General features: G+C 40.5%; 11 protein-coding genes across 21 annotated transcripts; 6 read left to right on the plus strand and 5 right to left on the minus strand.

Moving 5' to 3' along the window:
* The first annotated feature begins 2,564 nt into the window (after positions 1 to 2,564).
* Positions 2,565 to 26,402, plus strand: blnk (B cell linker). 2 transcript variants are annotated; one of them, XM_084948751.1, is made up of 24 exons: positions 2,565 to 2,692; positions 2,921 to 2,983; positions 9,265 to 9,311; positions 14,946 to 15,011; positions 15,529 to 15,575; positions 16,554 to 16,597; positions 16,676 to 16,787; positions 17,055 to 17,146; positions 17,244 to 17,307; positions 17,469 to 17,531; positions 19,572 to 19,597; positions 19,686 to 19,714; positions 20,293 to 20,349; positions 20,468 to 20,495; positions 20,580 to 20,631; positions 21,928 to 21,976; positions 22,068 to 22,095; positions 22,256 to 22,286; positions 22,701 to 22,776; positions 22,861 to 22,889; positions 22,986 to 23,020; positions 23,101 to 23,184; positions 23,270 to 23,425; positions 25,266 to 26,402. In XM_084948751.1, the coding sequence occupies exons 1-24, from the start codon at positions 2,624 to 2,626 to the stop codon at positions 25,380 to 25,382; spliced, it is 1,464 nt and encodes a 487-aa protein (XP_084804877.1). In that variant the 5' UTR covers positions 2,565 to 2,623; the 3' UTR covers positions 25,383 to 26,402. The 2 variants fall into 2 exon arrangements, with proteins under 2 accessions (XP_084804877.1, XP_084804879.1); XM_084948753.1 differs by lacking the exons at positions 2,565 to 2,692; positions 2,921 to 2,983; positions 9,265 to 9,311 and adding an exon at positions 14,349 to 14,551.
* znf518a (zinc finger protein 518A) lies at positions 26,296 to 31,991 on the minus strand. The gene is made up of 3 exons (XM_084948750.1): positions 31,640 to 31,991; positions 28,611 to 30,834; positions 26,296 to 28,476 (listed from the first exon to the last, which is right to left on the minus strand). The coding sequence occupies exons 2-3, from the start codon at positions 30,805 to 30,807 to the stop codon at positions 27,812 to 27,814; spliced, it is 2,862 nt and encodes a 953-aa protein (XP_084804876.1). The 5' UTR covers positions 30,808 to 30,834; positions 31,640 to 31,991; the 3' UTR covers positions 26,296 to 27,811.
* A 4,669-nt stretch (positions 31,992 to 36,660) lies between these two features.
* On the plus strand, positions 36,661 to 41,701 carry ccnj (cyclin J). Its single transcript, XM_084947627.1, has 6 exons — positions 36,661 to 36,765; positions 37,019 to 37,108; positions 37,459 to 37,669; positions 37,762 to 38,061; positions 40,282 to 40,441; positions 40,725 to 41,701. Exons 2-6 carry the CDS (start codon positions 37,040 to 37,042, stop codon positions 41,047 to 41,049), a joined length of 1,065 nt encoding a protein of 354 aa, XP_084803753.1. The 5' UTR covers positions 36,661 to 36,765; positions 37,019 to 37,039; the 3' UTR covers positions 41,050 to 41,701.
* Positions 41,702 to 51,707: 10,006 nt separating this feature from the next.
* On the plus strand, positions 51,708 to 70,567 carry btaf1 (BTAF1 RNA polymerase II, B-TFIID transcription factor-associated). Its single transcript, XM_084948736.1, has 38 exons — positions 51,708 to 52,138; positions 53,778 to 53,901; positions 54,731 to 54,845; positions 55,378 to 55,521; positions 56,113 to 56,312; positions 57,431 to 57,564; positions 57,728 to 57,857; positions 57,938 to 58,006; positions 58,109 to 58,198; positions 58,294 to 58,389; positions 58,868 to 59,044; positions 59,278 to 59,418; positions 59,542 to 59,666; positions 60,081 to 60,201; positions 60,363 to 60,467; positions 60,673 to 60,822; positions 61,435 to 61,577; positions 61,716 to 61,890; positions 62,019 to 62,222; positions 62,476 to 62,896; positions 63,050 to 63,234; positions 63,338 to 63,494; positions 63,782 to 63,891; positions 64,006 to 64,207; positions 64,343 to 64,491; positions 64,894 to 65,046; positions 65,551 to 65,672; positions 66,095 to 66,262; positions 66,411 to 66,488; positions 66,585 to 66,714; positions 66,815 to 66,956; positions 67,074 to 67,204; positions 67,356 to 67,478; positions 67,956 to 68,108; positions 68,317 to 68,528; positions 68,632 to 68,791; positions 69,064 to 69,234; positions 69,377 to 70,567. Exons 1-38 carry the CDS (start codon positions 52,125 to 52,127, stop codon positions 69,533 to 69,535), a joined length of 5,583 nt encoding a protein of 1,860 aa, XP_084804862.1. The 5' UTR covers positions 51,708 to 52,124; the 3' UTR covers positions 69,536 to 70,567.
* Positions 70,568 to 77,549: 6,982 nt separating this feature from the next.
* cpeb3 (cytoplasmic polyadenylation element binding protein 3) lies at positions 77,550 to 119,146 on the minus strand. Of its 8 annotated transcripts, none has more exons than XM_084948817.1 (11): positions 119,031 to 119,146; positions 116,455 to 117,353; positions 109,622 to 109,775; positions 100,696 to 100,752; positions 97,437 to 97,460; positions 95,896 to 96,063; positions 94,281 to 94,370; positions 86,146 to 86,264; positions 84,931 to 85,045; positions 84,236 to 84,417; positions 77,550 to 82,005 (listed from the first exon to the last, which is right to left on the minus strand). In XM_084948817.1, the coding sequence occupies exons 2-11, from the start codon at positions 117,340 to 117,342 to the stop codon at positions 81,778 to 81,780; spliced, it is 2,025 nt and encodes a 674-aa protein (XP_084804943.1). In that variant the 5' UTR covers positions 117,343 to 117,353; positions 119,031 to 119,146; the 3' UTR covers positions 77,550 to 81,777. The 8 variants fall into 8 exon arrangements, with proteins under 8 accessions (XP_084804943.1, XP_084804946.1, XP_084804945.1 ...); XM_084948820.1 differs by lacking the exon at positions 119,031 to 119,146 and adding an exon at positions 118,729 to 118,959; XM_084948819.1 differs by lacking the exon at positions 119,031 to 119,146 and adding an exon at positions 118,724 to 118,959.
* Positions 119,147 to 119,720: 574 nt separating this feature from the next.
* On the plus strand, positions 119,721 to 141,362 carry marchf5 (membrane-associated ring finger (C3HC4) 5). The gene is made up of 6 exons (XM_084948821.1): positions 119,721 to 120,178; positions 131,300 to 131,502; positions 137,170 to 137,300; positions 137,384 to 137,567; positions 138,049 to 138,215; positions 139,630 to 141,362. Exons 1-6 carry the CDS (start codon positions 120,135 to 120,137, stop codon positions 139,744 to 139,746), a joined length of 846 nt encoding a protein of 281 aa, XP_084804947.1. The 5' UTR covers positions 119,721 to 120,134; the 3' UTR covers positions 139,747 to 141,362.
* Positions 141,363 to 141,407: 45 nt separating this feature from the next.
* LOC146374579 (insulin-degrading enzyme-like) lies at positions 141,408 to 166,851 on the minus strand. 2 transcript variants are annotated; one of them, XM_084948812.1, is made up of 25 exons: positions 166,259 to 166,851; positions 165,297 to 165,481; positions 163,228 to 163,435; positions 161,937 to 162,106; positions 161,134 to 161,256; positions 160,488 to 160,600; positions 160,217 to 160,379; positions 159,824 to 159,916; positions 159,575 to 159,666; positions 159,267 to 159,347; positions 159,025 to 159,128; positions 158,243 to 158,345; positions 158,017 to 158,139; positions 157,519 to 157,601; positions 156,170 to 156,314; positions 153,971 to 154,081; positions 153,762 to 153,882; positions 148,776 to 148,867; positions 148,050 to 148,161; positions 146,334 to 146,501; positions 145,623 to 145,895; positions 144,795 to 144,856; positions 143,355 to 143,427; positions 143,191 to 143,258; positions 141,408 to 142,532 (listed from the first exon to the last, which is right to left on the minus strand). In XM_084948812.1, exons 2-25 carry the CDS (start codon positions 165,454 to 165,456, stop codon positions 142,437 to 142,439), a joined length of 2,937 nt encoding a protein of 978 aa, XP_084804938.1. In that variant the 5' UTR covers positions 165,457 to 165,481; positions 166,259 to 166,851; the 3' UTR covers positions 141,408 to 142,436. The 2 variants fall into 2 exon arrangements, with proteins under 2 accessions (XP_084804938.1, XP_084804937.1); XM_084948811.1 differs by having other exon boundaries at positions 166,273 to 166,850.
* A 2,266-nt stretch (positions 166,852 to 169,117) lies between these two features.
* Positions 169,118 to 193,148, minus strand: LOC146374580 (insulin-degrading enzyme). 2 transcript variants are annotated; one of them, XM_084948517.1, is made up of 25 exons: positions 193,009 to 193,148; positions 191,047 to 191,231; positions 190,260 to 190,467; positions 189,172 to 189,341; positions 188,277 to 188,399; positions 186,863 to 186,975; positions 186,510 to 186,672; positions 186,118 to 186,210; positions 185,887 to 185,978; positions 185,580 to 185,660; positions 184,606 to 184,709; positions 183,658 to 183,760; positions 183,432 to 183,554; positions 182,934 to 183,016; positions 181,973 to 182,117; positions 180,014 to 180,124; positions 179,805 to 179,925; positions 178,605 to 178,696; positions 176,371 to 176,482; positions 174,716 to 174,883; positions 174,219 to 174,491; positions 173,810 to 173,871; positions 172,131 to 172,203; positions 171,967 to 172,034; positions 169,118 to 171,183 (listed from the first exon to the last, which is right to left on the minus strand). In XM_084948517.1, exons 1-25 carry the CDS (start codon positions 193,092 to 193,094, stop codon positions 171,088 to 171,090), a joined length of 3,048 nt encoding a protein of 1,015 aa, XP_084804643.1. In that variant the 5' UTR covers positions 193,095 to 193,148; the 3' UTR covers positions 169,118 to 171,087. The 2 variants fall into 2 exon arrangements, with proteins under 2 accessions (XP_084804643.1, XP_084804644.1); XM_084948518.1 differs by having other exon boundaries at positions 192,995 to 193,123.
* A 2,624-nt stretch (positions 193,149 to 195,772) lies between these two features.
* On the plus strand, positions 195,773 to 214,083 carry kmo (kynurenine 3-monooxygenase). Its single transcript, XM_084948776.1, has 15 exons — positions 195,773 to 195,918; positions 196,164 to 196,233; positions 196,377 to 196,474; positions 197,041 to 197,130; positions 197,413 to 197,461; positions 198,493 to 198,580; positions 205,761 to 205,926; positions 206,016 to 206,087; positions 208,755 to 208,876; positions 209,395 to 209,542; positions 209,616 to 209,673; positions 209,766 to 209,848; positions 211,123 to 211,224; positions 211,322 to 211,381; positions 212,863 to 214,083. The coding sequence occupies exons 1-15, from the start codon at positions 195,856 to 195,858 to the stop codon at positions 213,007 to 213,009; spliced, it is 1,416 nt and encodes a 471-aa protein (XP_084804902.1). The 5' UTR covers positions 195,773 to 195,855; the 3' UTR covers positions 213,010 to 214,083.
* A 432-nt stretch (positions 214,084 to 214,515) lies between these two features.
* Positions 214,516 to 223,225, minus strand: opn3 (opsin 3). The gene is made up of 4 exons (XM_084948777.1): positions 222,763 to 223,225; positions 220,530 to 220,849; positions 215,824 to 216,075; positions 214,516 to 215,291 (listed from the first exon to the last, which is right to left on the minus strand). The coding sequence occupies exons 1-4, from the start codon at positions 223,079 to 223,081 to the stop codon at positions 215,016 to 215,018; spliced, it is 1,167 nt and encodes a 388-aa protein (XP_084804903.1). The 5' UTR covers positions 223,082 to 223,225; the 3' UTR covers positions 214,516 to 215,015.
* A 26,644-nt stretch (positions 223,226 to 249,869) lies between these two features.
* LOC146374583 (E3 ubiquitin-protein ligase TRIM21-like) lies at positions 249,870 to 251,528 on the plus strand. The gene has a single exon (XM_084948314.1). The coding sequence runs from the start codon at positions 249,870 to 249,872 to the stop codon at positions 251,526 to 251,528; it is 1,659 nt and encodes a 552-aa protein (XP_084804440.1).
* The last annotated feature ends 36,830 nt before the right edge of the window (positions 251,529 to 288,358 follow it).

A 288,358-nucleotide genomic window follows, 5' to 3' on the forward strand; every position in this document is an offset into this window, starting at 1 on the left:
CCTCATAAAGTTTTCATGGACTTTAAATTCTGCTCCTCTCGACTGCCAGCGAGGCCTCTCGCTCCTGGGAGACGCCTGAATTCTGGTCACCTCACAAACCCCTCACAGCTGTCCTGCCATGTCCAGTTCGTCTCGCCACTCACCGTCTCATTATGTCCGGACCAAGCCTGCACCATCTGCTCTGCCACTTTAATTAGCTTACTGCCTAAATATGTGGGCATTTCCCCGGAGAGCCCGCAAGCTCGTGCACGGCCTTTGCACACATACAGGTACTGTATACGCAAGCCGTTGATGATTAGGAGCGTTTATCTGGGGAATACGGCTGCATATGGATCGGACAGAAATGCAGACTGAAAATAGATTTAATCAGCTGAATTCATCTATTCCTTTTGTTTCCAAAGAGGTAATTACAGCATGAGCCGTTGTCTCCTGTTGTTATGATTCCTGTGCTATGGGGGTGAGGAATGTAAAAGAAAAGGTTTCAGCGGGTCTTTGCTGTAATTATCTGCAATAATGGATCTGCTTCAGTAGACCAAACAGCAATGATTTGTTGATTTAGGCGAGGGTGATGAAATCATTACAGGCCTTTATTCTACATCTAATTACCACAGGCTCTGTTCATTTCGTCACTTTAATAAGGACACCTTGTTTCTGTCTGCTACACAGAAATTATTACACAGATCTCATTACCGCCAAGTTCTGGGGGTTAACGGGTGTCACAGGGCAGACGCCACTAATTGTTTGACTGTTTACCCCCACCCATCCGCCATCCCAATCAGTCAGTTGTATATGAGGGTGCTGGCCCCCATCCAAACGTGAGACCGATGAAATTCTAACATCACTAAGACAAATGGCTCTCACACTGCCAGCAGCAATCGTTGCACGAGCAATGAATCCAATTTCTCTTTCACCTTTCATGTGTAGCTCCGTGGGTGCAAGAGAAAATTGTCTAATAATTACAATTATGGTGCATATTCAGTTCCATTTAGAAAGGACAAAGTGACAGTCATATCTTGATTTTTTTTTAATTTACCCCAACACAACTCTTGTGTTGGGGTTTTATAGTCTCGTTAGACTATAATAAGCCATTACAAGCACACAAATATTCAAACAATGCATGCTGTGCTCAAAGAAAGTTCACGTACAATACTGGAATCAAAAGAAATACAATAAAAAAGTAGCCAGACCTCCACATATTAGACAGACAGACAGACAGATAGACAGACAGACAATTTGTAGATAGCAACCTTTTGCAACTTTAACTTAATTTAAGTTTCAAAATACCAGTTTGACATGATGCACTTTGTGGTGACATGTGCATTGTTAGAACCATCAGAACATGGGTGCATGCATGGGCAGCGTATGCAGTAACACCCAGGTAGGCTTTGGCCTTTGAACAATGCTCAGTTGACACTAAAGGGTCCAAAGAGTACCAGGAAAATATTCCCCACAACATTGCACTACCACCCTGAGCCATACATGCTCCTTTTAGCTTAAAACTCGTTTTAACTTCTTTCTGCTAAGACGACAGTATAGTCAGTTTACCAGAATTTTTTAACTGCACTGCTCTGCTGCTCCAAAAAATGTTAAAAATGGTTAAAACATACTGAAAAAGCTACACAAGTCTTTAAAAGCTCAAGAACAGTGGAATGGAAACTCCACTTTCATTCCAGGAAGTGGGTTTTGATGGCCGAGCAGCTGCATCCAAGCCTTACATTACCAAGCCCAATGCAAACCATCAGATGCAGTGGCACAAAGAACGCCACCGCTGGACTCTAGAGCAGTGGAGAGATGTTCTCCGAAGTGATGAATCACGTATCTCCATCTGGCTGCAAACCCTATGGTTTAAAAATAGGATGCTACTGAAGTTCATATGCGTGTGAAGGCAGATGAACAAATATGGCAATACAGTGTATCATGCAAATAGCAAATATTAGCAGCAGGCTCTATTAAGTTACATTCCACCACTTGTTCTGTCCATGTCCTCATCTGATATCACTTTGCATTGCAAGAGTAACTGCACTCTAGTCAAATGGCATTGGTAGGATGGCAAGTAGTGATGTCTGACCTGAAAGTATCATCCCCCCCCCCCCCCCCCAAAAAAAAAATATAACAAAAAATGTAATTAGGTTAACTTAAACTTATCAAAGTTTCCAAAAAAAAAAAGCTGAATGAAGGAATGCACTCTATTTATGGCCATCTTCAGAGAATAATGCAACCTAAAGAGTCTCATGAGTGTAATAAGATCACCCCCTGACATCAAAATCCTTTATTTAACTGTAAATGAAGCAGGCATGAGCTAGGATGTGAAAAACTAAGTCCCACTGTTATGAAACTTTTGTCTCAGAAGTATTTATATAGAACGAGGAAGTCCCCGCTTCCCTATTCGTTAATGGCTCATTGTATTGTATGGGACAACTTTAAAATTTTATGAAGACATGAATTGCCACACCACTTATGGGTTAAGAGAGAGAGAGAGACAGGAAACGTGTGTTGGTTTTAATGAGGTGACCTTGCTGTCTGTACTTCTGCCTGCTGAAGCTGCGCTAGAGCGTGACGGGTCAGTCTATTACTGTACTTCCAAAAGCACACTCGTACTCAGAGGTTCCCTGTAGAGACAGAAATGAACCTGCCGTCCAGAGAGGAGTGCGAGGGGTGGGACCAGGCAAAAGTAGCCTTCTTACTGTATAAGGTGAGTCCACTGGAAATGGGAGAGATGCTTGTGTTTTGTCGCACTTTAAATATTCACCAGTTCATTCTGAGGGTCACGTATAATGTTAATGTTAATGCACATAAGCAGCTAAAGTGTTAAAGTAAGACCAGGACATTAGATGATTGGAAGTTAAATGTTTGCTTGATTCAATAAGTGTGTGTAATTAGTCATTTAAAAATAGTGAATGGATATGTTTACTCTCCTCAGAATAATATGCAAGAATGCGCCGTCACCGTAAACAGACTGAAAATTAATGGACAGAGATTTCTGGTGAGTCTTTCCTCATTTGTACCTGAATAATCCAGAAATGGCTCTTTCTCCCACACAGTTACATAATCTACTAATCCACCCAGGATCATATCAGGGTTGTGGTTGTGTTCAGTTTGGTATTCTAATTAAAATGGTCAAATCCTGGCGAGCAGTTGTTATTATTGTGATTATGACATTAACAGCAGCAGAATAATTACATTTCCTCGAGCTGTTTATGCCATTTTGCTAGAAAACACACACACACACACACACACAAAAAAAAATTTCAGTTGAGGTTGGTTTATTTGTAACACTCTCACTCTCTGTTACTCTGGCAGACATTTTTTTTATTGTTTTCTTGTTAAAATGTCACTGCTTGACGAACACACTTTTACTATGAATCTAAAAGCACGTTTCAAGTTGAAAAACAGGAGAGTTCACAGGATACGAAACATGACTAAAGCCGGTTGCATTACTTCCCACACTTGCTCTTTGTGTAAACTGTGGCCCTGCTAATGTGGAAGTCTGTGTATCTGTTGTAACTTCTGCTTTGGTTTCACCCTCGCTGCTCTGTCTCCATCATCCACGCCGTGTGTACGATCTCTGAGGCCTTTCTCATAGCTACCGAGAAGCAGGCTGCCAAACTGAGCGCAGCTGAGTGCCCCTGTTCGGGAGAGAGTAAGGAGTGTGAAATGAGTCTCATGGCTAATAAAGCTGTAATCCTCACTTACTTAAGTAAGTATCTCTAAATCTGCTTCAGTCATGAGGGGGAACACTGTTTAAAGAGGATTTTATGCAGCAAATAACTGAAGTGAGGGTTTATAACTCCCTAATATTTGGTGTTTTGGGGGATCTTTATAATACTTCAGTAAAAACCTCCCACACACTGCCAAGCCTGAAGAAGCTTTCATTCATATGCATCTTTTAAGTGGACGCTTATGCACACTTCTTGCCACGCTCTAAATTAGAGCAGCGGCCTAGTCGCCTATTCATTATTCAATGACCCTGAGCTAACTCCACTTTAGGTGGGATATTGCATCACTGAAGTGTTTGGTCTGCATAGTTAAAAAAAAAGATGCGGATTTCATCAGTCAAATTGATTAATACTTCAGAGCAGAGGCTTTGATGTGCACATTAACATCACCAATCTGAAATATACATATACATACAGTATGTGTATCGATTGATAGATCTCCTTAGCTATGGATCCAGCCAGTGCACGCTTAAGTAAACCCATGCTTTTATTGAGTGGCTGCCCAGCTTTTTAGTTTAACTAGCTTCAAGGTTGCGGTGTCTGACAGACATTCCCCAGTCAAACTTTTAAGCTTTTTTTTTTAGTCTAGTTGATTATTTTTTTAGCCAGTATTTTTACTGCAGCAAAGGAATTTGATCTATAAACTAAAATCCCCAACCAGCTTCTCGATGGATCACTTTTGGATGAAATTTCCTTCTGCTGTTCGGTGTCCTCAGAGGCTGAATCATGCTGACTTTTGTAAACCTCTAACTTTTTCTCCAGTGCTGCAAGAGGAGGTCGACATTTGTGGTTCAGAGCAAAGTGGCTCAACAACAACTGGGTGCACGGGCATGAAATTTGCAGCAAATATTCTGTGTCAATAGAGGACTTTGTTTTGCTCTTGACTTTATAATTTGCTCCACAAGCAGGTTGGCATTTTTAACTATTGTGTAGCATATGTAAGCAATTTGCACAAATCATAGACTGTATATAATACTTCATGTTATATAATCTGCTATTTTAAGCTCTACAGTACAGATATTTGTGGTTTGATTACCTCCTGGTTGTCCCTCCAATCAAATGCTCCCATCAGTATCAGCTTGTTAGCATTGCTACTGGAATATATTAGCAAGCTGATTTTAGGCTGTTTTGACTGTATATAAAATATGGACACCTGCTAGTTTGTGAAGGCTTTAAGCATGTTGGCTGTCACAGTGAAGTGGGGTGTGATGAGCAAGGGCCTTGACTAAAAAATCTGGGCACTCTTGTCAATCACAAGGTGGATCCTGAAGCATTAGTGGCTCTACAAGTAACCATAATTTACAAAACAACCATGATGTAACTGAGAAGATTTCTAACTCACAACTTATACTACAGCCCAGTCAGGAAACTGTTTTCTGAAGTTATTAGTGGAATCCTTTTCCTATAGACAACCAGTCTTTGTCAAACAACCAGAGAGGTCGCCCCCTAATGGTAATGATGATGAATGCAGAAGCTTCACTTTTCAGATCTGGAAAGTTACAGAAGAGTTATGACACTACATGTTCACTGGTGTTTATGAGCATGCTTACAGAAAGTGTATAAAGTTGTCTGTGTTTGACAGAATAGCTTCATAGATACATATATTTGGAAAATATCTGAAAAAAGTCATTACTGTAAAGACATTTGTGTCTTTGAGAAAGGTTTTGTTTGGATTTTCAGTTGACGAAATCCAGCAGATGGTGCTCTTTACTTTCTCTACTACGAGTGACGCTGCTCATGGCAACTATCCAGTTCCTCTTCTATTTTTGACAAACATCCTGAAATCGCCCCTGGCAGTGCAATGTCACTTCCTTTATTTTATAAGAGCAACCTTTTTTAAAGATTCAGTGGTTGAATCATCAGTGTGCTTCTGAAAATATGCGAATATACGTTTTTGTATTGTTTGAAGGGGTTGTGTTTGCCTGTGTTGACCTAAAATCACATTTGACAACGACTGCAGTGTTGTTAACGCTCCAGCGACATCACTGAAACAACTAATTATTAATAAACGGAGAATTTTTAAAGGCATTATTTGCCTCTTCTACAGGTTTTTAAAATCCAGCAAAGAAGAAGAAACATTTGTAGTAAGTTATTTTTGACTCATCAGGAGCTCAGCGTGTGTCCAGAAGCAGAGCAGGGCCTGCACTTTGGTATCTGAATGTCATCCAGCGAGCATGCTTCTGCTGAGCATTGCCTTTGGCTTATTTTACATATTCATGTGATGTACAGTGGCTGGAGCAAAGGTCATAAAATCCATTAAAAAAAAGAAAAGTGTAAGCATGCAACACAGATCTGAACTGCTTTCATATGGCAACGTCATCGTCAGCTCCTGGCTTGAATGCATCTTATTCACATTGCACCCACAACGCGTGGTCACGATTTAGCGGTAAGAATGAAAGGTGAGAAAAGAAAAACAGTTTTATTCCGTCTGAGCGGTGGATGGCTGTATAATACAGTACGGAGCAGAATGACAGACAGTCAGCGCAGCGCAGATCAAGGTAATCTCTGTCTTTTTGATGCCACATTCGCTCACACAGGTAGACAGGTTAAAAGCAATATGTAGAAGCAGAAGATCAAAAGAACTGTCAGCTTCCATCTCTGTAATGCCGCCTGTGTGTGGCGGCTATGTGGGGAAGCCACTTTCAGCTTCTGTGTATCACATTGACATTACAAACAAAGGCCCCTTGAGAAAAAAAAAAAAAAACCATATGCTTCCATTGCAGATGCTTCCTATGGAGCACATATAGAACATCTGCATATAGTTGCCACTTTATTAGGTGCAGGGTTGGACTGCCTTTTGCATTCAGAAGTGTCTTGTGCTGGAAACATACCTCAGAGATTTTAATCCATACTGACATGATAGTATCACAGCTTCGTGTCCGTAATGCGATGCTCCCATTTCCACCTGTTAAAGAGCAGCTGTAGGGTGTACCTAATAAAGTGACTTGTATATGGGCAAGCAGTGTATATTTCTGTTTTGCCGTTGGCCTTAAAAATCTACAGCAGCACTCTGCAATAATATATCCTCAGCGTAATAAGCAGTAATTCTTTAGTCTCACTGAATCTAATTTGAATTTTGACACAGCTGGCTCGTAATGGATAACAGAGCCACAAAGCAGGAAAAACACCTTAAACCAGAATTAGCTTGTCTACATCCAGTGTAGATTTGTGAACATGTGGAAAGTCTCTCACCTAATGACAGTCATGAGACCTTGTGCAGCTGCCGTGAAAGAACCGAGGGGTAATTTTGTGGCCGTGTAGCTGCGAAGCTGTTCTCTCTATCGTGAAATGAAACTCGTTTCAACGAGAAGTATTAACAAATGTTTGGTGCGTCAGACCCTCGCCCTTACTGTTTGCCACTCCGACAGCAAACCACTCATGAACAGAAACAAGAATAGTGGTCGTCTGTGCACCTGGTTTAGGGTGAAACCGAGATATCACACTGACGCAATGTAGACTTTCCAGTGGGATATTCTGTGATTTTAATGTGTTTATTACCATCAATAGTTTTGAGTCACTTTTAAATAACAGTTGGAAAATTTCCTCATTTATCTTACAAGAAAAAACCCGCCCTAGGGTTGGTTTTTGCCAGGCCTGCTTGGCTTGTTTGCTTTAAACATGCTCTCCACCTTTTTAGCAGTTTTAGCTCCCTTCCACCTCTTTAATGTGTGTATTTATTATATAGATTATGAATGGTATTGATTTTGAGGGCCATTACAAACTAGGTTAGACTATAAATGCTGTTGTGTGCTGCCTGGTTCATGTGACATACTTGTCCCTGTTTAAAAATAAACTACTTCTACAAATGAAAGCTAAAATCTCACTTTGGTTTATTACATACACATGAATGACTGCACAGGGAAGTAATTTCAGATATAGCCTTTATCTTGCTAATGCTACTATCAGTATCGTCAAGGTTAAAAATGTCACATCATGACAATGAAAAAATGGTTTAAAAGAAGACTGGGAAAAGGAAAAATGCCCCATTCACATTTACTAACAGGCCTGACGGAAGATCTAAAAGCATGTAAAGCATTGCAGTGTGACCATGAGCATTTTTAAAATGATAAAACGTGGACTCTGGGCCTACTGGAAAAAAGGGAACCGATGCACCTTGTAGTGCTGTTGTGTCTCATTTGAACAAGCACAGACACTCCTATAAATAATTCACTGTGTGAGCTGTGCCTGAGTATCCACTGGGGCAGACTATTTGATATTTCATTCGGTGTCAAAAGGCTAAGTCTGATTTTATACAGATGTTTTTTTCTTCTTCCTGTAAGACTGCCTAATGAAAGTGTGTATCTGCGAGGGCAAGGATCAGTGCTTTGAAGGAGGCACAGTCTTTCATATTAAGTGATCTCCCTTTTAAATTTACAGATGATTAAATCCCAATCTCTGTCTTAAAGTGCTTCAGCTATGCTATGGGCTTATACCTAGAGGTAATGCGGCTTTTTGTTCAACCGAAACACACACATCAAGGTAGTGTGAGCTGAATTACTAACTCCCCTCCCTGTTTAATTTCTCTTATAAATAAACAGCTACTGTTTAATCAGCTTAACAGCATATCATTACACAGGTTTCACGTCATACTTATTGAATAAAGGACCAATTATACATCATTCTTACGTTAAATTAAGACGCTTTATATTACGGCCTGTTATGACACGCCTCTGTCGGGTCACGTGACGTCTCGCAAACTAAAATTCCCAACTTTTCCCAAACATTCGTGGCCGTGGATCCTCATTACATTCCAGCAAATTTAAAACGGAAGAGAGACAGAGCAAGTAACGACCTGGAGCAATGAATTATGAATGAAGAGGGGAATACATAATTTAGCGGAATTTGTTGCATATTTTATGGTAATCATTTTCCTTTCATTTACAAATCACAAACGCCTTACTGCAACACAGACATTATGAATACGACAAAAAAAAAAAACTGTAATACAAGCGCAGTCGGCTAAACTTTTTTTTTAATGTGAGACCATTTAGAAAATTGGGTAATATGATAATATGGTTGGGATTTGTTTGTATTAAGACGAGCGAGCCAAACCTGAAGGGCGACAACAAACAAAACAGCCAACGTTCATTTAATGTTGATTTCAAAATTATTTTCTATCAGCTTTTAGTTTAGAATTAATTCTTATAAAAGCACTCTGTTAATAAAATATGTTACTCCTGTGTTAGTAGATATTTGGGCTTATAAGCAAGACGCTCAGCCCACAGCTTTCCTGTGAAATTACTGGAGTATGTTACCAACAGCACTTTTAGGTTAGTGTGTCTGAATGTGGCTAAACTGTGCCCTTTTTTTGAGCTACAGCGAAGTTTGAGCACATGTGCCTCCAAAAAAGGCCCTAAGTGAGATGCTGCCATCTTTTGTTTCTAAAGAGGTAATGCATTCATGTCTCTTCTGCTCCAGTAAAGGTGACATCCTCGCCATATCATCTCTGCTGAAAGGAATCACAGCGATCTGTGATCTCTGTAGTCTCTTATTTTCCTCCCATCCTGTCACATTTTTTTAACAGTTGATTTCTCTGATGTTCTTTCAGAACCTGAGTGAAAGTGACATGAGCAAGTTTAGTCTCATCCACCAGCCGTAAGTAACACCCTCGTACCTCTGTCATCACACCCCTCAATCATATCCTCCTTTTCTCTCCCCCCGTCTCCGTCCTTCAGTTCTCCTTTTCTCTCATTTCTTTTTACTGTTGCTGCTGCAGTTTGACAAAACAAACCACAGGCTGACTGATCTCTCTGTCCAGAGCTACAAAATATTTCACAACAACACTAGCTGGCCATTTCATTAGGTATGCCTGTTCGACTGCTCATTAACTCTAATATCTCATTAGCTGATTGCATGGGCAGCATCATGGATGCTGGTGCCAAACTGCAAACCATAAGCATTTTTTTTCTCTTAAAAAGAGAAAATATCCAGTGAGTGAATGTTCTCTGAGTGAAAAGCTCTTCTTGACATCAGAGGTCAGAGGAGAATGGTCTGACTGCTTCCAGCTGACAGGAAGCTCCAGTGGCGCAATCGGTTGGCGCGCGGTACTTATATGACAGAACACTGTACTGTTGCCGAGGTTATGAGTTTGAGCCTCATAACCTCGGCACCTGGAGGACAGGTGCAGCTAAAGGCTAGGTTTGTGACCAGTGTTGGTCAAGTTACTTGAAAAAAGTAATCAGTAACTAATTAATGATTACTTCCCCGAAAAAGTAATCACTTTACTGATTACTTATTTTCGAAAGTAATTAGTTACTTAGTTACTTTTTAGAAACATGATTTACAACCTGAATAGGTGATAAAGCAATAGATCTTTCAGCCCAATTCTACTTTCTGCCTAATCTATCATATAAAATGTAATCAAATGGAAAAGTCTCTTTTTAAAATTTGTTTTATTAGTTTTAATCTTTTAACTTTATGCATCAAGGAGTGGGGCAGGCGGAGGTTTGCCCTGGTGCAGGTTTGCCGCAGCGGTCAGTGGAAGAATCCGCGAGTTTGTGAATTTACCATTCCGTGGTAGCGCACTCGGTGCTTGCTCGGAAGTTAAGGGGTTTTTCCGCTGTAAAAAGAAGTTTTCTTCCCACGCAGTGAGCAGTGGACGCTAATGTTTTTGGCATTTTTTACGAATCAAACTCAAAGTAAGGTCAGTACTTCCATGCTTTAAACACTGCATGGTGTTAAATCCTCCCAATTCTTTGATCTTTGGGCTGAAGGAAGAACGGTGTATAAATGCTCAATCAACAGTCATTTTATTCCATACAATTCTCATTATTCCATACAACACTTTTGCGCAATACATCCGGATGGGAGATGTGCCGAAGAGGGTAACAGCAGATCTCGAGGTGTCTGACCATTTCTCACATTCTTATAGCTTCAGCCCCCCTCCAGCATCATAAAACCTAAACATCCACATTCTTTCTCTCTCAGTGAGCCTAAGTTATGACCTTGGCTTCCTGTGCAGTATGTTCTGTTCTTTTCTAATCAGACAAATAAGGCCATGATTCTCTGAAAACAGTATTTCTTATAATGTAGCAGTATCATACATCATAAAACAATATCACTCATTCACAATAAATCAGCAGTCTAATGTAACACAAATCAGTCTAATAAATGTAATAGTTATCACCTTCTTCTAAGTCAGGAGAATAATGCAAACTAAAACTACATAATAATTTCACAATCTTTAATTTGGGGTATAACGTGGCATAAGATGATATAATAATCTCAAAATGTATCATACTCTCTCCCGCACTCAATATGTTATCCATTCTTGATCTGCACACAGCTGTTGCCACCAACGTCGCACTCGCTTACGACACTCACAAAAGAATCCCGGTTTTAGTAACGTAGTAACGCAGTGTGCTTACGGGAAAGTAACGGTAATCTAAATACCTTTTTTGCAATAGTAATCCCTTACTTTACTCGTTACTTGAAAAAAGTAATCAGATTACAGATTACTGCCCATCTCTGTTTGTGACTCCCACACAAGTTCGGTTCCCTCCCGGTATCCAGTAAGGGTCCTGGCTACAGCCCCATGCTAAAAGCCCTGGAATGGCGCGGCTACGTCTGCAGCTCGGACACAAGCATTTCACTACATGTTCAATAAATGTTGTACTGTGTATGCAACAAATAAAATTTGTATTAAGGAAGCTAACAGCAACAATATAACCACTCATTACAAAGTGTGCAGGAGTGTGTGTCTGATCGCAGAGCACATCAGACCTTATTGCAGATGGGCTACATTAGCAGAAAACCACACTGGTTGCCCCTCTTGTAAGTAAGTACAGGAAACCAAGGTTACAATTCACCCAGGCCAACCAAAATTAGACATTAGAAGACTGACCTATAGAAGCAGTAGACTTCAAGTGATAAAGTGTGACTGCCCCAGATCTGCTTGTATTCATGTGTAAATAAGAGAAGGAGCAGGAATGAAATTACAATATTTGTGTGTGTGTGTGTGTGCTCACGTACAGCTGGTTTCCACTGGATCTGTGTACATGCACAGATGTGTTTGGGGAAGTTAGGGTGTCTGACTGCACCTGCACATGTGGCTGCATGTGTGTTCTTGTTTGTATGGTATGTACCCGTTGATGTATTCCCGTGTGTGTGTGTGTGTGTGTGTGTGTGTGTGTGACATAAACAGACACCATTAAGCTACAATTACTCGTTTCAACTGGCATGCTCTGTAAAAAAAATTAAACTAGAAAATAAAAAATGAAATTAATTATTACGTGTTTCTTGAAAATTATGCATTATTAAAATCTAAGTGAAACTTTTCTTGCGTGGAAAATTCAAATATTGTAACATAAATACAACATATTGTACTTAAATCTTAGAGTGAAATGTAAAAATATTTATCTCATGATTTTGACAGCATGTACAAAAGTCATTAGCTGAAAAAAAACACATCTTACCAAATAACCACTTTAAATCTGCATCTGTAGATATTCTTTAGACATTAGCAACAAAAATAGACAATTTTTTCCCATTTGTTTAGTGAAATATACCAAGAAATGCCAAAAATAATGCAGTTTGATAGGGTTAAAATAGTATTTTTGCACCAAGAAGGTGATTCCCAAAGACTTATTAGCTAGAAAGAAAACTTGGCTTATTTCTGTGTGAGTGTACAGTGTGTCCACCAACGCTGATGCATCACTGGGTTAGAAAACACACTATGAGTCATGGATTGGCCTCCCCAGAGCCCGGACCTCAACATTATTGAAACAGTGTGGGATCATCTCGACAGAGAACGAAACAAGAAGCAGCCAAAGAAGAGCTTTGAATGTCCTTCAAGACACGTGGAGAACTACTCTTGAAGACTACTTAAAAGAATGACATGCAAGTTTTCTTAAGAGAGTTCCTGCTTTTTTTTTTTTTCTTAAATAAAGGTGGTCATACCAATTACCGATTAGAATTGTTCAAACTGCTTTGCCCTATATACTGTGTTTCCATAAATGGGTGCACTTCTTTCCTTGCAAACTATAAAGAAATGAAGAGTGTCTCCAGATATTTGCACACTGTTAATATTTTATTTACCAATAAAATTGGTAAAAAATAGCAACTACAAATTCAAATGTAAAACTGGAAGCCCTGAACTTCCATACTTGGTCTTTTATTTTCTTTTATCCCATCACTCATTCACTTGTCAAACCATAAAGTTACTTTGAAAAAAGCAGCACCGTGCAGTTTGTAGGTCCACACTATACACAGTATGATTCAGAGCACACGAAATCCAATCTGAAAAGCCACTTTTTGCAACACTTTCACACGTTATGTAACATGAAATGCACACACGCTTCCGTATATAGAAAGAAAAAAGTGACAAAGGTAAAGTGACAGACTATATATCTCATACTGTGTTCGCATGTATTTTTATACACTCACTGGTACAACTGCGTGCTACCACAAATGTTGAAACAGCCAATCGCATGGCAGCAACTCAAAGCATTTAGGTATTCAAGATATCCTGCTGAAGTTCAGCTAGTGTATTCAAATGGGGAAGAAATGTTATTTGAGTGTTTCTGTGGTTGTTGGTGTCAGATCAGGAGGGTCTGACTATCTGAGAAACTGCTGCTCAACTGCGATCTTCCCACACAACCATCTCCAGGGTTTACAGAGAATGGTCCAAAAGCAAGAAACTGTGTGACAGGCCGTTCTCTTGGTGAAAACTCAACAACTCAATGCCAGAGGTCAGAGATTTGAGCTGATAGGAAGGTAACTGTAACTTAATTAACAAATCGTACCAAGCAAGGTGTGCATTCAGATGGTAAGGTCATGGATCCGTCCTGCCTTGTTCAGGCGAGAGGTGGTGGTGTAATGATGATGTCAGATATTTTCTTGGCTTCTTTGGGGCTTATGGTATGACTGTCCTCATACAGTATGCTGACTTCTGTTGTCATTGCGAGATCTGTTTAGATATTACCTTAAAAGTCCAAAGTTGTCTCTTTACTTCTTGGTATTTTATTACTATGCACAACTTCCTCATATTACATCTTACTCTGACTATGATTAAAGGCAGAGTAGACGTTTTTTTAGCAAAACAAAAACCGAGAAAAGAAATTCCCATGATGATCGCATACATGCTGTAGTAAATCAACTTCCTTCCAGGCTAACATGAGAGGCGGCATACTTGTTATTTTTCTTCTCCTTCTTTATAGAACAGGGTTACAACATGGTACTTTCCATAACACAATGACCTTAACAACAGATCATTTTTAAGGCTAAAAGCATAAGTTAGACATGCATCAACAAAGATATATTAGTTGAAACAGAGTGTTAAATAATAAGACACTCTGTTAGAGGAAGTTAGCAGAGTTGTACGTGTAATTGTGGCAAGTTCCAAGTCACCTTTCAATCTGTTGTATAACATACCGATAACTCGAAGTCATTCTCTAGAAATTTCCTATATATGAAGTTATCTACAGTTGGTAAAATATCAGTGTTTGGAAGGGTGGAATTGAAGTGAGTCAAGACAGATGTGATGTAAGAGGGCTGCTGAAAGTATGGCCACTGAAACCTATTTTTGAGTGTGTGTGTGTGTGTGTGTGTGTGTGTGTGTGTGTGTGTGTGTGTGTGTGTGTGTGTGTGTGTGTGTGTGAAGGGGAGTGGAAAAGAGAAGTGATTTGTCTGACAGAGGTAGCTCGAGCAAATTCCCTCCCCTGTGTGAGAAGGACGTGACTAAACAAAGGCAGGGTTCATTTACAATTCTGCGAAAAATTCGGCAGTCGACCTTTACCGCATGACAGGAATGTGGCCCGAAAAATGTAAACTTTTGGATCAAACATGAACATGGATACATTAGGTAAACTGGCTGCTCCTGCCACAGCAAAGATCCGGTAAGAAGCTGGGTTTTGTTGTAACTTTTGCGTGAGCGTTGTTGCTTTAAGCCAATTTTTAGTTTGTTTCAAATGTACAAGGAGTATAATTAGCAACAAAAAAAAGAAAAACAAAGCTATGATTTTTTTATGTATTTTTTTATGTTCTGCTTGGTAATATGTTCTGCAATTCATTACAAAACACTGTAAAACTATAAAAATGTCCATATAGACTTGTATTCATTGTATTTAGCAAAATGCCTCTAAACTCTGTCTGGAAAAGTGAAATGAGGAACTTATGTGAATGCTTCTTTGGAAAGTACTTTTTTAAGCTGAGAAACAAGACAAATTACATGTGCATGTACAACTGCATTTATTTATGACTTCTGTATGAAACCTTATGTTTGCGTTCCAGGCAGCTTCAGAAGATTGTTCAAGATATCAAGAAAAATGATGGCAGCTTCCTGAATAAACTAAAAAGGTCAGTTTCTTAGAATGAAAGCTTTGATTTTCTGCATGGGAAAGTTACATAGTTGTTCAATTTATCTGTCCTGCTAGAGTCAAAGAAAAGAAAAGCCTGGTGATCTAAAAGCAAAAGAAAAAAAAAGTCCATGTGGTTTGTGTACATGCACCAGTGGAGAATGTCGATTCCTCTTTCACAACCGTTGGAAAAAGAGACGCAAAGCAAAAATAACTAAAACAGATGGCATCTCTCTCACTTTCCTTTCCTGAAATGAGTCCCCTCAAAACACGCTAAGGATAGAAACTGACACACAAAGGCCATTTATTCAACTCGTGTCTTATGTTTGCAAAAGACTGCTAACTGCATTTGTGCGTGTCATCCTTTCATCCTTTTGTGGTTTTACAGCCTTCATGAAGTGAACACACATTTGCTTAAGTTTAAGTGGTCAATGATTCTGCTTTAATATTTGAACGAGTTGTCTAATGACAGCGTTTGTGTGTGTGTGTGTGTGTGTGTGTGTGTGTGTGTGAGACAGGCTGACAAACAAACCGGTGCCCACAGTACCGGCGAGAGACTACAGAGGTAAGAACTGAGTCATTAGCCCATATAGTACACTGAAGGAATTACAGGTCACTGTAATCTACATTTCTGTACAGGGCACAAAGATTCACCTGAGGGGGGCTCCTTGTGTTATTCCTATCCCAGTACAGAGACATCAATGGGACACTTGCTACAAAAAAAATAACTTTGACCTTTCTGACTCATCTCATTAAGACTCACAAAGTTTCTTTTGACTTCTGATGATCTTGGACGGGATTTTTATTTTTTGTACAGCGTGGGGGTTTCAGACTTTGTCCCACGTGTCTCCTTTGTGCAACTGTAGGAATGGAAACTTTTAAAGAAATCAATCTGTACACATACAGCCATGTGTATTTTTAACTCTAGAAACACAAATTTGACATTTTGAAAGAAGAGAAGTTTGCTATCAATCTCCAGTTTTGATTTGCCGATACCTGCTAGCTTTCTATGAAATAATCTCCTGAACTCTATCACCACAATAGACATAAACGTTTACATTTGAATTACAAGTCATCAGGCTGGATTATTATTTTTTAACTTACATCTTTGATTTTTTGCCTCCGTGTCCATGCTTAAAGGTACAAATTTACTAATAAACAAACTGCAGCTCAGTCAAATCACCTGTTTTCAGATACTGGCTTGATAACCTCTTTGCTTAATTGCATAAAACTTACACAAAAACGTCAGTAAAGTGTAAAAATACAGAATGATAAAATTGCATCATTTTAAACGACTGAGAGACTTTAGTCTACAGTTCAAGAGGTGAGGAGACACACATCACTGGCTCCACAACAGAAACACTGAGTTTTGAGGTTTTACTCTAAAATTGTGCTCTAACACCTGCTGAGTTTCGTTGGTTGCCAGGTTTTACTGTTTTTAGAAATTTGGCTTTAATAACAGCAACAATTGCAAAGATTGCGTTTACACATCTTGATTTCTTCCTCTTTGTTACAAAAATGCCTTAAAACTCTGTGTTTACAGATGACCACAGGGAAAGCGACGATCAGCTGTCGGATTCTGATTACGTAAGTTAGAAAAATGCTCATTTTAAATGATTCTTACACTTGCTGATACGCTTGCTATTAAAAGCGTGTTTATTCCAGGACAATGACACATATGAGGATCCACGTGATGATGACAGCTACGAACCTCCTCCTAGCCACAGAGTCTTCACCGCACCTCCCTCTGGTTCCTTCCCAAGGGGCGAGTATGTCGGTCAGTAGTCCTTTGACCTTTTTTGTCACTATACATACACGCTTTTTTTTCTTTGCTTTTTTTTTTGTTTGTTTCACTGATGATGCTTTTGAAAATTTACGCAATGTTGACTTCTTTTTATAAAGTTTCTATAGCCTTGAAACTCACTCTTTTGCAGTCATCCCTACATTTCTGCAGAAGTGTGACAAACACACATTGAGTTGCAATACACCAAGCTGTCTCCATGCAAATGATGTCCCTTTTTCTGGTTCTGCTTCTCCTTTTCAGACAGCCCGCCCAAGCGGCCACCCAAGAAGCCCCTCCGCCCAACTAAGTTCAAAGAGCTACCCCCTGAACCCCCAAACGTGGGAAGTGATGAAGTAAGGCCACTTTGATGTGTCATTTCAGTTACATTTCACGACATATTTTAAAATATCTTCCAACGAATGTGGGGATGTTGCTTCTGTTGCTTTTTAGGAGGACTACATAAATCCAGAGGACAATGACAACTATATAGAACCTTCAGAGAATCCTACTAGCAGTAAGCTACAAGTCAAACATAGAGAAGGAAAAAAAAAGATCTGTGCTTTGCAATATGCTGAATAACAGCTGGAATTTGAATTAAACCAGAAAACAACATAAAATACAAATAGTTACAGGAAAAATAATAACAGTCCTTTCTATGCTTTTCCTCATATGCAGTGAACAGTGGGAACAAAGCTACAAGAGACCTTCCCAAGTTACCACAGCGGACTCCGAGTCCCGGTGGGTAAAGCACATGGCCAGAGGGGTGTGCAGTGGTCCATCGTTTATCACGGGGGTTACGTTCTAAACGTATTTTGCGATCGGTGAAATCTGCAAAGTAGCCAACTTTATTTTTTACAATTATTATAGATGTTTTAAGGCTGTAAAACCCCTCACTACACACTTTATACACTTTTCTCACACAGGCATGAACATTTTCACACTTTTCTCTCTTGTTTAAACACTTTCAAAGTTCTAACCTTGGTAGAACAATAAGTCCAGTATTATAGAATGAAACCAAAGGCACCCACGGTTGCTTTGACGGTGCAAAACGTCTCGTCAACATTGTTGTTTGTTGGGGAGAAAACAAACATACAGTACTGCACTTCCGAGTCACACTGCTAGCTTATTAAGATTTATGTAAATTTGACAAGCTGAACACATTCTGTACTGTGCAGGAGACACGGCACGAGATTGACTGACAATGGTCTACAGCCAATCAGAACGCAGAATAAAATGTGCTGTTAAAAAAGAAAGAAAAAAAGAAAAAAAACGTACAAAATTACACACAAAAAAAATCTGCGAAACAGCGAATCCGCAAAAGGTGAACCACATTATACCGAGGGACCACTGTACTACAAAGCAAGATTAATGGGTTAAAACGGTTTGCGCCAAGTGCAATGTACATTCTTTGCTGAGTGAATACATTTTACATGTGCAAGCAGTTAGGCTTTACTAACATCATGAACAAAGCCCAGCTGTAAAGTTGCAGCGGTGCAAACTGTGCACCTTATTGTCATGTGACTTTACTCATACGATGATGCAACAAAAAGTGATTTTGTACTTGATTAGTATCTGCTGCTAAACGCTAATGTCAGCTTGACAACATGTTGTGTGCTAGTACCTCTTGTTGCAAAAACATTAGTTTGGGCACTTGTCAAAACGTTAGCGATTAGAGGCTTGGCTGCTTTGTTATTCTATCTTACTATATTTTTTTTAGTAGTAAATAAGTTTTGCATGTGTTCTGTAAACTACATTATCAAGTTTATTAAAATTAGAGCCTCACTATGCACTAGATTCAGTTCAGTTCAATTCAATTCAGTTTTATTTATACAGCGCCAAATCACAACAACAGTCACCTCAAGGTGCTTTATATTGTAAGGTAGCCCCTACAATAATATATACAGAGGAAAAACCCAACAATCATATGACCCCCTATGAGCAAGCACTTTGGCAACACTGGGAAGGAAAAACTCCCTTTTAACAGGAAGAAACCTCCATCAGAACCAGGCTCAGGGAGGGGCGGGGCCATCTGCCACGACCAGTCAGGGTGAGAGAAGGAAGACAAGATAAAAGACATGCTGTGGAAGAGAGACAGAGATAATAAGTATGATTCAGTGCACAGACCTCTCTATGCATCATGGGAATCCCCCAGCAGCCTACACCTATTGCAGCATAACTAAGGGAGGATTCAGATGAAAAGTTATAAAATCTTAGAGGGTAATGAACCAACCACATCTCAACCACATCTCTATTCCCTTTGAATAGAGGCATGTATCTTACATTATGTAGTTGCTTCAGAGTTGTCCACAATATTGGTTTTAATAAAACCACTCCCCACAAGGGAAAGATGCGATAAGCGTTACAAAGAAAGTGCTGCACAAAAAACCTTGTGAGTAATTTAGTCGATAGCAGATTGCTGCGGTGACCCATAGTTTGCATGTAAGAACTCGATTTGTCTGCAAACGCGAACGAGTAGCTGAGCAGTGGTAAATGGTAAATTCTTTTTCTGGCTTAAGTGTCACACTTTTCACAGTTTTATTTGGCACCTTCCGTGCAAACTACACGCAACTGCGTCAATCTGCTTTTCCAGCCTAAAGGCAAGAACAAAAAAGAAGTCCCGGCTCTGTCGTGACTCCTGTATTTAACAGGTTATTAGTAAATGCATGCAAATGCAAAGGATAGTTAAAAAGCAGCCGAAGAGGCCGATGTAAACCAGCACCAAAAGGTGGCTTTTTTGGTTCTGCTGCCTGCCTAATTGATGCTGTGGTTATTTTTCAGATTTTTATGAAGTTCCTGACAAAGAGGTAGGACGTTTATGTAAAATGTAATTACACATTTTTTACATGAATACTTGAAGCTGAACACTGTTTACATTTTATGCTACCCTCACAGGACAATTCTCCAGCTCATCCAGGAAGCAGGTTAGTTTAATACTTTCCAGAGTTACATTCATTCATGTAGACAGACGTCCAAATCAGTGGTGGAATGTAACAAAGTAAATTTACTCAAGTACTGTATATAAGTGTAATATTAAGATTCTTAGATAGTAGTTTTTTTATTGCCACATTTTTGTAACACTTTTGCTTTTTCAGTACTTTGTTATTGACTTGATATATTTAAGAACATGCATTTAATATTATAACAAGTGGTTAAATGTTAAATCAGTGTTCCTAACCTTGCTACCCTTCAAGCCCAAAAGAGATAAAACTGTTTTGCAACTCTAAAAACTAACCAGGCGTATGTATCACTAATGCCTAATTCTCCAAGGAATTGTTTATACTAAATTTAACTGTATGGCTAATACACTTGTACTTTTACTTAAATATGATGTTAAATATAGAGCATTAATTCCCCTTTTATTTAATATTGGTACTTTTACTTGAGTAAATTATCTGAGCACTCTGTTATAAAGTACTTGTTATAAATAACAAATAAATAACAGTATTTGGAAATTATTTTGACTGCAACTATTAATAATTTCCTTGGATTTTTCTTTTAGATTATGTCCAACCCCAGCAAAACACTCAACATCTTTACCACCAAAACCCAGCCCCAGGTACGACTACCAAGACTCAAATTATGGCATGACCAATACTTTGTCATTACATTCTATTCTAATATTTGACGTATAGTGATGTTTTGGAGATTTCTTTTTTCTTCTTCTTGTTTTTTAGAGTGAACATGAGGAAATCTCCCACGCATGTAAGTGATTACAAATTTTTAAGGCGCATAAAAGATACTGGACATTAAGAAGGATACCAATGGATTGGTGTTGTTATTATGCAGGTCCAGGAGACAACTGACGGGGATGAATATGAAGTTTGCGATCCAGACGATAGTGAGTATGAAATGAAATAAAAAGAACTATTTGTTCAGACAGGCCAGTAATATGTATGTATGTACTATTGCTGTGGCAGGGTTCACCTGAAAGACCTTGGAAATGTTTCACTGCTTATCAAAGTGATGGAGTTTTAGATTAGGTGTTCCCTTTTATGATAAGGTCCCCTGCTCTGTATCATTACGAACAAACTGCCTGTATGCACACTGTGTTAGGTATATATAACTTATTGGACAGAGCAACACATTTTGTAGTTTTGCCTCTGTACGCCACCACAATGGATTTTAAACCAAACAATAATTATGTTAAAGTGCATTCAAGGTTTTTTACAAAAAAGATATATTAACTAAGAATTTAAGAATTAGAGCAATTTTTATACATATTTTTTCAAGCACCCAAAATTGTTTGGAAAAACTCTTTTTATATGCAAGTATTGATTTCAATACTTGGATTAAAATCTTTAATTTAATTTTCCCATTAGGCTAGAAACCACAAACATCACCAAATGACCATGCCATAACATTGCCTCCACCAAGTGTGACAAATAATGTGGCATGCTTTGATCCCAGCTGTTTCTCTCCATCTTCATACTTTTATGATTTTAGTGCCATGCAGGCTCTTTTAGATGTTTTCTGGCAAGTATGATCTGGCCTTCTTGCTCTTTAGTATAGCCAAAGGTTAGCACTTTGTTGTAACCCACTGTATTTGCATTACTGAAGGTGTGCACTTTGGGTGTCATCAGTGGGCTTTCAGGTCTTTGTGACCTTTATGAACAAATTTTTTATTTTAGCATTTTGGCTGCTGCCACGTTGGTTTTTAGGGCCAGAACTTTCCATATACAGGTGGCTTGAGTGCTAAGCTAACACTAGCAAGCTCAGTAGAAAGCTACACCCAAACATGGTACAGTTACAGACGCAAATAAATGTTGATCAGTGCTCGATAACATACTGATATGATACTAGACTTTCACTCAACAAAGTTGAAGCACAAACCTTTTAAGGAGTACCACTGTAATCCTTACTATCTGTAAGTTAATCCATTGAACTGCTACAAAAGGCATTACACCACATACAGGATCAAAGGTTGCAGTTCAGGTCATTCGTATTAGTCAAGATCAGGCCAAGTAAAAAGCGTCAGATGCAGTGGTGTAAAGAATGCCACTCTCAAGTGACAAATCACTTTTCTACGATGGAATGACTAATTTATAATTTCAAAAATACTGACATAACTAGCATTTATACTGTATAGGGAACCCAGTAATACACTCATATAACTGCTTTGTATTTGCTCTTCTAGGTCCTGGGAGGAATCGTCCTCCACGTCTACCTAAACCTATACCCAGAGAGTAAGCATCACTTACCCAAACATTATTTCAGTTAACATAAAGCTATGAGCTCAAAGAATAGAATAAGTGATCGTTTCATTGTTTTCCACAGGAGGTCACCAAAACCACCTCTAGGACCGGTAGGAACTAAATTTAAATGAAAGCAATGCACACAATGCTAGAATATTATAATTATCTGATTAAATGTCTAGTTTTTCATATAATACACTCATCCCTGTCAACATTACACACTTTCACTGATGACGGTGAAATAAATACTAAATATGACTTTCATTCCAGAGGCCAGATTTAAAAGCAAAGGACTTTGAAAGTAAGTATTTTAATTAACTCCCATTATTAGCCACACCTGACTGAGCCTTTAATAAACACTGGACAATCAGCCAATTAGTGCAATCTGCTTCCATAATTGTGTGCACAGCTTTAGCACACATCTCATTTCCTCTGTGGTTTCCACTTGCTTTCCCATTATCACTTAATTGCAGAAGCACACGAGCAGTACAGACAGTGCATAAGAGTGACAGACGAGTTGGACTGTAGTAGATTTTACACTCATATACAGATTTTTCACATTAAATCTATTCCAGTTATAAGGACTTAAATATACAGACTGAAAATGCTTTTTTGACAAATTTTACAAACTGCTGATTACTGAAAAATTATCTTTATTTTCTACTTATACCTAAACAGTAAGCAGACTAATTTCAGCATGTCTGTATTTTTCAAGGCAAAACACTGCCTTTGGCTCATAATGAACAGAAGACTCCTCCAAAAGCCTTTACACTGGACTTTCAGCGGCCAAAGTAAGTGGTAAAAAATGTCTTTAAGCACAGCTTTGTACTGTGCACTCACTGACGTCTGCTCTGTTTGTGGACTCTGTCTTGCAGAATTCCAATTCCACAGTTTACCTCCCCAAGTAAGTGTGGGCCCCCCTTGTGTCTAACATCCACGTACATGGGAATTTTGCACTTCAATGTAAAATGACATAAATTCTTACCGTTTATTTTCGCAGAGCCTCATGAAAATGACACAGGAGATCAAGATAAGGTGTGCTCTTAAAACAGTAGACTGCAAAGATGTTTTTCGTAATACATTTGTAACCCTCATTTCCCTTCACTTTATTTCAGGATGCAGACATCTACAGGAAACCCTGGTATGCCAGTGGGTGCGACCGAAAAACTGCTGATGATGCCTTGTTTCGCTTGAATAAAGTGAGAATCTTCTTGGTGAGAAGAGAGAGCTGCTGAGCCGTCATTTTTGTAATCTGGGTTTGACTCTGAGCTTTTTCTGATTCAGGACGGAGCGTTTATGGTGAGAAAGAGCTCTGGTCATGACGCACAGCAGCCGTATACGTTAGTGGTGTTTTACAATGGCAGAGTGTACAACATCCCAATCCGCTATATACCAAGCACTCAGCAGTATGCTCTGGGAAGAGAGAAGAAAGGGGAAGAGGTAAATATATGTCTTTGATAGGTCTGTTCAGTTTAAGTGTATCTGTACCTTAGTAAGAGCCCTTTTATGCCTGTCTAGGCTTATGTTTGTCAGAATTGTGACACTAAGAGTGCCCAACACTTTACAGGTAACACATTAGTGTGGCAAATACCATAAAACTTACTACTTACTGCACTACTTGGTACAATAAATAACAACAGATATACTTTATGCTTCATTTAACCCACATTTAAGAAATTCTAAATAGGATGAGGATAGTAAGCATGCACAATAGTAGTAGAGTAAATGCTAAAGAAATGTGGCTATAGCTGGGAATTCGGTTAGAATTCATTTTATTTAAACGTCTACTTTTCAAAATGTTTGGAAATTTTCTGCTTACTTACAGCGTTTACGGTAAATGGACAGATTTTTTATATAGTGTTTTTCTACACTACCTAAACACCTTATACAACTTGCCTCATTCACACAAGCATATTTTTCTGTGTGTTTTCCTACGTAAGTGTTTTTTATCTAATGTTCACACACATTTATGCTCTGATGGATGCATCGAGAGCAACTTGGGTTTGTGTCTTACCCAAAGATATAATTTTCCCAAGCAAATGATCTGCCTAGCTGATTTGGCACAGGTTCTGTGCTGGCTGTCCTACCTGATGATGAAACCCTACCCTTTCATCTGGGCTTAGGACCAGCACCAGAGGTATATTGGCTTGTGAGCCCTCGTGGGCTCTTGTGTGTCAGGCAAAAGCTAGGGGAAATTATTCCTTTTTCAAGCTATATAAACCAAAAAGATTTTTCAATTTAATCAGTAGTGTTATGAATTAGAAAGGTACCCTGCTTTATTAATAATTATTAGACTCATATTAAAGAAACAACAACACTATGACTGTCTTCTTAAAAAATGAATCACCTTTTTGCAAATTTCCCTTTTGAATAAACTTCCTAAATGAAAGGTCCCATATTAAAGCCTTTTTTAACAAGTTCATTTAACTCACCTGGCCCCAGGGCCTACAAACTGTAGACATTATTATTATTATTAAAACGCTTTCTACCTGTCAGCTTGTTTTTTCACCTAAAGGGTCATCCAGTGATTCGTGAAGTTGGCCGCTGTGGTTAGATAGTAGATAGATAGTAGTAGTATTTACCAATCAGATTGTTGGTAGGTTAATCCGCAGTCCATTAGTCAAAGCATCAGGTTTGTGTGTGAATGTTAGAAAAAGGTTCTTAGACATAGATAAGAGCTGTATGAATGTGTGTGACTGAGTGAATTACACTTGTAGAAAGTGTTTTGATTGCTTAAATTGAGTAGAAAGGCAACACATAAGTACCAGTCCATTTACCCTTACCACTAATTTATAGTGCCACAAGTCTGTGGCCAAAAAAGAGCAATGATATGAGAGTCTTATGAAAATTCCAAAATCCTGCTCATCATGAGATCTGGCCAGAATGAGATTTAAAAAAAAACTCCTGCAAACCTCAAGAACCTTTTACTTCCACTTGATCAATGGAATCAATTCCATTAAATGTAGCATTTCACATTATACTTACGTAACAAAACTACATGAAAAACTTGCATATAATTAAATTACTTTAAGTCAGCATTTTGGGAATAGATATATTTTTGTCTTTAGGCAGCATCGTTGTAAAATGTGCAATATTCAAATACGTTTTCAAAAATGGCATCAACATGCACGCATAAAGACAAGGCCATGTCCTAACACAGAGACCTACACAGTGGTAGACAGGGTTAAAATTATCTCAAGCCTCATCCTAATGCTGTAATCTAGTCTAGTCTAGTCTAACAGAATATTCTCCTTTGTGGGGGTTTTTTTTCTCATTGCAGCACTTCAGCAGCATCTCTAAGATCATTGAGAACCACCAGAGAAACCCCCTGGTGCTGATTGACAGTCAGAGCAATGCCAAAGAAGCCACCAAGCTATGCTACCCAGTGAAGCCCTAGGCGACCCTCGGTGACTCCAAACAGCAGAGTGATTGGTGCCGAGCGACTCGGTCCACTGTGTTTGCTGTCAGACTTTACAGAGGTCACTGGGGGCTGTTGCTCTGTCACTTAAAAAGGCAGGTTTGAAACACACCCGAGTGCAGAGCTTGATTGTTTCAAAACAAGCACAGGAGAGACCCAGTGCGGGCGTGCATGAGAACCTCACCAACACGGAAGCTTCCATCATGTTATGTTAAAGATTATTTAGATTGACACCCTGGCGAGTGATGTGACATCACAGTGTTACACTGATAATGAATCGTCTTTCCCCAATTTTCTGAGAACTTATCTTGACAGAATTCCTCACTTGTGATAATTATTTTTTTCCTTTTGACCTAATGCAGTATCAAGTGGTCTGACACTATACACTGTATATGATTTTATGTATGCATTTCTGCCAAACTGACTAAGAACTGTGTGTGAAAAGCAATCCTTTTTCTACTGTCCACAATGACACCTTGAACTGTAAATCTACAATTATAACTTGCCGAATTGGCATAAATAATGTACACAGAATACTAGAATGTGTCTAGAGCTGGACTTTGAGCTCTACAGGGGACACCAACCAGGTTCAGAATAAACTGCAGGAGCATGCAATGGGATTTCAATAAGCGTGTGAGCCAGACAACACAAATTCAAACCCATCCCAACCCTTAATCTGTGGTTAGGATATTGTGCAGGAGCAGCAGCCCCATTATCTTTTTCCCCTTCTTCAATGGTGGAAGGACTGCACACTGGACCTGCCTGCACTGCTGGCCATGCAGAACTGAAGTAGCACAGACACAGAGAACTTTTAAACTCATGTTTTATTCACTTTTTTTTTAATGCTCAGTTGGTAAACAGTGTTTTAAAATGAATCAAGGAATGAGACAGCTTTGCTGTAAGCAGAAAGAAGCAGGTTTATGATAGCAATACTTCAAGGAGCAATTTCTACAAGGTTGTATATTTGGTTTTAATAAAAAAAACTTTTCTTGTCTCGTATATTCAGTCACAACAAAATGCCACCAGGAACTTACAAAGTCTTCCATTTATTCTCTCTTCAACATGTAATGCTATCACACTCGTGTACATTTGTTGCATAAAAATAATTCCTAGGCACTTTGTGAAAAATTCTCAGGTTATATAATATTTTGTACCTCTAGCGGGACTATGTACAATTATAAATCTCAGAAGCTAAACTGAAAAAGAATTATTCACACTTATGAAACGGAGATTCATGCACAATTTATATACATACATCCATTCAATAGTCAGACACAAACAAACACAAGACAGCAGGCACACGTTTCTCTCTTTCTCTCTGTGAATACTGAGGGATCACGGCTGCACGAGGAAATGTCGAGCCACAGTAGGACACCGGTTGAGATTGTCATAGGCTTCGGCCTGATAAGGTGAGGTAACGGGAAATGTATATCCTGCTTTCATAGTGCAATCAAAGGATAAGATTATCATCATTTCAAGTCAAACAGAGGAAATGTACTGAGGACCAAAAAAATGTCATTAAATAAAAATCATGATCAGATCATCGAGGCCTATTTAAGTTCAAAAATCTAGGTTTGATTTTTTTTTAAGAACTCAATTTGTCACTGAACATGACAACACAGGTATGTTTTGAAAGTAGTCCTCAGTGTATTAGCTCCCACTGCATGAACGAACGCATCAAAATATTCTCTTGCAGTTAACACTATACTTGAAATTAATTTGGAGTTTATACAAAAGGGAAAAAAAAAAGCAAATACACTTATTTTGCTAATGGCCTGGGGAGGAAACGCATATAGGAAGCACATAAAGGCTAAACCGAAGTATCATAAATAAATGTTTCATAAAACAGCTTATTGGGGTTTTGTTTTTTTGTTTTAAACACACAGTTTTGGTTTATCTGAGTAACTTGTGGGTCCCTGTGACCCATTCCAAAAAACATAAATATTACAGCTACCACACTGTATAGCCTACCCGTACATAAACTGATCCGTAAAACAGATGGTATGGCAAATATACATATTACAGTGTTCTATAAAGATTTCATACAACAGTGTACTTATGTCACCTTAAATAAAGCTATTGCGTAGACAATAAGACAAACAAAGAACAAAATTATCAACGCCACTTCCTTGTGGCTTTACAAATAATCACTCATCTCCAAAAAGAGGTGCATCAAGCTACTCAGACTGGGAGAGACAATAGGTAAAAATACCCTGAGAATGTGAACCCTCCAGGAAGCATGACTTGATTCTTATCAAAGAAAAGAAGAAAAAAACAACAACCTTTTAGACGTAAAAATGAAAATGGTTTCCATTATTGCGTTCTCTTATTGCAAATTCACCTTTTTCCAGACTATTTTAAGTTTGCTTTGGGTTGTTTTGTTTTTTTAAATCCAGTGTGTGCGACATTTAAGAGTTTTCACAGTTTGGCCTATTCCACTCCATCAGGTGCCGCTGCCGGTGGGCCAGCCACATTTCCTGACTGGTGAAGACCCTGCCGCAAAACCAGCAGCGAAACTTCGTCACGACGTCTCTGCTGGGAGACATCACGCCCACCATTTCGTACTTTTTCCTGCTCAGCCTGCGAAGTTTGAACTTCAAAGAGAACCTTTCCTGTACTGAGTTTTTACCGCTCCACGCGGCTTCCGTTAAGTCGTCTGCCGCAGGGAGCTCGCCGCTCAAAGCCGAGAGCGCGTTCAGAGTCCTGCGTGACAGTATGACCTTCTGCACATCTCCTCTGTACCTGTTCACAACCTCCATGATCCTGGCCACCTCAGGAATGTCAGCATCGGGATGATTTAGCACTACAACAGGCTGGTCTCCTGTTGGACGCTTTACCAGCTGAGAGGGATTTAAGGCTACCAACTTCAAGGTCCTCTCCAGATCTTTTGGGACGGGCTGCCACCGACAGCCAGGGGCTGATGAGGGCTCTTCTTGGATGGCTTTACCAGCAGGTGAATGGTTTTTGTTGAGGATGTTTGTGAAGGAGTCTACAGGCACTTCTCCAAATTTCACCCCTTCAATGCTCCGATCACTCAGCTTTGCAGATGGGCCACAGCAGGAACCCATCTTATCTGCAAAATAAAAAGTAAAAAACACTCAGCATATTTAAAATTACAACTCAAAGTTCAAATATTGGGAATAAAATGCCATTGGAAATTAAATCTTCAGACATTTTATGTAGAGAAAGTAGAAATTCTAATTTTACCTCGTGTTGGAAGAGCCGGTTGGGAAATAGAGGAAGACTGGGCGCTGGTTTGAGGAGTCACTCCATCAGCAGCAGAACTCATCTCATCATTCGACTCAGGGTAGCGACTGCCATTCTGCGATGGCTCAAGCCCTACATTCTCAAGGCTTGCTTCAGTCACTGACCCAGCCTTTGGATTTGTTGGACTCATCCAAAAGGCTGAAATGCTCTTGTCAACTTCCATGAAGTTCAGCAATTTCTCTGCATCGCCCTCCAGTTCTTGATGTGCCGGAATCAAACCTTCACGTAGATCTGGCGTGTTTGCAGTCATATTTCTAGAACTTGTTGGTTTTGCAGTGCATCCTGGGGTGAAGTCCTCTTTTGGCTTTGATTGCTGAATTGAGCTAATGGCTTCAAATTGGTCATAAAGTTCAGTCTCTGAACCTTTGGTCCATTTCTTCTGGTGTACTTCTAATGGGCACACGGTTTGGACAATCTGTACAGTCTCCTCCATTGCCGTATGAGGATATTGCAGTCCATGCTGGCCACTGCCCTCTGATGGAGACAAAGAAGTTTGTGACACCCACTGCTTGTCCTTCACAGGATTTTTTTTCAATACTATCTTTAAGGACAGCTCTGGTGACCTTTCATTTGCTTTTTTAAACCTGGTCTTCCTTTTACGCCGTCGACATTTCCTCTTGTTTTTTGGCATGACTTTATATTTGGGCATTTGCTCCTCAGCCTCCTTTGTCAACTTCAGATCACTGGAAACATGATTGCCATCACCATAAACAGGCCCCTCCAGCTTTTTAATATGCTCTTCAGTTTCCTGAACAATCTTTAGTTCCTGATTCTCTCGGTTTTCCTGGATGCGAGTGCACTCCGTTGGCTCAGTGTGGGCTGATGCCGAGACATCATTATGTAGTTTATTTTCAGCATGCAGACACGGAGCACACTCGTTCAAAGTCGAGTGACATCCATTTTGGTTGACCACGCACTGAGCATCGCCAGCAGCACTTTCAGCTTCCTTATCTGACGATGCCACCGTTTTCAACCTTTTGCCGTAAGCAGCACCGTTCTGAGCTACAGTTATCTTGTTCTTCAGCGTCAGAACAGTAAGATCTGATGACACGATGCTGTTCTCCTGCATGGGGAGAAGATTTATATCTTGCGGGATGTTTGACAGAACAGTTTTCAGGGCCTTGGTCCATTTCTGGTCACCGGTTTCTCCTGCGACAGATTTCATCAGAAACTGTTGAGTCTCCTCTAGTGTTGTTTGTGGATCTGACAGATGGCAGTATTTATCCAAGAATTCTTTCCCGGGCAGAGAAAGGCAGTCCGGCGTCAGCCAGCGCATTTCCCTAACTGCACTTCTTGTTCTGGGCTTCACATTGGGGATTGTATCATTTGGTTGTATTGCTAGAGAATGAACCGCCTTCCTTTTTTTCTTCTGGTTGCCATTCTGGCACATATGGGCAGTCTTAATGTGCTTAGTTATCAACCATTTCTGAGATGCCTCAAAGCCACAGAGATGACAGTGTAACCTTTGAGTAGTTGATAGCTGATTCATGTCCTTTGTGTGCACCAACAGATCATCGGCTCCATCCAGGTCCAAATTATGTACGTACACATGCTCTAAAAATACTCTAACGTCACCTGTGGAGAATTTCTGGCACATTTCACATGAGTATTTGCCGTTTGGGCAGTGATACGCAGTCAGGTGAGCACTGAATTCAGGCCATGTTCGTCTAATGTCATCATTGCATATGCTGCAGCTAGAAAAAGTGTCTTTGTGGCTTAATAGGTGGACCTGAAGATAGGAGAACTTGTCTGTGCTAAAACTACATACATGACAGGAAAAAAATGGGGCAATCCCTCTGTGTTTTTCCTCAAAGTGTCTCATTAAGTCTTTGGGAACATATTCCAAATTGTCACTGCACTGAGCGCAGGTGAACCGGAGCGCATTCTCACGGTTATTTGTCCCGCACTGGCTTTGCGGCACTTCCTGCGAGGGCTTCTTTGATAAAGGCCGCACTGTGCTCTGCTCCCACTCCTCTGATATCTTTTTTGGTCCACGCTTATCTTCATTTTGCATAGCTAGGGGCTGAACGGCATTCTTCCTGAGGTGGAGCTGTTTGTGGCGGTCTCTGTTCTTATTGTTGGTATGCTGTTTATTATCTCCTGCAGATGTAGCTGTGCAGATACCCACCGAATCCATGGTTTTAGTTTGTTTTTTTCCAGATTTCTGAAAGTGCAGAAAAACACAAGCAATTTGGTCATACTGTACTTTATTCTCTGTGCTTCATCATTTTACAGCTGCTGCATTCACTGTCCTGCTCTGCATCCTAATTTAATACAAGTCCACCTGTTGCTGGCCATGGTTCAAACTGTGTCTACCTGGATGTAAAATTACACATATGGTACAACAATAATATCAATAATAATAAACTATTTGCGACTACCAGGTGCAGGAAACCCACCTGCTCCATTTATGAACTTTCATGCGCTGCATAAACCAAGCATATATGTGCTATGCTAAGCGATGCAGCTAAAAACATCCCTCTCGACTCAAAAAATTAAATAACTGACGCACATAAACAAGAATAGACTGAGCTAGCACTTTTCAGCAGATTAAACAGAGGGGTGCTGCGCGGCCATTGTGCAGTTTGACTTGACCACAACAAAGTGACAAGACTCGCTTTGTAGAGAGACAACGACCGCCTCGGGAATAAAGTTAGACAAAACCGTAGCACCCGAGTCTCTCCACTATCGCACAAACAGGAGTGTTTTTAATTTGGCGACCAAGCTAACTGTAAAAAACTGAGGCGGCGTTTAACTGATTTGAATTAACGTGACGCAGAAGAGCTTACAAAGACGGAATAACTTGAGGGATACAAAGCGTGCCAACAAAGTTACACCGCATCCGTTTATTCATCTCGCGTCGACTTTTTACTGCACAAAGACCCGAGCGGTTGAATAAATCATTAATAAAGCCGTAGCTGTTTAACTAGTAGTCCCTGAATTTTTTTCTTTTTTTTTCTTTTTTTTACCTTTTCTTTTGTGGAGAGCTTGACAGCTCAGCGAGTGGCAGCCATGATGGTTTTTCATCCGGGGATTACAGCCTCTGAGCTGCTTTTAGCCTTTAGCCGGGTGCCTCCGTCCTGTCCCGGGCCTACAGCTAAACACAGACGCCGAGCTGATTTAATGGGGAAAACAGCTCTCAGTGCGCCCACGTAGCGTAGTTTAAAAAAAAAATACTTCTGCTAGCAGAAGACTAGAAACCCGAAAATAGTGGAAATATAACAAGGCGTACATGAAAACACGTATTTTCCAAAATTGTTAGCAAAATAATAATAATAACATTAACTGGTCGCGGCTAACTACTGCAGCCCACAGCTCGCATGCTGGGTTTTGTATGACGGTAACAATTCCACTGAGTAGTCTTAAATGTTATTATGAGCTTTCATACAATATGTTTCTATGTGAATGTAAACTTCTAAGGAAGCTGTTCATGTCCTTTCCAACATGAACATTTCTAGAATTATTTTTCTACAGGAGTGGATTAAAGTGAAGCAAATTGTTAAACTGCCCCCAAATAGGACCTTCACAGATTGGTCCACATGGTCACAAAAAACCTAATCTCCACACACCTTCACGCTCACCATCCAATGAAGACATTTACATCACTCAAACCAAGGACACCCTAGGAATTGAGGAATAATCCCAGGCTAGTCACAGCAAAATTTCACAGTTTTAAAGATTGTTTACATTTCAGCCCCCAAAGTGTGCTGCCAACTTTTGCATTTATGTTTCTTTTTGAAACAAAAAAATGAAAAATTTGGGCATTGCTCTTGGTTTTGGATACTGTGTCAAATACAGTGAAAATACTATGAACTTTATTTTGTGCATTTTTAGAATAATTCGACAGCCACACGTTGTTAGACAACAGTTATGCAATGTCCTCAATTTCACATTCGCATCCACACCTTGTTCCTCACATCCAGTTTCAACATAGAAAGTTGGTAATTGTGAAAATGCTCAACTCAAGTCTTTAAAATGGGACTTTAAGAATTATTGATTGATGGCTACATCAATTTTTTTGGATGGACCAAAAGCAAGGTGAGGATTATTACAAAAATAAAAACTATGTAGGAAATTTGTGTCTTTATATTTTTTATTTAAGTATTTAGGTCTCTTCGATCATATATAGTGTGTTACTGGATCATAATTATTGATTCATTCATGATTTTAACTTCTACTGGGTATCCAGTAGACAGTCTACATGTCTATGAAGTGCTGTGTATACAATTAACAGTGACTGAAAAAAAAATCTATGAATGTTACACAATGTAAGTATAATCTGATGGTTTTGTTTCTTTCGGTTTTGTTTTGTATAAGAAGTAAAACCCTGTGGTAGTCAATCAACACAAAAAGATCTGAACTGGTGATAGCCTCAGTCAGACTCAAGCAGGGATATGTTTGTATTTGTTATTCCAGGCAGGTACAGCGTTGAATGCAGTCTATAATACTGCAAAACACTGAAGAAGTGAAAGTTTAGGTTGCCTCTGCTCTGCCTGCTATATCCTTTGGGTTCGTGGAGCACTTCACAAATTTAATTAACACACAGTGAAGGGCTTCGTATAGTTCAATAGCAGCTATAAAATTTGACCACTGGGCCTGGAGTGGAGCAAATGTGACACCCTTTATTGCAGCTACTTAATGGGCTGTAGATTCATTCGCACTTGTGACCTTTCGGCAATCTTTAATAAGACTCTTTAATTTGAATTGTAAATGGACATAATTACTATAGGGATTTTAATAAGTGACTTCATGTAGGTACAAATTAATATGCCATCTTTTACTGACTGAGTTTTTAAGTATTAAAAGTATGAGACAGTAGAATGCTGACTCTTCAGAGCTGACCCACACTTTCTAAACCACCGACATGACCCTATCCATGGATTTTTAATTACAAACTGTGCCATCTGTCCTTTATGATTAGTTTACAAAAATCACTTTCAGATTTTAAAGTTGTCAGAACAATGCCCCCCTAACAGAGTTTAAATGAATGCATCTGGGCAGCATTGCAGATTTTAGCTGGGTCTCCAGAGGAATGTTGCCTATTTTGAGACACCAATGCCAGGAAGTAAACAGCTTTATGATGCTAACCTTAAATAGGATCAGTAACTTAAAGGTTGTTTACATTCATCTGCCATTTCTCTCCATGTGCTTTTTGAATGACTCTGCAGTGGCTTGGTCACACTACTGAGCCGGACAATAGCTGTCAGCTGCACTCCAAGTAGGAGCTGCATGACACAACAAAGAAGAAGAAGAAGAAGAAAGCCACTGGCTCCCTCCACCCAGGACACCATTCGTTTCCCCTGACAGACAGTTTCAGTCCTTTATAAAGACGGCTTCCCACCGCCTCAGCAATATCTACCACAGAGTGGTTAGCATTACCAATCCTCTTAACCCTCACCCCCTGCATGCAGCCACACTCCCAGACTGCTCTTTCCATTATTTAAATGCATCATGGAAGCAGTGTGGTGTTTTCTTGTAAAATGTAAAGTTGTTATGCGCCAGACAATATTTAAAAAATAAAAAGGTTGTCTTAAGTGATGTTAATGTTAACCTTTAAAATGTTATCTTCAAGTTACTGATCCATCGTTGCAAGATAAGGACTAGGTGTGGCTCAGTCAGTCGTACCGGCATCCTTATCACAGTCCCTGGGAAGCCACCGGGGAGTCGACACTTCTTTGATCTTCCTTTGTCACCTGATAAAACTTGTCCCCAGCATTGGTGGCTCAGAATAGTCAACATTCCTCTGTAGCCCCAGCTAAAAATCTGCACTGCTTCCCGAATGCACTCATTTACATATATCAAATCAATTTCCCTCACCATCATCACTAAAATGGGTTCTTCTGCTAACCTGGAAAATCTGGAAAAGTGCATTACATATAATTCCCCTTGCTCTTGAAGTTATAGAGGAACAGATGTTACTTTAACCTATTTGAGTTAAATTAAATGGTCCTGTGCCTCTGGGACAAACTGACCCATTTTGGAGTTGCATTACAAAAAGTGACTGATTGAATTACTTTGCCTGCACAGGGATTTTTTTTAAATGTATATTGGAAAAACAATTATTCTTCTATTGTAAGTTTTTAGAGGTCATCACACTCTCCTGGGAGTAGATAAAACTCAGTTAGGTAAATGTAGCCACAAAGAAAAGAATCACTTTCACATTTGTTATCACAGCTGTGTACACAAACACACGTGACACACATGTAAATTCAATGAGCATTTTCTTTTTAGTAGATTTTCACCATATTTCATTCATTGAATGTGCTGCACTGATGGATTGGCCCACTATTTTAGTTTTTACTTTCACTTGATATTTTCACTTTCATGAGAGAAAGGAACAAACCAGTATCATCTAGCCTAGAAACCAACAACCTGGTTAGAAGGAATGGTTACAGTGGCTCAGCACTACTGTGAGACAGCAAGACAAACAAGACGGATATGAGTTTCTCTAAAACTATAATATAATATAATATAATATAATATAATATAATAATTGAGAACAGAGAAAGTAAACCCATGTCAAACATCTATGAGAACACGAATAAGAAAAAAGTTAGTGACAGGAAGTGGGTGGGTTCTCAAACAACTTGTGAGCAACTGAAGCTACTATAAATGACACAGGATACCACTGATGGACTTATGACCTGGCAGTAAACAGTGGTGATGCTAGAATCTGTAGGGGCCCTAGGCAAAAATTGACTTTATTCAAGTGTCTCTCCCTACTGTTCAGGCTAGACTACCAGCATTAATTATTTCACATTATATTTAACCATCATTAGGTTCATTATCTCCTCCACTCACAACTGTCTTGACGGTTTTCTCCACCTTCCCTTTTTTCTTCATTGTTTAACTACTCTTCATTTGTGAAGTGTCTTCTGCTGTTGTTGTTAGGGTAGTTTAACTTCTTCCCCTCTTTTATACCAGTACTTAAGTAGAGTTTTTGTGCCAAGACCTATCGTTCAGGAGAATACTGCACAGAGTGCTCATGCTCCAGCACTGATATAAATGGTAAAGAGTTGTGGCGACGTCACTGCTTGTGCACAACACGACCAATGTGCTGAGTATAATTGCAAACTTTCAATGTCACCATGCTGTAGGGTAAACCAGACCCTGCTAGTATGGCCCACCAAGCAGTTACCTCTCTTGCCTTGTGACCAGCTTGCAGTGGGAGTCAGTGGAGTCACATCAGGCCCCCCCTAAAGAGGTCGAGTCTCTTTGACTGTCTCTGCAATTTTGTTTTTGTTTGCTTTTAATTGAAGGGCACTGGTTGCCACTGCTGTAGGTTAAAGTTTGTCAGCACTTGGGGGACCTCTTCTGGTGTTGGGCCCCAAGCTCCTGCCTTTTTTGGCTGTTGGCAAGCTGGACCAGCTGTCAGCTTCAAAGCAATGCATGATGAGCTAATCACTTCCCATGCATCTTTAGTGTTTATCTGAAAATGTGGGCAGTACAAAAAATGAAACAGCTAGAAAACTGTTCTTTTACTAGCTTTCTGTGTTTGGCCCGTTTTAACATTTTACAATTCAATATAGATAGTCTATAGAAACTGCAATATTGGGATGTGGGCACAAATTAGATGTTGCCATTCCCATTCATTGACCATTGGCTGCAATAGGAAAGCAGCTAAGCTGACTTTGCAGTGATTGGATGTTGACAGTTGTTGCTTATCTGTAATTGGTTGCAACCTGTGCAGTACTTGTAAAGACAATGGAATGATGCTTTCAAGTGATAATCAAAAACAAAATCTCACAGGTAAACTGTGTTAAACAGCTAGATGTTGCACCAAAATGTTTTACAGTGCACATCTTTCAATTGAAAACACGCATCTGTTGCACTTTATCGGCTACTAGGTTGGTTGTAGTGTAGTGTAGTGGTTGTAATATTTCACCTCCAATTTTCCCGGCTGTCTTTCGGTTGGTTGTTCACGAGGGATCGCAACTTTTCGAACAGCACTTGAACGCACCAGTAGTGTTTAGACTCGTGTTGCCGACTCTCAGCAGCTACAACAATGAGTGCGAGCAGAGCTTGTTTGGCTAGTTTGAATTGAAGTTTTCTTCAGTGAAACTGCCCGTAATATTTCACTACATGTGCTCTCTGGGTGAGTCTCCGCTTCGGGTTAGACAGGAGTCGCGTTTCTTTTCACATTCTCACCTCAGAAAAAGAAGGGAAAAGCGCAGTGAGAGAAAGATGATTGACTTCACTGTTCCCACTTCTGATCCGCTATCGTGAAAAGTGACATGGCTGTGTGTTTGGAGATTTAGTGTCATTGTGCGGCATTTTTTTTTCCCTGTGCTCTTTCTGAGACACGTTTTAGTTGATTAACTGCCTTTCCAATGTTTTGTCTTTGCCAGGTTTCCAAAGCACTGTATTAAATGGAGCTGGAGGACCAATGGTGGAAAGGACAACTTGCTGCAGATATATACCAGGCGCTGCGATACAAAGTGAGTCACAGCGGGTCATTTATGTGGTGGCTGCTAAAAATGATGCAAAAACTATGAGAAAGGTTACCTGAAGTGTCATCCTTCACATTCATCAGTAACTTCTTCTGTCGTGCTGTTTTACATTTTGATGTTGAAACAGCAGTGCAAAACTGTAAATAGTGAAATCTGAGTTACTTTTGAAAACGATGTTGATTCCTTATTTTAATAGGCATGAACTTGTCTTTGCTCGCTTTAAATTGCTTGCTGCTGGAGTAATCTCATAGGACTACAGCAGAATAAACCTAAAGTCTAGTTCGGTTACAATGAAAGATGTGTCTTTTTGAAATCTCAAAACACATGTTGTCCCATAGGAGCTCAAGTTACCTTCCTTCAAAGGTCAGTCCCCTCAGCTCAATTTGAGGCGATACTTCGCAGACCTCATAGCCATTGTCAGCAACCGCTTCAGGCTCTGTCCTACGGCCAGGCACCTGGCCGTCTACCTGCTGGACCTCTTCATGGACCGCTATGACGTCACGGTGCAGCAGCTTCACATGGTCTCGCTCTCGTGTCTTCTTCTGGCCAGTAAGTGTGCAGCTGACTTCACTTTTCAACACATCTAACTAGTAAGTGTCCACACTGGTGTGACAGATTGGGTAATTGTTCTTTGCTTACAGGTAAGTTTGAGGAAAGGGAGGACCGGGTGCCAAAGCTGGAAACACTAAACAACCTGGGTTGCATGAGCTCCATGAACCTGGTCCTGACCAAGCAGGGTTTACTGCATATGGAGCTGCTCCTGTTGGAAACTTTCCAGTGGAACCTGTACCTCCCTACGGCGGCTCATTTTACAGACTACTACCTCTCTATTGCGGTCCATGAGGGTGATCTGCATGATGGTTGGCCTATGACATGCCTGGAAAAGACTAAACTATACATGGCCAAATATGTGGATTACTTCCTTGAGGTTTCCTTGCAAGGTACCATGCATTTTGGATGTATTTGTGCAGTGCAGTCTTGCTTATCAGTATTATCAGTTTCTAGTGGAGCTGATAACGTTGATTTTCCAGTTATCAGAAGCTCCTCAGAGCCTATCCAGATAGCAAACAGTAGTTGAAACAGTTAAATCAATATTCGTCTGTCAACCTACATTTAATTGAATCAACGTTGATTATCAGTTTTGCACCGTCTGTTAATACTGAAACAGCACTGATCATCATTGCTGATGATCAGTGGGACGTCACTGGTATTTCAACTGATATTAAAGAACAAATTACTAATAATATTTTGAAATATTGTATTGCAGAGGACGTTAGATTAAATATCTAACCTTAAACATTAGGGTTTAACATGTAAATACCAATGTATAACTTTACATCGTTTTAAAGCAGGAGTTTATTCTTCTTTTTTTTAATGGAAGTTTAGTTTAAAGTCCTTTTTGGTGAATTCACTCCTACACTGTTTCATATGTAGGATTATATGGCTTCAGAACTGCCACAAATCTTTATGGCGCTTTCAACATGGTGTTGAAAACAATCCTCCGAGATTTTGGTTGTTGATATGTTGATATGATAGCATCACAGTGTTACTCCATGGTGCAAATCTCCTGTTCCACCACATTCCTAAGGTGTTCTAATTCACTTAGATCTGGTGACTGTGGAGGTCATATAAGTACCATAAATTCACTGTCGTGTCCAAGAAACCAGTTTGTTACGTGCTTTTGTTCCAGCTGGGAGCAGCCATAAAGGCATGGGTACAGTCAGCAACTTTACTCAGGTAGGCAAAACAATGCTAAATTAGTAATAAGGGCACCAAATTGCACCAAGAACATATCTGCAACACCATTAAATCACCACCGCAACGACAACTGAGTGTCATTAAACCAAGGGAATGTTTTCTCAGTCTTCGACTTGGTTTCCTGTTCTCAGTTAGCAGGAGTGGCACCCGGTGGGGTCTTCTGCTGCTGTAGTCCATCTGTTTCCAGTTTCAATGTGTTCTGCATTCAGAGATGCTCTTCTGCATGCCTTCGTTGTATCAAGCGGTTATTTGAGTTACTGGTGCCTCTTAGAGATGGTCACATGTGAAAATCCCAGTACATCAGCATTTTCCAAAATATTCAGTGCAGTGTGTCTGGAACCAATTCCAACAATTACGCCACATCCCAAGCCACAACAGCTCAAAAACATTTACCACTGTTTACCACACCCCAACTCAGCACCTACACTGGACAAATGTGCAGTACTCCTAGCAGGCTTGGGAAGTTTTCTTGTCCGTGTCTGCAATGATATCACACTTTGAGGTTTTATCAATATTTTAGCATGAATCTAACATTTGTATAGCACTAAAATCTCAAACTTAAAGTTAACATTTTTTTTTAATGTTGTCTTGTAACATTGAGGGAAAGTTAAATTAAATTATTTATCACAGGTTTGCTTTCTCATCTCTTTCCATATTACCTTTAAAAAAATTCCACTAACTGCTTTTTTTAAATAACACATTTATGCCTACACATTCAGAATAATAAGGAAATGTAAGTGGAAAATAACAGTGTCCACCCACAAAAGTTGATCTTTGAGTTTGCTTGGCCAGTTTTTTTTAAAGAGAAGATGTACTTTAATTGTCATTCATGACTAGTGAGAAAATAACTGTTCTTTATGTGTTTATCCTTCTAAAATTAATTTGAATCCTAAAATAATACAGTATAACAGCTGCAGTAATAGCAGTCTAAATTCTACTTTCCAAGGCTATCTAGCGTTATCAACAATTTAGCTAGTTTTATCTTATCTACATGCTAATTTAGATGATTTGAATAAGAAACTTACTTTATAGCATGTTGGTTCTATGTATATTTAAATTTTTCAGTCTGGCATTTTAAGTTATAAATGGGTTACTGAGAAAATACATTCAGTCCTAGCAATAGCTAAAGCTAGCAAACGCTGGCTGTCGCAGTATTTAGCTTAGCACAGATATTTTAGGTCTTTATCTGTTTGTCTTTTGAAATGTCTGTGAAAGTAGCATCGATGCCTGACGGTTTAGCAAACTAGTGTAGTTCCTGTTAAGCCATAATGCAGCTACTGTAGCAGATCTCAGTTTTTAAATTCATTTTGGACATAATGTCTGTTTTCATGAAGAAAAAAATGTAAAAATGAGGATTGGGGTGTTAAATCCGGGGCGCTTTTTTTTTTTTTTTTTCTCCTCAGATCATGTCTTTTTGTGTTTTGCACCTTCACTGGTGGCTGCTGCGTGTGTGGCCGCCTCACGCCTGATCCTTCACCTGTCACCTACATGGCCACCCCGACTGCAGCGCCTCACAGGCTACGCATGGGAGAACCTAATCCCGTGTACAGAGAAACTACTCATGTGCGTATCTAACAATAACCTTGCACAAAGTTGACTTGTATATGTGCTGAATATGAAAGTGAACGCTCAACACGGTTGATTAAAATGACTTGGGACAGTTAGGTGCTGCGTTTCAGGTTTGAGAGTGTTTTGACACTGATGCCTCACAATGGCACAGCAGAACAAAAGAAGCCAAAGCACAACAGAAGCACACACCTTACACATACAAGAGATTTACATCAGCACTCGGTGTGCAGCATTGACGCTAATTAACAGTGCAACTCTTTGCCCCTTCTTTCCACAGTGCACATGACAGTGACGTCAAAGAGGCCAACAAGCAAAAGTGTCAGCAGCCCAACCAGCAGCAGCAGCAGGGTCAGACAGTTTACCACACCTCAGCTCAGTACCTCAACCGAACAAATGCGCAGTACCCCCAGCAAGCTCCACAGCCAGTCACAGCCCCTAACCACCTGCCTGCCTCCTACCTCAGCCACTCCACTGCCAACGGCCCCCAGAGCATCAACACCCAAACCATCTCCACGTCGCTGGACCCAAAGTCTAACATTCCCAACAGGGCATTCCAAGTCAGCATGCACTATACTTGCGCTGCTCCGTGCTTTGACAGATGATGGATTTCCAAGGTTTAGTCATTTTGGAAGAGGTAGAGTTAAGATACTGCCATCCATTTCACCGGATCAGAACAAGATGAAGAGGGAGGAAAAAAGAAAATAAAAAATCTTGTTTTTAATTTGAAGAGTCTTGATGAGATTGGTGCAGCACTTTGAATCACATGTGCAATATGCCAAGTCTGCTGTAGTTTTCTTATTTGTTTTTCAAGATGGGTCAGGTAAGAATGTAGTCGTGGATTGCCTCTTGGCACAGTTTGCACCCTGTATCCACTGTCACTGTTACTGCGTTACAGACCAAAAGTCTCGTATTCAGTTAAGCCAAAGTATTTCAGAAATACTATATGTACAGTTACTTTGTGCCTTTAGCCATTGTGACTATTAGTATAAGTTCAAACTGCAGTAACAAAAGGGGATTGACATTGTTTTGTAGTTGACGTGAGAGTTAATGTTTCTGTAGCTTTGTGGGTTTTTTCCACAAAAACTATTTTTGTTTGTTTGGATGAATGTCATTTGTAAGACAAGGAAATAATATACTCCCCTAGATGTCACAACATACAGTATTAGCAGAGTAAATGTTCTCATGTGGATGGAGGACAGAGTGCATTCTACAATGACTGTTTTAAATAAAATATAAACCTGTGTTAAACTGTGATTCTAGTCCAGTGGATTTGTTGCAATGTGTATCATTAGGTATAACTGCTGCTTCCTGACTGCAACTTACCGTCACTTCTGATTCTCTGATTTAATGTTCAACATGTGGTGTAGTAATCATCTAGGAAAAACTCATTTCTGACTTTGCTAGAAAAATATGACCAGCTTTATTCTTCAACACATTCTGAGCTCTCCTTGTGATTTCTTTTGGAATAGTTCTCCACACTTCTGGAAGGAGCTCTTCTTTGGGTGTTGGCTGCCTTTTATTCTGTTCTTTGTCAAGATGATCCTACACTGTTATAATAATCTGGGCTCTAAGGAGGCCCATCAATGGTTGATGGTGTTGCATTGCTTTTATTGTATTGGCACTGTTTGGGGATCATAGTTGTACTAAAAATTGAAGCGGTTGGCAATCAGATGATTTCCAGATGGTACTGAATTAGATCATAATCTGATGGTACTTTTCTCCATTCTTAATTTCATCAGTTTTGATAAGATCCCCAACAGACTGGTTCAAATGCAGTCTCAAACCATGACACAGCTTCCACTATGTTTTACGGCTGTAGACACTCACTATTGTATCTCTCCTGACATCATCTGTATGTATGACCCTAATTTGATTGGAAAATTTCAAATCTAGATTCATCACTCCGTAAGTCTGTTTTGTATTTACACTGGTTCGCAGCGCAGTTCTTGTGTAATTTTGTATATCTTGGCATTTCTTAAGAAGAGAAACATGGTGACGGTTCTCCTGATGAAGCCTCTGATGAGGTTTCAGTGAGCAGTAGATGGATGAACAGAAGGTCCTGTGTCAGGTCCTGTAATAGCTCTTTGAGAATCATCTTGTTCCTGCAAAAATTCTATTTATGTCTATCAGACTGTGGTGTCTTTGGCATTTTCCAAAGATTCAACTAAAGAGATTGGAACAAATTTGTAACAGGTTTCAAATAACAAAGTGCCTAAAATTATTTAAACCGGATTCTCTGCTAAGATGTCAGTAGCAACAGAGGTTAATGAATAATTTATAGGTCATTGTCAAGTGGCTTTATCTTAATTGTACTGATTGTCCCTAGCAGCTGACTGCTCCATGCTAAATTTTAGTCATTCAGTCAGAAGAAATTTTTAACTTACACATAACCAATAGATTTAATAAGTGAAGCAGAATACAACCAAATAAATGTGTTAAAGTTAAAAATCAGTCTGACACCAAAACAATTGAAATTACTTAAGATGAGCAAAAACAGAGTTTAAAAATGGCTCGCTTAATGTAGTAAAAAGAGAATATTAAGTGACACTTGTGGCTCAGTATGAGAGCGCATACTGATGAAATGTCTGAGTGGGTGTTACATGTTGTGTAGGATCAAAATAATCAATTAACATGACAAGTGTGTTGCAATCCAATACAGAAATTTTCCATATTTTAATTTTGCAAAATCAGTCAGATCTATAACATCCCTGGTACATGTGTGCCTTCCCTACTCCGTTGTCATTTGTTTAACATTTGTTTGTTTGACACAGCATCCTGGTGGCAGCTGAAAGATGTATAACAGATGTATGTCTACATCTGTTATGCTTACATTGTGTTTCACACCTTTTACAATATGTTGGATATGTACATTAAGGACATTTTTTGAAAAGACAACCCACAGTCTGCAGAGGGCAGTGTGTGCCACATTTCTTATGCTGCTTTTCTCTTCAGCTTTACATCTATTGTATATTCTCTCTTGTGAGCTATAAAATCATCTTTATCACATCAGACAGTTGACCGAGTAATATCCTAAACATGTCAGCCAGCTATTCAACTGAGTGTGCGTTAGACTGCCTCTAAAGTTATACAATTATGTGGTTAAAATGCAACTACAGTTGTTAAGCTCTAGACTTAAGACGTAAAACCACTCTCTTGTTGCTTACATAAACTCTAAACCAATTTGGTTTCCTTCCACTTCCACGTTTTTATTTATTAACGCCCGGGTCTTTAAAGAAAACCCTAATTTCAGCAAGTTCCTGTTATAAAACAATGTGGTCAAGCCTGACTGAAACAACGCTTCCAAATAAACCTCTGAAGCATGTCTTCCTGCCTGTCGTGATGTGGCAAACCTACAAAAATAGAATTTCCGATCTAGGCTGTGGGCTGCAGAAAGCTTCCTGTGGAGGAGGACATAAAGTGACGTAGTCTTCTTGCTACTAATCTGTGCATGTAAGTTCACCAGAAGTTCACAACTCTGTTTTATCTTACTCCTTAGATTATATCCTCCCATATTTTGGCATAAAAGCTGCAACTAACTCACACACCTTTTTTCTTTTATGTGTTTGGTGCGTGGCCTTGTCATTTCAAGAAAGGGCAGTAAAGGTTAGTTAAATGACCTATTGTACTTATCTGTAGTAAAATTTCAAAACAGCAGTAGACATATCACCACTAATGAATTAACCAGACTAACAGAGGTACATGGTTTGTTTACATAAAGTCTGACATTGCCTGGTATTCTCCCAAATCTTCTTTAAATCAGTCTTTAAATCAGAAATTCTGGGATTGGAAGTTGCACATTGTGAAAGCAAATCCATCAACACTTTTGAAGTCTGAGATTTTGAGTTGAGCTTAAATAAAGTCAGCAACCTCACTAGCAGGCATTAAACCAAAGAATCTTCCACTGGGCTTTGTTTATTTGTTTGGTCAGTCTGTCATTTTTGTCATTTTGGGTTTTTGTTTTTGTTTTTTAGGAACATATGTCATGGAAAAACAGAATAGAAATAGAAACAAGTTAAACAGTAAATGCAAAAAAACCCCAAAAGTATTTGTCTGCCTTCACAGTGACTATATGCTCTAATTCATTCCAAAGGTGTTCCATTGACTTGAGGTCTGGACACTGTGCAGGCCAGTCATGTTCTTCCACACCAAACTTGCTCATCCATATCTTTATGGACTTTGCTTTATGGACTGGTGTGCAGTCATGTTGGAACAGGAAGAGGGTCATCCTCAAACTGTTCCCACAATGTTGGGAGCATGAAATTGCTAACAAATCCAGACTCGTTCATCGGATTACCAGTGGAGTAGCCTGTTCCATCACTCCAGAGAACATGTGTCCACTGCCCTAGAGTCCAGTGGTGGCATGCTTTACACCACTGCACCCAAAGTTTGCATTGCTCTTGGTGATGTAAGGCTTAGATGCATGCTGCTTGACCAGTGAAACCCATGAAGTTCTCTACGCACTGTTTTTGAGCTCATCTGAAGTTTACATGAAGCTTGGAGGTCTGTAGCGACTGACTCTGCAGCAAGTTTGTGACATCTGCACACTCTGCTCCTGGGCATCTGTTGACCCTGCTCTGAGATTTTACATTGTCCACCACTTCATGGCTGACTTGCTGTCTTTCCCAATCACTTCACTTTGTTATAACACCACTAACAGTTGACTGTGGAATATTTAGTAGTGAAGAACTTTCACGAGTGGACTTGTTGTACATCCACACAGGAATTCACTAAGCAGCTGAGAGTGACCCATTCTTTCACAAATACTCGTAGAAGCAGTCTGCATCACTAGGTGCTTGATTTCATACATCTGTGAACATGGAAGTGATTGAAACACCGGAATTCAATAATTTGGATAGTGAAGAAATAATGTGCAAAAAAAGAATCTTTTACAGCAGAGTTTTATCTGCATAAGAAGGGCTTCATCCTTCTACATGTTATACTACTGCCTACTGCATGTTGCATATACTTACCGGCCACTTTATTAGGTACATTTTGCTACCAGGTTGGACTCTCCTTTGCTTTCAGAACTGCCTTAATTTTACATAGATTCATAGATTGATCCAACTACATGATGGAATCATTCCTCAGGGATTTTGGTGCATATTGATATAACACTATCACACAGATTTCTCAGCTGCATATGCATGATGCAAATCTCCCTCTCTACTGGATTGCAACAGGGTGTCTGTGGAGGCCATCTGAGTACAGTGAACTCGTTGCCATGTTCAAGAAACCAGTTGATGGTGATTTTGAGCTTTAGAAAGTTGACAAAATATAAATGCCATTACAGCTCAACCAGCAGCTTGTTGGCCCAGTAGATCCATGTTTTTATTTCTTTTTATGTCAAATCTGACCCAACCATCTAAATGTTGCACCACAAATTGAAACCTGAAAACAACATTTTCTCCAGTCTTGTACAATCTTGCTCAGCCCATGTGTAGTCTCAGTTTCCTGTTCTTAGCTGAAAAGAGTAGCACCCAGTGTGGTTTTCTGCTGCTGTAGCGCATCTGCTACAAAGTTCATGTTGTGCATTCAAAGATGCTTTTCAGCATATCCTGATTTTAACAAGTGAGTATTCGAGTTATTATTGCGTTCCTGTCAGCTTGAAGCAGTCTGGCCATTCCTAAGATCTAGTATCAAAGAGCCAGAGACCCCAGAGAGCTGCAGGTCACTTGATATTTTCTCTTTTTCAGATCTTTCTCTGTAAACCCTGGAGATGGCTTCAACCACTATGCCACGTTTAAAGTCATGTAAATTACCATTTGAATTTAACCAGGTTGTCTCAACTACATCCACATGACTAATTCTAATTAGATATTTGTATTAACAAGCAGCTAAACAGGTGTACCTGATGAAGCAGCCAGTGAGTGTATGACATGTGTAATATACTGCAATCTGATAAAGTAAGTGGCTACTTCCTTAACTACACTACAAGGATAATAAGAGTGTATTATAAACAAAAACACCACTGTGATTTCACAACCCCATGCTACAGAAGCCTCCTGTTACCCTTGACTGGATTTCAGAAAGAATCACAAGGAAACATATTTTATAGTAATCCAACAGGAAAGCAGCCCCCACAGTTTCAGTACAGAGAGTTCGGGACAAACATTTTTCAGATGGGTGTTGTTCATGTGTGATAACATGGGGAACAAAAACTGATCTTGCTGGGTGCTGCACAACAGCACAGAATAACTCTTTCAGAATGGAGGTGAGACTAATGTCTAACTGGTTTTGACCAAAACAGTAGAAGTCTGTGGTTAGAAAATTGGTTAGCAAACAGGAAGAAGTTAGTAAAATAGACAAACCAAAATAAAGAGCAAGCTCCTCTCAGAATCAAGTCATTCTTTAGCTGTGAAGTTGTATCTGCTCCCTCAGGGTAGGCAGATGAAAGTTCTTGTTTCTCCACGTCTCTGTTCACAAGACAGCAGTAAGGGGAGATGAGTGTGAGGCTCCCAGGCACACGTTGCAACACATTGCCGTGATTCATGTTGTTTGGCTGAAAACTGAGTTTTAAATTTGGAAAGACAATCGCAACGACTAAAGGAGTTTAACAAGAAAGATTTGTCATTTAAACTGAAATGAGCCCAAATGCGTTCACACAGCAAAAACAAATCCTAGTCCTAGCTGCTGTACATTTAGTTGTAAAGCATTTTTGAGAAAACCAGAGGTAGAAGAAGCTAGTAGATTTTAATTTACTTGTCAAGTCACATAGTTATCAGTATGTAACTGGCCTTAAATCAGGTTACATTTCAGGTAATGTGATTAATTATCTGACTGTAATCAACAGAGAAGAAAACAGTCAAGTGTCACCTAAAGAATCCTGAGTATTTAATGTTAAATTAAAAAAAACAAAAACAAAAAATAAGTAAGAAAGTATAAAATACAAAGAGTAAATGAAACAACAAGTAAAAAAGTTTTTTTTAAAGATATTTTCATAATGTTTTCAAGGATTTTATTTTTGTCTTCAGTTTGACTTTTCTCTTTCATAGCAACTTCCTTCAAAAGTGTTGCCACCTCCTCATCATTTTTATTTCAAGCCACTTGTACTTCTGAAGGTCACACTTTATTTTGCCGTCCCATGTTTCACGAGTTTTCTTGTCACCAACCTCTCACCTTTCTAGCTGTTCAAAAGTCTCCTGCATATGACTGTTTACAGCCTATGCTTTAAACAATCAAACCACCGGGGCCAAATTTTGCCAGTTCCTGCAAACTTCAGCAACAATGATGCCAGGGGAGTTCAGCTGCTGCTTTAACTACACAAAGACACAGAAAATAACATGTCTTTTGATTTACTTAGCTTAACAACATAGAGCACCTGTCACAGTTGACTGTTTGTGAGAATCGTTGTTCACCTTAGACTCTATATAACATTTTCATGTAGCTGCTATGACATTGTCAACTGGTTTTGGACTTTTATTGAAACCATAAAATGTGTTTTTTATCACCTGAAGCTACGATGATGCTAGAAACCTTGGTTAACAACATAAATCCAGATGCTGTACTAGTGCAACAGACCGACTGTGTCAACTGCACACAGTCTAATAGAATAACTAAAACCAGAAACTAAAAGTGATGTCAGATAGAGCATTTGAAATGGCTATTAGAGGATTAGAAGAACTTATTGGCACTTCAGCATCAGCTTCATTTGTAGTCCTTGAGGTTATCACTTGACTTCACAGTCAAAGAATGACTCATGGTTGCGACATTAAACATGAGACTGTCAGTAGCTGGTTAATTAAGTGCTATCTTGGCTTGAGGCATTCCTCAGAAAGATACAGTACAGTGAAGATTTAAAGGACCAATAGAGAGTAGCTTACACTGCTGAGAATGGATCTTATTGGTGCACTTTTAGGTCCACCCACATCTGAATGGTATAGTGTGAAAGTGACTCCTTGTCTCCATGTGCTAGCCATAAGCAAAACTCAAACAAGCAAAGTGGATACTGGCAAGAAGGCATTAAAGAGATCCTGAACTGTCATTAAGTATCCCTGTACCAGGCATTTTGTATCAAAAATGTCAGTAGTTTTATCTCAAAATGTTTGTGTTAGTCCATTATTTTTATAAAAAGTAATGTAAAAGTAAAGTAATAACTGTTAATTATTTCTGTCAGTGTCTGAGCGGCACAGACATGCCTGGTTAAGTTATTTCATTTTGCTTATTATCTTTAATTATACTACTTCATATTGTGATAATAAATACATATGTATATTGTTTATTTTCCCCGCAAGCTACATAGTCAGGCTAAATAGAAACTTGTTTAGTTTTAAAAACAACTAAAATTCATCTGTAAACCTTGGTTTTGACGTTTACATGGAATGTCATAATGTTGGTATGGCCAGTAAAAATGACCATTATTACTGGTCAATAATTTACAGTCCCAATTGTAATACACATTGTACCCTACTGGATTCACATCCAGGCTGTCAGTCTAAAGTTACCCACAGGGTCATTATTTAACCTCAAACTGCTGCCTCCATTGTAATTAATTTATATTATTCTGTATATAACACAGTAATGATTGCCAACATCCACAAAACATTTTGAAATTGAAGTTTAACCTAAGGTTTAGCAGTACTTGCTGTAGGGTCTGTGCAGGCCTGATGATCGTCCAAAAAGTCTTCGACTTTACTTGAATGAATTGTTGTTTGTTTAGCTGTATCTCTGTGATATTTAAGGACTTTATTTCTAATTCTTCATATTGCATTTAGTGGCAAGTCAAACAAAATTCTGTTGCGGTCAGAAAATTTGATGATCTTTAAGCTACATGAGTGATATGGGTTGAGTATGACTTATGCAACAAACGGCAAATATAACACCAAATTCGTGGGAGGATGATAAGATGAATATAATACATACTAAAATCAAACGATTTGGGATATATAATAAATCTTTTTTTTTAAAAAAAGATGTTAATAATCTCTGTGATGATCATGCAAACTTCTGTTCAGATAGGCCAAACTGTTAAGGAGGAGATGCGGTGCATATATACATATATTCTATGATTGATCAATATATTTATAATCAATCTTTAAGATATTGCTTCAAAAAAATGCCAATAACCCCGAGGGGTTTCAAGATGGTTGTCAAGTGACAAGGTGCTAACATTAGCATGCTAACATTAGCTTTCTAATTGTTGATGAGATGGAGTGTGCTAAATTAGTTCTATGACACAGTAAATAAAAGTTTTTTAGTTGGGTAAAATCATTCTGTTAGAGTTTCAAAGCTCAGTGTGAGACAGAGTGTTAAGCCTTCAAATGGCTCCGCTGTTTCTATAATCCAGTGTCACCTAGCTAGCTAAGCATTACAAACGCTCACACTGTACTGAGCTAACACGTATTCAGTAAATTTGATGTAATATTGTTAAAAGCGTGGTTTAGTTTTAATGAGAGTCCACTTACAGATTAAACAGGGATCACATTGGGGCATTACACACAAACAAAGAGGAAAAATAAAAAAAACAGTTACATTTTAATGCTCAACAGCAACTGATCCTCCTCAAGATTTATGAGCTCATACACACTTTACACACACTGAGGGATAAAAAAGTGAAGCTCTAAGAAATATATTCTCTATCATATTGCATGTTTAGTTTATGTATTTGCCACAACTGCGTTCAAAAGACAGTACAGATAGTACAAATACATACATATCATCGAGATCTTAGCAGTCAATTGAAAAGAGATGTGGGCTCCTGATATGTTGCACTGTGACTGTGGCTTTAGAATGTTTGTAGCTGTGATCTGAGAACTGTCAGCCCTATATTTATGATCGCTTCATTTCAAATAACTGCAGGTATTTCTGCAGAAAATCCACTTCAGGCATGGATGAAGTAACTCTCTTGTGATATTATTTTTTCAGACAAATATTGTTTCACACATTTTTACATTAGTTTTCCAATTCTTTGTCTAAAAAGTGTTCCTATTCTTTTTTAAACCTGTTAAAAAAGCCTAACTATAGATGTGTTGTTGTGCAATCAGTGAAATCAACTGCACTTGATATCCAGCAAGAACAGACGGGAGGATGGTGACAGTAAACGTTCAGGTTTCAGTAAACTAAATCAAGAGAATATGTTCACTAATTTAATTATGTTGTGGAGAAAAAAAATACAAGATTAAATGTATTTGAATTAAAAGGACTTTTATAATCCTCTCTAAACCTATATAAGTGGGATTTGGTGTAATCTAAATGTGAGCACAGATTGCATTCCAAATCGCACTGCCCTGTGCTTATTTTAGATATTGCATAACAATGTTTCATAACAAAAAAAAAAAAAAAAAATCAGAAAAAAGACAGGATATTCATTATGTGATAAAAAATCATTTCAGGTTCAAATCACTGAATTGAAATAAAGGCCTGAGTTCTTTACAGTAATACTATCCATGACACTTAAAACTCTTTGTGCACTGTGCATGCTGTTCTTAGTCTACGTGAAAACTTGTGTATCTGCAATCTGGTGTTTTTTTTTCTCATACAAAGAATATTGTTGTAGATGCTTGATAGACTAGAAAACTACACTTAAAATAAACAAAGAAGCCTGATTTGTATGACAGCACTTCACAAATCCTGTGGTCTGAGACAAGGCAATTGAGGTTTTTTAAATTCATCCTTTATGTCGCATTGCAAAGAAAAACAAAGGCCACATATTGGGATGATAGTGGCTACACCACACATGAATACTGAATAATCACACTTTTGACAGTATTAAAGGCTATGAAAGGTGTCATTTAAAGACATACTGAGAAATGATAGTCGCCACTTTTTTGCTTGTATTCATGAGAACAGCTACCTTGGAAGTAAAGTGTTTGTGTTTTAGCCCCCTTTAGTGTTTCTTCATGCTTCTATAAGGAAGAAGACACAAGAAAAGCAAGAAACTGAGAAGATGAACCTTTCAGGACCATGGTCAGCTCAAGCTCAGTTGAGACGTTGAATCATCACGACTGAGAGAAATGTCTGCAATTTCTGTGGAAATACACTGAAACATTTAAAAAAAAATCCATCTTAAATAATTTTATACTAGATGCAAATTCAATCAATGATATAACTATGACACGTATTCTGCTGTTAATATGTTAATATGATATAAGCTGCTAACATATAAAATGAAAAATAACTATAGCAATATAAGGTGCAACAATGTATAGACACATCTGAAGAAAAAAGTATTATTTTCGGGTGTTTTTTCCCTTTCGATTCGTTTCCTCTTTTAACGCGTGTTTTGATTGGCTCTCTCCGACCCTTGTAACCAATCAGCCTCCGCCTGCTATGGAGGAAGGAATAAATGCAAGATGGCTCCTCATATAAAAACAGTCTTCTGGGTCGTCCTCAACGTGCAACAAAATAACTCTTTAAATCTTATCAGGTTAAAATATTTATCTGCGAAGAGTTCTGAGGGGTGAACTGGGCTTTATGTTAATGGTACTTGGCGATATTTTGTGGAAGAAGACAGCAGAGAGACGACCGGGGCAACTTTGAAGACATGAATTGGTTGTGAACTCGCTCTCTTTGGTAGACAGAAGCACACTGTTGGGGCCTCGGCTAGCTAGCGGTAGCTGCTAGCTAGCTAATGACTCTGTCTGCTGTTATCTGTCGCACTGGAAACAGCGTAGCAAGAAAAGTTTCAAGTTGTCGGGTGCCTGTTGGATGTAGGACGCTGAAGTGCCCACAATAACTGACCATGGCTGTATCGAGGTAAGATACGTCTGTAGTAGCTCTGTTTATCTATCCCATTTTTTTTTTTAGCTATTACTAGCGGGCTTGCTAATACCTGCTAGCTTGTGATTAGGAAGAGAATGGCATGGCGACGCCTGACAAACGTTAGCAAGTGTAATGTTACAGTGTGAATTGGTCGCCTCTTGTGATATCCCTCGAAGTGTTAACGTAAGTTTGGGCTCGTGTTCACTTTCAGGTGCGACATTAAAATACATCCCGGTGCTCTGTAACACTCTGCTGATGCCGGCGTTAAGTACAGGTTAATTAACGTTGCTGTGGAGTTATGTCAGGAAAGCTGCTTTGCAAACAAGAGATGCCACCACTGGCTAGCCGCCTCTGCATGCACAACCAGTTAATGTCAGTGTCCGGAACAGTTGCACCTGTAAGTCAACCGTAAATACACTCAGGTGTAGTCCACCTATAGTTTGTTGGGGGATTGTTGTTATGTTGTTTCTCTGGTACTGAAGACTTCACGGCTCCTGTGTAGCTGATGTAATGTAAGTCCAGTTTTCTGATCCAGCCCAGCAGGTTTTCCCTATAGATCAAGAAGATCCTTTATGAAACTTCTTAAGTGCTCCAGTTCATGCCTTTGCATTGTAACAAAACACAGAGATGGCAGGGATAATTTTGACTTAAGTGTGTTTCAGGGGCTAGTTTAGTTTTCATAACAGCACACTAAACAGGGGTCACATAGGAACAGTGCACACAGAAGGGGGGAAAGGGGGGGGCATCCTTCATACCTCCTCTGCCTTCAGAGTTCATTACACCGAGTGAATCATGAAAATCACACACCCACATCCGAAAGATTTTAAAAAACACAAAAGAAAAGCCCATTGAATTCCAAAGCAAATGCTGCATTGGAAAAGTTCTGAAAGTAAACGACTCCAACAATGGCTAGCTACTTCTCTAATATTTAACCAGTTATGTTAATATTAGAAACCTAAACAGTCACACTTCGATGATAGCTTTTTTTTAAAGTCCAAATTTTAAAACTGATTTTTAGAGACAATTGATTTCATCCAAATATTCTTGTTGTAAACAGAATTTCTAAAATTCTTGTCGAGTCCACGTGTTGTGTGTATATTAGTGTGTGTTCATCTCTCGTCCAGATTAAGTGTTTGTAGAACCTGAAGGGATATCTGCACATCCCTAATCCACTTCACTTTATTAATAGACTGCTAATGACCTTGGTGAAAGACTGGAATCATTAGGCAGGTTACTTGGGTGCAAAGCCAAGAAAATAAAATAGTGACTCTTTTAATTAGTTTACATCTTTAATTATTTGCACCGTAGAGCATCAAAAACAGATGGACTGATCGTAAAATTCCAGGATGATGCAGATTTAATTAATTAATTTTAAATTAACTCCAATTATATGAATGGGTAACATTGAGAGCTTCATTCTTAGGAAAAAAAATGCTTTCAGTATCTTAAATCTTCATTACATCATGTTTGAACATTAAGTGACCCAACAGGTGAATGTTCTGCTGCCACTGTTAAACATTGTGTAATTTGCTGACTGGACAGTGGCTGTCAAGAAGGTCCACGCTGATGTTCTACTGACTACTTTCAACCTTGATTTGTTTTCTTTTGTGTGCTTCTTGTAACCTGTCTTTAGACTTGACCGATTATTTATCCTGCTCGACACTGGAACCACACCAGTAACCAGGAAAGCAGCAGCCCAGCAGCTTGGAGAAGTGGTTAAACTCCACCCACATGAGCTTAATAACCTCTTATCAAAGGTGTGTATTTTCATATAATTGTGATTAGCTGTGAGGGTTGTCACAGGCTATCGAGCAGAAAAATTTTTTTTCTGTGTATATTCATGTGTACACACCTTCATAGCTGTAAGGTGTACATATATGACAAATATTTTGAGAATTTCTTGCAAAAGAAGAACAATATTTTTAAGTTGTCTGTGGTAGTGCAATGCTTCTGGTGACTTGACGCCATGTTTGCTTTGCATGTTTGCTGTCCAAATAGAGTTGGTTATGCAGACTGCAACTGTTTTTGTGTAGTTGCTGGTGAACTTTTTCTCAGCTTCAAGTTGGGACTTAAAGAGAAAGAAAACCCAACAGTATCAGAATGTTGTCTGTTTGTTTTTCTAAACAACCCTGTTGGCTATACCAGCCTGAGTATCCATAAGTGCTCTCACACTCAGATGTGTGGAATATTAATAATGTCTTAAGGCGTCTGTGTTTCCAACCAGATTAATGAGCTGAGCTTCATTATTGTATAAAGAACAATCCTATAGTCTTGAGCTTTGTGAGATTGTATGGGGTTTAACTGGGGCACTTTTCTCTTATCACAGTTTACAATCAGGTGTACATTAAGTTGCAGTGATGAATGCTCAATTTAAACATGGGCAAATTTTCAAATAACAATGTCAGATTATGTACAAGTAATTCCTGTGCATCACAAGATCAGACTCTATATGTTTTTGTTTTTGTCAGCAGCTGTCTTAAAATATGGCTATCTTGGGTACACCTCTTTGGCTGTACCTGTTAAAACTTTCTGTTTGCAGCCAATTGTACAAAGAGTCAATGCAATCTCTTTTCTGTCATTTATAAGGTCTTGACCTATCTAAGGAGTCCCAATTGGGACACCCGTATAGCAGCAGGCCAAGCTGTAGAGGCCATTGTGAAGAATATTCCTGAATGGAAACCAGCTCCAAAGCCTAAAGAAGGTGAGCATTTGTGCCTTCTCATTAAAATATTTAAGTGATGAGTTGGAGGTATATGCATCACAATAATCATTTGTTTTTGTGAAGTGATCTATTCTTTTGGTCAAACATGCTTATGAAAAAATTCAGACCACATAGGTGTGACTTAGGTTTCATATCAGTTCATAAAGTGACTGTTTTGTGTGAAAACTTACGTACTAATTATTAGGTGCTTAAGGGTGTAATTGAATACATACTGGTTTAACACATGATGCCCTCTGTTGTGGACTGGAAAAGATGCCTAAAGTAGGTGTCCATGCCCCAAATTGATGTCTTTTTGTCTGTTTAGTTTCACACTAATTAATATTTTTTGTAAAATAGTGAAATGTTGCATCATTGTCTTTTTGTTTTTGCGAGTTATAACCTCCTCTGTGTTATATGCTCTGTGCTAATTTACCTACAATTTGAATATTGCACCTTCCCTTTCATTTTCACTTGGCTACACCATTTGAAATGACAATTTAATATTATGAAACTTTGTGTTTGTTCTGTAAAGAGTCCTGTGAAGACCTGTCTCCAGAAGAAACATCTTGCGACCGGTTGAGTTTCTACCACTTTGACATCTCTCGCCTGCTGAAACACGGGGCGTCTCTGCTGGGATCTGCTGGGGCCGAGTTTGAGCTGCAGGATGACAAAACTGGTTTGTAGTGACTCTTCAAATATTATTTCAGCTGCAATAACATCTATGTTCTTACACCCTCTCCCATGCACACGTCTGAACCTGCACGGCCTCTTGTCTGATCGTATGTGGCGTTTACCAAAGTGGAAGATTTTAATCTGTATTTTCCCGCTTGTTTTTTTCCATTGAGAAAAGACATTTTCTAATAAGTTTTTGATTTAAAATGAAGACCATTGTAACAGGTTGAAACGTGTTCGGACAAATGCTGGTCAAACCTGACCAGTAAGGCTGCTTTGTTACAAATTTGAATACAGTTTGAAAGGAGAAAGTTGTTCGTTGTTATCTTTTGGTGGTCATTTGAATTTGAAGTTCCTGTGTATGTCGTAACGCACGTAATGTCGTTTCCCTTTGGCCTCATTTGACTTCTCATTCTTGGTCCCATTTTACTGTTTACTAAATTTAACAAGTTCAGTATGACATTCAAGACCATTCATAATGCTGTCTGTTGTTTAACGTAAATCTTTTGTTTGTTTGGGGGTTTTTTGTCAGCTACATGCACTTTGAGCCAAAGTTTCTAAAGTTTCCGGCCAACTTCCCGTCATTTGTTCTCAGGTGAGATGGACCCCAAAGAACGTCTTGCATGCCAGAGAAAGCTTCTTCAGAAGAAGTTGGGTCTAGATATGGGTGCTGCTATTGGGATGAACACAGAGGAGCTGTTCAACGACGAGGACCTGGACTATACCTGTCAACCCAATGCCCTCAGAGCACACGGAAGCAAAGCCACAGCTGGATCCAGCTCCGGAAACCACTTGGTGAGTCTCACTCGGACCTCTCGAGTAACCATATGTTAGCACACATTTTGTCTCTTTGAGTTTAATGAATTGTCAAAGGGAAGTCTTAAACATACCTCTCAGTGTAACCAGAACTTTTTAGGCTTAAAAGATGCTATTGCAGTTTATACCTATACCTGTTGCACTGCAGTATTAAAAACTTGTCTGTGCCAGATTTGTTTTTGTTTTTGTTTTGTTTGTAAATGGGTCATGTGGTTTGATTTTCATGTCGTGGGCCCTTTTTGTGAAGTTCTGCACGCTTCCTGTGAGTATGCACGGCATAGCAATAGAGTAGATTCATCATCTTTTTTTTATTTCTGCCTCATCAATATTTGTGGCAGCTTCCAGTTGTTGAAACTGTCACTATGGTTCTTCATTTGCTGGAACACTTGTTTGCAGAAAGTCAAGCACAGGATGAGGAAATTAAAATGGTTTGTGTGTGAATAGGCAGAGGGAATGCAGTTGTTAAGTCAAATTGTTGAATGTTGTCATTGTGCTTCTTAAATTTGTAAAGTCTTAGTTCAAACTATAGAATCAAAGACATTCCTTTGTCTCTGACCACCTCTCCAGCCAATTTGGTGCTGGGGGAGGCTGACGTGGGTTTTATTGTAGATACATTGTATCTGAAAGATCTGTTTCTTGTGTTGTAAGCTTCCTGCTTTTATGATCCTTTTGGTGAGCAGGAACACACACACACATAGTGCCTTGTCTTAGAACCATTGGGGGTTTTTACAGTGGGATGTGCTTGTGCTGTGATGTGTATTGTAACAGTTTGTCAATAAATAGCTGCGAGGAGAGCTGCTCTTTGAAGGATTTGGGCTAGAGACAGGTGATGAGCATTATGCTCCACCACCTGGTTCTGACCAAAGCTCTCCCTCGTTAGCGAGTTAAAGACCGGTTGAAGATGTTCTGTCTTGTTTTTCGTTCTTCATGAGGAATAAGTCTCTAAACTAGCGGGGCCTGTGGAAACACAGACTCAACAGCTGTCAGCTTAGAGTTGCTGTTTATTATAATTGGAAAGTTTTCTTGAAACAGTATCCCCACTTTGAGATTCACTAGAGGAGGAATTTCTTAATTAACACCACTCTTTTGTTTTTTAGACCATTCAGGCAGCTGAATTGATCGACTCAGAGTTCCGACCAGGCATGAGCAGTCGTCAGAAAAATAAGGCCAAGAGGATGGCCAAGTTGGTAGCAAAGCAAAGATCCAGAGACATGGATCCTAATGAAAAGAGGTAGGACTATCTATATATTCTGGATTCTAATCAAAACTGTATGTTTGGAAGAGTGCATGTGTTGTATTTTACATGTTTGTTTGTTTTTTGTCAGCGTACTTACAGTTTTTTAAGATTCGAGAGTTATCATATCCTGTGACTCTCATTTGTCTTTAACCTTTAGTAACGACAGTTTTGAAGGTGAACCTGAGGAGAAACGAAGAAAAACCACTAACGTAGTCACTGAGCAACCAGCAACAGAGCATAAGATCCTAGTCGACAACGTTCCGGATAACTCCAGTCTATTCGAGGAGGTAAGCAATCAGAAACAAGTCGGTGAAGCTGGTATAGATGACAGTGTCAGATAGCTGATGCGTTATTGTTTTCTCCTTAGACGAACGAGTGGCCTCTGGAGAGCTTCTGTGAGGAGCTTTGCAATGACCTCTTCAATCCCTCGTGGGAGGTAAAAACACAATACTTATTTTCACTTGATAATGTAAGTTGAATGAGAGGGGGTAGAGTGGGCTCAAAGAATAACCACATGTGTGTTGTTTTTGTTTCTCAGATACGTCATGGTGCAGGCACCGGTCTTCGAGAAATCCTCAAGTCCCATGGTGCTGAGGGAGGGAAGGTGGTGGGAAGCACTGCAGAACAGGTAGGTCTCAACCACATCTTCAGGCTTTTTTTTTTTTTTTAAACAGCTGAGTGAGAATCAGACATGACCCAGACTGTACTGATATTTTGATGCAGATGTTACGGCAGCATCAGGAATGGATAGAAGACGTGGTCATCCGGCTGCTGTGTGTCTTTGCTTTGGACCGCTTTGGCGATTTTGTATCTGATGAGGTAGGTTTGTTTGTTTATCCACAAATGTTTTTTGAACATATTTGTCCTAGAGTTTTTCCACTTCTTTGTACATTCCCTTACGTCCTTTACTGAAAGGTTCAACAATCTCCATTCCAGGAATTTGCAGGCTGTGTAAGGACAATGCTAAAGGTTACTGGGTTTTTTTAAGTGTGACACATGTATATAATAAACATTTTTTTTGATTGGGTGCTACATTTAAAAAAAATCACTGTTTTCAAAGAAATTAAAGTAAATTCTCAGTAAATTATTAATTTAGCATAAACTAGGACTTCACAGATGCAGGGAATTGAGGTCTGATTGTGACAGTGTGTTACCATGTTTAGCCTGTAGGAGGAAGTCAAACTTTTTACTTATGTTTGGACTTATGTTTGTCAGATGTGTGTCACTCAGCTCAATCTGTGTCTTTGGCTTTGATTTAACTCTTTCTATCACAATCTTGCCCTCTTCCTTTTGACAGGTAGTGGCTCCTGTTAGGGAGACGTGTGCTCAGACACTGGGTGTGGCCCTTCGCCACATGAATGAATCTGGTGTTTCGAGGACGGTAGATGTCCTACTGAAGCTGCTGAAAGAGGACCAGTGGGAGGTGCGTCATGGAGGCCTGCTGGGGATCAAGTATACCTTGGCTGTTCGTCAGGTACACCCTCTCTATCACTGTGCATATGATGAGCTTTAAATAAGAATAGCAAGATTCGACATTGTATTTGATTTGAGTAGTGTGTGGCCATGAATGTGAATTGTGGGGAACAGGAGGTGTTATACTTGGACAAAAAGCTTTTTTCAGACTGGACGCATATGTTCTCATTGTTATCTCACTTTCTGATGCCGTATACGCACATGCTGATTTTCATCTTCTCTTTTGTGTCAAAGGACTTGATTGCCGTTTTACTTCCCCGTGTGCTCCCTGCGATCACAGACGGCCTACAGGACTTGGATGACGATGTCAGGGCCGTGGCAGCTGCAGCCCTCATCCCTGTGGTCAGGGGCTTGGTGCAGCTACTGCCCAATAAGGTGCGAAACAAACCCAGTTTCAATTTCAGTTTGAACTCTGTGGTGAAATGTGCATTCTGTTAGTAGTTAAACTTTCTGCTGTCCTTGTTGCTTAATTTAGTCTGAAAACTTAATGTCTCTCAGGTACCCTTCATAGTGAACACACTATGGGATGCACTTTTAGACCTGGACGATCTGACTGCTTCCACCAATAGTATTATGACTTTGCTGTCCTCGCTGCTAACCTATCCACAGGTTCGACAATGCAGGTCAGTTTCAAGCTTATGCAAAAAAAGAGACTAATAAAGTAATATATCAAAAAATACTGTTGATTTATTGAATAATAGGAGACTCACAATACCAGAAATTGGTTCCAGCGATTCCATATTTTAAACCTTGACCCCAAACCATACACAGCTTTTGCAGGGTGTCTTCATAAGGCATTAAGTACTGTCATAGAATTTTGTCAGTGACCTGACATTAACTGACATTATTAGTAACTTGGGGTTAAAGCCAACTCACAACAGTACTTTGTACTTTGTGTTAAACGCTTTTTAAATTACCTAATTTTCCATAAAAGGGCACAAACAGACAATACTCCCCACAGAACCACAAGCACAAAATTAGACGAGCGCCAACTCTTTAGCTATGACCCTTTTTTTTTTTTTTTTTTCTCATCCCAGCATGCAGCAGTCACTAACTGTTCTGGTTCCTCGGGTATGGCCATTCTTGAGACACACTATATCATCAGTAAGACGAGCAGCACTGGAAACGCTTTACACACTACTGTCTAAAGCTGACCAGGTAAAGATCTAACAATAATAATCGGATAGTACATCTACATGTATTTACAAAAATATGAGCAAAATATTTCTTTTGTTTTGTTTTTTTAGCTCTTAATCCAGCTTTAAACCGAATTGCATCCCTAATAATAAGGTGGCGTTTTTGTGGTTTTGCTGTTCCAGAGCTGTGCAGCGTGGATAAATCCCATCCTACAAGATATGCTGCGGCATATCTTCCAGTCTTGCATACTAGAGAGCAATGAGGAAATCCTTGAACTGATCCTAAAGGTTTGTTACATGACTCACCTAACTACTTTGGGTTAAATGACAAACGTTGTCCAACTTTGGTTATAAAACACAGATGGCACGATACAGACGATGCTGTATTGTCGATTTTTAATGTAAATGTTAACTTTTTTTTTTTTATACTTGGATAGCACGTATGGGAGACTTTTGATTTTTTGCATTGTTAATCTGCGTCTTTTATGTGCAGGTGTGGATGGAGCTGCTGTCTCAGGCCCCCCAACAGTATGTGGTAGCAGCCAGCTGTCCATGGATGGGTGCCTGGCTCTGTCTCATGATGCAAGCTTCCCACATTCCAATAGACCTGAACATGCTGCTGGAAGTAAAAGCCCGCTCCAAGGTTGTATACTTTATCTTTATACACATAAAAACGTTTATTTTCAGCGTATCTTTTGTTTTAGAAGTAGGAAGGAGCAATTTTACAGTGACAGGAATTAATATGATATATTTAAACAAAAGGTCAGCATGACATAATTTGGAATGATTCAGTGTTTCCACTTCTATTTTTATCAATGGGTTCATGCAAATAATGCCGATTCCCTATCACACAAGTCAGTGCACCTTGCTGTGGTTGCTAGGTTACAGACTGGCAGACAATAAGAGTCTTACAGCCATGTTCTGCATTTTTGAGCCAGTGGAGCTTAAACCTTAACCGTCTGGAGGAGGAAATAAGAGACAGAGGATGCACTGGCACACAGAAGCGTGCATCCACCCACCAAGTGGCTTAAATGCCGGTTTAACGAGGTGTGGCGGAACTGAGGAACAATAAAAAGAACTTGGGATGGACAGGTTTGCTTTGCATGTAATGAATTAATAGTGTTAAAAGAAGGGAAGCGGACAAATGTCTACAGAACGTGTCTTTCCACTCTTAAATTAAAACCACGTCAAACATGTAGATTTGGCATCTTCTGAAATAAAACAAACTTTAACTAATATCATGTTGTTCAAACAGGATAAATGTGGCACAAAGGGACGTCAAGCAAGCAGTCAGGTGAAGGAAACTGTTCAGGAATATATAGCGGGTGCAGAGACGGTGACAGATGACCCAGTTACGAGGGACTATGTAGTAGTCCGTGCTCGACTTATGGCTGCCAAGTAAGTTTTCATAGTTATATTGGGAAGAAAAGTCTTTAACTTAATGATCTTTAACTCTCAAGAAATAACTGGAATTGCTGACTAAGTGATCAAGGTTGCGTTTGCATTGACTGCTCTCTTTGTACCTGTGTAATCCAGATTGTTGGGGGCTTTGTGTCGGTGTATTTGTGACCCTCAACTCAATGCTGCATCCCAGGAGATCAGACCAGCAGAATCTTTGGCTCAGCTATTGCTCTTCCATCTCAACTCCAAGTCTGCCCTGCAGCGAATCGCAGTGGCATTAGTGCTTTGTGACTGGGCTGCACTGCAGAAGGTAAAATTCAGCTGTTGAGAATTTTTTTTTTTTTTTTTTTTGTTAAATAAGATTAAGATTTATTGACTTGGCAGCAAAACAGAATCGGGCTTTCAGAAGCTGAAAGGTTTTCTCTCATATCTTTTCAGGATTGTCAGTTGGTGTCATCCACCGTGCTGCCTCGTCTTCTGGCCATTCTGTCTGAGCAGCTGTATTATGATGAGATCGCCATCCCCTTCACACGCATGCAGAATGAGTGCAAGCAGCTGATTGCACTGCTTGCTGATGCCAACATAGACCTCAAGGACCGCCTCAATTGTAACGTTTTCACCATTGATCAAGCCAGTGAGCTGGTAAGTCAGTACACACACATGTGCACTGATAAACTTTTGACACACGATTATCAGATTGGTGAAGCACCGTGATCTTTATTGGGATTTTGCAGCATGTTTGTCATCTAGGTATTGTGTCTCAACAAAACCATGAATGATTTTTGATCAAAAACTGTAACAATTCTTGGCTTCGAAGGTTAATGGATATTGCACTCTGTAACACATCAGACCCTTTTCAATCACACCCTTTATCCCCCTCCTGCTTGTTCCCTAGGTAACCACCATCTTTGCAGAGTCAACAGCAGGGTTTAATGTAAAGTCCAAACAGTGGCCAGCCCTGGACAGCAAACGACAGCAGGCTCAAGCGACTGTGATGGAGACCAGCACAGAATGGCAGCAGCTGCATCTGCGCGTGCACATGATCGCAGCCTGTGCCGTGATTAACCTGCAGGTGCTCCCCGACAAACTGAACCCACTCGTCAGGCCTCTGATGGAGGCCATCAAGAGGGAGGAGAACACCCTGATCCAAGGTTATGCTGCCTCTTTTATAGCCAAGCTGCTTCAACAGTGTGCCGGACGCTCGCCATGCCCCAACCCTAAGATCATCAAAAACCTCTGTGCCTCAGCCTGTGTGGACTCTGCAACCACGCCCTCATCTGCTTGCCCCGTACCTCCGACACAGGAAAATGCCAAAGGTGAGACCTTTTGAAGCTTGGCTCTATTTTCAGTCTGTCAGCTACAAACAGGATTTTAAATTTGGGGTTTCAGTGATGTTTTAAAAGGTTTGACTCGTGAATATAAAAATCATGTGTTAACACTGATGGTTTTCTTAATTGTCATGCTTTCAGGGGGTGGCTTGGAGAAAGACGGCATGCATCACATGGTCAATAAATCTCGAGGTATCATCACTCTGTATCGCCACCAAAGAGCTGCGTTTGCCATCACCAGTAAGAGGGGTCCAGCTCCTAAAGCCCCAAAAAACCCAACCACAGAGCTTCCTCCTGGCAGCACCATCAGCTCAGAGAATGATGAGGTACAGAAGAACTAAAGTACATTTTCAACACATTGAGCTTAAAACCAACAACGCCATGTTGTCTTTACTGTTCTTGGCCTTTTTTTCTATCATTTCATTTCAGAGCAGGAAGCCATTTCTTATTCAGAGACGAGGTGCAGAGTTCGCCCTGACAACTATTGCACGGCACTTTGGTGCAGACCTCACAAAGTCTCTGCCATACCTTTGGGAGAATACGGTGGGACCACTGACGTCAGTGGCAACAGAAAATCAGTGCATTGGTATGTTGATCAGGTTTTGATCTTGGATAGACTCTGGTGAAAATATCTTCACCTTGATTTTCACCAATATAGACCTGTAACTGTCACTTAGGAACATAAACTGTGTTATTTTAGATTTAATTGTAGACATCTTAGAAACTAAAAGCTGTATAGAGTCTCACGATTCAGTGATCAGTGGGATGAAAGGCCTCCTTTCACCGAACCGATTCTCTATATCCTTCCATGTTTTCACATCGTTAAGATGTACAGAGTTGTTACTCTGAATCATTGTGTTTCATGTGTTGTAGATAGGCAGGCCCAGCTGGAGAGGGGCGACGCTGCAGCTCAGGAATTGGTCAACTCTCTACAAGTACTGGAAGTCATGGCAGGAGCCATGGCTGCCGAACTCAAGCCTTTGGTAAGTTTGATCCATTTTGACTGATTTACTTTGATAATTTTTTTATGATTATCATGGATTTGGAATCAGTGTCATCTTATGGAGATTGTTGGACTTTTCTGTTTTTTCCTGTAGTTATTGGAACACCTGCCCCATTTGTTCACCTGCCTCCAGCACCCATACACAGCAGTACGTCACATGGCAGCACGCTGTGTTGGTGTGCTTAGCAAGATAGCCACACTGGAGACCATGAACAGTTTCCTTGAGTGTGTATTACCCTGGTTAGCTGCTATTGATGACTGCACCAAACAAGAAGGCGCCATCGAGGCTTTAGCCTGTATCCTTCAGTGACATTACCTTTCAGTTTTTTTTACCTTTCTGATATAAGAGCACTCCAGAACTGATTTATTTGTGCCTTTATTTAGTGTATTCCTGTGCTGTATTTTACTGTCCTTGACCAAGACTCCTGCAGGTGTCATGGAGCAGCTGGATGTGGACATTGTGCCCTACATCGTGCTGCTGGTGGTACCAGTGCTAGGCCGTATGAGCGACCCCAGCGACAGCATTCGTTTCATGGCCACACAGTGCTTTGCTACACTCATCCGCCTGCTGCCACTAGAGGTACGAGCACCCAGACAGCAGGCTAAAGTGCAGTTTTAATCATTATTTAATGTTTACATCAGGGATGTCAAACTCCTTTTACACTGTGACCTACATACAGGGTATAGAAGTTTAAGTACAAACTTGATCCCTGGGGTAGCTGTATATTAGACAAAGAAGTACAATTGCCTCAAGATTTCTGCTGAGAAATAGTACTTTAGTAAATCTGTCGCCATGAATCCTGATCAGTAAGAAAGCTGTAAAACTTGTGAAAGTCCAGAATTTATACCTACCTTTACATTTTCCACAGCTGTACAGTGGACAGGATTGGAGTCTTTGCTGGGCCAATTTTGGCCCCCGAGCCTTATGTTTGACACCTCTGGTTTGGACTCTTGAGTAATGTATTTTCCTCTTTTCTACCAGGCGGGTATACCAGACCCTCCTGCCATGTCTGCTGACCTGATCCGGCAGAAAGCTAGAGAACGTCACTTCCTGGAGCAGCTGCTAGATGGCAGAAAGTTGGAGAACTACAAAATCCCGGTGCCCATTAAAGCAGAGCTCCGGAAGTACCAGCAGGTTTGTGTCACGTTTAAGGATGCCCACCCTGTGGATATTTTGACAGACAAACAACTTCTGGAACAGTTTAGTGCTTGAGCTGTGTCATCACCTCCAGTGTGACCGTATTTCTGCCACATTAAAGAGTGAGGTTCCCTTAAATGCGGCAGGCTGGCAACATAGAGATGCTGACAACAAATGGTTTACTTTACAGTAAATTTTAAAGCAGTCAAACGGAGGTTAAGTAAATGTGCTGGCTCTTCTTTGAACTGGCTTCTAGCAGCTCTACTGAGAACAAATCTATCTCTGTAATACAGAAGTGCAGACATCCTGTTTGAAATGCTGCTGAAATCGCTGCCACATCCTCAGCATCACTACTGTAACTGACTCATAGGCACTGAAACTGATGGGTGTCATTGAAGAGATTGTTTTGATGACTTTTGTCTAATCATTAGTATGATTAACCAGTGAAACATTGATATTCAGTGTTGTGGTATTTGAGCGTGGGTGTGTTTAATCTTGCAGGATGGAGTGAACTGGTTAGCATTCCTGAACAAATACAAGCTGCATGGGATCCTGTGTGACGACATGGGTCTCGGCAAGACGCTGCAGTCCATCTGCATTCTGGCAGGCGATCACTACCTCAGGTACTAACAGCACTGTTACAGAGATGGGGTACGTGCACAAATATATTATCTGTTTAAACAATGGTATGCTACTCTATGCAGTCATTGTCAGAGGCTTGATAAGTGTGAGTTGTTTTACGCCCATTTTTAATGTGGTTTAAATGCAGACAAAACACGAGTAACCTCCACGAGAATAATTTTTATAGGTATTACTCGTCCACATGCCTTATTGCCCAATAAAAGACAGAATATGGTTTGACAGCTTGAATACCAGCGGTGGTCTGTCCAGGCTCGGTGCACTTCTTAAATCTGCCTTTAAAACTCTGATCCAGTCGCGTGTGTGCGTGCGTGTGTGTGTGTGTGTGTGTGTGTGTGTGTGTGTGTGTGTGTGTGTGTGTGTGTGTGTGTGTGTGTGTGTGTGTGTGTGTGCGTTCGTTCGTCAGGGCACAGGAATATGCCAAGACTAAAGCAGCAGACTGCAGCCCCCTGCCCTCTCTGGTGGTGTGTCCTCCCACGCTGACTGGCCACTGGGTGGACGAAGTGGGCAAGTTCTGCGCCAAAGAGTACCTCAACCCGCTGCACTACACTGGGCCTCCTACAGAGCGGATGCGGTAAGGATTAGTCAGAGTTTACTGCAGGAGAATGATTCATGCTCTCATTTTTTTTTTGTAAAATTGAATAAGTGAGGAAGAACAGTTTGTGTGTGGGTAGAGATAAATGCATTTATTTGAAGCTAACTAAACATGTACTTCTTTTCAGGCTGCAACACCAAGTGAAAAAACACAATCTTGTAGTAGCCTCTTACGATGTTGTCCGAAATGACATAGATTTTTTTAGGTGAGTGCTACTCCAAAGGTTTGTTTTTCTCTCTGTTTGTTTTTGTGTTTTCTGTTCTGCATTTTAAAGTGGTTTTATTTCTTTTTACTTTTCTAGAAATATAAAATTTAATTACTGTATCCTCGATGAGGGTCATGTGATCAAGAATGGGAAAACCAAACTGTCCAAAGCCATAAAACAATTGGCTGCCAACTTCCGAGTCATTTTGTCAGGAACGCCCATTCAGGTGAGGCTTCCTTTGTGATCTGAAAAGGAAATGGAGATTTCCATTCTTTCCATGTTTTCTGCAGCTCGGAGTGGAATAATGTTTAATGCTCTAACTTCAGAATAATGTCTTGGAGCTCTGGTCGTTGTTCGACTTCCTAATGCCGGGCTTCCTTGGAACAGAAAGGCAGTTTGCTGCACGCTACGGTAAACCAATCCTAGCCAGCCGAGACGCCAAAAGCTCATCGAGGGAGCAGGAGGCAGGTATGTGAACCCCCTAGTTTTTGTTTGTTTGTTTTTTCAGATATTAGATTTTCTCTCATTCTATCTGGTTACTCTTACTGAATATGGCCTACCATTAATGTTGCCTTCTCCATGTAGGAGTCCTGGCAATGGAGGCCCTGCATCGACAGGTACTACCCTTCCTTCTGAGGAGGATGAAGGAGGATGTCCTCCAGGATCTTCCTCCTAAAATAATTCAGGACTATTACTGCAACCTGAGCCCTCTACAGGTATTGACCCATAATGACCTTGGAGACATTCCACATTAGTATGATGAACAGTAGTTGGAATGTGTGTTTGCAAAGTCTTGGTTGGAATTCATGCTGGTAAAACTTGTTAGTGGCACAGTTTTATTGATTTTGGCTTCGTCACTGCCTGCAGGTTCAGCTGTATGAAGACTTTGCAAAGTCTAGAGCCAAGGCCAGTGTGGATGACAGCATCTCTGTAGCTTCTACAGAGGAGGAGGAAAAGCCCAAGCTGAAGGCCACAGGCCATGTCTTCCAGGTATGTGTGGTTTGATAAATGTGGTCTTTGCGGTTCATATGTGAAGAAAGTTTGTCCTGACCATAATGTGTAGCTTTGAATTGTTCCTTTCTGGTAAATGGAAAAGCAAATGTTTCTTAAATATTTATGCAGTAGAATATGGTGCCCACATACCCCCCACATATTTTCCACACCATGGCAGAATATAAGACAGACAAAACAGTGGCCTGCTCATGAAAACTGTAGGCTTATAATCTCTCTTTTGCCTTTTACTCTTAAAATTTGACATTTGGAGATTTGACTCGTCAGTGAGGAAATTCTTGCTTGTCAGTGTCACACGGTTTCCTCATTTGTCCTCCTGATGACTGACATCTTAAAATCTGTATCAATGTTTTTTATTATTTGCATCTTATAAAACCTTATGTGAGTTTTTAACAGTCTTTCCTTTGCTGATGGTTCCCCGTGTTAATAGTTGGGTTCATGTCTTCATTCTTTAAGGCGCTGCAGTACCTGCGGAAGCTGTGTAACCACCCCAGCTTGGTCTTGACCCCTCAGCATCCAGAGTACAAACGCATCACTGAGCAGCTGGCAGGACAGAACTCAAGCTTGCGAGACATTCAGCACGCGCCAAAACTATCTGCTCTCAAACAGGTGAGATATCACTCTTCAGGTACTCTTTCTCACGTCCTCTGTGGACCAAGTGTTTGATCCTGATAACTTTTTGATTTTGCACAAAGATATGTAGGAAGAAGAGATTCTATAAGGATGTTTGTTGTATTCAGTTATCCAACCGTTCACTTGTATCTGATTTCAAAGATGCCCCATGCCTTCAGTCATTCTAACACGTTTCTGCTCTCAGCTGCTGTTGGACTGCGGACTCGGTGGTGGTGGAGGATCAGAGGGGGCCACTGAGGCAGTGGTGGCCCAGCATCGTGTGCTAATCTTCTGTCAGCTGAAGAGTATGCTGGATATCGTTGAACATGACCTGCTGAAACCCAGACTGCCCACCGTCACATACCTGAGGCTGGATGGCAGCGTGCAGGCCGGCCAACGTCACTCTATAGTTTCCAGGTTAGCTCATCTGTACAGTTGCTCACTGTCAAACACAGAAGTCTGCTCAATGCGAGTTTGCTAAATGAATGCAAGACTAGGATTTCTTCTTTCTGTGCCTCAGGTTTAACAATGACCCATCAATAGATGTGCTGTTACTGACCACCCATGTTGGTGGTCTGGGTTTGAACCTGACTGGTGCAGATACCGTGGTGTTTGTGGAGCATGACTGGAACCCAATGAGGGACCTGCAGGCCATGGACCGTGCCCATAGGATAGGACAGGTACTGTTGTTGAACACACTTGCTCAGCAGAATATCAGTGTGTAGACAGATTGAGGCAGTCCAGGTTGTTTTGATGACTCTTAAACTTCCTCTGACACTGAAATTGCACAATCAAATCCCGCGCAAAGAATTGACTTTCTTTTAGTTTCACATTAGATGAGCCTTGGATTGTATCAAGAGGCTGCTGCTGTCTAAAGCTAGTGATGCAAAGAGAAGCAGTTGAAATTAGATTGGCATGAAAGCATTTAATACATTCCATTTGTCTTTTGCAGAAACGGGTGGTGAACGTGTACAGGCTGATCACACGAGGCACGCTGGAGGAGAAGATCATGGGACTGCAGAAGTTCAAGATGAGCATCGCTAACACTGTTATAAGCCAAGAGAACGCCAGCCTGCAGAGCATGGGCACAGACCAGCTCCTCAACCTCTTCACACTCGACAAGGTGAGAGCAGCTCTGTCCTCTAGTGTTTGTACTATTGTTACTGATTTCTAATAACAGTCAAATTTTTATGTTCTCCACTAACACATGCACGCATCTTTCCCCTGTGTTTGGCTGAACTCCCTTGTCTGTAAATGTGTTTCAGGAGGATAAAGGTGAGAAGGCTGAGAAGGGCGAGCAGTCATCATCAACCTCAGGAAAGACTTCCATGAAGTCAGTGCTGGACAGCTTGGGAGAGCTGTGGGACCAGCAGCAGTACGATTCAGAGTACAACCTGGACAGCTTCATGCACTCTCTGCAGTAGCACTGTGTGCAAGTCCACCCAGCCTCCATCAGGCGTCTCGCCCTCTGGCCGAGCAGGACCCGGTCAGAGCGCGAGGAGACCCCTACTGCTGCAGCCACATGCCTAACACCGCCACCTTAAATAGAGTAACTTTAAGGAGTCCCTGAAGGATAATACTCTCAGTACATTTCCCACTGCGATTACTTACCCACAGCCAAAGACCTGAATCGTCGTCGTTCTACAGTCGATAGGTATGCAGCAACATCACTCAAACTTATTCTCATGAGGTAAGTTACCCAGGTCCTTTGCAAACCTGGGAGAATAAAACCATGTGATGATGTAACAACTGTGAAAGATGTCGTCTACAGTAGCGGAACGTTTTTCCACTCTTTCAAGTGTTTCATAAGTAAAGTTATCATTTATAGTTACAGCAGCAGGCGCTACTTTTACAGCCTGCTACCCTCTGCTCATATCACATTGCCAGAGTAAACAGTGTTAACTGCTTCAGATGTTACTACCTAGATGCACCTTCCTCATGTGCGCCCCTCTTCTACTACCGCCGCCACCTCTCACAAAGTCTTAAAGCACCGCTATACCCACCTCTCTGCCTGATGGATACAAACATGTTTTTGTATGAGGAAAAGGAAACGGGGAGAGAGTAACAAGAAGCCACAGGATGCCGTCACACAGTACTGGCTTTTTATAGCACAACGCTGAGCTCAGGAGCTGGTTGTGCTATGTCAAGACGACTCCCGTTCTTCAGACCATGCCCTGGAAGAGTGTGTTCACAAAAAATGTGGTCATCAGGAGGCCCTGTTTGAGAAACTATATTCTGTGTCCACCTTCTCCACATGTACTGTAAAGCGAATGACCCGGGAAAGCACTGCGCTTCAAAGCAACTTTACAGAGATGGAACTGAGGAGGCCAAGCTGTGGCTGGTACCTGAAACTTGTCATAAGTATTTTTAAAAAATGAATAGACTTGTACATAATTGTCTAATTGCTGCTTTTTGTTTATGATCTTGGGATTGTAATAAATTCTACAAACCTTTGAGTTATGTATTTGTCTTTGGACGTCAATGGCCAGTAGATGGTGTGGTTGTACATCCAGGGAAAATAAAAACTAGAAGTGAATACATGTAACACATTTCCACATTGGTCTAATTTGAGCCTAGGTAAATGCAAAATTTACCACTCCACAGGAAAGCATGGTTCAAATGGATTGGTGGGTAAATTTAATTTGTCAGATGCTAATTTGTAACTTTCTGTACAAAAAGTGCTCAGAAAAGTGGGAATTTTATCAGAGGAAGGAGGCTGTGAAAAATGCTAACGTTACAATGTGTTTTTCATTCTCATAACTTGACCTTTATATTTTCCAGTGTAATTTGTAAGTGGCCCAAGAGCACAGACCTTTAAATGTTACTGCGAGGGCCAAAGGGCGTAATGAAAGTTAGTATTGACAGATTTTTATTTTTCATGTTGGGGGGGTTGGAGCACAAACTCTGCAGCGGTAGTAAGCAGTAGCAGCATTAGAGCTCCATGTTTTTGAGTCAGTCATACTGCAAGTAATGAAGACAACAGAGGTCCAAGTCAACAATCATCAAAGCCTCACAGAGGTGGAACCAGTGCTCCAGTCGGGTAATAAAAACTTTAAAACTAAAAGTCATTAAAAGCAGTGGGATTTTTTTTTTTGTGGGGGAAAGGAGCATATTTCTTCATGTGATAAGATCACAACATGATGAGACCTCCAGTGCTCGTCTACCCAGGGAGCGCCCATGAAACAGCAGGGACGATACGGTACGCTATCCAGATCGACATGAAACGCGTATCCATAGACAGGAATATAGATGGTAGATATATAGATATAAAATGGTTGGCATCATCCGAATCATGATCTTTTTCATTTGTACGTACACTTGATTAAACAGATATAAAATGTTGTCATTAGGGGGTTTTTTAGTGCCAAAGAAACTGGCAGGGGGGTCAGGAGATGGATACACACTTGGTGGTAGGGTGCTCAGTATTATTGGACTGTGGGACTAGTTAACTTAGAGGGGTTGTGAAAAGCATTAGTATATACTGGTTAAAAAAAATAAAAATAAAAGGCCAACCAGACAGAACTTCCAAAAACGTCTCTTTTCTTAGTGGATCATATCAATACAGACATTTCTCCAACCTTTCTCCTCCCAAAACATCCAAACAAACTCAGCATTAGCTCAGAGTAGGTTCATTAATCATAGTGACTTGATTGTTTGATTATTATTGTTACTATTATTTGATTCTGCTTTGGCTCATATTGCTGCCAGTGGACACCTAAGCATGCTGTGAAGACAAAGCTTTGACTGACACTGCAGACTGCACCTACTTTAGGATCACCCTATCCTGATAAACCTATTCACCCAGACAGCAGATGAAAAGGGTGGATGTTTTGTTGCAGGAACGTGGGGAAGGACAAAGACCAGCAGGCCTTCCTTTAACTGCAAGCAGTAGCAGCAGCTGAAAAGGCATTCTAGCATCACATGGGCTTGTGAGCCATTCATATACATATTCATATGGTTCAAGCAGCCCTTCCACCTAAAACAAAGTTACACCTTTTCAGACCAAGAGACTGGGTGCTTATCGGAGATCTCCAGAGAACCAGCTGGAATGAGAAATGGTGGAATGGCCCATTTCAGGTACTGCTGACAATCCAGACAGGAGTCAAAGTTGAAGGCTGTGCCACTTGGGTCCCTGTCAGCCATTGCAAGAGGATTACAGAACCACAGTAATAACCCAAAGGGTTAAAAAAAAATTCCATATTGACGATGAAGAAGACAACAAGGCTGTACAATGTGCTCTCCCCTTTCAACCTACAGCTATGCTGGAACGAAAGAGTGAGGGGTGAAAGAGCGCCTTCCTCCAACAAGAGCGTTACCCACGAGGGATTAGCAAAGGAACACAGACGACACCTGATTAAATAAATAGGATGGTGCGGTTTGAGAGGTTCAGTCTTTTTTTTTTAGCTGTGTTGTGTATTGGTGTGATTTTTACACAGGATAAAAATCTACATGACTCTTTTTTTGGAGGTTTTCCTTTTTCTTATTACTGCTATATTTTGCATACAAATTTTATACTACAAGAGTGATTAGAAATAATTAAAAGGGTGGAAATATAGTAGAAAAAATTGTGTTTCACCTTATTAAACCTCAGTGTACTGTTGTTATTTAGCTGTAATAAACTAATTATAAACTGTGTTTATAATGATAAACACAAAGATTGTACCCACACTATAAAGGAGCCGTTATTATTTTGCCTGTTTGTCATTGCTGGTATGAACCCTGCTCTGGCTGGATTGATACCTTTCAATAAATCTCAATAACTTTCTTTCAATACAGTATATCTCAGAAAATCAGTTTGGTTTTGATGCTCAATTTATTTTTCCACAACAGGAAACAGTTTGTGTTCTACACTTGATTCACAAAACTCAGAGAGATGGAAGAAAAGGTAGAGCAGGCCACCCGCTAATTAGATGGTTGGTGGTTCAGTCCCTGTCTGCTCCAGTCTGCATGCCAAAGATCCTTGAGCAAGATACTAACCCCAAGTTGCTCTTCGATGGATGGATCCGTAGGACTATGAATGTGTGTGAATGATAGATAGAAAGCACTTACATAGAAAAAAGTGCATGGGTGAATGAGGCAAGTTGTATAAAAAGCACTTTGAGTGCTCAGTTTTAGTCCATTTACCTTTAACACACCCTTGTCGTGATTCCTGGGTCATTGACCCAGTATTTTGAGTTTTGTGAGTTCATGATTTACCTTGGGTTTATGAAGTTATTTATGTTCTTGCTCTTCAGTGTTTCATCCTTTCAGTATAATATTTCCAGCACATCTGAGTTTTGTTTTTCATGTTTCTGGTTCTGTCTGTTGGTTTATATAAGTTCCCTTTTGTAATCCCTTGATATTATTTGTATCTTCAAGTCTTAGGATGTTATCTAGTCTTTAGGTTTCTGTTATCATACCTTCCTTGTGTCTCATGTCCCTTCTTGTGTAGACAGTCGTGTCTCTGTGTTTGTTTCTTCTTCTGTTTGTGTTTTAAGGTTGCATCTCTGTAGTGTGCACTTCCCATCTGATTTTGTCAGTGCCTTGTTTTTAGTTACATTTCTGTCATTTGCTGTGTATATTATTTTCGTGTACTTCTTAGTTTGGTTATAGTTCTTGTCTTGTTATGTTAGTGCCCCGCCTTCCCTCTGTCTCCCTCTCTTTCTCTGAACTGACAGAAATGTGAAATTATCTGATATTTACCCTTCTTGATTCCTCCTCTTTAGCGCTAGCTAGATTCTCACGTACAGTGACTACAACTTACACCTGCACTCTGGCCACTCTACTTTGTATAACTGCTATAAATTGTACTGCTGAACCTGAAGTAATGAGTCTGTTGTGAAAATGTAAGAAGCAGAAATTAGGGATAACATTTGTTTAAAAATGTAGTGAGTAAGTGTAAAAAGTGTCAGTTTCTCTGTCCTGGATTATTCTGTTTTAATGGGATAACTGACAGTCATCCCAGCAAGAAGGCACAAGGCAAGCCATTTGCTGCCACCTATAGGTTAGTTTTGCCCATTTACACTTCACTCAATCGCCTGTTAAACATCACATGAAGCTGTCACAAGTTAAACTGACTGTAAAGCAAATTGATGACTGAAAGCTGTTGGGTGTTTACTTACTTTTCATCTTTTAAAAGTTCATTATGAGCCAAACAAACACAGTGAACACTCAAGCACATTGTTCTAGATTATTATTGTGTTAATCTGAATAACCTTCCAATAATTCATAATATAACGTCTCTTTTGTTCCTTTTATTCTTCTTTTTGTCTTTTTTCTTTTTTTCTTCTTTTTTCTTTTTTTTCTTTTTTTTTCTTTTTTTTTTTTCTCCTTTTTTTTCTTTTTCATAATATAACTTGAGCTGACCTTTATGGTAAGAATCCACTTTATTTTCTTTCAATGCATTTTGTAATGTAATATTTTTGCCAATTTATGGAAATGTCATGATGTGATGGACAGTGTTGGGCAAGTTACTTTGGAAAAGCAATGAGTTATAGTTACTTGTTACTTTTTTTAAAAAGTAGCACAACCTCACATGTCATATTGTATTAACACAAATGATCTAAAATCAGACAAAAAACATAAAATCTGAGCATAAAAAAAGTAACAACCACAAACATGTTTCATGAATCATTAACTTGAAATGCAAATATAAATTGTAAATTTTAAAAACCTATGCACAAGTTTTGTAAACAAGAAAGTTATTTGCAGCTATTTATCTAAAAATGCAGCCAAGTTTTGTTTGTTTTGTTTGTTTTTTTAAATAACCATTTCCAGCTATTTACAGAACAATCAGGTGTTCTGCATCAAATAAGATGCCACACAAATTATTTGTGCCAGTTTAAAAAATAATTTTTGTCCACTTTAAGACAGACGAGAACATCACAAGCCTGATAGCTGCAGGTCTGACAGCAGGTGTATCACTCCTGTTGCAGTCTGCACGTCTTCAAGAAGAAGAAAGGCCTGAATCTACAGATCTATAAGCATTTATGTTTATAAATGCTTATGAGCAAGATTTTCCTAACTGACTTCAAACGTTTGAGCTGTTTTTAATGATAGTGCGTGGTTACTGATTACAGCAGATCATATAGGAGTATCAGGACAGTGAAGAGACTGTTAAATAGATATGAGCAAAGGTGGAGTCTGTCATCCTTAAAATGCTCCTACGATAGGCAGCTGGCAGGATTGAATGACGCCTCTTTGGTGAAGTACACATACAGGCTGTAAGCAACCACGAGCCACTGTGTGACAAATTAATAAACATGCATAATGTAGATTTGGTAAACACATAGGAGCCACTAATATGAGAAAATGAATGAGTTAGGGAGAGTTTGCTATCAGTCTTGGAACTGTTCAACTCAATTTTGTTTGCAGACAGAGCTAAAATGTTGCGACTTTGTTTAAAACTGGTGACAAAATTCTGATCAGATACAACTACATACAACATACAACATACAATATACACCACTGCTCAAGTGTTTGGGTCAGGTTGAGTGGTCCTTGTTTTTAATTTTTTAAAAAAGATCACATTTGATTTCCTGTAAATTCACCATACTTTCTTTGGTTGTTTTGTTCTTACTTTCTCTTTTCCCTCACCCCAGTGTGTCCCCAACAATGTGGCATATGGCTGACCCTCACTGGGTCTGGTTTATCCTGTTAAGAGGGAGTTTTTCCACCCCACTGTGTCCACATGCTTGCTCATTATTTGATTGTTGGTGTTCTTTTATGTGTATACTTTGTGTATGGACTATACTTTTGTAAACATTTTAGAAAAGATAATTAAATGCAATATGGACATTGGGTGTAGTCTGCAGGAATGTGGAAAGATAAGAAATATGTGACCAACCCATCATTACACATGATTCTAAATAACGGTTTTAATTATGTTGTACACAAACATAATTGAAATGTTATTTTGATGATAGTTAATCATGCTTGATTGCTCAATACTGATACAAATTTAGGTGTTTCTGACTGTAATCCACTTTCATGTCTGTACAGTAGGCAGACCTAAAACAACCTTTTAAGCATCATTGTGTTCATAAAAATGGGCGTCGTACATAACAGTCCATCATTTTTGGAGTTATCGCTTTTAGAAATTTCTACATCAATGACATTGAGCCTTATTAAGGAAGGCTACCATACCTGTTTGACTCTTAAAAAGCTACAATGCTTAAACCGACACAGTGATGAGCTGTTACCGTGTTGGAGGACTACTTCCTGCACACAACTGCAGGAACTCAATACCTCAGGCCAAGAAAGCAGTTCATGAAAGTACTCGTAGCACTGTAATGTTTAACTTCTGCCGTTTATTGAGATAAAATGTGATCTCGATGTTGGTGAGCTTTAGACATGCAGCCTCTGCTAGCTCTGGACAACATAAAGGTTGCCATTTCTGAGCTTCCAGTCTTTTTTTGAGCTAAAGTTAACTTATCGTAACTGTAAGGAGGAAGATTAGGGCCAGTGAAGGAAATAAAGAACATTTATACAATTCAGTTTTCTCATAATTGTGAATCTTTGAAATCTCAGAATCCTGAGAATTTAGTGAGAATGTTTAATATGAAGTCTGAGAATTCAGAATTTTTGAAGAAAAAAAAGGGCAGAATTCTGACTTTTCTTAGAATTCTGCATTTTGAGAATTATGTTTTTGTTTTGTTTGTTTGTTTGTTTATTTGTTTTGGTTTTTTTAGATTTCATGAATCCACATCCTTGGCGGAAAAATTCTGAATTCTCAGAATTCAAAATTCTGAAAAATCATTTTTTTAAATCTCAAAATTCTTACTTCTTACTTTTTCCTCTTTGTATTCTGGAAAAAAGCAACTTTTTGATTTGCCCTACATAATGACTACAGCTTAAAGCAAACTGGCCCCCAAAAAACCTCTCACCTCAGACCGCTAAAGCTCACCAAGCTACAATACTATCTCCTTAACAAATCTGTAAAGAACAAAATCGAACGAGATGCAGTTTTACAAATTCATTTCTGCAGCTATGTTCAATGCTTGGTTCAGCTAACAGCCTCCATGTTTATTGATGAGTACAGCAGGAGAGACAGGAGTCAGTTTTTTCAAATAAAATATTCAAACGTCAAACCGTTCTTTCCTTGAAGGCAGGAAAAAGGGTGAAAGTACAGATATATATAGAGCAGCCACATTAGGCCCATGCCTGCTATAAATGATTAATATTGTACAGGTCACACATGCTCCTTCCAATTTCTATATGTATCATACAGTGCAGCTACGTTTACATTCATACTTAAATACAGTCACACTGGTGTGCTCTGTGGGGACTGAACCACGTACAGCATGTGTCACTGGTGTATTTTTAGAAGGATCTGCTGAGTAGAATAAAGTATGTGAGCTAATGAGTAGCAATTACTGGAACATAGCACTGAGTAGCAATAGCAGTAAATGGTCAGTGGTGTCATCCATCTTCCACAATTACATCACAACATACTACATGTATGCTCCATTCTGCCATTTTTATTTTATTGCCCATTCATCTGTTTACATTGCGAATCACTTAAACATCACCAACCACCAATCTGTTTCTTTGTGAGTAGGTTTTTTTTTTCATCTTTAGATCATTTTCACACTAATGTAAGCAACATCAGCAAGTTATAACACATAAAGCTTAGCATTTCAAGAAACGAGACACTTTAGTAACAATATTACAAAGGGGTTTTTTCATAGCTTCCAAAAAAATGAAAAAGTGAACAAATGGAAAAAAAAAATAAACTTTTAAAGAATTAGCATAATAAAAATTAATTTATTCCAAGTAAAAATATAAAATAATATTAATGACATTGACCAGATATGAAAGTCTCCCCCAGAAATAACTATTAATGGTTGAGAAATAAGTCTGTAAAGAAAAAACATGAAATAAAAATGAAAATATGCAAATATGTTTAAATTCTTCTTTTGTTTTTTAGCAAAACTTTCTAAAAATAATGAAAATTTCTCAGTACAAAGGCTACATTACTACTGGAAGGTACTAGCAGGTAGAGTAGGTAAATACACAGTAGAAAATGATTTTTAGTGAATCACAATGCTTGCAATGAAAATAATTCTGCAGTAAAGATTTATGCCTCTTTTTTCTTGTTTTCTTCTTTTCTACAAACAGTACAAACAGTATTGCACATTACGACAAAGAATCAAGGTTGTTAGCCTTTAAAAAAAAAAAGGGACTAATTCAAGTCTTGCTAGAATAGAAGGCCACCAGTCTATTGATGCACCTTGGGGGCTTCAGATCAAGTTACAGGTGAAAACACTTGTGTCTGTTTTGTGGTAAAAATAACATTCTTTTCACTCTACCTCCAGCCGTGACTCTCACAAGTCTTTCTCGTCGGGCTAACGAATCGGGGTTGCTTTTTTTTCCCTCTTTTTTTCTTACAAAAACAAAAAAGGGAGCACAAACGTTTAGGAAACATAAAAAACTTCTCTTAAAAAAATAACGAACAGAAGATCTCTTTCACAACTCTGGTCAGCATAGTAAATGATTGATTATAAATATACAAAAAGGTGGGAAATATGTGTCGTTTTCCTCTTTGAGCACCTTATATTCGATTTCCTTAAAGAGCTCTCCTCCCTCCGATGTTTCGACTGATTCGACCAGTGGGGCGCTCACCCTCGCTGCCACTGTAATAAAGTAGACTCTCACTAACTACATATTATTAGTATAAAGCTCTAGCTCCTTCAGTTGTTGTCTTTTTCCAAAAAAATAAAATAATTAATTCTTAAAATAAAAGCAAACTTTAAAAAAAGCATGATAAGATTTAAAAAAGAAAAATCAACCATCTGTTAAATCATTTCTCTTGAAGAATTAAATTAATATATATTTCTCATCTGAATAAACTTACTTAGAAAATATCTGTTTCTCTCCTAATATATTTCAAAATTGAGGTATTGCAAAAGATCTTGTCAGTCAGAAAGCACACTTTATCTCTCTTTTTTTTTTTGTCTTTTAACAAAAAGAACAGCTGACTGTTGAAAACTGGTCAGATACAAAGAGTAGTGCATAACAAATAGCTATTATAGAGAAGGAACAAACATAGAAAACCTTTTTTTCTGGGTGGGGAAAGAAATGTCACAAAAAACACCCAGAATTCACTTTCATAGGGATGCTTATTATTACTCATGGTTAGCCTCAGTTAAGAAGAAAAAACGTATTGTTGCTTAGTTTCGATTTCTTGGTGAAAAAACAAACAAACACACAGTTTAACTGAGTAAAATGAAAAGAGAGGAGAGGGACTGCAGGGGCGCCAATCACAACTCACGGAATTAAGGAAAAGGGGAAGGGGTAACACACGATAACTCGCAATGATGTAGGATCCCGTTCAGATTGTCCACAAAACTGCTAAAACCAGTGTAATGTGGCCCAGCCTCCCAAAAAAAAAAAAAAAAGCATACCCTCCCCGTCTTCAGCAGTCAATACTTAAAGTTTCTATGCATTGCATCCACCTACCCGCCCATTCCTGTTTAAACTGCACCATAACCTTTTGATAAAAACAAAAATATATATCTATATGTCCACCTTTTTTTTCTTTTTTTAAGCAGGTCCATTACTTCAAGCTTTGCAGGAAAATAAAAATCTGGATAAATGTGGTAATCCCAGTTTGCACATCTGCATGTTCCGGCAACGCTCCTCCTTCCCACCCATCCCTACCCCTTCCCATTTAGCGAGAGCATGTGCAGGGCTCAGTTTATCAAGTGTCCAGTAGCTTCAGTGTTAAGTTTGACTCCTCGCCCCTAAACGCCTCTCTCTTTTTTTTTTCCTCATCCGATCTGCTGCGCCCACGTACCGTCCAGTTTCCTCATCCCGTGTGTCAGGTGGTCTCTGTTAAACAAAGTCGAACACGTGAGCTCTTTGGTTGCACTCTGGGACGTAAACGTGCGCTTTTTCTCAATGGTGGAAAAATAAAAGGATAATTTCAACTCAGTTCTCAGTCTAAGCTCACATTGGTTGCGTCTCCTCGGACCCAGTTAATGTGCATTTAAAAAAAAAAAGATCGACAGCCGTCCGAGTACACATGTGAGAGACTTCTGTGTGTACTGGTGCAAGAGTGTGTGTGTGTACGTGTGTGCAAGTAGGTGTGTGTACAAGAGAACATATATACGTGTGCATACACTAGTTATGACATTTCACAGGACTTCTATGTCGGACACTGACGACAGTTAAAGCGAATCACAGTTCTAGGCATACTCAGACCTAACTACGTACTGTATAAAAAATTGCACAATTCTATCAACAATCACTGCAAAAAAGGGAAAAAAGTACTTCACCTATCAGACAGTTTTTTTGTTTTAATGGTAATCCTACATTTTTTTTTGGATTTGTGATTATTAAGGTTTTGTCTTTATCATATTATCTGGATGCCTGTTTGTGCAGGAACCCTCTGGTTCCTCTGACCAGCTTTTCCCTGTATCTGTCCAGTTTGGTGTGAGTCAAACGTACGTCTGTAGTGTGCTGTGCAAACATGGGCAGAATCGAATAGACGTGATATTGAAAAAGTCTATTGCATGCAGCAACCTGATTGAAATAAACATGCAGTTAGGGGGCGACCCTCCCCATCCCCCCCGCCCGGTCCCCACACACGCACACACACGCACACACACACACACAAAAGTTAGCCGTCTCTGCCTGGGGGCGCCCCCTCCCCCTGCCACGGCTCTCATTTAATTTAGGAGGAAAAAAAAGAAAACATAAAAAAACCCACCAGGTGCTTCTCTCTACATCTGTTGTTATTTTACACCCTAGCCTGAATAAAGTTATGGTATCTGTTTATACCATGGATTTAGCAGCAAAGCTATTGCAGCATTACATTTACATAACACTAAAAAATAATGTTATTATCAAAAATAAAGACCTAGAAAGCAAACTGATCTGATTGCGCATATGAGGTATTAATATCTTCAGAGTCAAAATGGAGAGCGAATATAGCCGTGTTATTTTTTTTCTTTTTAACTCCACACTACTGGATAGCTGTTAAATCTTGCTACATCTTATGCCACCTATTTTGCTCCTCTGTATGCATTAATTTCATTTGCCTTTGGTAGTTCTTTTTTCTTCTTAAATCAGGGGCAATATAACTACAGGTTTTGAAAATAAGTGCATGCTCCTTTTACGTAAAATTTAAATTATCTATAGATGTATAGATAGGTACAAAACAAAATATATATATTTATATATATTTATATATGTATATTTTAAATATTTGCATGGTCCCACCTCTGTCTTAGTAAAGGGGAGGGAGGTCCAACAGGACGTACCGCACCACCTAGTCAACAGAACAGGGAACTAAAAGTAGACAGGGGCCTAACATACCATCCTGTGTGCGTGTGTGTTTGTGTGTGTGTTTAGTAAGATTTTGTGCCAAAGTGCAAATTCTAAGCTCATGGACTTTCGCATTTCAATTCCCCCACAAAGCTTCATCGTCGGGGGGAACACTAGACGATGAGTTCAGAGCTGTGTGCTGTGAAGAAAGTCCCATGTGTTTGATGGTATCACTTCTGCCTTTTTTTATCATGAGGTGTTTGTGGGATGCAGGGTGGATGGATGGGGCTTTGGGGAGGAGGGTTCCAGCGCTGTCCCGGGCTGCAGGAGGATTTTTTGGGGGCAGGTTGGCGTGGGTTCACTGGGGAGGAGGGGCGGGGGGTTAGGCAGGGCTGGCTCTTGGACTCAACCAACTCCCTCAGCTCCAGCGGAAGGACACGTGTCGAGGGCGGTCGCCCCCTTCCTTCACCAGTGGCTTGTGAAACTCTCGGCCGGCTCGTGAGTGGATGCTGGCCCAGCAGTACTCGCAGTAGTACTGCAGGCAGGTGACGTTGGCACAGAAGAAGGGGGCGAACTTGCCCCCACAGCGTGCCCCCTGGCACTCGTCGCACATCTGGTCGTCCAAGACGTACGGCTTGACCTCCACCTGGCAAAAAAAAAAACAAACAAAAAAAAAAAAAACGCATTTTAGGTTATCATATCCAAAAAATACGGATTGAAGTGGCGTACGCTCAGATTCATATAAAATTCACTTCCTGTTCAAGTAAACAGTCTTTGAAACAAAGGGCTCAGTAATACTGTATTCACGGCTGCCATAATCTGTCAGCCTCAACAATGTTTTAAAGAAAAAGAAACCAGCTAATGCAATCGTGTTCACTGTGAATGAGAACAGATATTTTTAGATATGAAATGACAGACAAATCAAGAAAACCTGATAAAACAGATCAGCTGCAGCTGCCTCCCTGTCAACGAGCAACGAGAAACGGAAGCCCGGTTCAGTGAAACTACCATGTCCTCTGGGTGTCATTGCATGATAATCAAAAAATAGGGCTGCTATGAGTCACTGATGGATTTTAAGCAATCAATAAATAACTCCAGGCTACATCCACGATCCTTTCCACAGGTGTGGGGTCAAACAATTGGTACAGATCTACCATTGCCATTAAACAGTCTGCATCGATTCCCAGTATAAAAGATGGGTGTATCCATCATGGCATCTCCCACTGGTTCATGAAACATGAAACCACATGAGACTAATGAAAGGTGGATCAGTTAATTAATGTCGTGTTTTATTCAGTGATTCAGTAAAAGTAGTGATTGAGCCCATAAAGTCAGGAAAATGTTTACCAAGGTAACAGAGCAAAGATTCAAGGGCCATTTTAGCATAGACTGCTATACTATCAGGTCTTTTTGCAACCAAAGAAGGCGCCCTCTACTGGCCATTAAAAATAAAGTATGCGAGCTGCAGGTTTTTTTTCCATTTCCTCCAGTTTTTTGTTGTTGTTGTTGTGTATATATATATATATAAAAAAAAAAAAAAAACACATAGCCATGTGATTTGCACAGTAACTGTGCTAGAATAACAGCTGGTTTTCTCCAGATGTGTTGCCCATTTAAGTCATAGTCCAGAACCCCCGTTCATTGTGATCTGTTTGACAATTTCTAAAATAAAACAGGACAGGTATCCACCCATCCACCAATATAATGAGTTTGACCACGAAGCCAGGAGACAAGAAATGAGAGCTCAGTCACCATGGAGACGCCTCAGCGTATGAGCAGGCAGAGGTGGATATTAACCTTGTTAAAGTGTGGCCACAAAATGAAAGGTTATCAAATCCTTCAGCAGTGGGAGACCGTGCTTAGCCAAACTCTGCAGCAGCTACAGTGGAATATCCACTGCTGAGAGCAACGAGCTCACGGAAGACAAAAAAGCAAGAAAGCCAGAAAGAAACGGCCAAGCTGCCAGGCCATTAAACACCAATTTCATCTCGGTGGACACAGAGCTGACCAGAGGTAATTAGCTCACATGTGCTATCATCAAGAGCCATTTACAGTTAAGTGAGTCACAGACAATGAAGGCGAGAAAAAGGACGAAGAGAAAATGGCACCAGCTGGCATCCTAGTTTCTCACCACAACTGAACATGAATTTCAAGAATGCGCTCCACTGTCTGTGGTCTGCAGTGAATGTAAATCCTTTCAAAACTCTTAATTCTTTCAACTTAAATCCTTTTGTTGCAGCCTAATGCCTAAAAAAACAAAACAAATGTAAGATGGACATCTATTTACCGCATAAAAGGAAGAAATTTTGCTAGGTATCTGGTTCAAAGACATGAAAATAAATATTTTGTTGTGTGAATGTTTTTGATGCTGTAAAGTGGTGTTTTCGGCAAACAGTCCTAGTCATAATAAAGACACCATAAACCCCCGACTGAAGATAGATGGTGATAGCCGAGGTGGGTTGGACAGCCCCGCCCTGCAGAGGCTCAGCTTCCTGGCTGACAACCAGTCTCCCTCGGTCACGATCTGTCCCGCTGCAATTGGCCGGCGTGCCTAAAATAACCACCCAGCAGCACAGCTCCAGTGAATATACATGTATAGGGAACTACTATAATTAAACCATCCCTATGTGTTGGGACTCAGCCAAAGGCCATAGTCATTACACATCAAGGCATGGCCTTTCGTTATTGTAGGCTATGTTGGGTAGCTGGCTGAAATCCCTGCTATAATGAAAGCTCTGATACATGGAGGAGGACACAAGCAGAGTTCAGCTCCACAGCTCGCCATAGGAATGACTGTGAAAACCTCACTTGTGGTCGAGACGCTGCTCTCTTTCAGAAGAGGGATCGCTGTGAACGAAGCTCACGAACTCACTCACCCTTTTGTCGATGTCATTGTGCTGCAGCTGAACGAAGCGAGCGCTGATGGCAGCGATGTAGCTCTGCTGATTGGAGAAGGCCACGCGGCCGGCTCCCTTTGGGTATTTGAGCTCTGGGTCCGTGTCGATGCCAGCATAGCAAACACCTCCGTACAGCCTGTCCATGATCATAGCCAGCTCCACTGCGGAGAAAGGAAGGGAAGAGAGGTGGGGGCGGGGAGAGAGATGATTAGTGCCACAAACTCCTCTCGGGAGTTTCTGTGAGTTTGCAAGTTCTGAGTTTAGTTTGTTCTTCAAATTGAAAGCCTTCAGTTAGGCTTGAAAAAGCAAAAGAAGTGTCTGACATAAAAATCTGCCCTGCTACACTACGCATCAGAGCAGCAGTCTCAACTCAAACTGCTGGTGTAATTAGCAGGGGGTCACATTGCAGACAAGCCAGCAATGTTTAGCCCAAGAAAAGAAAGACTGAGCCTTCCATTACACCATGAATTCTTAACGTGATGACCACTTGGCCTCCGTCCTGGAAACCCAAGTAGAGGATTGTTTTCTCACAGGAAGAACTTTCATTATAGCCTCCAGCCTCTGAGCTCCATGCCAGCCAATGTTATGAAGGCAATTTAGAGGCTCTGGGAGCTTGCTGGGGAAAAAAAAAAAAAAAAAAAAAAGATGTCCTCTCATTCATATTTCTGACTTACCTGCACGCAGGGGCCGTGGCACCCCCCCGACAAAGATGGTCTTGCGGGGATCCAGAGGCTGGGAGCCATCCATGACAAAGTCACTGTCGCTCAGGTTCCAGGGACGGATCTGGACCTTTGTGTATAAGAAAAATGAAATGTTCCCACTTAGAAGTCATTGTGTGGTAAGCTGGTTGTGCATTTGGTTTTAACTAGATAGCAGTGTGGTATCAATCAATTATGTTAACTATACATTAGTTTAATCCAGAGTAAATTAGAAAGATAGTAGCCCACAATCTTCTACAAATCAATGGTCCACAGACCTTGTCTGAACAACACACCACACAGTTTATCTCAATACAAGTAAACTATATCTACATATATCTCCATCTCTCTCTATCTCTATCTATAGATAGATAGAGATATATAGAGATAGATATCTCTCTCTCTATATATATAGATAGATATATACACAGCTTAATATTACACAACTTATATGGTTTCCATATAGAATGTACACAACTTAATGTTAGAAGCCTTAGAGTCCGTGCTAAAATAAGAAGGTTAACCAGCTAAACTTAAACACATAAACATGCTGGAATTGGCACTGAGAGCCAGACAGCATGCTAATTTTAGAAGTTGACTCAAAGCACTACTGTTAACCTCACAGGCCACTAGCATGGCACTTGAATTTTTTTTTGGTGATCAACTGGACCCAGCACCAAATTTGGATTCAGGAGACAAACAGCCTCTCTACTTTTAAGGTTGTGCTGAAATTTTATAAATATTTAAAAAAAAAAAGAAAAAAAAAAAAAAGAGGGCTGCATCAGGTGACCCTGAACATTCCCTTAGTTATTTATTCTTTTCACTCTCTGCATTTGAATAAAAGACAGTGTGTCTTTTATTCTGTAAAGGGAGTTTTTCCTTCCCACTGTCACCAAGAGCTTTCTAACAGGGTCTAAGGCATCATTTGATTGTTCAGGCTTTTTGTATATTTTAGAGTCTTTACCTTACAATATAAGGCACCGTTACACACTTGTTCTTGTGATTTGGCACTATATGAATAAAACAGAATCAACTTTTTTTAAGAACCGTGGGCATACTGTCTGGGCAATTTAAATAAGTGAACTCTCATTAATTCAAGAAAACACATGTACCCCAAGAAAATATGGAGGGAAATGTGGTAGCCATGTCAAAGTATGTTGCACCATTTCAAGAACTTTGTCTTAAACTTACTGGTTTGTCTTTGATTGTGGGACTGGATACACACAGGTAGAGTTTTCCATCTTCCTCAATGCAGGCATCAATCAGGGCCTGAACAGAAGATTCTTCCTGGAAAAGCAGGAAGGCATAGCCTAAAAAGGAAAAACAAAAACAGGGATTTTACAGGAAGGGAGAAAAAAAGAGTTTCCACAGAAACTACATTTCCTGTGTTTAATAGTCACAACCTTGTGACCATGACACTTTAAAGTCTGTCTTCAAGGCAAGAATTCATGGATATCAGACTTTATTTTTTAAATACAGTGTCACAATCCCATGACTAAGCCCCATACTGTTTTCCTTTGAACTATTCATAGATTCAGACAAGCAGGGCTCCACGTGCACAGATGACCTTGCAGCCTGTTCTTCCATACTCATCAGCCTTGCATTCATATACGAGACATTCAGATGTTCCAGGCACCTTGCCGCCTGCACAGCCTCAGATTAAATGGCACGGAGTGCTTCACTCCAAAAGGAACCATGCAAAATTGATCAGCCTAACGCACTGCAGATCTTCCAGAGTCAGGTAGAGAGAGTTTGGTGATGTCTTTGAGAGGCAGAAAGAAAGAATGAGCAATTCAGACAGTCGCTCTGTACTACTGAATTATTTAGCACGGAGAGCAGAGACCTCATCCAAGGTCAGAGCTATTAAGCCACTTCAGGCACCCAATTCAATAGGGTACATCCATCACGCGGTGCTACGGGGATAACGAGCAACAAAGATCTGATTTATAGGCTGAGCATCATGAGCGCCATATATTGAGAAAAGACAAAAAAAGAAAACTTTTTTGACAGATGGATAATGAATACAGGATGCATGTCTGAAACTGATAAAGGTAAATATCCAGTGCAGCACATCAGTCAAAAAAAGGCAGGAGATAATGCCACACAGTCACCTCTGAATAACACTAACCTATTCATTTATTGCTCTATTTATGCCAGAAAGGACCCGGCAACACCTGTGGCACCCATGAGTCAGAGGATTACGAGCTGCTGTCTGAGGAGTTTGAGTGGGTTTCTACCGGAGGACACTCCGACTCCAGTCACTTCACCTATTGTGTATCTTTAAAGGCCATTTGTTCCAGTGAGAACTCAATTATCTTTGACATCGTATCACCCTAACACGTATACATATGCAAAACCCAGTGACACACACTGACATGGACAAATGCACGAGGGGCAATGCGACTTTGATGTTTTAACATTTCTGAGTAGAGTTGCTACAGTTTAGATAAGCAGAAACTGGAGGAGAAAAAAAAAAGAAAAAAAAAAAAAGGTCTGACTCAGCAGACCCTGTGGTGTGTAGATGCATCTGCGTGCATGTATTAGGGAAGGGGGGATAAAAGCAATGCAAGAAAGAAAACTGCCGCCAGTCTCAAAGGTAAGCTGGAAAAAAAAGCAGGTGCGTAAGCAGATACGGGTTTGTCCTTAGGAGAAAGGGTTTTTGTCCGACTGTGACTGAACGTGAGGCATGTGCTCTGATGCATGTGACGCGTCTCGCCATCGCAGTGATGTGGCACTGCTCTCCCTCTAGCAGTGATGACTACTGCATCTTCCTGACATCGGCATCTACAGCAGCAGATTTCCACGCAGTGTATGAAGCTTCAGCATTGTGATCTGATGACTCTGAAGAGCGAGGAAACTGCGACTGCACAGAAAACACTGAAAAGAACCCAAAAGCAGCATTTTTGCAGAAGCCACCAAACACAAAACTGTGTTGGAACTTAAACTGGTCAGTAGATGGGAAGAAAAGTAGTCCTTCCCTGAACGCCACACTCAGGATCTGCAATACAGCATGTCTACCACTTTCATGGTGAAAACCTGAGTGTGTTTAAGAATTCACCTCGTACTTTGTAGAGCTACCTTTTGAAGCAGTTACACTTGCAAGGTTCTCCGGGCACGTCTCTTTCAGTTTAAAACATCTGGCAACTGGGATTTTCGCCGGTTCTCCAAGGTGAAACTGCTCCGGCTCTTTCAAGTCAGATGAGTCGTACTGGTGTAAAGCAGCATCTTCAAGTAATGCCACAGATTCTCAATTGCACTAAAGTTTGAGCTTTACCTTTAAACCACTCCAATGTGGGATTAGAGTTGTGTTTAAGGCCATTGTCCTGCTGATAACAGACACTCTTGGCCTTTCTCGCAGACTGAAACTGAAAAGTTATGCTTTATTGGGGATTTATGAATCAGTGGGCTACAACGTAACGTCAGACCCACCTGAAACCCTACGCTATGATCTACAGCTATTTGATGTGCACCTCCCCGCACGAGTCTAAATCAGCTCTTAGTCTTGTCTGATCAGAAAACTTTTTCCAAACTGTTTCGGAAAATCTGCCACTTACCCTTTCCAACTCCAAATGTTTTTTACGTACTGGCAACCTTTCCATATAGATCCACTCCATGAAATGGACAGTTTAATGCTGATCTATGGACCGATACTCCCATCTCCACTGTGGAACTTTGCCACTATATCAGTATTACCTTTCGTATCCACGTTAAATCTCTGAGATATGGGTGAGATATTCTTTCCATGTTCTTTTAATAAAAGAGTCATTTGGCTCCGGTTTATACTACTAATCCACGTGACCTCTGAAGTTAACTTGTTGGTAATTGCATCTTATTTAGGGATTTACAAAGTAAATCAGATGAATCCATTAAGATTTATTTGTTCAAATCTTAATACAATTCCAGGTTAATTTCACTTTGAAATTCATCACTAAATGATGGTAGGTGGGGGGGAGAGTTTTCCAAGACACCCCAGATGATTTTTTTTTTTTCATTTCGTCTTCTGACAAATTCTTAAAAATGAGATATGTATTAACAGTATGTCAATTAGATAAATATCAGATTTTGCTAGCACAGCAGCAGTACACAACATTAAGTCTCTGTATGCATCTAAGCTTTATGCAAATAACCCCAGGGGACCTCACTAATTAAAGGGTTTTAGCTGTTGGTTTTGCAGGCTAATAAGCTCAGCAGGGCTATGATGTGTTCCCCAACAACAAACTGTACCACTGTGAGCAAAACAATAATATCCACAATGCAAAACTAATTAAAATCAGCTGCTTGAAGCGACCAACTAATCTCTGTCTTTTTTGTAACTGGTCCTTACAAAGCTAACCCCTGTCCGCACCACACACAGGAAATGCACAATCAGACATGACATAAAGAGGATTTTTGTGCATCACCATCTTCCTGCACGTGCCTCATCATCACCCGACATAAGACCCCCTGTCTCTGGGTTGCAGGCTTACATAAAGAGGGTTTGTCATTGGGAGAAATCATGTGGTTTAGTGCTGACATTCCCCCTCGGAAGAGAGAAAAAAAAAAAAGGCAACTGCAGTCGTGCACAAGAGAGGGGGAGGCATGAAAAGGCAGAGCTAGCCAGCAGCTCATACAGTCTGAAGGAGGGAACAACGTGTTCCATGACCCAGGACAGAAGAGAGAGGCGGAGAGGGAGAAGGAGGAGGGGGAGAGGAGCAAGAGAGAGGTTTTTTTTTTTAAAAGTGAGAAAAGGTAGGAAGAGAAGGGAGAGAGGGTGCATGAATGGCTGCCTTACAAACGGAGAGTTTTAAAATAGCAGAGGCGGCTGAGGTGGATGGGAAGCTCCTGCTTTAATGTGCCCGGTTAGGAAGTTGTAGAGTTGATGCAAAAGACCTAAAAGTGATGCAGTCATTTCTATTTGCTACACCCCACTTTGCACTGCAACCAATACGTGAACTCCTGTCACACCATTACACCTGTCGGAGGGGAAAATCTCTCAGCAAACATCCCGTTAATACAAAAAAAAACCGTGCACATTCAAGACAATATGCAAACTTTATAGAGTCCTAAACTAGACTTCCGTGGTTGGACAGCTTCACCAGAATAAGAGCCTCATAATTCTACATGTCACGATCAAAATAATACTTCAGCCAAGGCTGCTTGTTAAAGTGGCCTGCGCAGATTCCTCTGGCCACTCTGTCCCCCTCCAACGCTCAGACATCTGAATGGTGCTGAGGATTTCTCTCTTTTTCCATCATCCTTGCGCAGTGCAGAGGCTTATGCCGCGGGAGGAGAGCACAGATCTGCATTGGCTCGTGCCTGAGATTTATAGGGCTTTGCTGCTGAGCTCCGAGCACTGTCTAGCGAGCGGGCTGGGGGTGGGAGCGGGGTGAGAATATGTACACCAGCAGCATTTCTTTCCTCCTATAGAGCGCAGTTAACAGACAAACAAAAGGCCCCCTCTTGGACAAACCGATGACTTCACGCAGGACCGAGTCTTTCCAGCAAAGGAGGCCAGCTGATTGACTCATGTGGAGAGAAAGTGTCACGTCAGTGGCAACAGGATGACATTTTGTGGAGTAAAACAAAAGACGTGAGCTGCTAGTTTGACCTTTTTGGGAGATTAGGTGGGAAGACTGATAACAATTTCATGTCTGCACAGCTAATATGAATACACTAAAGTGCTGAGAAGTAGTTGGAACCTTTAGTAAAGTCACAACAGTCGTTGTTTTCAGCCATCGATAGAAAACGAATGCCGACATCTCTCTTATTTTTAAAGAACGGCTCCATAATGACTGCTCTCTGAATTAGTTTCTACTCGATCTGCTTTCGTATCTTTGAATTTGATAGCGTGAGCTTGGACTTTAAGCAGTGCGCCAACATCTTTCCACTGCTACATCAAAGTCATACAGTGCAATCCTATTCTGCCCATTATCTCATCAATTCAAAGTTATGTTGACTTTGCTGAAATCCAATCCGCGATGGCTAGATAAGCTGAGCGAGCGTGGTCACAGTGTGCACCTCTCTGGCTTTAATGGGGACATTTAAATCCAGAGCTTATCATTAATACTCTCACAAACAGTGCTCTTGTGCACATACTTCAAAGACCTGGATGAGATGCAAAGGATAGAAGATACTAAACCTCCCTGTATGCTATATGTGCTGTGAGAGAGGAAAGGCTGCGACTCTGACACAAAATGTAACGAGGCAGGCCGCTGACAGCAGGAGGAGGAGGAGAAGAATAAGTAGGGAGAGGAGGAGGAGGAGGAGGGCTTGGCTGGATGGATGAAGGGGGACACAAACATCTGCTCTCCTAAAAACAAATACAGGCCCCTGAGGCTCTGAAGCAATTGCAGAGTAGTCGGCGGTAGAGCAGAGGAGCGGCGAAGTGAAGCGTCGCTAATCATCTCAATTTGAGGAAGTCACTCACTGGATATAATCCCCACACGAGTGCGAGAAGATAAATCAAGCCCTGAGTATTGGCGTACCTCTGCAGCACTTCTCTGCTGCCATTATTTCAGCCTTTCAGCATTTAGATAAAGAGGGGAATGTAGATGACATTCAAACAAGTCTGGCACAAGGTAACTACAGGATGCAGAGCAGTATGTTTGCAGTGCTCAGGCTATGCCATGCAAACAACAACCACCTTCCTCCTCCTCCTCCTCCTGCTGTTTTTATCCCCGGTCACAGACAGAAATAGCTCCCTAACATTTGAAGCTCATTGCCAACAATAGTGATGACAGTGTTTAGGCGACAGGAGAGGGTGTGAGCGGCAGCCCCGCACTGACCAGAGCTTACTGTTCACACCCCCTCCCACAAACATCAAACAGGGATGTTCCATTTAGTTCATAAAAGCAAAAGCTGTAAGAGCTTGCACGCTTAAGGGCATCAGAAACACAAACATCTACCTTTTATCTATTTAAAACTGTTATGTGGAACATCAGGCATGCAGCTAACTCAGTGCACCATTTGCGATGGTTTGGGGTCCTGTGTCTGGCCACCTGATAAATGCAAGTGTAACTGTTAAGGAAGGTATGTCTGTCTTTAAAGAGCCAGATACTGCACTATAGTAACCAGTAGGTAAATGTGTCCTCTGGTACTGAGGATAGCATTCTAGAGATCAATGTATAAATGATCTCCAGAATAAGGTGATAATTGAACAAACTAAAAAGGCCTCTTTAACATACCATATTTTCTGCACTGTAAGGCGCACTTAAAATCCTTTATGATCAGCGTTGCTGCTTTACCACGTGTAATAATTACGTTTAACATCCAGGCATCCATGAAAACAGAATTTATTTATTAAATTTAACGGAGTTAGAAGTTAGCAGGAAGTTAGCTCGCTAGTTTTCACCTAAACATGATATAGCATGTTCTGACTGAGAGATTTCTGAAAAAATTAAAACATACGGCTCTGCTATCACTCCCAAAATAAATAAAGACAGAAAATTAAACAGCAGTTACGTTTGTAGGGTTACTGAAGTTGGGCTAGCTGGTATAGAGTGATGTGCTATGTGATCGCTAGCGACACAGCTATGTTAGCATAACATAAACGGTGAAGCTGGAGGATGAATGCTAACGTTTTTCGACTCGATAAAAGTTAACGTGAGGGTTCCCGATGGTTAGGGACAAATGCAATCGCATGGCAGGATGCTGTAAACGGACCAAACTTCAGTTACGAGAACAACTGAGATAATCCATCCACAATACGAGGTTAGTCATTAATGTACTGCAACAACATGGCAATAGAGCAGCTGCAAGAGAATTCAACGTTAATGAATCAATGGTACGGAAGTGGAGGAAGCAAGAAGAATGAGTTGAGTAAAGTTTGACTTAACTCACTGTTTTGTTTCCCTTAATGCGCCTTATTGTCCAAAAAATACGGTGAGTCTTTGAATCCACTGTAACTACAACAATATTCCTTCTCCATAAAAGTGCCATGAGAATAACATGGTAGTCAAAGTAACTTCAAACTCATTAAGCATTTTTAATCAGATTTAACTGGTGATTCTATACATGCAGTTTGTTTGTTTTTTTTTCTCTGGTGACCAAAGAAACTAAAAATTAAATTAAAATCTAAAATGCAATAATGTGCTGTAATTCATGGCCAAAGTGTCAAAAACAGAGAGGCCAATAATAGACCCGTTACAGCATAGGAACAAAGAGCACAGCTAGTTCATGTTTGTCCATGTTACTCCAACCCTCTCCTTGCACCAAGAGAGTGTTACCCAGCCCCTAAATTCAGTCTCGGCCACAATATGAGTCATCCCTGAACCAAAACGCTTTCATAACTGTAGTCACATACTCCCGGCAGTTAAATGTGAATCAAGGCGGAAAGTGACAGCCATCTTCCATTCGGTCAAGCTTGGAAGGACGTTTAACATGGGGGAAAAAGGCAGATGACCTCTTGACGCCAATCCCACATTTGTAAATCATTCGTTGCACAGCGAGATGCACACACACACACACACACATACACAAGTGTGTGTTCTTACTCTCACGCCCGGAGCTATTAGTGCTAAAATCTCTGTCACCAGGCATGTGTCCAAGCTCCCTCTGCCAGTTAATACAGAGAGTGTGATATAAACAGAATATTTTAGCGGTTTCTCTCTGAGTTTTGGGAGTGTGGTTTAAAATTAGAGCAAGAGATGAATTCTACACAGATCCCCAGTCCTACATGTCTCCTCCCCTTACATGGTGGCATCCTAAGCTCATTCATTCCCCTAAAAGGATGCTGCATTTTTCCCCCCGTGGTTTTGGATATTAGTAGACCCAAGCCTATTCAAAATAATCCTCCCAAGCTAAAAAAGAGAGGGGGATGTTGAAAAATGGGAGTGGGGGATAAATTGGCAGAGATTTTTGCAGGTCCTTCAGATGCAGCGTATTACCATCTGCCTATGGAATGTCAGTTATTTCCAGAGCGTCTTTAATAGCTTCCCTAATATGACACACTGTAGCTCCCAGGCCAGAGGGAGTGATGTAGAGGCTTTGAGGAGGGAGGTGCGACTCTGATCAGCTGCCAGAAAATGACACCCGAGAGCCTGTGCAGAAAGGCGAAAAACTTTCACACTCCTCAGGTGCTCACTCGAGCAAACACTTCTGGGGTTAAAACTCTTGGTGGCCAGTTATAGAGTCATTACACGCTGTATGTGTCTCTCTGTGCGATGCCCATAGGTGGTTGCTAACATAAACACACACCTCTGAGGTTGCCCAGCATGATCCGTGGATTCTGCGTAATACGAATCTTTGCAAAACTCCAAAATGGCGATGCACCTGAGGTGATATTTATTGGTCTACACTTTGATGTCTGATGGGAAAATAGAGATTATGGTATGAGAACCTACTATTACCTTTAGGGGGGAAGTAGGATTTGCTCTCAGCTTTGTGGGGCCAGTCTACCACCAGGTGCCCATAGCGACGGAAACTGTTGGTGATTTCATCTGCGAAAATAAAGAAAAGACAAGAAGGAAACATGAAATTGAAAGATTCTCTCATGGTTGTTCATGTAAAGGAGTGTATGCAGAGCTGCTTTCTATTTTTTGCGCTATTCCTGCTGCAGTAGTCGCTACTGCATTAAACGGGAACAGAAGCCGAGCACATCCACTGGAAACTCATGCATTTTTCATTCTGGTTAGGGCAAAGTATTGTGCAACAACTCAGTAGCACATATGCTTGTTCACTATATGGACACAGACGAAAGAAAAAAAAAAAGACACAAAATGGATACATAAAAGTAAATATCCCAAATTAATGACAGGTTGTTGTTAGGTCATAGATGCTAAAACATAGAAATCACCATCATTAAAAGAGAAACTTGGGACTAAGAGACTAAAAAAATAAAATCAAAATCAAAAGTAGATTAGCTCAAATATGATAAGGATTGCAGTGTCCCCACCTCTCCCCTATAGAGCCAATCTGTAGCCGAACTGCAAAACATATCAACTAGTCATTTTGTTGCAGTGATGCATGTGCACAACCGAGGCTGATGGTGACAAGGGTATCTAGGTTTTATTATGGTAAACATAAAGGTAAGTGCACCTGCTGTTTGTCTTGGTAAAAGCCCAAAGCCTTTAACCAAGATGGCTGCCAAGTGGTGAGAATCATGCTAAACTTGTTAAATGCTAGAGGCTAAACTAGCTTTACTAATGTTTAGCATTTGATCATGAAACAATATTTTCACTTCGACTTTGATAAATTGGTAAGATTCCTTTTATTTTTTTTCCTTTTTTTTTTTTTTTTAAAAAAAAAAGTGATTTATTGGGTCTAAATATACGGCAAATTTAATTCTGCATTTTTACTGAACAGGGGCTAAAATTCATACACTTAGCAGGTACTTTCTACGGGTCCATAAAATAATACATTGCAGGAAATGCATTCATTCATTTTCTCACAGGGAGTTTGATGGAAAGAGTGTGTGTACAATAAATATGATGATATGACTGGAAGCTAGTTAGCTTAGCTTAGCACAAAGACTAAAAACAAAAGACAAATGTTAGCCTTGCTGAATTCATTGTCTTTCTAGTCTCTTTGCTAAACTAGTTTTACAAACTGCTGACGTTCGCTTAATATTTTCTGAGCACTTTATATGTTTTTATAAAAAAAACAAAACAAAACAATAAGAGCATTTCTCGGTATGTGCTATGGTTAAGAAATGGTTAAGTGTGACAGTGTGAAATTGTAGAAATTGTAAAAGTTTTAATAGTAGAAGTTCAAACTGGTGGTGTGTAAATTATAATCCTCAACAAGGAGTGTCAAATTGCCCTCAAGTACGACTCGCATATGTCAGCTTAACTTTCAGTGGCAAACAGCCAAAAACACAGTCTGCAGTTTGTGAAACTTGGAAGTTTTAATATATCACAGAGTGGTGCTGACACACAAAGAAAAAAAAAAAAAAAAAAAAAAGAACCTGACATTAAGGGATTGTGTTTCTCCAAATGTATAAATGAAAAATAAGTCTTCCTCTACCTTCGTCTATGTCAGGAGGGAGGCCTCCAACAAAGACCTTCCTGGAGTAGCGCTCCATCCTCTCTCCGTTCTGACCACGAGTTGGCGAGTTCAGGCCTGGAGTTAAGGAGGGATCACCATGGCCATCGTCAAGAAAGCCGTCTTCATAGGGAAAAAGACAGGAACGACCTGGGAGAAGAGGAAGAGAAGGAGGACACCAGGAAGACGGACGGGGGAAAACACAGGAAGATGGAAACGTAAGAGAGAGTGTTAAATATGAAAAAACAGAGGGAGGATGTGAGAGATGTGGTTTGTAGTAGCAGCAGCAATTTTAATATTGGAGATTACCACCATAATTCTGACTATAAGCTCTGTCTGCCGGGCAGCTTTCTTCCACCTCTTATTACGTCCACTCTGACTCTTATGTGATAAAGACGTTATATAAACATGCAGATTTATATCTGAACTATCAGAAATTCTGCAAAAGTCTCAGATTCTGCTGTAGTGTTACCTAAAAGGCTAATTGTAGCTTTTTGGAGAATTTAGGCAGACATATATGGACAACCATGCTAATGGTCTTCAACATCACCATATGGTTATAATGTCTGTGTGTCCACATACTTTTGGAAACAGTTTCCAAATCATGTTGTCACAATGTTATGCTAATCGTTATTACAATCAGGTTTGCTAGCGTTCAGACACCACACTGCACGGCTGATAATGAGAATAGGTGGAGCTGGAACTGGTGCATTACTTTAGTGTATTTTTTTAAATTGTGGCATTCAGGAGAACCATTCGCAGCGCATTATCAGACCTTTATTTGCATCCATGTCTGTACTTAGGAAACAATTACAAAGCAATTTTATTCAGGCATGATTCACTGCATGTCACTGGCTTCACCATGCCAATGCTATAACCTATATCCCCAAGCCCTGTGCTGCAGTGACCTTACAAATGTCACACAGTAGCTTTCCTTTTTACTCCAGAAGAAAGACAGAATTGGTTAAAATGCACATCAAATCAGAAATGAACCCCGCTGAAAGCACCCATCTTTGCCATCACGATGATTGGATTACTTCTGAGTCAGCGTACTCTGTAAGGAAACCCTTAAAATCGATTTTGGAAGCACTTCAGCCAAACATGCTGGAAGATTGGTATTATTCAAATCAAACAAAGCAAAAACTGCTGATACTTTTCTTTTAAGATTTGAATGCATTTGCATACAACACCAATAATTTCACTACAGATCATATCGTAAATATTAAAGATGGAAATCTGACTCAGAATAGAGAGAGAAAAGAAAATTGTTGGATAGATTTTTTTTTTTCCTCTCACCATCAAGCAAAATAAGAGTCATACAGAGAGATTTGATGGACCCCTGCAGCCCTTCCTAATTAAATGCACAACATGGAAAACACTGTGTCGAAATTAATATGATTTCATTCCATCACAGCACAGGTGAAAAGCAGATAGTGACACCACACTAAGACCCCCCTCAGCCTCGGAGAAAGAACACGGCCGACATGGCAAGCAGAACCCCCAGAGAAAATGCCACACGTTACCTCTTCTTCGGCCATAGCTCCGGGCTGCTTGTCAGCACAGTGGGGGAAGGGGAGAAACACAAGGAGAGACAGAGGGTTGGGGCAGGAACAAGGATAGGAAAGAGATATAGAGACATGGGTATTGTAAAAGAAGAAGGGAAAAAAAACTAGGAACATCTCTAAGGCAACAGTGAAACCACAGATGGCCACACCTAAGCTTCAGCAATGGGACGGGAGTGATTATTACAGCCTGGCACCAGCCTTCAGTAAACCTGCTGCACCTGCCTTTGCAACAGACAGATACTGCACGGCAGGCAGGGAAGGCGATAGGTGAGGTTTGGCTACGGAAATGACCGAGATACCCGACAGCATAATGCAACGCCCCAGAGCTGGCGATTATAATCTTGGCTTAATAAACCCGCAGTGGCGTGAGTTCGTCCTAATCTTCTGTGAATATTCACAAATGAGGCCATAAAGTGGAGTGCATGCAGAACAGCAGGTAAAGCAGGTTAGTCATTATCATGGCCTTGGTAAAATATTAAAAGGTGTTCTTAGGTCTGGGCTTGCAGACCAGGTCCAAGTGGAAACTTCCCACAGGATAAGAAGAGTGTACGGACGAGGTCGGCAGCATTGGGGCTCTGAAAAGGATGACATGCAGACGGGAGCAGTGGAAAGCAGGCTGTGATGTCACAGCTCAATTGATCCAAATATACAGAGGCCAAAGTACAGCACTGTGATCGCTTGCGTCCCCCAGCTAGACACGTGTGCCAGCTTTTAAACTGACCTCAGTTATTGTTTTTTTACATTTTAGTGCTCATTTTACTGCCATGAAATGATAAGCTGTAAAAATATAGATAATGGAGGATATTAACAGAATTTGCTCATGTTTAGCCTTTAACAAACTGAATTAAGAATAAATTCATTATTAGAGTCAGAAGGGAGGGGTATTCAGGATATGTTCACTCACTAATGTCAATCACAAATGGTCAGCCTGTGAGTGTTTTCAGTCTTTGATTTCACAGCCACCCGTCGTTCGTCACATAGAGTTTCAAAGCACCAAGACGGTAACAAAATTGGCATCTTCTGTCCTATTTCTAACCATTTTAAAATTCATTACTGATCAGAGGTCATGTGATAATGTCTCCATCAACCAAACCTATTAAATGTGGAACTAACGAACTTTTAATGAAACAGCCGTTGTCTTTACGTGTGTTCTGTGGTTGAGTTTGTAGACATTTGTAGCATTTTCTATTATGTGTTGTCAGACATTTGAAAACGTGAAAAAAATATGGCATTGGTACAAATGCCACTTAACAGTGTTGCTTCTAAGTCTACAACCTGCTGTGTTTGATTTTCATTCACCATACAAGTCTGTAGTTTACATACTGGCCATACCGAAGATAAAGATGCTGAGACACAGTGACAAAAAAGCTACCGAGTAGATCTAAGGGAGGAGAGCCACTGACTTTATATAATACTGTATCTGAGGCCAAAAATTAACTTTCATGCTTCATATGCTTCATAAGTTTTAAATGCAAGAAAGAAAATCGTTTCAGGACTTAATCTCTGAAAAGTTCCCACAAACAATTTAGTTTTCGATCTCGCTGTGATCCAAACTGAAACCACAAAGCACAAAGTAGGCAAAATGTGGTGCAAATGCCAACAAACAGCAGGACACCCTCCTGCCCCTCTAAACTCATCAGTCACAAAGCAGACCTCAAAAACCAATATGGGCCTTTGCATTGTGAGAGCCCCATTATGCGACTTGCCCCTCTGGCTCCTCTCAGGGAGTATATATTGTCTCTGAGCCTCTTCTTCCTCGCTATGTTTTCATTAAGAAAAGATCTGGCTCACCAATCCAAAAAACCTGGGCAGTGTCTCTACAGCTTTGCCCTCTCACCGTCTGGCCTTGGCAGAAACAAAGTCACCTAGCAACCAGGGCAAAATGAAAAAAAACGTTGTGCTGGGAAACCGTCAGATGCCTCTCTGAGAGAGAATACAGCCAAGGAGGGAGAGGAGGAAGGAGAAGAGTGAGGGGTTAAGAATACGTACAAACTTCAAACTGTGTGGTATCTGAGAGAGAGAGAGCAAATGCTTGACAGGAAACTCTTTGTTTCCTCTGGGCATGATGAGTTTGATGCGTCCTTCTCTACTCTGCTTCAAAAGCCTCAGAGACACTTCTGCTAAGCTGTCAAGTGAACAACACCAATAAATCCGGAAGGAGGACCTACAGTCATCACTTTCCCATCTTTTGTTTTTCACTTCAAGTTCCAACGCCATCTGCAGAAAGCAGAACCCTTGCAGGTTTTTACAGCCTGAAGCCTCAAAGCTAATGGGATGAAATGAAGGAGAAACACAGAGTGAAACTCTCAAAGTTGAAACCAAAGATTCCCCTGTCTACACCGATCACAGGCTGCGGAGTCAGCTCTGACAGACGAGGAAGATATGGACAGATCTGTGCTCGCCTGAGCGTTATCCCATGACACAACAGTTTAACATCAATCCGAGGCATGTTCTCCGAGGATAGAGATGATGAAAAGAAGAAAATGGGGAAGGAGCATCGGTGTTGTCAAGATGCGACAGTAAAAACTGCTTAGCTGAGAAATTTCCTTCTGCCTTTGCCCATTTCTGCACCCTGTAGGCTGACTGAAAATATCCAGAGAGGAAACCAAGGCTTCTCTGATTTGTTCTGATTACCAGTCATGAGAGAGATCCTGTATTTTTATTTTTTTTACTGAGGTTTGTACCCAAAAATGGAAAAAAAATAGATACTAATGATAATGATAAAGAAATACATCTTTAATAATCCAGGAAATCTCATCCCAGATCCTATCAAACAAAGAACATTTAGAAGGAAAGACCTCAGCTGAAAAATTCTGTGGTATTCAAGTAGCTGCATATGAGATAAAGAGTTGATTTTCCTCACTGTCTTATCTCCCGTCACTGTTGGGTCATCTGCCATCTGTTGGGACACTGAATCTAGCCTTTTGGGGTATTTTTGGATGTGTTTTGAGTGGTCAGTAAATAGCACTTCCTACAGTGTTAAAAGGTTTGTCTTAGGTTTATGGTGTCAGGGAATCCAGGGCTTCGTAGAGGGTGGGCAGGTGTACCCAGCTCATACTGTCAGTGGCCCCTGTGGCGAGGTCATATGTTTAACATGGAGGTATCAAACAGCGTGCCTCCCACTGTTGGTTATTTTTGAACACAGAGGACAGACAAGCAATGGTGACATTTATCTTGAGCAATAATGATCAGTCCCTACAATGAAAATGTGACTTACTGTTCAATGACATTATGTGGTCCGCCCCAGGATGATGAAAGTTGAGGCCCATACGTCCTGCCAAAGAAAAAGAAAAAAAAAAGCACGCTTTTTACAAAGAAGGGAAAACGTGGAATTTGCTGATAAAAAGTCAGCCTGTCGACAGACATTCATTTTGATCTTCCACTGTACTGTGTGCAATGGGAAAATGCCAGCCAGGATGAGCATGACACAAACAGCAGACATATTTACACAACTTGGTAGAATGGCATAAAAGACAAACACAGACAACAGATGCGGGAAAACGAGGTTGAGACACACATCCTTTTGTTGTCACATATCTCATATGCACACATGCTCGAGCAAACAAAACCAGCTACAAGGCTAAGAATTCATCAAAGCTGCTATGGTTACAGTGTGCGCATGTTACAAGAACCCATCTACCTTTGCTTTCTTGGAAGTAAGGTGTCTAAATGAAAGACTTCCTGGTTATCGTCCTTCTTGTACAAAAAACAAACGACAAAATGCACTACCTAAAGAACCTACCCATTTTAAATAATAAAATGTTACCTTACAGCCAATGTCATTCACAGTGACAGCCACAGAAACTCAAAAATATCAGCTCTATATTTTAGCAACAACTAAAGAAAAAGGGAAAAATAAAGCAACATATTCACAAACTTACATTTCACACATTAATATTAAGCAAATACCCTTTTGGTCCTTTATTGTTCACCTATGCAAAGTGTTGAAGGGAACAACTATGTCCCTATAGGTTAAGTGAACTTTGACTTGCTTACACCATAGCCAGTCTCTTAAACGTTTCAAAATGTGCCCACAAAAGACAGATACTGGGGACAGCGAGGGGGGACTTTTCCTGGCTCGTGAAGAAGAGTGGAAGACGCAGATAGACCTGGTTGAAAACCAGAGAGGCAGGCTGGAGGGAAGGATAAGGGGGAGGCCACCCTGTAGCTTCACAGATGTGCATTTCCAAACTCCTCAAACCCAGTCAGAATCCAGCAGACATTAGGAGCTTGGAGACAAACAAAGCCAGTGCATTCACATTCAAGTGTCAGTAACCAATGATCATGAAGAGGTAAACACTAAAAAAACTAGTATGTGTCCCTACACTGGGGGGTGTTTTTGTTTTCCAACTCTTGACAAAGTTCTCTGATCATCCACTACGTTCTCTATCTCCCTACCCACAGTCAAGTCAGGCTGTCATCAAAGTTCAACAGCCCCAAGGGATAGCTGCACAGAATCATGTATCGGTAAACGTGTGGGTGGTCTATTTGTTAGTTCTTCGACCAAATTACAGGGTTTAAACCCACATGTCTCGCTGACTAAAGTGTGCTTGAGAGGATCCAGTTCTACTTTCTAGCAGGCCGTGCACTTTAACCTAGTAATACTGCCAAGAAGATCAAAAAATACACACTAGATACTGGAGACTAGAGCGCGCACACACACACACACAGAATACAGAAACAATAAAATGTTGCTGATTGGAGGGCAAATGTTGCAACAGGTCCTGAGGGCTCTTGCCTTTCTGCCGAGATTAGTCATTTTGGGTGACATGGGGGTACAGTTACCCTTCTGAAGCCTTAAAATAACTCTGGGCATGTGCCATCTGTTTCCCCTAGGAGAAGAGTGGCAGGGCCAGAGGGGCCCCTGAGTTGCTGCTGCTGCCACTGCTGTTCTGGCGACATTTCCTCACAGAGAGCTATTCTCGATCCATCTCTCCCAGCCGCTCGGGAGAGATCCACTACATTAGGCACGGCTCCAAAAGCACCTCCAATTCCCTCGCCTGACCTGATCCGCAAAATGGAAAATTACCTCACATCGACCACTTAGGTAGAAATGGATAAAGAGTGGGCTGTGGATAGATCAGCAAAAAGCAAGTTGGCATCAATTTAGTATATGGCATCTCTGCCTAAGCAGAGCCATCGTGTTTAAAGTCGGTGAGAAACCTAGAAAATTTTGGTTAACAGTAAAATAACAGCTATCATTGCTGAAACTACAAGAATCCTGTTCTGCAAGTTTTCACTAGAGTCCACGTGGCTCATCACCACATGTCTCACATGTCAACTGCTTTGCTAATGTTTTGCTCGTTCGTCTACCTTATAGCACATTTTTAACTGTGTGTAAGCGATATGTTTTTCCCCCAGTTGCCAAGACATTTACTTAGCAGGAGGGTGCCCCAAATCTACACTTCTTGCTGACTAATGCCAAAAAAATACAATTACCAGTACTAAAAAGGGAGTAAAACACTTTGGGGAAAAAAGGAAAAAAATGCATTGACTTAATAGATGACTCAAAAGACCGAGAGGAGTGGATGTTTTTCTTAGAAAACCTAGTCAGAGTTATTTTGTGACTCTGTCAGAATAACCTACTTCTTCCCCTTCACACCAGCTCGAGCTGACACTAACAATCCACAAGATGATTGCAACAGGGCCAGAGTTCCTTTAACTATCACGCCATAATGTTCAAAAAGAAAATGGTGAGAACGTGTTTCTAGTGGTTAAACCCAGTGAGTCAAAACTGCTCCCAACTGTCATTAATGTCTCATAAAATTAATAGCCATAAAACCATGATATACCTTTCCAGCAATAACAGAGGATTTCCAGAATCCAGTTAACTGTGATGCTCTACTTGTCTGAGGAATTAAAGCTTTCAACACCATTTCATAGTTTGTGAGATCTGGGCAAACCATGATTTTAATAAACTAAACAAGCCCAGGCTTGTTTTGTTGCCTGGGCAGGATTAGCTCAGTCATGCTTGCTGGAGTCATGAATTTTCCACCACAACAAAACATAACACTCTGACAGTGCAATTTATTGGAAGCAAGGTGTGATCTAACCTTTAACACGCCCAATAAATACATCATCTTATCTCTATAGAGTCATTACTGGCTGTTTAAAGTACAGGGTTGTCCCTTTTAAGTTGAAATCATCTGGTGTGTTACGAAGTGTTGAAAAGTTTAAGGGGTCAGAACAAACAGTTGCCCAACAAAGCAAAGACCTTTAACCTTGGGTTAATTTAGTTCAACCCCTACCTCCGAACCTGAACCAAAGGAAGATTCTCATACATGACTGTTTCATACCAGTGTGATATTAAGTAAGAACAAACTTTTATCTTTCCTGGGGTCCTTCAAAGTAAATTTTCCCCTTATACAGGAAACAAAGTCCAACATTTAGCCTCAATCTTTAGAGGCTTTCAAGAAAAGTAGGAGAAAGGGTGGGTGGGTCTCCTGCTTTTCTTCAGTTAAGTGAAGAAGTGCACAATTAGATTGTTAGTCATCTCATTTGTATTATGTTTCCACTTTGTGTTTTCCATTACACAGCCCACAAAGTCAAACAGCACTAGTGTTTGCTATCCCTCGATTACTTTCTCCACTTGACTAAGTCTTAAGTCAAGATTTCAACGAAATGGTGCCAAAATAATGAAGGACCAGCATTAGGGTTCAACGTTGATTCAGTGAAGTTAAAGTTGACACAGCGATGTTGACTGAACATCGTTCCAGTGATTGTTTACTATCCGGTTTATAATCAGTCAACCATCATAACATAGACAGTACTAAAACACAAAACTGTCTATAAAACCTCAGTGGCAAACTGCTCGCAGTCTAAACTAGTTTTTTCTTTAGGACAAATGCTCAAGAAAACATTTCAAATGTGCAAATTAGCTGATCATTTAAATAGTCTAAGAACATCCGAACATAGCAACACGTAACCCCACCTCCCACTCTCTAATCACAATTACCTGATAATATAGCTGGTAGTTTTTACGTTTCCAAAGCCCAGACTCATCAGGGGTGAAAATGGTGACACAGACTGGACCTTACTAACGTAGCCCAGGATCACCCGCCTCTCCGTATAACTAATGTAAGCGACTAACTACAGGGGTAGTGATTGATCTCCTGCCTCTTCTATTCCAAGCCAAACTACACATGTATAATAAGGGGGATCTGTTCAGGATATGGCAACAAAGAGTGCCGAAATGGACCCAGAACGTACATTGTATCGGCTATTCAATAGAGTTCAAACAAAACAAGAACACAATAAACACAAAAACTGACTAATCTTAACATTTTATCGGTATGCATGAACAACCTTATGGTCTATGCTCTTTACAGCTATTGCAACTGCAAGACTGGGCTTAGACACGATGCTTTAAATGTCTACAACAATGCAAAAGCAATTTTTTTAAATTAATTGTGGTATCGATAGCATTAGCCTTCCGAGGATGAAGAAAATCAAACTATTAGGGGCACCAGAGTTAACCTCAAGCAGTGAAATCACATTCACCCAGGACCTTGTAGTTATTGGCAAAAATCGTAGCTGTAATGTAGCATAATCCCAGAGCTAGCTTATCTTAAACTCTGTGGAAATAATGCTAAACCTACAATGTGATACTTTTACCCCCACCCACCCCACAGTCACTGTCTGTGTTTGCTTGTAATGCATGCCCCCATAGGGATCTTTCCTTTGAACGCAGTTTAGTCTAACTTCAAGCACCTAAAGATACATCTAAGTTATGTTCGCTACCATTTATTAAATCAAAACAACTCAACAAACCTCAGAAACTGACCTTTCAGAGATGGCCCTCTTCAGTTTTTTGTACCAGGGCAGAGGTCAGGGGCTTTTTTGAGGGTTGTTTTTGAGAAATCAGAAAGCACGGTTTTATGTTTTTATCCTGTTTATTGTTCAAAAACTCTTCACAACTACAGAAACACCACAAATTTGGGATTCTGAACAGAGTTTTTCCCCGTCATAAGGTGATAAATTTGTAACCCTAATGCTAAACTAGAGCAAACTACAGCAGCTGTTTCGATAGCAGAGCCTATCTTCTTATTGAAGTCTCAGAGGTGAATAAAGCCAGCACATTTAGCAAATACTGAACCAACCCTTTAAATACACAACTGAAATAGTACCTCGTTATGAAAATAAACTACTTCCAGTCTTCTAAAGGCTGCTCTCACACACTGAAACTGATGCAAATTGTAACTGATGCAAGATCGTGTGATTCAGACCAGCTGAGGCAATGTGTGTGCGTGTGCATTAGGAGAGACACATTGTGGGTGGGGTGGGATCTACACAGGGCTTCCACGAGGGTTATAAGGACTTTCGAGCGTCTCAACTCATTAGTGACAACATCTAGAAGTGTGTGTCTGTGTGTGTTTTTAAGGAGTGGCTGCAGTCACACCATCACACCTCTTGAGCTGTCTGATCCATAGACAGGAATAAGTGACAGCTCAACAGAAGAGTATATGAGGTGAGAGTGCTTTGCATGGAATGCCAGAGCTGATTTACATGTCAGCAAGAATTTGAAAGTGTGTTTCCTTCGTGTGTGCATGCACGTGTGTGTGCATGTGTGCATCAAATGCTACCACTGGCAGCAGAGGTAGTGGTTGTTGTCAGAGTGGTGGTGTTTTTCCAGCACATGTGTGTGTGTTTGTGTGAGTCTTTAGTCCTCCACACATGAGCTCAGCTGACCTGTGTGTGTGTGTGTGTGTGTGTGTGTGTGTGTGTGTGTGTGTGTGTGTGTGTCTGCAAAAAGGGTTCGTTTGTTCAGATGTCCCTGTGGCCCTGCTCCCCTCAACCAGGAGTAAAGAGCTTTTAGAAAGTTTAAAACATTGACTGTAATGGAGTGTGTCTTTGAAGCAGAAACTTCTCAAAACAAGTGCTCAGAAGAAACAAAATGAGGTGGTCCCACCCCTGTCTTTAAAGGGTGTGTGGATGAGGTCACCACACACCTCACTGATACACACATCACAATCCTGAGTACTTTTTCTTCTTAAGAAAGAAAAGAAGGCGCAGGGACTCATAAAACACTCAAGGAAAAACAACTATTCCAGGCACAATGAGAACTATGTGAGAAATGTCTTTGATGGGATTGATGTGGGCGGTACCCATTCGGTTGGGAATGCAAAACTGAGCCTACTGGGTTAATTTGTTTTGACTGGTGGCTTTCAGCTGGTGAAGAGTCTCCCTAAAGTAAGATGTTGGAGTCGCTACAGCAGTAACTTGCCTGTGAAACAACAATAAGTGTACATTCAGTTAAGATTTACTGATCAGATATGTGGATTCCTAAGTAATGACAATGTTATCGTGGATATTTTTTTCTAGTTTTTCAGAGATACTCTCGTTCTGAGTGTCAGAAAGTTTGATCAGGTTCGACAGGTCAGGCCTCAGTGCCTCTGGAACAAAATCTCCTGTTCCTATTGCCATTCATGCTAGCCTGGCACTACCCAAATGTGAAAGATGATCTTAATCCACAGACTAATAAAACTTAAAAAAAAAAAAAAAAAGCAACTGCACCGTTTACAGTGCACAAACACACACAAACTTTCACAAATTTAGAAAGTTACATATAATTACATGGGGCAAGTTTTTAAAAAAAAAAAAAAAAAATATGTGGACCAACCAGAAACGCAAACTACTTTTATTCATGTTCCTTGCTGTATTTCACACATTTAGGTCTAGCATTGTGCTTACTGAAAATTGTTTCCTCCACTCAGAAATGATCAACCAATCAGATTTGAACAGTCAGGGTTAGGATCTTCTACCTACATGGCTAATTTTCTAGGTAGCCTTAATCAAGGCATAAGCTGCTTTTAATTTCTGGTAATGTCAAGTTGGGGTATTTTCTCAACGTTATTCTTGATCACATATTGCAGCAGAAAACAACCAAGTTTGCTATTTAAAATATTCAGTATGGTTTCAGCCATGAAAGCAGCCCACATTTTGCCCACTTGCCAATAAGGGTCTGCGGGACTAGTCTACTACATGTTTAAATGTTGCTGCCCTTAATAGTCAGTGACAGAAGAGTAGTCTGTTAAATGTATTTCCCCATTTCCTCCTTAACAGGTAGGCCAATCTGAATGAAACATTGCACAAACATTGTGTAGGTTAGCTTTGTCAGAATAAATTGGAATAAAACCAAGCAACTGTGTAAACATATTTTGTGCTGACACGAAATAAACCAAGGCTATTGCTGCTAACACTGGTAAGATTAGCCAAACTCTGCAAGCTAACCAAACAGAAAGTATTACATGCAGATTTTAACAAGTGAGCCGGGAAGTTAACAACTAGCTAATGTCTGACATGAGTAGATCTTTGTTGGCTGGTGTCCAGAAAAGATATGCAAAACCTTAAAGTTGTAGCAAAATTTAGAAAATTTCGTTACAACTTCATTGTTAACTAAAAATGATATTTCTGGGCTAGCAACCAACCAGTCAAAACCAAACAAAAAACAGAAAATCAGCTAACATGAGGTTTTTAAACGGAGGAAAAACAAAACTGCAATCTGTCAACTTGTCACGCTAACCTGAACATGACCCCATATTTGGAGCAAGTACCAAGTGGTGCTTTCAAAATTTATGAGCCAAAGTTACATTTTTGCAACATTTCTTCAATTACTGGAATTTTGCTCATCAACCCATTTGGGAAATCCTGCCTCTTACCCTGTTCCCTCTGGCCCTTACACTTCTTCTTGCAACAAATGCTGCACATGACCACAGACGCAGAATTTCTTAATGAATTACTTTTGAAAATGACACAACTGAAAGATTTACACAACTAAATGGCCCTGAATTATCAACACATTATATTGCAAAAAGGTTTCTTTACATAATGTGGTTGTATTAGTGTTACCTCAATACTAATTCAGCATTGTCAGGAAGATTTCAATCTAGGATTACACGGGTCAGATAATTAGAGTTAAAATACCTTCTGAGCCAGAAAAAAAAGCACCAGCAACAGATTATTCAGGAGACAGGACCGGGGCACAGGGCCCTTTTCAAACAGTGAGAGGGTACGCTAGCAGGGTGGAGCTGCTCTGTGGTTGGCACTGCAGTTTACTACAGCCCCGTGCTGTCTACATGACAAAGTGAGGGGTAAACAAGCCAGGAGAGAATCAGGAACACACACACCCATTTTCACGATCCACCCACCCTACTTTGCTCATATCTCCTACGTGTCCATTGTGCTTTCACAAACAATCCCAAGAGAAGCCCTGCAGGACATTACGACACCTTTCCAGTAAAGTTAAGCCGGGGATGTGATGAGCGCGCAACAATGCTCGCTCAGCACAAGATTAGGAAAACAGACTTTATGCATGGGAAAATGACATTCTCTGCTCATTATGTACCCCTCCCACCGACCTTTCCATTGTTAAGATAGGAGGATAGAGAGGGTATAAAAAACCTACACCCAACCTGACAGGGCCCCATCTGGGAAACAGGAGTTTTTACAATTGACACGTGACTGGTGCTACAAAAATATTGACTCAGAAGACCTGACATACACCACACGGCCCAAGAATTCTACGAAGAGGAATTTTTAACCATAATTTCACAATCTGACAACACTTTTGAGAAATGCAATTGTATTTTTTTTAAAAAACATGTTAGTCTGAATTCGTCTTTGTGTTGTGTTTCAAATCGACTGATATGCTATGTCTCTATTTCATCTATGACACATCTAAGTCCAAAATTACAGGCAAATAAAACATTAACCACAAATACACTCAATTGCGCAACACGTTTACCCAACAAAATACGAGTCTTGTGACATTATCTCTTTATCCATTGATTGTTATCACCATATACAGGAGGCAACAAAGACAAAAAGAGGAAGTAAAAGAAAACAACAAAACATTTGTACAAAGGACCACTAGGTTCACCTCTGGTTTAGAGTGCACACACAGACACAGACACACAAAACATATGTGAGGTTTTGCAGGTAAGGTTCATAATGATTCAGATTCACTTTAATTTTAAACAGAGTGTAATGATTCATACTGGATTGGTTAAGAGATCGGCAAATAGAGCAAATGAAAAACAGATGTATCCAGAGATGACATATGCCCAAGCGCAAAAATTAAAATTAAAAAAAAAAAAATTAAGCAACCTAAAAACTGCAAGCATGGACGTATGAATATTCCTAACCTGCAAAATGATTCCTCCATATAATATCAGCGATAGTCATTGGTGGGCCACCGGCAGGGTGTGGTTTACCTTTGTCATGGTCAGTCCTTATCATATCCATTAAGGAATTCTCCAAAGAGTGCAAGCTAAAAGCATCAAAGGGCCGATTCCGGTCCTGCAACACAGCAAAACAGGAAGAGCGTTCGCATTAGAGTCATCACAGTAGATCGCACGCAAAACAAAGATGGGAAAGTATCCTGTAATGCTACAATGGGAGCAGAACCGGTACTGTACTACCTGTTTAACACACATTTGAAAATGATAAGACAGTAAAATTATAAACCTGAAAAAAAGAACAAAACAAAAAACTATGATTTGAGGTGACAATTTTTAAAATGTAGAGAAGCTTTAGATCTTGCAGATAGTTATTTAGAATAAAACTTGAAATAAAAATAATTCTTATTTAAAAAAATATATACACTGAAGAGGGACGATAGGTTTCTATTTCTGCCTCGTCATCATTGTGGGAACAGCCCTGCATTCCACTCGTGATCTGCTTTATCTTCTTCAAAACGTGGCAAACTTTAACTGGCATGTTTAGCTGTTAAATTTCTGGTTAGGTACCTTGCTCAAGGGCAGATCGCTAGCAATGACTTGCATCTGTCGGCAACTCCCTTTTTTGTGTGTTAAAAAGAAAGAACATTCTTGCTTTCCCCATTCAAATGCAGCGTGTCTTCTGAGTCATAAGACTAATGGAAATAAGGGATCTGGACTTGATCTTAAATAGGTGAAGTAGGCCCTGGAGATGCCAGTAAACAGGTGATACTAAGCAATGATCTATGAGTCAGTTGCTGGGCTATCCTGAAAGCATTTTAGTATTTCACATTTACTGTTTTCAGCCTATGGTTTCCAGTGTTGAAAAATAAAATGTCACTATCGTGTTGTTGAGATGTTCCTTCATTTTAATTGTCTATTGCTTGTTTGCACAAGGTGACACATGCACATCTTGTAGTCTTTTTCACTTTCACAACCAATTAGGAAATCAGTCAACGCTTGACTCAGCTCTTGATTCAACAAACAGGATCATTCGTGAACAGATTCAGACCTGGTGCTGGGATAAGATCCAACTTTCAACCTTTCACTTTCATACTAGAGTGACACTTTTTTGGATACCATATACTGAAGAACTGTGAAGTTGTTTCTCTGTTTATAAAGCTAACGAAGCCAATAAATCTAAATAATAAATCAAGCATACAAGGACTTAAAGCAGTCTAAAACTGAACCCCAGATTATTATGTAAAGGTTATAAAAGCTGTTCCTTGTCAAGTCAATCAGACAGGAACTCAGCTTCACTTGAGAAAACTGGTTTTGAAACTTCCCTCAATAGTTAAAGTTAGATGCTGCAGCTGTCATGAGGTACTGAGAACTTTTGTTTGTGTGTCCTTTGGTATGCATTTCTGCCTGACTGTTCACGAAACCTCTCGAACTTTCAGATCTTGTAAGGCAGGTCATTCTACTACATCCCAAACAGTCGGATTAGTACTATATCAGACACCTCAAGGTTAAACAGCTCCCTGCTGATGAAGTGCATGTATTCCTGTTAGGTGTGAATGAATTCATGAGAACAACATGTGTGCCAAAGGTAAGGCCTGAAAGCGCCCAACCGGAGCTAGAGTGGCGCGGCCTTGGCAGCTGTGTCCTGTGTCCGCTGCCTGAGCTGGGCCTACATTGTTTGCACACCACAGCTATTGTTGCCCATTCGGCTGAGCATTCAAAAGTGTTATTCCCCTCACTCTGGACCTGACAGCGCCACACAGATAAAAATCTGCCCACTTGGTACAAACCGTAAACACTTAAAACGCTGAGCTTTTAGTTTCCTCTCCCACCCCTCCTTTCTGACACATATGGATGGACGCGGTGATGGGTAGCAGGTCGGAGAACTCGCAACAGTGAGATATTATGCACTATAAATCGCAGACAGAGCTCATTCTTGAACTCTTTATGCGAGTTCCCAGAGCGTGGAATGCAGGGTCGACTTCATCTAGCTTGACTATGCTGCAGCTCATCTTTCCTTGTGATCCACACATAAGACATAAGAGCATTTATCGGGGAGATCAAGATAAGAAAAAAGCCAAGCATGACTATCTGTTTGTAATAAATGAAGGGTGCTCATAAGGTAGAGGGCTGGCAGATTTATCATTAATATATTTTTTATAAGTTATGCATTATTGTGACCTTCACAACGTCTTCTCTATAGCGCAAGAAAGCGATCGATGAGAAAAGTCCCAAAGGTAACAAGAGAGCATAATCGTTATGATTAAATTACAGGCTCCTGTTTCTCTTAAACAGCATTATAATGAGCCTTCCTAATACTGAATTAAGAATGATTAAATTCAATATGTGCTTTCCACTGAGCAACATATTTTACATAGGCATAATAAATTCATGAACTAAATGTCTGCAGCACATGCAGCAGAGTAGCATCACATTTATGCAAGTGGATCTGCTGAGTCATGATGTCATCATGATAAGCAGCTTTCTAGTTTATGCAATACACTACTGGAAAGTTAAACAATGACTCAAATATTCCCCCTTTTCAGCAAAACGTTACTGTGTATATATACTTAGTACACTGTAAGTATACTGTATACAAGTATACACACACACGCACTATAATAGACAAAACTAAAGCGAAATGTACACATTACACCTGTAGGAGCTGCTTGGCTGTGGAAACCAATACCATGAAGCTCCCAGTGCAGTTTTTGTGCTGATGTTAATGACAGGGGTGGTTTGGAGCTCTGCAGTTATTGAGTCAGCAGAGCGTTGGCGACTTTAATGCACTGTGCGCCGCAGCACTCGGCGACCCCACTCTGTAACTTTACGTGGTCAGACACTTCGTGGCTGAGCTGCTGTGGTTCCTAAATGCTTCCACTTTACAATAACACCACTTAGAGACGATCACAGAATGTCAAGCAGGGAAGAAATATCAAGAACTGACTTGTTGCAGTCATGGCATCCTATTACACCATGCTGCTCAAAATTCGATGAGTCTTTTAGGATGAGCCATTCTTTCACAAGTCTGTCTGGCATATGAAAAAGGAACACTTGTTTCTACATGCCATGTGTGCGCACACCTATACCCCATCATAAATTAATCTGTTGTGCGGTTTGTTCTACAATTCTTTTGATTTGATTGTTGAATTTAAGACAGAATAAAATAAAATCAAGCAAATACCGATCTATCAAAATGTTTGATTACTCAAAAGAATGAAGTTTTGAGAAGATACTTTGATTTCCCCCAGAAATTTAGACCCTTGTCCTTTTGGTCGAAGCACAAAGTTGCTTTAAAGGTTCTTAATCCCGGAGGAAAGTTCCTAGGGTGGAGGCCTTGGAGTTGTCAGTTAACAAACGGCATGAACCTTTTATCTGGCTCAAGCTGCCATGGGAAAAAAAAAAGGAAAACTCCATGCCAGCTATACCTTTTTAGATGCATTTGAATACAAGATTCCACCTGTCCGTCTGTCTACTAACACCCTTCTGAATCTGTATGTGATTACAATCACAGAAGGCCAGGGTATCGCCCTGGAAGATCATGTGAATGTGTGTGTCAGGGTTCACACTGACATATTAAAGTGAATTCCACACATTCTTCTGCCTTCCGAGCAGCAGCCAGTGTCAGGCGCACACGTGACTGAACCTTCAGCCTGCGCTTCATCGGGAGCATGTGAGTAATACCGAGGGAGATCTAAACTATGACAGCAAGCACACCTGTCACCAGCTGTCCGCGTGGTTACCACAGGGTGTGTACCCTGCCTGCTGCTCATGCAGCAATTTCCCTGAGTTTCACTTCAGTAAACAGGCCAGTCGACATGTGGCATTCTGACCTTGCATCCTGGTGATAACTCCTCTCCAATTATGGCGTTATTGCCAAACAGCTAAGTGTGTGTGTGTGTGTGTGTGTGTGTGTGTGTGTGTGTGTGTGTGCGTGTTAGTGTGAACCAAACACACGAAAGAGCAATGAGCCTGTCTGACTAAGAAATGTCTTAAAATAGCTTAAAAACAACAACATTACTGGTGCAATAAAAGTCACTGCCACAGGAGCTGTGAGTTGTAAACATTTTTTGTTTTGTTTCCTGAAGAGAAACCTTGATCATAATGACCAGATATCACAATACATAATATAACAAAAAACAAACTAGAATCAGCTGACTGTATATAAGTCACTACCCTAATTATTCATCTGGCACCACATGAAAGCACAAGGCTGCTGTACTTCATCTCTGCGGTCTGCCTGAGTTTCACTTCAGTAAACAGACCACTCCATACAGTGTGACATGTGGCCCCCTGACCTTGTCTCCTGGTGATAACTCCAGCTGTAATCCAGCCAAGTCAAGAGAGCTCGGGCAGAGGCTCTTGGGTCAAGGGAACCGAGTAAAAAAGCCTAAAGAGTCGGACTGACAAACACAATCACTATCTCCTGAAAGGGCTATACATTTCAAGCCGGCTGGAATTTCACCCCGTGTCGAGTCACATTTCATCTGTCCTCTCTGTTCATCTGCATGTACCACTCAGGTCACATGCATCTGCGGCTACTTATCTGAAATAAGCAGTCATAATTTGTAAATACTCATGACTCACGACTTTGTGTCTTTCAGCTTATTGCCAAGTTGCAACTCGGGTAAAATTTCAAATCTTTTGTAACCCTATAACAGAGGCCAAATAAATGTTTGCTGCTCATAATTAGGCGTGTCATTTATTTGATCACAGGCCGGACTGTAGTACCGGTTGTTTCCGGTGTTTATCTGTCTTTTCCCGTATTTAATATCCTTGCCTGGATTTAAAAACTAGGGTGTAATGAATTAATGTTTCACGACTCCTTTGCGTGCACCATCTGCATCATTACCAGACACACAATTTATACAAGTGTGCAAACTCCGGCATAGTTGTCACACTGTATTAATTGCTCTGGTATTTACATATAGGAGTTTTCAGGTTTTGTAATACATGGTTAACATTACTGAAACTGTCTCCTATCCAAACCATGATCGTATGTTAAACCTAACCAAGTAGGTGTTTTTTGTTTATTTTAAACAGCTTCAGTACAAATGGGTTACGTGATTGAGGATGTATAGACCTCCTGTTAAGCTAACTCTTGTGTACGGTCTGTGGGAATCTCCAAATATCCCACATTTTATGAAAGATGTGAGTCGTAGAAGTGTAATATAGAAATTGGATGACTGGGAAATATGCACAGTGAGTCCAGTTACAGTTATATTGATGCAGCTTAAGCCAAAACAATGTAATATATATACACAAATTGAGCTTGGGTCCTTCAAGCTCGGGTCCTCTACCAGAGGCCTGGGAGCTGTAGGGTCCTTACAGACAATATCTGATCACATTTTAAGTTGGCTTATTTGGAAAAGAACAAACAAGGCAGACACGTGATTACCCATTTGAGAAGGTAATGCAGTATTTGACAATGTCTCTTCTTCCAACAGACAAGTTAATGAAGGCTGGCTCAAAGAGACCCTGCTCTCTAGTTTTCACACATACAATCTTAAGTATGGGCCAAGCGACGGGAAATAACACTGCTAACATGCCAGTGCGGAACATTTCACTTTAAAGCCAGATATACAGTCTTTATGTGGGTGTTTATGCCCCTGATACCTTTACCCGTTTATCTGTTACCGTTACTGTGGCTGATGCTGGTGGTATTAATCTACAGCCTCAAGTAGTAGTAGTAGTAGTACGTTGTATTTGGACTTTTTAAAATAACAATTACTGACAGTTTAATGTCTTAACATAAGAACTAATTCATTTGTTTACCCCGCCCGTGCGGATTTTTTGACCCTGAATAACACTCTTGCTATCTTCCGGGTTGGACCTGTGAGTCATTTTCATACCGCCTACTTTTCCATCACAGGCCAATCAAATCCTTGTATGTTACATTCAAGTACTGTGAAAAATGTTTGCAATAATGACGAAAGCTTACATGATAACGAAGACGGTACTGATACATATTATCTCAAACATAATGCAGCCTTCAGTTGCCAGCATTAGTTACGACATATTATTTACTGTCTTAAACACAACATGTCACTTATTCAGTGATCAAGCGGACACGACCCCGCCGCACTGAAAGTCTATAGCGCTGCCGTAAATATGCGAATTTGGAGGGTAACGACGAGCACTTGAATGCATCGTGTGTCCTTTAAACCCCACTGAGCGTGAGCTGGCGCAGGAAAAATAACTATTAAGTCCAATGAATCGTGTCTATTTCTAGCACTGATTTGGCATGTTTCTTTTCGACTGCATAAACAATCCGTGATTAATACTTAAAGGTCACTGTTGTATCTGACTGTGAATTGACCTAAACAAACACAATCTCCCGGCACATACAAGCCACATAACGCTGACAGCTACCGGCAAAACCCGACTTTCAAGTAAACCGCATTAAGTCGCTGCTTAGAAACTGTCCGCATTTAACGTAAACGTTAAAATTGATATGGGAGTCAGTTTTTTTTTTTTTTTAAACCAACAACAACAACAAAACCCACAGACATTTGACCACGTTTATGATGCATGTGGGGAAGTAATTTGAATAACTAAAAAACATTCACGTACGCTGATAAATAGACCTGTAAGGACTTCGTGGTGCTGCTGAGCTCAGGGTGATCTAACTTTTCTGTAGTTCTATCTCAGGCACTGGTGGCTTATTTACATAGACATATATTTATATATATATAAATAGACCCTCACATGGCACTTATAGTGCCAGGGAGAGCAATCAGACTGAAACATAAAGCCTGGGCCTATACTGGGCCTTCTCTTACACCAGGGGAAGTGTTTACCTGGAAAGGCAGTATGCTGTTGCTGTTGTCAGTCCTGAATGCGCCGTCCTCCATCCAGGGTTTGGGGCCGAGTGGACCGGGTCGTGGGAATTTTGGGGGTGCTATAACATTGCTGCTATAGGGCTTTTTCATTGGGGAGATTGGGTTCAGGGGTGACGGCACTCCGACGCCAACTCCAACCCCTACCCCGACACCCACCGCTCTGCGTGGGTCCCTGCCTGGCTGCAGCCCGCTCCAGGGGTTCGAGGCTGTGCTCCACGCCGCGTTTTGGTGATTATTCCAAGCGGACGACGAAGGAGAAGACGACGACGAGGTCCCCTTGCTGTTATTCATGATGGTCTGATAAGCGTTTCTCTGTGGGAACGGCCCTTGGTTGGGGCTGACGGGGGATCTCCTCTGCTGGGGCTGCTGCTGCTGCTGGGCTTGCTGCTGATGCTGTTGCGACTGGGGAGCCAGACCGATCTGCGGAGAGAAATTACCCCCGAATACCGGGTTGACGTGGTGGGGGAAGTTCTGGAAAAGCATCGTCCCGTTCACCGAGGGTATTCCCTGGAAAAAGCTATCGTCCACGGCATTTGTGGTTCCAGTGGACCAAGTGCTCCCAAACGATGACGGAGGGGAGGAAAGGGGGCCGCCGGTCTCCTGCGGCTGGTGGTGGAAGCTCAAACCGGGTAGGATCGGCGACTCCATCGGCGCTTTGTCCTTGCTGCCGCTGCTCAGCGCTGAAGCCGCTTGGTTGTTCCCGGTCGACGGACTCTCCGACTCGGATGAAGAAGAAGCGGGCTCCGATGACGGGGTCGGTGTGGAGGGAGGAGGGTCTGCTTGTGTCGGATCTTGCTGATAGTGAGGCTGGGCTTTGTTTTTGTCCATCAGTAAATCATCCTGCATGGTTTGCTGAGCTGCAACAGGGGGGAAAAGATACGAGGAGTTATTATTATTATTGTTGTAACTCGGGAGCTCATGCACCGGGCTTGCCGGGCTTCTGTAGAATCTGATGAACTGTGACAACTCCGAGAAGGATATGATGTTAGAGGGACCAGCCAGCTGCAAAGCGAATGCGTGATCACCCATTTAGACGAAAAGAAGAAGAAGGAGAAGAAGACGAGGACGAGGAAAAAGCCCCACTTCCCAAGACCAGAATGATTCAGAAATCCCGCAAATTATACACGGAGCATAGTATGGCAGCAGATATTCACCAGATTTCGCCACGTCTCGTTTTTCCCTTCCACACAGGAACTCCGGAGCTGCAACGTGAAACTGATTCAGTGTGTGTGCCTGTGTGCGTGTTTTTGCCCAAGGACCTCCCCTATATTCATTTACATACGTCAGTAAATACAGCTGTCCTTCAGCAAGGTTAAAGCCACTTCTACCTTGACCTACACACACACACACGGCCACAGAGGGTTTTTATTTTTAATTTATTTTTAAATAACACCCCAAAAGGCACACACGGTCTTTTTTACGCATCAGAAATTAGGTGACGCACCTGAACCAATTGAATCAGTTGTCATAAAAAATAAAATGTCCCTAGAATAAAAAACAAAGTGGATATACAATCATTTAATAAAGACGACGAAGTTTACTGAGCAAATACGATCATAAAGAAATAATAGCTTCTGCTTTAGGGATTTAATAGAGCGCAAAGAGAGACTCTGCCCGAGGTCCGCATTGACACAGCCACGGGTTGGCATTTACATAGTACAATATGTACCTTGCATTTGCAGTCAATAACTTTTAAACTAGGGCTGGAATTTAACTGAAAGTCTACTCTGTCTAAAGTAAGAGGCTTTACCTTTCATGCAAAATTATCCCCTCTTTGCATTTGGAGACAACGCCTTGGAAAAGCCCAATTAACATACACGACCTGCACTATTATCCCGTCAGCAAATTTACATTTAGAATTACATTAAGTGCCAAACACGCCTGGTAATCTCAACAATGAGCAGGCAGGGCAAGCAGAAATGTCAAACACAGCAAGATACTCTGATCAGGGAAACGAAATTAAGCAGCTGAGTATATATTCTGCCAGCTGGAGCAAAAGGCACAACTATGAGATATGACACTTTGGTGTCAAATCATTGTCAGACTCATCTGGTCTGTTGATCGGAAACTGTCTCCAGAGAGCTATCATACAACCTACACACAGGCCTTTCAATAGTTGTCTCTAGACTGACATAACAGATAATTTCAGTGCTATAATGACAGCAACACAAGTAAGAATTTCATGTTTAATCGCAACAGCATTCGTTACAGATACACTCTCACCCACCCCACCAGTTAATCCGTGTTTTCTCCTCCAGGATCTCCCGATTCCAAGGTCATCAAAGAAGCACAATCAGCAGGCTGTACAGTGGCTCACCTCACCGGCTCTTTACCACACACACAAGGCAAAACCTGACCCTTCAGCTGCCTGTTTATCGCGCTGATCGAGGCACCCGATATACATTTCATCAAGCTGTCTTGTCTTGAAATCCCTCTGTATAATCCACATGCTCCCCCTCCCTCCACAAAAACGACAAAACAGCATGCACACACAGCCTGGTTTTCTCTTTGCCTAACATGAAGTTTGAATTTACCTTTATCGTTCACCTTTTGGGGACTCTGTAAATAAAGATATTTCTTGTTTGCCTCGTCTGGGTTTAGATATGACAAACGAGCTACCCTTGTGCCGAGGTAGTCAGCAGTTGCTTGAACAGCTGATTGACTGCGGCGCATGGACGCTGGCGAGTAGCCTGCTGGGAGTTGTAGTTTCAAACGATAAAGTGGCCGGTCAGCAAAGGTGTCTGTCTTTCTGTCTGTCAGTTCCATTGAATTTAGTGTAACTTATACTGTATACTTTTTTTAAACAGACACATTATAGGAAAACAAACGAGCACAAAGGATAGAAAAACATTATGTTTTAAAAATATGTTCTCACATTCAGAGATTGTCTTCTAAATATGTATAATCAGTTCTCACGCAATCACATTATGGATAAGGTTTCCTCTCTGAGATTATTGGACCGTATTTGTCATATTATTGCATTTGTCGTGGTTCACACTCGCGTACACGCATGTGCGAACGGGAATAACTACATTCGCAGTGCGTACTGGTAATGGCTATACACCTCTAATAGTCTTTCTTGGCAACTCTGGAGATGATTCAGAGCTTTTATTTGGGCATTCGGCGAAGAGATAAAGAAAGCGAGAGGAGAGAGAGAGACATTGTGAAACTACATTTCCCATGCTCGACTTTGCGGCGCTTGCTTTGTTTTGATTACGTATATGCGCACCGACGTGGTGTCTTTGCGTTACCTCAGAGACAGCCTGTCAATGGAGTCAAACGGTCACGCCAAACGAGGCCGTGGCAGATGTAAAGAAGAATTTTGCCCGAAATAGCCTATCCAACGCATATAAGTGTTACGTAGACTGCGGCGGAGGAGGAGGAATATTTTTTTGATTAAAAAAATACCGGTTCGTTTGCGGGTGTTGCACCGCATCTCGACGAAGGCCTATGTAGCTTGTTAGCATTAGTTCAACAGCTAACTTGCTAGCAGGTGTTTTTTGTTTTTTTGTGGGGTTTTTTCTACGTCGACTTTAGCTGCAACAAATTAACGAGAACTAAATTGCGAATGTTTTACCTGTAACGCAATTAATTTCCGCCAAGAAGACAGCGTCTGAACCTTTTTGGCCTCTACGACAATGGCGGAACAGAACGCAGTTGGCATGCAGCAGAATTTGGACAGGTGAGTTCAAGTTTGGGGCTAGCATGCTAATGGCAGCCACATAGCTAAACTTCAAAACAAAACAGTCGTCAAGAAAAACTGGGGGATGGTATTGTCAGAATACCGTCCCCCAATTTAGGCTTTAAGTGAGACACTATCATTTTTTAACAGGACACGACCTTTAAACTCAGCTCTGGATATCATTAAGTTTGCCTGGCCAGGGTATTTTTAGTTTACAAAGGAAGTCCTGGACTCCTAGCTCTGCCAATGAATTGGTGGATATTGTGTTAAGTAATCACTTTAACTTTCTATGGCCAGTTCTTTTGTGTTCTCAAACTGGAAACAATTCATAAGGCCATGGAGAAATGTCCAAATATTTGGCTTATTAACTATTGACTCTTAGGCAGGACCCCGCGTCCAGTAAAATACCTGAAAATGTCACGTTCATAGTTCAGAACAAACCTGCTTATCTGTGTTACATCAGACACTGAATGTAATTTCTGTGGCAGCTGAAACGTTCATTAATTTCGAGGAGAATCTTTTCTTTAGTAAGATGTCTGAACAAAGTTTGTTTTTACGTACTTGTACAAAAGCGAAAATCAGATACAGGGTGCTCTAAAATGTTTGCGGTCAAGTAGAACAAAAGGAGAACACGTGAATGTAACTGAGGAGCAAGATCAGAACTCCACAAGTTAATATACTATATACACTCATATATAAGAAAAGAATACAAAACACTTACATCATGGGGAATCATTTTATGGTGTACAATCAGCGTCAACAGACGCAAACGTAAATGGAAGCAGATGAGAAGCTGTTTCTGTAGCCAGCAACAAAGCAAGTCTGCTTAAACATATTTTCATCAATGCTTTATCACCATGTCATAGCTGGGATATTTCACAACAGAAAGAAGAAGTTCAACCATGGATTCTGTCAGGCAGCATTCTGGTCAAAAAGGGTCTCCTTTCACTTTCATCATGACAGAGAGTAGAAGTTTATCAACAGGCCGAACCTCAGTGGCGTTATGGAGTGTAAAGCCACAGAATAGAAAGCTTTTAGTTCACTTGAAGCTGTATGAGGTCTACACTTTATCAAAGGTACTTTTATTCTCTAGCTTCCCTATAGTTTGCCTTCAGATCCTCACCTTGAAGGCATTTTCAATATTTGTGATCTGCCAAACTCCTGCAGCGACAAGTTAAATCCTTTTCAGGAAAGAATTAATCAGCTTGTGTTCAACTTTGTTTTTTTTTTAATCTTACTTTCAGCATTTCGAATTGCTTTTAGTCATTGCTTATAAAGGATTAAGAGAAAAGATAACTTTACGTGGCAAAGTGTAATTCATGATGCAATTCTTAAAACAGAAGTTAAACAATTTCCCTGTCAAAGCAGCTATACTTTTGCTTTGCAAATACCTACCATATTGTAGTTTAAGTAATGAGGCTAAAGCTTAACTCACCTAACAGGTTTATATACTGTAAGGCTACCTTCACACTGCAGGTCTTAATGCTCAGTTCCGATTTTTTGATCAAATCCGATTTTTTTTTTTTTTTTGTCTGCTTGTTCACACTACAAATAAAATGTAACAGCAAACACGCTCTAGTGTGAACCCTCAAAGCGGCCCGCATGCGCAAAAGAAGACGTCACACACAGTGCGCTCTGTTTAGACCCAGAGCAAACAGTATTGTTTGACTGATGGCCCTTAATATAAAGACTTGTTTCGGACTTTACGTTTCCCAATTCTGCTTTAAGTTATAAAGTTATTTTGTTATTTACATATGGCCTAATAATTATCCCTATTGCTGTTTTAGAGAGGAGCGGTGTTTCAAAGGATAGTTGCAGATTTCTGTCAGAATCTGCAGATTATACAGTACAAATAAAATGTTCACGTTTCTCTGACATTGTCTTCCCAACAGTTTCACTGACATCTACACCGGATGGCCAGGAAGCGTTGACGATGTCCTATCGGGCGCTGATAATTGGCGTCTGTCTTGTGTCAGTGACGTAAAAGACGGATTTCATGTGAAATGACCGTTCAAACAGCAGTCGCTTTCTAAAACATCAGATATGTATCGGATTCAGTACCACATACGAAAGTGACCCAGGTCGGATTTGAAAATATCGGATTTGTGCCGTTCACACTGTCATACCATGATCGGATATGGGTCGCATAGGGTCAAAAACATTGGATTTGATGCATTTTCGCCTGCAGTGTGAACGTAGCCTAAGAGAAATTTTATGAGACACAAAAGAAGTATACATTTTGCACATGTTTGGAGCATTGTGTTGGTGGCCGTGGGTTGATGTGATGTCGTGTAGGTTTGGCTCCTGCTGCCAGATAAACGTTCTCATTTGCAGTGATTTCTTACATCACCAAGTTTTTAGTTAAAAGCCTCTGCGTATGTACAATAGGGAAAACTCTATTTTAGTTTACTGACTTGGTGGCCTTTATTCGTACTGCACTCAATTCAACAATTCTAGTAAAAAGCGTCAATTTAATCCGCTAAACAAACCTGAGTGGGTAGTTGGCGTCTCGCGGCCTTCAGTTAAATTATCTATTCAGAGTTGTGATCTCATCTGCCCAGAAAGATCGGTCAACAACAGCACTTGCTTTGTGATATGTTTTGAAATACAAAGTAATCCAAGTCAGAGATTTGGAGGAGTGTTTTGTTGGGGTTACAAAATGTCTGTGAAAAAGGCCAAGTCATGCAAGTTATCATCTTACCTCTGTTTATATTGGCAATACACAAAAGTAAAGGACACAGACAAATCCTTGAGTGCTATATATTGTTAGTTGTGATAAAATCTTATCGTTCAAGAAAGGAGGGAGTTATGTTTTTAATTTGGATGTTGGTGAATCTTAAATGTTTTTTATTACTAATCAGACTGCCTGTGGTTTTTTTTGTTTTTTTTTCTTCAGTATGTGAAAACATAACAGGCGTTCATGGGTATGATTAACTTCTTTGTTTATGTCACAGTGACATGACACGCTTTCCAAGTCTTCTCATGCTGCATATGTGACCTGAATTTTTGTTTGTTGGGGGTGAGGTGATGCGTGCCATTTCCTTTAAAATAGCGTATGCTGTCTGTAAAAGACTTGGCACACAAGTAACGCAGGAATATTGAGTCAATATTGAACATTGGACTTTGAAATCATTTCCCAGGCACATAGTACAGTGGCAGAAAGAAAGGAAGGGCCCATGATCATTGTGAAACGTGCTTTAGCTGCGTGCTGCTGGTGCGTAGCAGAGGCAATAACCCGTGCAATGTTTGAGTAGCCAAAGGCAGGAAGATGTATGTCATGTCTGCTTACTCCTAGACAGTTGTGTACCCAGCCTCTATCACTGACAAACATGAGACTCGAGAGGCTCTTATCTGGACCTGCCACAAACAGCCAGCTGCCTCTGCAATGCAGTGTTTCACAAATGGAAGTACGAAGCACATTTTAATCCAGCCTTACCTTTTTTATTTTATTTATTTATACAGAACCTACGTTTTATTCTTTTCTTGCTGACCCCATTGATCTCTGCGTGAATGGGTCGATAAATATGTGCTGTGCGTGCGCTAAGAACAACTGACCTTACAGTCATGAATTTGCAGTTTTAATATGGAACATTGTCAGCTTATGCAGGCTCTTTTTCGACCTTATCAAACGGTTGAGTTATGATTTGATTTTTTTTCCTTTTAATGGAAAACAACTGCAGAGACTTTGTTATTTTGTTTGCATGGAGTAGATTAATGACATGTTCCAAGAAACAAATCAGTGGCTGGTCAGCATGTCTTTCTTTGGTAACCCACAGTTTGCATAAATAAGCTGTATTAGCCAGCATTAATGCCAGTGGAAGCTCATGCCACATTTTAAGATAGCTGGTTTAGATAACAGGCTTGAGTTATTTAAATCACAAACTAACGAGAATATCCTGTATATGTTGTTTGCCCCAAATCAATGCTTTCTCAGTGCTGTTTGAGCCTTCCTAGCTTTTTATGTACCATCAAAAATTACATTTAAACATTGAATCTGTGGCACGTCACTGCAAAAGGTTTTTATTAATAAAGTGGAGTAATTCACCACTTGGCTTTTTTGTGTGTGTGTTAACTTTGGACACTAGCCACTCAAAGGCTATTTAAAGCATGAAGTCCTTTTACTTTGTCGTACACCACAGATCACAGTGCTTTGTGGCGATACTAAAAGCACATGCATTTATTTTCTTAGGTAGTGCCCTCATGTTGTAATAGTTTCCTTGTTTGATATTTCATTGAACTGAACTTTACTTAAATTTGAGATTCTGCTGTGTTTCAGGTCAGACTCTTACACACTGGACATTAATATAAATAAGCCCCAGACTAGTAAAATATCTGTAATGATTAAAATGTTTTTCCAGAGACTGTCATTGAAGTGTTGATTGGTATTGGTATTTTTAGAAGCTGAAGTTGCTACATTCAGTTGCACAATATTGAAAGGAGGACACTGTGTTATGTTATCAGACTTGTTTATTAAAGACCCATCACTCTAAACCCATGGAGACTTTTAGAGTCATTATTCCAGCTAATGACTTGTTTAACCCTCTGGCGTCTGGGGTTTAATTGGCTGTTTTTCACTACTTTTGATAGTACATTTATATTTCACCTTTTAAAAGTATTTACCCTGCCTTGTTTGATATTATTCTTTTCAGCACAACCTTACATGTCTGAAGTTACCCTTATGTTTTTTTCGTTTTGGTACACTGCATTAACACAGTTGATCTAAAATCCCAAAGAACTCAACCCCAAACATGTTTAACATATCGTTTTCATAACTTGGAATGCAAATATAAATTTAAAAGATTAATTTAAGAGCACATGACAGGCCTAAAACCTGAAGACCTGACAACACACCTCGTGTTTTTTCTCCTGGAAACAGCGTTTACATTGCGATCTGCCTTTGGTGGCTTTTTGGCTGGAAACAGTAGTGCCCTCATTGTTTTGACACTCAAACAACTGCAATACACTAAATACACAAGACAACAAAACACACCAGCTATATTTCAAACACACTAAATGTCACAAATCTCTCTTGTCTTAGAAATCGCTATCCAAATCTCTCACTCGCTCTCTCACTGCCATCACTCTTCCTAAACCAAATGTCACGTGTCACCTTATTATTTTTTTGATTGGTTGACATGGTAAATTTTTCCACAAATGGAAAAGAGGCGTCATGTGTGTTTTTGTTTTTTTTTTTTTCTCACAAGAACTCGCTGTCCTTACAAAATGCTGTATTTACCGTTGCGATAGTATTCAGAAAAAAGCATTTTATACACACACAATTTAAAAACTAGCATGTAGTTTGAAGTCTGCACTTTCAACACAAGTTGAAATGGAGACTTGGCGTGCATCTTGTTGCTATGGAATCTTAAATTGGGTATGTGATTTGGACATACTGGCTCGTCTATCGACCCCAGAGGGTTAACTTGATACTGACACACAAAGTTTAATGCAATACTAACACTTTGAGCTGTTATTTGACCAGCTTGGACAAGACAACATAGTGATTTCATAAAAGCCATCCAAGGCCTTAACTTTACTTTAAGATGTTTGTGGACCAGAGTCTGGTGCTCTGCCTTTATAGTGGGGAGCTTCCAGTCTTCCCACAGTCACATGATCATTGCTGAGTTAAAGGAGCCTTTGTGGGGTGGCTTATGCTCTTCTTGAGGACAGGAGCCTGGCTTGTGAGACGATGAGAAAGTTACACTTAATACTAATATTAAGATTGGCCTTAATATCTCAGTGTCAATCACATCATGGCCATTCCTGCATAGTGTACCTTAAGACCCCATTCTCCCATGTCTGTGTCAGCTTGGAGCTTTCTTCTATTATCAGAATAAAATCCACAGCTGAGGTGAAACGCGTGACAGTGACGCAGCTCGACAGGATCCACAGTGCCTCTGTGCTGCACATTCTTTTGATCCCGCGAGCTTGAAGGGTTTTCAAAATAACTGCCGAAATAAAAATGATAATATGCATTGCTGCTTGCCTGCCCTTGAAGTTTCAAAGCAGTCTCTGTGCATTAGGTGGATTAAAGCTTTATTGTAAAAACAGCAGAGACCCACATGAGTTTGCCTGTTTAACATGTAAATAACTTGGTGATACAGGAGGTCACCTTCCTTCAGTGGATTTCAGGCACGTCGCCATCATCGAGTCTCTGTGTTCTTGAAAGTCCTTCAGCAACTTTATTAGCAATAATTCAGCATGTCAATCTGCAGATTTTACATCATTTCATTGCATCTTTTCATTGCATATAGGGTTAACATATTTAGAAAATTGTTGCATTCTGATATACAAGCCTGTTTTTTTTGGGGTTTTTTTTGTTTGTTTTAATATATCAGACTGCACAGGTATTCTCAGTATGCAGTCGTCATTTTGGCTTATCTGGCTGACTGTTCTGTTAAACAGGGCTGAGGCGACGGCAAGCCAGAGATTAAGGTTTCGCACAGAAGATAGTGTTTCACTGCTGTTGTAATAGGTTCTGTCATGCTCTGGGGCTGGGTTACAGGAACAAGAGCCAGTGAATCTAAGGTAGAGCTGGGTTTTGTTCTCCGCTGTCGTGTTTCTGTGGAGACGTCTGTCCACCGTTCTACTCGGCGTCTCATCATCACTTTTTTTTTTTTTTTTAAACGGCAGCCTCATTTTCAGTCTGCAGTGTCTTTGAAGATCCCGTGGTGTCGCACATAGATTCCTATGATGCATTTTTTATATTTGGTTTTTTCAGTTTTGCATTGCAGATCAATGCGAGAACCCTATTTGAATTAAATTGAGTAGTATGATGCCAGTACACATACATAGGGAGGGGTCAGCTATAGGGTGAACCGCAGTAAAGACTGTAGATATGATCTTGAATGGGGGGTGATGTTTCCATCACACCACACATTCTCACTGACATGTCATCTGATCACCTCGACCTGGAGTGTCCTCTCCTGCGTTGTCATATTTTATTCAACACCAGGGGAGTATTGACAAATAATTCATTGGAGGTAGCTACCTGAACAAATAATTCAAATGTTGGTCATGCTGTCTTTGACAGAGGCCCCCCCCCAAATACTCTGCTGTGGCCCCAGTAATGGAGCACATCTAGCTCTCAGTATGGTGGTGGGAGTCCACAGATTTGGCATCCATTATGGTGTTACATAGGGATACGCTGAGTGTTGCTAGTGGTGGTCAACAAGGAAAATGTCGCTCTAAACTAACCAGTTTTTCCCCCTCTCTTGACTAAAGTTAAGGAAAGTCACCAAATTGTTTCCATGCTTCATCTTCATTCTTTTTTTTTTTTTTTTTAAATAGTACTTCTGCATGCCATGAAGGGATTCAACAAATGGAGCTGTGGTGCGGGGGTATTTCTAAAATTCCTGGTGTAAGAAACATTTTTTACTTCCTTGTGAAAGTAAACAGGTTTTCCCTGTTCCTGTTATACCTGTGGTTTAAAAACAGGAAATGGAAGAGTAAACTGTAGCTACAGCTTATCAGGTCAGACACAGGCACCTTCTTCTGCAGTGTGCTTTGGTTAGGTGTCTTACTGTTGGGTTGACCTTTGGAATAGTAATCTGCTAGAATTCTGAGCACAAATAATTCATAATGTGAATGATACCAAAATTAGATCATCACAAACTGTGGGTGGAAAGGCGGGGGGGGTTCTTAATCAGAGTTTTGTATGCCAGAGATTTATGGGAGGTGTGTGTAGACTAATCATTTTTTCATTCATCCAGTGAAATGCCAGCTGTTCAAGGTTCAGAGTAATTATGAAAATGAGATCATAAATCTCACACACAAATGGGTCACGGGCAGCAGTCAGCTACCAAACCAGTGGATCGCCTAGCAACAGGCTAGTTTAAAAAAAAAAAAAAAAAAACCTAAACATTTTTAAGTTTTTAAAACCACATTTTTAAGTGGTTTTCCTTCATTTCTGCAAACTGCCAAATAGAAGTCTTTGTCTAACTGTTAGCTCTGCGACAGACTGGCAACCTGTCCAGGATGTACCCTGCTTCTCGCCCTAAGACAGCTGGAATAGACTCAGCCCCCCTGCGACCCTGAAAAGGATAAGCGGAAGTGGATGGATGGATGATTAGAAAACCATAATCAGTACATTTTGGTGATATATATATACCCCAGACAGTATCACAGTATTACACAGATGAGTAACTTGGAAGGACCCCCACCCCCAATAAACAAATCCACGAGAGCTGATTATTTTGGGATATCTAAAGTGATTGCACTCTGCTTTTAGGTTCTTTTCAGGCGGACAGTGCAGATCGGTGGCATCAGCCTTGTTTCTTGCTGACATTTCTCCTCCGGATGTGCATGTGTGGCACAAGTTGTCTGACAGGTTGTCAATGAGAAAAGGAGATGCGCACAGCAAGATACTGTTCATAGGCAAATGTTCATGGTATGATAGCCATCAAGTTTCATATCATATTAATACTTGAAAACCAGTATACTGTTGCAACCGGAGAACCAGTAGAACTCCCTTGAGCTTGGCGGAGTCGAGACTCTAGACATGCTGTTGATTTACTTACATCAATTATTCAGATCTAACCTGTGAAGGTTTTCATGAGTTGATGGCAGCTGAAGTGAGGTTCTGCGGATTCTCAAACTGAGCTATATGCAGTGAGACACCCTGGTGGTGACCCATCCAGCCAGTCGCACGTTGCTGATTAATTATGGAAATGCAATATGTCACACTAGGAGATGTGCTTTGTTAAGGTCAGGGAAGTTCGATATCAAATTGTCTTGCACATGTTGCGTTGCTTTGCAGTGGAGGAGGGTAAGGTTGTAAAAGACCGGCAGAACCTTCCTAAGAGGTACAGCGCTTCTGAAGTAAAGAGAAGGTTTACTCCCATCTCTGTATGTAAGGGAACAGGGAAGGAAGAGGTCACGGGATAAAATGTGGTTTGGCTTGAATTACGTTGTCATAGTTTTCATCAATGACCTTTTTTTTTTTTTTCTCACAACAACAACAAGACAAGCTTGGGGAGGAAGAGAATAGTGGAGATATACCCACATTTCACATTTGAAGTCAAGGAAAATAAGATGCTTTGTAAACTGTGTGGATTCACTCTTACCAGTAAAAACACAACAAGCTTTTACGCTTTATATTTTAGTCAACTGAATCACTTTAGATTTAGGATAATAATACTATAGTTCGAGTAAAACTAAAAAGAACTAAAATAAAATCAGCTGTCAAAATGAACACTGACCTGTTGATTCAGTGTATGAGTAGCATTGTGAATAATACTGGCGTCAAAGTCAGAAATGTGTAGCTATGGCTAGGACCAACGGAAGTAGAGAATCGGTATATGTGGAGCATAGGTTGCTGCTTTTACCAATGCTTGTTAGAAAAGGAAGCTGACACTGATGTGATCTGAAATGCAATCCCTTGGAAATTGTCTTGTATTCTAATGGCAGGGTGAAGGGCCTGTTTGTTTGAGCTGCTGTGTGTCCATTGAACACTTCCTGTCAGATATGCTTGATTCAGTCAGCATTGCAGCTTGTTTGCCTATAGGGTTTATGTATTGATCGGCTGATTTCATGTAGAGACACCAACACAGAGCAATGCTGTTTGTGCGGGTGTGTTCATCAAGGCCACCCAACGTAGACTTGTAAGAAAGACTTTATTAACTACTTCCATCAGCTTTGTGTGAATGCTGAAAACGACTGTGGTAACACTCGGTAAGAAGTCCAAATAAGTCTCATCGGCTCAAAAACTGAGTCACAATAGTTTTTGTTGCTAAGTGCAGATTTTCTCTCATCAACCACACACATACAGCTCCATGACTTTAAGCCTGTTAATTGTCAGATGCAAGATATTCTAACTTTGTCTCAATTGATTTCATTGCATGGGCTCACCCTCGTCTGTATAGTTGTTTTGTTCACTTAAATGTAATCCTAGCTTTCATTCAGCATAGACTCTGGTCATTTTGTCTCTTGTATCAGTCACAATTATGAAGCCACATCTAATCAGTTTTTCTATTTTTAAATCTTGCATTCAGTTGTGATAAATTGTTGTTACTTTTAGAGCTGCAACAATTTGAGTATTTCAAATAATTTGATTGCAAAAAATTCTCAACACAAATTCTTTGTTTCGATGCTTTAAATGTGTGTTAAATAATGTAAACATGAGCCTTTCACCCGACTAAAAACAGACCTGTAATGCAAACGTATTTAGGAGAAGTCAGTAAAAAGTCTTGAGAGGTTGAGTGAAGGAAAACCTGTTTCTAGCATCTAAAACAACAACTCTGTTCCTATAATCACCATTAAAACCATTACTGGGAAAGAGCTAGCAGGAGTCCTTCATCAAAGCACTTTGTAGCTGCTCCATCATCTGCCGTTTGTTTTACGCAGAGAAAAATCTGCACCAAGTCTCCAGAAGCTGTATTAAAATATGCAGATGAACTGATAACTTGGTCTGATAGCATGTTTAAATGATACAGCTTAATGAAGGCTGACAGCAGCCGTCCTATTTTACATGAGATACCTGCAGCAAACAGGGGTGAGTCTAAAGGGGGGCACAGGGTGTACTAGACAATATTAATTTCAAGACTTTTGTAACATTTTTCAGATTAAAAGTAAAATATTTTTAAAACATTGTATTCATTAAATTGCATTAATATTTAAAAATATAAAAACACAAACGTTTTTTCCACAAGCCAAAAAACCCCCAAACCATTAGCCATTAAACTCTGAGCCACTGACCTGAGGGTTGTTAGGTTGGACACTGAATTATTAGATTATAAGATTACTCGATTACTAAAAGAATCAATATTTGCAGCTCTATTTACAACCATGTCTTTCTTTTACCCTTCAGCTGTACAAGGCTGATGGGGTGCAGAGAATGAGGTGATGTAGGAGATTTGATACCATAGGTGTATCTACTAAAAATCTCACACGAGTTCAAATCTCAGTGACCTTCACCTCAAGGTCAGAGTAAGTTTTCTGAAAATCTTGTGAATGCGATAACTTGAGAACAAGTTGACGTACGATTTTGAAATTAATGGCATAAGTTTGTCTACTAGGAGACTGAGGGGTACAGCTGGTGGCTGCTAGTATTTTTATTCATTTTTTGCAGCCATGTTTGTTTCAGTGTCTCATCGTGAATTTGGGCATGTGTGTTTGTTTTAGGAGCTGCTGGGTGTGCTTTGCCACGGACGAAGATGACCGCACGGCAGAGTGGGTTCGCCCGTGTCGCTGCCGCGGCTCCACCAAGTGGGTTCACCAGACCTGCCTGCAACGCTGGGTGGACGAGAAACAGCGAGGCAACAGCACGGCACGCGTAGCCTGCCCACAGTGCAATGCAGAATACCTCATTGTCTTTCCCAAACTGGGTGGGTTGCATTTCTCTGAAGATAAAACCTTGTGGAAGCGTGATGAGATGGCCTTGAAATGTCACTAGCTTTTGTTGTCTTGTTGGGCTGAGAGGATTCTGTGCTTGAGGAAATTAAGAGGATAATTATTCCTTCAGCTATGTTTTTCAAGGTCTACTGCAAAACTTTGAGTGATTGCAGTACTCCAGTCTTTGAAGCTATGTGTGATTTATGTCTGTGGCTTAGATGTTCAAAACGAGGATCAGGTATATTCAGGATCATTTAAAATTGAAAGGCTTTAGATCCTATAGAGTAGTGTGTGATGTACAGCATGGTTAAAATATAAGGTTGGTTAACTTATAGCCCCACGCCATGCTGAGAAGCTGAGATAAATTTCTTGTTCACAAATCTAAATGTAATATAGTGTATTGCTGAGCTCTCATACAGCCTTTCTGGCAGTTGTCAACATCAAAGCAGAATTACAGAGCAAATTTCCATGTAAATAAACTCCTGTTTGAGTCACTGCCTGCAACTGTATCTGAACTCTGGGAACTGTTGAGTTTGTCTTGCCTCAGTTTATTTACTCGAGATCCAGCATAAGTTCTGTGGCGATCTGGGTAAATGTTTCATTTCATTGTGACGACGAACAGGGGCGTGCTCGCTGACTGACCAGCAGCGGCTGCCTCAGTTAACTCGACACGTCAGAGTGGCGAGGGCTTCGATTGTTCTCAAAAGCTATGACTCACCTAGTGAAGATACACCACGCAGAGCTGTGCTTATTTGGACACAAGCTCGCTTTCTCAGATCTCTTCATACCTTTCTAAGACAGTGAACGACTCTCACAGAACACACTGCAGTTGCATCACAGGGAAGTTGGTTTTATCTGTTAGATTTTTTTGCTGCTGGATGTGAAGACTTGGGCATATTTGAAGTTGTATACTTGTCACTTGGTTACCCATCAGCCCCTGGCCCATTGCCATTTCATAGAGAGTGAGACGTTGAAATTTGAGACAGAAGCAAACATAGTGTTAGCCTGCAAGAGGTTGGGCCCAACTGGTAAACAGGTTCATGTATATTTATAGTGACCAATGCTGTGCTGTCACTCACTTTGGTGCTTTAAGCTGAGCTTCTGTGCATGCTTCTCCAACCTCAAGTGTTTGTCTGACCTCTATCTACGAGCTCATTATTGGAATGTGGTTGCTGGGTATATGTGAATGTGTCTACAGCCCTTTTGTATTTGTATTGACTCAATTCCTAGAAGCACAGTTAATCAGTTCTTGGAAGTAAAAAAAAAAAAAAAACAACCCCAAAACATTCAGTAGCGCAAAGTTTTATGGACCAAGTTTTATTTATTCACAAATTTGAAACATTTCTGCAGACAACAAAAGCATGCAGCCAATATGGGGCAATTTCTACTAAGGTTGGTTGTGAAATTGGTAGAAATTGTGACAAAATAATCAGTGGATAACAAACAAGTTTGATCCCCTTCCCTCAGGAATATTTATTTTTGTAAAATATGTGAACGGGGAAGGAATGGCCAAGAATGGCATCTTTGCAAAACCATTGTTAAACCAGTTAAATTCTCAATCCTTCTTTGCGGCTTCTTGGCCACTGCTGTTGAGGTTCAGTTGGAAATTGTTCATTTTCCTGTTACTAGATTTTTGGGGAGCCACATTAGACAGAGGAGGAAATTGCCACAGGTTTGAGACCCCTGCCCCAAAGCATAAAAAGAATACAGATAGAAATGAATATCATAGTTTAGCTTTCAATGGGGCTCTGACGTGGTAACGTCTTGTCCATGTGCAGCATATGTAGCAGCTGAGTAAAAGTGAAACAAAATATCCATACAGTAAGTTATAAAGTCAACCTCTCATAGTGTTTCAGTTCTCTTTAAGCAATCTTTGGGATTGTTGGCTGTAACATGCCCTGCTCATTCTGTTTGTGAAATCAGAATTGTCCTAATGGATCTGTTTGATCTGATTTCGCTGTTTATTGAAATTTTGTATATATAAGTATGTTTGTTATCTAATGTTAGTGTCTCACATGTTCTGGCTTTGAGGCACTTTATGAATTGAGCCTCTGTTGTACAGTGCGCCAGTGGAATTTACAGTTTAGACTGACTGCATCAGTGTTTCTCACACTGTGCCGTATTATTATGATGGCTTTGCGGCTTGTTATTTTTGGACAGCTCTTTATAAAAAAAGCCAGTCATAGAAGTGACTTGTGGCTAAATGTTTACCCTCAGTCTCCTGATGCCCACTCCACAGTTTGTGTTCTTTAGTCATGTGTTCAAATACTGAAGTGGTTTAGAGCATGGTGATGGATTGGCCAGCGGTTTATTTTGAAAGAGCTTCCTCGTTTCTGATCTGCTGGGTGACGTTGCCCTCGGAGAATGACACAGAAACAGCGTGCCACCATCACTCTTCATTTGCTGAGGTTGGTGTTGCCTTTGATGTAACTTTCTTTGGTTTCCCTTCAGTTTAGATGACAGACTGTGAGGATGTGCAGTGGAGTTTTAGCCTCAGGATGTTTTGGGAAGATTTCTGCAGACGAAGTAGCCTAAACTTTGTTTTGCCACTTATTCCAATTTTTGGTTGAGAGTTGGAAGTGAATTAATAGGCTGCAGTTAGCACACTGTCCACCACAGCTTTTTTTTTTTTTGGTGTGTGTGTGTGTGTGTGTGTGTGTGTCATAAGACGTTTTTTACTGTAGCAGGCAAATGTGTTTTTAGGGGTTTTGTTTTTTCACTTTTGCATTTTTTTTAAATGCTGAAAGTGTTTGAATAGGAAATGGATAGTAGAGCAGTGGTTGGTTATGTGCACAGTGTTTGTTGAGTTTACCTCACCCCCACCCACCCACCGACCCCCAAATCCCTTTAGTGAGGGTCAGACGGAGGTGGTGTGCAGGGATGTTGGATGTGTTTGGATGAGAGGAGTGGGAGTGAAATTGGGTCACGGAAAGAGCAAACAGAGCAGCTCATCAAAGGCCCACAGCGACAGAGGAGATGAGCAGAGCTGCTGATGGATTCATGAAATCACAGCGTTTCTAGGTGATGAGGAGAGGGTGTACCTCCGTGTTGTCCTTTCCAGCAGGCCAGCACATGCAAACATTAAGTGGCGATTCACTGATTTGCATCCGTGGCACCGCGTGACGTCAGACTTGGGTCAGACTGAATTTGCAAAGCATTTGGATTTGTTACGCAGGGTTTTTACTCACACGACTGCTTTGTCAGGGTTTGAATTTCCACGAGATTTTTCTTTGTTCTGACTGAGGACTTGAGACTCTGGCTGCAGGATACGCTGGGCATTAGTCCACTTCAAAGCAAGGCGGAGGAGTACAGTGCTTTTGGTTTTGCTGCATCATTGCTGCAGTGTTCCTCTCACATAATTTTTATTCTAGCCTCGTTCTCTTTATTATACGACGCCATGTCTAGTACAGAGACCCAGTATATTTGGTCACCTAATGCACAAAAACTGTTAAAGCTCAGATGCAGTCATTTTTCAGCCTTCAAAGAGCAGGGCAGCTATATGCTGTTCTGGCTGTACTCCCACCAGCAGCTGCTGCAGAACCAAAGCTAGCCCATCATGCTAATTTGGCTCGCTATATAACTCCTGAGGACGGCGTGTCCTTGCTGCTCCTTTTCTGACACTCAGCCCAGAGAGTAAACAAGTGAGCTGGAACAGCGTGCCAATGTGCGTGCCCACTACCGAGGTATTGCAGTTGCACAGGGCCCCCTCCTAACTTTCCTCTCCCTCCCTCCTTTTTTAATAATCTTAATTATGGAATCTGCTACCAGCAGCCATTAAGGGCAGTCTAGTCCCCTTTGCCCGGGATGGCGTAATGCTTAGGCAGGGAGAAAGCGGAAGAGATCCCAGTGCTGTCATCAAAATATGGCATATTAATGGTCTCGAGCATTGTGAGGTCAGTCCCAAAGGCAAACACTGGTGCAGTAACAGGAGGCCTGAAAGCATCAAATGGCTGCTGGCAGATAAGAGACAGCTGCTGCATTAAAAACTGTCTCAGACTCGGATACTCTTTAGAAGTGATAAATGCACCTCGCTCACTTTGAGCTCTTTCCTCAACAAGTGGACTGCAGCGCTGCAGTAAAGACATTTAGCACAGACCAGCACAGTGAATGTACTCAGCTGTAGAAATACGTGCACTGCTAACAGTGGATGGATTGTATGCAGCGTGTGGCAGGTACTTACGGGCACCAGCCTCATAGTGGCCAGGCTGCACAAACAGTTTTATGAAGCAAGTCCAGAAAGGGTGCAACTCCTCACGGCACCCCTGGAGTTATTTCAGGAAACTGAGTCCTTTTACTCTAAGCTCATGTTGTTAAGGTTGTAGTTAGAGATGTGTCACCACTTTCCCTTCCTTCAAAAATGTATCTGCTCAGGTGTTTGTTTGAAATCTGTCCTTGTGCCTGACTGGGCCCTGGCAGTAATCCCTTTCCCAGTAACGGCCTGTAACCCACCGCCGCAGCTGTCCTTAACTCTAAGTGATGGCAGCTTTCTGTGCTATAAGGTCAATCAGGCTCTTTTTACTTGCTGTGCAATATATTTATCAGTGAGCTGCTGACATGGCCAGAGGAAAGGTGTTCTTGAACAAAGTCCTGCTTTCATAATGAGCAGTGACTCAGCACTGTTTCTGAAACAACTTGACTGCTTTATTTCTAAACTAGAGAAGAGATGCAGTGGTATCTCTGTCTGAAGTAGGATTTCAGTCACCGTCTGCTGGAAATGAGAACCGTGCATGTGTAACACTGATATTATAGTAAGGTGTTTGAGAGTGTAGGTTTTTCAGAGCCTGGAAGCCCAAACTGCTGTGCTCTGTGGACCTAATTTTGCAGTTTACCAAGTGCCAAAGCAGCACGCACACAGAGGCCCAGCACTGTCTTGCGCTCAGTCCCTCTGGCAGCCTCCCCGCTCCCCTCCCACTGACTCCTGGGCTAGTTATTAATAGGATGTGGATGGCTCTGTCTGGGTGAGGAAATCAGGTTGCCTTCCTGTAAATATTTCATGATTTCCCTCGAGTGGGCCCAGAATGCAAGAGACGGGAATGCAGCAGAGCTGTTTTTTAAGGTCCTGCTCCTGGTGTCAGACAGGGATGTCACTACTCCAAAGGCAAGTTTGAACTTCAGATTAATTTCTTATTACATGCTGGTCGAGAGGCATCCCAGTTCTTTTTAATCTCAGTGGGCCCTACCCTTGAAGCTCCTCCTTAAGTGTCAATAAACCTGCAAAACAAGGCGTGCACCTTACACAGCCTGCTTTAAACTTAGGAAAAGTCTGAGGAAGAAAGTTTGCTTTTGATGTCACTGCACTGTCGTAATGTGCCTCCAAGCATAGCACACCCAGTAACCCTGTTTCTGTAGAGGGGAGAGAGATGCATCTAATTGGTTGGAAATGAGGATATTTTTGACAACTTGAGCTGTCAGGGAAAATAATGAGGGACATTTTCCTGACCTTTGATGCACAAAATGATCATTACATTAGGAGGATTATCAGATCAGTGGATAATAATCCCTGAAGTTCAGATTCTCAGTCAAGAAGTACGCAGTAATGGTTGAAGTAGCTCTCTAAAACTATGGATAACAGTTATATTTATGTTAGCCAACAGTTTTACGTGTTATAGGTAAATATATTTCTCTTAGTTGTGACTTAAGTCTGATGATGCCTCCATCAGGTCCTGTGGTTTATGTGCTGGACCTGGCTGACCGCCTCATCTCCAAGGCTGGCCCCTTTGCTGCAGCTGGCATCATGGTGGGCTCCATCTACTGGACCGCTGTCACATATGGAGCAGTCACTGTCATGCAGGTAAAGATATACTAGATAAAACTAGTATATACTTGTGTGCAGCTGTTTGCCACTCTAACCATCTCCTGTGCCGTCTCCTCCAGGTCGTCGGCCATAAGGAGGGCCTGGATGTTATGGAGCGGGCTGATCCTCTGTTCCTTCTCATCGGGCTGCCCACCATTCCTGTCATGCTGATCCTCGGCAAGATGATCCGCTGGGAAGACTACGTCCTGCGCCTGTGGAGGAAGTACTCTAACAAACTGCAGATCCTCAACAGCATCTTCCCCGGTCAGGACACGCTCCTTACGTTTGATCCTGAGAATGTGTATCTGTGTTTATATTGTGTTTGTTACGTGTATACTGCACTGTGTGAGTCTAACCTTACTCAGGTGTAACTGTCAGTATGAAATGATGATGCTCTAATGTCTGCTGCTGCTAAAGAACAGCCATCACTGCTGGACAGACAGGATGTCTTTTCAAAGGACAATAATATAAATTCATGTAAGGAGCTGAGTCAGAAACTTGATTATCATAACCTGATGATAGCAGAAAAGTTTCAGACAAAACAAATAATATGGAGAGTTACTAACACCTCAAACACCGTCTCCTCATCCATCACAGAAATCCTCACTGCAGCTGGTCGGTGTTCACTTCATCACAGCCACAAAACAGATAAATAAATCAATCCTCAGCCTCTGAAACTCAACCGTGTCAGCAGCTGCGCCCTCAGGTTTACGCAGGAATAAAACTAATGCTTGTGTGTCTGCAGGGATCGGCTGTCCAGTTCCTCGTATCCCCGCAGAGGCCAGCCCCCTGGCAGACCATGTGTCAGCCACACGGATCCTGTGCGGCGCCCTGGTCTTCCCCACCATCGCCACCATCGTGGGGAAGCTCATGTTCAGCAGCGTCAACTCGAACCTGCAGAGGACCATCCTGGTGGGTCCAACCAGACTCACCGTATGACTCACCTGACAGTAGCAATAGTTCTGCAGGGGGTTCGATGAGCAGAGTACAAACAACTAGTATATCCACCCCCTTGTTTTAGCCCTACTATTGAGTAAACGACCTCCTCTAATTTGGCCTAATTGTGCATCGTATGAGCCATTTAGACATAAGAGAAATCTTAAATGGGAGGAGAGAAAGGTAACCAGAGCGGCTCATGCGATCTGGGCTGCACTGATACTGCTGAACACTCTGTCCTCACCTACTAAACCTGCAGGAAGGAGAGCGAACAGATGAGCTGCATCATCAGTCAAACCTTTATTTGTTCTCGGCGTGATCGATCACTGTGAGACAAAAAAGAAAAACACACCACTGTAAATAATTAACTTTTAAAGCGCAATTAATGAATATTCCCACAAGATGGTGCTTTGTTCCTTTTGTGTTGAGCCAGAGTGGAGACGACTGAAACTTCACATCAGTATTTATCACATGCTGTATTAGTCAAAGTGCCAGTGTGGACGCCTCTGTTTACTTTTCCGACACACTTGAGTTAGTAAGTTATCCCGGAGCCCATGTTTGTTTAGTTTTACACAATCACAACCACTGACAGCTTAGACACTCCTGCCTAATTTAAAGGCCCTCAGCTCGGCAGGTTTGGTTGGTTAGTATTGAGGTCAGGATTCAAAAAATAGTTTCCACTTTTCTTCTTCTAAATAGATTTTTGTAGTTTAAGTTCAGTCTTAGCTTTTAAATAAACAGTAAATACTGTTTATTTAGAGTAAACGATCACTATAAGCATTCATTTTTATTGCTTTTTAGTCTCTGTTATTAACCGTGTACTCGAGAAATTGTGAAAGTGCCCCTAGCAGTCCAGCCATAAGATCACAACTAATATAAAACAAAGTGAAGGAAGATTTTCAGGCTTCCTGTGACGATTAATGAGTCATCACATTTGCTGATTGAATGGATTAATTTTTTGTTTGCACTCAGGCGCACATACTGGAAGAACAGCCCCGGCTTGAATATTATTTAGATACACTGTAATATTCATTCAGGTTGGCCGTTCAGACATCCACACACCTTTGTTCAGACAGACTGCCGTAAATGAGCCAGTTTCCTGTTTGGGTTTTAAGGCTTCACTCTCCAGAATCCTCCACCTTTACTCTTGAATGATCCTTTTTAACCAAAATATCTGTAAGTGCTCTTGCATTCCTGGTCACAGCTGAGCAGGAAACAGACAGGAATCATCTGCATGTTTGTTTATGAGATGCTGTCGTGTGTGTGATAGTCGGTGTGAAATTAAAGTAAATCCTCCAAGAGTCCGCTGTGGGGGGAGAGCTTTGATGTGTTGAGCTGAATCTGTCTTTAAGTCCACTTTCAACACCATTTTGCTTTCCTCCACCTACAGGGAGGTATCGCCTTTGTGGCCATCAAGGGGGCGTTTAAGGTGTACTTCAAACAGCAGCAGTACCTGAGGCAAGCTCACCGCAAGATTCTCAACTTCCCCGAGCAGGAAGAGGCCTAAAGGAGGCCGTCAGAAGGGAGGACAGGTGGATGGAGGAACTACACGCCTCCGCTTGAGGGGGTGGGTGGGTGGGATGAAAGCTCAGTGAGCAGGAAGTGCTGGTGAAACAGACTTTTGATCGTGTCATCCTCATTACCACCTCTTCCTCCTCCCCACACCTCGCCCCTCTCACCGCCCCGGTGTGACTCTTCGCTGACATTTTGTGACGCTGGCTTAAAGTGAAGATGGAGACGTGCAGACTGGAGCATGTTAGCAGTTGATGTGCGCGCACACACACACACACACACACACACACACACACACACACACACACACACACACACACACACACCTGTTTCCTGAGTACGACTGCAGGGTGGATGAGCTTCAGCAATCACGCTAACTATTGTAAACCTACTGTATTTTAAAGAATTAAAACGTGGGGCATGTGTAATTAGTTTTATAAAAATACAAATTGTTTTATATTGTTTATTTCGCAGCACCCCATTGGCTGATGATAGTGGCTTATGTTCAAAGAAGACTAATGTTGAGCATAAGGAATGTACTCGTGAGCAAACAGTAAAATGATGTGATGTGAATCCTGACGCAGAACAGAAAACTACCCTCGCCACGTCATTGTGCCACTGCAGCTGATTATCTAACGGCTAACACGCCGAGCGCAGATCAGAAGCTGATACACAGCTGTTTACTTTGTTCACGTGCTTCGTCCAGTATTCCTCATCTCTACTTTTCAAAACGCTCTCATGTGATGTGTCTTGAAGCCTTGTCACCCGTCACAGTGCAGGTGAGCACTGTGCCGTGATGTGTGGATAATACATATATTAGAAAACCTTGGGGTGCCTGACTCAACATTCAGTGCAGCGCTTATTGGAGACGGACACTTGAGTTAAAGCCGTTGCCTCCAGATTTTAGAGGCAGTTCATACCCTCCACCCCCTCGGCCTGCCATGATGGGACTTCAGTTGCCTGAGCTTGGACCAGCTCAGGTCAGACTCAGGTACTTCTCTCTGAATGACCTCGGACACTGGTAACTAAAGATGACTCACTGCAGCAGCCAGCACTTCTGAATGGACACTTGTGGAAATTAAAGGGTCAGTTCACTCAAATACCAAGCCGTATTGTCCTGCCCAAGTGGTGTACAGACACTTTGATTTTTAGTCTTCAAGTAGGATTTTATTGGTTTGAAACGGTGGAAAAAATATAGGGAGAAGTTCAAGTTTATCCACAATTTCTGGCAAATGTATTGAAATGTTGAGATATTAGGACGGATGAATATAGAGCTCTGTAATTTGAGTGAACCGACCAAAACAGTTTGGTTTATAAGACGTGAAGCCTAATGTATCAAACTCCTTTGTTCATGTGTAAATAACGTGGCTTTGAATTAACAAGTTATTGCTGAGATGAGAATCTGAGTGAGAGAGCCTGTTTAACACACTGTATAACCAACCACCTGGAATATTTAACCTGCACATGTCAACTTCTGTACAGGTGTTCTGAGATCTGCAGACTAAACCTTTCCCATCAGATCTCCTCTCTGCCAAGAGGCTGAACTGCACACTATGCTTCTAACGTTAGACTTCTACAGTATGAGCTCTGTGAATAAATGTATTTTCCAAATGTTGACGTGCACGTGTTGAGACTGGAAAAGTGCGACAGACGAGCTTCCATTAAACTGTTTATTAATTAGAGAAACACAAAAACAACATAAAAAGACCAAACTCAGCACTCTTCACCTGCCCATGACCCCCACCAGCCAATCACAGTCATTCAATACATCCAGAAATTAAAAATCTGATTTTCTAAATGAAAACCACTCACTAGGTACTTCAAGTTAAACAGTGCACGGCCCGCCCAAGCCTGATATGTTTCTTCTAACCCTCTCTGTGAAAACTGTTTTATCACCGGCTCTCCTGAGACGCTGTGGAGCTACATGCTGTGTTTAATAGACTAAGGCATGCTTCTGCTGCTGGTTCTTTGGATCTTCCAGAGTTGTGCCTCAAATCAGACCAGGATACAAACTAATCTGAAGGCAGCAGCTGCAGAAAGTCTCTCATGCAGAGTGAACGGATCCTGACGACCTCCCCAAAGCTTTAACAGAGAGAAACAAAATGTCTCTACAGCGGCTACTTTTCACACTGTAACTTGAATAACGTACTAATGTAGATGACAGATTAAATATTTTTATTTTCTTTACTAATAAAATGTAATTTAAAAACCCCCCAAAACAAACGGCATGGACATACCCCTGAGATGTCTGAGTGACAAGCTACTGTAAAATGCAGTAAAAAAGAAAGATGTATGAGCATGGTTTAGTAGTTAGAAATTTAAAAACATCTCATAAATTTGAGCAGTTTTCAGGCAAACACGTTTCCATGCAGGCATGGACCTAAAGGGTCTCTTTGTTTTTTGCTTCTTTTTCGTCTACAGCAGCCTACACAGTGCTGTGAAGCGTGAGCTTACGTCTCCTATTAGAGACATGAGGCGATTCTGGTGTTACCTCTATAATTATCACAGCTACGTCAACAACTTTGTGATTCTTTTGTTTCCTCTTTGAGTGGCTCCTCCCTGCTACACGTGCACACACCCACATTCAACATGCATCCACGCAAACAAACACACACTCATGCAGGTCTTCCTGATGGCAGGAGCCACCCTCCGTGCCTCCCTGCTGTGTCAACCTGCCGGCTTTGCTCACAGTTTGGCTGCCTTGAGGTTGATGTGAGGTTTGACCAGGGGGAACAGAGGCAGACTCCTCTTGAACTCCGTCATGTCCTGAATCACTGTGGGCTGCAAAAAAGAAGATGAGATCAGAGGGAGACTGACAAATGTAAAGACCCCTCTACAAATCAAGTTCAACATAGCTGGCTCAACCTATCACAGCGTAATGGATATGAACGTCTGAGAGTGGGTTGAACCTTCTTATTTAACCCAGGCTTCTCTGATCCGGTTCTGTATGCCTTCACATAATTGGGGCTTTTAACACATCGTTTTTAAAACAAAATGAACCAATTAGGAGCTGCCTACTTTGGTCACATGAACAGATCATAGAAAATTATAAGAGCATAGAATTATAAAAGTCAAATGTAACACACACACACTGCATATGAGCCAAAAAAGCAGGATGGTGTGTGTGACACTGAAGAAATTACACATAAACTCACTTTAAAGGTTTGGTTCACAAACATATTTTTAAGGTTTTTGAGTTGAGTGACAGGTTCATTATTTGTTTTGTTTGTATGAGAAACAGGCCTGCCATTCCAGTCAGTTATTGGTTAGACGTATTGGGATAGCCTGGTTATTGTCACCGTTTCAGGTCCTTTGGGTTTTCACCTTCACCGTTTCACATTTAAGCTGCACATTTATAGTAATGTTAAAATCTGACTGAATATCAGCAGCTGGGGAATCTGTCAGGTTAACAAATAAAAATAAAAAGTTTGATCCTTACCTGTGGCAGGGAAGGAGCAGGAGCCAGGTTGACATCATTCTGAGCGGGGAACTCTCCCACTACTGGACCTGATGTACACACAGACAAGTCAGACTGTCAGTGAGTGACCTCAGTGGGTGTCTAAATGAAGCCCGTGTTATCATCTTGTGTCTACAGATACTCACAGGTGTCCATCTCCCTGGACAGCACGTGCACCGACACTTTGTGTCTCTTTGGGGCTTCGACCGTCAGTCGCTCCTGGATAGACAGACAGACAGGTGAGGATGATACATGGAGGTTGTCAGGGAACATTATCACCAGAAACTATTCCCTCCATTAATGGAATGACTCATCACTTTTGGGAAAGAGCTTTGCTACCACAGAAAAGAAACCCAGCACAGACAGGATGGCTGTGTGTGTTTCCCCACTGAGTGTGTGATCAGTTGTGACAGCCCTGTGGAGATTTAGCGACACAGTCGGGCTTCATCTCTGACTCTGGATGGAGGATTATATTAGACTGAACATTTGGCTCATCTGCAGTCAGACGGCGTCAACTGTGGCAACCAGAAATTAAATAATAAAAAAAGAAAAAGAAAAGACGCAGCTTGTGCGATTGCTGCTGATATGACATTAGAAATGCATTAGGTTTATTCTGCATGGGGGCTGTAATGGTTTCTGCAGGGCTCCGATAATGCCAATTCCCTCTGGGGCCAGGTGTCCTTGGGCTCTTTATCCCCCCGAAACAAGCCGGCTGGCTGTCATTATTGCCGCTGATATGCTGTGAGCGTCCTGTGTCAGTGTCACCTCCACAGCTATGAATAGAAGCAGGAGGCTGGATGAGATGAAAGCTAGGAGGGCAGAATGAATGCAGCGGATCTGTGTATGTGTGGACACACAAACAGAGTAGGTGGTGCTGAGAGCAATTTTTATCCTTATTTTACACCATAATTTTCTTGTTAGATAAGATAACCTCACAAATTCAGATTTGTCTGACATTTATCATTTCAGCGCTGCAACATGCGGGGTCGAGTATATCCAGTTTTACTAGAAACACTGCAAGTTCCTGCCACTTGAGGCATCTCAATCCCCCATACAGTCCCATGTTAAAAAAGCACGTTGAGAACAGGATGGGTAGGGTGAATTTTTTTCATGACACTTTCTTGATCAAGGCTTACAGTGAGTGACAGGTATGCTGATCAAGGAACTGCAGATAGAAGCTCCTTGATCTGAAGTGATCCTCATCTGTGTTTGTGCTTTTGAGCTTTTGGTCTGCAGTGAGGTTCGGCCCATCCAAGAAGTTGAGGTCTAATATTTTATTAGCATGTTGCAATTTAGAGATCCAAGTCTGCGTGATGCACTTATACAGTGCACAAATGCTTCCAGCTAAACAAGCCTGCTAGAATTAGCCGTAACATAGGCTCCTACGAAAGTGGTCACTTATGGCTCCCCCCCCCCAAAAAAATGTCAGCAGCCAAAATTGCTAAAGTTCAAAATGTTCAAGTCCATCTTTTACATATAGTCTTTGATTATGAGTTTCCATAGTTACCATTGTCTTGTGCTGTTAAACATCTACAAAACATATTCCAGTGTAGAGGCATCATGAGACATAAAGCTGTACTACTTACTCTGTAAAACTCCATTATGTTTTCTTTAGTCAGAGTCTTCAGATATGCCACTTCAATGTTGTCTGCAAAACAGCAGGAAAAACAGAAGTAAATAATTTAAAAACTTTTTAAAGACTGCAGCCAGCATCCTAAATACTGCAGCACCAAACCAAAAATTCAAGAGTGAGCCATCACGGTGAAAGTCAGCTACTTGTGTCAGTTATTACTACAGCACTTGGATGTTTAAAATTGAGTTCAGTCTTTTGCCTGTGCAACATATTGATATCAAATGCTTTCATATAAATGAAACTCAAATGAGCAACTTTTTGCCCAAATGTTCATGATTACATTTCACTGGAAACATGAAACTAACAGCCGCTCTTCTGCGCTTCCATGAAGCAGACCTTGTGTAAGCTCTTATTCATAAATTGTGTTGCATGTTTCTCTGAGCTCTTGGTATTAAGCCTGTTAGTATGTTCTCCCGACACCCCCGTCTCCTCTAACACAGCTAGTATCACCACTCCCTTGGCAGCACTACAGTGTTGCCATCACTCGGGGCTTTAGGCAGATTACTAGTGAATCAGGCCCATTACAATCCATTACACTCAGCAGAGTGCTGGATGGGAGAGGTGTGCTGTGGCTGCAGATTATTTCAGGCTTTAATCGATCTCAGGTTGTGCTTGTTGAAGTAACATCCCGCTCACCTCGGGGAGTGTCTGAAATATACTGAAATATAAGAACTTGTACTTAAACACTTAGGCAAGCAATCAGGAAAAACCCATTTGGCCTGCAAACTAAACATAATTAAGAGTTATTCAGGAGGTGAAGAGGACTGCTGGGAAGCCTCACCTCTATCAAAATTGTACTGCTGAGAGATGATCTCTCCCCAGTATTTAGCACACTCAGCAGACAGCTTCTTCGGTTTGTCCAGGCGGCGGATGGCCAGGGCTTGGATGTGTTTCTGGAAGGCTTCCTCGCTCATCTCCTCCACAGCTTTCTCCATAGTACACAGGAAGGCTTCCACTCGACTCTCCAGGTAGTGGGGCGCCTTCTCCGACTGGATGAGGAAGTAGAGACCTTGCACTCCGTTAGCCCGACGTGGCCCACTATGCACGCTGTAGCCTTTTAGGGGATTAAGAGAAAAAGTATGTAAGAGCTTAGGAAATGGAGTCACAGTGCAGAAAAACTATTCAAAGCACATTTATATTATCATTAATAATAACACGCATGCACACAAAAACACGAATAAGGATGAGTACAATAGGTCTACTTTTTTATTGCTTTTTATAACTCTCATTACAGTGATACTTAAGATGTGGTTAAGAGGTGCAACCCATTCGTTCTCAAAGTTAATAAACATTCCCACAGCTGACAGCACTTTCATTGCACTGTCATTCTCAATAAAATGCATAAATATTAAAAGGAATAAAACATCTAATTTAGCAAACTTAATACAGCTGCCACATTTTTTCTGTCTGTATAAACACTCGATCTCTGGAAAATGGTACCCATGTTATATAATGGCAATATTGCCTTATTGTCTGTGTTTTGCAGCCTCACCCAGCTGTTCTTTGGTTCTCAGTGTACTATAGCAGGGTTCAGAGAGGATCTGAGCGAACAGCTCCAGCAGCATGTTGTCGTGTGTACTCTGCATGTCTATTTGGTAGTAGATATCGATGCCACAATCATTGTGCACCTCGTTCTTTTGTTGGTAAACATACCAGCCACCTGCAATCATGAAAAACAGAAGCACATCCACAGTGAGAGAGGAAGAAAGAAAAGGGCCGGCTTGCTTCATGTGGCCTTTAACCCCATGTACTCACCTTGTTGTTGTACTTGTGCAGTTATATGTAATATTAAAAAGACTAAAAACAGGAAACAGAAAGACTAGATGTAAAAATATGAGCACCTGTAATTCTTCTGGCTTTGCTTTTTGGTCTGTGAAGGTTCAACAGGACCTCACTGAGATACGCTGAGAACTAAACTTGGCATGCGAGTGAGCAAAACCATCTGAAGTCATTTAAAGCACGATCCTTTTCATTAACCCAAAATCCACTGACTCATGAACTCTGATAAGCTTAGAAATGAATTTCACCAGCTGTGCTGTACAACTTAATACAATCCATCCCTGCACACTTAATCAGGTCTTTCAGTGCTGCATTAGAAACTTGCACAAGCAATTCCTACAAAAAGCACATGAGCCGTTTCATTGTAGTTTTACAGCTGAACTTCAGTACATTGCTTGAGTCATAGATAAGTACTGTACAGTAAAACCAGCACAGTTCAGATAGAGGACAGGGGACACTTCAATAAGACAGAAACAGCCCGTTGAATGCCAACAGCAATAACTCTAGTTTGTTTAAATCCACTGTGATCAAGTCTGCTCTGAATGCAGGACGAGTGCAGGCTGGGTAATGCAGGTGTCTTTATGCACATGCTGACTGAGCACTCTGGACCTGACACTCCCTGAGCACCGAGCCACAGCTCCTCTCACATTGTTCTCAACATGTCAAAAGTTCTACTCAGCAGCACTAGTGTAACTCACTGGGTTGAGCAGGCAACCCATATGCGCAAGGTTAAGAGTGCCCCCCAGAGGGAATCTGAAAACTCCAAACAGAATATGTGTATATTTAGCTGTTTTCTAGTCTTAGTCCATCAGTGTAAAAGTGACAGCTGTCTGAATTTTAAACAATGTGCTATCTTTGCTTATCTGCATTTAAATTACACAGTACCACTACCAGTGATGGATGTCTGACTGGCCACATTTATGACAACTTTCTGTTTGAAGCTTTGTTTGAAGCCTGTATGTCCTCTTGCTCTGCGTCTTACTGGCAGTCTGGAGCCCAGCCTGGAAAGTCCCTCAGAGAGACACAGGATTTCTCCAGGTGGCCTCGCACAGCTCTGCTTTTCGCCTCCACATCATTCAGCTTTCCTAATGTGATCTGAAAGGCAGTGCAGGTTTGCCTGTGTGTGTTCATTGTCTGAGCTGCTGACAGTGAGGTGTGTATGTATTGTAGCCAATGACGTCCATTTCCACTCAGTGACCATTATGTTCCTTTGAGGTAAATGTGGGATGCTGAATTCAATCAGGTCTTTTCTCAACAAACGCATGATGGTGCCACTGATGACGAGGGCGAGAGCGTTGGACAAAAACCCATCTGCACGGTCGCCGTGGAGACAGTCATGACTGACAGATGAAGATTTAGAGAGCTTAACCTGTGTGTGTCTGTGTGTTTCTGTGTTCGTGTGTGTGGTTTGGAGGAGTAGAGGACCTACCGTCTGGAACCTGCACCTGTCTGTAGCGAATCAGCTGGCTCGGGAGGAGAGGTTTTGTGTGAGCATGCTCAGTGAGCGTGTCCTCCACCATTTGCATCATGCCAAGAGCAGACTAGAGGAGTGACAGATGGAAATCAAATTCAAACATTTCAATCCACAAACTCTTGAGTAACACCAGCTGAACTCTCAGAAAAACATTTTGTAGAGATCTAAGAATTGAAATTTTTTCTATGTACATTACTCAGAATAACCCAACTGGCTCTGTCCAAACTGGAACCATTCATACAACCAATTTCCAGTGATGGCAGATGTATATAACATTGATTTTTCCATGACCACCCCCGAACCAGTCAGTACTGTAGTTTGATGATGATCATTAGACGAAGGGATCATTGGTCTATTTTATGAGTCTAATTCTCCCTCCAGCAGACTGTGACACTGTCATTACATGATAATGTTGGAGCTGTATAACAAAAAGTGCAACTGGATCACAGGATCTTATATGAGACAAAAATCCTCTGAGATATGAATAGAGGACCAAATAAATGTTGCGAAGGCATAAAAAGTGTAGTTTGTCCTCACAGAGACAAATTCTTACACATCACTAAAGCAGGTATGAAAGGAAAGCTGCATTATTACAAATGTAGACGAAACTATCCAGTAGGAAACTTTTAACTTTAAACTGGTAGTAAAATAATAAAGTAGTGACTCCAAACACCAACTAACCTCCTTGGTGATGTTGCCATGAAGAAGGACTTTGATATGTAACCGCGACAACAGCTGAGGTATGAAGATGTTAAGGCGTGGGAGAGTTACATCTGCAATACAGATCACAGGCAAAAGCAATCAATCGAAGAGTAATTTTCCAAAGCTGGTAACAGACTGATTAAAAGAATAACTGCTGAGTGTGGCAATTTCATTGGACAGTCTTCCTGCCATTAAGAAATCAGCACATCACATTGCATGGTGGTAAAAATCATACCTAAAGATTCAGTTACATGTGCATAAAAGTTTAAATTTAAGCAACTGGTGGATGGGCTAAATCAGCACACAAACACTGATTATTTGCCTGTAGCAGCACCAATACAGCAGGAAGCAGGAGACTCGCAGCATCTCAGAGATTCCAGACAGAGGAGGACGGCGGGCTAAAGGGACTGATAGCAAAAACGAGCTGTGCTAATTGGAGGCCCAGGTGACTAAGCTCCAGGTCCCTACCCAGCAGGTTAATTGAGTCTCGTGTGAATCTGAGGATACTCTGTGTAAACTCTGTGGTTAAAAATATAACAAGCTGCCCTGCAGGCTCCAGACTGGCACTGTGCACGGGAAAGACTGCAGCTAGGGAAGCAACTGCTAGAGCAGCGGTCCCCAACCCCCGGGCCTCGGACCGGTACTGGTCCGTGAGTCGTTTGGTACCGGGCCGCGAGAGTTGAGGCTCAGGTGTGAAATGTATAGTTTTCAGGGTTTTTATCGGTTTTCAGCGTTATTTTGTTATCGTTTTTATCGTTTACTCGGTTTAACCTGGGTCTTTTCACGTGTGTTATGAATAAATTTTCTTTTTTCCGGTACCGGTACTAGTTTTATTTTGTTGTATTTATCCGCGACACCTTAAAGGCCGGTCCGTGAAAATATTGTCGGGCATAAACCGGTCCGTGGCGCAAAAAAGGTTGGGGACCGCTGTGCTAGAGGACAGCTTCAGCATTTAAAGGAGAATTTAAGGAGAAAAACTGAAAAGAAGAAAAGACCCAAGGTGAGAGGAGAGGCCTCTACTGTGTGCAGAAACCTGAAAACTTCAGTGATAGTTTTACATTTTTCACTGCAGCTATTATGTTAACCTCATGCAATTAATTCAAGGCTCACTTTTCATTTCCTCAGCTCTGGCCTGAAGTAAAGCTTGGCTATTGATAATCAAGATGGCGCCGGTGTACTTGGCTTGCCGTCCGTCTCGCCGCTTTTTACCCTCCCTTTTTCCCTTACCTTCCCTTATGGACCTCGGCACTGTGTTTTTTATCTTTATTTTTCTAGTCTTATGTTTATCTAGTGGTTGTGGACTGATTACATATGACAGGCAAACACTTTTAAATCTTCGTTCTTTTCATTCGTTTCGGGCCGACCCCTGCTGGAGTGTGGGCAGCACTAACTTACCACAACTGGATTCGTCCTGCGGCTTCTCCTACCTACCGCTTCCTAGTCTCCACAAGAAACGCTACAGGAAGCGGGGAGCGGCCGTCGCGTCCGTCTCAGGGCCTTTCTCAGAGCCAGAATTACGGACCATGTACATGTTAATCTGGACATGCCATCATTTTTTCCCTCCTCCCTGGATTGCCCGGGCGCTAAACTGCTTACTTGTCGCTGGATTTACCCGGCTGATCACCAAGCATCTGCCCGCTCTGCGACACGCTTTCCTACTCGGATTTGGATAACATCGCGCCGACGGGAAGTTTGTCGAAGCAATCTATGCACTCTGCCTCGTGCTTCTAGAGGTGACTTAGTACCCTGGCCACGGATGGCACTGCTTAATGTCAGGTCGCTGGTAAATAAGACCTTTGTTTTAAATGACTTATTCTCTACTAGTGGCCTTGATGTTTTATTCCTTACAGAAACCTGGATTCGCCCTGGTGAGCTCATTCCTTTCTCTGAACTTCTTCCTTTGGACTGTGCCTTTTTTAGTTCACCGAGGCTTTCTGGTAGGGGAGGTGGTTTAGCCTCGGTTTTTAAAAACGTATATAATGTTCGGCAACTTTCCTCACCTAACTTTGCTAGTTTTGAAGTCCAGTTATTGGAGATGACTGCTTCCACGACCACTTTGTGTGTTGGTCTATCGACCGCCCAAATATAACAAGTGTTTTATCTCGGACTTTGCCGACTTCTTGGGTTCCGTTCTTTTTAAATATGATTCTGTTCTTATTCTTGGTGATTTTAACATACACATCTGTTGTAAGGATGACCTGCTTGCTAAAGACTTTCTTGCTTTAATGGACTCTTAACCTCCTTCAATGGGCAAATGAACCAACCCACGTTAAAGGCCATATTTTGGACTTGGTCTTTACGTATGGCCTGGATATTTGTATTAAGGATATAAATGACGCTGGGATTTCAGATCATTTTCTAATTTCCTTTGATATTGGCTCATCTGCCACTGGACTGCAGCCTGGAGCTCTTTCTCGTCCGCTACGCATACTCAGCTCTGAAGCTGTGTCAAAGTTTGCTGTGTCTTTTTTAGATTTGGTGCCTATAATTCCTGACTGCTGCTCAGTTCGCTCATCTGATGGTTATGCTGATACTTTGCTATCATTATTCTCATCTACCTCTGATTTGGCTGTACCTGATGACTGTTCTCTCTGTTCGGTTGATGGTTGTGCTAATATCCTGTTATCTGTTTGTTCTTTTATTCTTGATTCTGTTGCTCCCATCAAAATGAAGCGCCCTAGAACCTGCTCTCATTGCTGGCTAAATGATACTACACTTGCCTTATGACGTGTCTGTCGCCGTGATGAGAGGAGGTGGAAAAAAGATAAACTTCAGGTTTCTTATGATATGTTACGGACCAGCCGCTCACAGTTTCAAACTGCTGCTAGAATGGCTAAGGCATCTTTTCTTTCCAAAGTCATTGTGGCTAATGGTCACAACCCCCGTATGCTATTTAAAATTTTTAATTCTGTTGTTAATCCCTGTCCTGATATGCCTTTACTGTATTCACAAGCTCTTTGTGAGCGTTTTCAAATTCTTTTTTTAGATAAGGTTTCATCCCTTAAGCTTTCCTCTTCGTCTGCCTCTTATCCCGTCTTTTCCTCTGAGTGTAATTCAACTTTTCATCAATTTGAGCCCGTGTCGCTTTCGACTCTGAAGCAGCTGGTTGATCAACTGAAAAACACCAATACTGTGTTTGATATTCTCCCATCACGCATTGTTAAGGGCTGCTTTGATGTAATTGGACCGAGCATTTTATTCTTAATGAATTTTTCTCTACTCTCTGGATCTGTCCCACTGGCCTTTAAGCATGCTGTAGTCCAGCCTATTCTGAAAAAGAAGAATCTTGATTGTTATGATCTTTTGAACTATCGACCAATCTCTAAGCTTCCGTTTCTGTCCAAGATCCTGGAGCGACTAGTTCTCTCTCAGCTTCAGGCGTACTTAGACGCGAACAACATTGCAGAGAAATTTCAGTCTGCCTTTAAGCCACGGCACAGCACTGAAACGGCCTTGCTTAGAGTTCTCAATGACCTATTTGTAAGCACTGACTCTGGACGCTCTGTGGTCCTGGTCTTATTGGACCTTTCCTCTGCTTTTGATATGGTTGATCATAACATTCTTCTACTAAGACTTGAGCATACTGTGGGTATAAGAGGCACTGCCCTCAACTGGTTTAAATCTTATCTTGCTGACAGGTCTTTTTCGGTTAATTTGGGCAACTTCTCATCTTCCTCTGTACCTGTACGCTGTGGTGTGCCTCAAGGATCTGTATTAGGCCCTATTCCCTTTTCGCTATATCTGCTCCCTCTTGGAGCAATTTTTTGAGAAGTATAATATTGCCTTTCATTGCTATGCTGATGATATACAGATTTATTTTGAGATTACTGACGATCTTGCTATGTCTTTTCACTATTTTCGTGAATGCATGCGTGAGGTTAAAGGTTGGTTCAAGAGTAATTCTCTTGTCCTGAACGAAAAGAAAACGGAGATCGTGGTGTTTGATAGTAAAATCCCCCGCGACCAACTCTGTGCTGCTCTGATGCCTTTTGCTAGCTCTCCTTCTGATTATGCCAGTAATTTGGGCATACTACTGGATAGCTCGCTTAAATTTGACAAGCAAGTGTCTGCTGTTGTGAGGTCTAGTTTTAATCAGCTGCGCCTCATTTCTAAGGCTAAGCGCTATATTCCGCACATTGACCTGGAAAAACTCATTCACGCATTCGTGACTTCCAGGTTGGACTACTGCAACTCTCTTTACATTGGCCTTTCCTCCACCCTTCTCGTTAGATTGCAGACTGTCCAGAATGCGGCGGCACGCCTTTTGACAGGTAGCAGGAAGTTTTCTTCCATCACTCCTGTTCTTGCTGGCTTGCACTGGCTCCCAATTAAATACCGTATTAAATTTAAAATATTACTTTTCACCTACAAAACCATTAATAACTTGGCGCCGAGCTACCTCAATGAGCTTCTCAGGTTACATACTCCTGTCAGAGCACTTAGATCCGCTACCCAAATTCTTCTGGAGCAACCTCGTTCTCGGCTGAAGTCTCGTGGTGACCGCGCGTTTGCTGTAGCTGCCTCGGTCTTATGGAACAACCTTCCTGTTGCTATCCGGACGTCTGACTCTATGCCACTGTTTAAATCACGGCTGAAGACTTATTTGTTTAATCTTGCCTTTCCACCTAGTTAACACTTGGTGTGCGTTGTACATTTTTATCCGTTATGCTTGTGAACTACTTTTATATCTTATGATTGTCAAGGTTTTTATAATTGATACGTGCCAGGTCCTTTCTCTTTTCCCTCCCATCTCCCTTTTCCTATTTTATTTTTGTCAAGCACCTTGGTATACCCTTGGTTTTTTAGTGTGCTTTATAAATAAAGATTATTATTATTATTATTATTATTATTATTATTATTATTATTATTATTATTCTGTTTCAATTAACTCTGTTTGGTTCATAGATGAAAAAGCAGCTAGTAAGCATTCCTGCTGAGACAGAAGAGAAACATTAAGAGTCTCACCATCTAGAGCCTCTCTGAGCTCATCTTTGGTCCAAACAACCTCGGTCATTAGAAGATGGAGGTAGTACATAGCATGATAGTTAGGCCTCTCAGCTCTGAAGTTATTCAAAGACCTCATGTACTGCAGAAAGAAAGAAGGCAGAATCAGATCACCATTAAAACTGAGACTGGAAGCTAAACTATTACTGAGTCAGTGAGTCTGAACTTACAGCTTCCTTGATGATGTCAAAGCGCTTCTCGTCTATCTCAAAAGTGGCCATCTTCTCGATGATCTTCTTCAGCAGGATGTGCTGTTTGTCACTGTAGCCTTTAACAGACAGCTGCAGCACACAGTGACAGGAGACAGGCGGCACATCATCAACAAAAGGATACATTAAGCTTATTAGCATAACAGTTAACATTTGTTGTTATTGAAGGTTTTGCATTCATTTGTTACCATGAATACATGAATGTGTTCTCCATTTAATTCAATCGTGGGCTGGCCAAACTATTGTGAAGAAAATCTTTCCAGATTAGACCGACTCCTCATGGTGAACAATAATCTGAATCTCTAGAGTGTGAGAGAGATGAACAAGTCTAATATGCACTTGCCTGCAAATACCAAAAGTCACTTAAGTGAAGGAGAGCTGCAGGCAGTTCCTTAGAGATGCTGTAAAGCACCGTACTGGCATATTATTTCTAACTATTGTGAAGAAAATCTTTCCAGATTAGACAGACTCCTTGTGGTGAACAATAATCTGATCTCCAGAGGCTCAAAAACAATGTCAATGGTCTGCCTGAATTCTCAGCCATGATGACAAAATTGAGTAAGCATCAGTTCCTCTCATACACTGTAAATATTTTAAATGATTCTCGAAAAGAGACAGAGAACAAATGGGGAAAAAAATGTTTACGGTTATTTAAACCCTCAATTGTCCTGCATCACGCACACCTAATGGCCCTTCAGGATTCAGCATAACCTCCCAGGGCTTCACTGTCACTTTCATCCCACAGCTCACCTCACCTTGTGGCCAAGCCCCTGCAATGACACCTGTTAAAAGTAATCTCTCCAAACATTGTTAACCTTGACAAACGGCCAGCATCCACTAATACTGCTGACTCAGATCAATTACTTGCAGCCCATCACACAGCTACACAGCCCTCTGTAAGGACACACCACAGTCATGAATTCACAGGTGAGAAGGGAGCTAATGAATGCAGGTTAGTTGGTCATTATGACAGCTGAAGAGTTGTTAGAAGTCAGCAGGTTTTAAAGAACAGTGGAGAGACAACACCACAGCAAACCAGCAAATATCACTTGAAAAAAAAACAAAAAACAAACAGGGTATCTGCATCAACTGACCTTATCCCTTATATTCTGTGGCACAGATGCCTTCTCATTCACTGCCTGGTATTACATTTACAATAGAAGTGCCAAAAAGTAAGAAATAAAAATAGATGGCTACTTTTGCCTGCTCTGTTATTCACAAGGGGCCTCCCTCTGGGTACCTCCGTTTCATTTAGGGAACTTTTGCTTGTTAGTTTTGCGTACTATTAAAGTCTGCACAAAACTTGACATTTTATTATCAGTATACTTTTTTAAAACAAAGATGTCGGCACGCTATAGAAATGTTAAAAAATGAAAAAGAAGTCAAAGATTTATCCTTAGATGATAATATGAAGATAATATGCCAGTACGGTGCTTTACAGCAGCGCTCCCCAACCTTTTTTGCACCACGGATCGGTTTAATGTCAGACAATATTTTCACGGACCGGCCTTTAAGGTATCGCGGATAAATACAACAAAATAAAATGATACGACCAAGACAAAAACTGTGACATTTTTGTAAATATAATAATAAACGAGAATTCACTGTGTAATTATGTAACTTTATTAGCAGCGTCCTCCTGAAATGCCCCAACAACAATTAGAGTAACATCCTCCTCTCTGCCCCTTAATGCTCTCTGGTTGCTATGGTAACGCATAAATATAAGACACACAACTACAACACGGGAAAAGACCCAGGGAAACCGCGTTAACAATAAAATCCCAGAAAACCATAAATTTCACACCGGAGACTCAACTCTTGCGGCCCGGTACCAAACGACTCACTGACCGATACCGGTCCGTGGCCCGGGGGTTGGGGACCGCTGGGTTAAAAGGTTTTCTGAAGTGATGTAAAACACATGCAGGTTCAAAATCTCTACAAAACAGTCTCTAATGATCAAGTATTTCAAACAATAAAAAACGTTCAATATACGGCAGTTTCCTGTTATTGTAACTTTCAGTCTGGCCACAGACACGGTCAGATTGGAAGGTTAAAGTCGCCCATCAACCCAGGCCTGCCTGAGCCACTGTAGCCCGGTCTGAGGATAATAAAGGGAAGGGAGCATGAGGTCGGAGATGGGAAGGGATTATGAATACTTACATGCATTCCATAGGCGGTATTTTGGAGTTCATAGTTCAAGCCAGCTAGCTCGGCTGCATATGCATACTCGTTGAGGGAGTCCTTGAGGAGCTTCAGGTATAAATATGCCATGTTACAATGCAATGGGTCCACGTACGCAAACGGGCTGTAGAGAAAATGCCACACAAAGCATACAAATAAAGCTGCACGAGCTGATGCAAACTGCAACTACTGTATAGCATGTTTCACAATTTATGAAACATGCAATTAATTGTAGCTATCAGGAGTGTAACAGTGGAATTACTTGTAGACTAATACTGTCTAATTTCAGCAGGGATTGGCTGTAAAATGTTGGAAAATATGGCTAAAAGCTGATCTAAGCTAATCCAACCTATCCTCTGAGGTGGCAAAAGTACAGCTCTATTTGCTGTTGCCTAAATTTTAGATGGGGGGCTTTGCCTCTACACCAAACAGATAAATGAGTATAGTCAAGGGCTAAAGTGGGATTCAGCTCTTGGGGTAAGCCTAAAACTAGCTGTAGTGGTGCAGTGTGGGGAAAAGAAATGCTTGCACCAAATATAAGCGGATATCAAACAAGCAATTGTGCCAGATTTCCCACCACTAGGTTTCAAATGTCTAATTAGCATTATCACCTTGAATTACTTTGATGTCTGCTACCCCTGATGTAAACTAACATTCACTATTAACACCACAGCCACTCTGGACCAGTCCAACATAGTGCATTACTGTAATCGTCACCACAGCACTGCAAACTGACCAGTGTAGCCTGCACCTAATTGTTGAGTACTTTCATCAAACCTTTGTATAACACAAAGTAAGTAGATTGCGTATGTTTTGCGACATATTTCACAATACGAAAAAATATAACTTCAACACTTCATGTATAGATTAAACATCTGTAAAACAAAACAAAACGAAATCTCTCTTCTTCCTCGCTTTCTTCTTTACTTCCTATGCCTTTCTCCACATCTAAAGTTATCTATCAGTATTTTCTCTCTCTGGGAAATACAACAGCTGTACATGCACAATTATTAGAGGCTTTTTGCATATTTCATCTCTTCATGTGTAACAAGCACTGGCACTGGTTATTATTCCATTTAGGTTTGAATTGGATTCATTTCAGCTACAGGGGTTGCTGACTTACAAAACCTGATAACACTCATGCATAATTCGATATTTATTTTTGCACTTTGTTATCTGATTACTTTAAAACTTATTATGCACTGTTGTAGCAGCAGTACATTTACTATTTCTCATTATTGAGTTAATCTTAAGAGACACAATTTACTTGGTAAGAATTTGTGTCCACACTCCAGCCGCAGAACAAATCCTCTATATTTACTACTCACCTGAAGAACTCGAAGTTCAGGCAAGCCTTGGGGAGGAAGAATTTGTCATCCTGCTTGAACCACACCTTGCTCATAGCAGTGTCCTGGAAGAAATGAAAACCAAACTTAATTTCATATTCATGGAAAGTCTTAACAAAGTAAAGCATTGAAATGCAAGCAGAAGGTAAACTGTACAAGCAGACGACGCTCATTTAATCACAGAAATCTAACAGTGTTACTTTGATAGGTCTCTTAGCAACAAACAACAAAAGCCATACTAACTTTTATTCAGTTTTTCCAACAGAGATGGGAAATGTAAGCTTTTATTAGCTGCTTAGTTCCTCTGATCCTGACATAACAATAACAACTAATGCTTGATGTCTAAATCACAATACCACATTTCCATATGAAAGCACAAGAGACTTAAGAAGAAGCAGGTAAGCAGGGACCGTCCAACGCAGTCAGACAATGAAAAGTGACAACACTTTGATGATGGAGCTGTGCAGAGAAAACACTTGCCTTGATTAAAGTGGGAACTGACGAAGAGTCTTTCTCAAGAGGGTAGATCTCGAAGTTGGTAGGGATGAACTCATTTTTCATTGGCAATTTGAATTTGCCGTTGAGGTCTGCATTTGCCCATTTCTACAACAGAAAAAGATAAACAATCAGCAATCAGAGCCTTATATAACTGATGTAACGGTTATACGCTGATTACACAGCAGAAAAACTGGACACAATCATTCACCTTGATGGTCTCCTCAGAGATGGCCTCCTGTTTGTACTGCGTGCCGTACCACTCTTCTGTCATGTCTGTTTGTCCTTCAAATGATTTTGACACAACTATAACTCTGGAAAAGTAAGAAGACAACAGGTCACATTATAGATCTATACAAAAAGCCCTCTGTGCTACTTAGTGCCTGTTAGCTGCACAAGATGTGAGTGCTTTTCCATTTCGATCATGTTTCAGGTGGTGCACAGCCATTGACACATCGTTTGGCTGGAGCTGTCAGAGTGCGGGTTTTTCCTAAGTTTGAACATTTATCCCATCAGTATGTTTTAGTTAAACAAAGTTGAAGGACTCAGTGTAAAAGGAAATGGTGTTTCTCTGTGACTTCACTTGCAGCTGGAATGAGATGGATGAATAAAGAAGCATTCGTTCATGAATTTAAAGCAGTTTTGGCAAAAGCCCAGAATTAAATGGCCACTTCAGCAAAGGAAGAGACTGGCATGCAAACTGTCAGGGTCAACCAATGACTGCATGCTGTCGTCTCCTTAATAGACATTAAGAAATGGACCGGTTACAAGTCTGGACTTTGCTTGGCACAACAGCTGCAACCCAGAAAATGAATTAAAGCTACACCAGGCCCACTTTTATTTCAGTCCAGTTATCCAAGTGGGACTGCAGCTGTAAAGTTTAGCTTAAAGTTTATCACACCATGTGCCCACATCTTCCTCTGAGAGGTACTTCATACTTGGTAACAGAAAAAGCAAGGTGAGCCTGACTACACATCACCAAGTCACACTGACCTGACGTGTTCTGGTCTCAGCTTATCCAGCACCATCTCGATCAGATCTGGCCTGAAGTCTTCCAAGAAGTACTCTGCTGATAGAACTTCTTCAAGAGGGTAGTGCTGCAACACCCAAAGAAACTTGTTAGCACTGTACTGCTTGAAAACACAAATCTTCAATTCTGCAATTTTTCTAAAGACCTCCATAAATCGAATCTTCAGTTTCAACTGGACACCTGATAAATTGGCTGTTGGACCTACCTGTAGTAAACCTGCTATTTTGGAAGTGTAGTCACGAGGACGCTCCTTGTCTTTAAACCTGAAAGCAACTTTTTTTAAATCCTGCAGAGAGAGGCAGAAAGGTTGATGGTATAACAGCTGAAGTAACAAAACATACAATTGTTACATTCAGTTTGAACTATGTACCCTTAATAGAACTCAATCAATAATCCATCTATATTCTATTCTAATTTTTATGACTTTTTAAACTAGTTTTTACAGTGAGGAATAGAAAATAAGTTTATACTGCCCTCCAGAAACAGTATTACTGAACTGACAACATGAATCACCTTGTACTCGTTAAACACCCACTCTTGAGGCCCTTCAGAACGGAGTTTCTGGATGTACTGGAACATGTAGAAGATTATGTCCTCAATGTGCACTGCAGTGACACACAGATCATGCCCCAAGATTTAATATTCACGTATTTCTTGTTGCTTTATTTCTTTTACTTGTGCATAGTGAGGAATGATCATAATCACATGCAAAACACACAAACTAGATATAATACATGTAAAGTAGTGAGATGCATGACTTACAGAGGCCCTCCTCAGTCAAGTCCATCTTGATGTTGAAGAACATGAATCCTCTGGCTCCCTCTTTGTGTCCTCCAAGGATTGTGTCCACCCAGCCTTAGAAAGTAATTACCGTTACAATTTAGTAATGTGTTTCTTTTATTTTTATGATGACAGAAACCATTACTGTGAATGTTTCTGTACTAAAAGAAAATTAACTTCTATTCCAATCACTAAATTAGAGGCGCACCGCTCTGCTGGGTAATGTTGTGTTACATTTTATGGTCGCAAAACACATAATTAAGTAACCTCTGAGGCAATAAACAACACTGAGTCAATCATATATTTTAGGATATGGTTTTACTATGTGTATCTCTTTCTCCTTATAATATTTGTCACCAGCTTGCAGTCTGCTACCTTTAGATTTTAGCTCAGAAAACAAACTTCCAGGTCCTTCATGACCAATCAGATGTCCCAGATAACGTCCTGGCTTCGATTTGTAGTACTTCTGTAGGTCTGGGATGGGGAAAGTCACATAAAGTTTCCTAATGTCTTTGACAGGAACCACTTTGTAGAATTTCTGTAATAAACAGAAGCGTGTGTGATTCCCACAGTAACATGATAAAAAACGTTGACAGTCATTTTGCAATGCAAAAAAATGTAAAGGAGTGATAGGTAAGCAGCTCACTTTAAGGTGTTCTTCTTGTAAAGGGTGTTCAGGGAATTCTGGAATAGGCACATTCTTGTTTTCCACTTCTCCAAATAACTTAACCACCATGGCCGTCAACTCATCCAACGACTCTGTCAGCAAAGGGTTAAAAAAAGCAGTAAGGATGTGCTGTTCAAAGAAAAGCTTTAAGGATGTTAGTACTCATCATAATTACCCACAGTGCCCTGGTCCTTGGCTGGTAAGCAAGCTAGTAAATATATAAAACATGTTGTGATGCTACTAAGAATTTGTAAAATCTTACTTAAAATGTATTATTTTTATTTATTATGTTGTCCAAAAGCAATTTTGAGTCATATTTACTATTCGTTTAAGGTGTTTTAAGAATTTTTAAAAGAGTTGTTTCTGGCTGCAAATTACATTACGCCATTTCTTAGTAGGTTTTAATACTAATCACCGTTACTCTACCGAGTGGAGGCAACAACATTTTTAACTCATTCCTAAAGTCTTAAAGATTAAGAACATTTATCAATTCATTGGTTAGTATGGTAGGCCTTAAGAAGCCAGGACCTCACCCATTCTATAACAACATCCTCTTTAATAGTATCCAGTTACTCGCTGCATGGGTTGGGTGTAACCATCACCCATGTGAGCAATGACATCTTACCTCTTCCTAACACACACAGTCCCATGAGGTTGGATGAGTAATACGTGGAGTGGAACTTCAGGAGCTCCTGACGGATATCAATCCTCTCTTTAGATGGTCTTGTCTCTAGTGTCATTTTATTACCTATAAGAAAAAGTTATCCCTTTTATTAAGCACACACATTTTACAGTCTACAGTCTACATGTAGCACTGTATTTGTTAACACAGACACCATCAAAGCAGCAGTCAGAAGAAGCTTATGTTAGTCTGCTGAGTGCACTGCTTTCAGGTCTGTTTGATCCTCTCCTGTTCTTAATGGGAATACAGACGGTATAATTCAAGACTGCCATCAGGTGGCTATTTTGAGTTCACAGCTGCTCTGAGTATACGTCACTTTAATCTGGGATGACTTTAACAGAATAAACTTTTTTCTCAAAAAACTTGACTAATGGCATGTTCATGTTTTTAAAACCAAAGCCATTAAGAAGTATTTCTGGGCTAAAACAGCTGTCTCATAATAAGTAGGTTGCATGAATGTAAACCTCATGTAATCAAATATTAGCCAGCTCCAGTAATTTCTCTGACCCCTTAACATTAACATATGTGACTGGATTCTGCTCTAGATTAGTAGTCTAATACAAAATCTAAAACACATCATATCGACCCTATGAAGGGAATCCTTGCTTAAATATTCTGTGCAGGGCAGTTTTGCTCTCCAGTCAAAATATTCTGCTATAACAACTGAAATGCGATGCACTAAGCAGTCAGCATGAATGATGTAATGATATAGTTTTAAAGTGAAGTCTGGCAAGAACAGTCTCTACCTGTTCCAAATTTACTGAAAGGGTGTTTTGGGTTGCCAGTGGCCTTTTCCAATTGAAACAGCCTCCAGGTATCATTCTTCAGGTTCTTCTCGTACTCAGAGTCCACAGCGTTCACCTCGCGGTCCTTGCAGCTCTCGTCAAACAATGGGCACAGAAAGAACTGGGCAAACCTACAAAGGTCAGAAGTTGCTGTTATCAAGGGGTACATTTCAGTATGTAGAAAAACCACAGGGTGTGATAATAGTTATGGCCTAGCCTGTGGCTCAGTATTGTAAAATGCATAATCTTGTTTATTTTAAATAAAGATTATACACTACAAACATAGAGGGAGAAATTCAAATAAAAAGCAGTCTGCCATGATTACAAAAAATTAGGCACACAGATATTATGAAAAGGGATAAGAGAATAAGGCTAACTAATCGACACATACGATCCTTTCATTTTCCACAAAGAAATCATCATCAATAATTCAGATCATTCCTCACAGTTCTTTCCTACCACTGAAGCCCAGGTGGCCTTCACGATTCAGTGGTGGAAGGGAACAATTAGCCTATGCGACAGAAACAGATGCTTGCTAGAACCATCATTCATTTCTAATTAGGTAAGCCTACACTGTAGGTTCATTTCCGACCACCTGAACCAACCTTTCCAAACCTTGAGTCCCAAGGGCTACACTGTATACTGATAACTAGATATTTAGACACCTCCCATAATTTGAAAAACACAGGTAACTACCAATGCTATCCCTCAGCCTCCAAGTAGACATACCTGTGGTATCACTTTACAAATCCTGTGTTACCTTATTCTCAAGTTATCACATTCAGATGATTTTCAGAAAAATTATTTTGTCACTGAGATTTAAACTCATCTGAGATTTTTAGTAGATGCAGCTATGGTACCAATTTGAAAATCCCAAGTGACTTCCTTCTTGAGTTATCGCATTCACAAGATTTTCAGAAAACTTGACCTTGACATTGACATTGAGGCTGAGGTAACTCAGATTCAAATTACTCTGAGATTTTTAGTAGATTCGTCTGAGATTGATACCTATGGTATCAATTTAAAACACCTACATCGCCTCGTTCTCAAGTTATCACATTCACAAATGTAGATGTCCACGGCACTCACCCCCCTGTCCGGCAGTGCAACAACATAATACCCCATCAGCCTTTTACAGCTAAGGGGTAAAAAGGCAACCTAAACACAAACAACCCTGAGCTTTTAATAGTGCATTCTCTATCACTTTGAAGTTTCTGCCAAAATTAATACCATCAAATGAACATCAAAGTACCTATCTAATGCTCCTTTCAAGTGCTCATGGGAAACATCAAAGTAATAGTTGGTATGTTCTCTGCTGGTGAAGGCATTGGAGCTGCCTGCATGCTCACTGAGGAACTGGCTGTACTCATTCTCCTTGGGGTACTTCTCTGTTCCCAGGAACAGCATGTGTTCACAAAAGTGTGCCAGCCCTGAGATGTTTGGTGGGTCAGACAGAGAACCTGCAAATTAAGAGAAATTCCCAGAGAAATGTAGTTAATGGTGCTGCTTCTCTTTGATCAGTGAAATTTGTTCAATGCAACAGTTGTGACTTTTAAAGTTTGCCAGGTGAGAAAAACAAATCTGTAACGGCACCAGAACAGGAGGATTTATAAGCAGTGAGTAAGCTGTTCATCATTTTTAATTAAACACAGAGACTATTTCACACGAATTCACATTCTTCCCGCACTCAAAGTATGTGTCTAATGCTTAACACTAGAACTGCCAAGGAGGTTATTTTTGACCCCTAATCCCATCCCGCCATCTAATATTGATAAATTTTCCTAAATCTGGTTTATTCATTAGACAGTGAATTTTGCAGCACGTGGAATAAAAAAATTTAAATAAATAAATAAATAAACAAAACAAGACTTGTACCACAGAACTGCTGAGGGAGTCATTTCAATCCCATAGAAATCAATGTAAAACATTTCTAGCATAGCTGGTTGCTTCGCAGCATGTATTGTTTACAAACATTTTGATATGAAGACTGCTATAACACGACCAAGCGCTAGCTAGATGTGATCAACTGATAAACATATAGGAGACTGTGGTTTGATAAAAGAATAAGTACTGCAGAGCTGAATGGCTCACAGATGGTATGTTGAGCCACAGCAGATCAGAGATGAGCAGACAGTTTTATTGCAAAATGAGATAAATGGTTTAGTGAGCTATGTCAGGCAGTTTTCTGCATTCACCAAACTTTCTCTCTTTTCACCATAATAACTTATGCTGAACCTGCTGAACATAATCTGGTCGGTGGCAGGTTATGTTCCAGATTTCTTTTTTGCAGGCATACGGATCATTTTGTGCAAAAGAAGAGTCATAAAACCTGAAGCCCGAAGCACAAAGCCCTGCTCAACAGAGAAAGATGATAATCAGTCAAGAAACCAGTTATCTTGAACTGGAGTTTTAAGGAAGTTAAACCTGGAGTTAAACCAGCTAAGCCAAAGAAAGCCTGACTGTGCTGAGCTTTGCCCTCGGGGCAGACTATGAGACCAGACGAGTGAATTGGACAGGTTGCTAGCTGTGCTGAGCGGCTGAACTGAAGAGTGTAGTGTCCTACTTCAAGCAAATAAAGAATGAAAACTGGAGGAGAACAAGTGATTCAAACAGTCTCAGATCTGAGGAGAGGCCCTGCAGACTGAGGCAGAGCTGTGAGGCTGAAGGTTTGGTGAAATGGAGGAGATGTTAAACTTACAATGTTCTACCTTTACAATTATAAACTTCTTAAAATGTGTTTCTTATTTGCTCTAGCAAAGTGTGAGGGCAGTTTTAAAATATAGCCCATGACTGATTCAATCTGCTTCACAGTGCTTTTTATACCTTCTTTACTTTAGGCAAATACCACAGGTATTCACTGTTAACTTTTCCATAATGCTCTTCATCTGTTATTATTAAAGTTACTGCATTACATGTGGTGTGATGTTTGTACCTGCTGTTTACTAGTATCTGAAACTAGAACTGAACTATGTTACATTTACACACTGTAATGAAATAAGGTTTCCAAACTGGTAGGGACTCACTGTTTGAGAAGTGCAGCTTGCGGATTTAAGTATGAGCATATAATAATATACTTGCTATTATAAACAGAAATACCAGATAATACAAAAAAAAATACCCATCCAAAGCTTAAAGGAAGTTTGGCAACTGAGCAACTCTATGAATGGAATTATCCTGTTCGGCAAAGCACAGTTAGAGTATGATGGGGAAAATTTCACTTCCTTTTCCATTTGTTTTCCAGATGTTCTTTGTGTAGAAAGCAACATAAAAAAAGGAAGTCATGATCACCTGGCAGGACAACAGCAATGAATGCCTAATTACCTATGTGGACATCCAAAGCAGCTGAAGATTTGTCTGTGGTCGGGTCACTGATGAGCATTGCCTTCAGGCCATTGGTAAACTCCAGGCCCCTGTACTCCCGCTTGTCCTCAGGTGAGCGAATGACATCACTAACTACCCTCCTCACAACCTGGCCGGTCATTCTGAGCGACAAGGATGACACCAGCCTGCAAGCAAAGAAAACCAACTCTTGGAGTTTATTATATTCTGATTTAACGTGACATAATGGCCAAAGGGGATTTTAGTACTAAACATGCCTCTAAATGCTGGCACACTACACTGTGGAAGCACATTATCAGCCGACGTCTCTTTTTCCTATTATTTTAAGTAGTAGTCCTCGCGGACTTCCGTGTGCCTCTCAGTTTATTGAATAGAAATGATTTACTTTGCCGTCCAGCTATCCGCAACAATATGATCAAGGTCTAACACCTGTAGTGCTTTATAAGACGTGAACTGAAGCACAGTCTTTCTATACAGCCTACAAAGTAATTTAAAAAGCAGTTATTATATTATCATGGCTCCCCGGGTGTAGATGCTACTAAAAAAATCTAAGTACAGTAACTGAAACAGCAAAAACAGGTAAAGGCAGTCAAGACGAGGGGAAAAAATCCCGTAGGAAGATGAAGACAACTGTCCGGCTGAACAAGAAAAACAACACACCTGCCAGGGATTAGCTACAGTAACTGACTAGGGGACATTAATTAATTCAGCAAAGAAACTTTATTTTATCGTATTAAAGACAAAAGCTTCAGAAAGGTTAGCAATGTTGAAAAGTGTAATTGTTAATGTAAGCTTCTAGCCTCCACATAAGGTAGGCACGGCTAACAGTTTCGCCTTAGCGAGGTTAGCTGGCTAAACCCGGCACGAGCTGCTAGGATTAGTTTGGTGTAAAAAAAAAAAAAAAAAAACCCCGCTTATTTTTAAATAAAAGTAACAATTATTACCTGATAGGGCTTACCTAACAGTTCGGTCAAAACAGAAGAGGTAGCTTGCTGACTCTTGTTGACTGGAGCTTGTGGTAAATGCACCTATACACACTTTGTAGCCTGAGACAGTATGAAAACAGTTTTGAACTGTTTGGATTTATGCATATAGAAAACGAAACCTTAATGTCTGTAGCGTCATCGTTTAACAAACGCAAGCAATCGATAGCAGAAGAGCGAGCGCCTCACCAGGGCAGGATGTCACATTTCTGTAAATGTGTCTTCAGTAAATTCTGACACTTACATCCTGGTATAGTTGAAGGTGAAACAGACGGGAAGCATCAGATCCTACAGAGTAGTAGTTCATAATATTGCGCACTGTCAGTGAATCTGACATCGATTACACTGCCGCGGTGAGGAGTTCAGCGTTTTGTATGGGTGAAAATGAAAAGCTGCGGAAAAATAACGGGAAAACAAACAAACAAACAAAAACAACTACTCTCTTTTCAGTGATTGTGAGCTCATGTGCGCACAACTTTGTTTTTGTTTATATGCATGCTTGTGCACATACAGAAAGGCACACCAGCAGGCACAAACAAATAGCCGAGAACAGAAGTCAGGTGGCCCATTTTCTGTAACACGTTAAGGTTAATACATAATGAGCACTGTTACTTTCTGTTTTTTAAACATAATAATAATAATAATAATAATAATAATAATAATAATAATAATAATAATAATAATAAGTTGATTATACATCTTGAAAACTATTAATGTGGTAAAGCAGGATTATAACTTTAATTTAATCTAAATAACTCTCAATACTTTTTTTTATTAATTTGCAAAACAATTAATTATACAACACAAAACTCCTGTGCAGCACCACTTTGACATAATAAGTCTGTAATAGGACACAAGGGTGCATCCTGGAAATGCTAATGCTCATGCTAAATGTTTTCTATGCTGATTTTATTTCTGAGTAAATATTCTGGTTTCCTGTGGGCTCCCACTGCTCTGTTCTTAACAGCTGTATTTACTGACGTATGTAAATTGATGCAGGGGAGGTCCTTGGGCAAAAACACGCACACGGGCTGGAGTTCTTGGAAAGGAAAATAAAACAGGGTTGGCGAAATCAGGTGAATATCTGCTGCCATACTATGCTCCATGTGCCATTTGCGGGATTTCGGAATCATTCTTATCTGTGATCACGCAATCGCTTTGCAGCTGGCTGGTCCCTCTAACATCATATCCAAGCTCATCAGATACTACAGCAGTCCAGGAATCCCGGTGCACGAGTTCCTGAAATACCACAATAACGATAATAATATCTATCCTTTCCCCCAAATCGTAGCTCAGCAAACCATGCAGAAAGATTCACTGATGGACAAAAACACAACTCCGTCTTCTGAGTAAAATCCGTGAACTTCAGCATTGATAAAGGGATCTTGGTGGGCATGGTGGGCTCCATCTACTGGACCGCTGGCACATGAGTGTCTGCTTGAGTTTGAGTAAAGGCAACTGAATTCACAGTGAAGTGTAAAGCAGTTTCATGCATCAGGCCTGCTTTCTGTTTCTTTTAGATGTAGTGATGTTGAATTCACAGTTCAACCAGTTGGACTTGTGTGTAGCTGTTTTCCACTCTAACCATCTCCTCAGGACACACTCTTTACATTTGATCCTGAAAATGTGTATCTACATTTATATCTTCATACTTTTGTTCATTAGATGTATACTGCACTGTGTGAGTCTAACCGTACTCAGGTGTAACTGTCAGTGTGAAACGATGATGCTCTAATGTCTGCTGCTGCTAAAGAACAGCCAATAATAAATAACAAACAGACAATAATATAAATCCATGTAAGGACCTGAGTCAGAAACTTGATTATCATAACCTGATGATAGCAGACAAGTTTCAGACAAAACAAATAATATGGAGAGTTACTAACACCTCAAACACCGTCTCCTCATCCATCACAGAAATCCTCACTGCAGCTGGTCTGTGTTCACTTCATCATAGCCACAAAACAGATATATAAATCAATCCTCAGCCTCTGAAACTCAACTGTGTCAGCAGCTGCGCCCTCAGGTTTACGCAGGAATAAAACTAATACTCGTGTGTGTGCAGGGACCGGCTGTCCAGTTCCTCGTATCCCTGCAGAGGATATTGGAAGACCATATGTGGGCCACACGGATCCTGTGCGGCGCCCTGGTCTTCCCCACCATCGTAGGAAAACTCATGTTCAGCAGCGTCAACTCAAACCTGCAGAGGACCTGGTGGGTCCAAATACACTTACACTGTCAACAAGCATGATCACAATTGTTTTGCACATGGCTTTGATGAGCAGGATAAAACCCTGGTACCGAAGTCATCTCCAATTTTCAAAATCCATCACAGTGCTCCTGTTTTAGTTAAATACTGTGAGGTAATGTTCAAGTTTATCCACAATTTCTGGCAAATGTATTGAAATGTTGAGATATTAGGACGGATGAATATAGAGCTCTGTAATTTGAGTGAACCGACCAAAACAGTTTGGTTTATAAGACGTGAAGCCTAATGTATCAAACTCCTTTGTTCATGTGTAAATAACGTGGCTTTGAATTAACAAGTTATTGCTGAGATGAGAATCTGAGTGAGAGAGCCTGTTTAACACACTGTATAACCAACCACCTGGAATATTTAACCTGCACATGTCAACTTCTGTACAGGTGTTCTGAGATCTGCAGACTAAACCTTTCCCATCAGATCTCCTCTCTGCCAAGAGGCTGAACTGCACACTATGCTTCTAACGTTAGACTTCTACAGTATGAGCTCTGTAAATAAATGTATTTTCCAAATGTTGATGTGCATGTGTTGAGACTGGAAAAGTGAGACAGACGAGCTTCCATTCAGCTGTTTATTAATTAGAAACACAAGAAACATAAAAAGACCAAACTCAGCACTCTTCACCTGCCCATGACCCCCACCAGCCAATCACAGTCATTCTGAGTTGCTAAATACATCCAGAAATTAAAAATTTGATTTTCTAAATGAAAACCACTCACTAGGTAATTCACGTCAAACAGTGCATGGCCCGCCCAAGCCTGATATGTAACATTGGTTTCATCTAGAACGCTGTGTGAAAACTGCTTTATCACCGGCTCTCCCGAGACGCTGTGGAGCTACATGCTGTGTTTAATAGACTAAGGCATGCTTCTGCTGCTGGTTCTTTGGGTTTTCACCACAAGGTAATATAGTGCCTTTTAAAGCAGTAGAAGTTGATAATGAAGAGGACTTGTTTGAAATTAAAAAAATGAAATAGTTTGGATCTAATTGAGACAGTAAAATGCCGGGAAATATTTAAGAAACTTTTGAAAAAGCAGGACTATTCATGAACTCTACCTGAGAGCAGATATGTTAGGGGAATGGGAAAACATAAATTAAGATTCGTGGCTCCACCAGCAGTAGTTTTTACACTGTGAAACTGGTTAGCACCAAGAGAGCAGGTCACGTTAGCACTGCATCATGCAGGGCCAACAAAGCAATCAGGCTGGAGGCGGTCCTCTCTGGGGTTTAGGCCCACGCTGTTTCCTCTGCACAGCACTGAGTTTATTGCTTAGTGAGAGAAGTGCATATATTTCGGTAAAAGGATCCAGACTGGAGCGTTTTACCAAACTCTCGCCTTCAGACATCAATATGAAATGTTTTCTTGTTTTTAGAGAAAAAGTTCGAGCTGCTTTGTTTGACATCTATGCTTTAAGAGCTAATGCTCACCCAGAATTATGCTGGGGACAGAATGGATCCTCCAGGGTTGTGCCTCAAATCAGACCAGGATACAAACTAATCTGAAAGGCAGCAGCTGCAGAAAGTCTCTCATGCAGAGTGAACGGATCCTGACGACCTCCCCAAAGCTTTAACAGAGAGAAACAAGTAGTTTCTCTACAGCCGTTACTTTTCAGTTTTCAGAAACCGATCACACTGTAAATTGAATAACGTACTGATGTCGATGACAGACTAAATGTTTTTATTTTAATTACTAATAAAATTGAATAATAAAAAACAAAACAGCATGGACATACCCCTGAGATGTCTGAGTGACATACTACTGTGAAACGCATTAAAAAAGAAGAAATGTACGGGCATGGTTTAGTGGTTAGCAATTTAAAAACAGCTCCTCATAGGATCCCAATATTTTAGCAGTTTACAGGCAAACACGTTAAAATTCAGAAATTTGACTTAAAAGATTTCATTTGCCCAAGTGCATCTTCTGGGATTTCTCCCCCCCCAGGAGAGCTGTGGTTCCTCTCAGAGAGTTACAAACACACCAGTCCAAACAAATAAAAGCAAAGACCTTCATGGAGCTACTGTCTTTAACCTCAACAGCTCATCACAATAAACCCACAATCCATCCTCAAAGCAGGATGTCTCTGAATAATCCAAATAAAAAGCCTCCTACTGTGAAGCTTCTGCAGTACACTTGAACTCATTAAAGGGTCCTGGCCCTCAGCTTTTTTCTTTTTTTTTTTTGTCGTTTTGCTTCTTTTTCGTCTACAGCAGCCTACACAGTGCTGTGAAGCGTGAGCTTACGTCTCCTATTAGAGACGTTACATGAGGTGATTCTGGTGTTACCTCTATAATTATCACAGCTACGTCAACAACTTTGTGATTCTTTTGTTTCCTCTTTGAGTGGCTCCTCCCTGCTACACGTGCACACACCCGCATTCAACATGCATCCACGCAAACAAACACACACTCATGCAGGCTCCGTCAGATGAAGGTCTTCCTAGTGGCAGGAGGAGGTGAAGTGGTTAGATGTGAAACAGAGCAGGGCCACCCTCCGTGCCTCCCTGCTGTGTCGACCTGCCGGCCTCGCTCACAGTTTGGCTGCCATGAAGTTGATGTGAGGTTTGACCAGGGGGAACAGAGGCAGACTCCTCTTGAACTCCGTCATGTCCTGAATCACTGTGGGCTGCAAGAAAGATCAGATCAAAGGGAGGCTGAAAAACGACCCCCTCCATAAACTCCAGAAATAGTCCAGAAACAAACAAATTCTCTTTCTAAATGACATGTTATAAGTTTGGAGCCTAAAAGCAGGCTCTGACAAAGTATTAGACACTACAGAACACAATGAACACTGTCATCAACAAATGGAGAAAAGGAAAAACTGATCAAAAGAGGCTGCCAAGAGGCCTCCAGGACATTAAAGGAGCTGCCTGAATGTCTTCACTGAGCATGGCTAGAATAGCAAGAAGAAGATGCAATTGAAAGGTATGTCCACCTCATTTGACACAAGCTGATGATTAACAAACAAAAAATGTCAGAGTGAAGAATTTTAATTTATATTAAAAAAAAAAAAGAAAAGAAAAAAAAAGAGATAATAACATCTATTTGAGCAATTCAGTGTGTGAGACACAGACAAGCTACAAATCCACCCAGGTTAATGGTGTGGCTCGCAGTTCTACCCTTCAGTTATTGGTTAACAGACGGATGAGATGTATTGGGATGTCCTGGTTATTGTCACCTTTTCACATTTAACCTCCTAAGACCCGAACTCTTTCATGGCATGCATTTTTAATTTCTCTTTGCTTGGAAACAAAGAATTACCAGATTTTTTTTTTTTAAACCCAATTTTTGTTTCTGAGAAAAATGAGATCCACATATGAGGACATTTGTTTTATATTTCAATAGAACAGTGGTAGTATAATGTCCTCGTAAGTGCATATCAAGAAAAAATAAAAAGTTTGATCCTTACCTGTGGCAGGGAAGGAGCAGGAGCCAGGTTGACATCATTCTGAGCGGGGAACTCTCCCACTACTGGACCTGATGTACACACAGACAAGTCAGACTGTCAGTGAGTGACCTCAGTGGGTGTCTAAATGAAGCCTGTGTTATCATCTTGTGTCTACAGATACTCACAGGTGTCCATCTCCCTGGACAGCACGTGCACCGACACTTTGTGTCTCTTTGGGGCTTCGACCGTCAGTCGCTCCTGGATAGACAGACAGGTGAGGATGATACATGGAGGTTGTCAGGGAACATTATCACCAGAAACTATTCCCTCCATTAATGGAATGACTCATCACTTTTGGGAAAGAGCTTTGCTACCACAGAAAAGAAACCCAGCACAGACAGGATGGCTGTGTGTGTTTCCCCACTGAGTGTGTGATCAGTTGTGACAGCCCTGTGGAGATTTAGCGACACAGTCAGGCTTCATCTCTGACTCTGGATGGAGGATTATATTAGACTGAACATTTGGCTCATCTGCAGTCAGACGGCGTCAACTGTGGCAACCAGAAATTAAATAATAAAAAAAGAAAAAGAAAAGACGCAGCTTGTGCGATTGCTGCTGATATGACATTAGAAATGCATTAGGTTTATTCTGCATGGGGGCTGTAATGGTTTCTGCAGGGCTCCGATAATGCCAATTCTTTCTGGGGCCAGGTGTCCTTGGGCTCTTTATCCCCCCGAAACAAGCCGGCTGGCTGTCATTATTGCCGCTGATATGCTGTGAGCGTCCTGTGTCAGTGTCACCTCCACAGCTATGAATAGAAGCAGGAGGCTGGATGAGATGAAAGCTAGGAGGGCAGAATGAATGCAGCGGATCTGTGTATGTGTGGACACACAAACAGAGTAGGTGGTGCTGAATGAAGTCCTTTTTTCCCATTAGTACCTTCTCGCAACTCAGCTCGACTCGTTTTCCATTACAATCGAGTACCACCTAATGTGTGTGGGGTCATTATTAGCAACGCAACCGAACATCCCGTGACGTCACGTATGTGACACGAACGCTACAGAGGTGGACCTGGAGGCGATGTTATACCTGCTGCTAGGTCTGTGGCTTTCTGTCAGACATGGGGACCACAGTGTTGTTTCTGTGTAGCCATTTCTCTTATGCCGGGTTTCAGAAATGGTAAATATGATTTTCGTACAGGAGACACTCTCGTGACTCATCGAGTGATGCCACTGACTGCCCAATCGATGACATGCAGTCTATTGACGTCACATTTTCAGATCGCCTCTGATCGCTATGAACTCCGGTTGAAAAGGTACTAAAAAAAGTACCTAGTACCAGGTACTACCACCTGATGGAATACCCTCAAAACATGTCGAGCCGAGTCAACCTGAGTAGATAATAATGGAGTTTTGTCTGACATATATTCTTTCAGCAGTGCAAAACGTGGGGGCGAGGATATGCGACCTTTGAGTGGCCAAACTCCCACAGAGTCCCATACTAAAAGCCTCTAACTTCACAGCATTAAAAAGCATGTTGAGAACATCTGTAAGTTCAGTGAAGGGGCGTGGCCACTTTGACAGGTATGCTGACCAGGGACCTGCAGGTAGCAGCTGAGTAAATGAACTGAACCTCATCTAGTGCACAAATTGATCCTGCTTAACGAACCTGCCAGTGTCTAAACTATGATTAGGAGTTGCTACAGTTACCCTAAAAAAAAAGAAAAGAAAAAAAAAAGCTACAAACAGTTTTGTCTCAAACAGGTGTCAGACTGAGCAATCCAGCATGAGACACAAGGACATGTCTCATGCTGTTAAAAGTCTTCCAAGGAAGAGGCATCATGAGACAAAGCTATACTACTTACTCTGTAAAACTCCATTACGTTTTCTTTTGTCAACGTCTTCAGATACGCCACTTCAATGTTGTCTGCAAAACAGCAGGAAAAACAGAAGTAAATTAATTAAATTTAAAAAAAAAATAGAAGAGAAAGAAAAAGACAATAGTTCCAGTTTGCAATGCTTAAGAGATGGACTCAAGAGTGAATCCATGATTAAATAAGGTAGGCTATTTTAATTATCCTTTTATATATGATTAAAGGAAGAAACCTCTGGCTGAACCAGGCCCAGGGAGGGGCAGCCATTTGCCACAACTGGGCGGATTGCTGTCTTTTTATGTTACACAAGCTGGTAGATCAGGAAAAACCCATTTGGCCTGCAAACTAAACGTAATTAAGAGTTATCAGAGAGGTGAACTGGACTGCTGGGAAGCCTCACCTCTATCAAAATTGTACTGCTGAGAGATGATCTCTCCCCAGTATTTAGCACACTCAGCAGACAGCTTCTTCGGTTTGTCCAGGCGGCGGATGGCCAGGGCTTGGATGTGTTTCTGGAAGGCTTCCTCGCTCATTTCCTCCACAGCTTTCTCCATAGTACACAGGAAGGCTTCCACTCGGCTCTCCAGGTAGTGGGGCGCCTTCTCTGACTGGATGATGAAACGCAGCCCTTGTACTCCATTAGCCCGCCGTGGCCCGCTAAAGACAATGTAGCCTTTTGGGGGATTAAGAGAGGAAGTAGGTAAGAGCTCCAGACTGCTGTAAACACTGCTCCAGAAAGGTTTTTGTAAACCATTCCACTATGGACCAACTAGATGCATGAATAATATAAATAATAAACTTGATAAAGCTGACACTGTTTGTATAAACTTGAAATGGTCTGGAAAAAGGTACCCACGTTCTGTGTCATGCCCTATCATGTGTGTTTTGCAGCCTCACCCAGCTGTTCTTTGGTTCTCAGTGTGTTGAAGCAGGGCTCAGAGATGATCTGACAGAACAGCTCTAGCAGCATGTTGTCGTGGGTGGTCTGCATGTCTGTTTGGTAGTAGATTTCGATGCCACAATTGTTGTGTACCTCATTCCTTTGCTGGTAAACATACCAGCCACCTGAGAGGAACATAAGAATATACATTTATGCTGTAATCATGGAAGACAAATCATATACACGCTATGAAAAGATGACCACAAACAAAAATCACCAAAAAAATCCCCACAAAGCAAAATAACTGGACCGCCTTCATTCATGTGGCGATAAAAACCATTTCATTTTATGGGGAAAACTGAATGACACTTCACATCAATGTATTTTATTAGTTTGTTTCTTTTTTTAATTCATTTTTCAACTTTAACCCCATGTACTCACCTTGTTTTTGTACTTAATCAGTTATATGCAATATCAAACAGACTAAAAACAGGAAACAGAAAGACTAGATGTAAAAATATGAGCACCTGTAATTCTTCTGGCTTTGCTTTTTGGTCTGTGAAGGTTCAACAGGACCTCACTGAGATACGCTGAGAACTAAACTTGGCATGTGAGTGAGCAAAACCATCTGAAGTCATTTAAAGCACGATCCTTTTCATTAACCCAAAATCCACTGACTCATGAACTCTGATGAGCTTAGAAATGAATTTCACCAGCTGTGCTGTACAACTTAATACAATCCATCCCTGCACACTTAATCAGGTCTTTCAGTGCTGCATTAGAAACTTGCACAAGCAATTCCTACAAAAAGCACATGAGCCGTTTCATTGTAGTTTTACAGCTGAACTTCAGTACATTGCTTGAGCCATAGATAAGTACTGTACAGTAAAACCAGCACAGTTCAGATAGAGGACAGGGGACACTTCAATAAGACAGAAACAGCCCGTTGAATGCCAACAGCAATAACTCTAGTTTGTTTAAATCCACTGTGATCAAGTCTGCTCTGAATGCAGGACGAGTGCAGGCTGGGTAATGCAGGTGTCTTTATGCACATGCTGACTGAGCACTCTGGACCTGACACTCCCTGAGCACCGAGCCACAGCTCCTCCCACATTGTTCTCAACATGTCAAAAGTTCCACACACACTGAAGCAAGCAATAGCTCAATATTGCTGTCGGACGCATCCTTTGAATACTCAAAATACTAATGTGTTGTGTGAAAATGTGAGTTTCTCATTGTAGACTTTGATGAGTCACAGGGAAACCGTTGATAATTTTTTGTATAATTTATAGCTCTGCTTTTCGCCTCCACATCATTCAGCTTTCCTAATGTGATCTGAAAGGCAGTGCAGGTTTGCCTGTGTGTGTTCATTGTCTGAGCTGCTGACAGTGAGGTGTGTATGTATTGTAGCCAATGACGTCCATTTCCACTCAGTGACCATTATGTTCCTTTGAGGTAAATGTGGGATGCTGAATTCAATCAGGTCTTTTTTCAACAAACACACGATGGCGTCACTGATGACGAGAGCATTGGACAAGAACCCATCTGCGTGGTCGCCGTGGAGACAGTCATGACTGGCAGATGAAGATTTACAGTGCTTAATCTGTGTCTGTGTGTGTCTGTGTGTGTGTGTGTGTGGGGGGGGGGGGGTTTGGAGGAGTAGAGGACCTACCGTCTGGAACCTGCACCTCTCTGTAGCGAATCAGCTGGCTCGGGAGGAGAGGCTTTGTGTGAGCATGCTCAATGAGCGTGTCCTCCACCATTTGCATCATGCCAAGAGCAGACTAGAGGAGTGACAGATGGAAATCAAATTCAAACATTTCAGTCCACAAACTCTTGAGTAACACCAGCTGAACTCTCAGAAAAACATTTTGTAGAGATTCAAGAATTTTACATTTATTGTACCTACCAACATTTACTACATTACTCAAAATAACCAGCAGGTTCTTTTTAGGAGCACTTGTATAGTCAACTGTGATAGAAGTTATTCTCAATATGCGTGGTAAGCATCTTGACTTCACTGATATACAGTGTAGACATTTTGCCAAAGGAATTTTTAATTTCCTTAAAAAATTAAACATTGTATATTTTATAACATTAATTGTGATATGATTGGTAATTTATTTCAACATGTGAACAATATACAGGTACATTTAGAAAAGAAAATAAGAGAGAAAAAATACTATACAAAATACATACAAAATGTTCTGATTAATTTACATGTTGAAAGGGAGTGGGAAGAAGTAAACACTTATTTAATCTCACCCCTTTGCCATAAATTATCAGTTAATATTTAGTCAGCTTCCTTACTGATATAATTTGTAATAAAAATAGTGAACAGATTTCTGATATACTATATAATCACATCATGAAATTTTTTTTTTTTTTTTTTTTTTTTTAAATAGAGACATTCACTTAATTTCAATATTTTCCTTTTCTTTATAGTTCGAGAAGATCATATTTTTATAACTCTTTTTGAACCGTTTTATGTTTGGACATTGCTTTAATTCCATATTCAGACTGTTCCATAGTTTCACTCCATGAACAGAAACACAAAAGCCTTTTCTTGTAGTACGTACCTTCCCTGTTTTGAAGTTATAAAAACCCCTTAAATTATAACTTCCTTCTTTCAAAAAACACATACTCAGAATATTACCTGATAGTTCTTTATTTTTTGCTTTGAATAGAATTTGTGCTGTTTGGAATTTCACTAGATCGTCAATTTTCAATATTTCAGACTGCAAAAATAGTGAGTTTGTATGTTCCCTATAACCTGCATTGTGGATGATTCGAATTGCTTTTCTTTGAAGAGTAAAAAGTGAATGTAATGTGGTTTTATAGTTATTGCCCCCAGACCTCTGCACAATAGCTTAAGTATGGTGAAACCAGTGAACAGTATAGAATATGAAGTGATGTTCTGTTGAATACCTGCTTTGCCTTGTTTAGTATTGCAATGCTACGTGATACTTTGGAGTGATACTCACTTACGTGAGCTCTCCAGTTAAGTTTCTCATCTATTATTACCCCCAGAAATTTATTTTCACTGACTCTTTCAATATCAACACCATTTATTTGAATCTTTGCATTTGTATTTAAACTACTATTTCCAAATAACATAAGTTAAGATTTATTCAAATTTAATGATAATTTGTTTTTATCAAGCCAGAACTTCACTTTACTTATTTCATTAGTCATATCCTCCAATAAATTCTGCAGATCATCACCAGAGCAAAAAATGTTTGTATCGTCAGCAAAGAGAACCATTTTTAATACTTTGGACACTTTACAGATGTCGTTAATGTACAAGTTGAAGAATTTTGGACCCAAAACTGACCCTTGGGGTACACCACAAGCAATGTCCATACATTAGGAGCAACCACCATTTAATTTCACAAACTGCTTCCTGTCACCCAAATAACTCCGGACCCAATCTAAAGCTACCCCTCTGACACCATAACGTTCCAGTTTTCTTATTAATATATCATGATCTATAGTGTCAAATGCCTTTGTCAAGTCTATGAATAACCCAGCCACATATTGCTTTTTGTCTATGGAATTTGTGATGTATTCTATTGAATCTAATAGTGCCAATGACGTTGATCTGCTTGATCTGAATCCGTACTGACTCTCGGTGAGTAGTTTATGTTTATCTATAAATTTTTCCACTGATATAACTAAATCAGTTTTGTTCTCTCACATAAACCCCTCAGTTAGTTCATCTTCTGCTGTTAGAGAAGCTGGTCATTATTATAATTTGATGATCACAAAAGGGATCATTCCTCCATTTTAAGAGTGTTATTCTCTGACGAGCAGGTTGAAGTGCAGCTGGTTCACAGGATCTGATGAGACAATAAACCTCTGAGATATGGATAAATAAGTAGTAATAAGTAGTGACTCCAAACAAACCTCCTTGGTGATGTTGCCATGAAGAAGTGCTTCAATATGTAACCGTGACAACAGCTGAGGTATGAAGGCCTTAAGGCGTGGGAGAGTTACATCTGCAATACAGATCACAGGCAAAAGCAATCAATCAAAGAGTAATTTTCCAAGGGTGGTAACAGACTGATTCAAAGAATAACTGTTGAGTGTGGCAATTTCATCGGGCAGTCTTCCTGCCATGAACAAAGCAGCAAAGCAGCACGTCATATTGCAGTAGTAAAAATAATACCTAAAGATTGAGTTAGATGTGCATAAAAGTTTAAATTTAAGTCATGACACTCACAGCGTCTCAGAGACCACAGACAGAGGAGGACGGCGGGCTAAAGGGACTGATAACAAAAACGAGCTGTGCTAATTGGAGGCCCAGGTGACTAAGCTCCAGGTCCCTACCCAGCAGGTTAATTGAGTCTCGTGTGAATCTGAGGATACTCTGTGTAAGCTCTGTGGTTAAAAATATAACAAGCTGCCCTGCAGGCTCCAGACTGGCACTGTGCACGGGAAAGACTGCAGCTAGGGAAGCAACTGCTAGAGGACAGCTTCAGCATTTAAAGGAGAATTTAAGGAGAAAAACTGAAAAGAAGAAAAGACCCAAGGTGAGAGGAGAGGCCTCTACTGTGTGCAGAAACCTGAAAACTTCAGTGATAGTTTTACATTTTTCACTGCAGCTATGTGATTTAACCTTTACAGTGTCTGGGTTAAATTTGACCTGTTCTGAGACTTGACTACAGTAATTCAGGTCAATTTGATTGCTTTACTGGGTTTAGTCCACACGCTTCAAGTACTTCACATTCATGGCCAATTTAGAGTCACCACTTTACCAAAAATGCATGTCTTTGGACTGTGGGAAGAAGTCAGCATGTTTTCCCTGTCCTCCCTAACTCCACACAGAAAGGAGTTGGAACCTTCTTCCCAGGAACCTCCCTGCGAGGGGGTGGCGCCAACTACTGCACCATCTTGGGACCTGAACTGACCTTTCAGTGAGTGTGGAAAATGCCTGTGGAAGTTCCACACATGCTTGGTTTTCTACCACTCTAAAAACAAGTTGTTTTTTTTAATGTAAGAAATGCTCTGTATTATGTGTTTTAATTAACTCTGTTTGGTCCACAGATGAAAAAGCAGCCAGTAAGCATTCCTGCTGAGACAGAAGAGAAACATTAAGAGTCTCACCATCTAGAGCCTCTCTGAGCTCATCTTTGGTCCAAGCGACCTCGGTCATTAGAAGACGGAGGTAGTACATGGCATGCTGGTGAGGCTGCTCAGCTCTGAAGTTATTCAAAGACCTCATGTACTGCAGAAAGAAAGAAGGCAGAATCAGATCACCATTAAAACTGAGACTGGAAGCTAAACTATTACTGAGTCAGTGAGTCTGAACTTACAGCTTCCTTGATGATGTCAAAGCGCTTCTCGTCTATCTCAAAAGTGGCCATCTTCTCGATGATCTTCTTCAGCAGGATGTGCTGTTTGTCACTGTAGCCTTTAACAGACAGCTGCAGCACACAGTGACAGGAGACAGGCGGCACATCAACAAAAGGATACATTAAGCTTATTAGCATAACACTTAACATTTGTTGTTATTGAAGGTTTTGCATTCATTTGCTACCATGAATACATGAATGTGTTCTCCATTTAATTCAATCGTGGGCTGGCCAAACTATTGTGAAGAAAATCTTTCCAGATTAGACCGACTCCTCATGGTGAACAACAATCTGAATCTCTAGAGACTCAAAAACAAAAAGGATGTCAATGTTCTGCCTGAGTTCACTGCACGTGCTTGGGCATAAATGAATTTTCTTGCATCACGCACACCTAATGGCCCTTCAGGATTCAGGATAACCTCCCAGGGCTTCGCTGTCACTTTCATCCCACAGCTCACCTCACCTTGTGGCCAAGCCCCTGCAGTGACACCTGTTAAAAGTAATCTCTCCAAACATCGTTAACCTTGACAAACGGCCAGCATCCACACTAATAATGCTGACTCAGATCAATTACTTGCAGCCCATCACACAGCTACACAGCCCTCTGTAAGGACACACCACAGTCATGAATTCACAGGTGAGAAGGGAGCTAATGAATGCAGGTTAGTTGGTCATTATGACAGCTGAAGAGTTGTTAGAAGTCAGCAGGTTTTAAAGAACAGTGGAGAGACAACACCACAGCAAACCAGATTGATTCAGGCCATTACTTTGATATACAACATTAAATCACACACGCACACAAGCAAATTGCTCATTCATAAATCAAGGAAACAGAAAAACACCTGATTTAGTGATACACTCCTAATGATGTTAAACCTCCCAGATAAACCTGCACAGATCTTTAATGTTAATGCCGCATTCTACATACCTAAGAACAAAGGAGTGATGTCACGCCCAGTTTTGTTATTTGCAAGCAAATGCATATTAGACTTCTCTCTCAGACTGAACAAGCAGGATTTCACACAATCAAGAGTGTAGAAACCACAACCGCCAAGTTATTTTCACTGTGTTAAAGCCTCAAAGTGCAGCCTTCACTGGCACCCCATCTTCCCTCCAGACTTCAAACGGCTTACTTACGAGGATGGCATTCATCCCTGAGGCTACACCATACACCAGCCCAGCCAGGCGGGCTGCATATGTATACTCTTTTAAATCATCCTTCAGTAACCTGAGCAACAAGTAGGTCATGTTGCAGTGCAGGGGGTCTGCGTAAAGGTAGCGACTAATGGAAGGAAAAAAAGAAAGAAATGAAACAAATAAATGTTTGTTGGGAATCAAGTGTTGCCCAACACTGAATAAAAACACATATGAGAAGAATGATAATGAAGAGTATGTATATGCAGCCACATGACCGGCTTTCTGTTCTGCACTGACTGACAAAAACTTTTTGATGCAAGAATAGTGGCTGACTTTCAAACCTGATGCCTTAATTACAGGTGTGTGTTTAACCCCAGCACACCTAAAGGATGATTTGATATGGAGAGAATAAAAGCCCTCACAGGTAGGCATGGTGTTTTAACAGGAGGTTGATGAGCAGTTATAAAAGAGGGAGTTGTAAATAAAACAGATACTATGCCAGCCGGGTACAGGTTAGAAGGTGATGTAAAACACACGCAGGTTCAAAATCTCTACAAAACCGTCTCAAATGATCAAGCATGTCAAACAATAACAAACAATTAACTTTTAATATACAGCAGTTTCCTGTTATTGTAACTTGCAGTCTGGCCACAGACGCGGTCAGATTGGAAGGTTAACGTCAGCTATTGACCCAGGCCAGCCTGAGCCACTGTAGCCCAGTTTGAGGATAATAAAGGGAAGGCGGCATGAGGTCGGCGATGGGGAGGGATTGTGAATACTTACATACATCCCATAGACGGTATTTTGGAGGTCATAGTTCAAGCCAGCTAGCTCGGCTGCATATGCATACTCGTTGAGGGAGTCCTTGAGGAGCTCCAGGTATAAATATGCCATGTTACAATGCAATGGGTCCACGTACGCAAACGGGCTGTAGAGAAAATGTCACACAAAGCATACAAATAAAGCTGCACGAGCTGATGCAAACTGCAACTACTGTGTAGCATGTTTCACAATTTATGAACATATAATTAACTGTAGCTATCAGCAGTGTAACAGTGGAATTACTTACAGACTAATACTGTCTAATTGTAGTCCCACCTAGAAGGGTTTGGCAGTGTTTGTCAAGAAGCTGATCCAAGTTAATCCAAACGATCCTATATTACACAGTAGCTAATTCCAGAAGCATTTAATCCTACTAAATTAAATCAACACTGAACAAGGGAACAGCCACCTACCTTGAATAAAGAAGACAACCAGTAGAATGGTGTGTCCATTTATGTGGAGTTACACATGGCACTCATTTAACTTTGTTGCTTTTAACATGCTGACCTGTGACCATCCACAGTCAAACCTGGACTTATTTTCCAGAAGATCTGCATTTTAAGTGTAACCAATATGAGATCTACTCTCCGGTACAGTCGTAAAAGCTACTTTTAGTTGCTCCCTTGTCACAAGGGGTCACCAAAGTAGGTAACTTTGGCAATTTTACATCTGACACAACTTCAAAGAAAATGTGTGTCTGCATATCATATTGGGAAACCTGATGACACTAATAAATGAATATTTTGATAATTATTTTTGCACTTTGTTATCTGATTACTTTAAAACTTATTATGCACTGTTGTAGCAGCAGTACATTTACTATTTCTCATTATTGAGTTAATCTTAAGAGACACAATTTACTTGGTAAGAATTTGTGTCCACACTCCAGCTGCAGAACAAATCCTCTATATTTACTACTCACCTGAAGAACTCGAAGTTCAGGCAAGCCTTGGGGAGGAAGAATTTGTCATCCTGCTTGAACCACACCTTGCTCATAGCAGTGTCCTGGAAGAAATGAAAACCAAACTTAATTTCATATTCATGGAAAGTCTTAACAAAGTAAAGCATTGAAATGCAAGCAGAAGGTAAACTGTACAAGCAGACGACGCTCATTTAATCACAGAAATCTAACAGTGTTACTTTGATAGGTCTCTTAGCAACAAACAACAAAAGCCATACTAACTTTTATTCAGTTTTTCCAACAGAAATGGGAAATGTAAGCTTTTATTAGCTGCTTAGTTCCTCTGATCCTGACATAACAATAACAACTAATGCTTGATGTCTAAATCACAATACCACATTTCCATATGAAAGCATAAGAGACTTAAGAAGAAGCAGGTAAGCAGGGACCGTCCAACGCAGTCAGACAATGAAAAGTGACAACACTTTGATGATGGAGCTGTGCAGAGAAAACACTTGCCTTGATTAAAGTGGGAACTGACGGAGAGTCTTTCTCAAGAGGGTAGATCTCGAAGTTGGTAGGGATGAACTCATTTTTCATTGGCAATTTGAATTTGCCGTTGAGGTCTGCATTTGCCCATATCTACAACAGAAAAAGATAAACAATCAACAATCAGAGCCTTATATAACTGATGTAACGGTTATACGCTGATTACACAGCAGAAAAACTGGACACAATCATTCACCTTGATGGTCTCCTCAGAGATGGCCTCCTGTTTGTACTGCGTGCCGTACCACTCTTCTGTCATGTCTGTTTGTCCTTCAAATGATTTTGACACCACTGCAACTCTGGAAAAGTAAGAAGACAACAGGTCACATTATAGATCTATACAAAAAGCCCTCTGTGCTACTTAGTGCCTGTTAGCTGCACAAGATGTGAGTGCTTTTCCATTTCGATCATGTTTCAGGTGGTGCACAGCCATTGACACATCGTTTGGCTGGAGCTGTCAGAGTGCGGGTTTTTCCTAAGTTTGAACATTTATCCCATCAGTATGTTTTAGTTAAACAAAGTTGAAGGACTCAGTGTAAAAGGAAATGGTGTTTCTCTGTGACTTCACTTGCAGCTGGAATGAGATGGATGAATAAAGAAGCATTCGTTCATGAATTTAAAGCAGTTTTGGCAAAAGCCCAGAATTAAATGGCCACTTCAGCAAAGGAAGAGACTGGCATGCAAACTGTCAGGGTCAACCAATGACTGCATGCTGTCGTCTCCTTAATACACATTAAGAAATGGACCGGTTACAAGTCTGGACTTTGCTTGGCACAACAGCTGCAACCCAGAAAATGAATTAAAGCTACACCAGGCCCACTTTTATTTCAGTCCAGTTATCCAAGTGGGACTGCAGCTGTAAAGTTTAGCTTAAAGTTTATCACACTATGTGCCCACATCTTCCTCTGAGAGGTTATACATTCAGATTAAAGTAAAAGAAGCAAACAGAAATTTGCCCAACAAGTTCACTGCTGCAGAAATGATCTAATCAGCAGGTTATTTTTTGCTTGATAAACACAAAACTCACAGTCTTCTTTTACAACTGTTGTTATTGCCTCAATCTACTTCTAGTTTTGTGCAGTTTATTACTTGGTAACAGAAAAGGTAAAGTGAGCCTCACTACACATTGCAAAGTCACACTGACCTGACGTGTTCTGGTCTCAGCTTATCCAGCACCATCTCGATCAGATCTGGCCTGAACTCTTCCAAGAGGTACTCTGCTGCTAGAACTTCTTCGAGAGGGTAGTACTACGACACACAAAGAAAGCTGTTGGCATTGCACCGTTTGAAAACACAAATGTGTAAAAGGCCTCCATAAAGTAAATTCTAAACTTCTACTTAAAAGGACCGACGATGAATCTCATTTACTATTAACACCTCGCTGTGTTTTTGGTAGCACAGTAGATATACAAAGTTGTTACATAATATCTTACAATGACTGCAAGCTCTCAAATGTATGGAGATGTGCATGTATTCCATCTTAAATATGCAAAAGCAACCCCTTGTATTAAAAATAAAATAAAGGACCAAGGCCCCACTTTGGAGCCATGTGCTTTAGCCCATGGGATCCAGCTGGCCTTTGCCCAAAGAAGCCTACATGGGTCTAAAAGGGCTGTAGGGGCCCATGTTGAGTGGGACCCTCAAAGGTGAAGGTCCCAACACAATCCCCGGCTTCCATGTACTTGCTTGTGGTACATGAACTGGATATAGTGGGCTCGCCTCAACACATAGCTTGGGCTCTGGAACAAAGCTCCTGGGGAAGGGCTGGACTCTGTTCCACTTTGGAGCTGCACTAGGTGAGAAACAGCGGCAGGGGTGGGTATTTTGCATGCATTTGACCGCATGCCTTTACCCAAGACACACTGGAGATCTCCTGTCTGACAAGAGAAGGACTCTTTATCTCCCTGGATTCGCAGGAAAAACTGGCTAATGTGAGATAAGTCTTGGGTTTCCTCCTTAGACTGCTGTCCCCAGAACCCAAAAAGTAAATTAAACATTTGGTACCTTACTCCACCTGCTGCAACAATCACATAGTGTGCATTTTGATACAAATAAAAACTAGCCTGATTCTGACAAGGCTGCCTGGAAACAATGACTGCAGATAAAAGAGGGACCTACATGTAGTAAACCTGCAATTTTGGAAGTGTAGCCACGGGGACGCTCCTTGTCTTTGAACCTGAAGGCAACATTGTTTAAATCCTATAGAGAGAGACAAAAAGGTTGAAGGTGTAACAGCTGAAATCACCAAACATACAATGACTACATTCATTTAGCTTATTGATCCAGATCTATTAACTGTGATGCACATAATGGAATCCATATGCTATTCTAATTTCTTTTTTAAAACTAGCTTTTACAGTGAGGAATAGGAAATCCGTTTATACTGACTCTTAGAAAGTATCACTGAACTAACAACATGAATCACCTTGCACTCCTCAAACACCCACTCTTGAGGCCCTTCAGTACGTAGTTTCTGGATGTACTGGAACATGTGGAAGATTATGTCCTCAACGTGCACTGCAGTGACACACAGATCATGCCCCAAGATTTAATATTTACATTTCTTTTCCCTACACATACTGGGATTGATCATAATCACATGCAAAACACACAAACTAGGTACAATTCATGTAAAGTAATGAGATGCATGACTTACAGAGGCCCTCCTCAGTCAAGTCCACATTGATGATGAAGAACATGAATCCTCTGGCTCCCTCTTTCTGACCTCCAACAAGTGTGTTCACCCAGCCTTAGAAAGTAATTATTGTGAAAATTTAGCAAGGTGTTTCTTTCATTTTTATGATAAAAGAAACTGTTACTGTGAATGTTTCTGTCCTAAAAGAAAATTGACTTCTATTCCAATCACTAAATTAGACGAACACAGGTCTCCTGGTGTTACATTTTATGGTTCAATGATGAAACTTTTTTTGTTATGTCACAAAACACATAATTAAGTAACCTCGGAGCCAATCATATATTTTAGGATATGGTTTTACTAAGTGTATCACTTGCTCTAATAATATTTGACACCAGCTTGCAGTCTGCTACCTTTAGATTTCAGCTCAGATAACAAACTTCCAGGTCCTTCGTGACCAATCAGATGTCCCAGATAATGTCCTGGGTTTGATTTGTAGTACTTCTGTAGGTCTGGGATGGGGAAAGTCACATAAAGATTTCTAATGTCTTTGATGGGAACCACTTTGTAGAATTGCTGTAACAGGAAAAAAGAAGAACACCACCAACCAGAAATGTGTTACTAAGGGCTCTTTCATCTGACACTTCAATGACTGTAGTAAACAGAAGAATTTATGAATCCCACAGTAACATGTTAGGGGAAAAAATGTTTACAGACATTTTGCAATGCAGTAAAAATGTAAAGGAGTGAGAAGTAAGCAGCTCACTTTAAGGTGTTGTTCCTGGAAGGGGTGTTCGGGAAATTCTGGAACAGGCACGTTTTTGTTTTCCACTTCTCCAAATAATTTAACCACCATGGCCGTCAACTCATCCAGTGATTCTGCCAACAAAGGGTTTAAAAAAAAAAAAAAAAAAAAAAAAAAAATCACATATACTGAATTTACAATAAAGTTCCCCCCCTTAAAAAAATAAAACAAAACCCTAAAACAGTTGATTGGCTAGCTATTAGCATTTCAAGCCTGTAACTTTTAGCTGTCAAACAAACTGGCTCAAGTAAACCTTGCTTGCAGTCTATATTTTAACACTAAAGCAGATTATAGGCCATTCTTAAAGGCCTATAATGGAATGGAAAACAAATGCCACAAAGAACTGTGTGTATCCTGGTTTGAAATTAGACACTGTTAAGTTTTAAGTTAAAAGTACATTGCTGAACATTTGGCACTTAACATTTGTATTTTGTTTTGTTTTTTTAAATCTAGTTTTTTTTTTTTAATCTACATGCTCTTTGTCTAAGAGTATTTGAAGTAATAGTTCAGCTTACTAAAATGTATTAATTTGGATAGGTAATACATTTTAGTAGTGTTTGAGTCATATTTATAATTAACCCAAGGTGTTCCTAGGTAATATAAACTCTATCAAACCAACACAATTTTTTAGTAGGATTCAATGCTACAAAATATTTCTCCACAAAGTGAAGCTAACAACTTTGATTTCAAACTGAGTCTTGAAGTTTTAAATATTAAGAACGCTCACTGATTAATACAGCTTAGTAAAGGAGGACAAGAAAAGAAAAATAAATAAATCTGTATGACACCACACCCACATGACTTATAACACATCTTTACTTCTAATTACTAACTACATGCGTGGGTGAACTGTGGTATGCAGGATCATGTGTCCTGTATGGACTGGAAGGATGGTGAGTCTACAAGTCCAGCATTCATTTATTCATTTTAAAGCTTTAATTTCAAGTTATTTTGCAACTTTAGATTACTTATATGAATCTATTAATAAATGAAAATACATTAATATAGCTTACTTTATACAAAATTAGCTCTTTTTTTTAAGGCATGGCAGCAGCACTTGTCCATGGTACCACTAAGTCAAAAATGTTCGACAACAGGTTTAATGTCCCTAAAAGCCAGTAACTCAAGTCTCTCATCACTTTCACGTTATTCGATGGAACGAAACAGATATGTTATCTTGAAAGTCTCTCGTTTTTGGCAGTGACACCAAGGCACATTATCACAGCTGATTTGAGAACAACACATCGTTTTGCTCTACAATGAAATGTGAAATACTAGAATTCAGGCGACATTCATGCATGACTTGCACATTGTTCAGGTCAGATGATTATTTTGCAACATTTAAACATCACATGCGTGAGCAATGTCATCTTACCTCTTCCTAACACACACAGACCCATGAGGTTAGAAGAGTAATATGTAGAGTGGAATTTCAGAAGCTCCTGACGGACATCAACCCCCTCTTTAGATGGTCTGGTCTCTAGTGTCAATTTATTTCCTATAAAAAGATCAGCAATGTACATTTTAATGTAATTAAGAAAAGGCAACACACTCCCGTAGTGAAATTCAGTGAAATTACATTCCATAATCAATTTCTATATTATAAAATCAACCCCCTAAAACAAGTGCTACAGTCTACATGAAGCACTTCTAAGGCAAATTAAGTGGGTTTTTTTTGTTTTTTTTAAAGAGACACCATCAAAGCAGCAGTCAGGAGAAGCTATGTTAGTCTGCTGAGTGCACTGCTTTCAGATACGTCTGATCCTCTCCTGTTCTTAATGTGAATACAGACGGTATAATTCAAGACTGCCGTCAGGTGGCTATTTTGAGCTCAGAGCTGCTCTGAGTATACGTCACTCTGATCTGGAATGACTATCAGAAAACTCCTAAACTGCTTTCTCAAAAAACAAACTGAAATTAGTTAATGTTTAAAATAAAAAACCAAAGCCATTAAGAAGTATTTCTGGGCTAAAACAGCCGTCTCTTATAATAAGTAGGCTGCATGAATGTAAACCTCATTTAATCAAATATTAGCCACAGTTAACATATGTGACTGGATTCTGCTCTAGATTAGTAGTCTAATGCAAAATCTAAAACACATCATATCGACCCTATGAAGGGAATTCTTGCTTAAATATTCTGTGCAGGGCAGTTTTGCTCTCCAGACAAAATATTCTGCTATAAAAATTGAAATGCGATGCACTAAGCAGTCAGAATGAATGATGTAAAGACATAGTTTTAAAGTGAAGTCTGCCAAGAACAGTCTCTACCTGTTCCAAATTTACTGAAAGGGTGTTTTGGGTTGCCAGTGGCCTTTTCCAACTGAAACAGCCTCCAGGCATCATTCATCAGGTTTTTCTCATGCTCAGAGTCCACAGCATTCACCTCGCGGTCCTTGCAGCTCTCGTCAAACAATGGGCACAGAAAGAACTGGGCAAACCTACAAAGGTCAGAAGTTGCTGTTATCAAGGAGTACATTTCAGTATGTAGAAAAACAACAGAGGTGTGTGATAATACTAATAGATTTCAGATTTTCTGCTGTGTACAATCTTGTTTATATTAAATACAGATTATACGTTATGACTGTTTGGAAAACGAACAAAAGCTTTGCAAGAGTACAAAGTCAGAGCAACTGCCATGCAAATGAGGAAATGCTAAGCACACTCTAAAATTCATAGTGTGCATCTAAAGATGTACACAGCAACCATTATACTGTAAAAAGTAATCACTGTAGTTCTGTCACATCATAAGGCTGCTTAAAAAAAAAAATCAACATTATTGCAAAGGAAATGGACCATGAACTTCTTTTAATATATGTTGTATTCTTAACATACACACTCCAAAATACTCATAATCTTCCACCGTTTACCTCCTAAAAACCTAGAAATGTTGGTTTAATTAAGTAACTATAATTTAAACCATAATATTCAGATATCTAGTCTGTATATATTTTTAATAAGAATAGGAAAATTAGGCTGACTAACTGAATTATACGATCCTTTCATTTTCCACAAAGGAATCATCATCAATAATTCAGATCACTCCTCACAGTTCTTTCCTACCACTGAAGCCCAGGTGGCTTGAACGGCACAAGGGAACAATTAGACAATGTCACCCAAAAAAAAATTAAAAAAAATAAATTTTTTTTAGATAGATAGATAAAAAATTTATATTAATTTTTTATCTATCTATCTATCTATCTATCTATCTATCTATCTATCTATCTATCTACCTACCTACCTACCTACCTACCTACCTACCTACTAGAAATTTAAGACCACTGAGCTTTTAAATGTGTATCATGTATCACTTTGATGTTTCTGCCAAAATTAATACCATCAAATGAACACCAACATACCTATCTAATGCTCCTTGCAAGTGCTCATGGGAAACATCAAAATAATAGTTGGTATGTTCTCCGCTGGTGAAGGCATTGGAGCTGCCTGCGTGCTCACTGAGGAACTGGCTGTACTCGTTCTCCTTGGGGTACTTCTCTGTTCCCAGGAACAGCATGTGTTCACAAAAGTGCGCCAGCCCTGAGATGTTTGGTGGGTCAGACAGAGAACCTGCAAATTGAAAAGAAATTCCCATAGAAATGTAGTTAATGGTGCTGCTTCTCTTTCATCAATGCAACAGTTGTGACTTTTAATGTTTGCCAGGTGAGAAAAACAGATCTGTAACGGCACCAGAACAGGTAGATTTATATACAATGAGATGTACATGACTAAATTCTTTATCATTTTTATTCAACATATAAAAAGAATGTCACAGGAATTTCACAACTTCCTCAGACATTCAAAACAACTATCTAATGCTTAGTCAGTGAGAACTTTAAGCTGTGGGTCACAACAGTTACATGTTATTTTCTGGTGAAAAGCTATAATAGAGAAACCAGATAAGTACATAATGTCATATCTAGTTTGCAAACAGAAATACTAGATAATAGACATCAGAAATACCCATCCAAAGCTTAAAAGACGTCCGGCAACTAATGAGGCAACTCTATGCATGAAAGTATATTGGTCAGCAAGGCACAGTTATATTATGATGTGGGAAAATTGCTCTGCTTTTCCAAATGGTGTGATAGAACACGGAAAAAAATCATGGTCACCTGACCGGGACAAAGAAAATTAAAACCTATTTACCTATGTGGACATCCAAAGCAGCTGAAGATTTGTCTGTGGTCGGGTCACTGATGAGCACTGCCTTCAGGCCATTGATAAACTCCAGGCCCCTGTATTCCCGCTTATCCTCAGGTGAGCGAATAACATCACTAACCACCCTCCTCACAGCCGGGTCGGTCATTCTGACTGACAAGGATGACACCAGTCTGCAAGCAAAGAAAATCAAATGGACACTTACAATTAAAATTTTAATGTTTTGATTTAACGTGACATAATGGCCAAAGGAGATTTTAGGACAAAAGATGCCTCTAAATGCAAGTAAGCTTAGAAGTCTATATTTGGTATGACCACCTTTATTCTTAAACACACTGTCATGCTAAAAATGAACCAATCAGACACGTTCCAGATAGTACTGCACAGTTTGTTAAATAGGTTAGTAATCATCAGTTTTTACATGATTGCCAACATCGCAGTCCCAAACCATGACATAGCCTCCAACATGTTTCACAGATGACTGTAGAAACTCACAGTTGGACCTCTCCCAACCACCTCCATATATACTGCTGACGACTTGAACTGAAATGTTCAAATTTGGATTCATCACTGTGTAAGAATATTTTGTTCTTCCACTGGTTTTAAGTCCTGTTCTTGTGTAATTTTACATTCTTTAAGAAGTGAAACATGGTGACATCCATTCTTCCACTGAGAACGTTTCTAATGAGAGTTCAGCGACGAGCAGATGGATCATCTGAAGGTCCCAGATGCATCTTTCAAGTACTGACAGGATGTTTTTTTTCCCCTATTCCTTAAAGACATGACTTTAAGATACGGCTCATCTGTTGCAGATAAAAGTGACAGGCCTAAAACTTCTTTTAACCAATTTCCTCAAATTGCAGGATACACTGCACAAGATGTTAACATATGGCATACGTTTTCAGCTAATAGCTCTATGGGAATCACCTGGTTAGTGTTAAGTGTCTTAACAAAATTTAAAAACCAACATCAAAAACATTATTGTGAAAATGATCATGTACAAGGGCTAAAACCGACTCAAAAAGCTGCCAGAGTCCAAATAAAAACTTGTGTCAGAAAAATGTAAGAAAGCCTGGAGAACTACTGCTCAAGACCAATAAAAATAAATAAATAAATGAAAGAAAGTCTGGTTCCTTGGAAGCATAAAGAAGTAGAGTGTTTCTAGATAGTTGTGTATATAGAAATTATCTGTCTGAATGAATATGAAAAAAAGAAAAAAACAAAAACAAAAAACACACCCATAAGGATTAAAGGGAGCTGTGTTTTAACAGGTGCCGTGACTCACGTAGTTTCCACACATCACTGTAAGAGCTGTTAAGCAACACATGGCTCGTTTACTGCAGTTTTACTGAAATATTACATGAAATCTTTAATGATTTTCGGGAACACTGTTTTTGAACAACAAAAAATTAAACGAAACCAGCAACACAGTTTAGATAACCAACTATTATCACTGCCTTGGTGTAATTGCTACTTACGTACAGTAAGCTAAACAGCGATGACAGTTAACAGACAGCCACGACGTAGATGTGTGGAAATATCTCTCTGGTACTGAGCACAACGGGGATTACAGTGTGCTACAGTGACTCAGTAGAGGACACAAATTAATCCATTACGCAGAAAGGAAAGTCGCGCTAGCTTATTTAATGAGGGATAAAAGCTTCAGAAAAGTTACCAAGCAACCATGTGAGAAACGGGATGTCTTGTCTAACTCGCTGGCAAACATTTGGTTCCGCAAAGCTAAAAAGTGTATTGTAAGCGATCACGGAAGCGCAGGACACAAATACACAATGTAGGATCAGCTAACATTTCGCTTTAGCTAGTGAGGTTAGCTGGGTCAAAAAACCGGCTCGAGCCGCTAAGATTAGTTTGGTGTTTAGCCAGCTCGCTGCTCGGTGTAAAAATAACTCTCCTATTTTTCAGTTACAACACTTACCTAAAAGAGCTCACCTAAAAGGTTGGTTAAGACAGAAAACGTAGCCTGCTGACTGAAGATATCTCGTAAACTGGGCCGTTCGGTTAATGCACTTAAACATACTTTGCACCCATGAAAAACAAACCTGGGCTGTTACGGCGCCATCTTTGACTAGACACAAACAATCGATAGAAGAGCAGAGCGCACCTCATAGAGGCAGGTTGTCAAATATTTAATAGATTCTGCCACTGACGCCTTAGACCACGACAGCGTCAGTCGTAAAGCCAAATACTTAAGATTAAAATAGCAACGAAGCGCCAAACTGGCTAGAATAGTTCAGAATATTGAGCACTGTCATTGATTCGGAAACCGATTATACAGTCTGCGTGTAGATTTCCTTTTACGTTAAGCATGACAGATCAAGTTTCCAGCCCTTTGTCAGAGTGAAAAATGAATAAAGCTGCTAGGGAAAAAACAGGAAATGTTATCATTTCGTTTTCCTAAAAAAATATTATTAATAATAATAATTTAAAAAAAATCACAAGGCTCCTCCGTGGTCCTCCATCTCCTCTAAATGTATAATACAAGCAATCGGTAGTTAATATTTTATTTTAAAGTCTCAAAAGAAATTACTATATTAGCCTGTATACATTTGAAAACTGTGTATGACTATACGTTTGCATAATATTATGGTTGTTGTGTGTTTTTTAATTTTACAATTAAGAACAAGTGTCACTGTGATATTTTAAATATTAAGTGGTATTAAGTGGAAATGTAAGACTGAAGGATGACAAGAAGAAAATAAAATATGACTCAGTCGTTAAGAATGAATTTAAATAACCAAAAATTGCTGCTCTTTACTGTGCTTTGGGTCTCTCTCTGCATGATCCTTTCTACACTCACTGGCCACTTCTTTAGGTCCACCCGTTCAGCTAAATATATATCTAATCAGCCAGCAACATGGAAGCAATTCAGTACATTTAGGCATGTAGACATGATCAAGACAACCTGCAAAATTTCAAACTGAGCATCAGAATGTGAAAGAAAGGTGAAATTAAGTGACTTTGAATTTGGCACGCTGTCTGAGTATTTCTAAAATTACTGATTTTGTCCACAAAACAATCTGTAGGGTTTATAGAGAATGGTCCAAAAAGAGAAAACATCCACTGAGTGGCAGTTCTTTGGTTGAAAATGCTTTGCTGATACCTTCTGATAGGAAGACATCATTAAGGTATGTAGAAGAGCATGTCTGAATGCACAACACATTTTACATTAAGGAATATTAATATGAAATTGTTACACGGTTGGTAACACAGGTTGTTACGGTGGTTGAGCTTTTGCCCGTCTTTACTGATAAACTCTGCCTCTCTAAGAATCTCATTTCATATCCAGTCATGTTACTGACTTATTGCCGGTTACCTAATTAGTTGCACAGTGTTCTTCCAGCTATTTCTTTTTAGTATGACTTGCTTTTCAAGCTTGTTATTGCAATTTTTTTTTTTACTCAGTTTAAAAATTTGCCTTTCCCCCTGTGACATATACCATGTCACAGGGGGAAAGGCAGTGAATACCCTAGACAGGTTTACAGTCTACTGCTGTGTAAATACAGAGAAACAGATGTCCATCCACACATATGGCCCACTTAGAATCACCAGTGAACCTGACCCTATGCATGTCTTTGAACATGCATGTCTTTGGACAGTGCTTCTTACTGTGAAGCAGCAGTGCTAACCAATGATGTTCTGCCACATGCAAGGCATTGCAACCACCCATCTCAGCACTGCCAATATTAACTCTGTATTGCCCATAGTTGATCAGTTGTGCATTATCACGACTTACTAACCTGCTTGCAAGAAAACAAACAAGGAGACAATTCACATTTTAAAAAGAAGGTCAGAGCAGTCACAAACAATTCAAGACAGGCCTAAAATATTAGTTTTTACATCACAAGGCAAATGCATATATATATAAAACAGGCAGCATTAAATGTATTAAAAAGAAACTAACCGGCTATACAGCTAGCAGTAGGTTACCAATCAAAAATGCTTGTTGTTTCCATACCACACCTTACTTATCCTATAAGTTGGCCACGACTGATATGACGCTTCTGTTTAACCACGTCATTGTTAGTGACTATTAACGATGAATAACTGAGATGCAATGAACACACCTTTATCCTGCTGCTACTTTCTACTCCGTTTTTTCTTTTTTTCTGTTCAGTTTATATATATATATATATATGTGTGTGTGTGTGTGTGTATCGCCGGTCTAGTTTGACATTTCCGTGTGCTCGGGGGCCCCCTGCTGGTTGGTGTGGTCATTTCGCCAAAGCGATATAGGAACCTGTAGCCACTAGATGGCAGCAGATTTCTTTCCTCATATATCTATAGTTGACAACATCTGTTCTGATCGGGAGCTCTAATCCGTCCCACCAGGCACCTTTTCCGTTAAAGATTCAGGTAACGTCCTCCCCAAAAACATATGTCTGTTGTGAATTTGTGGGCACTCCTATTACGAATGAACTCACTGAACTCAGGAAAATCTGCAAAGTCTAGTCTAAGGGGCTTTTGGACGTGAGGAAGGTGAATGTTTTCACTTTCAGGATTAATATTGTGCAATAAGGTAGAAGTTGTCATAAAGTTAAACTTATGCAACTCATGCATAAGTTTAACCGAGGGACATCAGATGCTTTGTGTCAGCAGAGATGAGTGCCCAACACTGTTTGGACAATCCTGTTATCCGTTGCACGTATTTGCTTTCAAAAGGGGAACTGATTATGAAAGTAAAACGCTCCTCCTCTTTTAAATCTTAACTCAGCTATCCCGTCAGTCCCTTTGGACTGGACACCGTGTGGGTCAGAGAGCTGGAGCATCCTGAGCACAATGGAGAGATCAACAAGCAGACAGAGCAGGAAAAAAGTTGTAGCAGTGGTGGGAGGTGGTTTGGTAAGACAAGAAACTCAAAGTGAAGTATTATTAATGTGCTTTTTTTCACGCCGTGTGGCCTTTGACTTTCACACTTTAGAAAGTGTATTTGCATTTTAAAGGCTTCATTTAAGGGGAAAGATTGTTTAGCAGTGGGTATATGCAGCTTACATATTAATATTGTTACTTGTTTGACCATAAGATAATTATGTATACAAGACCATGCAGAATGGGATTGCACAAAGTTTCTACAATCTATCCTTTAGGTTGGGGCACTGAATGCCTGCTTCTTTGCAAAAAGAGGCTTTGATGTGGAACTCTTTGAAAGTCGGGAAGGTAGCAGTCAAAGCATTTTTTCCCTTTAAACTTTGGTTTTCTCTGTAATTGCTATCATCACACACTACTCTCTGACAAATATACCCACACACTAAAGAACATTACACGAACGTGTAAAACCTGTGCATGTGGTCTCTGGTCAGATATCCGACGTGCTAAGATTGTGAAGGGGAGAAGCATCAACCTGGCCTTATCTCATCGAGGCCGGCAAGCACTGAAACATGTTGGACTGGAGGAGAAGGTATGCCGATTCATTCACTGTTTAAGTAGTAAAGCAGAGGTAAGGCAAAGTTTACAGGAGGGGGGCTTGGTGACCCCCTGCCGCAACTCCCCACCCCTCCCACTTGTTTCATGGCCCAAATGAAAGACCAAAGTGCATGGAGGCAAACCTCCTTTTGATTTCTAGCAACAAAATAGCATGAAGCCATTCTCTGGGAAATCTCCCACTCTCCTATTTTTCTTTCTTTTTTTCCCTTTTTTTTGCTTGAGTCCACTCAGGCTGCTTTATAATAGCATCTAAGGTCACTGACCCTTTCTTTGGTGCTCCAAATTTGCTGCGCTGATCACGTCATGAGCAAACTCTGCATCAGTCCCTTATTTTTACACATGCATGACTTTTTCAGGTTGACAGAATAAGGCCCGCTCCACCACGTTTTCACATATACTCTAAAGGGCAGACACTGAGTCACAAGCTGGCTGTCCATAGATTGCCCTTGTTTAACTTTTGTGCAGAAATGTCTGCCGTTATTTTTCCCCAATGGTCCAGTTTTAACATTTAAGGTGTTCTGCAATTTTTTTCTTTCTTAGATTGTTGCCCAAGGAATCCCGATGCATGCAAGAATGATCCATTCGCTGAATGGGAAACAGTCCCCAATCCCTTATGGCAGGAAAGGCCAGGTAAGCCTTACCAAGTGCATGACTGCTGTCAGATAAGTACAGAATTTTCTAATTCTGTGATGTCTCACACTTACACAAAACAACAAATTAGAGTGCTGACAGTATGGCGAGGATTCTTCACCTCGTGGTTGGGGAAAAAAAACAAAATTATACAGTGAAGATAGTGAAAGCAGAGGCAGGCATTCTAAACCCTAGAGACTTCCTGTTCCCATATGAAAATGAGCAGAGTTGATAAGCTGTACCTGTACAATTGCACTACATTACAGATTGTTCTCCTTTCAGTACATCCTGTCGGTAGACCGAGCCAATTTGAACAAAGAGCTGCTAACAGGTAAGAACATAAATAGTGTCTCTGGAAGTGAGATGACATTACCAAGTAACTGTCACACCAAAATGGAATTTTTGAGTCTTTGTTACAAGGAAATGAGTCAAAATGGGATTTTTTTTTTTTTGGCATAGGTTTTCCTTCTTTCCAACATACAGCCTATATGGGCAGTTTAACTTGTTGGGGTTCAAATAATACAGGGGTGTCAAACATAAGGCCCGAGGGCCAGAATCGACACCACAAAAGACTCCAATCCAGTCGACTGGATGACTTGGATGGGACAAACTTTGGACTTTTAATAGCATTTTCATAAGTTTTACAGCCGTTCCTCATGATCAAGTGCTCCCTCGTAGCTATTCACACAACGTCAAAGTGATTAATTGATAAATAATTAAATGAAAATAAATTACTGGAGGAAAAAAGGGATATTCTTTCTGAATTTAAGCCGAGTCATACTGACACATTTTTCAGTTATTGCAGCAGCACTTTTTCATCATGTAGAAGAACTGTTGAAATTTCTCTTTTTTTTAAAATTTATACATCTGCCCACTGTGCAGTAGCTTTATGCACGTCTTCGAACCGGCTGAGTGCGTCACGTGACGTCAGAGGATATGTTAGTGTTTCAGCTAAAAAGGATTTTGCCTAATATTTAATGAAGAGCCTCAGTGTACGTTTGGAGATAATGTGCGACAGCAAGGGTCTACATTTAATTAGATTGCCTGCTCGTGCTGAAAGAGAGGCTGATTACAAAGCCGTCACTCTTATCAGGGTCAATCCAGGCTTCTGGAGCGAACGCCGAGATAAAGAGATTTTGGAAAGTGTGACAGCCTAAACATAGGTTTGCATAAAACCACTGTCAGCTGTGCTGTGTTGTTCATGAGATTCGTCCTAATTGCCATGAGGCCGTATTCCCTCAGTGGCTGAACATTTCCTGATTGTTTTAATGAAGTATAGAGTGGTCATATTAAACTGATGCTGTTGTGTCATGCTTGCATCAGTGCTAAAAAAACAGTTTTTGTAACATTTTTCCCTCACAGCGGCAGAGACATATCCAAACACAAAGATGAACTTCGACCACAAACTGCAGGACTGGAATGCTGAAACGGGCGTGATGACCTTTGTCAGGTAAACAGTCACTAATCTTATACATGCCACATGCAGACAGTCACCTAAGGAGAGGGTCTGCACTTTGGGATTCTTTGTTTTAACTCTGGATTTATTGACTATGGGCCTGTACATGTTAAACGCCTAAGGCTGGAGTTGGTGAAAAACAAGCTGTACTTGAAACCTTGTGGTGGGACTTTCTAGTTGCTCTGTAATTGGTTCTGCTTGAAGTAAATGTGACACTGAATTTACAACTCAATTAACACTGAAAGACCTCTGGGTGTCATAATCCGAGTGAGTGTCTGCTGTTTTGGTGTGTGTTGGCTGCCTGTCAGCTACTCCTATGTTTAGTTTTGCCGTTCGTGGAACAATACTCAACTCACCTGCAGCTCGCTTTGCACGTCCTCTGCCACTACTGTGGCTGCACAATCATCGTTGGCTATCTGCCATCACTCATCCACTCAGGCTACACGCTACAGCCGCATCCACGTCACCTGCCTGCCATTGTCAATCACTGGAAATAAGGATTGGATCAACCACCTCTCTCATCCCGCTTCGCAGCCAGGACACTCCCTCCCTTCACAGAGTTAATTTCCCTTCAGCTGAAAAGTAAGCCATTGCTCCTAACTCACTTTTAGCCAGTGGTCCACACGTCAGAGACTCGCATTACATTTTGCTTGTTTCCAGTTTTGTTTCCCTGTGTTCAATAAAGCACTGTCAACTGCTCGTCAGTTGTCTCTAGGGTCTGTTTTTGGGTCCACTCCGACGTATCGGCCTTCTGTCCACTGACAGTACAGAATGGCCTAAAAGAATCAACCAGCAGATCTAATTCTGACCACAATATCCAAACAAGTTGCCATTATCGGTTGGCCCGAGTGGGCCTCCAGTTTCTGTGATGTAAACCCATGACAAGGAGGGGGAGATTCTTTCTGCAGTTCAGGAGCTCTGTTCTGAGGTCACACCTGCTGCTCACCAGCCTCCAGCCTTCAAGAGCTAAAGAAAACTTTTGCTCATTCAGCCTCTGAGGGAAGAAATTAATAAATCTGTGTCGAGCTAAGCGTAGTGTGGCCGAATTTGTTGTCGATTTTTGCACAGGAGCCCTTTGCACGCCTTATACGATCAAATGAATCATCAACTGGCATCACGGGACAAGCCTGGTTCGTTTGAGGATTTAGTCTCTCTTTCTTTCTCTCGATTGATAATCATCTGAGGGAGAGAGGCTGAACAAGACCATCAATCTCATAAAACAATGTTCCAATCCTTCCCTGTGTCCATTTTGCCATCTCTGGAAAAAACATCCACCATAAGCTCCACCATCCACCTCTCTCTCCTCCTTATCCTCCACCCGAACCTATGCAGATCGGGCGATCTTGGCTCACTTAGGAGGAAAGACAGAGGTGCTTTTATGCCCGTGAATGTTTCTATTATGGGAATCCAGATCATTTTCTTGCTGCATTCCTTCTTCGGCCAAAAAATTACCCACCCCTGTAATTTCAGGGATACAGGTGGAAGGCTCGTCAATTATTTCCAAACCCTGTCTCCTGCTACCAGTCACCCTTCGCTTCAACCAGGTCTCCAATTCCCTCCATACTCTTATAGATTCTGGTGCTGAACAAAACCTCATCAATCTTGAGTTAGTCAAGCAGTTGGACCTCCCACTCATCCCCCCCTACCGGCCACTGCACTAAACAGCCAAGGTTTTGCTCACATTCACACCAAACCAAGCCCATTTGTTTATTCTCCTCCGGAAATCATTGGGAATCCATTTCGTTATTCAGATTCGCTTCACCCGACACCTCTTTGATCCTCGGCTATTCATGGTTGGAAAAGAAAAATTATCATTGATTGGGCCGGCAATGAAGTAGCTTTTTGGAGTCTCTTCTGTTTGGCAGATTGCTTACAATCGGCCTTACCTACCGGTTCCTCTGACTCATCGCCACCTGCCAACCAACCCTCGGTGCTATCCTCTGCTCTGAAGGAGTACCATAACCTACAGGAAGTAAGGATAAAGCTGTGTCTCCTCCTCCCCACAGGCCCTGTGATTGTGCCATTGACCCCCACCCCCTCAGTTTCATGATCCAAGTGAGTTTCTGCTGTTTTGTTTTGTTTTGCCATGCTGGTTCCAGCATCCACACATTGGGGTGGAGGTTCATTTCTACACCTGTGGTCCATCAGTGGCAATCAGCAGACTGGCTAATTTAAGACCAGCTCAGCCTTCCACTCATTGCCTGTCTGTCAACTACTCCTATGTTTTTGTTTTTTGTTTTTGTTTTTTTGCCATTCCTGGAACAATACTCAACTCACCTGCAGCTCGCTTTGCACGTCCTCTGCCACTACTGTGGCTGCACAATCATTGCTGGCTATCTGCCATCACTCAGTCTACACGCTACGGCAGCATCCACGTCACCTGCCTGTCCTTGTGAATTACTGGAAATAAAGGATTTGATCAACCACCTCTCTCATCCCGCTTCTCAGCTGGGACACTCACTCCCTCCACGGAGCTCATTTCGCTTCACCTGAATAGTAAGCCATTACTCCTAACTCACTGCTCACCTTTTAGCCAAACTTCCATTCAGGAATGAACCCCCCCCCCTGTTTGAGTGGTCCCCACGTCAGAGACTCATGCTACATTTTCCTCAACTCACCTGCAGCAGTTTCCCTGTGTTCAATAAAGCACTGTTAACTGCTAGTCAGTTGTCTCTTCAGTCTGCTTTTGGGTCCACTTCCACATATCTGCCTATTGGCCTCTGACACAGACATGATCAACATATCCATGCCGTAAAATATTAACACAGGATGCACGAGCACAAACTCCGCTCAGTCTGATCAGAGGGTCCTAAATTGAAAGGAGCCTTATCTATAATGTGTTTAACAACAACAACAACAACAACAAACATTTGATGTGTATGCTGCCCTATCTGCTTGAATGAGTCACTGTGAAGTTACTGCACTTAAAAAAACCCACTTTGATTAAAAGAAGTCTTTTGTAGGCTTCAAATGCCACCCAGTCTCACACACCTTATGCATCCAGGGCACGTCTCTCCTGTTCTGCTGTGGCTGAACTGCAGCAGGATGTATTTGCTCTCTCAAGTGTATATAATTTAAAGCACACGAATAATCTGCTGGTCCTGTCTGTAGTTGCATCATCCCATACTAGGTGGGAAATGTACAACAGAAAGCCAGCGGCATGAAATGCGTAAATGCAGATGACCTCTAGTCACAGAGTGTGACTCCCTTAAATCCATGCAGTGCTGCAAATGTAAATTAAAAACAATCTGAAGCCAGACTCTCATCATTACAAAACCAGATGCTGTTAGATTTACTATGCACTGGGTAATTATGCACGGCTTTATAGCTGGTCATTAACAATAATAAATCCACTTAGCTAATATTGTTGTAATGGTATTTAAGCAACTATCTGTATTCAGATGTTCCTGTGACCTAAACTCTCATTACTGTGTAGACTGGAAACTGCATTCAAAGTATGTATGGCAACCAAATGAAAGATTTAATGATCTTTTATCAGGAGTGTTAGCATTTTAACTCCATCTGCATCAGGACTAAAGTGGAGCCCTGACTCCTCACTCTTCTTGACTTAGCATGTTGGCTAATGGAAGTAATACTACCATATCCCTCTACTGCATGACTTTTTAATTTTTGGGGAAAAATATTTCTCCCTATTTTGGGGGAGCTTTAGGGTCCCTAATAATATATCAATCATAAAATTTGACACCCCCCCCCCCCCCCCCCCCCCAAACAGATATTGGTTTGTTGCTTCAAGGCAACACTGTGCGATAACGGTAGTAAAATGCCAAGTTATTCTATAATAAGTTGTATTAGTACAACAAGAATGAACAAATAAATAAACAACAAATAAACAATGTAAACATTTCACAGAACAATAAAACACCAAAATGCATCCAACATTTGACCCTAAGCACGCACACGCACACGCACACGCACACGCACACGCACACGTTGTGTTTCCATCACTTTTGGGGACATTACATTAAATTACATTCATTTCCTGGAGACTTACCCATCACAAGTCCCTGCCTGAACCTTACCCTAACCCTGACTCAAGCCTTCACCCTAAAATTGAATGATTTAACCTGCAATTTGTCCCCATAAAGTAGGCGAGACCTCACAATGTGAGTGTGTACACAAATTTGTGTCCCCACAACAATAAGTAATACACGACCACACACACACACACACACACACACACACACACACAGCAAAATTGGTATGGCCCGGATCAGGCTCACACAATGTGCTTACACATGGCCCACATACCACAAAGAATGACGGCCCTTTGGTGGCCCAGACCTGGTTTGCCAGAGGTGGCCCACACATGGGCCAGCACAAGGCCAGTTTCAGACACACTGGTGGCCCTGTGCTGGCCCATGTTTGGATTAACTCTGGCAAACCTGATCTGGGACACCAAAGGGCCGTCATTCACTGCGGTATGTGGGCCATCTGTAGGGGATGTGCAGCCACGGGCCAGTTGTAGACAAACTGCTGGCCCTGTGCTGGCCCAGAACAGTTTCAGCTCTGGCCCCAGATGTCAGCCTAATGTGTACCTTAATCAAGCTATGCAATAACAACATGTGCCAGAACATGCAAAACAGTGCAAAAGTAACATGAGGAAACTCTGTTCAGACAGTGAATGGACTGATTTTTATATAGCACTTTTCTACTCTCCCAAAATACTCAAAGTGCTCTATACAACATGCCACATTCACCCACTTTAGCTTAACTGAGTGCTTCCTAACTACATTCATACACATTCACATTCTTGACATGCAGACTGGAGGAGCCAGGGATCAAACCACTAACCTTCCGATCGGTTTGTAACCTGCTCTACCACCTGAGATATGGCATGCCATCGCATAAACGGTGGCGTCATTGCCAGACCTAGCACACATCTGGTTGACATACACTCTGCCAAAACACCAGTCAGTCAGAAGTGCCAGCTTGATGCCAGATCTGGGCCAGACCTGTTTTCTGTAGGCCTGGGCCACAATCAAGCCAGATATGGCAAGCCATCACATAGACAGTGCCATTTATGCCAGGCCTGGCCCATATCTGGATGACATACGTCTTATCATGCCAGAAGTCAGCCAGCAGTGCCGACTTGATACCAGATCCTGGCCAGACCTGCTTGTTATGTGGGCACTAACACACACACAGACACAGTTACTTTACCAACTGACCCCTGACCCCTGAGCTCCTAAGTGTCCTTCAAACCTCATTCAAGGATCCACTCCTCTACTTCACTGTCACTTCCTGAAAGCTCACTTTCTGAGGACAGAAAGTGCACATTCCCTTGGTTTCCTTCCATAAAAGGTATTTACATCCATGTCCTGTAATTATGAGCAGATTGTAAAGTAAAAAACATTGACTATGATCATATAAATGCACACAAACGCATCTCTACACACATGCTAATGCATTATATTGCCTGAAAAAAACTGGGCTAACTGCGCAGTGTTGCCTTGAGGCAACAAATGAAAATTAACAGTTTTACTGCATAAATAAATTTGCTTCTAATATGCTTCTTAACGTATTCATGCACATACAAGTATTTTTTAATATACATTTATTTCACTATAAACATGTAAAATAGTGATCTTTATCTTGCCTCCTAATGGAGATGTCTCTCATGTAGTGCAGCTTGTGGAAAGGGGTCCTCCCCCCCCAAATGAAAGTCACACCACCTTCAACTCATCATTTTATTGGAAAGAGATGTGCCTGGTAGCATTATTTAAAATTTAAAATTTCTGAATATTGTGTTGACATTCATGGTCAAGAATGAATTTCCAAAAAAATAGCTTTGTTAATATCTAAAAGAAATCTTGTACTATCAAGATTTTTTTGGTTTTGAGGTTTTATGTACTCCACCTCAGCTTTGATTGGTCAAGCACTTTAATTCTTGAGAAAACGCATCTAACATGAAATGGAATATTTGTCAGTCGTGTGTGTTGTTAATAATAAAGTAATAAGCTAACTGTTTTTTTCTGAATAGATGGACAAAAACTGAAATGTTGTCTTCAGAACTTTCTGCCAGAAAGATTTTCTAAGATGTAGTTACAGACAAAGGAATCTATTTAAATCAAACCAGGCTATATATATTATAAAGTGTTATCATTAAGTTGAACCTGCTAAACTTAAACTACATTATGGTTAACTTAGCTTTAGGACCCCATCAATTCCAGTCTCCTGGGCAGCTAACTTAGCTTGCATGCACTCATTTTAGGCAGACTTTAGTTTTTTAAAGACCCAGTTCAGATTTAGGCAGCAGGCAGTTCAGTATGTTTCCACCACAAGCAATGATGCACTGCTTTACAGAAGAAGTCGCCTGAAACAAATGAATACATATGGGCCAAAAAATAATTAAATGCACCCAAATAAATTACATTCTGCCACATTATTTACTGGTGTATGGTGCTCAAGCAATTTGGCAGTACTAAACATCATTTTGTATTCTGCAAGCATCATTAAATACGAAGATGGGTTGCCAAGAAAATATTCAGAGGTAGTTAACTTTGAGTTTGACAGATGCAGCAGCATCCACCTACACATGCTGTCCTGTGAGCAGCATTGGATCTGTGATCGTATGTAAGGTGTGGAACTTAAGAGAACAGTCTTTGCATATAGCACACCAGACTGTGTGACTCTTGTTCTGTACAGCAGCTTTTATAGGTGACGGCAGAAACGCAACCATCCTTTACCATCATTCATCTAAGTAAAAGTTTTTAATGACCACTAAATGATCATCATGTGGCTTTTGATTCTAATAATAGTGACATTCTGACATTGTAAATTTAATATAAATCTGCTGTATCTAATGGAACATTCAAGAAGATAGTTTAAGTCAACTCAGGCTTTGAGTCAGTAGTTCATTTGTGTCTCATTCAGACCTTAAGCTAATAGCCTCGAGGCTGAGCAGTTACCTTATTTTCTCAAGTATTAGAAAAGAGAGGCTTTCTATAAAGCCAAGCAGTGACAGCTCTGTACGCGATAGGACACTGCTTCCAGTAAGCCTTTGCTCATTACACGATTCAATTCTTATGGGTATTATTTGTGTAATTAGGAACTCTGTGGCTTAATCATTAAAGCAGTTAATTCTTAAAAATAACCTCCATGTTACTTAGTTTTTAATGAAGTTAACTTGTCATGTTGCTAATGTGTTTCTCAGGTTGGACGGGTCCAAGGAGCAGGTCAAGGCAGACTTGACTGTGGGGTGTGATGGGGCTTTCTCTGCCGTACGCAAGCAGTTCCTTCGACGTAGCCGCTTCGACTATAGCCAGACCTACATCCCTCATGGCTACATGGAGCTCACCATGCTACCCATTAATGGAGAGGTCAGCACGCTTCTAGTATTTGCATCTAGAAGCGTGGTAGTTATCTTTCTGCTCATGTAATTTCTGCTGGCTGTCTTCATTATCCCCAGTTTGCTATGAAGCCTAATTATCTACACATCTGGCCACGAAACACATTTATGATGATCGCCCTGCCCAACTTGGTAAGTGTGAACTGATTTCTAAACTATATCAGTGAATTAAGAAATTCAAGATTTGTTTATTTGTAAAGTTACTACTGCATATTATGTGGCAAGCTAAAGGAAACAAACACTAGCAAATTTCAGAGCTTGACTGACCTCTGGGATGGAGTTAATTAGGCTCACTTCATAACTATGAAGTGAGGCTTACTCATCAGAAGTATCTTGGCACCCTGAGGTTCACCCTACTTTTCACACAGCAGTGTTGCACTCCTTCCCACCTGTGCCTCTGCATCTTTTTCTCTTTTTCATCGTTTTCTTTCTTCTTCTTTTTCTTTTTCTCACACACTCTCTATCGTTCCTTTATCTGGTTAATCCCATAATGATTTGTCTGCGTGGCTGAATCAGCACAACTCTTTTCCTCGCCTAAAGGAGACTAGGATAAGGCAACTGACTTTTGAGTGCCTTCACACTGTCACTCACTCCCCATTTCCCAGAAACACATTTCACACGGCTGTGAAAAAAAATTGTCTTCCCTGCTGTGGATACCATGGTAACAGTGCTAAAATGTCCACAGGGACCACCTCAGTGAACTTCCATCCAGTGGTGTCTGGCATTCCGTTTACATTGAGGATGGAAAATTCTAAACTATGATCAGCAGGGAAGATTTCTCAAACATATAAATTCATCCTTCCATTCTCTTCTGCTTATCCTTTTTCAGGGTCCCGGGGGGTGGGGGTGGCTGGAGCTTATCCCAGCTGTCTTAGGGCGAGCGGCGGGGTACAGCACTGTGGCACGGTGGTTAGAACTGTTGCCTCACAGCAATAAGGTCCTGAGTTTATTTCCACCATCAGGCTGGGCTCTTTCTGTGTGGAGTTTGCATGTTCACCCCATGTTTGCGTGGATTCTCGTCGGGTATTCCGGCTTCCTCTCACTGTCCAAAGACATGCAGTTAGTTAGTGGGGATAGGTTAATTGAAAACTCTAAATTGCCCATAGATGTGAGTGTGAATCAAACATATAAAATCAAGTAAAAAATCAATTTAAACTTTAAATGCTGCATCCTGCTGCCTTATATGCACCAGGATGCTAATTTTTTGGTAATGCTTTGGGTACTGAAGCTTTGGAATGGCCGTGCATCTCTGGAAACCCACTGAAACATTTAGACAAAGTTGCTGACACTTGCAATCTAGAAAGCGATGTGATTCACTTTATGCAAGTGTTTAGTGTGTGAGGTACCCGTTTAACTGCCTGACGTTTTAATGTCATCTGCCTAATTAATTTTTTTTCATTAAACATTTGTGATGAATTTAAGGTGAATGTTTTTAAGGCTTTTAATAATCAAACTGTGTTGATTATATTGTCATTTGTGTACTGTGTGGTATGCAATGTGTGAGTGATTTTGTTTACTTCAACCAGAACGATAATGATGAAGGAGGAATAAACACAGTGGCCTTCAGTTTTTCTTGATCTTACTTTTACTTGAACTTGCTTCCAAAAAGGAACAGGAACTTTATCGAGACCCACTAATATGTACATGTACATCACATGTAAATCACAATGGCTGTTACCTTTCCCCATTACACAGTTCCTGCATTAACTTAAGATTTCTTTCTTTTTTGTACATGCCAGGGAAGTTGGCATTCCGTCCATCCATTCATCCTCTTCCGCTTATCCTTATCAGGGTCACAGAGGGGTCAACAGCAGCAACACTTTTACCTTTTGGTTCAGAAGAGTCTTCAAAAATAGCTCAACTTTTATTGAAGCCTAAATAAAATTATCATTAGTAAAATGCTAACATTAGAAAACTATATCACAGTTGCATGACTTAATCGTCACCACCAAACTGGTGACACCAAATGGTAGCAGAATTTATCCTTGTTGGGGAGTTTGTAGGTTCATTGGCCAATCACTTTAAGTAGAATATCTTTATAGTATTTCTTTAGTATTATATAGTATAGTATTTCTTTATAGAAACATCTCTTCCTATGTCCCAGAGGACAACACAGATTAAAACACAAGCATGTTAACTAATGCTTTACGACCAAATATCAGTAAAACTAATAACATTCGTCCTTAACTGTACTGTTACATAAGGAGACAAATTATGCTAATGCTTAAAACTTTAACATCTTTTGATAATTGAATGTTAATCATTATTATTGCTATCAATATACTATAATTATCTATGTTTATTTAGCTGGTCTATTTTCCAGATTTAGATGATTAAAGCCATATTATTAAAAAGTGCAATACATAGCTGGCAGTGTAAAACCTGCAGTTAAACTCACATTAACAGCAGCATTAGCATAAATAATAAATACAGAAGATAATTAGAAATTATTCTGAAACTGACCATTCTGCAAAATAAGTGCTTTGGGTACTTTGTTTTTATGGTAATCTCCTACATTTACTGATGTTGTAATAAAGGTGTACTTATTTTGGCCTGTTAGTATGCAGTTAGCATAGTTTGAATCTTGTTTTTTTCCCCCATTGTGCCAAAATTAGTGAGACCACATAACAGTCTAATCTTTCATTTGGATGTATAACTTGGCATGATGCTAACAGTTCAGTGCTCATGTATCTCTGCTGGAACAGCGGGCGGTAAAAGGTTAATCATGTGAAGCATCATGTGGTCAAGAGTGTCACGATGGATTTGGGAGCTAACGTCTCTGTGTACTTTCTGATTTAGGACAAGACATTCACCTGTACCCTTTTCATGCCCTTTGAAGATTTTGAGAAGATCACCACAGGAGATGAAGTCATCGAGTTTTTCCAGAAATACTTCCCTGACACCATACCACTAATAGGAGCGTAAGTGACTTTCTCCCTCCCCACCCATTTCCCTGAATCCCCCGTCTCTCATCTCTGCCTCCTCTGTCCTCGCACTCTGCCTTTATCTCTTCATCCGACCTGCCAAAGTGTCTTCAAAAGGCCTTTTATTTCCCGTCATCCCATCAGCTCCAGCCACATCCACAGCTCTGTTCTGTGAAGTGTGAAATTGCAGACTTACAGTTACATGGATTTTGTGAGGTGAGGTTCTAATTTGAGGTGAACCATATGTTGCGGGTGACAGAGGTGGAGGGCTGTGTGAGGTGCAGAAACGCTTGAAGCTTTCATTCAGTTACTCATTCAGAGTGCTTAGGCATAAACGACTAAGTGCCTGCTTTAATTTTTCAGTTTAGCTGCTTAGTTAGACAGACAGAGCATAGCTGTGTTTGTGTCTTGTGATAAATGCTCTTTTGGCAAACACAAAACAGTCTGTTGCAACTGTCAGATTAAATTGTGCAAAATGAGTTTGTAATTCTTGAATGTCAATTTTTGTGTTGCAGGGATACTCTCCAGAGAGATTATTTCCGATTGCCTGCGCAGGCCATGGTGTCTGTCAAATGCAACCCATATCACATTGGTGACGCATGCGTCCTTATGGGTGATGCAGCCCATGCAGTAGTGCCTTTCTATGGACAAGGAATGAATGCTGTAAGCAGCACTAAATGAGGAGAGGAAAAGGCAGAATTAGACAGAGACTAATTCATCTATTCATGTTTTATAGGGCTTTGAGGACTGCATTGTCTTTGACGAGATAATGGATCAATTCAATGAGGATTTCAGTAAGCACTTTTTAAATGACCAAAGATTAACGAAGAGAGAAAAGCTGAGCATACAGAATAATTTCCATACGGCCCTTTGTGTATCCCGCTAGGTGCTGTTCTGCCTGAGTATACCAGAGTTCGGGTTCCAGACGACCACGCAATTGCTGACTTGGCCATGTACAACTACATTGAAGTAATCCACATATATATATATATATTTTTAATATGAAAGCAGGAAGTTGTGGTCAAAATTGTAAAATATAGCACAAGGAGAAAATGATAAAGAGAACCAAAAATGTGAAAAACAACAAATCAAATAATATAACTTAATCCAAAAACCCAAAACACTGGGTCACAGGCCCAGTACCGTGACATATGCTCCCACTAATATTTGGTTAAATGTCACATAGATTGGTTGGTTTCTTGCCACGGCACAGCTTCTAAGCATAGTGGGTTGAAGTTTCAGTTTTTGTGAAGAAAAGACTTGATGTTAGCCTGCTTTATCTGTTCCAAATCCGGTTTTGATGTTTGCTTTTTCCAAACATTCTCCCGTTGTAATATCCACTTGTGTCCAAGTTTCAGCTGTTGAGCTGTTTGAGGTGAAGTTGAAGAATTTGTCAGTAACCCTTGTTCTTCATTACTCCATCCATTTTGTGCAATGTACCAGTACCACTGGCAGCAAAACAGCCCTACTACCACCACTATGCATGAGAGTTGTTACAGTGTTGTTAGGTTTGCAAGCCTCGCCTTTATACCTTCAAACATACCACTTGATCATTGATCATTGTCTCATCTGAGTGTAGAAATTTTCTCCAGAAGGCATTTTGCTTGTCCATTTGGGAACCTGTGAATTGCAGGTGAGCTTGAATGTATCAGTTTTGGGGCAGGGGCTTATTTCTTGGTCAGCAACGTCTCAGACCATAGTGATGTAAAACTCACTTGAAGGGTGAACAGTGACACTGCTGTTCCAACAGTTTCCAGTTCATGGCAGGCTTGATCCTTGGTGGTTCTTGGGTCGTTCCTAAACATCCTAACCAATTTCCTCTCATCTGAGGGTGACCGGGTGACCCATTAAACTTTTGAAACGTCCATCCTAAAGCCATTTTGAAGTACATTTTGAGAACCAACTGCTCAATAAAATGTATTTCCACTGACCTGAAAACTGAAAAACAAAAAGGTGTTGATGGGCATAAGTGATGAAAATCCTCTTCATCACTTCTGAAGCGGAACAGTTCTCTAACCTTCTGTGCATTTAAAGTCTCGCTCTCAAAAGTAATGGATAAAGCAATTAAAAAATAGCAGGACTATGTGTTGGCTTAACAATACTCTCAATCTTCCACTGCTGCAATTATATCGAAAGGCGGGAAGAAGGAAGTCTAAAGTTTCTCATATGGCTGAAAGATCTACCTAATGATATCATAAAATGGACAAATGGCTGACAAACACATTTGTTGTATTGTTTCATAGATGCGAGCACACGTCAACTCCAAATGGTTCCTTTTCAGAAAATATGTTGACAGCATCCTTTACTTCTTCATGCCAAAGACAATAATTCCACTTTACACAATGGTAAGTTGGATACAGTATCACTAATGAATAGTAACTGTTTCCACATCATTTTGTCTGAAAACTAAATCTGCTATTCTTTCTGTTTTCTTGTCTCTAGGTCACTTTCACTAGGACCAGATACCACGAAGCAGTCAAGCGGTGGCACTGGCAAAACAAAGTAAAATACTTGGAAAAAATGTGCACTACACATGAATGCAATTTAATTTTGATGGGACTTTTTGTACCTTTGAACAGCTAAGCACTGTAATTAGCAAAGTGACAGTGTTATCAGAAGCAGCACTAAAGGCAGCTGCGACTAAACAGTTCTCCATTTAACACACATCACGGTCGTTTGTGATTTCTCTCGCTGGGCTGTAGATAAGGCTGTTAGTCCTTGGCTCTGTGTTGAACTGTCTGATTTGCCTGTGCTGGCGGCTTCTGCTCTAATAGACAGTTGGACAGCCGGGATTTTCACAGCCTCCCTTGTAAATTGATTCAACCCGTAGGGCTGTTTGGGCAAAGGGTGAAATGACCTTCATGGGAGAAAGAAAAGAAATATTATCTCTGAAGCATTACAGTTAACACAATAATATGGTGTGATACTGAATATGGAATGACAGGTAAAAATATAGGTCAGAGACAGGGTGGCAGTGAAGTGTAAGGATGTATTATAAGAGTGTCAGTAACAGCAAGGTCATTGATTGGGTGAAGGGATTACTTCACTTTAGGTAAGCAACTGAACTACAACAATTACCCAATTTCCTTCGGGGTCAACCTTCAGGATCAATAAAGTTTTATTGTATTGTATTGTAATTACATATAAAAAAGATTTTAAAAAGTTGTCAAATTATTTAATTTACTTTAAATTTTTGAAACAAACACATGTTGTTTATTAACCCTATGACAATAAATGACCTACAAATCATTCAGTTATAACATAACTCAAGGAACCATTGTTATGTCTCCACCTAACAGGGATCATCTTGACATTAGGTTATGTATGTACATATACAATGGTGCCATATTTAGATGTAATGTCATGTTATCAGTTAGACAGGGAAGGCCAGTGGGGAAAAAAGAAGATTGCAATGCTTGACTGAAATCAATTTATGTTACCGCTTAAATAAAAGCCTCCCAAGAACTGCTAATTTGTCTAACAGGCCAGGTGAGAATGGCTGAAATCTGAGCATTTTGCATATATTGCAAAATTCAAATAGACATATCTTCTTTAAATTTAACAAGTCTGACTTTTGAGCTTTTTTCCTCTGTGTTTCAAAAGCTAGATGCTTTCCTCCGGGCAGCTCAGCCACAGAGTTTGCTGGTTGGCACCTCAATAACTCCAGTCTCCGCACATCTCTGCACCCCATCTCTGGTCCTCTGCATCACTATAAAAAGAGGAGCATTCATTAATTAAATCCCTTCCACCCTCAGCCTCGCTGGCACTGCCCCTCAAGCCCGCTGCATCATCCCTCCACTGCAGCAGAGCCAGAGACCACACATACTGCCATAGATCTCCAGGGAAACAAAGCCTGGGTGTTTTCTTTGCAGCTATGTTTGGGATACTGATGTTCATGAAACTGGAAGCAATTTACCAACCTTTGTGTGATTTGTGAAGCAAATAACTGAATTCAAACTAATTATCTATTCATTTCTTCACAGGTGATAAACCGTGGCCTGCTGCTCAGTGCTGTGGGGGCTGTTCTTGGTGGTTCCTACCTGCTCATTAAAAATCCTCCAGATATCAACAAGCTCATCGTCTCTGCTGAGGAAATGTGGGACAGGCTTGTGGCTCTCAGGACGCTCTGAGCACAGGCATTGTCACTGATCTGACAGACAGGTGTACAGACTTAGAGTTAAACACTAGAAAAGAATTTAGAGGCGCCCAAATATTAATTAGATTTTGACTAAATTATCTAATTCACAGCTATAACTCCAGTAATGGCAAATTACTCCAATAATGGCTGCCCTCACTTCAAGGACTTACAGTGATTGATCAGAATGACTTACACCGTTTCATTAGTGTTAAACCGATAATGATCAGCAGCGGTGAACAGAACACTGGGGTTTAATTCGAGAACACAGGGTCAGTTTTAGGTGTGTGTAGAAGTTTTTACTGTTTTTACACAAGAATGATGTCAGCTATTTTTCTTTGTCTCCACTGGGCCCAGTGACATTTACTTCATGCAAAATCTGGGATTTGTTTTTGTTTTTAAAGCTGCATTAAATAATCTGAGCTATTTTACCCGATGTTTTTGCAATGTTTCACTTATACATACATTACTGTGCAAATATAAACCCTTATTTCTTTATATAGGTGCAGGGAAATAGGTGCAGTGATTTATTGAAACATGCTAAAACATAAATGCAAATATAGACGACAGAATTGTGTACAACTCTTTGGATGTTTTGTTCTGTGGTCTGTCAAGATCGTGTCACACTGCTTCAAGAAAGGTGAAAGTTTCCTATTTATTAAGGATATGACTATCAAACGCTGTTCACCTGCAGTATAGGTTTAGATCTGCCAGCCCTCCACTTTTTTAAAGACACTTCACACCACTCTGAGATGTGATAGGTATTTTCTGCCTGTCAGACTGTGTTATCTTTGATTTTATCTGTTTATCTTTTTTGTAGATTTAACTAAAGAAATTTTTACAACAGCCTGCTGGTAACAACGATACAATTTTACACCTGTACGTCTGACCAACCGGCAATGTAGTATTTCCTCTCTTTGGGCTTGCAGTTTGGCTGGTTTGTCCACTTCAAATGTGCTTCTATGCTCATCAGGCTATAATCTATATAAAACAAGTGAAGATGACTGGTTTTAAGGACTTTTATTTACCCTTCATGAAACTCATTGATCATTTTTACTCTCTGGCAAAAAGCATAAATGTTAAATTTCCAGTTTTGTCACCTATGGACACAGCTAGGCAAGTTTTTTTTTTTCTGTTTCCAGTCTTTATTATAAGATATGCTTCATAGTGAAAATACAGTAAGAAATCAACCAAGTCCCAGTTTTCCAACTGTCTAAAAAGACAAAATCCCTCTCACTCGTTCTCACATCCACAGTTAAAAGGGTTTTTATCAGCTAAGGAAAACCATTCATTAAATCTATTCGTAGCTGACAGCTCAGGAGGAAATGAAAGGAGCGTGTCACAAAGGTCTTAGTCTCATTTCCTCTTAGTCTTCAAGTAGGGCTACTCCCATCGTCCTAATACATACAAATCTACCAAGTGTAATTTCACAGTGACTGATCTTGTCACACTTGATATTTACATTGAAATAAGATGAGCTTAAGTAAACAGGCTAGATAGCTTAAAATAGGGTCTCTTTATTGAATCCATACACAGTAATGTCAGTTTGTGCATTATGGGTTATGGCTAAGAATCTAAGGCTTGTATTCCATTATACACAGTTGGGTACCAACCAAAAAATGAAAATGCTACCACATGTTAAGCCAAACTCAGGTCCTCAACTGCCTTTCATATACTCAACAAAGTCCTACAGCTGTCACATATACTGTATGGCATATCTGACAAATGCGTGTGAGAAAAATACCACCACTACTACATTAAGTTACTTATATCACAACAGCCGATGTTAGATGAGGATGTCAAACTTTCATACTACTCAAACTGGTTCATTTGAGAACTTGGGCTTACAGTTGGGTTTATACATGAAGCTGTAACCAGGCTGTAACCACGTGTGGACACAGAAACAGCCAGGGAGGTCAGACAGGATTATTTTGGCTTGGAGTTGTATGTTAGGTCCTAAGGCATACGGAGTGGTGGGGTGAGAAGTCCGGTGTTTTTGGCTCACAGTGGCCTCACTTGGATAACATTGAACTGCGTGGAGTTTCCAGCCTTGGAGGTCACATCTAGGTGCTGGAAGTCATCGCTGGTGATGATGAAGACGATTGAGGAGGAATTGAAGGTCACCCTCTTCTTGGGTCGCGCCTTGGTGCTGCTGCACGTACTGGACACAACGATCGGTCGGATGGGACGCTCGATCGGAGCCAGGGGGCGCTCTTTGAGGTTGCGCTGCAGCCAAGAGATCCGGGAGCAGAGCAGCTGCAGCAAACAGCGGCGGAACTGTGGAAGAGAAACAGAAGCAAAGGCTGGTATTTAACAACAGCCTCCTTTCTTCACTCATTAGTATGTCAAACACACAAGAGATCAGCCTCTAGCCAGCAAACCAAGACTAGTGGTCCGGACCATTTCACTCTGACATACAAAATAAAATTAATTTTTATGCTCACCATATTAAGGAATGGAAAAATATTTTTAAAATAGTGACATTTTGTGGAAAAATATTCCTGCAATTTGCTACTTAAAGCTGCATTTACACAAGAGGAGACGAAACCGTCCCCTCACATTGAGATGCTATCGATTTGTTGTGTTTGTCCATATTTAATTATAGGTCAGCTGTGGTTACTCTGGGGGAGGGATGACAAACTACACAGCAAGCGGCTATTCAGAACTCTCAAGTGAAATATATCATGTATTCTAGACAGCAGCCTAACCTGGGCTGATTTTTGAGCAGCAACACAAAGAGATTGGTGCTGGAGCGGTAGCCTCGCCCCAAACATTTAAAAAAAGAAAGAAAAATAATTTGATTACAAACCTTTCTGCTCATAAAGACGTAAATGAGGGGGTTGTACGCCGTGCTCGACTTGGCAAAGAATGATGGGATGATGGCAAGAGTGGGAGAGACCATGCTCTTCCTGCCGAAGGCCTCCATCATGGAGACGACAGCGTAGGGTGTCCAACAAACCAGGAAGCAGGTTATCATCAGGAGAAACATCACGGCGACTTTCTTCTCATAACGCAAAATCTTGATGATTTGAACCGTTTGGAGGTCTTGGAGAGAGCGCAGCTATAAGAAACAGGACAGAGCAGGATGCTGACATGATGGGATATTTCTTTATCAAGCAAACAAGTTACAGTGACACTTTGTCATAAAGTAAATTTATGTCATAGTCTTTGATTTTGTTTGTTTGCTTAGCCTCATTAGTTTATTCTACTTATCTAAGACAATTTTATGTTCTTTGGGGGGGATTAATCCTAATTTCTACCTGCTACACCAAAGTAATTTCTCAACTCTGGGATATATATCAACCTGTGCTGTATTACTGATCTCCCCATTCTCCCCTGTCTTGTTCCCTCAGCAGCTCTTCTACTTCGATAGTCACATTTCAGTGGTTTTTATTCAGTTTTTCTTTGTTTTATTTTTTATCATCCTTAGGGCTTTTGTCTGTGTTTCATCTTGGGGCCTGTTCCAGGAAGCAGGCTTAGGCAAAGAGACGGTTATTTAAACTCTGGGTCAGTTACCATGGCAACAGACTTTGTGAACCTAACCCTCTTGCCGGTAGGATTTGTACAACAAACCTCCCCTCCTGCTAACTTCGCAGGAGCTGCTTGTGTACATCCATATAGTCAACGTCAAAACATATACCAGAACAAATTAATCTGCAGCTTGTGTCCAGCTTTCGACTCAGATTAAATCAATTTAAGCTCTGTGTCAGGACGGCTGTTATTTGGAGTGGCCATCCCGGTTCTGTGTCTCTTGTGGTAAATTTATTGGTTTAGTAGCCACTTGGATGGATGGAAGGATAGTTAAGAAACAGAAAGTTAGTTTTCATTTTCATTGGGAGTTCTCTCTATTTCTTTTTATATTTAAACACACCCAAAGCTCTACAGCTGTCAGGCTAGTTTACTGGTTACAATAAGATAGATTACATTAATTTCCCGTTTTATCTCTCTTCTCCTCTTGAGAGTTGTATCTTAAGATGTTGGTAACATCGTAAAAGTTGTGAAAACATGATAATGCCTTGGTAACAGGCTGGGTTCACGACACTGCAGATCAAACCTACCCTTCAGCTAAAGAGATGTGATGATAAACAATATAGCTATTCTCCAGACTCGCTCAAAAAAGAACACAGCAGTTGAACATAGACGTGAATACAATATTTATGACTTTACAATTTGTGCTCTTTTTCTTATTAATCCACAACCTTTTGCATGCTTAAATTCTATTGTTTCTCCAGGCCTTCACATATCTACAATAAGATTTTCTTTCTGTAGCAAAGCCGGCCAGCTGCTCTCATATCAAACCAGAAATAGTCTGCAGGGTACTGAGTTATTCCTCTTTGAAGATGTTCCCAAAATACTGTGACATGTGACAAATCCACCCAGGCCTCTGAGGTGCTCCAAGAACACAGCAGCTCACACTTCCTGCATGATTGTGCATATTTAAGAAAGGAAACTGATGCAGAAAGGCTTGGAAATCAGTTAGTCCCTTTCTCATTTACATGTTTCATTACAAAATATGCTGTGTCACTTCAGCAGTCATCTCCTGAATGATGACTGCAGATTCCTTCACAGACAAAGTATTTTTTCGTGACATTATTAAAATAAACTGAACTCATATCACTTGTCCTTTGCCACAAGAATTTAAGGCAATGCTTCTAAGAAGCACAATAGTGAGTTTTCTGGATGAGTTCTAGCGTACAGGACAGGTCCCAAAGGCACAGAGGAATGCAATGATAAAACAGCCGTTAATGAAAAAGGTGTGAAAGGCAGCACTTAACCCTTTAAGGTCAAGGAGTGTTTTTTATTCAAATGAACGCCGCAGAGTCTGCATTTTCAGTCTCTGGCTAAAGGTATAAAATAACAACAATAAAAAAACAAAAACTTTTGCAACAGTAACTGAGTTTAAGTACTAACAATTTGGGAAGCTATTGACTAGTATGCTTACTTAGCGTCTGGAAGTGACGACTTGTTTGTTGTGGCTTCTTGACTAAGACTTCCTGTTCCATTCGCCAATCACAGTTTGTAAATGCCGACCATTTTTAGGGCATTCGACTAAAGGCCCAGTGAGCTTATACCATGGCAAAGTGTCAATCTACAATCCATCCCACACATTACAATAACCTGTGAAGTGTGATGGACTGTGAGGTGGAGCCACATGACTGATGTTCTGTTTTAAACAAACTAAAAATTTAAATTGTCAGATGTCTTTTAGATTAGATTTCACTCAATGCAACCCCTCAGCTGAAACTACACAAATATTTAGTGATATTCCAATATATCAGCCAATACTTACAAAGTAAGTACATAAACAGATTTCCCTAATATTGGTTATGTTTCCAACAGTGAAGTCACAGAGAGCTCTCTGGTAGACAAACAATGCAATGCCAATACTCATAACATGGTTTTCCCCTGTCTTTATTACTTTTTTTATTTATCAGCTGCTATAGAAGCTGATACTAATTGAATATGTTTGGCGTATCATTCGTTCTATTGGTGTGAAGTCTGCAGAGTTCAGTTCAGCATCTTCTACTACAAAGCTGCGCTGTTGTAATGTCTGCAGTATGCAGTGTTTTGGCATTGTCTTTCTAAAATAAGCAAGGCCTTCACTGAAAAAGATGTAATCTGGGTGGGTACATGTGTTGCTCTGAAACCTGTAGATTCGTGGTGTGTTTCCAGATCTGCAAGCCCCATAACACCAGAGGCAGGCTTTTAAACTAAGCACTGAGGGACGCTCTCCTCTTGCTTTTTTGAAAACAGTTTCCATGTTTTCCAAAAATAATGTCAGATTTTAAGGTTGCTTGACCACGGAACAATTTTCCATTTTGCCCTAGTCTATTTGAAATTAAATTTAGGGCAGAATAAACAGCAGCATTTCTGGATCATGTTCACATATGGCTTCTTGTTTGCATGACAGAGCTTTAATCTGCACTTGAGGATAGCATGGTGAAATGTTCACAGATAATGATTTCTGGAACTGTTCCTGAGCCCATGTAACAATTTACATGACAGAACATTTCAACGTTTTCAAATGAAAACGCATCTTTTTCTCTCTGTTTTGGCCTTCCGTCCACACCGAGACGGTGTTTTCGGTCAAGGAAGACGCAATGTTTTGAAAACGCTCTCCAAAGCAGATACATTTGAAAACGCCGTTTTCACGTCGCAGTGTGGACAACAAACCCGGAGCCTTTTCAAAAACGATGACACATTTTAGTCATGTGACCAATTAAACTAAGATAGCGGAGGGCATTATACGGCAGTTGTTTTGTTTGCTCTCAATTTTGACAGCCCTATTAAAGATTAATATCAGTTTGTACATGCTTCAGATAGCTTTTCTTCAGATTTTTTAATTCTCATTCGCTTTTGCAACTTTGTACTTTTGTGTTACTCGCAGCAACAACTCCACCTCATTGTTAGTCCATTTAAAAAACGCTTTTCCTCGACATTTTGCCGTGACGTTTCAAAGAGCCGGAAAGTAAATAAGCGGCAGACAGAAATCAGTCAGGTCGAATCGTCTTGCGTTTCACGCATGCGCAGTACTGGAGCATAAGCGTTTTCGTCCGTTTCAATCTGGACGCACAACTCTGTGAAAACGACTGAAAACGATAGTTGGACGCAGAGCGTTTTCAGACGAAAATGCCGTTTTCAAATCTATCCGGGCTAGTGTGGACGTAGCCTAAGATGGTGTTTTTATACCCAGTCATGTTTATTACCTGTTGCCAGTTAACTTAAGCAGTTTCTGCTTAGGTAAGCTGTTGTTCCTCTAGCTTTTTCTTTTTAGTTCCACTTTTTTCTCTTCTTTTAAACAATTGATTCGTCAATTTGGAGATCAAGTGATGACATTGAAATATCCTTTGTAAGTTGGTATAAAACGCTGAAATGTTCTTTCGTTGCATGTGATGAACTGACCTCAAAGTCAGCTGAAGTGGAAGTCCTGCGACACATCAGTGCTAATTCATGTGTAAGCTGAAAGACAGCGACACTTCAAGTGTCACATGAACTGAGGTGTTAGCACTCAAAGCAGCTGGAGTGTGTTTACACACTGGAATTTGTTGTCGGGTATAAGAGCTGGAGTTTTGTTTTTGTATTGTTCTCTGATGTCTCACTTTTATTGTACATGCTTGCACAGTTGAGCTGTCAGTTATAAGACAAGGGAAGAAAACAGCAGTGAAAATTCAAGTTACAGCAAAAAAAAAGATGTTTCAGGAGTATGACCCAAAAATAAAAATGTGTTTTGTGCAAAATCTTAAAACAGCTGAAGTCTACTATTCTGGAAGTGAGAAATAACAACATACAAAACTCTACATCAATAAATCGATAAGCATCTGAAATGGGGGTTAATATTTGAATAGAGATGTATTTTTGTGGGGATGTGTACCATAAGTTTCGACCGTCGTGATTAATGTTTTGATAGGCTAGCCTTCATTTACAATCCTATGTTGTTCATTCAGTTTATTAATCTTATTGTTTCTAAGAGAAGCAAGCAATAAAAAAACCCAAACAATCCTTTTTATTCCTTACCCTTTGCACTGTATACAGGATGTTCCCATAGCAGTAGATCATGACACCAACAGGCACAAAGAAACATGCCAGGAGGAATAAGAGGATGAACGAGGCATCGTTTGGGTCCTTCGAGGTCCAGTCCAGAGAGCAGCCCAGCCTGTGGATCTCTAGAGTGTAGCGGTTCCACCCGAGCAAGGGAGCACCTGTCCAGGCCAGGGAGTAGAGCCAGATGTGGGCGATGGCTCGCCATGCCCAGGGGAAGTCCACCACCTGTGCATGGACCACCCGGATATAGCGCTCATAAGCCAGGGCCGCCAGAGTCATGATGGAAACGATGCCTGGCAGCAAAGGGAGAGAGACAACCACACTGAGTAATGCAGACCGCGCACTGCAGGATCTGGGTCAGTGGCTACTCAGCGTGTCTGGGTTGAGTGTACATCGCACTCAGTGTAAACACAAATCTGAACATCTTGTGTCTGGACATCACATTCAATCATTTTGGTGCAAAACCCTGTGAAGATGCACAGAAAGAGGCTCTTGACTCCTACGCACACACACCTTTAGGACCCGCATCTGCATTACACAGCCTGCTTTTACCATACCTACTGAAGTGGCTTGTGTGCATAGCTGTCGCTCTTTTGTTCATCCTGTGCATCATTTTACTTATAAGCCTATACGGCATGCAATCTTAAGAGCACCTCTTAAAGCCCTGGTATAGCATCTACAATAACTTTGCTGAAATTAGGTCAATATGCCAGGGAAAATATTTTTAGTCAAACTTCATCATACACCCTCCCCTAACCTATATACATGTACAGCCAGTTATGTAAGCTCAGATAGGTTTATTATTCTTTTGTTACATATGAATGAGACAGATACAGCATCAATAGGTGGATGCACAGATTACAAAGGGAGACGTTATATAGTATGCGCTAAGTTTGAGCCACAGCAAACCAGCTGAAGGAAGGACGTGCTTGGACAGAACAGCCAGGGCTTACTGCTGCAGCTCCTGTGGCCCTTTGTGTGTCAGTTACTGAGTCACACTTAAAGTAATGTGCAAAGAAGACATCTTATTTGTGCATGGATTATTGGAGGGCACACGTACTGTCAAGCCAAGGGGGTTATTTTTATATACCTCAATTGTAACAGTATGCTCAGTGTAAGCAGGTTCTCTGGATTTGCAGTGCTCACACCCACTCAAGCCACGACAACCTGTATGACCTTGAGTTTTTCACATATCAAATATCACATAGAATCCTTCCACCCCCCCCCCCTTTTGACAAGGGGGAAAGGGAGGTTATCTAAGGGTCAAAGAGACAGAAAGCAGCATCTTCTCTCTTCAATGCCACTTTATTCACGAAAGACTTGATCTTATATAAACTGTTATATCAACACTATCTTTGTATGCCTTTTGGTTCTGAATTCTCCTGTGACATGTACATTGCAAGCCACAACCACTGCTGCAGTGCTGCACACCGGTCACAGGCGGGCAGTGTGCCCTTTGGAATATGTGGAAAGAAGACAATGTCACTTAAAGGACAGCAGGATGACAGAAGTCCAGCTGGTTCGCTGGGTTTCATTTGCTGAAGCGGGAGAAAAAAAAATAAAAGAAGACTTGGAGGCTAGCACTAATGAGCTCATTACCACACATGAGTCCTGCTGAGCTCTAATTCCTACGCTGGTGCGACCCAGACAATGACCCTCAATGTTTATTCACACTTCCCAGATGAATAGACTTATGCTGGAAATAAATGGACACTTTTGCAAACATAGAAGGGCAGGCGCAGGGAGGTGTCAAAAGATTCATCACTGTATGATGCAAGTATAAATACAGGAAGAAAAAAATACACAATATAAAGCTCAGCATAGCAGCTAGATATTACTACAGCTCATCATAGGGAGGGACTGCATGGTTTACTCTGTATTTTAATACAATTGAAGAGAGGAAATTTGCACAAGAACTCGTAGATAAAGTGTCATTTGAAAAAAATAAAAACCCCCAATTATATTTAGATTTATGTTACTGATAACGTCCTTCATACCTTCCTAGTGCATTCTTTGTTATTAATGAGCTTCTCTCCGCCTTCTGCCTATTTACACTGAGCCGCTATTTCCTTGCATATAGTGCGAGACACACAAAAATGTAACAGGGTTAAAGAATTATATTTGTAAATTATTTTAATTAAAAAATCATTAAATGTTAACACATGCTAGCATAAACGATTAAATGACTTTATTTTTCTCCTCTCACCAAATAAGCTGTTGCTGAAGCCGTCCCAGATGCACGTCGACTGGCTCCAAATCCATCCGCCTTTAACGCACGAAGCGAAGGTAAAGTTTATTCCGATGACAGAAACTAGAAAATCGCTCAAACTTATGTTGACCAGCAGCAAATTGGTAGGCGTCCGGAGTCTTTTGAACCTACAGTAGAGTATTATGACAAAGACGTTATTGCAAAAGCCGAATACTCCGATAGTCCCAATGGTAAAAGCGAGAAGTTTGTAGGTGCCAAGTGCGAAAATGTAATGTTCTGTACTTCTCCCGGCTCTGGTTTCGTTAGGGAGATTCATTTCGCGGATGGAAACTTGGTTTCCAGCATTGTGCTGCGCGCGTCTCTGGGCACGAGAGGCTGTGCGCTCGTCGGCGCTCCCACACCGGCTCCTCGCGCGCCGCTAATTCAAAAGCCAACCTGAGACTGCTGTTTGCTGAAACTAGGTCAATATACCAGTGACAAGTCAGACCCAACAGGAACGTCAGGCTTCCTTTTATACTTTCAAAGTAAGACTTTTTGTATTTTTAGGTCTATATTTAGGTCTACTGAGATTAGGAGTAATCTTAAAAAGTAAAACAAAGACATACATGTTGAAATAAAGGCGTTCTTTCTTTCTTGAATTACCTCATAGCTCAAACTGTTAACAGATAATGCAGCTGACCCTTTAATTTGACTTGTGCTTTCAATCCACCGCTTTTATTTTGAAATTAAAATATCATCTCAATCTCCAGGTCCTGACAGGCAGATGAAACGAACCAATTTAGCAAACATCAGCATTACTTACATGCCTTTATTTTACCCTACTTCTATTTCCGTTTAAGGCCTCCGCATGTTTTAAAATGGAAATTCATTTATGACTTTTAATTGAGGACTGCTGTAATCCAATTAAAACCCCAGATTTCTTGTGACGCACATAGGCTAATTATATCACAATAAGTATAATGCAGAGCTTAAAATTTTTCTCTTTGCCCATCATCTACCAGCATTAATTTCTGAGCTGTGGATGAGGAGGGTTGTTAGGAACACACACCCAGACTTCACAATCCTGTGGTTGGGCCTACCTCAACTAAGGGTGTATTGTGAGTAAAAGGTCAAAACACTGATGAGGAACACCTGAAGTCATGTCCCTAACACCTGCTGGTAATTGATTGAACAGTAATCTTATGCCTGACAGATTAGAGAGGATGGGGATGTTCTCCAACTGTTTTTATATTACCAGTGTAAAAAGGGGTAATGATGAGATTTCACATACATGCTTATATTCTGTATTGTGAAACTTTTCACACTTAGAGTCTCACGTGCACTCGAAACCAAATGGTGACAGTTCATTAACTGTTCTGATTTGCCTTTTTTTTAAAACAAATGCGTATCTGTGGGTCCTGTGACATTTTGAGGTGGTCTTCCTCCACCTCGTTTTTTTCCACAGAGAAATGTCACTGTGCTGCTGAAGCGCAGGGTTCCCACGGCGACGTTGTTTGTGTCTGACCTCGTTTCTCTGCGCCTACAGGTTGATTTAAAATAGCAGAATTCTCTTTAAGACGTGGGGCTGTTGCACAGACTGGAAGTGCTTAAATTGTGCAGTTCACCCACTGACTCACTTGCTCACGTGCCGTTCATTCACCACTTAAAGGTTTTTCATACAAGGCACAGAAGGAGCTTTATGTTCCTCCTCCATACAGCAGGGATTTATGCCACAGCTCGACTCTGTAATAAAATATGTTCTCCTTTCTTGCCAAGGATATTGTAAAGGAGGGTAAGTCGTAAGCCTGTGATTATTACTTACACCCATCTCCCCCTTAAAAACACAGTAGACTGAAGAAGAACTGTGATGCAATTGTGCTGTTATGCTGGGAAACAGTGGTCCATCAATATATTGTTCAGACCAGCAGCACTTGAAATTAAACTATTATCAATAAATAGGTCAACAGCATTCAGATATAGATATCTAGTTAAGTTTTTGTTCTGTGTAGGCATCCTTTTTATGTTTAATCTTATTGCTTTTACTGCTATCCATAAGTATTTAAATTTAGACAAGTCTTTAATGTTTTTTCTCCTCTTTTTCTATCCGATCAGACCTTCTCTCTTAATTTAGCGAGAGGCCATATGTTTAATTAAATGGAATCCCTCTAAAGGTGATCTCTGAGCATATTTCAGCAATGCACATCTGCTTGAATGTACAAAATCACCCACTGCTTTTCTCCCCGGAGATGCAATTATTGTAACGCTACTCTCACTGTGCTGGGAATTAGCTCCATAATGAACTTTAAAGTAGCTTTTTTTCCCCTCTCCGTCACAAACATTAGCACTTCAAACATGACAGAGCTCTATCTCTGGCAGTTCTACCATCACTCAGACATCTATAAGCATCAACACACGCTTCCTGACTCTTTCCAGTCAGGCTGCAGCGGTGAACCCGGCTACCCTCCGGTGTCTTTTAGAGAAACCCGTGTGGGGCTCCAGAGGTGATATTCAGACCCTATGAGCTCGTTCAATCATTACAACTACTTTCATGCATGGCCACACGGCTTTTGGCAGAAATAAAGCTGATTGCTTGCTGACTTTTTCTTTTTCTTCTTGGCCTTCTGAAAGGCAATTCAAGTAATTTATTCTTCACTCAAAATTACAGTCCTTATCTGAAATGGACAAAGCAAAGTCCTGTAGCGGGAAGTGGCGAACAAGAACAACACACAAAAGTGTAGCCTTTGAAATACAGAGATGAGGGGGGGAAATGCAGCTTATAAGCTCCTCTTTCTTGCTATGAGTTTAAAAAGAAAATGAATACTCTCATGTTTGTATTATATATATGAAGAATTAACCGGCAGACAATTAACCTAATTGTGTGTAAACCTGGTAGACTTGATGGATTGTTAAGACAGCCAAAGTAAGCTAGAAAAACAATTGTCCATAAAAGTGTTGTACAAATGCAATAATCAAAGCCACAGCATATAAGCTCCGTCTATGTGAAACTGTGAGTTCACATGTTATTGTCTCTTTTTGTCACTAAAGTCATACAGACCTGTTTACCTGTTAAAGCCTTTCAAAAACATTTCAAACTCTTTGCTTTGTTCATTTTCACACAGCACTTTTTTTTTCATTATGTTTTAATTTTTTCCCTCAAAGAATTTTAATTTCAAAGCCATTAAGTATGGTTCTTTGAAGTTATTAAACAACTGATGTAAAATTAATGTGAAACAGCTTGGCTTAATGAACTCGCTGCACCCCTACTTGGGCCTTCCAAATGTGATTTCACTAAAGGGGGAAGCAAACATTGGAACCCTGATGAATATGCATCTACACACAAATATTAACTCGTTTAAAGATAATTCAAAGAAGACACGTGCTCATTTTAAATCCCCTGTTTTCTCCCTTGCATACTTCAGAGTTTTATTAAGCTTTGTGTAGCTTATTCTGGGTCTTGGTGCAGACCCTCAGTTCCTCCCTGAAACAAACCATTTTAGCTCCGCGAGCTAAAACACTCAAACATAATAAGTGAACAGTAGTGCGTGTGTCTTAGGTGATCATATTAAGGATATGTGTTCTAAATGACATCATACAGAGCTAAGAGTAGAAAAACTGTCCTAAACAGAGCATTTGGAAGAAATTGAAGCCTGAATCCTTGGTGGATAGGGATTGCTTGTAGCTATACTTATTTCATTTTATCTAACTGTGGATATGCTTAATACAATAATTCACCATGACATGAATTTATGAAAAGGATAATAGGTTAATTTATGGATTACAGACCTGTTAACACAGATTGTTTTGTGGGGCCAAGCAATTTACCTCGGCTGCTCTTAGCTCCGAGCACAATATCTAGTGAAATTATTGAGGAGAAAAACAGCCCAGTACTTTTGCAACTAATGATGTTCATTTTTTTTTAAATAATAACTCACCGCATGACTAAAACCCACTGATTATTTATTTACTATTGCTTTGACCCAGATGGGCAATTTGACGAGTCAAAAATTCAGATTGTCTGATGCCACAAACAGCTGTCATGTATGACGTGGCTCCTGACTTACACTCAGCCCACATCCACTGCTGCAACAGCTGGCGTCTGCTCATCTTGTTAAATAGCAGAATAAAGCATGTGGCCAAAACCAGGTTCTCTCTAAAGGCCGTGTGTCCCATCATCCCTGCCCTCTCCGAGGGATTAACAGAGGAGAGGATTTGAACTTGGAAGTTGAGGACAGAGCATACTGCAGCTTTAATACATTGCTGTAGATGCAGCCCATTCTCAAGTTTAAAAAAGTCTGCTGTCTGTGTGTTTTTTCACGTTTCCAGCCTCGTTCTTACAGCTAAAATAATTGTTCTCTTCTGTCAGAAATAAATAAAAATGTTAGCGTCACTGGAGAACAGGGATGTGCACGTGTGCATGGCGACACGGTGATAACACGTCATGAGTCTTCCTCCTTTAAAATCTCATTTTAACGTTTCACAAGTCAAAGTCCATGTGCAGCTACAAGGGCAGCCAGAATTAAACTCTAATCGCAGCGAGTCACAGATTGGTGGGCTCGATTCTGCCCCTGCAAAGAGCAACTTAATTACGGCGGGCAATTGTGGCAGCTGAATTCGAGAAATAATCTTTTAAAGGGATTCTGAGGAGCACACTTTAGACTGACACACTAACCTCTGTGGTGCATCCTTATTGCGCTATGAATAATTCATTACAGTAAACCATAGCTTGTCCTCACAGTAATTGGATAAGATAGACATGTGTGCATGTGTGAATGAGAATTTCATCAGAGCTGTCAGAAATGGAAATTAGAACATGCCATTGTGAGAGATAGAACACCTTTGTTGATTCCGTGGTCTGCAAGTCCCAGAGCCGCAGAGGAGGAGTAAGAGTGTTCTTGGATGCTCTGTGTCCTCATTGAGTCATGGATCCAAAAGGGTTTTAGCTGCCACACCTGTGTTATATTGCACAATGTTTCCAAACCTGGTGGCTATTAATAAAATATATTTTATTAATAGCCACCAAAATATATATATTTTATTAAGGATTTTATGCTGATACCTAATGGCAGTCAGGGCGCCAATTGCTCATCTCTGCATGAATATGCCTCCCCAGACCATTACTGACCCACCACCAACTCAGCTCATGCTGAATGATGTTACGCATAGCATAATGTTCTCCACGACTTCTCCTGACCCTTTCACGACTGTCACATGTGCTCAGAAAGAACCTGCTGTGAAAAGCACAGGGTGCCATCGGTGGACCTGCCAGTTCTGGTATTCTATGGCAAACAGCAGGCAGTGAGCACAAGGCCCACTGTAGGACATCGGATTCTCAGGCCATCCTCCTGAAGTCCGTTTCTGATTGTTTGGGAAGAGATATTCACACCAGTGTCTTCCTTGCACAAAGGAGCAAATACCAGTCCTGCTGATGGGTTGATGACTTTTAATGATGTGCCATCCTGGAGAAGCTGGACTACCTGTACAATCTCTGTAGGGTCCAGTTATCAGAAAGATCAGGAGGCAAAAATGTTGTTTGGACCCACTTTAACACAGTGATGGCCAAAACCATGGCCACACTCTAAAGTCAGTAACTCTTGGGTATTTTTATTTCTTCATTTGAACACAGTAACACACTTTAGTTTCCAATAAGTTTATTGATTGGTTTAAGTACATTTGTCCTATTTGTAAGCAGGCACATTTAGTTTACTTATGTATGCATACCAGTTGATTACTTTGTTTCTTTTACCTGTTTCTTACCTGCCATGATCCCTGGGAGTTGCCAGACAAAAGGTGGTGACCAGGGTTTAAAGCCGTTAAATACAAAGAAGGATAATTGGACTGCACCACCACTTCCTGCTGAAGGGGAGAATGTGTATTTTCTTTAATAAAAAAAAACGCTTTTGTACTTAATTAAATATTTGAGTTTCGGGTTAGTGGTTTTGAGTTTCTTCTTTGATGTTTAGTTTATTAACAAACTGGACTCTACTGCATCGCTTTTGTTGTTTATGATTGTGTTTTGTTTAGTTACCCCTGTTGTGTCGTAGTGGTCTGATCAGCCATTATATATACCTCTGTGTGTCATTTCCTGTTTAGGTCAGTTTTGTTTGTTGAGTTCACAGTTCTTTGCCTGAGTCTAGTTTTGTTTCTTTGACCTCTTTTATGAGTTCAACATTTATTACTTTTGTAAATATAATTTTTGGGTTAAATAAATGAATACCCTATTTTTCTAACAATTCCTGTGACTCCTCCTGTTTTTTTCAACTTGGTCCATCACAACACATTACTCCCAACTCTCTAACCTGTAAAAGCGTATGCTGGTTTTCAAAAGGCACCGAGGGAGAATTGGCTGTGCCTAAATGGGACGGAGCTAACAGTGGGGAATTTAGCAGCAAAGGAGCTGGACTCTTCCACAGGCAGTTGAGGGTGAGATAATGTGAAATGTAGTATTCATTTCATTTTAATTGCATAAAAGCGAAATAACTCAGGCAAAGTCAGTGGAAATGGAAGAGTTTATTTTTCTCAGTTATTTCCAAAGTGTTTGTTTGCTTAAGTAGAAGAAGAAAAATCCTCTCTAATCATTTTGTTTGCAGAGATTCTTGGTTTATTTTCACAAATATTTCTGCTTGTTTGTGTACACATCCTCAGCTTCTTTTCTCCACCTCAATTTTATGTATTTTCAGTGATATTTAAATATGTTTGTGTTTCAAGGTACTGGAATAGATGTTGCTTCATTTTTCTGATCCCACACACACACTCTTGACCTAAATCTCTCTTCACAGATGCAGTTTGAAGCTATAATGTCGGTGCATCAGCACTCGCTTTTGTGCACGTCTGTTTCTTCTGCCGATCTCTCTTTTGAGCCCCCGTCACTCCCCAACGGTTCTTTCAACTTCCCTGCAAAAGCTTTGACGTCAGCACACACCTACTCCTGCACAAATGCAGATGCTGACTGACTCACTGCTTGCTAGAAGTGTCAAAGATTTATCTTTGTAATTAGTTTTTTTTCTTTTGTTATTGTTTTTTTTTTTTTTTTTTTTTTGCAGATGCTGTCTTCAGAGCCTGTGGACATTAAATGCATTCAAACACAAAGTCACCCACTGGGACCTGTCAGTGTCAGCTGTCTATTTTCTGCTTGTCTCCATCAGCCTCTGTCCTCACCTCATCCCTGGGTGATCTCATGCCACTTGGACTCTGTTTTCTGAATCTGCCATGAGAATAAGTGCTCATGCTCGGCTAACTTCTCTGCAGTGGTCATCATTATATAAATATCATATTTGCCAACAATGTCTTACCACCTCACTTTGAAACATGCACTGCAAGCAACCCCTCAGTGTCATCTTTGATGTCCTTCGCTGTCATGTGAGAAATGCTGAGGATGCTCGTCCACGTCGCATTTATTGGATTGATGTTCACAGCCTCACACAGGCGTGTGCATGTCATTATCATAAACGCGTCTTTAGGATTGGTGCTAATCCAAAAAAAATTTCATCTAAACTCCACACAGGGGAATCCGGAGGATGCTTCGCAGAGAAGATGATGGCTACTTGAAAACAATTTTCTGCAATTTCACACATTTGATTTGCATAATTAATATCTGAATTACCCTCTGTCTCACAGGCCAGAAAATCACGGCACCCCCGTCAGTAGGTTAGATGTGATAATTTATGTAAGTGCTTCCAGCAGCGCAGCACATCCTGCTCGAGGTGACTTGCTACACGTGGCTCTGTTTGCAGATGAAGAGGCAGAAAAATGAACAAGAATCCAGAATAAACATCATAAAAAGTAATTGCATAAGTAATTGCTTCGGGACAAGCCTTCAGTTTGAGTTGCTGTTTTAATTCCGCTCCGCGTCAGCAGCTCCTGTTATAGTTTATCAGGCAAAAGGTTATGTATTTTTGTAAATTTGTCTCTGTACACAACCACTGTGGATTCTAAACCAGATGATCAGAAGTGTTCTGAACGTCATGTGCAGAAGTGAAAGGGTCTGGAGCTGACCTGGTTATTGATAGTTAAACTGATTCAACATAACAGGATAGAAGCTGATTTAATGAGGGACCGTGCTTTTTATCTTTTAGTTCAATACTGTCGCACTAACTGTTCCTTCACTATCAGATCAGCTTGTGACTCAGTCTGAAAAGCATTTGAAGCCTGCTTGTACACACTGGCATTTGTGTAATGCATTTTAAAAAATGGTCTCTATGAATAATGCTGCTCGGTTTTGGGTTTTTGTCTGTTTGGTGCTTTGAAGCTGCTCTCTTGTGAATTTGTGAAGCACATTGTAGTTCTAGTGTTGCAAGAAATTATACAAATAATATTTTAATAATTATATGTTAATCTGTAAACCACACACCATCACCTAATTGCAGCACATTGCTAGATATTTGTTGAATCCATACAGAATCAGCTGCCTCTGGTCTTTGTGCTAATTCAGACATGTCAAAGATACTTTGAGTTTCAGTTTTCTTTTTTGGAAAATTGCTTCCACATTTTCAAACTTCCTCATGCTGCTTTCTCTTCTCTTTATCAGTGACCGTGCTCCTCATTTCACCTCCTCCTCTGGCGTTGGCCTGTGCAGCTGGCTGTATGACAAGCCACATTAGCCAGAGGAGACGCTGCTCTTGTCTCCAAGGACACACTCTTCTTTCTGATTGACACACTCTTATTTTCTTTGTACAAATGAACGTTAAGTGCACTCACAGATAAACAACACGAAGTGAAGCGAACGTATAGTAAACACCAACGGTCTTTTGTTACTGGCCGTGAGCCTGTTCTAGGTTGAGTGGCAAAAAGCTAATAGTTGCTCATGATTAATAATGGCATACGTTAAATGTGTTGTCAGAGGAAACAATGGCCTATGAGGAGGAAGAGGTGTGCACCATTCTTTGGTGTGTCTGCGATAAAATGCAAAAGCATGGTGATTATATATCACTGAATTTAGCTCAACATCTGATCTAGTGGATGCTTTCTGAGATATCTTCATCATATTTATCAGGATTCACTTTTTCCTGCAAAAACATCCTCCTAGTGCTCCGATAGAATGCCCCATTTGATGTTTTTCTACCCCAAATTTACTTATTTTGACTCATTTTAACACATAAAGCATGTTTTGGAATGATTGTGTTAATTTTATTTGCTTTTTATATGCTTTTTGTAGTTTGGATAAAAAAGTTAAGATATTCAAATGATTTTGGGCACGCTTCTCTTTCATAATATCCAGTGTCCTTACTCTGACAGGGTAAGGTGTCCTTGTCAGATTTGTTTAAACTGTTCATTCTGTTCAAAGACTGAAACCTTTTAACATATTATACAAAGGAGTGCATAGGAAAGAAATCCTGGTGTTGGGTTATTGATGTATACTGATATAAAACGCTGCTTCTTTTCATTTTTGCTTTTAATCAGCCTCAAAAATGTAAGAAAAAATTAAGAAATAAGTGTCATATTTAGACTTGGTTACTTTCGATCAATCACATCTGGTATCACCGACAAGACCAGCATGGTGCTGTGGATTAGATTTTTAGTCTGCAGGTTAGCTAGAAACATTTTAGCATTAAAATCACAGAATTACAAATACATAAAAAACAATATTTTAAATAATAGGATCCAATCCCTACCAAACCAACTCCAGATAAGCCAGTACAAACATATGTCAATCTTGAACACGAGCACACACGGTAATACTTGCTGTTTACCATTGTCTGCCTTCTCACACCAAGAAAGCCGGAATACCAGGTGCCATGGGGCGAGCGGTAGGGTACAACCTCAGTCTGTCAGAGGGTTAACACAGAGAGACAGACAATCATTCGCACCTATGGGGAATTTAGAGTCACCAATTAACCTAACCCCACCAACTGCATGTCTTTGGACTGTGAGGAGAAGCTTGAGTACCTGGAGAGAACAAGCACAGACACAGGGAAAAACATGGAATCTCCACACAGAAAGACAGTTGTTGGATTCAAACCCAGGACCTTGTTGCTGTAAGGAAACAGTGCTAACTACCGTGCTGCCCTGCTTTCCAAAATCCTAAAAAAATGTCATTTTCATACATACTTTTTTGTTTTCATTTTCTGTTGCCACAAAAGTACTGTAATTCAAAACACATTCCATTACTGCCACAAGTAACGTTAGCATACTTTCTCAAATGACATCTTATACATTTATACATGTGCTTTTGTGCTGCATGAAACATTTATGATAATTACCTACTTGTAGATCTATACTGCTTGAACTTGTTTTTGTTACAATTCTGCACACTCTGTACTACCTCAGTGCAGCAATCAACACAACCTCTCATAAATAAAAGTTTCCTTAGCAACTGAACTGTAGGAAACACAGAACAGCTTATTATAATATGATATAATATTTAGAAGACCTTCAGAAACTTTTTTTTGGATGCTACAACATTAATGGACAAGTGGAGATATACTGTGAAATTATACCTTTAATGGCGCTAACACTTCAAGTTAATCACAAATGGATTCATTAACCCAAGAAGGGAGAAGTTGCTACATCATCTACGAAATTAATTTGGTTTAATAGTGCACACAAAACTAACACCTACAGCTACTTTAGAATCACCAATTGACATGCATGTTTTTGGACTATGGGAGAAAGGAAAAACAAACCTACAGGCACATGGAAAACAACTCTCAGTCTGAAAAATCATCACACTGCTGCAATGTGGTCCTGCACTACTGCTCAGCAGTTTGCAGGGTCAGTAAACCAGCTTTGACCAAGCAGAGTGAAATGCACTGAAGCATTCAGATGAATAGACAATATTAAGTAACAATGTGTGCTGAGTAATAATAGCAAAAGATTTAAAAGAAACAGTCTGAGACAAGAATTAGAAGTTTAAAGCTACAAAGTAAGAACACAGTACACTAACAGTGAGGAGTTCTAAGACAAAAGGTCATAACAGACTAGATGAGAACCATCCGAGCAACGGGACTGCAAAATCCTGGATTAGTGCGAGTTGGTGGCAGATAATATAGTAACTCTGTATTTCATGTTCATGTTCTGGAGGACTAGGAAGTCAGACAGGAAGTGGATAGAAACACACTCAGTATTTAAAAGTCAGGTAAATGTCACACGTCAACTGGAATACAACAAGTATTGACAAAGGAGCTATCCGCAGAATATCTCATTACTTCTATTGATGTTCAGGTTTTACTGCGAACGGTATATTCAATATTTGCCTGTGCAGTGCCTGTGGTTGATTATGTTGGCACTGCAGATTGATTGCTGCAGTTAAATAACCTCCTGAAAGACAACCAGCTTTGAACGCTCAAGGATTTTCTTTGTTAATCTTGATGCAGAGAAACACTGACACAAGAAAAAAATGTACACCAGCTCAAATACAAATGAATTACAGAATGGGGGATACACTGAGGCAACTTTTGCCGTTGGCAAATACATTGCTTTAACCTCCAACAGCCAGAAAGAAGAAGAGTCTGGCAGTTGATATAACAGCATGGCCCCTGCAGTGAAACTGATGATAGATAATGAAAAGAAATTAGAACTAGAACTAGGTTTTCCGACCCCCACTGCGTCGGAAAACCTAGATAGACAGGTGGGGGTGAAACCAGATAACAAAGTCAGAAGAGAGTGAGAATTTCGAGGCCATCCGATCCTCTTAGAGTCACCCTAGCTGTACAGCTAATCTCCTCATAATGAGACTAGGCTTCCAGCTATGTCCTGGTCAGGTTTGGGGTGAATGAAGGTTAGGCTCGCTCATCTGGAAAATTACTTTTGATACTTTAAAAAAAGAATCACTTCATTACTTGCAAATTGTTACTGTAGTAAGTCATTATTAAAACTAATTTATTGGGAACTGATTTTTCACATTTGAAGGCTTGTTTGTTTACGCTACATATAGAAAATGATAATCTCAGTGTGAAGAAATGTGACCTCTGTAATGACGCACACTCCCCTTTTATGTTTGAATTAAATGCAGCCATTTGAGAGGCAAATACAAAAGACATGCAAGCTAGACTGACAAACCATCCCATTGCTTAGTGGAATTAATTGCTTCCAGCAATGAAGCCCACACACTGTGATATCCCTTACCTCCATCTGGAGCAGGTGGGTGAGATGGAGGGAGACAAGTACCTGCAGTTAAACAGCCATTTAGCATTCTGGGATGTAAAGCTCCCACTGTCATGCTGTCATTTAAGACCCCACTGCTTTAAATAATCACCGTCATTTATATCAAATTTATAGTTACTTACCTACAATTTTACAAACTGGGTATCTTGGTGCGATATTAGATGTGACCGTACATTTTGGTGCAGACAGTGTGAGATCATTCAGTCACTTTTTGACACATATTAAATAAATGATGTTTACCTGGTTAGTAAGCTTTCAAACATTCAGTTTTGAACTCACTAATAGCATTTTGGCTGCTGCTATATTGCTTTTTCCCCCTTTTTAATCAGGAGCCGGAGTTCTAAATTATCAGCGGCAACTAGCAAGCTTGGTTAGCAAGCTGTTTGGACATTAGCTAATTGAAATTTGCCAATTCCCCCACCCCCAGATCTCTATTACTGTAGCTCTCAACAAATTGATTCAGCTAAATCTCATCAATTCGTAAAAAGGAGTCATTCAGTAAAATTATGACATCAAGGGAAGTTGCCTTTGTAGGAAAGTAGCTACTTAGGACACTGCAGGCTGCAGTCAAGAACCACGATGCTAATGTGTAGTTTTTATCATGCTTTAGCATTAGGTAGCTATGCTAAGTGCGTTAAAAAAATATCCTGAACACAAACATGGTGAAGAAAGCTGGATAGTCTAAATCCACAACTTGGTATTTTGTTCAAAAATAAATGTCTTTATCTCTTTTACAAAGACAGTTGCAACAAATTTCACAACTCACTTAGATGGAGAGCGTGGTAGCTAATAGCCTCGCCTAGCATAAATACTACAGTAAACTATTCCCGATGTAAAAATCTGTAAAGACCTCAGTAGGAGATTAGAAACCACTGCTTGCATGATAACCATAGTAAAGGTTTGCAAATAATTTAGCCTACATTTTTAAAGTACTAATCACCTGCTATCAAATTTCAAAGTGACAAATTAATTTCATATTTCTGTAGAGATAAATGAGCCCTGAGTTTTATACCCAAAAAACCAACTTTGCAGCATAAAGAAATCTGTGTGTAGACTTATCTGGCATGAAGATTAAGAATGTACCATTTTTGCTGTGTGGCCTCAAAGCACATTAAGTTGAGCTACATTGTGTGTGTGTGTGTGTGTGTTAGTATTCTTTTAATGTATTATGGGAGTCATATCTTCGATTATTTTTTAAGACGCTGGTCAGATTACTAAAATTTCAATATGATTCAGTTTTTAGGAATATTATATGCGTGAGTACTTTGTTTCCTCGAAGAGATTACTCTGTTAGGGTATCAGCAATGAGAAAACAATATTCCCTCTCTGGTTCTATAACTCACCTCCAAGTGGTGGTGAATTATTCAGCAGTGAGCTTCATTTTATAGAGAACTGGAAAGACATGAGGGAAAGACATATGGAACAAAGTCCTGAAAAAGAGCGCTTTCAAGTAAAATAGCCGCAGAGTGACCCAGATGCATACAGCTATACAAGAATTCCTTTTTGGTTTTCATGATGCACAGCTGAAGCAGAACAGTGCCACACAGCACAAAGTCCAGCCGACTGAGTTTTCTCAAAACAACAGCAGCCTTAAATTTGGGCCTAAAATTGGGTCAGTGGAACAAAGATTTGACGTAAATTTGTAAGGAAAGTGTTATTTCTTTGTGAATCTGAAGGCTGAACTTTGTGCCTATGATTCACAGCTGGAAGCTCTTCACTGGGTCATCCCATGTTTATTTCATCAAATGCCTCTAACCTGACCAATTTCAGATCATCCTGAAAAAACAAAAAAAGGGGAAAGATATGCTTCTTAAAAGGAAAGTTGGATGCCATTATCTTAAAAATTAGTTGAGGTAAAGGTTCTTCAAATGCTTTATGGTATTTGTCTGGTAGCATGGCTCAAACAATAAGGTCTCCCAGTCCATAGGATACTTGGATTTCCAGTCAGACATTTGTCTCATTAAAACAAAAAACCAAAAACCTACACATTTTCATTCAGCTTCAGTGTGATAGTTATGACACCATATCCCAAATCTAAACCAGCTTTTTAGAAGGAGAAAGTTTCTGGTAATATTTTTGACTAAGATGTTCTAATTAAATTTTTGCACCCTCACAGCCTAGCAGTTTATTTATTTTTAGGCCAGGAAGAGCCGATGTATGCTGTATACAACACCACATATGACACAACACATGTGACCCAGATCCCAGCAGCTATGTAAGAACTAATTTTTTGGTTTCATGATGCACACTGGAAACAGAAGAGCACCAGACAGCCCAGTGTCCAACTGAATTTTCTTCTGGAAAACAAACAGAAGTCTTAAATATAGACTTAAAATTTGGGTCACTGGGATGAAGATTTGAGGATAATTCACAATGAAATTCAGAAGCAGCCTCGTTTTACCTTTTGGACATGACTCACAAGCTCTATATTAAAATGAACTCCTAAAGAATAGCACACATAAAAAACTGTGTATAACCTAATCCAGTTGAAGGTTGTTATAAAGACACATAACCTGGCTGTGTGAATGAATCAAATATTATAAAATAAAATATTCTTTGTGGAAATTGTATGTGTGTTTTTCAGTTAAGTCTCTGTTTTAGCGGTGTATTGTAGTGATGTGCGAATCATGAACGAATCGTTCAATACTCGAGAATCACTTTACTGACTCGTGAATCATGATTCACAAGCCCAACTGACTCATTCACTGACTCATCCCTGTTGCTGTTAGCAAACTAATTTCATTAGTAAAAAATATATCTAGCGTATAATTAAAATTGTGGGGAAAAAACAACAGCCAGTTTCTTAACAGAAACATTTCTGCTCTGAACTGGAAGAAAAAACCCTGAGTAGAAAGCTCACATCAAGACAATAGCTCCTCTGTTCACAGTAGCATCGCTCTTCTAACATGCTAACAGCACATTTGAGTTACTCACCCCTTCCCTTCCTGTGCTGAATTGTAGCGTAAACAAATCACTGGGCCTGTCTCAATATGTGTACGTGTGCATACTTGGGTTCTCGTGTACTCGTGATACGTCATCAGTCGGAGACCAAGTACTATTCCAATTCAAAGTACGCATCAAGCCGAGAACGCGAAAAATTCCCGGATGTGTTCTCGCTCCGCCTGTTTTATCGAGCATGCATCGGTGGTGACGTGTGTGGACTTGGTACAGCTAAATATCCCAGAATGCATTTCGTCCAAAACTCAAACGTGGCAATGGCGGACGAGCGCGGCTAAAAACTTTTAAATATTACTCTTTCTGGGTCACAAAATAAACTTTTAAGTTATTTCAAGCGAGAATGTAGCTGTGTAAACTTCAAATATTTGCTTGATTTATCAAGATATCATATATTTCCAAACGTGCTCCGACGTTTTCGGAGACGTCTGTGACCCGCCAGCTCCATAGCAGACCGGTAGGTCGAGGATTACTAGAGCCGGCGACAACAGCAGACTCCCGGCACATCGTTTTCAACCCCCCCGCTGTCTTTCGCTGCTCAGGTTAAACATGATATATAAGTCTCTTAGGTAACTTCAAAATGTCAATGTTTGGTGTATTTCAGTGTTTTATTTGTTCCTAAGTAAATCGGTTTGGCTGTGATTAAAGCTTCATAACATATTACTCACAGTTAAATTAAGAGGGGACAGCAGTAAAAACTCTGGACCTGTGACATCATCAAGTACGTTGGTGTTCCAATTGTACAAATCGCGAGTCCGTGCTCGCGTTCTCGGCAAGTCCGTACTCCTGTGCGTTCTTGGCAAGTCCGGACTCGCCAAGAATGCGAGTACGGACTTGCGTACTTGAGAATTGAGAAAGGGCCATTCACTCACTCAGCCCCTCCCTCCTGGCTCACAGCTTCTTCTTCTTCTTTTTGGTTGGCAACCAATGTTAAGGCGCATTACTGCCCCTTGGCTCACAGCTCAGTGGACATTTAGATGAGAAAATATATATTTGACACATTTGAGGAAAATACTAATAAAATAAATGTTCCCTTTAGAAATCTTAATTTTTTTGCTCTATAAAAATAGTTGTTTTTCTTTTTCAATCACTCATCTTAGCAGTAGGATTTACATGAAAAGAGAAACATATTAAGTTTGAGTGAAAATGTACATTTTGTCACTCTCTGGGCAACTGACTCAGTGAGTCAAAAATCAGATTCATTTTGGTGACTCATTCAAACTCGATTCAGTAAAAAGAATCGAATTTACCATCACTAATGTGTCAGTCGCGAACGAAACGGCTCTTAGAGCCGACTCTTTGATGTGAACGACACGAGCCCGTTCTTTACTGGGAGCCATGTTTTTTTTTCTTCTTTCTCTCACCCTCTCTCGCTCACTTTTTTCCGCTTCACTCTGCACAAGAGCCTTGTGCTTGCGCTGAGCAGAGGGGGGAGGGGCAGTAGTTACACTCGCAGTAGCACAGGAACAGAGGCGGAGGGAAAGAGAGAGAAATAGAGCCAAAGACAACAACGTCACATTAGAAAGGTAGAGTAATCATCCACAACTATTATATCACGCAGGCCCATATGACAGAGAATCTGCATCTTCTTTTTGTTTTGCATATTTTAATTTATATTGTATTGTGTTGTGGTTTGCAGTGTATTGTGTTGTTTCACTTTAAATTTGTTTAAAAGGAAAAAGCTGAAAATTTAAATAGTTAAAAGTTGAAATGTAAATAGTTGTTTTTGTATTATATAATTTATTTATTACATTTTATGTGGAGTGAATAAATAAAAGTATATTTACTATGGCCCCTAGAGACAAAGCACGTACCAAGTCCAAAACACATACAAACTCCAAAACACATGCAATTCCAAAACACGTACAAACTCATCCTGGAGCACACAACGGAAGTGCTCCAGGATGCTAGGGGCAGTGTTGAGCTTTTGTTACCTAGTGGCTACACAAGCCAGGAAGTACCAATGACCAGTTTTGGTGTGTGGTAATAACACGTAAATGAACATTTTTTTTAAACTATTTGAATATATATGAGTGTTTGTGTATAAATACACAAAGAATACACATATGCTTTCAACTGTGTAATTTAAGTGATCTACGTAGCTCTGTTTTGGAAGTTCAGTTAACGCTAGCAATGTGCTTTGGAGTTTGCACGTGCTTTTTAGAGTTTATATGTGTTTTGGAGTTTGTACGTGCTTTGTTTCTAGGGGCCACTGTACAAACTCCAAAACTCGCCTTGAGGCGACTGTTGTTGTGATTTGGTGGTATATAAATAAAATTAAATTGAATATATTTATATATAAACATATATAAATAAAATCACATTTTTTAGTTAGTAATACTAATTACATTAGTAATTCCTTTTGTGCATAATTTTATATTGTTGTTGATAAATTCATTAAAGCAACAAAACAACCTGAAGAGCCGGTTGGGAGTCGAAAGAGCTCTTTCGGTTCTCTAGAAAGAGCCGTAATTCCCATCACTAGTACGGTGACTGGCAGGCTGAAATGCGCTGGTAGTAGTGACGCGCTGGAAGTACACCGTACTTCCCCTCACAGCGTTAACAACGAGAGCCAGGCTAGTTGGTGTTACGGATTCAAATATTGGGGATGGATACAAGAGGAAAAACCAAAATAACAACACTGGTCCGGCCGGGTTGAGTCAAACGATGATTTTAATGATCACACGCGTGGGAGATGGACACCGTACGCAGACAGCATCAGATCTCAAAATGGTGGAGCATTGATCAAACTCTTATAGCCTCTAGTGGCCCCCGCCTAATCATAAAAGCCTAAACATTCACATTCTTTCTCTCACACGGCGCCTAAGCTACGACCTTGGCTCCCTGTTTATCTGCTCCTGCTGAGATGGGACAGAAAACCTCTCCAGTATGTTCTGTTTTCTTCTAATCAGACAAATAAGGCGATGACTTTCTGCGAACAGTATTTCTTATAACTCAGCAGTATAATGCATCATAAAACAATATCATTCATTCACAATAAATCAGCAGTCTAATGTAATGCAAATCAGTTTAACAAATGCAAGAGTTATCACCTTCTTCTAATTCAGGAGAATAATGCAAACTAAAACTACATAATAGTTCACAATCTTTAATTAGGGGTCTAACATGGCATAAAATAATATTATAATCTCACAGTCCCCCTGTTGAGGTCTTTAGAATAAAGAGCTCACCTACACCCTGTAATCCAGTGTTGCTGGGTTCACTTCTCCTTACCCCTGAGGCCCTTTGTCCCCCTGTTGGGCGAACCATATGTGAGATGACCTCTGAGTTTGCGCAGTCCAGATGCAAGAGAAACTATTATTACAACAGTAGCAGGTACAGATGACACTCCCCAGTTCTCCCCCGGTCTCCCAACAGCTTTATTTTTTTCTGCTACCTTATACCCTTCAGACGTACTCAGACTAGAACCTCTGTCCAAGGAGCTTTTAGCCTTTATTTTATTGCTGCAGCTACCAGTGTCTTCCAGTCGGGTGATCCTCTGCTCTTCTTTCTTCAACCTCAGGGGTTAGACAACCCTTCAGTCGTTGCACAGATCAGGGGATTATTCTGCCCCGATTTCAAACAACGATCTGTGTATCCTCGGGTCACAACTGTGTCCCCCAGAAAAAGGAACAGGAACGTGTCCCCCTTTTGACCATGAGCCTCTCGAAACTCGTTGGTCCGGTGTTCCTGGATTTCCGCCAACCCCTTCATGGTTATTGCTGTGTTTATGGGATCCATCCTTTGAGGTGACTAATCGGAGCCCAAACGCCACGACACCCGAACCCAGTTGGTGTCTCGGCAGTCACTGTGTCTGTCTCTGCTGCGAAGGATCCTCGTATATCTGTGACCTCGTCTGGTGTCTGTTCCTTTCTCTGTAAGAGACAGAAAACCAAAACACCTCTCTGCCTAGCTCTAATAATCTAATGTTGTCTAATGTTGTCATCTACTGATCTTCTGGCGATTCAGAATTGGTTTAGAATATTCAGAATGTCCCAGGGACTTATTCTAATCATATCCTATATGTGTGTAAGCGTGTTTGCATTTAGCCCTCTGCACTCAAAGTCAATACCTGCAATATATCAGTCCGGACCATCACGCCGAACAAAGCTTATGACCTTCAAAAGACCAAGTGCCAACTCATTATAAGCACATTTGCAAGGTGTGTATGAAAATGATTAAAACCACTCATTCTAATAAAAGACATGAAAAACAAATTAGCCATTTCTAATTCTAACCTTTGCCCCCCGTTTTCACAAAAATCATGTGTTTCCTTCCGCCTACCGTCCCACGGTTTCCTCTCCAGTGTGGAACTCAGCTTCTCATGAACACAGGCATTTTATCTTCAAAACGCTTTTCAGTTCATTTCAATGATTAACGCTTAAACATGGAAATAATGATTTATGCTTCTCACTGGTTCTCTAAAAAAGTCCGGAAACCTTTTGGGTCACTATTAGCTTAAGTTTTACCGTACCTAAGTTATTAAAACACAAATGAAGTCATAAAAATGTTCATATAACCCTTGTTTGATGTTAAAACTCAACTTCCCCCCTTTTTTGACACATTCCCATGTGTCAAATCAACGGAGCTAGAAAATTAAAGGAAAGGTTAGTGACCTCATATCTTAGAAAGTATCAGACTTTCACCTATCCAGTGTCGTTGCTCCAGTCCTGTCATCCTGTGCCAGGGAATGAAATCAATTTAATTGTCATGTTAGATCTGTTCAACTCCTGGCTCCGCCCAGAGCCTGCGTCCGCAGAATTGCCAAGAAACAAAACCTGTATTAATATGAACTTCACTTGAATATGAACTTGTTGACTACTTTTGACACAGCAAAGCAAGATTCTCTCCTTCTCAAGGACAGGCACTGACTCCCACTTATCTCCTGGAGCCAACTGTCCCTCATGGAGACACAACATTACAGCTACAAGGATTTCCAGATTTGTTAAATTGATCTGTGTGTGATGCTCTGAATCAGGTATGTAATATTAAATGAATGTCGTTTAATCAACTGCCACTACTTAAAACTTAACAAACGATATAACTGAATAAAAGATCACAAAGAATAGCATGATATCAGTGTTATGTAAGCGTGTGCGGCCTTCAATGCCCAAAGTCACTCCAGTCCATACAGGGAGTGCAGAATTATTAGGCAAGTTGTATTTTTGAGGAATAATTTTATTATTGAACAACAACCATGTTCTCAATGAACCCAAAAAACTCATTAATATCAAAGCTGAATGTTTTTGGAAGTAGTTTTTAGTTTGTTTTTAGTTTTAGCTATTTTAGGGGGATATCTGTGTGTGCAGGTGACTATTACTGTGCATAATTATTAGGCAACTTAACAAAAAACAAATATATACCCATTTCAATTATTTATTTTTACCAGTGAAACCAATATAACATCTCCACATTCACAAATATACATTTCTGACATTCAAAAACAAAACAAAAACAAATCAGCGACCAATATAGCCACCTTTCTTTGCAAGGACACTCAAAAGCCTGCCATCCATGGATTCTGTCAGTGTTTTGATCTGTTCACCATCAACATTGCGTGCAGCAGCAACCACAGCCTCCCAGACACTGTTCAGAGAGGTGTACTGTTTTCCCTCCTTGTAAATCTCACATTTGATGATGGACCACAGGTTCTCAATGGGGTTCAGATCAGGTGAACAAGGAGGCCATGTCATTAGTTTTTCTTCTTTTATACCCTTTCTTGCCAGCCACGCTGTGGAGTACTTGGACGCGTGTGATGGAGCATTGTCCTGCATGAAAATCATGTTTTTCTTGAAGGATGCAGACTTCTTCCTGTACCACTGCTTGAAGAAGGTGTCTTCCAGAAACTGGCAGTAGGACTGGGAGTTGAGCTTGACTCCATCCTCAACCCGAAAAGGCCCCACAAGCTCATCTTTGATGATACCAGCCCAAACCAGTACTCCACCTCCACCTTGTTGGCGTCTGAGTCGGACTGGAGCTCTCTGCCCTTTACCAATCTAGCCACGGGCCCATCCATCTGGCCCATCAAGACTCACTCTCATTTCATCAGTCCATAAAACCTTAGAAAAATCAGTCTTGAGATATTTCTTGGCCCAGTCTTGACGTTTCAGCTTGTGTGTCTTGTTCAGTGGTGGTCGTCTTTCAGCCTTTCTTACCTTGGCCATGTCTCTGAGTATTGCATACCTTGTGCTTTTGGGCACTCCAGTGATGTTGCAGCTCTGAAATATGGCCAAACTGGTGGCAAGTGGCATCTTGGCAGCTGCACGCTTGACTTTTCTCAGTTCATGGGCAGTTATTTTGCGCCTTGGTTTTTCCACACGCTTCCCTGTTGACTATTTTGAATGAAACGCTTGATTGTTCGATGATCACGCTTCAGAAGCTTTGCAATTTTGAGACTGCTGCATCCCTCTGCAAGATATCTCACTATTTTTGACTTTTCTGAGCCTGTCAAGTCCTTCTTTTGACCCATTTTGCCAAAGGAAAGGACGTTGCCTAATAATTATGCACACCTGATATAGGGTGTTGATGTCATTAGACCACACCCCTTCTCATTACAGAGATGCACATCACCTAATATGCTTAATTGGTAGTAGGCTTTCAAGCCTATACAGCTTGGAGTAAGACAACATGCATGAAGAGGATGATGTGGACAAAATACTCATTTGCCTAATAATTCTGCACTCCCTGTAGATCAGCCAAACATCGCGTTGACTGTAGCTTTTAACCCTTATTAACTTGAGCACAACTCTATAATGAGCAACAAACTGCAATATGTATAAAAATGATCATGGTTACACCTGAAATGAAAGATCATATGATTATTCTGGCACCTGTAAATAGAAGATTACCCTGAGGTTATAACAATCACTGGAACACAAATGTTAATGTCAATAGCTTCAATAAATCATTAATGCAATGCTTGTTATATGATTCTGATGTAACAATAATGCTGATGCTAAAATAACAGTAAAACACCCCCTTTTATCCCGTTTATACACTTCCCACATAAACGTTTATAAATGCCTCTTTTAAATTTTATTTCCCCCTGTTTTTCCCTCACTGACCACAGCAGGGGAATCCATGTTTTCAGTCAGCCATGAATCCGGCTCACCTGATTCGTCACTGAGCCCCACCGTCACTGGCATCTGACAGGGTGGCGCTGCATATTCTTCCTTTAATGTCTCTATTTTCAATCTGTTAATTAGAGTGCTCAAACATGAAGTAGACTACGTCCACAACAAGTTAATACAGCTGTAAATGTGGCCAATTATCAATCTATTACCAACCAATAACAGAAAATAGCTTTTATTTTATGCATGCTATTAGTCAACCACTCACCCAGAGGATCTCCAATCCTAGAAAATTCCTTCTCCTCATTTAATGAGTCTGTCCTCCTTCCATGCCCTGGTAACTGGTCCATCCAGAGCCATATCATCTTGAAATATACATACAACAAGCCAAACCACACCTTGGTCACACCAACCCTTTTCCGCCCGAAGATGTCCAACGCCATCTTAGTCTGGACCAGGGTTTTAATAGTTTCGCAATTTTCATTCGTTTTTATTTTATTTAGTTTCGACTTCAGATTCTCAATTTTATATCAGTTGTAATTAGTTTTTACCAATTGTTTGCTAGTTTAGTTTAGTTCTTATTTTATTTTATTTTTTTTGAAAATCCTTAGTTTCAGTTTAGTTTTGATTAGTTTCAGTTGTGTTTGCAATAATTAAGTGTAACAAAATCCCAGTTTCATCCTATCAGTCATGCTCTTCTGCTTATCCTTGGGTATTGAGACTATTAACTCTTGCAGCACTGGGTGTTCGTAATTTTGGTTCAAGTGAATTGATAAACTTTGTGAAGGCAATTGACTCACACAGTTATGTAGATGTCCCCGTCCTGTTGCCTCGGGATGCATCACGCTGCCTTGCCTGGGGTTAGCTTCTGTTTTCTGGGGATGAGGGTTGAGTGTGCTCCCTTACCTTTTCAAGGTAAGCTAGGTTAGCCTTCTTGTGTGAGCTTTTCAAGTGCACTTTAAGGTTTGTGGGATTTTTTCCCTTTAGAAATGTCCCTCATAATTTGTCTCTTTCCACTACAAGACACTTGCTTTATCCAAAACACAGTCATATTCAAAGTAATCCCAAATTGGACTCTGGCGCTTTCTCCCGACTTTTCCTGACATGATTCTGCGCGGGGCGGAGCAGCAACACAGACGACTCGACTAACGTACTGCCACCTGCTGGCATAATGAGACGGCAAGAAAAAATCTGGAAACTAAACTTCATTTTTACCCTTGACTATTGTATGACACGCACACATCAATGAAAACTAAACACATTTTTGCTATAAATTCAGTTAATTTCAGTTAGTTTCGTGAACACTCATTACAGTTTTAGTTAGTTTTCCTTTTTTGTTTTTTTTATTTTTATTTCCATTAACGAAAATGTTTTTTCACTTCTAGTTTTCGTTATTTCGTTTTCGTTAACGATAATAACCTTGGTCTGGACTGTCAAAGGTGACTTTAACGCTGACTGTTCCGACAATCCATTTTATAACATCTCCTGGTCAGATTAGCCAATCTCTGCACACTGGAATAAACATAATCAACATGGTCAATATTTTCCTGCATGTTATTTCACCATCTTATCGATTCCAATGCTCCATCCTTATGTGGTTTGCGATATTATGTTTATCCACTCTGTCTCTAAATGTTTGAAGAATTTGTTTGGGATCAAATTTTGAGAATTTGACCATAAGTGAAATTTATGGTGTTATCACCCCCTTCGGGGCTTACCTTTCCCAGTTTTGATGATATTCCTCCCTATTCTTTGCAAGTACCCCCTGTTGGTGGCGAGAAACTGTTGGTGTGGTCAAGTGGGTCCTGTAAAAACAAAAGCTCAGGACAGAACAGTTATCAGTCATGTACTTACCCACAAAATTAGCATATAATGAATTTCATATTGATCCTCTGAGTGTAATGGAACATTTTAATTTGAATTTCTCAAAGCTAAACACAATAACTTTCTTTATTTTGCTCTTGTTCTTGTGCAGCACCACCTCTCAGCACATGCCCCTGCCGGTTCTATCCTACTTTTAAATTGCTGACTATTTCAAGAAAGCACCTAAATGACGGGGACCAGTGTCTATTGTTACATATCTCCATTTTGAATGTGACAAGCCTACCATTTCCCTGTTATCCGTAGACATTAATAGAGTTTTTTTTTGGCTTTTTTTTTTTTTTTCCTCTATAAAAGTTAATTGACTCTTTACAGCGGCCTGCTATGGTTAATAATAACATGTTCAGTCATGAGTGAAATCAAAGCTTTTCTTCACTTTAGCATTTAACATTCCCAACAATATAATGTGATACCTTAATTAAAACACAGCTAATAAAACACAATTTTCTTAATGCAAACATCAGTAACTCAAAATTAGTAACCAAAGGGTTAAGTCTGCAGTTCACACTGATGTGAAGCTACAGCCTCCCCCTTTAGTCTCTGTCATCCTTCTGTTCCTGCAAAAACAAAACAAAGCCAGACAAAACATCCACCCTTCTTTTACAGGCGGGGTGAATTGTTTGTGGACATTTACTAATCCTAAAGTCAGTACCGTTTTTGTCTCAGTATCAAGTCAGTTAAAACTTTTAGTCGTCAGTCCATCGCAGTCCAGTCACATGCATACATCCACACACATTCATACCAGATATTGCTGATAATGGAGTCTCACGCGCAACCTATTCGAGCCTCCATCACCAGCAAGATGACATCATCATTTTAAAGGAAAACAGTTCCTTGTTTTTTGGACTGGACTGACTCGCTGCAATCCTTTTAGGCTCAGGACTTCTCATGTGATCAATGTCCCATATAAGTGAATTTCTCCCAAGCCCATTATAATCATGGAGAAAAATACTTTGCGACTGTTTTCAGTAAGAATATTTTATAGCGCTTTAAAGTTCAATCTCTCAGGCCTGGATTAAAGAGCTGATTTGTTAAATCAGGAACTCACAAAATACCAAAATATCACCACCGGTGCATTACACCTCTCAGATGTTCTTATTTCAGTGCACTGTAACAAAAGCAAAAACAAACGTAACCCATAAAATACTCATATAATAACAAATACTGGGGCCCATTGCAAACATGTCCAAGCATAAAACCATCTCTCTCTCTCTTAGAGAAAGAAAACAATCCAAACCTCACTGATAAAATAAACCTAGTGTTAAGCAAAACCCAAAAATCAACCAAAACTTCACCAGAGAGTTTTTCTCCCTCCCGGGACAATATTGTGTAGGAATACAGGTACCGTAACTCCTTTTTGCACTGAAAAACATGTTGGATTTACTTGATTCAATAGTGGACACTGGTTGCACACAAATGTTTTGCTTTGGCAGAAACTTAAACAACTGAGTTAAATCAACACAACCTTTTCATATTCAGTAAACCTGTGCATTTTGTGTTCATAAAACACGATTGAAACATGTTCAGATGGAGTAAGTTGAGCTCTTGGAATATTTTAATCCTTCACAATTCTGTCAGTTTATTTCAACACTATTCAGTAACTTTTATCCAAATACTACTTGGTCACTTAAATACTACATGTTGTCTTCATATTGCATACGGTTCAACAAAGTCTAGATCCTGGTTACCATAAAAATTGAATGGGTCTACAACAACTACCATCCTCCTATCTTTATCCTGGTTGCAGCAGGGCTGGGAAATAACCCTGAAGTGATAGGTTACCAGGCAGGGTACACCCCGGACAGCTGACCAGTCTATCAGATAGAAACAAACAGCCATTCACACTCACATTCATGGATAATTTAGAATCATCAATTAACCTAGCTCTAATAGCTGCATGACTTTTCACTGTGGCAGGAAACCAGAATACCCAGAGAGAAACCACCGCAAACTAGGCAGACTGTGGATTTGCACCCAGGACCTTCTTACTGTGGAGCAACAGCACTAACCAGCATGCCAACAATGTAGGAAATACAGGAAAGCTATGATTTCCTGTATTTGATGTAGAATTATTTTGTTCTTGCCCTTGACATGTTAATCCACAATAAATAGCAATAGCATGCATGTGGTGTGTGTGTCGTTGTCTGCCTCTTATAACTCCAGTGATTTTCCTGCAGTTTGAAATCTTATCCGGTCTTGTGAATTCCGTGAGTTGAGCAACTAACCACTCTTATTAGATTGTATCGTGTCATCTCAATGAGAACAAACTGAGTTGTTGAATTTCGTACAGATCTTTAAAGCCTGAGGCAATTGTGTTAAACGCACGCGAGATGCTTACGTAAATCCAAGGGCTGGCCCCTTTTTTTTCTCTTTTTTTTCTTCAGTGTGTTCCTCCTTCAATTAAATCTCAATCACAAAAATGTGGCGCTCCGAAATAAGGCTCACACCGTTAATTCATCATTTTCACTCTGTACCACTGCTCCTTATCAGGCTGTGTGAAGCACAGTAAACAATTCAGTCGAGGCCTTAAGCCATAAACAGACATCACGCACAGACATTGTTTTCATAACCAAACTGCCTTAGACCTTGTCCCTTAAATTTACACAAACGCCCTCTGGGTGACATGAAATGCATTTAACCAATAAACAATCAATGGCTTCTTGTTGTTGTAACAGATTCTGTATTTGGATGTTTGTGTGCAGCATTTTGCGTGTTCGCATAAGCATTTGTTAGTAAAGCATTCTTCATTGCATCAGCGTATGTGTGTATCACTCTTCATTGCACAAGCGTGTGCATGTGTGTGTGTGTGTGTGGATCACTTCTCAGTGAATTGAATCAGCATTTCGATTTGTGTGCATGTGTGTGTGTCATTTCTCACTCAATCAACGAGTGCATATGTGTTCATATGTGTGTTTCTCTTCATTCTGAGTCAGTGTATGTAGATGTGTGTGTTTGTGTGTGTTTGTGTTCATCACTTTCCTGCTCATCACAGCAATAACTCAAAACGGCTGATGGACACATGTAAAGATTAAAAGACTGACACACTCCTTTTTCTTTCTTCTTAAACATGAAATTAAATTAAAACTTCTTTTTCTTTTCCTTCTCCCTCAGAGTGCAGACATGGCTGCTGCCAGTAATCTGCAATCTGAAGATCAGTTTCTGTGCTCCATCTGTCTGGATGTGTTCACTGATCCAGTCAGCACACCATGTGGACACAACTTCTGCAAAAACTGCATCACTCAGCACTGGAACACTAATGGCAGACATAAATGTCCTATGTGTAACAGAGTGTTCAAGAGACGACCCGAACTAGACATCAACACTTTGTTCTCTGAGATGGTTGCTCAGTTCAGACGTGAAGCTCAGCAGGAAGCCAGCAGCAGCAGCAGCTCAGAGCAACAAGCTGCTAAACCAGGAGAAGTTCACTGTGACGTCTGTACTGGAACCAGACTGAAGGCCCTGAAGTCCTGCCTGGTGTGTCAGACTTCCTACTGTCAGACTCACCTGGAGCCTCATCTGACAAAGAAAGCTCTGAGAGGACATCAGCTGATTAATGCAGTGGAGAACCTGGAAGACAAGATGTGTAAGAAGCATGAAAAACCTCTGGAGCTGTTCTGTAAGACCGACCAGACATGTGTCTGCATGCTCTGCTCTGTTTTAGAGCACAAGAACCACGAGTTTGTTCCTCTGAGAGAAGAATATGAAGGAAAGAAGGCAGAGCTGGGGAAGACAGAGGCTGTGATTCAGCAGATGATCCAGAAGAGACAACTGAAAATTCAAGAGATCAAAGAGTCAGTGAAGACGAGTAAAGGTGCTGCAGACAGACAGAAAGCAGAAGGTGTTCAAGTCCTCACTGCTCTGAAGGAGTCTGTTGAGAGACGCCTGAAGGAGCTCAAAAAGGAGATCGAAGACAAACAGGAAACTACAGAGAAACAGGCTGAAGGTCTCATCAAAGATCTGGAACGGGAAGTCTCTGAGCTGATGAAGAGAAGCTTTGAGGTGGAGCAGCTCTTACACTCTGAAGACCACCTCCACCTCCTCCAAAGCTTCTCGTCCCTGAAAGCTGCTCCACCCACCAAGGACTGGACAGAGGTCAGAGTCCATCCACCATCATATGAGGGGACTGTGGTGAGAGCTGTGGCTCAGCTGGAGGAGACACTCAGGAAAGACTTGAAGAAGCTGTTTGAGGCTGAGCTGAAGACGGTCCAGCAGTATGCAGTGGATGTGACTCTGGATCCTGATACAGCGTATCCTAATCTCATCCTGTCTGATGATGGGAAGCAAGTATACTGTGATGATGTGAGGATGAATGTTCCAGACAACCCAGAGAGATTTTCTGCTTGTGTTTGTGTTTTAGGAGCGCAGAGTTTCTCTTCAGGCAGATTTTACTTTGAGGTTCAGGTTAAAGGAAAGACTGACTGGGACTTGGGAGTGGCCAGAGAGTCGATCAACAGGAAGGGAAATGTTATGCTGAGACCTCAGTATGGTCTCTGGACTGTAGTGCTGAGGAATGGAAATGAATACAGAGCTTGTGCAGGGCCTTCATTCCGTCTCTGTCTTTATTCTGGCCCTGAGAAGGTGGGGGTGTTTGTGGATTATGAGGAGGGTCTGGTCTCCTTTTATGATGTAGGTACTGGAGCTCTGATCTACTCCTTTACTGGCTGCTCCTTCACTCACAAACTCCACCCATACTTCAGTCCCCATCTGAATCAGGGTGGTAACAACTCTTCACCTCTGATCATATGTCCTGTCAGTCAAACTGAGTCGATCAACGACTGATTTTATTTGATGAACTGATTGAAGTAAAGGTGGCACCTGTGTGTTTGGCACACCGTCTACCGCTCTTTCTTATTTGTCTCATTTTATTATTTTTAGCCAACGTTGTGCAAGATGTCAGTTCCACGCTGTCTTATGATCACCAGACGTTATTGAAAACAGGTTCATCCACCAAAGTTTTAGTTCAGCTTGATGAAGCCAGGGTTCTTTGCCTCCCTATCTGGAAACAATACCATCGTGCCGGTGTTGTGCCATTCCAACGCCACCAGCTACGTGGAAGCGCCGCAGGATACAGGGTACCAGTGGAGGTCGCCTTGTTAAGCTGAGAATCTGGATTTCTTACCTTCCCCACGATCTTCACTCCATTTGTCAATCTTTTCCATGACTCCTGGTGCCATCGCTTGCTCTGGACTCTGTGGACTCCTGGTTGGTTCCCGTTGTCGGTTCTATCGAGAGGAGCCCTCTTAAATCCTTCCCGTCGACATCTGCGTTGGCGGGGAGCGGATCAATCAAACCTTCGACCGGTGGATCGGGTAGTCGCTCCCGCAGAAGTCTATGACCCAGCTCCCCTCAGGTTGGGTTTAATAAATGCCAGATCGGTGGCAAACAAAACTTTCATTTTGAAGGATTTCTTTTCTTCCCATGCGTTGGGTTTCCTCCGTCTGACTGAAACTTGGACTTCACCTGGTGAGTTAAGTGCCTTTTCTGCCGGCTGGCTGTGCTTATTTTAGCGCCCCGAGAGCTTCTGGTGGTGGAAGGGGGTTAGCTGTTGTTTTTAAAGCACACTTCGATTTTAGGCAGCTATCCTCACCGACACGCTACACCGGTTTTGAACTTTGTGTGAACTAGTGAACTAAGCCACTCGCCTTCGTTCCTGTATGCGATAGTTTACCGGCCTCCTAGAAATAATAAGGATTTTTAATACGAGTTTTCGGACTTTCTTGCTGACTGTGCATTATGGTACGACCAGATCCTGCTGCTCGGTGATTTTAATTTTCACATCTGTTGCCCAGGGAAGCCACTGGTTAAGAACTTCATGGACTTAGTGAACTCTTTTAATCTTGTTCAGTCTGTTAAAGGTCCCACTCAAGAACGTGGTCACACATTGGACTTGGTGTTATCTTATGGGTTATCCGTATGTAACTTACATGTCGAGGATGCTGTATTCTCTGACCATATGTCTGTAACGCAGACACTAATGTCATGCTAAAAAGAATGATTCTTTAAAATACAAGGGGGAGCAAGCGAGTCAGATACCAAGGGCACACAGATGAAGCAGGTGATGTTTGGGCCCTCGCACAATATGGCAATAAAACAGGGATGATTCTGTCATTGAAGTTATTGGGCTCATGTATGTGAATACAGTTTTCTGTGTCACTCACAAATACAGGTTAAAGTGCTATCATATAAAGAAGAAGCCATAAGTGAATGGTGCCATTTGCATGCTAATTGTGAATAGTGGAAACCAACTTAAGATGATTATTACTTTCAACATTAATTTGAGTGTATAAAGGTAAATATAGAATATAGAATAGATCGAAAAAAAGCTTAATGCACTAATTTTCTGTGTGGTGTTTAAATATTTTCTTACAAACCTCCTGTTTTTAAAAATCTCTCTTAAACGTTAAATATATAACTACAAGACTTGTTTGATGTGTTTACTACCCTTTTTTCCAGTAAGTTGGTGAGAGTATGTAGACTAGACCATTAGTTGTACCCCCACAAAAACTACAGACTTTTGTCTTCTTTTTTTTATCCCATCGTTATTAAACAAGCATGCAAAGTTTTACCAGGGTTGATTAATTATTGCATGTGCCTGTCAATAATAATACAGCAGATAATCGGTTAATAAACAGCAATTGCCATAAGGGAATTACACACCTTGATTTATAGTTAATGTTAATGAGTAATGAAGTAGGAAAAATCCATTAAGAAGCTGCTTGGGTCTGTTAGACAATGTTCCAAATTTTATAATTCTGGATAAAGGAAGAGGTAGCTGTAGAAATCTAAGCGCACATCTTTTAAAACATCTGCTCTAAGGATTTTCATCATTCACAAAAGATCTAGGTTAAACTTGTGAATATAGAGCAATGAATGTGTCTCGAAGTGCCAACGGAAGACAGCGGCAGGTAAAAGAAGATCAGTTCATCTCATATTTTATGCATTGCTTCTCATCTTTGTGGGGGCAGAGCTGAGTCTGAGCCCTGTTTGAAATCTCCCAACCTCATTAGGAACTGGCTTGCTTTTGGGGAATCGGGTCTGTTCTCGTGCCGCCTCTAAAGGAGCGGGTTTGGATGCTTCTTTGATGTTCGCATCGAGGGGATTGTGTGTTTCTTGCCAGGAGAATGATCCACTGTGGAAACTCATCTCTTCTGAACTCATTCACAGGAGCAAACACAAGCACAACAACATACCTAAATATCAGATTTTTTTTCAAACCACACAGTTTTATAAGTAGTATCAACAACATTTGCTGTGATTATTAATTTGAAAATCCAGGGTGAAGCAGCAGTTTTACATTTTATTTCAGGCTTTGTTGCCTAGTCCCTTAAATTGGCACATTGTAATGCAGCAGTGAACAGTTCTCTTGACTAAAATGTAGTGTCTGTTTTGGTAATGACATACTCGCTAACAGCAGGTGTTTCTATCTTGCTGGGATTACAGGCCTAGACTGTGTGCAGGATGGAATTTTTCTCCCTGTTTAGTGTCATAGTGATGAGTCTCAGAGGAAAAGTCTTTGATGGGATAATGAATTCTCTTTATCGATAGTTGTTTGTGCTGGAAATGACCTGTCCATGTAGTGTAGTTCTGTGTTAGAGACGAATGTCGATAGTGACAGGAGCAATCTTGAAGCAATGAAAAAGGATGAAAGTAGATGGCTTTTTTTCCTTGCAAACCCAGTTATTTTAAAGAGGATTGCAGACTAGTTTATTTCAGGCTTTAGGACATGGTAATAGCTCATGTGGTTCATAAGTCTTAAAAGTGTTGAAAACTGAGCATTAATAAAACTAAACTGATAACAAACTTTCTTTACTCTTCATTTAGATTCGCCTCATGGTGCATTGAATGCACATCTTTTTGGTCTCTCTTGCAAAGATTTACTGTTACAACCATGGAAAAAGTCCTTGAGTTTAATGGTTGTTCAAAATCAATTTCAGAGCTAAAGAAGGTAACCTCAGTGCTGCATCAATCTCTCATCTCCTGGCAGCAGTCTTCATGCTATATCTGAATGAGTAAGCAACACCTTAACAATCCTCCCTGCTGCCATCCATCCATCTGTAAATGAGGGAAGCACCCTTTATTCTAAAATTAGTAACAGTGAAATGACTAGCTAAAAGTGCATGGAAACCTGTCTTTTGCATACGAATCGTTGAAAAATGTGCCATCTAGCAGAGTGAGAGATCGGTAGGCTGATTTTGATGTGTGAAATAAAAAACCTGTTTGTTACAGCTTGCTGGAGGTTTTAAAGACCTTAATGGCGTCATCAAGTGGGATAGGTGCAAACTGACAAGTAAATTTATATTTCTTAGTGTGTCAGCTAAAGTCAGCTTATAGTAGTCTCCCCAGATATATTAACCTTATATTGATTAAAAATCAGAATAGTGTACTGACTACCTGTTTGTGCTCTTAAAGCTTTTCAACAAGTTCAAATTTTGTCTACATGATTTTTTTAATTATAATTTTTAATAAGTTAATGTGTTTATAAAGGTTAACAGTGCATATGAAATACTGGAGCTTTTACATCAGACACTTAATGTGCAGAGTACAACATGGTTTTTAAACTTTCAGGGTTACATGTCTATGTCAGGTGACATGATCTTAGCATGCTATTAGCTCCTCTTGTGCATTTTTGCTTTTTTTGCAACAATGTCTCCAGTCTGTTTGTAGTTCAGATCAAGCACTCTTTTAAAATAGGTGTTTAAAATTGCTTTTTCTCTGAAGCAACATTTCCACGAAAGGTGTCCAAGTAGATCAAGCACTCACAGCATCTATACCTAACAAAAGTTTTTTCTCATTTCCTTTAAAGATTAGTTTAAGATTAGAGCCTGACCCAGTCTTGGTTCTAAAGATAATGTGTCATAAGTCATATCATTTTTAAAAAACTGACAGTGCCTCAAAGTCTCAGTAATTAACATGTTGAAAGGAAACAGGAATATCAGTCTCAATTTTATGAAACAAGCTGTTTCTCTTTTTTTAAGCAAAAAAAAGCACCTGTAAGTATAACGTATTATTTATACTTCATACTTGATTTATAAACACCTATACATTTTTGATGGTGTCATCTCAGAAGTCCAGAAGGATATATAAGTTCAGACACCTCCAATAAACCTATAGTAATGGCTTTGTCTCACATCCACATATTGGTCTTGATTTTAGTGATTAGTTCCTGTGACCTTTGAAAGCCTTGTACTATATTGCACAAAGGCACAAAGGGGCTATTGCACTATTATATATCATATTCTTTAGAATCTTTATAATACTGGACAGTTAATCCTGAGTGAAATAATGACACTTTTAGTTCCTGTATAAGAGGTGATCACTCTGAGTTTATAAAATAGGCTAGAGTTTGACAAGATTTGCCTTGTTTGCTGTGTTCATTGACGCAGGTCACTCTTGTTTTTGTCCACATTACAAGGTTCAGACTAAAATCTTGGATGGGTTGCCATGAAATTTGGGGGAGATGGCTACACAGTTTGTTTTTTCAATTTTTTAATTCAATTCAATTTTATTTATATAGCGCCAAATCACAATGGGTAGACCCTACAATAATACATACTGAGAAAAAACCCAACAATCATATGACCCCCTATGGTCAAGCACTTTGGCGACAGTGGGAAGGAAAAACTTCCTTTTAACAGGAAGAAACCTCCAGCAGAACCAGGCTCAGGGAGGGGCGGGGCCATCTGCTGCGACCAGTTGGGGTGAGAGAAGAAAGACAGGATGAAAGACATGCTGAGGAAGAGAGACAGAGATTAATAACAAGTATGATTCAGCAGAGAGGTCTATTAACAGATGTTCAGTGAGAAAGGTGACTGGAAAGGAAAAACTCAATGCATCATGAGAATCACCCGGCATAATATATGTGCTTATATATGTGTCAGGCCAGTAAAGCAGCAATTTATTTCATATGCAAGTGATAAGCGCTGGGTCTCCAGCTATGACCTTAGGCATAATAGCAATTTTCAGGGGAAGTGTCAGTAAGTAGCCAAGCCTGAAGGCAGTGCATCAGGTGAGAAGTTTAATGGTGTTGTGCTAAGTTGGAGCCTTCCGAGCCGAAAAGTGAAGCGTGAAGACGCTTTGATTGAAAAGTGAGCCGACACAAACATGGCAGCTGTCTGCTGCCGCCTGCTCTCACCTCCGCTCATCAGAGTCACTGAACCAGACCTCTCCACTATTTGTGGTGCGGCTGCTTTTGGAACATTTTATTCAATTAGCAGAATAATAAAATAACCTGCTGTGTGTGGCTGATATTCCAGCTTTAGCTTCAGAGGATATAATAAAACAGAAAATATTTGTAACTGTGGATTTCACTCATGCAGTTCGTGGATAGAGCTTCGTATCAAGCTTACTATCATTAGCTCATACTTTCACACTCTATATCTAAATGTCACTTCTAGCTCCAAAAATAACAACATGCACGTGGTTTAAATGCCAAAAGCTTTTTTTTTTATAAAGTGTTGAGCAGTGGGATAATTATGTTTCAGTCTTAATGTATATTTCCATTCCTACAGAAGTTTAAACTGTTTCTGTGTCCTGACTAACCAACACCAGGCTGATGTTGGAGTTTTTTAACAACATTTCTCTTTTTATGGCTAAAAACTCATAACGCTGCTTTGGTTCTGTCACATCACTTGAAAACATAAACAACAAAACCTTTTTATCATTTTATTCATGATGTTTGTGACAAAAAGATGCCAATAAATCTGCACATTGTGTCATTAACTGCGTGCACAGCAAAGTTTTATTTAAGATGTACCATATTGAGGTCATTGGTCATTATAGACAACAGAATATCTGAGGGAGTTGACCTGCTATAGAGATTGACAGACCACATGACTTTCGCGCATTGCATGCCGGGCACTAGTGGCAAAACAATTAAAGCAATGCATCAAATGCAAGCATTTGCAGCACCGCAAAACGTTCATTCTCCGGTTCTAATACCTTCTTGCTTTTTCTTTGCCCCCCAAAAGAGGTATGTACAAAAACGAAGGAGAACAATGCTGGTCCGTACAAAGACAAACTTGATGAAAAGTCAAAGAAAAGATACGAGGAAAAAATCAAAGGAGTGAAAGGGTTACACCCGTACGAGCACACAGAGTGGACAAAAGACGTTAGCGAGAGTCCAACTTTCACCACGCTCAAATTTATAATTATACGGTTCTTGGAGTGAGTGCATACACTCATGAAGTTTTTAGTAACTTCAGGTCACTTCAACAAGCCAAGGTACAGATTACCAACGGATGGGTACAGGACCTTGAAATGCACCGTGTAGAACGAAAGACCATCGTACGTATCATAACTTTACCAGTCTCACAAATCGTCTTCATAAATACACATTTGTTAACCGTTTATTAATAGGACCTTTAAGCTCAACGGTAATTAATTAGTAGTGGAAATAATTTCTGGTACGCATTACAGAAATGTAGCAGTGACAATAATATTGTATACTGTAATCGTACTGGGCAATTAGTGATACAAAAAAACTGTTTTATCCTGTGAATAAAAGTATATGTTTTTGTCAATGTACCATGGTAATAACAGAAGCGAAATGCAATATTGTGTCAGGACAATTCAGTATTTATGCACAATAAACAAAGGAACATAGCGCGGCAATTTCTGTTCAGCGCCAGACTTGCTTGTAACCTATATCACCAATTATGTTATGAAAAATGACGTATTAACTACTACAAAACACTGACCTTTGTGTAAATGCTTGGAGCAGACTAACATGTGAGCTGGAGTGTTCTGGGACGTTATATTTGGTCTTTGAATGGCTGCAATCCAGGCCATCCGTCGCCTCTTTGTTACTTTGGAAACATGGCTTGAACAATTTTTCTTCAACGACGTAATCCGATAAAAAACTATCTCTTTACCCCTCGGCTTCCCGTGGCTGTCATGCGACCGGCTATTGCAGTTAATAATAGAACTGTTTTTTGCCTTTCTTTTTATCGCTGTGTAATGTATTTCAATTGAAAGCCTGCGTGCGCTAGTATCTCTTGCCACGAGTTCCCAGAATCCTTTGAGGTTTTACCCCTGAATGACGTCACATTTTCAATCTCTATATCAGGCAGATCTATGAGCCATTGCTTTTGTTATGTACTGACGGTCATTTGCAGTTGCTACTGCATCAGTGCATCTGTAGAGGCCCATTTGTTAGGAAACTAATATCATGAATCACTTTTGCAAAAGTTAAGTTTGACCCCCTGATGTGATTGCATCCTTGACATTCTAATCATAGTTGATGAGCTCGGCTGGGAGATTAAATGCATCTCTGTCTGATGTTGAAAAGGTGTGTGTCTCTGTGTAGGATGCACAAAATGTGATAATGCTACACACAGTATTTAAGGTAGGAAATTATGCACATTTATGATCTGATGTCCACCTACATCTGTATCTACATTGCACAGCAACGGCTCAATTGATACTGTCACAGCAGTTTCATGCAGTCTTTCATGACTAGTGTACTGTGACTGAAAATTAGGAGTGGTGGCTTGGGCACAAATAATCTTAGCTTTATTTCAAGCCAAGTTCCCTCTGACTCCTACGTTGGTTTCAAACAGGGCTGAAGCAGGCATGCCGCCTGCATCAGACTATTATCCTGAGAAAACAGCAACTGAAACAGAAAATAAACTGAGATCAATACGCTGCTCGCCTCTCACATGATGACGTGATGGGATCATGTAACATTTGTGGCAGTTAATGTCATTACTGTAGCGTGACAGCTGTCAGAGCCAAAGCCAAGGACAAAAGAATTCAGGGAAGGAGTTCTATGGGTGTAATGAGGTGAAACAAACACTTTATGTTTATGATCTTTTGATCTCTTCTAACATTAGGAAATACATCAATCAATCAGTCAATCAATCAATTTAAACCTAAATACTTATAGTTTGTGGCACACTTTCAGATTTCTTAAAGCATAAAAATCTGGAGGGGATGTGAACCTGAGCATAGAAAGTCCCTGTTTGCGAAGCATGCCTGTCCTTCACACCAAGCACTCAGTATCAGCTGCGAGTGGGACATGAGAGGCACTTCAGTCGGTGCTTTGGGAAGGTTTACAGGGAAATGGCATCACTGGTGGACTACAAGCTCTGAAGCATTGATCCAAGCTGCCGTGCAGGACCTCTGCCTGGAACAGTGGGGCAATAACAGCTGTCTAGCATTGGGATATTTAAAAAGGACATCGTTGAAATAAGATCAGTAATGCAGCTCTTTGCATGCCTGGATATCTCCCAGTGCACACACTATGGGATAAATAAGGATGTTCACTTGCACGGAAAAATTTGACAAATACAGTGAACCAGACAAACCAGTGAAATGATGTTAACTCACTTTAATTAATTAATAATGTGTGTAATATTTAGCAGTGTGAATCTTTTTGTGAAGATTATGTTGTAAGTAGCACCCCAAACCTCCACGCAGCACACTATTATGATTATGTATCATTATGTTCCACCTTGTAAGTGCTTTTCCGAGTCATTACGTTTGCTGCTATTCATTTATTATAATTTCATAGCTTTGTTTATTTTCAAATAACAGATCTCAAATTGACTGATTTAATGAAGGAAGCCCCATTACTGAGACACTGGAAAATCTAATGGATTATAATCAATTATTACATTAAATTAATGTTTAAAAGACTGTTTTAATTTTTATTTCATTCTGCCTGTGATGCATTAAAAAAAAGAAGATTTTTCACTCCCATTAATAAATAAATAATAAATAACTACTAAAAATGAAGCAATAATTTCAAGTTCATTTGACCAAATTCCATTAAATGTAATATTTTACATTGTACTTATGCAACAAAATGACACGGAAACTTTACATGTAATTAAATTAAAGTCAGCAATTTGGGCATATTTTTTATATTTGACAGTCAGAGAAAGTGTGTGCAAATTTGACTAGTAACAACTACAGTAGGTGTCCTCAAGAAAAAAAGGTTTCATGTAGAATCAAAAAACTAAAAGAAAAAAGAAGAATTTATTAATTAAAATAATAAAAACAAAACAGACAACCCCCCCCCACCCCACCCCCTCACAGCTATCAGCCTGAGAATTGATTGGTCAGTAGGCAGTGTCTGATCTCTATCGTCTAGGCTGAGCAGGTGGTTGAACTGATGATTTTCAAGGCTGCTAGAGAAACAAATCAGCAAGTGACATAGTGACCTCGTTTTGCTTTAAGTCTTCATGTAAACGTCTCTGATAGTCTGCTCAAACAACATACATGTCAATCTCGACTAAATGCTTACGGCTGTGGTTTGTGTGTTTTAGCTCAGCTGCATGAGGACGGGTTTTTCAGAGTAATTCAGAGAGGAGTGGTTGAACTGACTGGCACAGCTAAGTTTAATTTAAAAACAAAAAAAAATCAATATTTGGTGCCTGAATACTGTTCATCACAAGAAAAGTCAGTAAAATATGTTGCTGTATTGCACTTGGAGCTGATAAACAATGATTTTGCATTTGGTAATATAACACCGGGACACACCGTTCAGCCAGAATTTTAATACCACCTGGTTAATATTTTATAAGTGCCCTTCGTGATACCCAAACAGCTTTGTTGGGGTGAGAATGTGAGATCTCTGGGGGTTTCCTCTGGAGGCTGGTCCAAGAACACTGGGATGACATCCTTTGGTTCCTGTAGGTTGCAGGGATCAAGCTTATTCCAGCACACCCTGCTGATGTTTGGCTGAATTAGGAGCAGGGGAGTTTGAAGGCTGTGTGAATGCCTTGGGCTCTTTCACATGCTCTTTGAGCCCTTCCTGAGCAGTTTTTGCAGTGTGGCATGTTCATTAGGTTGTCTTAGGTAGAGACTGCCAAAAGGGAGTTCATTTGGCCTACAACAGTGTTTAAGATGGTAATTCATGTCAAAGTCAAATCAATCTAAATGCCAGGGCTTCCCGAGAAAACATTGCATTTGTAATGAATTTTGTATCAGTGGTTTAATGTTTTGGCCAAAAGGAGTTCAGATCCTTTGATCAATAAGTGTCTCCCTGTCTTTTTTCCCTCTGTGTTAATCCTATCTAAGGGTTTGTTCTCATCACACAGGCCATTGATTGGAGCCCACTCATTTTCATGGTGCCCAGCTGCTAAACAATACTGTCTGTTGTAATCTCAGGAGAGGATTACACTACTGCTACACTAAATCTCTGCAATCCATTTGTACGAGAAACTACAACACTGTTCAGTTACAGCAAGGGAATGTATGACCATAAATCTAACACACTAAACAGCCGCAATGTTTTGAGGACATACACACACACACACACCCTCTTATGCACACACTTGAACATAATACATGCATGTAAACTTGGACTGTTAGAATAAAAGAGTGTTAAACTGTGGGGGCATGACAGATTATCTGCAAATGAAATTTATTACTCTTCATTGGATGTGAAGGAGTCCTCCTGGCAGATCCTCTTGGCTGGAAGGAGACATGGGTGTGTATGTGAATTGAGGTGCTACAGCTAGGAGGGGGTTGCTTGTGTGAGGGGAGTACAGTATCTCAAGGACAAGGTCAGTGTAGAAGATGCTGCAGGAGGAGGATGATGATGACAGAGCACAGATAGTCAAATTGAGAAAAGTGGCTTGCAGTGTGCTTAACACAAGTGGTACATGCGCTGACACATCTATCCACAGGCGTATTTTTTACCCAACAGCCTTGTGCTGACAGTTCTCTAAGATTCCTTAGTCCCCGTACAAGTTCAATCTCAACACCGAAGCTTAACTTTTACACTGCAGTGCAGCAAAAGCAAACTCTCATATGCCTTTTTTTTTGACACTGGTGCTGATGCTGTGGGTGGGTAACAGTAGTCAGCAATGGCAAGATTGATTTTTCATCTGCATTCATTACTCCCCCAACCCCCCGTTCTATCCTTTGAGTCCAGTTTTCTGTCTCATTTGCCACCTCCTTTCTTCTCCCGTGATCCTCCTCCTCCATCACACTCTGGTCGGAGGTAGCTATTGGCACAAGCAGGGGAAAGCACTGCTGAGACAAACGAGAGACAGACTCCTCCTGCAGCTGCCTGTTTCACACTTTTAATGGGGCGAGACGCACGCACTGACACGCACCCACACACTCTGTCTAAAGTTAATTGTTTCTGATGTCTTTGACCACTGCTACCCGAGATGTCTTGATAATATGGCAAAGCCGTGGTGAAGAAAGGAAAAGGTATTTCTTGGAGCAGTTTTTTTAGTTTAAGCGGAAATCATAAAAAAACAGGAAGTCAAACCTCAAAATGCCTGCCTGCAATCGGGTGATAGAAACAGAGACCGAGAAGGAGACAGCAAATGGGCAGCAGAAAGAGGGAGGTGGTGCTGGAGGTGGCAGCCTGCATTTGTATTGGAGGACACACGCTGTTTCCCACCGTGTTTGCAGATCAATACCGAGCACTTTTCCACCAGTGACCTACTTGAAACACATTGAAATAACAAGAGCACAGCACTACATCCTATGAGGGCTCTCTGCTGCAGTCCATCTCAAACACTCACACAGTTTTGGCCGGTGCTACCTGGCTCACCAAACTTAGATTTTACTAGTGGTGGGTTTTAAGTTCATTAATTTTATTTCCAATTAATATTAACATGTGCCATGTCTTATTTTAAATTAAATTACAAATTATAAGTGAGAAATGTTCATGCTATCCTGGGTTTTTAAATCTGCTTGGAAATTTAAACCTAGCTTATCTGCTAGAAACAAGCTGCAAAAAGAAACATGTAATGAAAACATGCACATATTTTAAAGCTGATAAAACTATTTGTGATCCAGCAGACACACAGAAACCCTGACAGTAATGATTCCTGAAAGCAGATAAATGTTTAGCTTATGAATGGACAGGTTTTTGGCTAAAATCAGCTAAATGTTTGTAAATATGCAGCATTTTTGATAGTCTTACACTCACAGTGCTTTTAGAGTTTAGAGCACATCCACTAACTCATACAGCCCTTCTTTTCTAGAACAGTCCATAAACTTATATCTAGCCATTACACAGTGATTTTGCAGTAATCCATTTGGTCCACAGTGGTTCAGCTATTTCAAACTGGGTATTAATTCAGAATTATGCCTGTCATCAAAAACTGTTTAATTTTAGCTTTACATGTAATGTTATTATCTTTTAAAGACTTTTCCAAACGATTAAAATGACCCAAGACTGCTGTGGGACAGTGCTGTGGGAGATCTGCTGCACTTGCCGATATGCCGTATAGGTGTCAGCAAATGCGCTTGCTTTTATGACAGGGTGGCCTTGACTAATGGCAGATGGCCTTCACAGTGCGTATCTAACTGCACTGCAAATGCTCAATGTATTTTTCAACCGTCCTGTGCCTCAGGAGAATTGTGACTCTCTGCTGTGACCAAATCAGCTGCCCACAATGCAGGAGAGAGAGGGTATTTTAATGCTGACGCAGGTGCAATACTCAGAATTTGTCACACTGCAAAGTATCATTGAAAACAAACAGCTGCAATATGCAGTTTTGTGCCTGTGGAGTAAAATTAAGGCATTATTATTGATTATTAGGCTGAGTTGGAGACACTTGGTTAGAAATATTTCTTGTATCAAACTAAAGATGAACGGAATTTCACATAGTTAAACTGGGAAAAGACCTTGCAGGGCACATGTATAAATTTAATTCAATTTAATTCAGTTTTACAGAATAAGTATATGTGTTTTATACTGTAAATACCCAACAATCAGACAACCCTGATATGAGCAAGCACTTGGTGACAGTGGAAAGGAAAAACACTCTTTTAACAGGAAGAAACCTCAGGCTCAGGGAGAGGCAGCCATCTTTGTGACTGGTTGGGGGTGAGGGGAGGAAGACAAGACAAAAAGCACTTCATCCATTACAACAAGCTTTAATAAACAGAAATGTTAAATCTTAATCTTAGACCTAAAAGGTAGAGAGGGTGCAACCAGGTGTTATCAGTCCAGTCAATGGACTTTATTAGCAGTAATCAACCCCATAGAGGTAGCCAGTAGGGGCCTCTATACAAGGTCAGAAGGTCTGTCATCATCACATAAAGAATCACTAACAAAAGTATGGGAAAGCTCCAGAATGAAGGTGTCTGTCTCCCAAATCCAAACTGTGAGCTGGTTTCACAGAAACTTTAAATCTGAAGGCTCTGCCTCCCATTTTATTTTTAAGTATCCTATGTCAGTCTGTGAGATATGCAGACTCAGTGATGCATGGAGTGACGACCTACATGCAGATGCTTAGAGGTAGAAGACTTAACAAAAGATGAGTCGTTTAATGAGGCTGATAACTGGATGCAAAAAATGGTGAACATTGAACACTAAAAACTGAAAACTAAACTGGAACACACAGACACTAGGAAACTCCAAGGACAGCACAGACAATCCAACAAAGGCAGACTGACACTTACACAAGAGAGTGATTAGGAAAGGAAACACATGGGAACACGGCAGGAACAAATTAGACATAATGAAACCGGGGAAGCAAAACTAAACACATTTGTCTGTTTAGATTCTCAGTCATCCAGGTCATATTAATCTAAGGAGCTTGAAGACTTGATTTCTTTAGGTTTCTTGAAAATTCCAATCGATTTTCTTTTCAAGCTCCTTGGAAAAATGAACACAATGCACATGAGACAGGAAGTAGTACGAAGACTGAGACTCAGACCAAGACACAAGACGGGGACAGGCACAAAAACTAGAGAGACAGGGAATAAAACACAGAGAAGAAGGTGGAAACAGGTAAAGGAGACAAAACACAGAGGCATGACTGAGACGAGGAAGAGAGATGCAGAGACACAGAGGAGGTGAGAGCAACACAGCGAGAGAGGGAGAGACGTGGTGAGGTAAATAAGCATGGAGAAACGGCACTGAGGATGAGACAGAAAGGGAAGCGAGAAAGGAAAGTAAACAATCTCAAGTAAAGCTGAATCACCAGAGATAAACAACATAATCAGAAACTCATCAGCACAAGAAAACTGAATTAGGAAACATAAATCACTTTTCAGGAATACACAATGATAACTAAACACAATTCAGAAAGTCCACAAACACAAAACACTCGGCTAAAGATCTGGATCCATGACACCTTAAACTGAGCTACCATGAATGGTCTTGGGAGCAGTGTTGGTCAAGTTACTTGAAAAAAGTAATCAGTAACTAATTACTGATTACTTCCCCAAAAAAGTAATCCCGTTACTTTACTGATTACTTATTTTCAAAAGTAATTAATTACTTAGTTACTTAGTTACTTTTTAAAAACACGATTTACAACCTGAATAGGTGATAAAGCAATAGATCTGTCAGGCCAATTCTACTTTTTCTACATAATCCATCATACAAAATGTAATCAAATGGAAAAGTCCCTTTTTAAAACTTGTTTTATTAGTTTTAATCTTTTAACTTCATGCATCAAGCAAAATTTTTTTTGTGTTTACACTCACTCTTTCAAATAGATGCAAGTAAAACACAGCAGAAAATAAATAAAGTCAAAGACTAGCGGTCCTTTTGCTCTATTTTCACCTGTAAAGCAGGAGTGGCGTAGGTGGAGGTTTACCCTGGTGCAGGTGAGCCGCAGCGGTCAGTTGAAGAATCCGCGAGTTTCTCTGTGAATTTCCCATTACGTGGTAGCGCACTCGGTGCTTGCTAGGGAAGTTTAGGGTTTTTCGCTGTAAAAAGAAGTTTTCTTCCCACACACAACGGACACTAATGTTTTTGTCACTTTTTATGGAATCAAACTTAAAGTAAGGTCAGTACTTCCACGCTTTAAACGCTGCACGCTCATACTCTCTCCCGCACTCGATATTGTTGATCTGCACACAGCTGTTGTCACAAACGACGCACGTCACTGTCATGAGACATTCTGGCAAAAAAATCCCGGTTTTTGTAACGCAGTAACGCAGCGTTCCTACGGGAAAGTAACGGTAATCTAATTACCGTTTTTGCAATAGTAATCCCTTACTTTACTCGTTACTTGAAAAAAGTAATCGGATTACAGTAACGTGTTACAAGTAACGCGTTACTGCCCATCTCTGCTTGGGAGTACTTCAAAACAGGGGCGATTCTAGGATCAGAGCTTTGGGGGTGCTGAGCACCCAGAGAGCTGCCCAGCCAGGCAAGATAAACCTGTCTCTGTCAGTCCCTGCATCCTTAAATGTTGTCCCGAGTTCTCTCTGACTGTCACTTTGGTGCATTTAAACCCCTGTTCCTCCCTGTCCTCGTCGTCTGTTGTCTTTGTCTCCGTTATCAGTCATCATAATTTTACCATCTCTGTCCAAGTCTGCAAATTTCTTTATTAAATCATAAGATTCTTAAATTCATCAAGTCTCTCTGTGCCTGGGTCCTCATCACAAAACATGACATCACTGTTTTGTACATTTTAACTCAATTTAATCCCCATATTTGTGAAAGAAAAGAAAAACACTTTTTTGAAAAGTCTGTAACAAAACCATCAAATCTGATCAAGGTTATTTAAATGCTGCAAAAGAAGAATGGATTGGAATAGAAAAAATACACATCCTAACCTTAAGTACTGCGGGAGAATAATGAATGATACTCATAATGAGTGAAAAGTAAACTGAGTGCATTTTTTGGACAGAGATTCTCTTTTAATGTGCATTTATAATATAATACAGATGCATAAAAAAACACTCCCAAAACAGAATAAATTATTACAAATAAATTATTACAAAATATTAATAAAAACTATAAAATTGGAGGCAACTTTGCCTGTGGTAGAATGTATACAATGTATGAAAAAATCTTTACTGCAGACACTAATTTTACTAATTTAATAATAATAATTTTGTGTTGTAAGATTTATGACTTTCATGCTTTCATAGTGGTACTTGGGACAGCTTGACATTTTTATCAGGTGGTACACACTGTAAAAAGTTTGAGAAACACTGATAAGTGTATGTGTGCTTTTGGAAAACATTTAAAGCTGCTGTACAGAATCTTTGAAACAAGCTTAAAACATGTTTAGAATATAAACAGAGCATCTGCTTCTCTTTACAGCTCCTCACTCCACCAGGGCTGTTTGGCACTTTCTGATAGTGCGCAAATGTGATGTACGTACTGCGGCAGTCATACAGACAACTGGACGGTCCAAAAGTTGGCCTACCTATTACTGGCTGAGGTTTTAGTAGAGTTTTAGTGGCTGAACCACATAAAAATATATCATTAATTTTAATCTCCCCAATCAATGATAATGTAATGTTGGAATGTTGTTAAAGAGGGTCAAAAATGTTTCAACCGTTTGTTTTGCAGATTCTGTATAGCAGCTTTAATATAGGGAGGACACAACTTCCTGATTGTGTGAGTAAAATCAGGTTTTTTCTCTTTGTCAGTTTAACAGTTTCTGTTGTGCCTGTCACTGTTCCCTGTCTGTTTGCTTACCTGGTTCTTCCTGACCTTGTACTTTCTCCTCACATTCCCCTCTTTCCTCTCTCCCTCTTTGGACTGACAATCATACACAAATAGATTGTATTCAATTAGATGAAAAATTACATTAATATGAAAAAAAATCTATTAAGATCACTAACAAAAAGTCCTCTCTCAGTGTACTTTCAACCAATGTAATGTGGCTCCTTTTTTTGAAAAAACTTCCTTATATCCATTATGAACCTGGCTGTCTCTCTGTACACACACACACACACACACACAACAGGAGTTATAAGGTTAATGGGCATTCAGTCAGTTAGTTACTATTAGTATCCATTTCAAACAGGACAGTGGTACCAACAGCAGGCTACGGACAATTCTAAGTTTTAGATTTTAAATAGGCTATATACATTTCAATGGGAGCAACACAACGGTGAAATGTTGCTGATTTTACAACAGAGCAGGACGGATTGTAGGGTAGCAAACATCATTGGAAAACACTTTTACCCTTTTTTCATCACCTATTTTTCTCCCCTTCATCACAATTAACAAGTCTCAGAGAAACCAAATAAGATGTGATGTGGTTCTAAGCTTACAGGGATTTAAAGCCGCATATGCCTGCAAAAGACATGTATCTTTGTGATGAAATCCTGCTAAGTTAAAAGAGAAAACACTGCGTTTTTATCTCTGAGCGCTTTAAAATTACAATCCTGTCTAACATTATTTTTTTTCCCTTTGATGTATGAAAAGCTTTGATTTGCAGAAAGACATTCTCGGCAAGAATAACAATGAATGATTACCCAGAATGTTGACATAGCTGGAAAGTAAGCTATTTAACGTAACCTTGATATTCAAACTCTTTGTTTTCAGTGAGACATTTTCCTGCTAAACGCTGAATAAAAATTGCTTTAAAGTAATCCATCAAATGTGTTATTCATGCCTCTTAAAGGTCCTTTTGTTTTAACCAAACGCCCTTTCTAATGGAAGCCTCGATGGATATTTCTTGATTATACATTAGAGGTGCTTGTTTTTCACTTGAGCACTCACGTCTGTTCACTGTGTATAACCTTAGATGGCAAGGCACCTTTCTGAGGAGTCACTTTGATAGCACATGTTGGACCTTTTATGTATTTCTCCATAAAAAAGAATAAAAAAAATGTACATACAAAGCTACCAGGCCTATTGAGAAGCAAGTGTTTCAGGTGATCCTTCAAACCCCACTGACTTACCTGCTGTTCAGTTGAGGGTTGCTCATAGATCATTGTCAGCCGCCTTAACAATTCCAAAATGAGCCGAGTTAAAAGGATAATTCAACATTTTGAAAATTACACTTACTTACTTACTTATCAGGAGTTAGATAAGATAATGAAGGCAACCTGTCTCCAACCAGCTAAAGTCTGACTTGGACTGACTGCAACCACTCTCAGATGGGCAAAGGTTTGCAGATAATTGTGTGATTTATAAACAAGGACAGAACTGCCAACATTTCAGCGACAATGAGCATGACTCATCTGCAATGCGTCTCGTTACAATAGGAGATTTGATTCAGGTATTCCTAAAACCAAGGTTGCTGAATACCTATGTCATTCTGTAGTTAAATTGTCATTTTACATATGTAGAGCACTTTGCTCTCAGACTGCAGTTTTAAATGTGGCTCCTAGGATGTTTAATGTAGAATGAGAGGCAGAGCCTTCAGCTTTCAGGTCCCTATCCACAGTTTCTTTGTACATGTACAACAATTCAATTCAATTCAAATCAATTCAATTCAATTCAATTCAATTCAATTCAATTCAATTCAATTTTATTTATATAGCGCCAAATCACAACAAAAGTCGCCTCAAGGTGCTTCATAGATACAGAGAAAAACCCAACAATCATATGACCCCCTATGAGCAAGCACTTTGGCGACAGTGGGAAGGAAAAACTCCCTTTTAGCAGGAAGAAACCTCTGGCAGAACCAGGCTCAGGGAGGGGTGGCCATCTGCTGCGGCCGGTTGGGGTGAGAGAAGGAAGACAGGATAAAAGACATGCTGTGGAAGAGAGACAGAGGTTAATAACAGATATGATTCAATGCAGAGAGGTCTATTAATACATAGTGAGTGAGAAAGGTGACTGGAAAGGAAAAACTCAATGCAGCATGGGAATCCCCCGGCAGCCTACGTCTATTGCAGCATAACTAAGGGAGGATTCAGGGTCACCTGGTCCAGCCCTAACTATATGCTTTAGCAAAAAGGAAAGTTTTAAGCCTAATCTTAAAAGTAGAGATAGTTTCTGTCTCCCGAATCCAAACTGGAAGCTGGTTCCACAGAAGAGGGGCCTGAAAACTGAAGGCTCTGCCTCCCATTCTACTTTTAAATACTCTAGGAACAACAAGTAGGCCTGCAGAGCGAGAGCGAAGTGCTCTAATAGGGTGATATGGTACTACAAGGTCATTAAGATAAGATGGGGCCTGATTATTTAAGACCTTGTATGTGAGGAGCAGGATTTTGAATTCAATTCTGGACTTAACAGGAAGCCAATGAAGGGAAGCCAAAACAGGAGAAATATGCTCTCTCTTTCTAGTCCCTGTCAGTACTCTTGCTGCAGCATTTTGGATTAGCTGAAGGCTTTTCAGTGAGTTTTTTGGACATCCTGATAATAATGAATTGCAGTAGTCCAGCCTGGAAGTAATAAATGCATGAACTAGTTTTTCAGCGTCACTCTGAGACAGGATATTTCTAATTTTAGAGATGTTGCGCAAATGGAAGAAAGCAGTCTTACATATTTGTTTAATATGTGCATTGAAGGACATGTCCTGGTCAAAAATGACTCCAAGGTTCCTCACAGCGTTACTGGAGGCCAAGGTAATGCCATCCAGAGTATGAATCTGGTTAGATACCATATTTCTAAGATTTTCAGGGCCGAGTACAATAACCTCAGTTTTATCTGAATTAAGAAGCAGAAAGTTAGCGGCCATCCAGGTCTTTATGTCTTTAAGACATTCCTGCAGTTTAACTAATTGGTGTGTGTTATCTGGCTTCATGGACAGATAGAGCTGGGTGTCATCTGCATAGCAGTGAAAATGTATGCTATGTCTTCTAATGATGCTGCCTAAGGGAAGCATGTATAATGTAAACAGAATTGGTCCTAGCACTGAACCCTGTGGAACTCCATAATTAACCTCAGTGTGTGAAGAGGACTCTCCATTTACATGCACAAATTGGAGTCTATTAGATAGATATGATACAAACCACTGCAGTGCAGTACCTGTAATACCTACAGCATGTTCTAATCGCTCTAATAGGATATTATGGTCAACAGTATTGAACGCTGCACTGAGGTCTAGCAGGACAAGCACAGAGATGAGTCCACTGTCAGAGGCCATAAGAAGATCATTTGTAACCTTCACTAAAGCTGTTTCTGTGCTGTGATGAGCTCTGAAACCTGACTGAAACTCTTCAAATAAACCATTCCTCTGCAGATGATCTGTTAGCTGTTTGACAACTACTCTTTCAAGGATTTTTGATATGAAAGGAAGGTTGGAGATTGGCCTATAATTAGCTAAGACTGCTGGGTCTAGAGATGGCTTTTTGAGTAAAGGTTTAACTACAGCCAGCTTGAAGGCCTGTGGTACATAGCCGATTATTAGAGATAGGTTGATCATATTTAAGATCGAAGAATTAATTAATGGCAGGACTTCTTTGAGCAGTTTTGTAGGAATGGGGTCTACAGTGCTGAAGAGAAACCTGGGGTTGTTCTTCACATTATCTATGAAGCCCACATCGTTTCTGGGACACCACTCAGACAGCCAGCAATTTAAGGAGAACATGCGGCTAAACATGTCACTCCTGGTCTGATTGGGGAGGGGACCAGAGAAAACTACAGAGTCCGACATTGTTTTAGCAAAGTTGCACATCGATTCAATATTGATTTTAGTGACCTCCGATTGGCGTAACCGGGTGTCATTACTGCCGACGTGAATTATGATTTTACTGAATTTACGTTTACCCTTAGCCAGCAGTTTTAAATTTCCTTCAATGTCGCCTGCTCTGGCCCCTGGAAGACAATTGACTATGGTTGCCGGTGTCTCTAGCTTCACATGTCTGAGAACAGAATCACCAATTACCAGAGTTTGACCCCCGGCAGGTGTGTCACCGAGTGGGGAAAAACGGTTAGACACATGAACGGGTTGGTGGTGTACCTGGGGCTTCTGTTTAGGACTATGCTTCCTCCTCACCGTGACCCAGCCGCCCTCTTTCCCCAGCTGCTTGGGGTCTGCCGGGGAACAGCTAGCGGGGCCTACGCTATCTTCGGCTGCACCAGCTACAGGGGCCTGGCTAGCTACGGGTGAATGAAGGGTGCGAAGCCGAGTCTCCAATTCAGTAATCCTGGCCTCCAGAGCTGCAAATATGCTACATTTGTTACAGATATCATTACTGCTAAAGGAGGCCGAGGAGTAACTAAACATCTGACACAATGAGCAAGAAAGTGCAGGAGGGACAGGTGAAGTAGCCATGGTGCTAACGAGTTGGCTACGAGCTAAGCTAAGCTAGCGAAACAGTACAGAGACAGTGAGTGAATACTTTGGCTATAAATTAGGTAGTGAGTACACAGAAAGTGTGCTTCGGATGAAGCACGTGAAGATATACTATGAAAGAAGAATGTATTTAAAAGTTGTTAATTAAATTGCTAAGCAAATAAGCTACTCAGAAACACCACTGTGTTTGAGCAGGAACAGAAAGTGATACTCTACCGCAGAGCGAGCGAACACCAAGTGACAACAAAGGTCTATTCTATTCTATTCTGTGGACCAGCTCTCAGTTTGGATTCAGGACACAGAATCCCTCTCTACTTTTAATATTTCATGCAACTTTTTTTTTTATACAGCATATAGTTAGGGCTGGATCAGGTGACCCTGATTAGTTGTGCTGCATTAGGCCTAGGCTGCTGGTGGCCTCCCACGATGCACTGTGTTTCTTCTTCACTAAACAATTTCACTCTCTGTGTGCTTATACAGCTCTCTGCACTGAATCATTAGTTATTATTAATCTGTGGCTCACGGTGTGTTTTGTCTACTCACCCCCAACTGGTTGGGACAGACGGCTGCCCCTCCCTGAGCCTGGTTCTGCTGGAGGTTTCTTCCTGTTAAGAGGGAGTTTTTCTTCACCAAGTTTTTGCTCATAGGCGGCCGTCTGATTTTGAGTGTTCTCTGTATTACTGAGGGTCTTTGCATTACAATATAAAGTGCCTCGAGGCAACTGCTGTTATGATTTGGTGCTATATAAATAACATGGAACTGAACTGAACTGAATTGAATTGTGAGTGGTGACAGACCTGGTGCCTGTCTTCAAAGCCTGGCTTCATCTATTGGGCTATAGCTCATACAATCAACTAAAAGAAAAAGAAATGTGCAATATGCAAGACTATTTTGCAAGACAATAACAAAAAAGTGAAAAAAGGAGAAAGCTCAGTCTCAGGATGTTACATCAGGAAAAAAATGGAAAAATAACCGATATTAACTGAAAAACAAAAAAGCAGACATCAGACTCACAGAAAGGGCATGGGAGACACGAACATAGGAGCAAAGCAAAAACTGAGGATAGAACTATTAACCAACACAAAGATTATGCGCCATTTGTATGCGTTACACAAAGACATCATAAGTAGTTCAGAATATTATATATAGAATAAACTTTACAATATTTATAACAATTTATTCACTTCTGTAGAAGAAGCTCAAGAATCCATCTGCAGTATAACAGTATAGTAGAGTACAGTATCTCTGTATCCTCAGCAGTGTTGTTTTGGTTTGGAAGGCAGAAACTGTACAGCCATAATCAAAGAGTTCCTGAACTTCTGTAAATAATTCCAATTGTAGGGAGGCCATGTTCCTTTATAATACAAAACCTGATTTTAGTCTTCTTTTATGAAAAATTGTATTACTGCAGTTTCCTTCATTCTTTCTTTTTTTGTAGCTAACTTAAAAACATTCCAAATTATTATGCAAATTGTGTTTAAGTGTCATAAAGATTAAATAAGTTGCTTTTCAATTAAACCCATGGATGGAATTGTGTCTCAGGACTCTTTGTATCACCGAAAACAATCTCGGACACCTATGATCATTAGTTTGCCAGGTGAGCCCAATTAAAGGAAAAACTACTAAAGAAGGATGTTCCACATTATTAAGCAGACCACCATTTTCAAGCAATATAGGAAGGAAAAATTATCTCTCTGCTGCTGAAAAGTGTGAAATAGTTGAATGCCTTGGGCACGTAATGAAAACCTTAGATATTTCACGAAAATTTAAGTGTGATCACCATAATGTTAAGAGATTTGTGGCTGAGTCAGAGCACACATGGGTTCGTGCAGATAAAAGCACAATGATGAAGGTTTCTGCCAGACAAATACATCAGATTAAAAGAGCAGCTGCTAAAAGGCCATTACAAAGCAACAAACACATATTTGAAGCTGCTGGTGCCTCTGGAGCCCTGCGAACATCAAGGTGTAGGATCCTCCAGAGACTTGCAGTTGTGCACAAACCTTATATTTGGCCACCCATAACCAATGCTCACAAGCAGAAACGGCTGCAGTGGGCCCAGAATTACATGAAGACTAATTTTCAAACAGTCTTGTTCACTGATGAGTGCAGTGCAACCCTGGATGGTCCAGATGGATACAGTGGTGGATGGTTGGTGGATGGCCACCACGTCCCAAAAAGGCTGCGTCGTCAGAAAGGAGGTGGTGGAGTCATGTTTTGAGCCGGAATCACAGGCTCAAATGACCTCTGCAAAGCGTGTGGAGTTTCTGACTGACCACTTTCTTCCATGGTAGAAAGAGAAGAACTGTGCCTTCTGCAACACAACCATCTTCATGCAAGATAATGCAAAAAGAGAGGAATTCATGGTGTGGACCCCGTTCTTCCCTGACTTCAATCCTATTAAGAACCTTTGGAACATCCTCAAGCAAAAAAAATATGAGGGTGGGAGGCAGTTCACATCCAAACAGCAGCTCTGGGAGGCTATTCTGACATCCTGCAAACCAATCAAGTAGAAACTTTCCAAAACTTACAAGTTCCATGGACGCAAATAAGGGGTCCTATGTTAATATGTAACTTGGCCTGTTAAGATGTTTTTGATTGAAATAGCTTTTGATTTCAGCGAAATGAATCTACTAATGCTGCAAATTCAACAAATGACCATTTTCAATTCTCTACAACCTACAAAATCTTTTGAAACTCTGTGTGTGTAATAATTTGGAACAGTGCATTTTAAGTTTTTTATTTTTGAAAAACATACTTTTCCTTGGGAGTTTTGTTCAGTAACATTTGAATTATACTCTGTTAGTCGATGACTCGAAAGTTATGCCGACTGTCATTTGAATCGACTATTTAGGAAAAACAGAGAAAAATATCATTTGCATAATAATTTGGAATGCGGTGTATATAGCCATAGGCGGGAAGTAGCTAACTTCCATGCGAGAGTTTGGGATTCAAAAAAATATATACAAAACAAACAAACAAAAAAAGGAACTGATTGCTTTCTCTCAGCTTTTTAACTAAGCGGCGGTGTGATCAAAGGCAGAGACAGATAAAGCCACTTGACCCTGGATTCATTTGAGTTATAACAGGGGTTTTTCTTTCTCTCTGGCTTGAAAATTGGACATGAAAACTGCATGTTCTGCTGTTGCTGGTATTGCATCTAAATTATGCTTGTGACATTTGCAGCTCTGTCAGGGCTGGTGGGAGGATTTGTAATGACAGTGTGAGCCAGTGCTCAACACTAACCTTTAATGAGGCCATGATAAAATGTCACTGTTGCTGAAGACTTTGCTTCACAACTGCTACACAGAGGAGAAGAGCTGTGCAAAAGCTGGTTGTTTGTCACTTTTCACCTGTTATAAACTTTCTTGTCATGTCTTTATAATAAGTTTGCACTTTCTCCCTGTGTCTGCATGGGTACAACAGATTCCTCCCATAGTCCAAAGACAATAATGTTTGGTGTTTGGTTAACTATTGATTCAATATTTGCTGTACTTGTGGTGTATGAACTGGTTAAGAATGAATGGATGAATGAATGAATTTGACAAAGTGACTGAAAGACATATTGTGAAGTGGCCAAAACGCAGTTGTTGATTTGACGCAGATGTGCAAATCCCACTTTAAGGATGAAGTATAGTGACAGTGGGAGCTGCAGTTCATCAACATCTGCTGATCAGCAGCACGACTTTGTGTTGCTGTTGGTGCCTTCTGGAGCATTTTAATACAATCACCCTACTGTGTGGGATTGGCTAACCAAGAACTTAAAGCTCCATGTTTGGAAAATTATTCTAGTACGTTTTTAGTCTGTTACTAAAGCCAAGAAGCTTCTGTTCTTTAAATGATCTGATGACTCTAAATCAGACCTTAAGTGCCTGAGCTGTTCTTTTTGGCCCAAATGGCTCTGCAGGTCGACTCTTAAATGCATCACGTTGACTTTGTGCAAACTCTCCCAGAGGGTCGCGTCTGTCATCGCCCATTTTCTTTCCTGCTACTACAACAGCTCAGCAGAAGTACTAGAAGTGAACCTCAGGTGTATAGATGAGGAGCTGCTGCGTGCTTTGAAAAGCAATTCAGATAATTGATTGTCCGTGTTTCTGTCAGTGCGACCCTCAGGTGCAGACTCCTTCTCAAATCCCTGACAGCTCTCCCCAGATATGAGAACACTTTGAAAATGCTTGTTCTTATTACATGCTGCTCTGCTTCCAAAAGAGCACATCAGGAGCAATACCACAATACAAGACGAGAGGTCGGGGGCAAGAGAAACACACAAATTACTCTTTTGTGCTGTACTCTTGTCATGGAAGGGGCTGAGTGTTAGTCACTAAAAACAGCCTTGAGTTGAAACGTAGAAGGAAAGCAGGTAAAACATACATACTAGACGGGGCTGGTATTCACGGGGTGCATGAAATTACAGTTAGTCATATCTGACTCCTTTTCCAAACAGCTATTTCACAGGCAACTAAACATCTATTAAGATTCAGTGGTATTTTCTCAAAAGGAGGTTGGCTTGGATTAGAATTCAGCAGAAGTGCTTAACAGACGTCATGATGGTCACATGTTAAAGCTGCTGCATGTCTGTTTACATGTCTGGGGATTAAGGGGGTTAGAGACTGAATTAATCAACTACTTGTCTTGTTTTTCTTTATTTTACCTTATTCTTGTTAGGAATGTCATGTGAGTGTTTAATACCATAACGTGTCAGAATAGTGTTTCTTAACTAATTGTAAAAGAATAATTGAATATGGTAAAAAAAAAAAAAGTGTTTGAGACACTTGGGCAACTTTCCCCTCATTTGCCCTTCTCTGACTCATCTCTGTGGTAGAGAATCTCAGCTGCTGACCACAGAGGCAGCACCGCAGCACTGCGGGACTCCCTTTGGGGTAGGCAGCTGGTCGCCATGTGATTGCATGCATAGAGGTGCTGGTGCATATGAATATCAGCAATTCCACCCACATTCCCACTTCCACCTGTCAGTGATAGAAATCACAGCAAGTGGGGGAAGCTAGATGAGAAATATGTTTAGCCTGAAATGCTGTGTTTACTTTGCTGTGTGCAGAATGCATCATTTTGTTTTGTGCCATATTGGCAGGGAACCCAAATGCAAATATGCAAGCATCTGATTTTATAATGAAAGTCTTTTCAGTTGAATCTAAAAACACTGAAACTAAACAGAAACACTGCAAATATTAAAAAGAAGAAAAATAGTTTTGCCTTTTAGCAAGATTGTGATTCAGTCACACTGGAGTGAAAAAAAGGACACAACCTCTTTGTGACTGGAAAAAATTGGCGGTCGTCTGGTGTTTGCATTTAATTTTTCACATTTGGTGGTCGATTGCAATTAGTTGTGACCATCTGGATTCCCAGCAATATGCTAAACCTCTGGGTGACCACTTTTGATCAAGAGCTGGCTGCATAGGTTGCGTAGTGGGAGGCAACCTGTCTCCAAACAATCACAGTTCAACTTAGACTGTCTGCAATCAGTCTCAAACAGATAAATGTAGCTGCAATAATTCTGGTCAGTAAAATGAGACTGTCTGACAGTTGCACGGTGCTCAGAACTCCTGAACTCAGGGAAAGCCACTGAATAAAATATGATGGGGATGTTTAATTTTCTGTTATATTATGAACATGGTTACTATACAGAGGCTAATTAGGTGTCCAATTACTTCTATGGCATCGTATTCTGTTGGAAAAACGAACATACTGAAGTGGATAATGTTAAATCAAGTTGTAAAATGGTCTGACACACTGTCAGTATAGACACCACTGTGAGAATCAGAGCCTTGAAATAGAATGTCTTTTTTAATCAGCATAATCCTCGGTTATAAATTCATTGGTCAAGGACCTCAAGAAAAGTAATGATGCCATGGATCATTTCTGATGACCGGTGATTTATGAAAGCTGAGTCACAGGGCAACAGAGAAGATGGTAGCTGGGGGTCATAGTCATACATCTTCTCAGACTCATTTGTGCTACAGATATGTTGATGGATGACCTTGCAGTGACGAGGTTTCGGCATGCTTTTTACCTTCTCCTATCAGCTTTGTAAAATAACATTTAATTAAATTTAGCCACATGATGGTGCATCGCATTATCTTCTTTTCCCATAAGAAAGTAGTTATAGGTCTACTGACCTTTTTAGAGTAATGCAGAATGAATTCACAATGACCTTCTACAGATAAACCGTACATGTGTAAGGGTGTAGTCAGTGTAACAGTTCATTTTCACTGCATGCATCACAATTACTCATTACTCGCAGAACCCAGCTGGGGTTCCACAGCTGATTTCGGGTTTTTGATGTTCATTTCATAAATGTGCAACGCTCAAGTCAAGCAACAAAGCAACAGCCCATTGAGAATTGTTTATTTGTTTGAAACATAGATGAAATAAGAAAGATGCATACAAAGAGAGAATAAAAGCTACCTTCATGGTTTGTGATTATAAATGGATCCATCAAATGGATAAAAATCTTAAATGAATGTGTTGTTTCTCTTGATTGCAATCAGTATATGATGAACTAATCCTTGATTGTTGTCTTATCATTTCCACAGACTCAATCTGGCTTACATCCACCAAGATCTTCAAGGTCAACTCAGTGATTTATTGGTCAAAAATTGACTAAAAGCTATATTCTTACAAGTGTGTGTGTGTGTGTACTGTATAAAGATTTAAAATGTGACGTGGCATTCGACCTCTGGCCTATTCTTCAAGGTCAACTGATTGATCTGAAGGTCAAAGTAATAATAATGCTATACAGAGCTATTTATTAAAGCTATGGGATATAGAGAATGATAAATGGGGATTCTAAATGTCACATTAGTTTGCATCCAAATATCGTGTCACATTTGACCTCTGCTCTCACTTTTACATTTTATATCTGCTTTTTCTTCGAGTTGACCCCAAAATGCGTTATATCTTTAAAGAATGCATTGTCCAGAAAAAGAGAATGGGCTGCCAAGTTAGTTAGAAATACACTTAGTAGAATACAATATAATAAGCTCAAGTTATTATTATGTCCAGTTCAATATCCATGACCTACTCCTACTACGTACTCTTTGTGTAATCAGAGTAAACATCCATCACACTAAACATATTTGAGTTTTGCTGCACTATAAACTTCTTTAAGTTCTTTTTGTTGTTTAAAAACAACAAAGAAAAAAAATGAATATATACAAAATATAATACTATTCCTTTAAAAGTAAGTGAGCTGTTTTGTGGTGGTTTGTGCTGTCAGAGTGCTCCTTGTTTTATATGCAAAGCTGCACATCTCTTACCTTTCCTGCCCATGCAACCTTTTCTGTGTCATTATTGATCAATGCCAATTAGAATGCAAGTCACCAGGCGATAGTCTGACACAAAACACCTGATCCAATCTCAATCAGCAGAGTAAACCATGTCATAGGAAGAGACGAAGGACTGAGGCTTAGCGTACAGAGCAACCACCCCTTGATAAGTCCAGTACTTCCAGTTACACAAGTTTACTGAGCTCAGGTTTTACTGTGGAGTCAGATATGAATTATAGGTTGACTAAAACATTCTGACCCACTTACATTCTTTCTGTGGCAGTGGGACGTTTAATAAAGAATGTGCAGGGAAAATGGAAGCTGTTGTCCATAATAAAAATTACATTAAGCACATAACTCTGGGCTCTTAATTGAAATGTCAGTCACAGTTAGTTGCTTTTTCATCATTTTTCCTGCTGAATGAAAGGTTTGTGTTTCTCACCCTGAAATAACTGCCAGATGTCATATTTACTGCCTGTGAGCTGCCCTGTAACATAGACTAGTTGCACCATGTTGATCTGGACACTAGATGGCATATGAGGTTAGCTAATAAGACGATCTCAAAGTGTAAAATGATTTTAAAAAATTCTTATTATCACTAACTCCTTTTGATTTTCAGGCTCTTTTTCAGCCTCAGAAAAATCTGCGTGACTGTAGGCAACTACAACTTCAAACACCAAGGCTGTCTGACACTTTGGGCTGCTTTGAAAAGTTTTCCTTGATCTCATCATCGTGGAAGAGGCAGCTCAGCTTGTGGATTTACAAAGTGTCTGTTTTTTTTTTTTCTTTTGGAGAAAAGCTATCTGATGGAAAGCAAGTTATGGGGTCATCACATTTATGGGCGAACATTTAAATTCTGTGTTACATAAGCAACCTCCTCTATGATCCATCACCTCAAGACACCGTTCAGCTCAGTAAATTTTGATATACCTTTATTAGTCCCACAAGGGGAAGTTTCATAAGGCTGCCGACCTATTGCACGCAATGGCGGCGCCATCTTACCCTCCGACCATACATACATTACACAAAACATCACATGGGGAAGACAGGTCAAAGAGGTATAACAATGGAAAATGCACCACATGAGGAAAGATAAGGAGAAAAAAATAACTCCCCCCAGACTGAGCTCCAACAGGGAGATCAGTTTGAGAACAGAAAAAAACACCTCTGCACATAGCACATGAAAAAAACTCTTAATACACCAAAGAAACACATGACAAGCAACAGGGGTGGGTAAAGGGTGAGAAACAGCCGAATTAGACAGTACATCCGGGCCTGCGTGCGCTGGTCTCCTTGATCCACCGTCAGCATCGGAAGGGAATAAGTGTCGAAGGCGTTTGGAAAGGGAGGGGGGATGAGTGTGTGCATATCAGTGTATATGTATGTGTGTGCGTGTCCAGAGTTCAGCTGAGACAGTGTCCTTCGCCCTGCTAGGCTAAGTAAACAGTCTTCCAGCCAACCCAGGTGGCCTTGCATGGAATGGGAAGGAACAGTCTAAACACAGTCGTTATCAGGGTGTTGTTGTTCAGCTCCAGCCTTGAGACCGGAGCTGGCGCCAAAGGGGTATCCGCATGAAGTGATGGTGGTTTTTACTTTAGTGTGAACAGCTCATATGAATTTCAAAGCAGTTCTACAGTCCAACACTGGTCTCTCAATCTCCCGTTGGAGAGCCGCGAGCTTCGCCATACTTGCGTTCTGTGATGTTGTCATTTCTTGTGCTCAAGAAGCCGATTCTGAGAACTCACGGCAGTGTGCCTCCCCGAGATGTCATCCAATTTGCGCCCAGAGATGTTATTCCAAGATAGCCCTTCCGAGATGTATCCAGTCTGCAGTCAGAGATCTTATTCTGAGTATTCACAGCAGCCGTAGCCTCTCCAAGATCTTATCCGTGCTGCACTCAATGAGCCCATTTTGAGAAACTCACGCCTCTCCCATCGTTCCAATCCCAGCGGGCAGCCTTGTGGGGGTTTGAACAGCCGGTTCTGCTTTCTTAATTCTTCGATAAGTCAGGGCCAAGCCAGCTCTGATCAGCCAGAACCCTGTTACCATGGTTCCGAATAGGTAGATATCTTCAGCACTCAGGCTCACCCAAGCCCAAACTTCTCTTTGAGAAAGGGGTGTCAATTGCATTTAGGGACCAGTTGATCCAATCCATAATTCCTCTTTTAGGTTTTAGAGAACAGACTGTGAGAGAGTGTTCCAGGGAAAAAACACGAGACTAGACAAGGACATAAGAGGCTAAGCAGGGAAGCTAAGGGAGAGGAGGAGGAAGAGAGGAGAAAAGTGCGACCGCCTTCGTCAAGAGCAAGAGCAGATATACACGTGTTAATATTTATTTAGAGTTAGCACCTGCATAAACCTGGCATAAACCCACCAAAAGAAATGTGGCACCCTGAGTATTTTGAGCATTAAGAACAAGTCTCAGATGTGTTCCTTATGTGTTCGTGCCCCCCCATCATCTTTTTTGCTATTTGTTGTGACAATAGTTTGCATCATAACACAGAGCGAAAAGCTCATTTGCTCCCACCTGATGTGATGTTAGGGCGATATTTAGTTTTGCCAGTAGGTGGCAGTGGCGGCTCAGCCAAACGGGTAACAGGCAAAATAATCCTTCACAAAAGTAACGCAGGCCAGTTATTACAATGGAAGCCGCCAGTAACACTGAATTGTTTTGCTGTATTTCAGGTGAGAGTAGGGTTGCCAACTCCCTGAAAAATAAATAAGGGACACCTCGTGGCCAGGGCCGGGCAACCCAGTTGTCTTCACCCTTCCCAGTGTGGTAGCTCTTTTTTTGTGTGTGAAATTATTTTTTAACCATTTGACTTGAATTTGATTTAAGTAGATGCATATTCTTTGTGATATGACCATATGGGAAACAAATGATCATTTAGCCATTTATTTTTAGCTCACAATGACAACATTAACACAGTAAAACAGGTCTCTTTCTTAAACAGAAGCCTGTCATGCTTAACTTTTGAGAATATAAGTAAATCTTTCTTTAAAAGAACTCTGTCCTGCTTAACTTAAAATTATATAAATTAATAGAAAGCAATAGAACGAAAAATATTCTTGTAACAGTGCACATATAGTGCATTTAGTACAATTGGCTTCAGTTGAGGTATTATTTCAGCTTTTCTAATGCTAATCAGCTGCTCCTGTTTGTAAACCCACTTGTTCCCATAATTACGCATCTTAACTCATCATCATTATTCATCTATGTATTACTTTTATGTATTAGTGATCTGTTTGTTGTAATCATCTATCCTTGCGGTTGTTTATTACACAAAATAAATTATATTATCACACTTCTGGCCACATAGCGCTGATATTCACTGCACATGCCCATATTAACCTTAACCAGAGGGTTTAAAAAAAACAAACCAGTGTTTACATACCATATCTGCTTCTGCCGTGGCTTGGTGGACAAAAAATTGGTTAAGGGTTCCCCGAGCTTTCACGCCCCTCATGTTCTTCATGTGCCCACCATTAGAAGCATGCCTATGGAAAAAGTGCGCCGGCACACAGTGCAGTGCGCTTTAAAGGTGTTATCGTGCATTTTCCCAGCCAGGTGTTTTCCTTTTCCCATTCCTCCCTGTACTTTTGCTCTAATGCTGGGCTTACACTGTGCGATTTTTGGCCCATTTTGAGACGATTTTTGAGTCGTGCGACCGATTTGGTGATCGGCCCGATTTTGGCCTTCATCATGCATCGTGTAGTATACGTGGGGTAACGAGAAGCGATTAACACCTCACGACCAGCTCCCGATCATCAATCGCTCGTGAGCCGCTCACACTGCTCACGCGCAAACACGTAAACGTCGGTGAAAAAGACGGAGCAGCACGGCTGTGCAGCCTGTGATCTGGACACAAGCGATGGAGGCACAACTTGTAGAACTTTGGAAAGCTCATCCAAGCCTTTTCGATGTGGCATCACAAAATTATCACGACCACAACAACTGTGAAAATAGTTGGATTTACACTGCTGCTCAATCACAGCTGCCTGATCAATGTTTTTCATTAGCAATTTAGCAAAGTTGATGGTGGTGGTGTGTCTGTGTGAGTGAAAGACAGAGAGAGAGAGAGAGAGAGAGAGAGAGAGAGCGACAGATTTTCTGTTATAACCTTCATTTTATGGAGGCACAGTGTGAGCACTCAGGTCGCATCAGAGCATCGGGCGGTATAGTGTGAGATCCTGCATCGTGACCTACCAACTTCTAACCCATGTGAGTCAATCGTGCAGTTTGAGCAGGAGCTGAATAACGTGACTGAAAAAATCGCAGTGTTTGCCCAGCTTTAGGTGTACTGTTGGCCATGCTTCTTGTTGTCGTCATCTGTTGTCTTCCGGTATTTTCTCCGCAAGCGACCTTTCCTCGACCAATGAGATGAGCGGTAATCTGAATTGTCATACTCGAATTGTCATAAGCGTGCTGTCAGCTCATTGGTCACAAAGCAGGGGAGGGGCTGGGAATTATGTTTTCAAACAAAGCGTTAATTCCATTAAAAGTTATAGACTACTTTTGATTCTCACTGTATTACGGGACAAAGTGCGTCCCTTATTAGCTCAATACGGGACGTGTACTTTTGTTTCTAAATACGGGACGATTCAGTTTTTTAAGGGACGGTTGGCAACCCTAGGTGAGAGCAATATACAAGCACTACATACATTTATGTAAAGTTGATGCTTATTTAACATGTTTGAAGTGTAATTCTTGTTTATATGGTGTTTAATGTGAGCGAATAAGGCAGTTTCACGTTATCTGTGGGTAATGCTAGTAACGTCATGTTAGCCTCCTGCATTAATCTCTGTAACCGTGTTGTTCCATCAGTAATGTGAAAGGAAACTGTTAGCTGGTTTCAGTTAAAGTTATAGGAAATAGACCAGCCAGTACATGTTATGTCGTCTATTGTTTACTGGTCATTTTCTCTGTGTGTTAAGGGCTGATTAATACAGGGCCATTACACGTAATGCTACAAAAGTAACGCAGGCCAGTTATTACAATGGAAGCCGCCAGTAACACTGAATTGTTTTGCTTTGTTTCAGCGCAATAAACCTTCATGTGCACCTGAATGAACCCTGTCGTCCTTCAGTGTGTAACATAATTTGGCAAGCCAGCCAGGAGTATATATTTCCTGCTCCAGACAACAACCTAGAACACGTTAAATCAACATCTGGTAAAGATGGAACAACTACAGGATGAGATCAGCACAGCATTGTGGACACTTGCGAAACCGGAACTCACCAAGGTGTGCCAGCATCTTAAGTGCAGCGAACCAGCAGGGGTGGGTTTTAAGGGACAGTCTCGGCGTGCTCTGATTCGGCTGGCAGAAAGTACTCTGGACGAAATTGAAAAAGCAGAGGAATCTGAAGTGTTTCAGCAGTTCATCCATGATCTCCAGTCATTCGTACAGTCATTACAAGAACATCCTGCGACTGAAGTGGAGATACAACGTGCAGAGCTACAACAGTCAGCTCCAACAAGCTCAAGCAGAAGAACGACGTGTTCTGGAAGAAAAAATTGAAGCGTTGGGGACAGAGTTTAGAGGTGCAGCTAGGATAAGTGAAAAACAAGTAAGTCAGCCTGCACCCTTTAGTACACCAGAAGTGACTCTGAGAAAAGACTTTCGGATCTGGGGTCAGATTGGGGAAGCAGGACAAAAAGACAAGTTATCTTTCACTAGCTTGACCAACCAAATTGATTCCGGGCTTAAGAAAGGCTACTCAGAGGCTGAAATCATTGAAGCTGTGATCAAGGCAGTAAGCCCTGGCCTTCACCTTCGAGACTTGCTGGAAGTGAAGCGGGACTTCACACTTCCCACACTAAGAACTATACTAAGGGGACATTACAAAGTAGACTCGTCAGCTGACCTGCTTCATCAACTCATGAGCATATTCCAAGACCCCAAAGAATCTGCTCAGTGCTTTCTGTTCAGGGCAATAGAACTCAGAGAGAAATTGCTCTGGAAGTCTGGTGATGATGATGAAGGGGAGCAGTTCAGCCCAGACTTAATTCAGCGCAAGTTCCCGCGCTCATTAGAGACTGGCCGCCTCAGTGAAGCCGTGAAGTTTCAGTTAAAGCCTTATCTTAGCAACTACCAAGTAACAGATGAGGTTCTGATTGAGAAGATAAATGAAGCAGCCAGCCTTGAATTAGAGCGACAAAATAAACTGAGGAGAAATACTACTGTAAAAACACCAAGGATAAATGAGGTACACACAGAGTCACAGCACAACCACACTCAGCCACCTTTGAACAGTGAATCAGACAGAAAGGATGAAACTCAGACAAAGGGGGGTGAAGGAGGTGCCACAAAGAAAAAGCAAGGACAGAATAAGGGCCTGGATTCAGAGACAGCTAAGCTGATTGAAGGCCTGAAAGCTGATGTGCTTGAAGTAAAGAAAATGTTTAATGAGACTTTAGAAGCAACAAAGGTAAGGTCAAGTATGGACAGTCGGTTCTCTCCTACAACAAGACGTGCTAGAGGTTGTCAAATGTGCAGAGAGGCTCAGCTTGGTGACCTGTGTAGACACTGCTACCGCTGTGGTCAGGAGGGTCACCTTTCCCGAGGGTGCAGGCAGGCTAGGATCACCCAGGGAAACGGGAGGGTGCTACTGAGCCGGGACCCACAGTAGCCCACTCATCACCCAGGTCCCAGGTAAATCCTGTCTATGTGCAAAACACCTCGCATCAACAAGCACCACAAAATGACTCCACACGCACTGAAACTGGCCCCAAAGAGCCAAACAGCAACAAATTGACAAGTGACACATCTAATGGTTATATACCCTCACAACGGCAAACCAAGCTCATTAGTCTCATTGGGAAAAGATGCACAGTTCGGTGCCACTTAGATAGGGTACCAGTAGAGGCCCTGTGGGACACCGGAGCTCAGGCAAGTCTTATTAACAATGAATGGCGAGAGCAACACCTACCACACAGCACTGTCAGGCCACTTGCTGAGCTGTTGGGAACAGAACCTCTAGTAGCTTTAGCAGCTAATGGTAGTGAAATCCCATATGATGGGTGGGGAGAGACAGAATTCTATTTGGACTGTAACCCTGAAAATTGTCTTCTAGTCCCAATGCTTGTATCCAGTGACCCCAATGTTGCACAGCTGCCCATTATAGGATTTAATGTAATAGAGGAAGTTGTGAGTAAATGGAGCAAGCGACAACGAAGATCACGCAACGTTCGAAAAATCAGCACTGCTAAATCAGTACTAAAACTATTGCAGTCACCAGACCAAAACCAAAGTGTGGACACAGTACTGGCAGGAAAGAGGGGACTATGTCTGGCTGCTGAACAGATTACCACCACATATGTCCGTGCACACATTGGAGCCCAGTTTTCAGGACAGAGTCTGTTGTTTGTCCCGAATGAACCATCACAGTTGCCTGAGGGTCTTGTCATTCAAGAGGGACTGGTCACAATAATGGAGGGCAGGGCAGTGTACATCCCAGTCGCGATAGCTAATACCAACAAGCGGGATGTCAACTTAATTCCTCACACTGTTCTGGGACATCTGGAAGAAATAAAAGCTGTGTACCCCATCACCCCTGAAAAGACACAAGACTCAGTGGAGCAGATTTCGTCACAGCCTCCTATACAGGTGAATGAGGTTATTAACACACCCTCCTCCAGCCATAAGCCACCTCAGTGGGACCCTCCAGTTAAGTTGGACCATCTCAGTGAAAATGAACAACAAACGTTGAGACAGCTGTTAAGAGAGGAATGTCATGCTTTTGCTTATGATGATAAAGATGTTGGGTGCATCCCCAGTTTAAACATGCACATCACATTGCATGACACAACACCTGTTCGAAAGACCTACATATCTGTGCCAAAGCCTCTGCACCAAGAGGTGAAAGACTATCTTCAAGACCTGCTGAACCGTGGGTGGGTTTCAGAGTCCAGGTCACCCTACTCGTCTCCAATCGTCTGCGTTCGGAAGAAGTCAGGTGAATTGAGATTGTACTGTGATTACAGGGAACTCAACCGGAAGTCAGTACCAGATAGACACCCAATTCCCAGAATTCAGGACATGCTAGATTCCCTTCATGGCAGCTCCTGGTTCTCTGTTCTTGATCAGGGGAAAGCATACCATCAGGGGTTCCTGGACCCTGAAAGTTGTCCCCTGACAGCCTTCATCACACCTTGGGCTTGTACCAGTGGAACCGCATACCCTTTGGCCTCAGCTCAGCCCCAGCAGAGTTTCAGCGGAGCATGGAGGACTGTTTAAGGGGACTGCGGGATGTAATCTGTCAGCCATATTTGGACAACAACTTAGTCCACTCTCCTTCATTTGATACTCATCTTGAACACATCAGAGCCGTCCTTCAGAGATACCAAAAACATGGTGTCAAACTCAGCCCACAGAAATGTGACATCTTCAAGAGAAAGGTACGTTTTCCTTGGTCGGATGGTGTCCGAAGAGGGATATACCATGGACCCAGCGGAAATAGTCCC

The sequence above is a fragment of the Perissodus microlepis genome, chromosome 13, assembly GCF_051167445.1.
Source record: "Perissodus microlepis isolate ML-2025 ecotype Zambia chromosome 13, ASM5116744v1, whole genome shotgun sequence".
NCBI classification, from domain to species: Eukaryota; Metazoa; Chordata; class Actinopteri; order Cichliformes; family Cichlidae; genus Perissodus; species Perissodus microlepis.

Excerpts from the sequence above, each read along its gene's own strand:
- LOC146374579 (XM_084948812.1), bottom strand. The coding sequence starts at position 165,456 with ATGACCGGCCAGGTTGTGAGGAGGGTAGTTAGTGATGTCATTCGCTCA. Across the intron at positions 153,883-153,970 it reads TTGACATCATCAAGGAAGCT|TACATGAGGTCTTTGAATAA; the intron begins GTAAGTTCAGAC and ends TTCTTTCTGCAG. Across the intron at positions 144,857-145,622 it reads GCAGTACAATTTTGATAGAG|ACAACATTGAAGTGGCATAT; the intron begins GTGAGGCTTCCC and ends GCTGTTTTGCAG.
- ccnj (XM_084947627.1), top strand. The coding sequence starts at position 37,040 with ATGGAGCTGGAGGACCAATGGTGGAAAGGACAACTTGCTGCAGATATA. Across the intron at positions 37,109-37,458 it reads ACCAGGCGCTGCGATACAAA|GAGCTCAAGTTACCTTCCTT; the intron begins GTGAGTCACAGC and ends GTTGTCCCATAG. Across the intron at positions 38,062-40,281 it reads CCTTGAGGTTTCCTTGCAAG|ATCATGTCTTTTTGTGTTTT; the intron begins GTACCATGCATT and ends TTTTCTCCTCAG.
- LOC146374583 (XM_084948314.1), top strand. The coding sequence starts at position 249,870 with ATGGCTGCTGCCAGTAATCTGCAATCTGAAGATCAGTTTCTGTGCTCC.
- marchf5 (XM_084948821.1), top strand. The coding sequence starts at position 120,135 with ATGGCGGAACAGAACGCAGTTGGCATGCAGCAGAATTTGGACAG. Across the intron at positions 120,179-131,299 it reads ATGCAGCAGAATTTGGACAG|GAGCTGCTGGGTGTGCTTTG; the intron begins GTGAGTTCAAGT and ends TGTTTGTTTTAG. Across the intron at positions 137,568-138,048 it reads CCTCAACAGCATCTTCCCCG|GGATCGGCTGTCCAGTTCCT; the intron begins GTCAGGACACGC and ends GTGTGTCTGCAG.
- znf518a (XM_084948750.1), bottom strand. The coding sequence starts at position 30,807 with ATGGATTCGGTGGGTATCTGCACAGCTACATCTGCAGGAGATAATAAA. Across the intron at positions 28,477-28,610 it reads ACCGGCTCTTCCAACACGAG|ATAAGATGGGTTCCTGCTGT; the intron begins GTAAAATTAGAA and ends TTTATTTTGCAG.
- btaf1 (XM_084948736.1), top strand. Across the intron at positions 65,047-65,550 it reads AGCTCCGGAAGTACCAGCAG|GATGGAGTGAACTGGTTAGC; the intron begins GTTTGTGTCACG and ends TTAATCTTGCAG. Across the intron at positions 68,529-68,631 it reads CGTCACTCTATAGTTTCCAG|GTTTAACAATGACCCATCAA; the intron begins GTTAGCTCATCT and ends TCTGTGCCTCAG.
- blnk (XM_084948751.1), top strand. The coding sequence starts at position 2,624 with ATGAACCTGCCGTCCAGAGAGGAGTGCGAGGGGTGGGACCAGGCAAAA. Across the intron at positions 2,693-2,920 it reads TAGCCTTCTTACTGTATAAG|AATAATATGCAAGAATGCGC; the intron begins GTGAGTCCACTG and ends TACTCTCCTCAG. Across the intron at positions 19,598-19,685 it reads ATGAAGTTCCTGACAAAGAG|GACAATTCTCCAGCTCATCC; the intron begins GTAGGACGTTTA and ends CTACCCTCACAG.
- opn3 (XM_084948777.1), bottom strand. The coding sequence starts at position 223,081 with ATGAATCTCCCTAACGAAACCAGAGCCGGGAGAAGTACAGAACATTAC. Across the intron at positions 220,850-222,762 it reads CTTCAGCAACAGCTTATTTG|GCATCGTTTCCATCATGACT; the intron begins GTGAGAGGAGAA and ends CTTTGCTGCCAG. Across the intron at positions 215,292-215,823 it reads ACGTCTTTATGAGCAGAAAG|TTCCGCCGCTGTTTGCTGCA; the intron begins GTTTGTAATCAA and ends TCTCTTCCACAG.
- kmo (XM_084948776.1), top strand. The coding sequence starts at position 195,856 with ATGGAGAGATCAACAAGCAGACAGAGCAGGAAAAAAGTTGTAGCAGTG. Across the intron at positions 198,581-205,760 it reads GGCGTGATGACCTTTGTCAG|GTTGGACGGGTCCAAGGAGC; the intron begins GTAAACAGTCAC and ends TGTGTTTCTCAG. Across the intron at positions 211,382-212,862 it reads GGTGGCACTGGCAAAACAAA|GTGATAAACCGTGGCCTGCT; the intron begins GTAAAATACTTG and ends ATTTCTTCACAG.
- cpeb3 (XM_084948813.1), bottom strand. The coding sequence starts at position 117,525 with ATGGGTGATCACGCATTCGCTTTGCAGCTGGCTGGTCCCTCTAACATC. Across the intron at positions 109,776-116,454 it reads ACAGCATACTGCCTTTCCAG|GACCGGAATCGGCCCTTTGA; the intron begins GTAAACACTTCC and ends GCTGTGTTGCAG. Across the intron at positions 94,371-95,895 it reads CCCTCCTGACATAGACGAAG|ATGAAATCACCAACAGTTTC; the intron begins GTAGAGGAAGAC and ends TTATTTTCGCAG.
- LOC146374580 (XM_084948517.1), bottom strand. The coding sequence starts at position 193,094 with ATGTTTAAGTGCATTAACCGAACGGCCCAGTTTACGAGATATCTTCAG. Across the intron at positions 188,400-189,171 it reads TTTCAGTAAATTTGGAACAG|GAAATAAATTGACACTAGAG; the intron begins GTAGAGACTGTT and ends ATCTTTTTATAG. Across the intron at positions 183,761-184,605 it reads CTGAGACCAGAACACGTCAG|AGTTGCAGTGGTGTCAAAAT; the intron begins GTCAGTGTGACT and ends TTACTTTTCCAG.